Here is a 283,638-nt window from a genome sequence, read left to right on the forward strand (position 1 = left end):
GGGAAATCTATATGTAAATTCAGATACTTTGCAGTCTTTCCTGTGCAACACTTTTGGTCTCCAGCCAGGTAGCAAGTGAAGATAAGAAAGGCTGGCTGCAGATTGCCAGTCGGAGCTGGAGCTGCTAGGATGAGGGGTTTCTGTTTGGGCGGGGACTGGGGGAGGGGGATCCATGTCCCAAAAGCACGACAAAAAGTCTCTGCTTTGTCCCAGAGAGCCCCAGCAGATAGCATACTTTCAATGCCTAACATTATCATGAACGTACTTGAAAAAAAAAAAAAGGAAGAATGCAGGTGGAAGAAAATTAAATAGGTTTAGATGTTACAAAGCAAACCTTTCTAAAGGCATGACATTCCCTAGGGTGTGTCTTCTGTCACTGTCCAAGTCGGCCTGGTGACTGGCCCTGCCTGCCTTCTGTGCTTCAAGGCTCAGAGCCACCTTGCCCTGGTGTTGCCAGGTTGAGTGGTGCAAAGGCAAACAAGTCCTGAGTCTCAGGGGCTCCTTGCAAATAGTGTCCACTGTGGGTCATCTGCGGCTCTGCCTCCACATGATGACAGAGGCAGAGGTTGGAATGATGTAGCCAGGAAATCCAGGAACACTTGGGGCCACCAGGAGGTGGAAGGGGCAAGGATGAATTCTCCCTAGTGGGTTTGGAGCACAGTCCTGTGACACCCTGACTTCTGACCTCTAGCCTCCAGAATCCTAGAGAATCCTTTTCTGTTGTTTCAAGTTCAAGGCACTTGGTTACAGAAACTTCCGGAAACTGATACAAAGATGCATCTTTACTCTGGGACCCAGGCTGACCAAGCAGCCTCTACCCAGAACACTGGAGGTTTTCTGGAAGGAAGAGAAAGCAAGGCACAGGGCTTCCCTGGTGGCTCAGTGGTAAAGAATCTGTCTGCCAATGCTGGAGACACGGGTTCGATTCCTAATCTGGGAAGATCCCGTATGCCACAGAGCAACTAAGCCCATGCTCCACAACTATTGAGCTTGTGTCTAGAGCCCAGAAACTGCAGCTACTGAGCCCACATACCCCAGCTACAGAATCCCATGTGCCCTCGAGCCCATGCTCTGCAACAAGAGAAGCCGCTGCAGTGAGAAGCCTGTGCACCACAATTAGAGAGTTGCCCCATCTCGCCACAACTGGAGAAAAGCCTATTCAGCAACAAAGACCCAAAAGTAAAATTATATCAAAAAAGAAAAGAAATCAAGGCACACAGTATGAGCTGGTCCTCAAAGCTTCCACCTAAAAGTGATCCAGTCACTCTGCTCATATTTCGTTGTTCACCAGGATACCCCTGAGTCCAAAAAGCAGGGGAATCTAATCCTCTACTGCAGAGGTTGGCGAACTTCTTTAAAGGGCCACATAGTAAATATTTTGGGGCTTCTCTGGTAACTCAGCTGGTGAAGAATCTGTCTGCAATGCAGGAGACCCCAGTTTGATTCCTGGTTCAGGAAGATCCCCTGAAGAAGGGACAGGATACTCCCCTCCAGTATTCATGGTCTTCCCTGGTGGCTCAGATGATAAAGAATCTACCCACAATGCAGAAGACCTGGGTTCGATCCCTGGGTTGGGAAGATCCCCTGGAGGAGAGCATGGCAACACACTCTAGTATTCTTGCCTGGAGAATCCCCATGGACGGAGGAGCCTGGTGGGCTATACAGTCCATAGGGTCGCAAAGAGTCAGACACCACTGCATAACTAAGCACACACATGGTAAATATTTTAGATTGTGGGCTTCATGATCTCTGTCATGGCCCCTAAGAGAGCCATGAAATGTGTCTGCTACAGTTGAGAGAAGCCAGATACCCAGCCCAGCCTGAAGAAGCTTGCATGAAGAGGGATGGGGGTCTGTACCCCCAGAGACGTCAGGGCAGGGAAATGGGCTTTGGCTGTCCTGTGGCAGTGCCAGGAGAGGGCTGGGGCATGGGAGGACAGCCCACAGGCCCAGGTTTGTTAGTCCAAGCAGGGAGGTGGGATAGTCTTTGTGAACCAGAGAGAGAATCTGCCAGGAACCACACACGGACCTGTTCAATGGGACCGTCTGATGGGGTTGGGGGTGGTACACAGTAGGATGCTGCACGAACTCCTGATGGATGTCCAGCCAGAGGAAGGAGTCACATGGGGCCATTCAGAATTTGACACGAGCACACCAGGGGTCACAGGTACCCCCAGAGTCAGGCAAGTTACTCTTTCTCTTTCCTCCAAAACTCTGCCTCTGTATTTCTATTCGGCATCAGTTCATGGAGGGCCAATATTTTGGCGACAGGAACGTTTAAGCAATACATGGAAGCCAGGAGGGGAAGCTTCTCTTTGCAGCCAGATCCAGGAGTGTTTTTCTTTTACCATTCTGCATCCTTGCAGGAGTCTCCATGAACCCCTTGAGGTGGCCAACGGTTTGGGGTGCTGGGATTTTCTGCTTTTGAGCTGCACTTGTTCTGCATGTGGCCTCTCTCACAGGGGTAGGAACCCGGTTAAGGCACTATGAAGTGGCGCTATGGAAGTCAGACTCGAGAATGGTGGGAGAGCAGTAGAAAAATAAAACCTCATTGTCTCTGATATTTCAGGTGGCCTCAGGGTTAATTGCGGTGCCAGGAGCTGTGAGTGGGATCCGCAGTCCTCCACGGTGGCCAGGGCAACTTCTGGAACACTCCTTAATTAATAGCTGTCCTTTTCTGCTGTGGTTTCTGGGTCTCTCATCAGCCAATTGAACTGTTCTCCTGGAAACAAAGACCCGTCAGGAGGTGCTGCGCTTCCAGTAATTTCTTTCCTCCACCTCTTTGTCTGGAGAAGAGTTCACTGAATGGCGTGTCCAATGAATTCCATTTCTCAGTGACAAAACCCCTGGGGGGGAGGCGGTTGCTATAGTAATGGGGGTGGGCCACCCTCTTAATTTGCAGAGGAACAATGAGGAAGTCGCTGACCCTCAGCAGGAAGCCTTAAGTTGAAATGGCCATTGTCTCCGAGTTCTCTCCCGTCATCTCTGGGTGAGAGAGAAATGAACCCACAAGGTTGGATCAAGGGCAGGATAAGAACAATTGCCCAAGACCTCTGGGGGCCCCGGATGGTAACATTTCTGCTTCTAGTTCTTTCCAAATGTGTTTGCAGGATGCATCGCCATCCAACTCTCCTGGGAGACAGAGCGCAAATGTTGGTGGTGTTTAGTTGCTAAGTCATGTCCAACTTTTCGTGACCCCATGGACTGTAGTCCACCAGGTCCTCTGTCCATGGGATTTCCCAGGAAGGAATACTGGAGCAGGTTGCAGAAGTGTAGCCTGTGCATTTAAACTTATAACTATCCACCACCCCCAAAAACAGATTGGGAGCAGACAGCCTCCCAAGGCCAGGGCTGGGAGGAGGACGGGATGGATGGGAGGGACTTCCTGGTACCATTAGCTGCCTTCACAGTCAGGCAGAACTTGTGCGGGTTTTGCTTTTAGCTGAGGATGAGGCAAAGTGAAAAAGGGAAACCAGAGGGGAAGGCTGGGAAGAACCCCATCTCTGCTGGTCCTGATGCAAGACTGGTCATCGTGCCCAAACTACCTTCACTTTCCCCTCCACGATCTTTAGCCCTCCACATCCCAGGCTCTGGGGCTCAGGGTTCAGGCTACCAGCAGGACTGGGGGTGCACAGGCATGCACTCCATCCAGAGACCACAAAATTTGAATCAAATTTCACTTTCAACTAAGGAAAGTCAGGAGAGCCAGTCACAAGGTGTCCTTAGCAGAACAAAGGCCTCCAGAGATGTCCACGTCCTGATTTTAGGAGCTTGTGAATATATTACCTTATATATTTCATCTTTGTCCCAGGCACAGGTCCAGAGCTCCAAAGACCCTCAACCTTTCCTAAGTGTTAAGAGTATCCTCTATCATTCATAAGGAGACCCCAACGTCTTAAAAAATTGATGCATAGTTGATTTACAATGTTTTAGGTGTACAGAAAACTGATTCAGATATTCTTTTTCAGATTCTTATCTAAGTTATTACCAGATCTTGAATATAGTTTCCAGTAGGTCCTTGTTGGTTATCCATTTTATACACAGTAATGGGTATCTGTTAATACAAATTCCTAATTTATCCCCCCCATAAGAAGACCCTTTTGATCTCACCTGAGTTTATGCTGATGAGGTAACTGAGGGTGCTCCCCCCTCCCCTAGCTACAGATGATCTGTGATGGGATAAAAGGAAAAGGAATCCAAAAAAAAAGAGGGGATATACGTATATGTACAGCTGACTCACTTTGCTATAGAGCGGAAACTAACGCAACATTGTAAAGCAACTATACTCCAAAAAAAATTTTTTTTAATCTAGAAAGACTGAGAATTTATAAAAAGTCTAAAACATCAAGTAGAATTTTTAAATGTTCATGTAGCTTTCCCTTCTACTTTTTTTTGCTTCATATTTCCTGGCATTTCTAGGGCGAATTATATTACTTGTAATCTTAAAACACAATAAAATACATTCCCTAGAAAATAAACATGAAATGGCAGACTGAAAAACAAGATTGTAACGATTTTAAATAAATAAATTTCAACTCCAAAAGAAGAGAGAGAAATAAGACACAGAGAGAACCAAGCCATAGTTTGTAGGAGGGTGGAAGGGAGACGTCCAGCCTCTGGCGCTGTGAGAAATGGACGTCTGCTGTTGATAATCCCCTCAGTCTACAGTAATGGGTTATACAGCAGCCTGAACTAAGAGACAGCATCAGCCCACAGGACTTGGGGGGGTGGGTGCGGGGGGCGGTGACTCTCAGGATGGAGGAGGATGAAAGGAGAGAAGGTTCCAGGGAGGAGGATTTGGCCTCCATCCTTTGCAAAGATTCCCAGACATGCAGAGGCTGCCTGAGAGCTCACAGCAGACGGACTCATACCAGACAGTCTGGGTCCCCAGAACATGTGTCACAAGGCATACACTGGTGTGTGCCCAAGGAGTGCAGGGAGGCTGTTCACATACACACAAGACTGGGTACGGTGCCTGGGCAAACCCCCACCCATATCCACTTGGGAGACCCCAGCCCAAGCTGGGAGAGGAGTCACTGCTCAGAGGACAGCCAGGGAAGCCAGAACCCCTTCAGAGAACGCGTCTTAACCGGGGTCTGGGAGGGAAGAGCCCTTGGACATGTAAACTTTGACACGTTCTCATAGCCAAGTGGTCAGAAAGGTGTTGTTTTTTTTTTTTTTTCCTGAACAGCTCATGTTAAAGAAGCACCAGGCAGGGACTTCCCTGGTGGTCCAGTGGTTACGGCTCCAGGCTCCCAGTACAGGGGGCCCAGGTTTGATCCCTGGTCGGGGAACTCGATCCCATGTGTCGCAACTAAGAGTTTGCATGCTACAATTAAGACCAGGAGCGGCCAAGTGAATTTTTTTTTTTAATAAAAGGATAATAAAGAAGCAGCAGGCAAGCTTTTACAAACAGCCAAGACCTTTCTGAGGAGCCCTGGAAACAGGGCGCGCCCTGCAGTGACCCAGTAATGAAGAGAGAACAGAACCCTCAGGAGCAATAGCACTTCGGGTCCCAGAAGGGCAGGACCTATTTGACCCCTGCTGGGGCGGCTGTAAAGAGAAGGCAACAGAAGTCCATCTCAGGAAGGGAGGAAAAAAACAAACCAAAAAACTCATATATTTTCTGAGCCAAAAATTTTGCCTGGGTCCCCCCTTCACCTCGAGAATGTGTTTAAATCAAAAAGATAAGAGGAGCCAGGTCTGTTCCCCGTGGGCAGCCCGGTCCAGCTCTCTCCAGCCCGGGGGTGGGGGTGGAGGGTAGGTTCAGCTATTTCCAATTCCTCCGCAAGTCACTCCTTCCAGCAACCCCTCGAATCCAGGTAACCACAGTGAATCTGGAGCATCGCCAAAACAGCCATTAACGTTAAGTCCCATTCTGTGATTCATTGAACTACTCTCCTTTATGAAAAGGATAAAAATCTCATGAGCAGAAATTGAAAAACCTGCAAAAATATGTATCTGTTAATATAACAATGGAATCGCAAGGGAAGGAAGGACGGCTGTCATCTTGGGGACTCTGTCCCAGGGCGTTCTCACGGGTAAGATGCAAACATCTTCACCATCACCGCGCTCCCTCCAAGTCATCTTTGGAATCCAGATCCACTTCACTGAGGGCAGCAGTTGGGGGTCCCTGAAACCCAGGAGAGAGTCATAATTTTGTGAATTGAATTCTTTTTCCAGAGCCTCGGGGGTGATTGCTATTTAAAAGGGAAATTTTAGGGACTTCCCTGGTGGCCCAGTGGCTAAGACTCCTCGCTCCCATGCCTGGGGCCTGGGTTCAATCCCTGGTCAGGGAACTAGATCCCGCTTGCTGCAATTAAAGATCTCACACATGGCAATGAAGATCCCAAGTGCTGCAATGAAGACCTGGCAGAGCCAAAGAATATTTGTTTTTAAAAAAGGAAACTTTAGGTGTGGTAAAAAATATATATATATTATAATGCCCATCAGCCCTCTCTATTCTTTTTATGGTAAAGCTGATTTAAAAAAAAATATTTATTTGGCTGTGTTGAGTCTTGGTTGCAGCGCTCGCGGGCTCTCTGTGGGGGCAGATGGGCTTCTCTCCATCTGTGGCTTGTGGGCTCAGTAACCCTTTGGCATGTGAGATCTTGGTTCCCTGACTAGATATTGAACCTCTGTCCCCTGCATTGGAAGGCAAATTCTTAACCACTGGACCACCAGGGAGGTCCTGGTAAAACTGATTTTTGACTCCTGTGTTTAGATCTGGGAAGAGTGTCCATGAGGGAAAGGATGGGCAGCTACAGAAGCTTGTTGGTAATGGTCCAGCCGAATGTTCTAAGGCAACGGGCAGTTTGCAGGGGATGGACACAGGGAGACTCGATCCTATTAGCACGTTTCCGGGGAAGGAGCTACGAGGACTCTGAGCCCTAAAGCTTCAGGCCAAGGGAACCAATTGGCTACTCTGTGGACGGTTCAGCAGAGCCTTGGCACTCCCCTGCTCCCCTTAGCATCCCCATCTCTGTCTTCACTGTCAGGGCTATCACAGATGAAGCTGCCGTAACTGTTTCTGTAGGAGTCTTTGAATACATACGTTTTCTTTTCTCTTGAGTAAATACGTTTTCATTTCATTTGGGAGCGGAGTGATGGGTCATCTGGTAAAAGGATGTTTAACTTCTTAAGAAACGAACCAGCTGTTTTCCGAAGTGGTTGTGCCATTTTTTCATTCCCACCAGCAACATCTGAGCATTCCAGTCCCTTAATATCCTCTCCAATAGTCATCTTGAGAGGTGTGTGGGGTTATCTCGGGATAGTTTTAATTTACTCACATTTCCCTGCTGGCTAATGATGGTGAACATCTCTTCATGAGCTTCTTTGCTAGCTGTACATCTTCTTCTGTGACATGCGTGTGTTCAAATCTATTGTCCATTAAAAAAATGTAGCCTTTGTCTTCTTCTCTCATAGTAAGAGTATTTTATACATTTTGGGTTGGGAGTGGGTGGGACATGGTTGCCAGCTCTTCATCTTTTCACACACCAATCCATCAACTCTATATCCTGAATACTTCAAAGCTGACTTTCAAAATCCCAGATCCCAGGTTCTTGCCAATCAGAAGCCTTGGTTTTAAAACTCAGACTCACCTTCTGCTTTTCTGCTCTGTCCTACCTTCCCTCCATCCTGACGGGCCTGGCTCTGGCGAGGGAGGTGATGAGCCGGACAGCTCATTTCCAAGCAACTTTGTCCTTGCTTAGGTCTCTGCCTGCTTCCAGGGAGCCACTAACCACCCCGCAGTGTGCTCTCTGAGCAGAACCTCCTAACTTCCAGGTGATAACAGGAGGGGTTTCAACAAAGAAAGCCTTTAATGTCCAAACCTAGGAATTCTGGGCTGTGAAATTTGGAGCTGGGATGAAGGGATACCAGCTTTCCCCCTTGGACTCTGTAACTCCTCTGGAATCCTGTAATTCTTGTCTTTGCATCAAACAAGTACCTTTCTGAATCCCATGTGAACCCAGAAATAGGCAGGTAGGACTCTGTTTATGGGCACCTTGATGTCCCCGTTCCAAGAGGGAGTTGCCTTATTACTTCAAAGCAAACCTCTGCTTCTCCCAGTTGCCAGTTCCCAGCGCTACTGTCTCTTTTTCCACAACATCTCCCAGCACTATTTGCTTTGCATGTGTTGTGTCTACAGTACCTTGTCCAGTTCCCCCACGAGGATGTAAGCGCCTCCAGGGCAGGAATCTTTGTCACATGCATCCATCCCTGCATCTCTGGGACTGCGCCGGGCACGGAGGAACACCAGAATGACTATTGCTTGAGTAAGGATGATCCCAGGAGGCCAAGCTCTTTGGGGTCAGCCTCGGGGCCTCTCCTTCCTGATGCCCAGCTTTCGCAGCAGGGGGTCCTTGAGTTGTTGGGGTCTCTAAGGAGTGGGAGGATCTCACCACTCCATGCACAGAGGCTGAAATTACACCAAATTCCCTCCCCTGCTCCTCCCCACCACTGCCTTTCTGCCTGACATGACGCTCAATTCCCTGAATTTGCTAGCAAATTGTAGAGAATTCCCTCCAGTACCTCCCTAGTTCTTGCCTGGAGAATCCCAGGGATGGGGGAGCCTGGTAGGCTACCGTCTATGGGGTCACACAGAGTCGGACACGACTGAAGTGACTTAGCGTAGCGTAGTCAGCCCAGGAGACACTGGTGAGGTCTAAAGCTGTTTCTAAGGCAATGGAATCAAGGATTTGATGCTGAAGGGCTTGGTACAAAGAGGGGTGCCTCCTGCCCTCCTGGGGAGGGATGTATGAATTGGGTATGGGTGGGGCACTTGGAATGGGACCTCATCATGAAGTGGAAACCACGGAGGCATCAATACACCTGGATGCTTCTTGTAAATGTGTCACCTTCTTAACTTCTCTGACCCTCAGTGCCCGCATCCCTAAAAATGCCTCTGGCTTAGCAGATGTGAGGTGCCCAGCATGGGCCTCGCATGTAGCAGGAGTCAGTAGAGAGGGCCCTTGGTCACCAAGAGCCCTGGCGTCTTCGAGGCACCACTCAGGGTCAAGGGCTCAGAACCGGCGGGAAGGGTGTTGGTTGGGAACAGTCCCCAACATGTCCTGACTCATCCTAATCCCATCCCAGTCTCCCAGCTTGTAGAGCCTTCACTCAAAGACCCTTTCTTGTCCCACCTCATCCCCGGCAGCTCAGTTCCCAAGAGATACTTGATGCTCTCGCTGCTCCCGTTGCAGCAGACCTGCCCAGGGTTGCGCTTCTTCAGGGCCTGCTTCCAGCTGGAGCAAACGCACACGGGGGTTAGTCAAGGCACCCAGCTCTCTGCCGGCGTGTTTCCTGGATGGCATCTTGCCTTTCCCAGGGGACAGCAGGCTGGAATCCATGTAGCATTTGTTTCTACCCCAGCTCTGAGGAGTGGCTCTAAGGGCAGGGAGTCCAGGTTTCCAATGGGCAGACTCTGCACGCTTAGGGGTGCAGACCTCAGGAATAAGCCAGCCACAGTATTTTTACAAATGTGAGTAATATTAGTCTCATAGGTCTGTCTTTCAATCCCTCCCAAGTGGCATGATTAGCCATAGAATATATTAGTCCCTACTAGAAAGGCCTCAAGAAACCACCAGGTCTGACTTCATAGACAGCTACAGGGCTGGGTATGGGGGATGGAACTGGGTGGGGGATGCCCCAGGGTGTGGAAAACTGGAGAGCACGTGACCCCGCTAAAGGGGGGCTGCTACCCAGGGGTGTCACCACATTGGTACCTCCTAGCTGGGCCACCTCAGGCAGGTTACTTAACCTCTCTGAACCATTGTGTCTGCATCTGTAAAATGGGCCAGATGAGAGAATCTGCTGTATCTCAAAGGATCCAACGAGACAACGGGTCCAAACAGCCTGTCCAGTGTGGGTGTGGCAGCTGTCACTGTCATCCTCTCTCCAAGCCCCTGCTGTGTTTTGCTCGCTTGACAAGTATTTATTGAGCACCTGTGTGGTGGGTGCTGGAGCTGCCCAGATCCCTACTCAGTAAGGAAGCACTGGGGGCCTGAGTCACCGACTCCCAGCCCACACTGGCAGCCCCTCCTGGGGAGGTTTACTTCAGCTGAAGACAGCTGCCTTGCCTGGATGACATTCCCTTCACAGAGTGACCCGTGTCAAAGGACTGATCAACATAGGGGTATAAATAAAGTCCGGGCCTCTCCTCCCACCTCGGGATGGCTTTGTGGGTCACCCATCTTCAGAACGCCCTTTGGGGTCCCCTGGTGATTCTGTTGTGACCACATCACACCCCAGCTTCCCCCTTGGCCCAATCTGCTTCCTTCCTTCCCCTCCAGAGGTGTGATCCCAAGAGTACCCTATCCACCTTGAGATGCTAATCTCTGACTCATAGTCTGCCCCCTGGAGAATCCAGCCTTGGGTGCTTGAAGGGCCCAAAAATACCCAAGTGGAATTGGACTTTGGAGCTGAGTCATCTACCATCTCGCTGGCAAGCAACGAGGACCCCAGCTGTGGTGGGGGGAATCATAGATCATGGTGTAGGTAGCAGATATTGTGAGAAATTTCCCCCTGATGACCTGGCAAGGTCAGGGAGGAGAACGCACCAGCTGGTGTGGTGTGTGTGTTAGTCACTCAGTCATGTTCAACTCTGCGACTCCATGGACTGTAGCCCACCAGGCTTTTTTGTCCACGGACTTCTTCAAGCAAGAATACTGGAGTCAGTTGCCATTCCTTTCTCCAGGGGATCTTCCCAAACCAGGATTGAACCTGGATCTCCTGCACTGCAGGCAGATTCTTTAGCATCTGAGCCACCAGGGCAGCCCCAGCTGGTGTGGTATATCTGGCATTTGATAAACACTGAGGAAACCCTGGAGAAGGCAATGGCACCCCACTCCAGTACTCTTGCCTGGCAAATCCCATGGACGGAGGAGCCTGGTAGGCTGCAGTCCATGAGGTCGAGAAGAGTCGGACACGACTGAGCGACTTCACTTTCACTTTTCACTTTCATGCCTTGGAGAAGGAAATGGCAACCCACTCCAGTGTTCTTGCCTGGAGAATCCCAGGGACGGGGGAGCTTGGTGGGCTGCCATCTATGGGGTCACACAGAGTCGGACACGACTGAAGTGACTTAGCAGCAGCAGCAGAGGAAACCCCTGAAGATGAATGATGCTATGGGAAGAGATAATATAAAGCTGAGAGGGATTAATGCACAATTAAAAGCCAATTGTTGGGAATTCCCTGGTAGTCCAATGACTAAGGCTCCGTGCTTCCAATACAGGAGGTCCAGGTTTGATCTCTGGTTGGGGAACAAGATCCCACATCCCACAATGAAGACAGACCTGGCACAGCCAAATAAATAATTTTTTTTCAAAAGCTAAGTGTGAAAGATGGAGGACCCTCTTGGAAAAACAGAAGAGACTCTGATCTCTTGGGATGAGACCTCAGTTTTGTCCCAAGACGTGGCCCTAAAAAATAGCAGAACTCTGTAGAAGGCTAAACTCCTAATCCAGAAAGATCTGCCACTGCCAAGGTCAGAGCCCTGGTTGGAATGAATAGGAACCTGATACATGGGATAAGAACAAATGGGTTGATGTTCCCCAAATCTTGAATCCCAAGATTTCCCCAAACTCTGTGAGCCTGCAGAGAGGTTCGTGACCACATGTAAAGGGCCAGCACCCCCACTCCTTGACAGCTATGTGGAGGCATCTCCCCTGCAAAACAACACGCATCTTTTCCAGAAACTGCTCCCTGGCTACCAACACATGGGGCAAGGTTGCAACGTAGCTCAGCTGAGGGCACTCGGGGCCTAATGCAGGAAGAAGACCAGACCATAAAGGAGCTTGGGAAACAGCCAGCCAATTCCTGCAGGAGGCAGACAAGTCCATATGGAACCCGTGCCAGAGGTACTTGACCAGGTAGGTGGAACCTGGGGCCAGGGAGGGGGGCACTCTGCTGGGCAGGAACCCCTGGATGTGATTTGAGCACTCTATTGGAATGGCTCCCAGCAGGGTAGTAAGGTGAAGACCCAGATGGAGAGGTAGAAATGCCAGAATTCCACGGGGTCAAAAAGCCAGACAAGTGGGTGTGTTTGAGGAGATATACCAGGAAAAGCCAGAAAACCACCAGATGAGCAGGTCGCATGGGAAGGCCCAGAGGACACACCATTTACCAAAGGGTGTGGAATGTGCTGGAGAGAGGGCAGCAGCGACTCTAGGAGGTGCCTTGGTGACTCCTCTGTAAGCCCAGGCTGATGGTAGGCGGTACCACTGTCCTACCGGCATTGCTGATAGCAGTGGCAGGGAGAAGACCCCACCACTGCACTCTCTGCAGAAGCAACAGAAGCCATGTGGCAGCACTTAACCACCAGCATCTCTGTGAATGCAGCAATCACAATGAGCAGGAAGTTCAGAGGCCGCCATACCGGTACCACTCCTTGGGGCCTCCAAGGCCGTATCCAAGGCCATTGCAAATGCATATACCCCTGAGGCCAACAAGTCTACTGGCAATGTGTCCCACATTAAGAAACATAATCCCAAACTGGAGGTTGCTTGTCAGTGTCCTGCAGGGGCGTATCGGTGACTAGGCTCACACAAGGATCATCTAATTTATATGGACGTGTGCACCTTGGTTTGACCTACTTTTTAGTATGGGTTAGGAAATTTTACAATGCTGAAGGGCAGATGTCAGCTTGCAGAAAACTGTTAGCTATGGAAATGATTCTTGTCTAATAACAATTCAGATGAATTTTGTCTGGCACAGATGCAAATAATTTCTGTCCTGTAGAAATGCTAATCCCAAAGGGTACAGTCTTAATGCCCTGGAGTTTATATATTAACCAGTTTTCTATGTAACCCAGCTGCCTTATTCCAGATTTCTTTCAGTGCCTATATGTATCCAGTCTCTCGAATTCTCTTTGAACCAGTTTTGTCGTCCTGCTGCTTTCTCCTCTGATGAGTTCAAGGTCTTTGACACACAGTCACTTTCTAGTGGAACCGGAATCACGCTTTTTCACTTTTTGAAAATAAAACCTTGACCCCCTAGCACATATGCACATAAAAGCGTTTGTGGCATTATTGCATGAAAGAGAAGTACTAGAAATGAATGTCAATCAGGAAGGAACAGGTTAAATTAATTATGGTGCATAGACAAAAGGCATATTGTGCAGCTCTTACAAAGGATGAGGCAATTGCATTTACATGGAAAAATCTCTGAGATTTAATGTTAAATTTAAAAATAGCAAGGTTGAGTATGACATGAGATCATTTGGATAAAAGAGGTGAATACCCTTCCCTTCTCTCTCCAGAGGGATTGATAGATAGATAGATTTCTGTATATCTCTTAACCTATATCTACAGACACACACACATTTTTTAAAGTACATCTCTGGAAATCTACATAAGACACTTGTAACTATTAACCTCTGGAGAGAGTAGATGGATTGGAAAAAGGGAGGTAAGAAGGAGAGACACTTTTTACTGCAAAACTTTTACTTTTTGCATTTTGTATTATTTACATATATATTCCAACAAGCAAGTTAATAAAAATTCAAATAGGGGAAAAGAATGCCCAGAAGAGAACACAATATTCTAGAGGTAATAGAACAGTGTACAGGGCTTAAGACCACAACCTCTGAGATCTGAATTTCTCTGACTGTAGACTAAGTCTATAATGGATTTTCCCCTAAGGTTTATTGAAGTATAGTTAAATACAGTTAAATTTATAGTTTGTACATGTACATTTTGACAAAAGTATGCAGTCACCTAACCACGACCATAATAACCAAGGTGCAAAGCATAACACTTTTAAGCGTCACCTGTGTGATTGCGTTGTGACATGGCGCACTCCTCTCTACGGCTGACAGCTGTTGCATTGCATGAACGCACCACAGTTTATCTGTTCACCCACTGAGGGTATTGTGTTGTTTCCAGTCTGTTGTGGTTATGAGCCAAAGCTGCTGTAGACGTCCCCATGTGAGTTTCTGGGTGAACATATTTTTTTAACTTTTCTTGGATGTGGGAACTTAGTGTTACCAAACCAAATGTGGATAATGGCTTGATACCTGCGTAAGTAATGACAGTCTAATGACACTGGCTTGTGGTGAAGGAAAGTGCAGAACTTATTGCAAGCACCAGCCAAGGAGTCCAGGGTAGCTAGTGCTCAAAAGACTCAACTCCCTGATGAGTGTCAGGGAAGCATTTATAAAGGCAAGGTGACGGGGAGTCGCAGGGTATGTGATCAGCTCTTGCACAATTCCGAATGGTGGATGGTGAGGGGGCAGGGGCGTGTCACAGGGGTTAACCTGATCAATCCTCAGACTCCAGTCGATCTGGAGGCTACATGCTCACCATTGCGATGTGTTAACCTCTTCCATCTGGTGAGGGTTTTAGCACCTGTAAAACAACTCAGGGATGTACATCAGATATTGCCATCCATGTGCTTCAGGGAGGAACTAAAGATCCTGTGGCCACCATAAGGCTGATTTATTGTTAAATTGTTACCAGTTCTCCTGACCCAACTGTTCCTTTTGTCACTACCTGTTCACACCCTCTCAATCATTCATTCTTGAGTCAGGATCTTGTGTCTCAGAGGAGGCCTGGGAGACTACAGGTGTTCTACAAACAAGAAGACATGAGAAAGACAGCCTGTCCTGAGAACACCCCAGGGTCCTGCTTGATCACACAGGGAGCGGGACGCCAGGTTTGCTCAATTTTGTAAGAAGCTGCCAGACAGAGAAGCCGTCCCATTTTTCATTCCCATCGGCAGTATACGAAAGTTCCTGTTGCTCTGTATCCTCTGCTACTGTGTCACTAGGATCCCCTCCGGAGTGAGAATTCAACAGAAGCCTCGTAAGGTCATGTTTATTTTAGAGAGAGCTCCTCCAGCTCCCCCAGTACCTCCCAGTGCCAATGGGTAGGGCTGTACAGTACCCTCCTATGTGCCACGATCCTGCTTGGCGGCCTTCGTTTTCCCTAACAATTGTTTTAACATCCCTAGCTGGGGTTTGGTTGGGTGAGAAGCCCAGGGTAGGGGAAGGGTGAGCTGTCACTGGTGCTATTGTCTTATAAACAGCCCCTAGGTGACCCCTCTGTCCTCAGCAACCCCTCTTCACTCTTGGGTTCTTCAGTGTCTCTTGACCTGAGCCCTGAGCCTCGGGAGGGTCCTGTGGCCAGCCCCTGATCCCTCTCTCTGCGGCTGTCACAGCCTACTCTGGGCTGAAACACGCTCCACCGGGGTAGCCCCACAAAACCCTCCTATCACTGTCTCTTCCAGGGACCAGGGAGCCCCCTTCCCAGGGCTATCTTTGCTGTTGTGGCTCTTCCTCTCCTGCTTGTACCCTTGCCTTTCAGTGGGGACTTGATGCTCGTGTGCACAGCTCTCAAAGTGGAAGCCTCACCCCAAGACTGAATTGGGGCACAGCAGGAAATAGAAGGTCTCACAACATGCATGAAATTGGACATTGATCCATGCTTATAACACCCCAGGTGCAAGGCTTCACATGCTTTTCTCATTTATTTATTTTTTAAGATTTGTTTGGTTGCATCGGGTCTTAGTTGGGGCACATGGGTTTAGCTGCTCCACAGCATGTGGGGGGTCTTAGTTTTCCAACAGGGATCGAACCCATGACCCCTGCATTGCAAGGCGGATTCTTTACTACCGGACCACCAGGGAAGTCCCTCGTTTATTTCTTGTTGTTATTCTTTCCCCATTTTACAGTTTAAAACTGAACCAGAAAAATCATCTCACTCCAAATTGAAGGAAACCAGAATTCCAACCCCAGCATGTCTGACATGAAGGTCCAGGTGACTCTGCAGCCTCCCTGAGGCCCTGCAGGACCATTGTCCACAGACAATGCAGCTCCAGCATTCAGGAATCAGCAGAGTCCTCACTAAGTACCGCGGTGTGTGGGGGGGGTGTTCCTGCCCACCCAGACACCTGCATCCTGAATCCTCACCCATATTTGTGTTCCAAGAAAACTGCCAACACTAGCTTTCTCCAGGGCCCTGCCACCCCTTGCCCCGTCTTTCTCTCCTCCAGGTTATGAATGCACCCCAATTAGAGCCTCACTTGGGGCCACCTCCTGCTCTGATGGCAGTTGTAGGAGGAAGGAGATGAGATGCCTGGCGGGGATATCTGAGATCATGTCATCCGGTCCCATCATTTCATGGCAAATGGGGAAACAGTGGAAACAGTGACAGACTTTATTTTCTTGGGCTCCAAAATCACTGAAGATGGTTACTGCAGTCATGAAATTAAAAGATGCTTGCTCCTCGGAAGAAAAGCTATGACCAACCTAGACAGCATATTAAAAAGCAGAGATATTACTTTGCCAACAAACGTCCATATAGTCAAAGCAATGATTTTTCCAGTAGTCATGTATGGATGTGAGGGTTGGACCACAAAGAAAGCTGAGTGCTGAAGAACTGATGCTTTTGAATTTTGGTGTTGGAGAAGAGACTCTTGAGAGTCCCTTGGACAGCAAGGAGACCAAACCAGTCAATCCAAAAGGAAATCAGTTCTGAATATTCATTGGAAGGACTGATGCTGAAGCTCCAATACTTTGGCCACCTGATGTGAAGAGCTGACTTATTGGAAAAGACCCTGATGCTAGGAAAGATTGAAGGCGGGAGGAGAAGGGGGCGACAGAGGATGACTTGGTTGGATGGCATCATCAACTCAATGGACATGAGTTTGAGCAAGCTCCAGCACTTGGTGATGGACAGAGAAGCCTGGCATGCTGCAGTCCATGGGGTCACAGAGTCGGACACAACTGAGCAACTGAACTGAACTCCCCATAATCCCCCACCTGATCTGCAGGTAACACCACCTGCAGAGCTTCAGAGAAACTGACATGTATTGAAGGTCTGGGCTTCCCTGGTGGCTCAGTGGTAGAGAATCCACCTGCCAATTCAGGAGACACGGATTGGATCCCTAGGTCAGGAAAATCCCCTGGAGAAACAAATGGCAACCTACTCCAGTATTCTTGCCTGCGAAATCCCATGGACAGAGGAGCCTGGCGGGCTACAGTCCATGGGGTCACAAAGAGTCGGGCACGAATAAGCCACTAAACAACAGCAACAACGCTGAAGGCCTACCAAAGTCACTAGCATTAGGGACACCGTCTCTGATTTTCCAATAACCCTTTCAGGTAGGGGACGACCGTCCCCATTCTTCTGATGAGGAAGCTGAGTCTCAGAGGCTAAGAAACATGTCAGAGACCAGCAGCTGGTAAGTGGCATCGACATTAACCTGCTGCTGTCTGAAAGGTGCTCACATCCGTGTGTTCCATACACAGTGACAGGACTCCCACCCCCGCCACAGCCTGGCATGGCCCCGGGAGGCAGCTAAGCCCCAGAGGCTGAGCACAAGAGGCCCCACGCCTGGACACTCTCAAGGCCACTGGGTTGGGATCCTGGGGAATTCTGGAGGGTGAAATCTGGGCACCCCTCTCCCCAAGGTCTCGGAGGAAAAAAAACACACTGTTGTTAGTCAAGATCCTGGGTCAGTCCTCTGTCGCCTGCGTGGTCCTGCCGGCCGCCCAAGACCACGCAGCCCGGTCAACTCCTGCACAAATCGATTCAGCATTTCCTAATCTGTGCAGAGCGGGAGAGGCAGCCATGACAGACGGTGGAAAAAACCCAAGGAGGCAAGTGGAGAAGGGGGTGTGGTGCGCTGGAAAGGAAAAGGAAGAGGAAGTGAAATTTGACTTTTAAAGGAGAACTGTCTCCAAAATTGGTAATTGGAGAGAACTTTGGAAACTTCCCTGGTGGCTCAGACGGTGGTAAAGCGTCAGCCTGCAATGAGGGAGACCTGGGTTCGATTCCTGGGTCGGGAAGATCCCCTGGAGAAGGAAATGGCAATCCACTCCAGCACTCTTGCCTGGAAAATCCCATGGACGGAGGAGCCTGATAGGCTGCAGTCCATGGGGTCGCAAAGAGTAGGACACGACTGAGCGACTTCACTCTCACTTTGGAAAAACAGCTGGTCCAGTGCCCTTCCCGCTCCCCACTTCCCACCGTCACCCCTGACAACTTTCCCAGCAGAGTGTGTACCAGGGCGCGGGGCGGGGGTGGGGTGGCGTCTTGGTTCAGCGTAGACACTGAGGGGCTGCAGGGAGTGGCGGAGGCTGGGGGCCAGCAGCTCGCTGGGTGGGGAGGGCGCTCAGGAGGGGTGGGGGCGGGGTGGTGGGGACTGGAAGGAGCTCCTGCTTCGTGCCAGGCTCCGTGCCAGGCGCCCGCACGCTGAGCTCGTTAAATTCCAACACCGCCCTCCCTGCCTCCCCCCGCCCCCCCTCAAGCCTCAGGACAAGATCTCACAGTCTCCAGATGATGAGGGGGGAAGCCTGGCCTTGGGAAATTTCCATTCTCACCACCAAGGGCTGACAATCGATCCTGCCCTCTGGGCACCCTTGCCCTGAGCCCCCATTCTCCTTCCCCACCTGGGAGGCAGAGAAGGAAAGGGTTGGCAGGGGGCAGTTACTGGCCACTGGGGTCTCCTGCATTCCCAGGCGCGGCTTCTCATACATAAAACAGGAGGAACCTTTTCCTCCGCAGTTAATCAAAACCTCCAGGCAAAGACTGCAAATGAAGGGCCCCTGTCAAGTCATTTCCCTTGCAAATGAAGCCACTGCTCAAGCATCCTTTCCTCTTTTAAACCTCATCAACTCAGCAGTCGACCCAGGAGCCCGGGGCTGATCTGCTCGCTTGGTTCTCGAGCAGGTAGCTGGCACATTTCAATTAGCTTGACAAGTCCCCCGTAAATAGGGGCAGCATCTTCGATCCCTGACCACCTGCCCTCACTGAAGCCCAGGGGACTGAGGCTCCCGCCCCCAGCTGTAATTAGTGGATTTACAAGGTTGGTGCCCCAAAGCCAGGCCCAGCTGAGAGATCTCCTGAGCAGGTCCCCAAACACACACACCAAATCTTAAGGAGCCCCCAGTGGGGCCTTGGTGGAGGGACCTCAGCTTGCAGAGCTCAGCCCAGATAAACCAAGAGATGAAGAAAAGATCCATTACTCACTCTGGGCACCTGGAGTTTCCCTATCTGTAAAATGCGTTAATATGATTATATGCCTTGTAGAGCCATCCGTAGTAGTAAATGAGATGGTCTGGGCATAGCCCTTGGCACAGTATCTGGCACTTATAAAGCATTTCATAAATGTTAGCCAGGATTTATGTCAATATTCTATCAGCACCAACATCAGACCACCTCTACTGTGGACAGCTGCCAGATTGTAGCATCAGCCATTCACTGGAAGAGCAGGAGCTCTGATGAGTTACCTAACCTCTCTGTGCTTTCCTGCTCTCATTCCACAAATAATGTACTTATTTTGTGGGGTCAGTGAGGGCACTTAGATAAAAGAGCTCGAGAACTCTGAGAGGCACACAGACTCTAGAGCCAGATTCCCAGGTCCACTTGTCTGTGTGACCTTGGGCAAACTGCTTTACCTGTCTGTGTTCCATGGTCTTCCTCTGTAGCGTGAAGGATTACAGTGTTACCCACATCGAGGACTAGGAGACATCACTAAAGGATAATTTCTATAAGTAAAATCGTGGCTCAAACAGAAAATGAACACGTAGCAAAGATTTTCTTGAACTCGTTAATTCCTGAGGGAACCACAGCCAGTACAAAGGAGAATTCAAAGAACACACACGTGCGGATAGCTGGGAATGCTGAAATGAATTTACAAACAGGGGCAAACCTGCGATAGTCAATTGCGTTCCATCAAACTCAGCTCCTATGCATTCCTATGGACAAAAATCGTGTGCCTTACTATCAGTTTTCTACAACTCAGAATTGTAAAATAGCTCCAAGACGACACATAGTGGAGATAACCCCAAAGGTGTGTGAGGCAGGACATACAGTAAGAGGTTTGGGATTTTTGTCTGTGTCACGATCTTCCACCATATACACAGAGCTTGGAATAGAGTGAGTGCTGTACAGGTTTTCATAAAAAAATAATGTGGAAATCCATAAATGAAGGTCGACTAAGTGAGAATAGGCAACAACCATTTATTCAAGGTTCCTATAGCCCCCATCACTTTTCTTCCAGAAGAAACAAAATCAGGCAGAGGAGTGGGAAGGCTTTCCAAGGGCCCCACGTGTGCCCTGGGAGCCGACAGCCTGGGCAAGCTGGTCAGGGGGTGGTCCTCTAGCTGCGGGTCACCCCACGTGATTGGTTAGAGGTGCATATCTGGTGCTCTCTGATTGGTCCTAAGTTGGAGGTGGGGTCAAAAATTAGGGTTGCTACTGGTTATGAATCAAGTCCTGGCTGTTTGGGGCCAATTGTTACAGGGGTGGTTGTTAGGCTTCCAGGATGTTTGCTAGAGACAGTGGTCTGACTTCCTCCAAATCTGACTTACAAGCCATCAGGCCAGCTTTCTGGACTGGTTACTGTAAATAGTGGTTTGGTTTCCTGGGCTGGTTGCTGCAGGCTGTGAGTCAGAGTTCTATTTTTATATACAGTCTGGCCATAGCTTTTGGATATTGAGTCTCCAAGTAACCACAGTGCCTGATGCCTTGTACCCTCCATCAGTGGTAATTACTATCAGCTGATACTCACTGATTATACACGATAGCTAATCCTGACTGGTTTAAGCAGAATCAGAAACTTACTGCCTTGGGAGCTTCTCAGAAGCTGTCAGGAGGCTGGAGAGCCAGGCCGGGGAGGATGGGAACCAGAGTGGCTCCAGCCCCATGCCTGACAACACCTGTGTCAGCTCTGTGTCACTCTTGGAGATAAGGTCCTCGGGGAGGATGGGCGTCTCTGTTGATCTGCCTTGGGTCATATGCCGCCAAAGGAGAGAGTGGCTTTGCTCCCAAGGAAATCGGGGTTTTGACACCACAAGAGCAATATGCTCAGTCACTGCACCTCCAGAAAAATACCAGCATCCACTCAACCACCCCAGGGCATGGGTGCCATGGAAAATCCATGTTTCCATGAGGGGACAATGAGGCACACAGGAGGTGAGTAATTTGTGGGATTCAAACAAATTCAAAGTCTGCTCTCTTCAAAGTCCGGACTCTCTCCCGCTATGTCCTTTTGCCTTGTTGAGTAGGTAATCCTGGTGTTCCCTGATGCTTAGGTACTTTGGAGCTCCCACCTGCCCATCCCGGCACAGCACATGGAGTCCTTCCTGTCCTTTAAATTCGGGCCCTTCTCTGCTTGAACACCCTTAAAAGTCCATTCACATCACTAATTACCATGTGTGTGGCCTCCTTCCCCAGCAGCAGACAGCTCCTGGAGGTCACCTGTCAGTAAACATAGGAAAACTTTAAATGGAAATCTTGAAACCAAAGGGTCCATAAGAGAGGAACTAACAGAGCAAGGAGAGTGAGCAGACTTTCTGGGGTTCATTTTCTTATCGTTGAATTTTAAGAGTTCTTTGCATATCTTGGATCACAGTCATTTATCAGATGCGTCCTTTGGTAAATATTTTCTCCTAGTCTGTGACTCGGAGAAGGCAATGGCACCCCACTCCAGTACTCTTGCCTGGAAAATCCCATGGACGGACGAGCCTGGTAGGCTGCAATCCATGGGGTCGCTAGGAGTCAGACATGACTGAGCAACTTCACTTTCACTTTTCACTTTCATGCATTGGAGGAGGAAATGGCACCCCACTCCAGTGTTCTTGCCTGGAGAATCCCAGGGACGGGGGAGCCTGGTGGGCTGCCATCTACAGGGTCGCACAGAGTCGGACACAACTGAAGTGACTTAGCAGCAGCAGCAACAGCAGTCTGTGACTTGTCTTCTCATTCTCTTGAAATAGATCACACTTGGCTAAGTTCAGTTAAATCTTATTCTAAAATCCTGCTTCTGAGAGAGGCAAGAAATTTGTGCCCCTCATTTGCACTCATCTCACACGCTAGTAAAGTAATACTCAAAATTCTCCAAGCCAGGCTTCAGCAATACGTGAACCGTGAACTTCCAAATGTTCAAGCTGGTTTTTAAAAAGGCAGAGGAACCAAAAGATCAAATTGTCAACATCCGCTGGATCACCAAAAAAGCAAGAGAGTTCCAGAAAAACATTTATTTCTGCTTTATTGACTATGCCAAAGCCTTTGACTGTGTGGATCACAATAAACTGTGGAAAATTCTGAAAGAGATGGGAATACTAGATCACCTGACCTGCCTCTTGAGAAACCTATATGCAGGTCAGGAAGCAACAGTTAGAACTGGACATGGAACAACAGACTGGTTCCAAATAGGAAAAGGAGTACGTCAAGTCTGTATATTGTCACCCTGCTTATTTAACTTCTATGCAGAGTACATCATGAGAAACGCTGGGCTGGAAGAAGCACAAGCTGGAATCAAGATTGCCGGGAGAAATATCAATAACCTCAGATATGCAGATGACACCACCCTTATGGCAGAAAGTGAAGAAGAACTAAAAAGCCTCTTGATGAAAGTGAAAGAGGAGAGTGAAAAAGTTGGCTTAAAGCTCAATATTCAGAAAACGAAGATCATGGCATCTGGTCCCACCACTTCATGGGAAATAGATGGGGAAACAGTGGAAACAGTGTCAGACTTTATTTTTGGGGGCTCCAAAATCACTACAGATGATGACTGCAACCATGAAATTAAAAGACGCTTACTCCTTGGAAGAAAAGTTATGACGAACCTAGATAGCATATTGAAAAGCAGAGACATTACTTTGCCAACAAAGGTCCGTCTAGTCAAGGCTATGGTTTTTCCTGTGGTCATGTATGGATGTGAGAGTTGGACTGTGAAGAAGGCTGAGTGCCGAAGAACTGATGCTTTTGAACTGTGGTGTTGGAGAAGACTCTTGAGAGTCCCTTGGACTGCAAGGAGATCCAACCAGTCCATTCTAAAGGAGATCAGTCCTGGGTGTTCTTTGGAAGGAATGATGCTAAAGCTGAAACTCCAGTACTTTGGCCACCTCATGGGAAGAGTTGACTCATTGGCAAAGACTCTGATGCTGGGAGGGATTGGGGGCAGGAGGAGAAGGGGACAACAGAGGATGAGATGGCTGGATGGCATCACTGACTCGATGGACGTGAGTTTGAGTGAACTCCTGGAGTTGGTGATGGACAGGCCTGGCATGCTGCGATTCATGGGGTCACAAAGAGTCGGACATGACTGAGCGATTGAAAACTGAACTGACCCTCTCAGAGATCCCACAGGAATGGGGAAGCCCCCATCTTCATCCCTGTGTGATCCCCATGGAGATGCTTCTCTTCCAAGATACTGATAGTCCCTGGAGGTGAGTTTGGGATTGGGATTCTTTGCCAGGGTTCCCGAGGCCAGAGCTCTTTAGATCCATCTCTATATCTGTGCACCATCACTACTGAAGACCTGTCACCTGGTAGGGGTCCTCATGGACCTGGGACACAGGTTTCCCCACCATCAGAATCATCCACCCTCAAAGCTCTGATCTACTTCCTTCCTGGGGAAGCTGCATCCCAGGGTAGCTAGTGTCCCCATTCTGAAAACCCCAGAACTGTCCACCCCCAGTAATTCAGTCATCTGGACTCAAGCCCACCCCACCTTATTCTTTTGGGGGTGGGAAAGAAGAAAGAGCTCTTTGAAGTTGGGTTCTTTTACAAGGAAATTAACCTGTCGCAAATGGTCACCGGGAGCCCAGAATGGTGCCTTTGTTCAAAGCCGGGTTTTCTGAGTTCTGGAATTCTGCCAGGAGTCACTGCCTCCAGGGAGCTTTTTCTTTCCCCACCTCCCAACTATCCCCAGCCAACTGAGCTACCCCCACCCCCTGTGTTGCCATAGCATCGTGGCTGCAACTCTGATGCCACAGTGATGGGATGGGGGAGTCACCAGTCCCTCTCCCTGATGGGCTGTGAGCTCCCTGAGATCAGGGTTGTGTCTTATCTGTCTCTCCAACATCTGGTACAGATGGAGCCAACGTATTCCCCACTGTTCTTGTTCAGTTGCTAAGTCCTGTCCAACTCTGCGATCTCATGGACTGCAGCACATCAGGCTTCCCTGTCCTTCACTATCTCCCTGAGTTTGCTCAAACTCATGTCTATTGAGTTGGTGATGCTATCCAACCATCTCATCCTGTTGCCCTCTTCTCTTCCTGCCCTCAGTCTTTCCCAGCATCAGGGCCTTTTCTAATGAGTCAGCTCTTTGCATCAGGTGGCCAAAGTATTGGAGGTTCAGCATCAGTCCTTGAAGGCGCCAACTCCAAGTCTTGGGTTGGTGCAGGAGGCACCCCACCTTGGGGAAGCTCCTAGGCTGATAGGGTTGGGGGTAAGTGCTTGAGTCCTTGGCCTTTGGTTTCACCGCACTTGCCTTGACTCCACTTTATGCCACTTTCCTGTGCCCACACACATCCCCCTGCTGGTGAGAGCAGCTCCTTTGAGATGCCTTTTGCATTTTCATTAATTTCTATTGAATAATTGAAACCAGAAAACTAATACTTTCAACCTAAACCTGAATTGCAGTGTGTGTGCTGTTTATAATTGTAATTCCACTGGAGTCAGAAACATTCGAGCAAGTCCTTCTTCTCCAGGGACAGAGGGAACAAAGCTCTGTCTGGAGGGCTTAAAACCCAGTGCCGGGCTCAGGCAGCGCACCCGGACGTCTTTTGTTAATTAACAGATGGATGGAAGGAAACAAGGACCCCAAAGATCAAGCCAGCTGTAATAGAAGCTTCCAAAATTAGGGATGATTCTCCTTACTTTCTGGGCTGGAACCAATTTTGTTTCTTTCATCAAAAATGAAATGGAAATCGCAGAACACCAAGGGACTGAGGACCTGGCCTGAAAAAGTTTTGCTTTTCCTTTCTTTCCTATCTGATGCCAGCCCACCTCACAACTCGATGTGACCTGCCTCCAGCCTTCTCCCAAAGGCAGAATTCTTAAAGCATGGGCACCATCCTGGGCCCTGGAGCATGTTTAGTGATGATGGGGAAGCAGAAAGCAGAGAGTTTGGTCTGCAGTCCTCAGCATGATCCCCTTTGGGGACAGCCATGTGACAACTCTAGCAGGCGTGGACACCCTTCTTGTCCCTTTTACTACGACTTCTCCCACTCTGGGCAGGAATTAGGGGTCCTCAGTGTCACCTCAATGCAGTTCCCATTAGCCTAAGTTGGGATACAGAGGGATGAACATCTCGGATTTTAGAGAAACATAAAGAGCAAGTGAGCAGGGCAAATGCAGATGGTCATGTTCACGTGACCGCTGATCTCTGGGAGGAGCCCTGGCATCCTGATGTGTCCTGTTAATACCATTCTTTCCCCAGGAGAAGGGGAAGGACACAATTATTATCCAGAGTCAGCAGTGACTCACAGGCTCTTGGAGGGGGTTTTCCCAAGGGGGTCTCAACAGGAAAAGATTAAGGCTGATGTATCCAGGGAAGCCAGGAGAGGACCCAGTTGGAGAGAGATGGAAGGCTGAGTGTGAGGCAGTTCCCAGGAGAAGCTACCTCCCGGGTCCACCTTGGAGGCCCCTGGAGAGGTGGGAGGTGCAGAGGGGAGGGTTCTCTAGGCTCCACCACCTGTCCTTGTTCAAGTTCGGCTTGTTCAAGCCTCACCTGGCTGATCATCACAAGCCTTGGTAGCTTACGGTTCTGCTGCTACATTTTTCACTGTAATTTAAATGCCTCTCCATTTGGGGGTTGACCACAGTACCTCGAGGGTCTAGCTCTGGTACGGAACGGGAGTTTAGGACTCAGTGTAGAAAGGGGTCTGATCACCACTGTCCCCGTTCCTGTATTTGCTCCACCTGCGCCTCTTTCCGCCACCCCCCCTTGCCCCTTCCTGCCTCAGGGCCATTGCACAGCCTGTTCCCTCTGCCTGGGGTGCTGTTCCTTTTGAAAAGCTCACTTCCTCTGGCTTCCTGGCCAAATGCCATCTCTGTAAGTACCCTCTTATAAATCAATAGCCACCTTCACACTCCCTCTCCTTGCTGTAATTTTTTAGTTTTGTTTATTGTCTAGCTTCCACCAGCTGAAGTATCAGCTCAGTGGGAACAAGCATTTGTGGACAGATTCCCTACATAGATTCAGCACATAGTAGATGCTCAACAAACACTTCCTGAATGAACGAGCAAATCACAATTGCTGGCAGGGGAAGGAGAGCAGGGTATTGGGTCTAAGAAGTAGAAATCTCAACTTTGGGCTCAGTTGGCACAGAGACCACGTGGCCCAGAACTGGTACCAGTGGCTGTGTCTTGCCCCTTCCTGGAGGGTAGCCACCTGCTTCTAGGCCATCTGCTTCCCTCTGTACTGGTGGCCACAGCTGCACCAGCTCTCTCAGACTTGAGGGCCCACTCTAATCTCTGAGGTGCCCCCTCCCTCCCTCCCTGGGCCCCTCCCATGCTTTCTGGCTGCACCTTTATCCCCATGACCAGGCCCCTTGCTCGCACCTTTCCAGGCCCCATCTGCAAAGTTGGGATCAGAGAGAGGAATGGGGCATCTGAGCCAGCTCTCCATGGCAAATCAAAGTTTAAAAGATGCCACTTTTAACTATGCTTGAGCACAATGTACCCTGAGGCTTTTTGTGGTAAACAGTTCTCAATACACAGTTTCTTCATTAGTTATTATTTTCTTAAGCAGTGGCAAGGCAGGAGGCAGGGTCCTGCTCAGTCCACCATAAGTCAGCTGTCAAACCCTGGGATGAGTGGGGCTCTGGGCAGCTGCCTGCCTGGGCCTGGGGGAGTGGGAGTAGCCTGAATGAAGCCAGAGCCATGACGTGCAGATTTCAGGAGGAAAGAAAGCAGGGGGAAGGGGGAGGGCCGCACTGGCAAAGACACCCCTTCCACCCCATGAGACATCCTTCCGGGGAGCCCCTCCATGGGATAATCAGGACTTTAGCAGAGGGGGAAAGAGAAGAGAATTATCACTTACTGAACAGTGACTGAGGTACCTTACATGTGGCAAGAACCCATTTTTCATAAATGACATGCAGATAAGACATAAAAAGCCCTAATTTGTAGCATGTGCCAATTTCCAAGGCGTAAACACTCCCACCACAGCCAGTTTCAAGACACCAACTATGTGATACTTGGCTTGTAAAACTGCTAAAAATTTAAAAACCATTTCTGCGAGCCAGTAGGAACCAGCCCCGCTAGCCCCCCAGTATATACGATAGGATTCAAAACTTCTCTGCAAGGAGGCGTGATGCTTAGTTAATTTCATGTGTCAGCTTGACTATGCCACGTGTGCCCAGATATTTGGTCAAATGTTATCCTTGGTGTGTCTCTGAGGGTGTTTCTGGATGAGATTGGCATTTGAGTGAGTAGGCCAATAAGCAGATTGCCCTCTCCAGTGTCAGTGGGCCTTGTCTAATCAGTTGAGGACCCGAATAGGACAAAAAGGCTGACCCTTCCATGAATAAGGCCTGACTGTCTTGAGCTGGGATATTGACCATTTCTCACCTTTGTACTGAAACTGAAACACTGGTTCTTCTGGGTCTTAAGCCTGCTGATTTTTGGACTGGAGCTTACACTATTGGCTCACCTGATTCTTTAGGCTTTTGGACTCAGACTTGAATTACACTATCAGCCCTCCTGGGTCTCCAGCTTGCTGGCTGGACATCATGAGTGCTGCCCACCTTCATTTTGTAGATAGATAGATATCTCCTATTGGTTCTGCTTCTCTGGAGAAACCTAGTTAATACAGAGATAGTTGTGGTCACCAGCATAATGCCCCCAGCCCACCAAAGATGTCCATGTTCTAATCCCCAGAACCTATAAATATGTTACATCATGTGTTGATTAATTTTGTGTGTCAACTTCACAGGGCCCCAGTGCTCAGATATGTGGTTAAACATACTCTGGATGTTTCCGTGAGGGTTTTGGGATGAGATTAACATTTAAGCAGATGGACTTTGAATAAAGCAGATTGCCCTTCATAAAATAGGTAGGCCTTACCCATTTGAAAGCCTGAATAGGACAAAAGACTGAGCTCCCCTAGGAGAAAATTCTGCCTTCAGGCTTGAACTGCAACATCAGCTCTTCCCTGGGTCTCCAGCCAGGTGGTCCACTTCAGACTTTGTACTATCCAGTCTCCATTATCATAGCCAATGTCTTAAAATAAATCTCTTGATATATGTACCTACCCTGCATATATACATACATACACATCTGCCTCTCTGGAGAACTCTGGCAAGGGAGAAGACGGGAGAATTACGGTTGCAGATGGAATTAAGGTTGCTAATCAGGAGTCAAAGTCAGGGAGATTGTCCTGGATAATCCACAAGGGCACAATGGAACCACAAGAGGGGCAGGAGGGTCAGTGTCCAAGTGATGAGATGTGACAAGGATTTGACCAGCCATTGACAGCTTTGAGGATGTAGAGGGGCCACGAACCAAGGAACGCAGGCAACCTCCAGAAGGAGGAAAAGGCAGGACAGGCTCTTTCCCAGAATCTTTAGAAGGGACACAGCCTTGCTGACACCTTGATTTTAGCCATGAGACCCATCTTCAACTTTGACCTCCAGAATTGTAAACTGATACATTGGTGGTGTTTTATGCCTCTAAATTTGTGGTCATCTGTTACAGCAGCTGTGGGAAACTAATCCCAATATGTTTTGTCCACAGTTAACTAGACGATGCTCCTAAAGCTCAGAGAAGCGGCCTGTCCAGGTTGCCATAGTGGTGAGCATCAAAGGGGTTTGAGCCCAGGGGGTATCTGATTCCAAAGCCCAAGTTCTTTGTTCTGTCTCATAAGAAAAGCCACTCTTGAAATATAAATGCCCTTGGGGAGGTTACCAACTTAGTTCTACTTCAGCCTAAGTAACTGGAAAGTTTTCTTTTCAGAAAATAAACCATCACAAAAGGCAATGTCCAGGTGAAGGCACAGCTGAGGTTGCAAGAAAGACGGAACCTGCCCCTTCCTCAGGGTGGTGTGGCCCAAATGAAGCTGGATATGAAGACTCCCAGGTGGTCAGCGGAAACGTACAGACTTTAAGTCTATGAGGCCAAGGGGCGTTTCCAAGCCCTGCACCGAGAGGCTTGGGTATCGACCCCTCCCTGGAAGCCGGAGGCGTGGCCTGTGGTTTGAGGTAGAGAAAAGCAACCTCTTAAGGCCCACAGCTTCAAAAGAAATTACCTGTCCCAGGGCAAGGAGATGAGGAGGAGGCTGGTCTATTTTCCTGGAAGAGGTGAAATATGAGGAGATGCTGGCCGAGCACTTTCCAGAACGGATGAAAACCAAGCATCATCAGGTGCAGGAAGCCCGGTGAGTCCCATTCCCCAGGCCTTGGGTGCTTGTGCCCAAGACACGGGCACTAGATAGGAGAACGTGTATCTCTTGGGTCAAATGCCGCACCAAGCACTTAGGCTGGTTGCCAACGTTTGTTGAATGAATGAGTGATAGGGAACAAGATGGAAAATGAGGACGCCAACTTTAGACAAGACGCATTCACAGTCTCTATCCACCCTCCATCCCCACCTTCTGAGGACCCCAGAACTGGTGGCCAAGAGAGGGCTTCCGGAGGTCCGAGGCAGGGATTAGGGCAAGGGTATCAAGCATCCTGGGTTTGTCTCGCCTGGGTCCAAGGAGCCCCCACACGGCCCAGCCCCCCAGCTGCAATTTTCTCCAGAATCACTCGTCTCCAGAGCCCCATATTCAAATAAGCACAGAAGTTGAGCGTGGGCTATATTTAGCAGAGTCAGAGGGAGACGATTGAGCAGAGTTGATCTGGAAGTCGGGCTCGAGGGACCGCGCCCCTCCCGCTGGATGTGCCTGGATGACGCTCCCAGGTGCCCTGAGAGCCCACGTTTGGGGGTCTGTGGGGGGAGAACCAGCATGATCCACAGCCTGCCTGGGCACCAGCGTTGTTTCTCCTTTGAGAGCTTTTACCGAGTCAGCACCACGCTTTTATGAGAAAAGATGGACTGGGCTGTGTTCTGGGGCCGACAGCCTGGCCAGGGAGCCATCCCGCTTGTGACCGAGGGCATTCGGCTCCGGCCTCTGGGCCGGTAACCTCTCGCTCCTGTTATTATCTTTAAAAGCAGCAGCAATCTGCCCCCTTGTGTATTAGTTTCCTACAGTTGCTGTAATCAATTATCACAAACTGCATGGCTTAAAACAGCAGAAATTTTTTCCCTCACAGTTCTGGAGGTTAGAAGGCTGAGCTGAAGAAGGTGTTGGCAGGGCCACGCTCCTTCCAAAGGCTCTGGGGAGAAACTTCCCTGCCTGTCCCAGCTTCCTGTGTTGCACGCATGCTCGGCGTTCCGTGCTTTGTAGCTACGTCGCTCTAATCTCTGCTCCGTCTCCAGGTGGTCTTCTCCCCTGTGTGTATGTGTCCAAATTTCCCTGTTTCCTAAGAACTCTGGGCCCATCCTAATCCGATACAACCTCATCTTAATTACATCTATGAAGACTTTCCAGATAACATTCACAGGCACCGGGGTTGGACTTTGATACATCTGGGGTGGGGAGGAGCGTGCTATTCAATCGTGACACCATCCATCTCCTTCTGCCCAAGGACAGCATCACCCCCCACCCCCTTCTCCAGCAACCTTGGTGCAGAGAAGGCCCTCCAGGTGGAGGTCGAATATGTGGTTCAGCTGTGGGCTGGGTGCTGCTCTCATGAGCCTGACTGATCTCACCGGCCAGGTACCTGGAGGCAGCCCTCAGCCTTCACAGCCCACTTACTCAACACCCACCTCATCTCACTCGTCGCATCCTGGGTCTTACCTGCCTCACCTCCTTTCATCCTCAACTCCCCTGTGTGCTGGGATCATTTTCCTCGGATCACACAGGAGGAAACAGGAGTAAAACAAGGTGAGCCCCGTGGCAGCAGGTTGGGTGTCCTGAAGCCAGCCCGGGTCTGACTTGGCTCCTGTAAGAGCTGGAACCGGGGCTGTCACCCCCATTTCCCCTTCCAAGCTGGGGGACAGGGGGCTGTACAGGTGGAGCCTGGGGGGAGCAGAAGGGGCCTCTCCCTAGCACAGTCCTGACACAATCCCCCGCCCCCCCACCTCCACTTAAGGAAATGTTGTGACCACTTTAAAGGTTAACTAGACAAGATGCTGGAGGAAACAGTATGACCATGGGGCAGAAAGAAGTTGAAATGTGGACCTTTTTCTCCTGAGACTTTACCCTGCCCTGGGCTCATCTCCCCAGACAATTCAGGAGGAACCTGTGGGGTTCTGGGGTGGGGGGACTTTGAGTCAGCCAAAGAGAGGGGGTGCGGCTATGGTGCCAGGGCACAGGGGAGGCAAATTCGCCAGGCCCAGTCCCAGGTTAGAGGGTCCCTGATGACCAGGAGGAGAAACGGGAGTCAGGAGTGCCTCCCAGCCCTCTGCAGAGACCAGAGGAGACCCTGGCCCCTTGGCAGCCCTCCCACCTCCCCGGTTCTTGGCAAGCACACTGGTCAGTAGCCTCCCTGACTCTCCCTCCTGTCCTTGAACTCAGGATTCAGTCTGGGAGCCAGCTGAGGCCTGTGTGCGCTCTTGGCCCCAAGCCCAGGCTGGACCCAGTCTCTTCCCTCCTCATTCTGAGGCTTGGCAGCCTTCCGAGCCCTGTTCTGTAGGGAGGAGCTGCTCTGGGTCTGGAGACTGCAGGGGGTGGAGGCGGAGGGGGTGTAAGCCTTTAAATGAGGCCTCCTCCAGCACCCTCAACCTAGCCCAGACTCTGAGAACAAAGCTGAAGGTTGAGGGAGCAGAGCGGAGCCATCCAGGCATGATGGGGAGGCCCGTGGTTCATGTTGGATGCATATTAGAAACACCAAAGGAGGTTCTCAGGCCTGCCCATCACCCAGAGATTTTGGTTTAATTAGTCTGAGTGCATCCTGCATGTGAAGATGGCTAACACTCCCCACAGAGGACTGGGATGGGGCTTCACCACGCCTGTGGCCACTCCGTGCCTGTTTCAACAGGGGTGGGGTGAAGCAAAGGGTGGCCAGCTTCGGTTTTAGGGAGAAAGGGCCCCCTTAAAACTAGCATCTGGCCTTATATTGGGGTTGTAGTTTCTTCCCAGGGCCTGGCTTCTTTCTCCTGCCACTCACCTGCCCTTCCAGCTTCACCTTCCACCTCACATTAAGATTTTAAGAGAATTCAAATCTAGGCTCCCATACAAAAAACTCTCAAAACTTACAAAACTTAACAATAAGAAAGCAACTAGGGTTTAGAAATGGGCAAGAGACCTGATCAGACACCTCACCAAGAAGATATATACTGATGGCCAGTAAGCATATGAAAAGATGCTCCACATCCTATGTTATCAGGGGATTGCAACTAAGACCCTATTAATAATGAGTAAAACACCTACCCTACTCCAGTATTCTTGGCTGGGAAATCCCACAGACAGAGGAGCCTGGCGGGCTCACAGTCCATGGGGTCACAAAGAGTGGGACACTAAACAGCAACCCAGTTGGTCTAGACCAGTGGTTTGCAACGTGTGGCCATTATCTTGGTCAAGTTCTCAAGCCCTACCCCAGACAGATTGAATCAGAAACTCGGTAGGGTGAGAGCAGCCTGGGCTTTAATAAGCTCAGAGTCAGAGGACTCTGATGCTGCCAGAGTTTGAGAACCACTGGCCTAGAACAGGGTTTCTTACCTTGGTTCTGCTGACGTCCCAGGCCGATGGTTCGTTGCTGGGGCCTGTCCTGTGCACTGCAGGAGGCTAACACACATGTCTGTCCTCTCCCCACTGATTTCTGGTAGCAGGCCACTCCCCCAGCCCAGTTGTGACTGTCAAACATCTCCAGACAGTGCCGGTTGGCGTCTGGGGAGCTCATTGTCCCTGTTGAGAACTAGGGGAGCATCTCAAACATAGAATTATGCAAAAACATGAATACATCCTGTGACTTGGGCACGATGCTGGGCTATCCCTCTATTGGGTCATTTGATCCTCACTTTAAGGTAAATTGTGTCCATCTCACTGCTTACAAGCTGTGTGACCTTGGGCAAGTTACTTAAACTCTCTGTTGCCTCAGTCTTCTCAACTGTCAAATGGGGGATAATTCAGTTCACTTCAGTCGCACAGTCATGTCTACCTCTGCGACCCCATGGACTGCAGCACGCCAGGCTTCCCTGTCCATCACCAACTCCCAGAGCTTGCTCAAACCATGTCCACTGAGTCAGTGATGTGATCCAACCATCTCATTCTCTGTTGTCCCCTTCTCTTTCTGCCTTCAATCTTTCCCCGCATCAGGGTCTTTTCCATTAAGTCAGCTCTTTGCATCAGGTGGCCAGTTTTGGAGCTTCAGCTGGGGGATAACTGGTGCCTACCTAACAGGATGGCCAAGGACATAAAATGACAAATTGTATTCCAAACCCTCAGCATGGTGTCTGAAGCACAATAAATGCCCAGGAAATATCGGTCTTTTTTTCTAAATTGAAGTCTAGCTCATTTACAATACTATATTAGTTTCAAGTGTACAGCCAAATGATTCAGTTATGTATATTTAAGATTCTTTTCTATTACAGATTATGACAAGATGTTGTCATCTCTGTGCTGTACAGTAAATCCTTATTATCTATTTTATGTATGTGTGCATGCTAAGTTGCTTTAGTCATGTCTGCTCTTTGTGACCCTATGAACCATAGCCCACCAGGCTCTTCTGTCTGTGGGGGTCTCTAAGAAGACTGGAGTGGGTTGCCATGCCCTCCTCCAGGGGATCTTCCCAACCCAGGGATCAAACCTGTGTCTCCTTTATGGGCAGGCAATTCTTTACCACTAGTACCATCTGGGTAGCAGTGTGTATCTGTTAACTTCATCTTCCTAATTTCTCTCTCCCCTAATTTCTCTTTCCCCGTTGGTAACCGTAAATTTGTTTTCTTTGTCTCTTTCAATTTTGTAAACAAATTAATTTTTATTATTTTTAAACACATGTAAGTGACATCATATACACCACATCTAATGAGATGACTGTGGATTTTGTATCTTGTTGATGTGGTATATCACATTTGTGTATGTTGAATCATCCTTGCAACTCGAATGAAGCCCACTTGATCATGGTGTGGGATCCTTTTTATATATCGTTGGATTCATTTGCTAATATTTTGTCGAGGAGTTTTGCACCTATATCCATCAAAGATATTGGCCTATAATTTTCTTTTCTAGTGTTTTTGTCTGGTTTTGGTATTAGGGTGATGGTGGTTTCATAGAATGACTTTGGGAGTGTTCCCTCCTCATCAGTCTTTTGGAATAGTTTGAGGATTGGTGTAAGTTCTTTGTATGTTTTTTAGAATTCTCCAGTGAAAGCATCTGGTCCTGGACTTTTGTTTACAGGGATTTTTTTGTTTTATTAAATTACAGATTCTATTTCACTTCTAGAGGTCGGTCTGTTCAAATTATCTGTTTCTTCTTGACTTAATTTTGTCAGGCTGTACGTTTTTAGAAACTTGCCCATTTCTTCTAGGTTGTCCAATTTGTTGACATATAAATGTTTATAGTGTTTTCTTATGATTTTATTTCTGCAAGATCAGTTGTCATTTCTCCTCTTTCATTTCTTATTTTGTTTATTTGGGTCCTCTCTGTTTTCTTGTTGCTGAACCTGGCTAGAACGTCATCGATTTTTTTTATCCTTTCATAAAAACCTTATTGATCTTCTGTCCGTCTAGTCAAGGCTATGGTTTTTCCAGTAGTCATGTATGGATGTGAGAGTTGGACTGTGAAGAAAGCTGAGCGCCAAAGAATTGATGCTTTTGAACTGTGGTGTTGGAGAAGACTCTTGAGAGTCCCTTGGAATGCAAGGAGATCCAAACAATCCATCCTAAAGGAGATCAGTCCTGGGTGTTCATTGGAAGGACTGATGTTGAAGCTGAAACTCCAGTACTTTGGCCACCTGATGCGAAGAACTGACTCATTTGAAAAGACCCTGATGCTGGGAAAGATTGAAGGCAGGAGGAGAAGGGGACGACAGAGGATGAGATGGCTAGATGGCATCACTGACTCAATGGATATGGGTTTGGGTGGACTCCGGGAGTTGGTGTGGGAGACCTGGCGTGCTGCAGTTCATGGGGTCGCAAAGAGCTGGACACAACTGAGCAACTGAACTGAACTGATCTTCTGTTTGCTTTTTTAAAAATCTCTATTTCATTTATTTACTCTCTAATCTTTATCATTTCCTTCATTCTGCTGACTTTGGGGTTTTTGTTCTTCTTTTTCTAAGTTCTTTTAGGTGGTAGATTAGGTTGTTTATTTGAGATTTTTCTTGTTTCTTGAGGGAGGCCTGTATCTCTATGAAAGCCCCTCTTAGAACTCCTTTAGTTGCCTCCCATAGATTTTTGTTTCCATTGTCATTTGTCTCCAAGTATTTTCTGATTTCCTCTTTGATTTCATCGTCAGCCCATTATTTTTTAGTAGCATGTTGCTTAGTCTCCATGTAATCTTTTTCTCTCTCCTTTTTCTTTCAGTGGTTGATTTCCAGTTTCATACAATTGTGGTCAGAAAAGATGCTTGAAATAATTCCTATTCTCTTAAATTTGTTGAGGCTTATTTTGTGTTATACCTTGTGGCCTATCCTAGAGAATATTCCATGAGCACTTGAACAGGAAAAAAGTTATTTATTTATGGTTGTGCTGGGTCTTTGTTGCTGCTTGCAGGGCCCGGTCTTCATTGTGGTGTGGAGGCTTCTCACTGCGGTGGCTTCTCTTCTTGCAGAACGCAGGCTCTAGGGCATAAGGACTTCAGTGGTTTTGATGCTCGGGCTCAGTAGTTGCTGCACAGGCTCAGTTGCCTTGCAGCGTGCGGGATCTTCCTATATCAGGGATCAAACCCGTGTTCCCTGCCCTGGCAGGCAGATTCTTAACCACTGGCCCACCAGGGAAGTCCCCATGTTATGTCTTTTGAGAGCATTTAGTCCATTGACATTTAAAATAGTTATCGACAAGTGTGTATTTGTTGCCATTTTAAACCTTGTTTTCTAGTTGATTTCATAGTTCTTCTTTATTCTTTTTCTTTAGTGTCCTGATGGTTTTCTCTTGTACTGGGCTTGAGTTCTTTCTTTCTAGTTTTTGGTGATTCTTTTGTATGTTTTTGCTCTCTGGTGACCCTGTGTAAACTGTGTGAATCCAATGTTTTTGGTGTGAGGGCTGTTTTTGGTGTGGGTGCCTGCTATGTCTTTCCTCAGGGTGTGCTGGCCATTGTCCTCTTGATGGGGAGTGTGTTTGGTGTTGGGGAGACCAGAGCCTACACTGGATGTTGGGTAGGGCAGCCTCTTTGCTCTGTGGTTTTCACAGCCCTGTTGGGGGCAGGGTCTGCTCCCCAGTCGTTGGAGTAAAAAACCCCAGATCTGGCTTTAAGCTTCAGTGTGAGGTAGGCAGGAGTGGAGTGCTCCTGCTGGGAAAGAAACCCTTGTGTATTCCTCCCCAGGGGCTGTCAACAGGGGACATGCAATTCTGTGACGCCACCACCCAGTGTGCGTACCAACAAAGTCTGCTGCTGCTGGACCCACCCTGGACTCGCCTCTGCTGAGGGAACACTGATAACTGGCTCAGATGTCAGCCCTGCCCCTGCAGTGTATACTCTCACAAAGCCCATGGCCACTGTAGCCATGCGCTGCCTGAGCCAACTGACAGCGGAGGGTCCTGTGGCAGACTCATGGCCCATCTTATACGCGTTAACAGAGGTGGCCTAGACGACATTCTAGGCCCTTTGGGCTGTTTCTGCACAGCTAAAACGAGCCTTCTCCCTGGGTCCGTCAGCTGAAACCCCATCTACTGCACACCCTGTACATACTGGCAGGAGCGTGTTTCAGGCTGGGAAGTACAGCGATGTGACAGCTGTCAGTGCTGGTCTCCCTCTGCCTTGCCTGGCAGCAAGGCAGTACCTGCACAGTCCTCTTGAGCAAACACCAGGCCATTCCAGCTCCCTGTCTGCCCAGCAGGCCTCCCAAATGGCAAAGGGGGTTCCCAGAATGAGGGACCCTTTCCTTTTTCACAGCTCCCTCCCAGGGGTGCAGATTCCATCCTGCTTTTTTTTTCCCCCTGTCCTACCCAGTTACATGGGGTTCTTTCTTGCAGCTTTGGTTGTGAAGGATCTTCTGCCAGCTTTCAGCTGGTTTTCTGTGAGAATTGTTCCATGTGTACATGTATTTTTGATGTGTTCATTGGGAGATGAACTCATCTTTTTCCTCTGCTGTCCTGACCTCCCTCCCCTAGTCAGTCATCTTATCACGATCCAGCTCAGAGATTCTCATAAAAATGCATTTCTGTCCTTTGACCTCACAGCAAGCACAGCCAGCAGAGGCCAGACCCAGGTGGGCAGAACCGGGTACAGCCTGCTGGTCAAGCAGGGTCCCTAAAGTCACAGTGTTGGGGTGGTCAGAAGGGCCCATGGACTTCTGACACCTGCAGGGATTTCCTCTGAGCAACCTGACATAGCACCAACCTTGTAGATGAAGTGACAATGTGGAAGAGGGGCCCACGGGCCCCAGATATCTGCCCCCAACCCTGGGTGTTCACACCCCACTCCTCCTCCAGGCCTGGGCATCCCAGGAAAAAGATGAGAAATAGCACAACTCCTCCTCTGCACCTCACATCCCAATAAAATATTTATTATTTCAAGAAATAAATCTTTAAAAAAAGAGAGACAAAAGAGTATCTCTATTGCTTTCCCCCGACAGGTCAGGTCCTTGGTGACTACTGAGTTTCTGTGGCCACAGGGGCCACCCCGACCGAGAGGGCTCTCTGATGGGAGGGGTCCAGCCTCAGGCCCACAGCGGGGCTAGTCCCCCCTCTCTGGACTCACGGTCCTGTGGCTGCCTCCCCAAAAGGGTGGAGGGGCAGGCCTAGGTGGGTGGGGCAGGTTGCCAGAAAGGGAGTGGGATTAAAAACCAACTGGGGTTGGGTGGCAGTGTGTCTGAAGTCCTGGTCTTTTTCCTCAAGCAGGGCTCTGGGCTCAGGCTGAAGGGGAAGGCATGCCACACAAAGATGGACGGACAGCTGGATCCAGAGGAGGTGTGAGGCTGGAGGAAGCTGGAGGTAGGGACGCAGATGCAGCACTGATGGGGTGGGAGGGCACAGGGGGTAGCAGGCCTGGGGAGCCAGGAAATAGGCCAGGTGTGCTGTGGGTGGGGCTGAAGGTCCATCCCAAGCCTGCGAAAGATGCCTGGGGGTGGGGCAGGGCCTGAGGCTTTGGAAGCAAGTCCACGGTCTGGAGTCGCAGTCATGCTGGGGGAGGTTTCAGGAAATGCCCAAAGTGAAGAGAGTTGGAACAAGCAAAAGGGAGACAATTCAACCCAAGGTCCAGGTGGTCCCTGCAGCCTCCGACCATAGTCCCCAAGGGTGGAAGGGAGAGGGAATTTGGGAAAGCTAATAGGAGGCCTCAACAGGGTCCCCCAGCCTGGCCTTCCCTCAGGCCCCCCACCCTTTCTGCCCACATTGCAAACAGCTCCAGAGGGACAAGGTTGACCCCTCACACATCACTCCCCACTCTGTGGACCGTTCAATGGGCCATCGAGCAAGTATCACCCCGCTTCCTCTGTCGTATACCCAGAGGGCCCCTCCTGGTCCCAAGAAGGACAAGGGCCCTCTCTCCATCTGGCTCAGATCTGGTCTTGCACAGAGCAAGGGACCTCTGACCACCTGCTCCTGGGCCACTCAGTGGGACCCTTGTACCAACCCCCAGCTGTTTGGCCACTGTGCTGCCATGCGCCCCTGGGAGGAGCATGAGGAGCCTGCCTGGGGTGGGCACCAGGTGCTTGGCAGAGTCTCCCCCCTCCCTAGACCTACACACCAATCTGCCCTGCCCACGTCCCAGTCAAGGAAGAAGGCTTCAGTTCGGGGGCGTCGAAGGGATGGAGGGTCACTGGAGCTCGGAATCTGCTGGTGCTTTCTCCTGCAGTGGGGAGGGCCAGCCGGGCGGTCACCCTCACAGACAGTCCTGGCACAAGGCCACCTGGCCCTTGCGGAAGTCTCGGCAGGGGCAGAGCCGCCGATATTTCGTGCTGGAGCCGGCACAGCTGAAGAGCAGAGGTTCCTTCTGCAGGAAGCACTCCTGGCCGGGCTGGGCAAAGGCCGGGTACAGGTGGTTCATCTCTGACTCAATGCCGTCGCAGGGCACCTGCAGCCTGGGTGGGCACCACCGGAGGCGGTCACTCAGTGGGCACTGCCCATTCCCCCCACCCCGGCCCACCCATTCTGGACCCAGGGATGTTTCTAGGAGGCGCTGGGATAAACGCTGGGGTGGGCAGCTCCTGACAGTGGGCAGGAGGGCAGGGCCACAGGCTGATGCATCAGGAGAAATCGGGCAGTTTCTGCAGCCTGGACCTAGAAGATGCCCAGAAAGCCTGGGCAGGGGTGTAGAGCTGCAATGTGGAAACCTGCCTGGAAGGTCCCTTCCAGATCCTTCCTCTCTGGGAAGCACTGAGTCCCCCTCACCCTTGCTGGCAGGCCAGGGGGCAAGGCAGTCAAGGGAGTGAGGGGCTACAGGTGAGGTCAGCTGGGCCGGGTCAGGCAGGGGGCTCACTCACTTCTGGAAGGCGTCCTGGCTGTTGAGGAAAGGGAAGAAAGAGGGCTCGCAGATCAGCCCGTGGTCCAGGCAGGCGTCCGTGCAGGCCCTCCCCGCAGCAGCCAGCCAGGCCCGGAGGGAGTGTGCTGGAGGCCAGGCCCCCGGGGCCAAGCTGGCGTTGCGGGCCCATTCAAGGTGGGTGGCGTTGGGAGCCAGGATGAAGGGGCTCTGCGGGGCTCGGGTCCCAGGTGGGGCAGGACCTGGGGCTGCACAAAAGTCCTGCCGGGAGGAAAGCAGAGTTTGGAGGAAAAATGGGGCACCTCTCTCCCGCCGACTCAACCTACTCCCGACTTCCCCCTGACTTGCTACCAAACTTTTAAGCAGCTTTATAATAAAATGAAAAATAAGAGATTTTGCATTTCCGTGCTATGATATGGAGGCTTGGATGCGAGAGCTGGGGGTCCAGGAGAGGGGCGCTCCAGGCCTGGTCTCTGAGCAGTACTGCTGGCCCCTCAACAGTCCATCTCCACCCTCCGCAGGGAAGGAAACAGGCTGGAGAAAGACGGGGGGGGGCTAAAGCACCCTGCACCCCGGGCAGAGGTGGGTCCTCAGACTCTGGAGCCGCCCCACCCCAGAGACCGAGAGTGGGGGACCCACACACCTGGTGCTGGATGTAGGCGTGGATTCGCTCCAGCATCCCCTCACACGTGTACTCGTAGGGCAGGTAGGGGTCCACCTGTGGGAGAGACAGGCAGACACATGGGTCAGGAGAAACCCTGGGGCTCCCCAGACCTGGCTGCTTGGCTCTGGGAGCAGAGATCTGGGGGCTCAGGCATCCTGCACCCAGCTAGCCCACTACTCCATCCACTCAGATGCCCTGCTCCCCAATGCCCCCCACAGTGGCCCCCAGGGGCTCAGGACGGCTCATCTCTCCTTGGCTCCTTTCCAGCTATACCAAGTTTTCCCTCTTTCCCTAAAGCTCATTGTTCCATCTCCACTTGGGCTGTGATGTCTGCTCTTTCCGAGCCAAACCCTGGATTCATCTTCCCCTTCCCAGGTGGCTCAGGGGTAAAGAATCCACTGACAGGAGACATGAGTTCAATCCCTGGGTCAGGAAATTCATCTGGAGGAGGAAATGGCAACCTTCGCTAGTATTCTTTGCTTCCCTAGTCGCTCAGTTCAGCTGGTATAGAATCCGCCTACAACACAGGAGACCCCAGTTTGATTCTTGGGTCAAAAAGTTCCCCTGGAGAAGGGATAGGCTACCCACTCCAGTATTCTTGGGCTTCCCTGGTGGCTCAGTTAGTAAAGAATCTGCCCGCAATGCGGGAGACCTGGGTTCGATCCCTGGGTTGGGAAGGTCCCCTGAAGGAGGGCATGGCAACCCACTTCAGTATTCTTGCCTGGAGAATCCCCACAGACAGAGGAGCCTGGGGGGGCTACAGGCCATGGGGTCACCAAGAGTCAGACACGACAGTGATCAAGCACAGCATAGCTTAGATGTCACCTCCTCCAGGAAGCAGACCCAGAGTAACACCTCCTGTTTAACTCCTGTTAAAAGACCACTTTCCTTGGCCCTCACCCCAGACCTCCCCAGTGTAGAACTGGCTCCTGTGTTATCATTTCTGATGTGTCCCTTGTCTCCCTCAGGTTAGGAGCCCCATGCACTCTGGGACCATGACTTGTTCACCATTGAATCCCTGATGCCTCACCCACTGCCTGGTACCCAGTCGTCACTGGGGAAGTAGTCGTAGAATGGAAAAGCATCCCGGCTCTGCCTGTGTCCTGCCCAAGATGCGGAAGGTTCACGCAAAGGAACCCAGAGCATCTCTCAGCCTGATGGAATGAGATCACATTTGTGAAGCTTCCTGCCCAGATCAGGCACCTGGGAGCTCTATGAACTAGGTGCCCCAAACAGAGGCCACACACCGTCCGTCTAAATATCAAAGTTACAGAGCAGCGCACACTGGGGCTGATGGGAGCAGATGGATTAGGCAGCTGGGGCCCGAGCAGTGAAGGGAACAAAGGGAGGAAGTGATGAGGGACCTGCCTCCTGGGAGTGGGGACCCGCACCTCTCCTCCACTCTTCCTGCCTGGCCACCCCTGCCCTGTTCACACCAACCCCCCGGGGGCCCAGCACACAGCCAGCCTGGAGGAAAGATCGGCCAGGTGGGCAGGAGGCAAGATCAGGCTGACATGGGAGACAGTCCATCTCAGACTCAGAGAAAGATGTTTTAGCCTTCAACACCCATGCCCAACTCCCCACGTGTGTGTGTGTGTGTGTGTGTGTGTGTGTGTGTGGGCACCACACCCAGCCAGCCCACCTCCTGTTAATGCCATTTTCCAGCCAGCAGCACCAGGAATCAGGTAGCTTCAGCCCTGGTAGTGAAATCCTGCAGGTCTGCTCGAGGCCACACTCCCCTGCACCCGCCCTTCCTCATCATCAGAGGTGGGTGGAGTCAGAGCCCAATCCTGCCTCCAGGAGACCCCACCTCGAGGGGCTGCAGGCCCATCCTGAGCCCTCTGGCCAGGGGGATATGCCTGACATCAAGCTGAGGAGGGTCTTGAGAAGCGGCAGCCGCCACCAGGACCGAGTCTCAGGACAAGACCCCTCCCATCTGACCTTGCCCCAGTCCTCACTTCACCTGCACTGTGAGCCGGTGTCCTTAATCCAGGGGCAGTTCCGGGGTCCCAGAGAATTCCCCGGGTCCACACCCAGCCACATCCTTCACAGTCCATCGACCAGCACAGCTTTTCAGCCCTGAGCTCTGCACGGTCAGTCCCAGCCCGAGCTGCTGGCCCCCGAGGTCCCCGAGGCCCCAGCCGCCAGCTGCTGCTCGAGCAGGTCCCCAGTTGCCTCGGGTACAAGGCTTCAAGTCCTGGTTATAAATAAACCCCCCGGAGAAGAGACTTCCCCTCCAAATGTCACTGCCTGCTCTAGCAGCAGCCACCGAGTTATCCCCCTCGTGGTTTGAAGCCTATCACGCGGTGATTCAAAGCCGTGCACCCCCTGAATGAGGGGACATTTCAGAGCAGCCACGTCCCACCTGCCGTGAATCTCCCACCGGACGAGCCAGCCTGCCTGGAAATTACCCCCATTAGGTCTAATTACAGGTGTGCACAGTGATCCATCTCACAGAATGGCAGGTGCTGGTCCTGCTGGAATTACCGGCCTGTGATAATGAGAACGGCGGGCGGGGAGAAAGCGGGCGTCCCTCCCCCCACCTCCCTGTCCCTCCTGTCCCTCCCCTCACCTCGAATGGCCTCACCCTGGACAGAGAGATGCTTGAAGGGCAAACCCAGCGAGGCTGAGAGGCCTGAAAAGAGCCCCCACCTGGAGCCTCCTCGCTGCCTGTTGCGGGGGTGGTGGCAGGCAAAGGGTGGGGGCCGCCGGGCTGATGCCTCAGGTCCCTCTCGGCCCCTCCCCTTCCCTCTCCCCGCAAAAGGCCCACGACTCGAAGAAGAAGCTATGTCCCCTGATGGCGGCCCTCATTCGCTCTCTGAGCTCCTGCCAGCTATCTCTGTTTTTTAAACTAGGATGATCAGATTTACCCAGGGGGCTTGTTTAGAACGCAGACTCCAGTCCAAGTTCGATGCAGGAAACAGGGCACTCAAAGCTGGTGCTCTGGGACAACCCAGAGAGGTGGGATGGGGAGGGAGGTAGGAGGGGGGTTCAGGATGGGGGACACATGTACACCCGTGGCTGATTCATGTCAATGAATGGCAAAAACTACCACAATATTGTAAAGTAATTAGCCTCCAATTAAAATAAATTAAAAAAAAAAAAGTAAAACGCAGACTCCAAGCCACACCTGTCCTTTGAAATCAGAAGCCGGGGACAGGCCCAAGAGTCTGCCTTTTAAACACCTTCCAGGCTAACTGGGAGGTGGGGTAGGAGTGGGGGTGGTTAAAAGCAGAGGGGCCTGGGGCTGGTTTGGAGTCCAGCTGCAAGAGTCAGCCTGGTGAATCTGCAATACCTTAGTTCCCGGACCCTTACGTTCTTGTGATTTTTAATTAACTAATTAACACAATTAAACAGATGTTCATGTTTTTAAAAAATCAAGAGAAAACAAGGCAAAGGAAGTTTTCCTCTGACCCCAGATGCCCAGACCCCGCCCGGGGGCAGCCACGTTATCAGTTTCTTGTGTGTCCAACCAGAAATAATGTGTGAATAGATGAACGGGCTCACACGCACAGACCACCCCCACCCCATTTTTAGGTCTGCAGCTGGGAACACCATCTCCACAGGGCTGGGATCTCACTGAGTTTCTCTCGAGGGAGGGATCCTGGAGGTGGGGCCAGGCCTGTGGCCTGGAGGTGGACAAAAGCCTTCGGAGGTCCCCCTCTCACCCCTGCCTCTGTCCCCACCTCCAGGTGGAAGCCTCGGATGACTGCTTTGGCAAGGGGTGGGCAGAGGGAACGGGAAGGGGGTGGTGGTTTCCTCCAGGATAGCATCCCACAGCACCCTCCCCCATACCTTCCATGGAGGTACCTCTTCAGCCCAGTGTTGAGAGCTGACCCCCTCCCCCACCCCTCATCCATCCAGCGATGGATGGAGCTGGGGGAGGAACACCTCGATTTCCTCATTTCTCAGGTAGGACAATTCGGGATCTGAGTACCCCACCTCTCAGAGGTCCCCGCTAGCATTGGACACCGGGTGCCTGCAGGCAGGGGTAAGCTCCATAACACACCCTGACTCACTGTCCCTCTAGAACCTTCCTTCTTGGGATCACCCCCCAAATAAACTACTTGTCGTCAAATCCCTGTCTGGGGTCAGCTCCTGGAAGAACCCAGTCTCAGTCTGTGACTTGGAGGAGCTCCCCACAGAGGAGGATTTGCTTAAGTGGATGCTTCAGAAGGGGCAGAGGGCTCTCCCCGCACCACTGAGGGAGGGTCCCGAAGTTCAGCCACTTCCAGGTCAACCTGGCCACGTCCGCTACAACTGGAGGTGTACCTAGGCTGTAACATGGCAGTTTCCTGGGCACCTTCTCTAAAGAAACAATCACAGCCGCTCAGGAGGGAAGGACGAGGGTGTAGTGGGTAGAGGCAGGGAGCAGGTGCGGGAGGCAGGGACTCTCTGGGGCCATTTGCTGAGAGGGTGGGCTAAGTGGGGAGAGGGCTGAGTGGGAGGGGACTGATCCATGGGATGCAGGAGGGTGTTAAAAAAATGCCAACCTGGCAGTCCAATGGTTAGGACGTGGGATTCAATTCTTGTTTAGGGAACTAAGATCCCACAAGCCACATGGTGTGGCCCCCCCCAAAAAGGAAAAAGCAAACAAACAAACAAACACAAACCTGCCTATAGTCAGGACAACCAGGCAGAACTCTGGACCCAGAGCTAAGCATTTAAGACCATAGGGGGATCTATGCCTGCTGGCCTCTGTCCCGAGCCTAGCAGGGCCCCCAGCTCCCCGGGCAGCTGGGCGTCCTCCTGGGCATGGCTCTCCCTTGTAGAGCCCCTGCTCCACATGCTCTCTGACTCTGCCACAAGCTTACCCTGAGCCGCACATCCCTCCAGGGACGGCACACGCAATGAACGAACAACAGGGTATTGGGCAGGGAAGAGGACCCAGCAGGAGTGGTTATTTTGGCTCAGCCTGCAGTCTGAGCTACTGCAAGAAGTGGGTCCAGAGGGCCTGTGGCGAGCAGAAAGCCCCCACCCCCACCCCGTTCACACAGTCTGACCTCCTCTCTATATACAGGGACCATGAGAGCACACAGGGGGCTCTCAGATGCCAAAGGTGCCAGCAGAGGAGGCGAGCTGCACAAGCCCCTCCCTGCCCCTCCCATACACAAGTGCATCCCCCGCACACACACCAACACTTACTTGCTGGAGGAAACACAAATGCTCCACCCACTTGCTACCCAAAGGTGGTGCCACCACCAACACCACAGATCTGGTTTGAAAGGCAGGGCTTCAGCCCCACCCAACCTGCTGAATCTGAACCTGTGCTTTTAACAAGATCCCAGATGATCTGTGGGCCCTGAGATGTGCTGCCCAAGGCCACAGAGACAGCAAGAGTCCAAAGAACCTTCACACATTCATCCTGGAAACCACCCTGCACCTAACTTGTGCTAACAGGACCTGGCCTCCTAAGACACTCAATAAGTGATTCCGGATCCAGGGCTGCCATGTAAGGTTGTGTAGGCTGCCCACTGCACAAAAGCATATTTCCGCCTCCACTTCCTCGACAAACACACACACATCCAAGTTGGTGAGTGGGGCCCCTGCGCAAATTTGCCAATCCAGGCCTGCAAGTCTGAATTCACCAAGAGGAGCATCTTTTTCCAATTATAGCAAAGACCCAAAGTATAGGATATTGGCGGTCCTGACTGGATCCGAGCCTCACCTGGGTTGTCATGATGGCTTGGATGGCTGCTTCAAACTCCTCTGAGTTGTTGTAGTCAACGGTCCACACGTGGGGCTTGCCAATGAAGTTCTCTGCATAGGGATGCTGGGAGAATACCTACCCAGGGCACAGAGACAGGCGGCTTCTCCCTGTGCTGCCAAGCTGGGCTGGGTGAAGGGGAGGTGCCCCCACCCATCTGGGCCATCTCTCCTTCACCCCAGGCTTCATGCTTCTCCTTCCAGGAACTCTGGGGTCCCATCTCAGAGCCCCTGGATGTGGGCTCAGGCCCTTCCCACTCACCTCTCTGGAGGTGGGCTTGCCCCGGAAGAACTCGTGGTTGAGGGAGCTGTGGGGCGGGCTGAACCGGGACTGCAGGAAGACACAGCCGTTGGCGATGGCCTCCAGCGGGGCAGGGCCCTCATAGGGAAAGCCAAACCCTATGAAGAGCTGCAGAACCAAGGTGGCATGATGATCAGGGAAGGTTGGGTATCACAGCCCAGGAGCCCCGAGAAGCTGGGGGTGCGGTTGGGGTCAGGACATTCACAGGAGGCAACTGGGGCAGTAGAGAGCACAGGCCAGCTGTGTGCCTTGGCCATCGTGAAGTGAGGAGGTCTAATTAGGTAATATCAATGGCCTCTTCCTGCTCCAAAGACTATGCCTTGGAGAGGAAAAGAAACAGCAAGGGTTCCCAAGCTTACAAGGCTTCAGGCCACTCCTACAGTTGACCTCAAAGGACCTTTACTCACTCACCCAAAAGACATTCATTCAGCACCTGACTTGCACTAGAGGAGTGCTCATAGGGTTGGCCCCTGGAAGATGATATAAGTGATTCTGAATCGGGTTGCCACGTAAGGTTGTTTGGGTTGCTCACTGCACAAAGGTATCCTCTTTCTACCCCAATACATACACACCACACATACCCAAGATGCCTAAAGAAAGGAGCTATGGTCAGATTAGGAAAGGACCTAGCAGCTGGAAAGAGACCCTTCAGGTTCAGCTGACACTTCAGGGCCCACAGCAGGATCATGCTCCAAGGACACAGTTCAGGAACTTCCAGAAGCAGTCAGATGGAACTCTAGCCTGGCTGCTCCTCCTCCTTTTGCCCCTGGCCTGTCTTTCTACCCACTCAGTGGCTCTGAAATCCATGCCTGACCCAGAAGTCGGCTGGACTGGTGTTACGGGGCAGCAGGCGGGAAGCCCAACTCTTTTTCCCATCACTGAACCCCATCCAGCTCCCTTTCCCTGATGGGTAGCTCTATCTCTAATCTTGGCTCCGACCAGCACGTAGGAGGCCTGGACACGAGGTTCAGGGCAGCAGAGCATGCTGGGGCATGTCCACACGTAGAAGGGGGCATGAGCGACAGTGGCAGATGTGGCAAGCATGAATGGGCAGCCTCCTGGGCGTCTATGGCCGGGCTGGGGTGAGGATGGAGGAGGGGGTGGGGCTCACTTTGGCCTTGCGCAGCAGCTGCTGGAACTCAGGCTGCGGCAAGAGGCCGTGGTTCTTCACAAAGGCCGGGACTTCGGGGGGCCGCTGGCTCTCGTAGTACACGGTGCCGTGGATCTCCATGTACTTGTTCAAAATGCTCAAGAACTTCTCCTTCCCCTGGAAGAGGAGGAGGAGGAGATGGGGGCCTTGCTCTGACCACAGATGGCAGAGCCCACTGAAGAGACATCACTGGTCGGGAAATCAGAAAACATGGGCCAGTTTCAGGTTGGTCCCTAATCAGCTGTGTGACCTTGAAGACGCCCCCTCTCCTCTCTGGACCTCAATTCCTTTATCTGTGAGTTGCAAAGGTTGGACTAGACCAGGGGCCCTAGGCCTGTTTAGCCACGGACCTGTTGTCTTCCAAACGTCTCCCATAGAAACCAACATCCAATTGCATCCAAAAGTTTGTATTGTCAAAGCTATGGCTTTTCCAGTAGTTGTGTTTGGATGTGAGAGTTGGACCATAAAGAAGGCTAAGCACCGGAAAACTGATGCTTTTGAATTATAGTGCTGGAGAAGACCCTTGAGAGCCCTGGGACAGCAAGGAGATCAAACCAGTCAATCCAAAAGGAAATCAACCTTGAATATTCACTGGAAGGACTGATGCTGAAGCTGAAGCTCTGATACTTTGGCCACCTGATGAGAAGAGCTGATTCACTGGAAAAGATACTGATACTGGGAAAGATTGAGGGCAGGAGGAGAAGGGGACAACAGAGGATGAGATGGTTGGATGGCATCATCAACTCAATGGACATGAGTTTGAGCAGGAGACAGTAAGGACAGGGGAGCCTGGCGTGCTGCAGTTCATGGGGTCACAAAGAGTCGGACACACTTAGTGACTGAACAACAAATGGAGCTACTTGGCCTCCTCTGAACCCTGATGACCTCTGCAGTGGTGTGCAGCATGGGCGAGTAGATCACACCTCAGCGCCTGGGTGCCCATCTGACCCTACGGCTCAGGCTCTGAGCTGGGAGCTGCAGTCAGTGTAGGATCTCAGTAGAAATAAGCATGGGATTGGCTGCTGGGTTCTATTTTTCAGTTTTTTTTTTTTTTTTTTTTTTTGAGGCTTGCAGAAGAAAGGAAGGGATAAGTTGAAGGGAAAGTAGCTACAAGATCATGAATCAGGGTAGGGCTTGGAGCTCTTTTCAGGGAGTGTTGGTTCCCAGAAGATCAGTGGGTCAGAGGAAAAGAACCCATGGTTCCCCATGTCCTACCAGCCAGCATGAAGTCAGACCACCAGAAGCTCCAGCCCAGATTTAGTTTATAAACCACAGCTCTTGAAGAATGTTATCAACAAATATTAAAATAATTAACAATTCACATTTTGAAACTCAAAGTGCATAAATTTTTTACAAAGAGGCCTTCCACATTGGGTAATGCAGATCAGCCCTGTCTCTGAGAATGATCAGGAAATACAGGGAAAACACCTATGATGGCCCTGAAAATCTAACAAAGAATGAAAAAATTTGAGGCCAAGACCTGGGGGAAAGAAGAAAAGAGATTGTTGAGTCCAGTGTCGGGTTTGGTTTTCCTCCTGGGGGGCCCACCCGCTGATTCCAAGGGCAGGATCCAGGCAGCGGAGCAGACCTGGGAGAGGAAAGTCTAAGTTCAAGGCCTGCTAAAGATAGGAAGCGTTGATGGAAACTACCCTTTGGGTTGGAATTCTGAGGAATTACATCACGGATGAAAGGGTGGACCAGAACTAGAAACACTCTTGCTGCTGCTGCTGCTGCTAAGTCGCTTCAGTCGTGTCGGACTCTCTGAGACCCCATAGACGGCAGCTCACCAGGCTCCACTGTCCCTGGGATTCTCCAGGCAAGAACACTGGAGTGGGTTGCCATTTCCTTCTCCAATGCAGAAAGTGAAAAGTGAAAGGGAAGTCGCTCAGTCGTGTCCGACTCTTCGCGACCCCATGGACTGCAGCCTACCAGGCTCCTCCGTCCATGGGATTTTCCAGGCAAGAGTGCTGGAGTGGAGTGCCATTGCCTTCTCCGAGAAACACTCTTAACAGAGGCTAAATTCTTTTAAAATGGTCTCAATCACTATCACTGATTAAGGTGATCTAGGGGACGTCCCTGGTGGTCCAGTGGTTAAGAATCCACTCTTCCAGTGCAGGGGGTGTAGGTTCAATCCTTGATTGGGGAACTAAGATCCCATATGCCATTAAGCATGGCCAAAAAATTAAAAAAAAAAAAAAAGACGATCTGGGATTGCAAAATCAGTTCTAAGCCAAGAATAAAAGAAAATCCTCTCTGGAAGAAGAGAACATTATTCTTGACCTCAAATTATTTCTACAATTTTTCATATTCACTTTCCAGAACCACCCCTAACTCAAAAAGAAAAAAAAAAAAAAAAAAAAGGAACCAACGAAATCCCAATCAAAATCCCAGCAGGCATTTTTATAGAAATTGACAAGCTAATTCTAAAACTCATTTGGAAATGTTGGAAATGCAAGGACGTAGAACCGACAAAATAACTTTGAAAAAGACAAAGAAAGTGAGCAGACTTATCTGATCTCGAGACTTATTACAGAGCTACAGTAATCAAGACTGTGATGCTGGCATCTAGTTAGACAGATAGATCAATAGAACAGAAGAGAGAGTCCAGAAATAGACCCACACATGTGGGGTCAATTGATTTCTGACAAAGACGCAAAGACATTTCAGTGGAGGAAGGGACAGTCTTTTCAACAAATGGTCACGGATCACTCGATATCCATATGCAAAAAAAAAAAAAAAAAAGGAAAGGGAAGGGGAAGAAAATACAAATTAAAAAAACATTTTTTTTAAGGAAAGGGGAAAAAGTACTTCAATCCGTACTTCATATCATATATAAAAGTTAATTCAAAACGGATCACAGGGACTTCCCTGGTGGTCCAGCGGTTAAGACTCTGACTTCTAATGCACGGAATGGGTTTCAATCCCTGGTCGGGGAACTAACATCCCACAAGCTGTGCAGATTGGTCAAATTTTTTTTTAAAGAGGAGAGACATTGGGGCAGAAGCTATATTTAAAGAAATGGTAGCTGAGAATTTTCTAAAATTAGTGAAAGTCCAAACTACAGAGCCAAGAAGATCTACAAACTCCATGCAGGATAAAAAACAAAACAAACAATGAAAACCACGGAGGCTTCTTTTAGTGAAACTACTGAAAACCAAATAAATAGAAGCCTCAAAAGCAAGCAAAGGAAAACACACGCACACAAATCACCTTTAAAGGAACAATAAGACCCACACTGACTTAGCAGAATGACAGAGGGCAGAGGACAAGCTAGAATTTGTACACGATGAACATAACCACCAAGACATTTTTAGAAAAATCAAAAACAGCAAACCCAGACTAGGGTGTTTCCTTCTAGAGAAGGACAATGATCCTAAATGGAATCTCAGCGACGTAGGAAGGAACACAAATCAATAAAAAGGACAGATGTGAGTAAATGTAAATAAACACTGACTTTATGAAACAACTGTAATACTAATATATTGTGTGGTATACAATATTTGGACAGTATTAAAATACCATAAGAGTATATCAGCTGGGGAGAATAGAAATAAAACATTTAAAGATTCTTTTACAACCCCATAAAAGCTTTAAAGTATTGACTTATATTAGGCTTTGATAAGTCAAGGATGTATGTTATAACCTTTACAGTAGCCTAAAGAATACAAAAACATTAAGAAAATCAGAACCTAAAGAATATGAGAACATAATTAGCTAAAGAAAGGTGGATTTTAAAAAGTACATCAATGTAAAAGAAGGCAAGAAGTGAGGGGGGAAAACATGGAACGGCTGAGAAAAAGAAAAAGAGGACTTCCCTGGTGGTTCAGTGGTTAAGAATATGCCTGCCAAAGCAGGAGACACGGGTTCGATCCCGGGTCCGGGAAAATTCCATGTGCCCCAGGGCAACCAAGCCTGCCTGCTGCAACTAGAGAAAACCCTTGCGAAGGAACAAAGAAACAGCCAAAAATAAGTAAATAAATATGTAAATTTTTAAAAAACAGAAAAGAAAAAAGAAACCAACTAATAAAATAGTAGATTCAGAGTCAAATAATATCAGTCATCACACCAAATGTAGAAAGGATTACTTATTATAAATTGACTCATGCCCCCAGAAAAATATCACATCAAGGATGTAAGGTGTGAAGAAAATGTCTCTAAGGCCCCTGTTCAACTTTCTGACCCCATCACCAGAGCAGCTGTTGTTAACGGTTTCTCCTGTGCCTTCCTCAGATCTTTTATGCACGATAAGCGGATGTACATTTTCTTTAAACCACACACATACATGCACAGATGGGTTCATGTCACATGCACTGTTCACCAACTTTTTCTCACCTAATAATATATATATATACATATGTGAGTATTTATGTGTGTAAATGTAAAGTTTTACAAAACAGTAGTTACCCTTGATACATATAAAGTCCTCTGATATCCTTTTATTCTCTTGTTGCTCTGCTATTCCACTTCATTTAGAAAGGCTAATTAAGACTCAGAAAAAGAGCAACTGTAGGATCTCACTAATCTCTTGAAGAGAGTCAATCTCATAGAAACAGTAGAATGGTTAGTGTCAGGGGCTGGGGGTGGGGGAAACGGGATCATGGGGGTCAAAGCGGACAAACTTTCAGTTACAAGATGAATAAATCCAGGGATTTAACGACCGGCCTGGTGACTACGGTTACTCAAACTGTACTGTACACTTGAAATTTTCCCAGAGAGTCGACCTTAAGTGTTCTCACCACACAGACACACAGCATATAAGGTGATGGACGTGTAAAGCAGCTTGATGGTGGTACTCATTTGACAATGTATATGTATAGCAAGCCATCATGTTGTACACCTTAAATACACACAATTTCTCCTTGTCAATTATACCTCAGTAAACCTAAGGAGGAAAAACAAAACAAAAACAAAACAAAGCCAAGTTGCAGTTTGAAAAGCCGAGCTTAGGTCCCCCACGTGGCACTTCTGATGTCCGGAATGATTCCTCCAGCAGCAAGGCTGGATTGGCCTGCACCTGGATAAGCAGTCTTTTACCCATCCTCTCACTCCCAGTCCCTGGGACAGACTCTCATAAAATAGCAGTATCTAAGCCTTAGCCTCCAGCTCTAGGGACCCAGGATAAGACAAACCTCCTCGACACAAAAGTCATCAAACCCTCGCCCTGATCCCGGCTGCCGCGCCCCTAAGGATGTGACAACCGCGCCTTCTCCTTCCTCCTCCACCTCTGCCACCTGGTCCCCTGAACTCCGGATGGCATCTGTCCCAGGATGCTGCTGTCATTCCTTTCTTCACCCGGCCGCCTCTGCCTGCCTTTGGTCACAAAGACCAGAGCACAGATATCTTTTTTTGGAAGAAGCTTCTTTGAGGTCTCTTGCTGTACAGCATTGCTCCTGGCTATCCCAGAAGCTCCTGAGCCTGAGATAAAACCGTTCTCTTCCCAGATCTCATGACCTCTCATTCTCTTGGGGCAGTCTCTGAACAGTGTTCTCTGGCACAAGCAGACACTGTCTGTGCTCACTCCCTTGCCCAGTGCCCCAGGCATCCTGGCAGCCAGCTTGTCTGGCATCATATGAAAATGGCCCCTTGCTTCTGTCCCCACACTCCATGGTGGCCACTGACATCTCAGCCAGGTCTTGGACCCTTAGTCCAGCCTGCAGAGCTTCTCTCTGCCATCATCCAAGGCATCATAAAAAAAGGAGGCTATTAAAAGTCTTGGCCCTAGACTTAGATGTGGGTTCTAATCCCAGCCCCGCCCACTTAACTAGTTGGTCACACTAACCTCACAGTTGATGGGCAAGTGAGAAAATAATGTGAGTACCTGGCAACAGTAAGCTCTGGCTGGATGAGTATTAACCATGGCTGCGACCTCAGAGGGTTGTCTTGGCACAGATCACGAGATGTCCCTTAATTCCTCCCCCTTACTCAGTCACAGAACTCCAGGGCTAAGCTGGGCACACATGGCTACAGCACATCTACTTCCAATGTCGCCTAACTCTGGCTTTGGCCTTGGGACTGAGACCTAGCCACGGGGCCATATGGCGCAGAGCTGTGTGTAACCTTCAGGAGATATGCTAAACCTGGCCTTCCTCCTCTTCCTCCTCCAAAGCCCCCGACCCAGCACCACCTGCTGAAGGGCAGATGTAATGACTGCAATCTGTGGTCATCTTAAACCACGAAGCAAGACTGCAGATGGCAACTAAATGCAGCGAGTCAACCAGGGGAGAAGAGCCCCAGGGGTCAACCCAACACTGACAGCTCCAGGGCTTGTCAACAGGAAAGAGGACACACTTCCCTCTTGTCTCAGTCATGGTTAGGGCTTTTCTTTGACAGCTGGACCTAATCCATACAGCGTGAGAATCATTCATTAAGATGGTCATGTGACAGCTCGACACGGAGTATGGTGGCTGCCCGATGGTTCCCATGATGGGCATCTTTATTATTAACCTTTAACCTCATGTCACCTGCCTTAGGTCAACTGTCCATCCTAGGAGCTGCCCTGTTCCACACCGAGCTGGACCCTGACTTCCAGGGCCCAGAAAGAGCCCACCTGAGACCCCGATGTCCCCATCACCCTCCTCCCACCTTGGTCTGGTCATCTACAGTGCTACCAAGCCCAGAAAGCCCAACTTGGGAGCATCCCCCGGGGAGACCCTCTGGAGCGCAGGGAGCGGCAGGACGTGGAAGGAACACGCGGTAGTCACCATACCTGGAGCTGCCTCGTTGCCAGGGGGGCAGAGAGAAAAGAGGAGAGAGAACAGGTCAGTGGCCAGGTGAGCGGTAACGTCCCACACAGACGGTGCTTCTTGGAGGGACTTTGCCCTGAAGCTGGGGTCCAATCCCTAGTCCTCTCTTATTTCTCCCCTGCCTCCCACCCCCCAGAATCCCCACATGTAGCCTAAACCCCTTTGGTGAGTTAGAGTGTTTGTGGATCCACCCGAGCAAGGGCGGGGGATGAAGCCGTTTGAATTTGTTGCAAAGAGTGGAGGCAGGGAGGGGAGGGAGGCAGGGAGGGGAGTGAGGCAGGAGTCCCTGGCCGGTATTTCCAATGGCATTTCTATTTTGACCACTAGTGGGGGCCGTTTCCACCTTCCAGGGCTGGGGGTTGGGAGCTTCCTGGGGGCCGAGAGTTGGTGATGGGGTCTGGGGGCCGGCAGGTCTCACCTTCCAGATACTCGCCTCCTTGCCGTACACCACTGCCATCTTGCTGGCCTTGCCATCTTTGATGAGCTGCTTCTCTGTCTCATTGAGCTCCTCGGACACGAAGCCCATGAAGGAGTTGTCCGGGGTGTGAGCTGCAGCCAGACCACGAGGTCAGGAAGGGGCATGCCCTGGTCTACCCAGACTGGCCCCACTGGAGGGGACACCCGTTTGGCAGGGAAATGGAAGGGGGTAGGAGGTAAGGGGTGCGATTTGGGTTGGGCGGTGGGGAGAGCATCCATCCATCAGGGCCCTGGCCCCCTTCCGCGGCATCTCTCACCCCCTCCCCTCTCTCTTTCCATGCAGATCTGTGCTCACAGGGCTCTGCTGAGAGGTCTTTCCTGACCCCAGCCCCTCTCCGTCTCCTTTCCCTGCTATATCTTTTGCCCCAGAACTCACTGATCAGACACGACAGTACATAGTGATTTGTTCGTCTGTTACTGTCGGAATCTAAGAGGGAGGGAGCTGTCTGTGTCCCCGGCCCCTGGGAGCTCCTGGCCCGGCTGGTTCACGCATGCGCGGACCCATCTCCGCGTTCACACCTGCAAACTTCTGCCCTGCCCTTCGCTTAAGCGCCCACCGCCCATTTCCACGATAAGAAAACCGTATTCCGCTCCAGGGCCCCACTCGCACGTCACCTCCTCTCCTCCCAAGAGCCTTCTCTGGGGTCTGAGTGCCCTCCCTTTGAGGGCCTGTCTGCCGTCCTTAGGTCTCCGGCAAAGCGCGGATTCGCACCCTGACTCACTTCCCAGAACCCAGAGCACCAGGGTCAGGATGTGCGTTTCAGCTGCGTCTCCAGTTCTTCGGCCAGGCTCCAGGCATGATTAGCTCGTCTGCCGCGGCCGGCTAAAGGAGTGGGCACAGGCGCCATCCATCTGCAAGGAACAGGGTCTCTCCTTTCCATGCAAAGGACCTCGAGCAGAATGCCTATGGAACCCAATTACACCTACTCTACCTTCCTGGTGGGAGAGGTTGCATGTGGGAAATAGGTTGGCAGCAGCCATATGCCCTTGATTTCCCAGAACAACCCTGAGGCCAAACACCCCGTTTCTTCGTTTCAGATGCACGTTTTTCATATTTTAGCATTTCTGTAATCGGGATATACTTTTTTTTTTTTTTTTCCCCCTTTTGGTGGTGCCACCTGGCGTGTGTAATCTTGGTTCCCCCACCAGGGATCTAAGCCGCGCACCCTGCCATGGAACCACGGAGTCTTAACCGCTGGACTGCCAGGGGAGTCCTGGGATGTATACTTTAATCAAATGTGTAGATGTGACATGGTATGTCCACCCAACCCCCTCAATACCCACAAAATTCTTAATCAGTATCTGGTGCATCTTAGAAGAGGTGGTGGTTTTCTATCCAGAAAGCTCATGGATTCTTGAGTGTGAAAATCTGACCATTGTAAGGACAAGTCTTTGCTGGCTGCAAAACAAAATGATCTCCCCTCTGGGCTTCCCTGGTGGCTCAGCTGGTAAATAATCCACTTGCAACGCAGGAGACCCCGGTTTGATCCCTGGATCAGGAAGATCCCCTAGAGAAAGGATAGGCTACCCACTCCAATATTCTTGGGCTTCCCTGGTGGCTCAGATGGTAAAGAATCCACCTACAATGCGGGAGACCTGGGTTCAATCCCTGGGTTGGGGAAGATCCCCTGGAGGAGGGCATGGCAACTCTCTCTAGTATTCTTGCCTGGAGAATCCCCATGGACTGTAGCCCGCCAGTCTCCGTTGTCCATGGGGTTGCAAAGAGTCAGGTATGACTGAGCTGCTAAGCACACACTAGGGTTTCAGAGGCTTGGGGGTGGCGGTGGGGGTGGGGGATAGGGAGGGGCTGGAGGCCAGGAGTTGTTTCTGTGATGCTCAGAGCTCAGGAAGCTCTCCTGTCTCAGGAGGCTCTGCCCAGGCCGGGGAGAAGCCCCAGGAGGGCAGACAGACTCTTCTCCCTGACTCAGTTTCCCTACCTAGCCCCACCCCTGCCTCTGTACCTACTCTCTGGCTCCAGCTGGGGCTGCAACCAGGCCTCTCTCCTGCTCGCCATTTTCTCCCATTTTTAAGAAAATCTCATTCCGCCAACTCCACAAGAAGTGACAGATTTAGAAAAATTAGCTAAACTAGTAGACATGGGACAGGGAAGTATTGCAACCAATTAAAATAACAGGGACCATGAAAAAGAGCTCCTGGGGGCAGGGCAAGGTGGGGAGAGGCAGCCAGCCTCCCAGTTGCTCTTTGGATAAATCAACCAGCTAGATGTGGAAAGAGGTCTGCTCATGAATTCCTTTCTGGACTTAGGATATCATTAAGACAGGCAAGTTTGTGTTTCGTTCTCTTTCTTTAATTTATTCAATCAATTAACATTTTCTGAAGACCTCAATAGGCTCCAGGGAAATAAAGCTAAATCAGTCAGTGGCTCCTGTTTGAGTGTTTCCTAATCTATCAGTGGAAATAAATGTATAAGCAAATAACTCATATTTCAATATATGCTTTAACAGAATTAGGTTTAAGAGTTATAAACACATTCTGCCTGGAATAGATAAGGTGATTAGTGAAAGTGTTGGCAAAAAGAAGAGACATTTGACATGGGGTTTTGGAGGATGAGTAGGAGTTTGCCCTGGTTGGGGAACTAAGATCCCGCGAGCAAAGCATAAGCTACGTGGCATGACAACAACAGCAACAAGTCTTCATGACGTTCCCTAGCGCAGGACCCTACAGTGACTCTCAAATTACCATATCCAATGTAAACGTGGGAATCTTTGCTAAAGACCCACCTCTCTGCTCCCGGATCCTGTGTTTTCCCTCTCTGCTGTCACATATGCTGTTGCCATAGTCCAGAGCATCGCCACCACTACCCACCCAGCCCACTCCGATCTCTTGGCTGGGAGCACATTGCCACCTGATGACCTGTTAGGACTCTTCTCATGGAGAAGCCTCATACAACCCTGCAATGGGCCCGGGGAGGGAGTCTGGCACCCACAGAACCATGTGACTTCAGACAGGACATTCCACCTCTCTGGGCCTCAGTTTCCTCATCTGGGTTCCAAGGAAACTTCCCACCTTCCCAGTCAAGCCATTGGTGGTGGTTTGGTCGCTCAGTAACGTCTGCCTCTTGTGACCTCATGGACCGCAGCCTGCCAGACTCCTTTAACCATGGGATTTCCCAGGCAAGAATACTGGAGTGGGTTGCCATTTCCTTCTCCAAATCAAGCTCGTGTATTATTCAAAAATCTCATCTTCCTCTAATGCAGCCTAGAACCTAAACAGTAACACAAAAGAAGTCACTAAACACCCAGAAGGGATGCAGTCACTTGACGGGCTGAGTAAAAATCAGCTACTTTACTTATAAGCAAATTCCTCAGGACCCTGCTTGGAACCAAAGTCACTCTTAACTTAGAGACAATCCTGATGAGGATGCTTGTCTGACTTTCTGACCCACAGCCTTCAAAGAGCCGCCAATTAGACATGCAAGATGCCACGGCAGGCAGATAGCCTAACAACGATTAAAAGTGACAGCTGACAGCCTCCCATCTAGGAGAAAAAGCGCCACATCACACAGTGACAGGACAAGGGGCCCCTTGGCAGGGGACAAGGCTCTGCACACCTCTGCCGGCCCTGCAGGGCAGGCTTCATGCCAGAGAGATAGAGCATTGACCCTGAGTTGTCAAGAAAAGGTTAAATTATTTTCAGCATGCTGCATGGAAGAGGGGAGGTCAGTGTGTACACATTTTAAAGTCTCATTAAAAAATCTTGAAAGCTCAGCTCAAATGGCCTCCCTTGCCTGAAGCAGCTCCAGCCCCCACCCACAGCCTGACTTCTCATCATCCCCAGTGTTGGAGCCTCCTGGAACACTTGCATTTCCAGAACCTTCCATTCTTTCCATGTCCATCTTCACTACATCTGTTTCCTCTGCTTAGAAAGCCTCACTGTGCTGCCCCTCACCACTCATTAGGTCTCCATCACTTTGGAATGTCTCTGGAAGGCCACAGAATCCTGTTTGGTCCGGAACCCTGTGCTCAGCTACTCTCTGAGAGCAACCTATGCTCCAGGAGGACAAAGACTGCATCCTCCAAGTGTTGAGAAGGTCACCACGCCGCCCCACCCCCACCCCAGGCCACCCCTCCCCACGCACACACCACCAGAGGCTCTGTGGTTCACACCTTTGCTGAGAGGGGATCGAGGCTTTCTTAGCCAAGGCCGATGGTTGGATGCATCTCTGTCCTCACACAGACCCCAAAAGGAAGAAAGGAGAGGACAGAACGGGACCTGCCTCCTCCCCACCCCTGGGAGAGGCCCCACCCATCCCGCCCCACTCCATGGGGCGGCTGGACACTCACGGAACATGGTCATGAACTGCTTGGGGTTGAGGTTCCAGTAGCCCCAGTTGGTCCGGTAGCCATGCAGCGTGGCGTATTCTTCGTGGTTGTACGCAGGTTCGGTCCCAAAGGTGTCGATGACCCGGATGCGGCACCTGCCCCCACCCCACCCCCCAGGAACCCAGGTCACCAATCTCCCGGTGTCTCCCTGGGCTGGGGTGGCCCCAGCCATGGGCTCTGGAACCCGAAGCTGGCTGGTCAGGGTAGTGCAATGTGTGGTCAGGGCTTGGGCTCAGACACTAGCTGGTTGCGTGACCACAGGCAAGTGCCTTAACCTCTCTGGGTCAGCTTTCCCATCGATCAAAGGGGGATAACAACTGCCGAACCATCTCCAAGTCTTACCTGAACCATGGACCACTAACTCAGAAACTGTTAGTTTTTACAGCTGCCCCAAGGGAGCCTAGAAAGGGAGGCCCTTCCTGGAATGCGGTCCCTCCCCACTGCCCAGGATTCACCAGCACAATTGCACTTCCGTGAGCAGGGAGTCCACAGCCCCTCTGCCCAGGAACCTGCCGCCCCCAGGAAGTGCCTGGCCTCTCTGGACTGAGAAGCAGAAGAGAAGGGCCCCAGGGAACCAGCTACCGTGTGCCTCAGAGTCTCCTCTGCAAGAATGGCCACTGCGGGTGGGCCTCCCAGCTGGTGGGGGCTCTGTCCCACCCTGAGGCCAGAGCCCAGAACCTCTCCCTGCATCTCGGCCACCCCGGGAACGGGCACCTAAAGAAAACTGCTGAGTCTCAGACGCCCCTCCAAGGCGCTCCCCCACCCAGAGTCCTTCCAGGTGACCCAGAAGTGTCCGGACTGCTGAGGTCAGCACTCCTCCCCACCCCAGAGAAGGGGCAGGATTGGGAGGAGGAGGCCCCGAGTGCATGGAGAACACGCATTAATAATAAAAGCAATAACGCTGCCTGTCACTTTTTTTCCTAATAAAATCATGTGGGATAGTCAATGAGACTGGAGCACACGTAATAAATAGCAGGGCTCTCTGTGCTAAATTAAACCCCATATCCTGCTGGCTGCAGAGAGATGAAGCGATGGCACTGGCCTTCCTCCCGCCCAAGATGGGGCTGGGTGGAGGAGCGGGTGGGGAGGGGGCTGCTGGGTCCTCACACACAGGGCTCATGCCCGGCCCTGTGCCATGTTCCCTCCACCACTCCCTGCTGTTCCTCTGCCCTCTCCAACGGGGTCAGCTCTGACCTCATCCCCTCCACCCTCTAGCCTGCCCAGCAGCAGAGAGGCCCTGGATCACCTGGCTGTGGTTTATTAATTGTCATCCGAGTCAGCCGAAGCCAGGAGGCAGAGCTGTCTGGGAAGGAAGGTGGGGGTTGGGGAGTGGGAGGTGAGCCTTCGCTCTGCCCTGGAACCCGGGCAGTGTAACCCCCGCCTTGGGGACCAGTGGGCAGTCACCACCCTCCCGCTGCCCTCTCACCGGTACTTCCTGAAGGAGAGTCCCATGTGCTGCTTCATCTGCTGCAGGCCGTGGTAGTCGGTGTAGATGAGGTCGAACGGCAGGGGCATGGTGAGCGGGCAGTTCCCCCGGCCTGGCGGCACCCCTAAGTTACTGAGAGAAGAACCCTTCAGAGTCTGAGCCCTAAGAGGGACCCACAGACCCACTTTCCCATCCAGCCTTGTGTGTGGGGGATCTGGACCTCGCCCTGGTTCCTACAGGCCAGAATAAAATGGGGAGGGGGGAACACTGTAAAGGAAAGGGAGGTCAGTGCGTGAATCCTGGCAGACTCTTGGAGAGGAAGCCAACAGGGCCTCCATGCACAGTTGCATAGGTTTTTCACTGCACAAGAGGCTCCAGCGAGGGGTAAATGGGACTGAAATCCAGCCTGGGCTACCTTGCCAAGCCTGCACCTGGCCTGGGCTACCTGCCAGAAGGAAGAGAACCTTCTGTTAATTTGCACAAACCTGATCTCCACAGAGCTGTGTCCACCCAGAGGGGGTGTGGACGTTCATTCACAGAGTGCCATGTACACCAGTAAAGGTCCTCAGCACAGCTTCAGCATTTGTTTGGAGCCGAAGGGCCCCCAACCCCAAGTCCCAGGAGATACAATCCTGCTCTGCTGGCCACAGAGAAGCCCAGCCCTGGCCCACGGGGGACCCTGACTGCTGGGTCACTTACTCGCACGTTTTCCTCTGGGACAGGGCTGCCTCTGGTGACCCAGTTTGGAGTCTCTGGGTCATCACACTGGAGCCTGGAGGACATGGCCTCCCTTCTCCCAGGTCCACCTCCCTGGAGACAAGCTTAGAGGCCCCTGCCTGGCCCCCACAGTGCCAGCATGAACTTTGTCCTGCTCACCCCTGCCCACCCTCCAGGAGCCCCTGCTAAGCCTGCCTACACTCCCCCTACAAGGATGATGGGGTTTTTAGATCAGTGACTCAGTAAGTCTGTATTGAGTGGCTGAGTCTGGCAGGGAGTAGTGTTGCCCCCCAGGGAAGCCCTCCTTTTTTGGGGGCCCCCAGCAACCTCTCACCTCCCCCTGATTCCTGCCTCCCTTGGATTCGTGGTCCAGATGCTGGAAGGCATCTGCGAGACCTCCCTCCCAGTGAGTCCCTGCAGGGATCCACCCGGCAAAGGGGCCAGGATTATCATCTGTTCCCTGGGTCACATCCCAGGCTCCTTGAGACAATTCAAGCAGGCAGAAAACCAGCACCTGGATGTCTCTGCACTCTCCTGCTCACACTCAGCAACACACCAACAGAGGCTCTGAATGCACCGTTCCCCAGAGCAAACTGCCCTAACGCAGCCTTTTCAGCGATGTTTATGACAACCTGATGACAAAGCCGTGATGGAACGATGTCAAGGGAAGCTTTGGGAGACGAGGATCAAGGCATCAGGTGGCCTGTGCCAGCAGAGAAGGGCAGCAAGACAGAGGGCGATTTCTCTGTACTGCTCCCCACCAGCCAGTGTACCCCAGCCTCACTCAGCTTCCCTACACTAGCGCCCCAAGTGTGAGAACCTTTGCTGCTAAGTGGGGAGAGGGAAGTGCAAAAATCTTATAACTGTTTTCTCCCCATTTCTCTTGTGTGTGTGTGAATATGCCATAGTTTATTCATTCAGTGGAAAGGCAGACAGATTGTTTCCTGATTTTTGCTCCTGTTGCCCACTGTCAATATAAATATCCTTATACATACACCTCTTGATGTAAATGTGCAAGAATTTTGGGGGGTATATAATCAGAAATAAAAATTCTGAAGCTCTCAGGTATTTATCCAGGAGTAATTGTTAAATTTAATAGATAATACTCAACTATTTTGCACAGTAGTTTATCTTTAAACTTAAAACTGGCCAAGCTCCCCTACTCCCCACCCATCCAATCTCCAGTGATCCCCCAGACGGCCATAGGCAGGATTCTCAAAGCCAGGACTTCTAAGGCAGGGCCCGCCTCTTCAGCGTTTTTGTTGAAGTACTCAGAAAGTCTAGACCTCAGAGGTCTGGCACTATCACAGGAAGCAGCTCCCATAACCTGGAGACTTTATGAAATGTCTGGCGGTATTTTTAAGTGTCAGGCAGGTTTTATATTCTACTCTGTGGGAATCTTGTTTTCTTTCAAGGATAGCTGTCTCTCACACACACACCCCCAAACTCCTCCAGTCAGATGGAGCATCATTGTTGTCCTGGGTTATAGAAGCTCTGGGTTTAGGACAGACCCTGGTCCCCCTCCCCACTGCCTCCACTCAACTGAGAACCTCAAATAGAAAGACAGTCTTTCAAATAGAAAGATGCCTCTTGCAGAACTGAGGAAGGGGGTGGCTGCTCCTCCCTCATGGAATCTGGGTCTGGGAAAAATGAAGACGATTCTGAAAATATAAACCGTAGGTGGGTCTAGTTGCTGCTACCTGCACCAGTCACATGATTTCCCCACGCTGCCTTTCTGGCTGGTTACCAGGCAACATGTCCCTCTGTAGCCATGAGTAGTACCACAAAGTTATGGGGGGGTCCCTTTGGTTGCCTCGACCCTGACCCTAGCCCCAGCCCCAGACACCAGGGCCACTGGGAGGCCCGATGGACAAGTCAGGGTCCTCTCCTGGGAAGATGACGCCACACTGATGTTCCGGGGCCTCTGTCATCATCTCCGTCACCTTCGTGGCTACCATTCTGAACACAGGCACCATTCCACACGCTTTCAACTCATTAACTCATCAATCCCTTTCATCTGGACAACTACCCTATGAGAGCAGACCCATTCCTAACCTGCTCCCCTCTTTACAGATTAAGAAACAGGATCACAGAGCCAGGGAGGAGGAGAGCTGCGGTTGGAACCCAGGCAGTAGGCTCCAGCACCCACACTCCCACCGGCCGAGCTCTCCTTTCTCCCCAGGCTCACTGGGCATCAGACAATACAGCGGTGTGTCATCAGTCCACGGTAACATCCCGAAATTGAAGCTGCAGGCTACCAGTGGAGACTGGCCCCAGGCCTAGTTTTGCTGCTAACCTTGGAGGAATCATAGCCTCTAGGAGTTTCATTTTTTTCATTGGAAAAAGACAAAAAATGCCTACCTCACCAGGTTCCTGATAAGACCGAGTGAGGCAAGGAGACTGAAAGTTCCACTGATTGTTATGACTTCAGTCATAAGTTTCACCTTCTGAATTGCCAAGTCTGGAAACTCCTGACTCCCACCCCAACACACACACACCCCTCATCTAAGGCCCCAGTCGTGTTTCAGCTAGAATCTTGAAATCATTTCATTTCTCTTCTGCCTCCCTCTAGTCTTGCCTGACTCTTTTATGGAAAGATCTTTCCACAGTGTCAACCTGGTCAGTCACCCCTGGTTGCATCTGATCCTTTTCACAGCCTTCTTACCTCCTGCTCCTTGACGCAAACCTTGCCTCCTCCTCCAGGAGGGCTTCCCTGGTAGCTCAGCTGGTAAAGAATCTGCCTGCAATGCAGGAGACCCTGGTTTGATTCCTGGGTTGGGAAGATCCCCTGGAGAACGGAAAGGCTGCCCACTCCAGTATTCTGGCCTGGAGATTCCATGGACTGTATAGTCCATGGGGTTGCAAAGAGTCAGACAGGACTGAGTGACTTTCACTTTCCTCCTCCAGGAAGCCTTCCTTGGACCACTGGACAGAGTGAGATGCCCTTCTCCTTTGATACCCCTGCCCTGGCATCCCACTGCCCTCTCTACCATCCTTCTGCACTGCCCTGAGTCACCTCCTCACAACTTGGGCCCCCCCAGGGTAGGGCTAGATTACCTTTGAAAGCACAGAGCTGGGACAGGATCTGACCCAATAAGTATCAGGTTCATGAATGAATTAACAAAGCAATGAACCCGGTGAACCACCCCACCTCCCCCCGAGAAAGAACTGTTTTAAAGGTTGAAAATATCAAGAAAAGCATGTTAGGAGAGAAGGGACGGGTGAGCGAGAGGAGCCCAGGGCTCATGTGGGCATCTCCACAGTTTACCAAGACCTCCTGGTCTGTACTGGACACAAGTGGCCCCACGGGTCCCCAAAGGACATCATGGCAGGAAGAAGAGGAGGAGAGACAAATCAGCCGAGACAGCAGGTCCCCTTCACAGGGGGAGTTAACAAGGAGCCCCACCGCCCCCACAGCCACAGAAAACAAAGATTTTCAATTTACAGTGAGTGCACTGGAAGTGCGTCTGCAGTTTCTTCGTTATTCTCATCAGGAGGAGTCTGAGCTTGTCCAGAGAAGAGCTGAGAGGGTCAGTCGAGGGGAGAGGGGCTATGGTTTTATCACTTGTAATTTAAGTTTACTTTTATGGGCAATTTTACGCTAAGTGGTTGGTTGGAGCAGCGACATGAATTGAAAAACACTCTCCTGACAAGCCTTCAGCCAAAGGTGCCAGGGAGGCTCAGTTGTACAATTCCACCTTACCCGCTGACTCCTCAAAAGGCCCCTGTCCAGATGGTCCCATAATTCCAACCTCAAGTTCATTTCTCTTCTGACTCTTACCCAGAGCTGCTTCTGGAGGGGCTCGGGAAGCCACCGCACCCCCACGGCACTGCTGAGACGGGGACAAGCAGCATCTCAGCATGAAGGGACTTCAGATGCACCCACCTAGTAGCCCCCGTCCGCCTGCCCACGACCACCCCCAGCGCTTGGGAAGTTTCCGTGGAATTGCTAAACTAGGCAGTTGCAATGAACTTCCAAATGTCCCCAGGCCACCTGCGTGGGAGTCTCAATGCAGACGAAGGGGATGGGGGAGGGGTGATCTAGGGACATGGTCCTTATACTGGTCACCCAGTCATCTGGTCCATGTTCCCAACCCAGACTAATCCGTCTATGAAAGCCAACCGGGGGCGGGGGGTAGGGGTGACGGGGAGTCAGGGTTTTCTGGGGACAGTTTCAGTCTGGGAAGATGAAAGAGCTCTGGAGGTGGATGGTGGTGACAGTTGTACAACTGTGTGAATGTATCTAATGTCACTCAACTGCACGTGGTTAAGATGGGTAAACTTTATACGTATTTTACTAAAAGTTTTATAAAAACCCAAAACCAGATTATCCACACTCACAATGTCCATGTACAGCCCCACAAACACACGCCCAGCACTCTCCCTCCCAGAGGCACGCCTGCCCCATCTTCTACAGGGCCCCCCACAATGGAAGGAAGTGTTAGTCGCTTAGTTGTTTTCGACTCTTGGCAATCCCATGAACTGTAGCCCCCCAGGCTCCTCTGTCCATGGGATTTCCCAGGCAAGAATACTGGAGTGGGTTGTCATTTCCTTTTCCAAGGGATCTTCCTGACCCAGGAATCCAACTCATGTCTCCTGCGTAGCAGATAGATTCTTTACCAACTGAGCCACCAGGGAAGCCCCCCCCAACAATGGAGAGGGTCAGCAAATAGGCGGAGCAGGATGTATTAGCCACTCTCTTGGCCAAAAGATCAAAAGATGGTGGGACTTCTCTGGTGGTCCAGTGGTTAAGACTCCACGCTCCCAATGCAGGGGACAGGGCTTAATCCCTGGTCAGGGGACTGAAACCCACATGCCTCAATGAAGATCAGAGAGTCCAAGTGTCAAAACTAAGACCCAGTGCAGTCAAATAAATAAATATTTTTAAAAAGAAAAAAGATCAAAAGGTAGGATGCAACAAGGTGGAGAAGAAAAAATACAACCCATGCCCAATAGAAGAAAAAAAAAACTCTCAGCTCGGAATCAAAAGGCTGAGTTCTGTGCATATAAATTTTTAAAAGAGATGAGTGAGAGAGCTAACCCTTATCTGTAAGTTTTGAATTTATATTGTTTCTTCCCATGTACCAAAAAAAGAAAGAAAGTGCCAAGTTCTAACAGTGAAGAGGATCCCTGGGCATGAGCTCCAGCACGAATTTGCTGGGTTGCCTTGCACAGACGTAGCAGTGCTCCGGAGTGCACCTCCACTTCCATTCTGTGATACGAGGGCAAATCTTCATGGTCCCTCCAAGGCTAAAAATTCTTCGGGTTTATGTCTCCCTGTACTTGGTCTGTGGCTGGAAATAAGCTCTCCAGGTAGCGCTCAAATTCTGGAACAGACTATTCTCTCTCCCTGTCTGTCTTCTCTGTGTGGGAAGGACCTAATTAAAAAGCATCTTACGAAGTGCTCAAAGATCTTTGCCTTCAAGAGCTAAGAGAACAGGGTAACTTCAGCTTCCCTGGATCCATCTCATTACTGGGAGCACCTGGCTGGGCAACCCGGGACCTCTGTCTCCTCCGGGGTCCGCTAGCCCTCTGATGCCATCCAGTGCCCATCCCCCGAGCACTACGGCATCGACCTTGTTGCTCTCCCAAGGTCCATTGTTAAAGCACCTGCCGCCCCTTCCCCAGAACAGAAGGAACACAAAGAAGCAAATGTAGACAGTTAACTGGGCATCTAACGAGCTGCTGTGGAAGGCAGGTTAGCATCACTAACGAGGAAGGAATTAAATTCTCCTGCAGGTTTTCCTCTCTTGCCCAGCATGGGCTGACCTACCTGAGCCCGACAAAAGCAGCCTTATGATGCCCTCATGATGGGTCCACCCACAGCTTCCATCTCCTGACAAGACAGTGTCCTCAGAGTGTCAGGGATGACAGCTAAAGGGAATGGCCAGGTCCCCAGTGGAGTCAGGGCTCAGAGGAAGCAGGAATTCAAAGGAAAAGCAGATCGGAGCTGACTCCAGCCATGCTTTAGCCAAAGCCCAAAGGAAGTACAGGTGGGAAGATGCTGAAAGGGAACTGGGCAGCGTGCATCAGGCCTGTGGTCCAAAGCCAACATTTCTTCCCCAGCAGTCCTTCCTAGTAAGCAAACTCAGGGCTAAGAATAGGGCTGCCACTCCCAGGAGAGGTGGCTGAAACCACAGACTCATTCCTCCAGCTCCCGGGGGGCTGCAGTGCCAGGAACGCATCCCTCTGGCTGTCCCCTGCCTCCTTCCCATTTATGTAACCATGCACGTAAGTGCTGAGCAGGAATCCAGGCTCCTCTCGCCAAGCCAGCCTTTCCTTGAAGGTGGCTCTTGGGCCCAGGCGCAGGTTTGGATCACCGAGGTCTATTCTGGCTCCTGATGGCCAGGCTGGTCCCAGAGGGGCCGCCTCTTCGCTCTCGGGTGGGGCCTGCCCTTGGGATGTTGGTTTTCAGTTTTTCTGGGGATTCTCACATCCTAGGCGCTTTTGCTCTTCTATGCGTGCTGCATGGCTAAGTCGCCTCAGTCGTGTCCGACTCTTTGCGACTCTATGGACCGTAGCCGGCCAGGCTCCTCTGTCCACGGGATTCTCCAGGCAAGAATACTGGAGTGGGTTGCCATACCCTCCTCCAGGGGATCTTCCTGACCCAGGGATTGAACCTGCATCTCATGCCTTGGCAGGCAGGTTCTTTACCACCACCGCTACCTGGGGAGCCCACAGACATTCGTGGAAAACCAACCCATAGAGGAAACAAAGATAGGGTGAGACGCTGCTCTCAGCCATGCTGGAACAAGTCCTGTGGGGGATGTGGGTTAAAGACACAGCCCTGAGGTGCCAGCCATGAATCATGTGGGGATCTGAGTCCATTCCAGAACACCCAGGAAAGAACAGCCTGGTTCCAAGAAAGTCTTCTCTTTACCAGAGCCCTCTGACTATTTTGGGGAAGTTAGAAGGAGCGCTAGGGGTTATTCAGACCATTCTGTCTTCTACCAGCACCCCGACCTGAGCTGGGAGCAGCAGAGTTTTATCCCTCCCGTGGGGGGCATGTCAGTCTCCAGGAAGTTCATCCCACCATCTGCCTCCCTCCTCTCCTGCTGCCATGGGACAAGACCTTCTCCTGCTCAGGATGCCCCCCTTCCTTTATGAGAACCCATGGCTCCTGAGGTTTGAAGGTGTACTGATGCGTTCCTCCCCACCCCCAGAACAAACCCCACCTCCTTACTTTTCCTTCAAAAGCCTGCAGAAGCCAGCCCTCCTCTTCCTTTCTTCTCTGACTCCCCCCAAGCTCTCCCCAACCCACTGGGTTGCATGAACCTTTCCTGAGAGCCTGTGATTTCTTTTAAATCGATCTTCCTTTGCAACCTCCCAGTCCCAATGTGGACCAGACCAGAGCTGGAAAAGGCACCTTGGCCACTGCATCCGTGAGGTCAAGACTTAGGGAGGGGCCTCGATTAGCAAGAAACAGACTCCCACTCTTTGAGGCTCGGAGCAGCATGGAGTGGGAGGAGCAGGGAATCATCTCTCCTGGATCCCTGGGAAGGATGAAGGCTGGGGACCAGGGAGACTTTGGGCCTCCAGCAGCAGAGGTCTCCCACCTTCTGTGGTATCTAGCTGTGCTGAACATGATCCCACTACACAGATTAAAAGGCCTCCTTGGACGAGAAGGAAGGCAAAAGAAGGGAGAGGCAGGAATTCTCTTGGATCCAGTAGTTAGGATTCCTAACTTTCAGTGCGGCGGGCACAGTTTGATCCCTGGTCTGGGAGCTAAGATCCCACAAGCCACGTGATGTGGCTAAAAACAAACAGAAGGGAGAGGGGAAGGAGTGTTTTATTGTAAATTAGCCATTTGCCTCTTATGCCTCCTCTAGGAAGAGGTGGGGGAGAAAGAACCTCTGTGTACAGGGTCTGCTAAGTGCCAAGCAGAAGCTGGACATGGCTCTTCCTCCCCTGTTCTGATTGAACAATCAAATATTTCAAGCATCCAGAAAGTTATAGAAAATAGTACGATGACATGATGAATATCTGCACTGCCACTTCCCAGCCTCGTCAAATCATCAGATTTCTGCCATATTTGGCTCAAGGGTTTTGGGGAAGGGTTAACACATTCGAAGTCCAGGGCAGCCTTCGGGCTGTTCCAGTCTCGTCCACTCTCCTTACACCTCCTGCCCCCTCCACCTCACTCCCAGAAGATGCTCATTCCTCCTACATCAAAGATAAAATAAGGAGTTCTTTGTGACACAGTAGTAAGAATCCACTTGCCAGTGCAGGGGACATGGGTTCAATCCCTGCTCTGGGAAGATTCCAGTAGCTGGCGGACCAACTAAGCCAGTGAGCCTCAACTACTGAAGCCTGAGCCCTGCGGCTCCTGAGCCCACATGCTGCAACCACGGAAGCCCGCGCATACTAGAGCCCATGCTGTGCAACAAGAGAAGCCACTGAAATGAGAAGCCCCAGCTCCGCAACCAGAGAATAGCCCCTGCTGGTTGCAACCATGGAAAGCCCACATGCAGCAACACAGACCCAGAGCAGCCAAAACAAGAGAATGTTCTAAAAGATAAAATAAAAAGCATCGATGGGAAGGCCCCATCCTGTAACCCCATTGGCAGCCCCACTACATCCTGCTCTCTTCCCCTTCCTCCTGGGGGTCACCCATGATAAAATCTTTCCTCCTGGAGCTTCCACCACTCCCTTTTCTGGCTCCTTCACACCAGCATTTAAACATGCTCACAGGGACTTCCTAAAGCAAATCAGTCCTGAATATGCACTGGACGACTGATGCTGAAGCTGAAACTCCAATACAAACAGCAAAGAACTGACTCCTTGGAAAAGACTCTGATGCTAGGAAAGATTGAAAGCGGGAAGAGAAGGGGACAACAGAGGATGAGGTGGTTGGATGGCATCACCAACTTGATGGACATGAGTTTGAGTAAGCTCTGGGAGTTGGTAATGGACAGGGAAGCCTGGCATGCTGCAGTCCATGGAGTCACGACACGACTGAGTGACTGAACTGAACTGACAGGGACTTCCCTGGTGGTCCAGTGGCTAAGACTCTGAGCTCCCAATGCAGGGTGCCCAGGTTCGATTCCTGGTCGGGGAACTAGATCCCACATGCTACAACTAAGTTAGTGTGCTGCAACCAAGATCCAGTGCAGCCAAATAAATAAATATTAAAAAACAAAAACAACCCTGAGGCCTGCTGGGACTGGCAGCTTAGAGGGTTTACTGGCTACAGCTTGGTCAAGCTGGGCTGAGTACAAAGGACAGGATGCAGTCCCTGCCTTCGTCATTCTCCAGGGACCCTCCCCAGAATTTCCCTTGAACAAACATTGAACAAACAGAAAGGCCAAGAGACCAATTTCCACCAGGGCCGGTTCTTGACGTCTAAGAGTCTCCCCTCCTCACCCTCCTTATTTAAACATTCTCCTCTCAAGCTTTCATCATTTGCCAGTTAAGTCAACTAATTTTCTACTAAACCCAATTTCACTCATGGAGGGAGGAAGAGCTCAGTCATTTTTCCTCATGCCATGTACTATTAATGATGCTTGAAATTATGCAAATAAAATGGATGAGCACAGCCGATCCTGGGCAGGCAGGAAGGGGAAAGGCTTCATTTTAAAATGCCCACCATGGATCCAGACATCCCTGGGGACGTCTCAGATGCAGCCAACGGGGGCTCTGGCTTCGTGTCTCCTCCCGCTGCATGTGCAGGGCACGGGCAGGACTGCCTGACATCCCTGAGCTGCAGTCTGATCAGAGCCTGTTGTCCTCACGCGCCGCTGGCGCCACCGCCGTCACCCCGGAAACATCTTGCAGAAGCAAAACCAGATGTGGATGCCGTGCACTGCCCCAAACATCATGCCAGTGCGTCGGTTAATTAAAACACCAAAACACGAGGAGCAGAGAAAAGCGGTTCGTCTGTCCAGCCTCGTTGTCAAGTCAGTGACCAAGACATCTGCCGTGAACATCTGTGAATAAACTACGACAAATGTACGGGCAGCATCCCCATCCTGCTGCCTTCCCCACGCGTGGCGTTTCGCCGGCCCGGGGAGACGTTTCTGTGGCAGGAGCCCAGCCGCGACTCTCAGAATTCGGGTTATCTGCACATCCTGCTGATCTATTTTCACAAGACCCTGGTGCCTCTTGCGTAGCATGGCTCCGCCAGGCTGGGAGACGGGACCGCGGATGATCCCACCTCCCACGGAACCCACAGCAGCACCATGCCGGTATTCAGTGATCTCTCTGCCTGTGACCCCTTTCTAGGCTCAAACAGTCACCAAATTGTTACAGCTTGGCTTGTTGTCCCCCCACCAAACATATGTTGGAGTCCTAACCCCAGAACCTCAGAATGGGACCTTATTTGGAGGTAGGATTCTTACAAAGGTGACCAAGTTGAAATGAGGTCATTAGTAGGTCCTGATCTCATACGACTGGTGTCCTTATACGAAGGGGAACACTGAACCCAGACACATGCACAGAGAGAATGCCACGTGCAGAAGAAGGCAAAGACGCAGCTGATGTTTCCACAAGCCAGCAAACACCAAAGATCACTGACAACCAACAGAAGCCTCCGAACCAATCAACCCTACCAACACCATGATCTCAGACTTCCAGCATCCAGAAGCAGGAGACCACCCGCTTCAGTTGTTTAAACCTCCCAACCTGTGGAACTTCGTTACAGCAACTCTAGCAAACTGAATCACCTCTGTATGTTAGCGTCCAGTCAAGGAAAGGCCTGCATGTATTCGGGTGGTTCCGGCAGAGAATGAGTTTGGGGAGCTCATAGGCTAGGCCCAACCAGCAAATGTCACCAGGAAAAAGTACATCCAAGAGAGGGCGTGGCATGAAGTATTGGGCTGGCCAAAAAGTTGATTTGGGATTTTCCATATGATGCTACGGAAAACCCCCAAGGAACTGTTTGGCCAACCCAATACATTCCATGTCAGCAGGTTCACACAATGTCCCCGGAGGGGCACAAGAGGCCCTACTCCCCGGCCACCTCTGGGGGTTACCTCCTTGGCCTGCCTCCTCCACTCGGCCCCTGCCCTGCAGCCAAGGGGTAACACGGGTGCTTTAAAGTGTGCAAAGGCAGGCTCAGGAGGAATTCACACATCTTTTCACAAATTCTCTAGGGCGCTGAGCCCCTACCCTAGGCCTGTTCCTCGGTAACCATTCACACACTGCAGTATCCTAACCGCACAGCTATCCTGCTAAACAGACTGGGAGGTGGGGGATGCGATGTCAAAAACCACATCCTCAACTTTTCTAATTCCCAACCATCACTGATCATTAGATCATAGATCACCCGGGGGAGCTTTGAAACCTTGATAACTCGGCCCCACCCCAGACCAATTAAATCAGAGACACCAAGACGCCCGAAGGCCGATAAGTTTCCAAGGCAGTTCCACTACAGCTAGGGTTACGAATTCCTACCTGAAATGAATTTCAACACAGCAGAGGCTGTCAATTTTATAGGCATAACTGTACTATGTCTCCTGGGGAAGGAGATTTTCTTTTTTTAATTTTTATTCTATAAGTTGTCTTAAATTGTACCTGGTATCGGATTTAGAAAAAACTTTCCTGAGACTGTTCCCTCGGGTGGCCAAGCTGTTTACACAATTCTGCCCCATCTGAGCAAGAGCCTTTGTGGCACCTACACCCCACAGGGAGCCCAGGGCAGAGCTGTCTGGGCACCTCCTCGGGCCTGCCTGCTTAACAAACTGCAAAGTGGAGATGGGGTGACCTCTCTCTAGAGCTCCTGCTCCAGGGAGTTTCAGATCTGCATGGGTGACACATTGGTGGATATGGAAAATACGGATCCTCTGTGGGGGGTGTGTGCGTGCATGGGGGTTACCTGTGTGCATGGATATGCACAAGTGTGCCCTGGGCTCAATATCATATGTATGTGTATGTCCATGTGCAAGGGTGTGTGTGTGCAAGTCTGTGGAGGCATGCACCTTCACTCAGGGGTGCACATACATACAAGGGTGTACATATGTGGTTGTGAACAAGGACATGCGTGCACGCATGAGGGTGCACGTGTGCAGTGAAGGAAATGGCAGCAGGGGTGTATTTCAGGTGTATTTCACAAGAGCCTCACTTTCAGGACTGCCCAAGTGCAGTGACCCCCATCTTTACTGCTCTGGCCCTGGAATGGACATCAGCAACCTCACTGATCACAGGCTCAGCTCCAGTGGGGCCCAGTGAGTGGCCAGAGGAGGAGGAAGTACTCTGGGAAGGTAAGGACCCAGGGTCGAGGTTGGAAGAGGAGACATCCCAGCAGGGGCTGAACAGAACAACTGAGTTAAAAGTCCTGCCTCTTGGGCTTCCCTGGTGGCTCAGTGGTAAAGAAGCCATGTGCCAGGGCAGAAGACACGTGCTCAATCCCTGGCCTGGGAAGAACCCACATACCACAGAGCAACTAAGCCCATGAGCCAGGACTACTGAGCCTGTGCTCTAGAGCCTGTGTCACAACTACTGAGCCCACATGCCACAGTGATTGCAGCCTGGGCACCCTAGAGCCCATGATCCACAACAAGAAAGACTGCCACGATGAGAAGCCCACACACTGCAACGAGAGAGCAGCCCCTGCTCGCTGCAACTAGAGAAAGCCCACATGCAGCAACGAAGACCCAGCACAGCCAAAACTAAATAATAAAATAAATGAATACAATGTTTTTTAAATTCCTGCTTCTTAGGGAGACTTGTCAAATAGCTGCTCTCTCACGCAAAGATGGTGCTCTAAGTGTGATGTTGGGCTGTCACAAATGCAGGGAGCCTTCCCATTCCCTGAGGGAGCAGTTAGGAAAGGAAGTTCTCACCTCTCTGGCCCCAGAAGATGCACAGTCAGAAGGGAGGAGTCCAGCTAATGCTGATAAACATGAATTCATCTAACCTAGAGCTGGAGCAGGTGTTGATAGAAGGATGCTTCACACTTGCAGGGGACTTGTGTGAGGCAGCACCTGAGATGCATGCTCTGGACAGTCCCCAACCCCAGGATTCTTCCCACTGCATCTTGGGGTCTCTGGTGACCTGGGGACAAGGGTCCCCAAAGCCTTGTTTACTGCTCTGCCTGAGGCAGGTCTGGCTTCCCACAGCACTGGCTGTGCCATCCTAAGTTGTCTGAGATTTCTCTGACTTCCTGCACCTCAGGTCCCTTTTCTCTTTCCTCCTCCTCTTCCCTCGTCCCATCTGAGTTTCCTGTAGGAAGATCTGAGGCCAGGAAGAGAAGCCTCTTTTCATTATTTGCAAATGTCAGTGGCTTCTGCAGTTCTGCTCCACAGTGTAGATGCGTCTCCCCAGCTCTCTGTTCAGAGGGAGCAGGGGCGGGCACAGCGCGGTGCGCAGCAATGCGTGCTGGCGGGCAGCAAGAGGGCACACCCAGCTCTGAAGTGGCCCGCACAATGGAAACAGCTTGTCTGACAACAAAATGCCACAGGGTGAGGGCCAGCATGGGAGACGTGCCGCTGGTTCCTCCTCCCAGCCCTGGGTAGCTAGTTTGACAGTTCAGCACCAGCCTCCGGGACAGCTCCCAACCTAGCTCATTCCCACTCAGGTGATTCAACCAGATGGGGCGGAGCTGCTGTTTCCAAGTGGCACCTCCTCCCCCAGAACTCGCTGCTCCTGAGCTGGGATGTGTTTCCAAATGCTGCCATAACCATGCAGCCCCTTCGCCAGGCCCTGTCACCTTCTCCCCCTACAAAGCAGACCGTCTTCCACATCCACACTTACACGTGCTGTTCCTCTCTGAAGACACTTTCCATCTTTCCTAAGCCTACTGGAGACAAGCACATCAACTTAAAAGGATGATTCTAGAGGGATGAATTTCAAGCCACGGTGATGAAAACCTTCAAACTACTAGGTCCTTTGGTAGCCTCACAGCACACCCAAGTCTCAGCCTCCTTCTCCCCTGACTCTCTCTGACAACCTGAGTCACTGGCAGACTCTGAGTCACTCACTCTGAGTGGCTGCCCAATGCCAGTGCTCCCTGGGCCCTGTTGACCAAGTATTGTCGATGGCTTGGTCCTTGCCAGTATCCTTCTCTATCCAACACTTCTCTGCTACAGAGCATCAGCATTTGTGGTCAGGACAAAATGCCCATTAAAAAAGGAAAAGAGAGAGAGAGATCTAGAACTGACAGACCATCCAGGTGGTGGTCAGGCTCTAGACAGGAATTACATTTTAAAACCACCTGAGAGTAAGTTCATGGGCTGATGAAGAAAAGTCAATTTGCAGGCAAACAGTTTGGGGGCCTTCCTTAGTTATGTGCTTAGTCATTCAGCTGTGTCCAACTCTTTGTGACCCCATGGACGGCAGCCCTTCAAGCTCCTCTGTCCATGGGATTTTTCAGGCAAGAATACTGGAGTAGGTTGCCATTTCCTCCTCCAGGGGATCTTCCCAAACCAGGGATCAAACCTGCATCTCTTGTGTCTCCTGCATTGCCAGGTAGTTTCTTAACCAGTGAGCCACTTGGGAAGTCTCCTTAGTTAGACCCTGAGACAAATTAGGACAGTCTCATTTCAATGCCAGTGAAAGGAATAGAAATTCACCAAGCACAGAATCTCAGGCCAGAGAGAAAATGTTTTGATAACTTTGAATATATTAAAATTAAGACCTTCCGTTCCTTAAAAAAAAGACATAAAGAAATCACAAAGACAAGCCACAAATTAGATTGGGAGATTTTCAAACACATATATCTTACACAGGATTTATACCTATAATATATAAAGAGCTCCTACAACTCAATAAGGAAAAGATAAACAGGAAAGCAGATAAGTGACAAATGACATGAATGGGCATGTCATCAAGAGGAAATAAGGAGAGCCGAGCATATGACTAACTGCTCAGCCTTGTCAGTTGTCAAGGAATGAGAGTTAAGACCGTAACAAGATACCACGATACCACTCAACACCCCCAGTGAGAAAGCCCAGTAACACCAAGTGTGGGGAAGAATGCAGCCCCCGGGGAACCTGGAGCATGGAAGGACTCGACTGGTGCAGTCACTCAGGGAAACAACTGGCAGTTTCTTGTCAGGCTGACTTTTTAGACACCCTAAGTCCCAGCAATTGTGCCCCTAAGTCTATACCAAAGAAAAAACTCAGTCTTTACCCAAGAGAAACTCTGACCCAGGGATACCAGGTGACATGTAAAAAATGTCCACCACAGATAGTATCATTCTAAATAACTTGTAAAAACATAGGGAAATGTCCACAGATGGGAAAAATGGATAAATAATCGTGGTATATTCACACAATGGAATATTATACAGCCGTGACATGAACGGCATAGAGCTACAGGCAGCAACATGGAGGAATCTTGGAAATCTAATAGTGAGTGAAGAAAACAAATCTTGGAGGCTACAATCAGTAGGTAAAATTTTTACAAAGCTCAAATTAAACCAAAATAAAAACTAAATCATATATTGTTTATTGATACATGAATTTGTAAAACAACAACAAAAGAACAAATTTATTTTTTAAAGCAAAAGAATGATAAACACAAAATCCAAGTTCCAGGTTTCCTCCAGGGCTGGGTGGGGTTGAGGGCAGAGGGATAGGTGAGAGAAACTCCCAGGTGAACACAAGAGTCCTGGTAATATCCTCATTCTGCAGCTGGGTGGCAGAAGCATAGATCACTTCATTCTTGTGCTTTGTGACATGTGGTACATATATTTTTGTACGTATCAAATATCATATAATAAATATTGACAGATAAAATAAGAAATATCTTACATATTTCTATGCCCCACAAATATAGTGGTTAAAAATGAGCCTAATCATACACACACACACAATCCTATCCCCTCTTAACCACCAGTCTCCCACCTCAGACAGCATCAGAGGGACCCTGGAAAGGCAAGCACTGGAAGGGATAGCACTGGCCGACCTCCCCCCATCCCCAGGTCTTCCTGGCCCCCACGAAGAAGCACAGCCCTAGAAGAGGACCCCTGAGGCTGCACCAAGTCACCCAGGATGGGAGCAGCGGGGACCCTATCTGATGACGTGGCTCAGTTCCACAAACCAGTATCTGTCAGCCCCTGAGCACATACAACAGGGCTCCCCTTAGGTCCAAGACGGAGAACAGGACCCTGTTTGAACAGCACTGAGCAAATACAATCCCTGGTGCATCCCCCAGAGTGACGGGGGGGGATCAGCGCTGAGGACAGGAGGGTGGGAGGCAGACTGAGCAGGTGGAGAAAGCTATGGGGAATGTCGCCATCTGACAGTAGCTCCCCTTCCTTTCCTCCCCCGCACTCACCTCTGCAGCTCCTTCAGGGACACTGTGATCCGGAGGCCGTGGCCCAGGACATAGAGAGCAGCCAGGATGTCTGCCCACTGCACCATCTCCCCCAGAGGCCCGCCCTTCAGCACCCGCGGGCTGAACACGTCCCCAGACTCCTCGGTCAGGAAGCCGATGTGGACGAGGATCTGGTGGGGTCGGGGGTGGGGGGACACAGAGGGTCAGCTTGGAGGAGCAGCAGCCCCCGGCCCGGCCACCCCCAGGGACACCCGGCCAGCGGAAGGCACAGTCTCCCTCCCGGCTGTGCTTTCTGGCACCAGAGCACAGCGGAGGGACCAAGAGGCAGGGTGACCTCGCTGGAGACACAGGTGAACAGGACAGTCACATCCTGCCCTGAAGGCGCTTATGGTCCAGATGAAAGAGGCAGACAACAGTAAACACAGACAAGAGGTAACTCATGAAATGACAAGGACTCTGAAAGAAATAAACAGGGTGAATGAGAGAGTCAGGTAAGTATTTATTGCATGGATGGATGGATGGACAGACAGATGGAGGAACCAATGGGCCGAGGAACTCCCCCAAACAGGCTACGTTATTCCCAGCATTCCAGGCAAATGACACGACTTTTCTGCCTGACGAGAACAAGACGCCCACAGAATGTAGGACTCCTAAAGGGGAGAGGGTGTCACTCTGCCCCAAACTTGAAAAGCGTCGACCGACACACGCATCTATCCTGACTCTGCCGCTGCACCACCCCAGCTCAAATTCAAATAAACACAATAAAAGTCTTTTAAGGGTAGACCCAGGGTGCCCTTGGCAGCCTGAGGCCCCGGGCTCACTAAGCTCAGCTCCTTGAACACACTGGGAGGATGAGGTACCTGCTTCTGGTCCCTCCGGACGCCCCCCAGTTTCTGCGCCAGGCGCTGGGCAGCCAGTGCCCACTGGGCTGTGAACCGCTTGGTGCGTTTCTTCATGAAGATTAGCGATTCCTTCCCGCTGCCCATCAGCTCCAGGAGGTGGGACAGATTGCTCCGGAAAACTGCCTGGAGTGGGGGGTCCAGACCATACTTCTCTAACTTCCGGCCAGCAGCTACATCACCACCATCACCCGCCGCCCAGGGTATCTTCCCTGTGAGGTTGGGTCTGTCCTAGCTCTTCCCATGAGCCCCGCTCTCATCCCCCCAACATTCACTCCCCAGCCGCGTCGGTCTGTCCCAGCCCAGCTTCAGTCAGCCACCGGTCCTGGGCCCTTCAGGAGGGGGTCAGCTGTGACCTGTTCCCAGGATCCCAGCTCTGACAAGGAGGCAGTGAGGTCATGGTCAGAGCCGGGGCTCCAAGGGCAGAGAAGCCAGGCTGCCTTTCAGCGGAGCCAGAGTATCTGTATGCCTTAACGAAGTTAACTCAGCTCTCCAGACCTCAGATCTGTCATCTGTTAAATAAGACTGTGTAAGGACTGCTGCGAGATTTAAGTACAAATAAAGTGTCTGCCACACAGGAAGCCTTCAATGAGTGACAGCTATTATTACTATTATTCCAGTCCATTAAGGGAGGTGCCTCCAGGGCCCCAGCCTGCCCCTCAAGTAGTTTCAGCTTCGCAGCATCCCACAGGAGTTGGGATGGGCACCCACAGGCTAGCAGGCAAGGACCAGCCCACCCACCAGGCAGAGCCAACTGGCCTTATCTTACCCAGGGGCAAAGGGTCCCCTGCTCCCCAAGCATGACCCAGCCACCTCCCATGCCTACCTGGACCTTGGGGAGGGGCTTGGGAGCCCTCCGGGTGGCCGTCTGGTTCCTCCAGGGCAGCGGGGGGCAGAACCACTCGACCTCACTGAGGTAGATGAGGAAGGAGCACTCGGTCCCGTCCACCCCGAAGAAGGCGTAGCAAGGGTCAGAGGTCCAGCGGGCGCGCATCCACTGTGGAGAGGGCCAGCCTGCGCCAGGGGGCCAGTGCCAGTCCCTCATGTGCCCCCGGGGCCCCCGTGCATGCATGTCCTTGGGGACCCCCAGGTCCCCCAGGAGAGGGTCCCTGGGGCCCATCCTAAAGGTGCAGCAAGGCCAGAAGCAGAGAAGAGAGACTGGACCAGGGTCCTAGGACCCAGCCCTGTGTCTCGGCCACTGAGAAACTCAGGGAAGGCCAGACTGGACCACCACCCCCCAGGCCCAGAAAGAGAAGGACCCGGCGGGAATGAGGCCAGGTCAGGACACACGCGGTCAAACAGTGGAGGTGCAGCAGCTGCAGGCCTGGCGGGGCCTCATCATTTGTTCTCCATCCACAACCAAGAGCCGGGTTCGGCTGATGCCTAGGTCAGGTCGCAGGGCTGTGGCCAGGGCAGGACTCATCCACAGTGGCCCCCACGTGGTCCCCAAGAAAGGGTCTGCAGTGCCACTGCCCCCACTCTTAGGGATTTCAGCACCAGTGAGGGGCTGGCTTTTATGCCTGGCTGGCTCCCCAGATAGACAGGCTCCATGCAACCGGGGTTGGGGGGGTCACCCTGGGCAGTGGGGAGGGATTCTCTCAGTCCAGCTGGGCTAGAAGGGATGCGGAGAGAGAATGAGGTCCACTCCTTGTGTGAAATTGAATCAGACTGCTGGGGGTGGCATATGTATATTTAATAGCTTGTCTGCTGTAAGACAGTACTGAAAACCCCAAAATATGACCCGTTCTGGGAAATTCAGTTGGTGGGCCAGGCAGAGAAGCAGTTCCTCTGGGGCTGGCCTCTGCTAGCCAGTGCCAGTGTGAAGGCAGAGAGCCCCTTCGTGGTGGATATTGCAGCTAGCAGAACCCCAGAGTTAATCTGGGCCACAGCCCCTGCGGAGGGGCTTCTCCTGGTCACCCCACCCCCACCCCTCAGCCCCAAGCCTCACCTCCACCTTCCCTGAGCAGTCAGGGAACTTGGGGTCACTAGGTGCGTCACACTGGTCCCGCCGGCCTTCAGACACTGCAGAGAGAGAAGGCCAGCTTGCTGAGGACCTGGGCCCGGGAAGGAGCCCGGCAGAGAAAGCGCAAGGCGGGTGGGAAGGGGAAGCGTGGGCACACATAGTGCCCTTGACCTGAGTTTTCTTCCCTGAAAGGCCACCTGCCAGTGGTGGCCTGGGCCTGAGTTGCCCCCTCTGCCACCATGCCCACCCTCCTTAGGCGGTTCAGGCCAATGAGGAGCTGGCCTGAATGCTTAAAGACCAGTTCTCTGGAGGGGCAGACCTCAGGCACACATCTGAATGTACTCCCGACTTTTTGAGGGGGGCTTCCCAGCCTGATGCTCCCCACATCAGAGGAATGGAGGGGCCACCCAGGGATGGTGGGGTCACCCCACTGAGACCCAAGGCAGGACCCCCCAGGAGCCAGAGGAGCTGCTGTGGGGAGAAATCAGGCCCCACCCCAGACTCCCACCACCCTGTACTCTGTCCTGGAGGTCGCGAGGCGCCCCCGGCCCCCACCCTTGCTGTGCAGGAGCAGGCTGTGGCGCAGGATCTGGTCCACCTTCACAGCAATGTCCGAGACGTTCTGGGCGATGGCCTGGATCCGCTCCATGAGGCCAGGCCCGGCAGGGAGCCTAAGAGGGAGAAGCCAGGGTGAGCCTGCGGGATGGCCATCCCGGGGGCAAGGGGAGGGGGGCCCAGCCTTCCCGCAAAGGACTGCAGGGCCCCCAGCACCCAAATGCCAGCCTGCGCTGCACAGAAATGCAGCAACCGATAGTCAGGCCAGGAAATGGAGCCGCTGCTGTCTCAGCCTGAGCTGATGGAGCTCGCTAACTAACCATCAACGTACCCACCTGGCACACCTCTGGGAGAACCCACATCTGCAAGTGCCAGGCCAAGGGCAGCGCTCGGGCTGACATGGGCAGAGGAATTCCCTTCAAGAGCCTGGACGGGAGGTGTTTGGGGAGCCCCAGGTGATGGAAGCCCTTTTCCTGGGCTCAGCTGGCCGCCTTGAGTCTTTTTCTCTATTTTTCTCCTGGGGGGAGGGCTGTATCTTGCCAAAATAAATTCCACACAAAGTGGCCTGGGGACTTGCCAACTATTAAAACCTCTAGTAAAATTATTGCTGGATTCCCAAGAATGAGTTCTCCCAGGACCCTAAACGAGTTCGCTGCCACAAACATCACAGCCCTCCGACTCACCACCAACACTGGCACTGCCTTAATTTCTGGAGAATTTATTCCCTGGTGTTGATCACCACTCCTCTCTCGGAGGAGTTTATTAGACATCAGCTGCACTATTTATCTCACAGCAAAAACTTCTATTGAGACAGATTCCACTCGGCTGGCACGTGGGGCTCACAGCAAGGAGGGCTCTGGGGGCTCCCCCTCCAGAAGGCCGCTTCCTTTTTTCCGAAGACAGTAATTCCATTCCCTTTGATTTTCACCACCTCCTCTGGCTTTGCAGGCCACGTTTAAGCTCCATTTATCCCTTTACAAGGACTGGGTCTTCCTTGCCGCACATAATAACAACTACACGAAGGAGGATTTTTCCAACCTGGGCTCCTCTGGGATTTTCAAACCCCACCTCCCACCAGAAAAGGCACAGCGCTGCCCCTCCTCGGCCACCCGCCCCCTTAGGCCACCCTCCCCCCACCATTTTCCTTTTTTAAAACTTTGGCTGTGCTGGGTCCTCACTGGCTTCTTCGGTTGTGGTGTGTGGGCTTAGTTGCCCCTTGACGTGTGGATTCTTAGTTCCCCAGCCAGGAGTCAAACCCACATCCCCTGCATTGGAAAGCGGACTCTTTTTTTGCCGGCGGGGGGTGGGCGGGGCGCTGTGTTGGGTCTTCATTGCTACATGGGCTTTCCTCTAGTTGCAGCAAGTGGGGCTACTCTATAGCTCGTGTGCTTGGACTTCTCCCTGCGGCGGCTTCTCTTCTTGCGGAGCACGGGCTCTAGGGCGTGCGGGATTCAGCAGTTGCGGTTCCTGGGCTCCAGAGCGCAGGCTCAGTAGTTGTGGTGCTTGGGCTTAGTTGCTCTGCGGCACTTGGGATCTTCCCAGACCAGGGATCCAACCTGTGTCTCCTGTATTGGCAGGTGGATTCTTTACCACTGAGTCACCAGGGAAGCCCTGGAAGGCGGATTCTTAACCACTGGACCACCAGGGAAGTCCTCCCTGCTCCACTTTCTGTAAGGAGAGGAAGGGCGTGGGGACAAAAGGCAGAGGCGGCAGGAAGCGGGGAGATGAGCCCTCCACACACACCTGTGCACACACATGTACACCCGTGTGCACACACGTACACAGGCAGCCCAGTCCACGCTCTCCAAACTCTCCTGGAAAATGGCATTGCCTTTCATTCACTTTCAGTGGCTGCTGTAACGAATGACCACAGACTGGGGGCTTAGAGCAGTACAGATGTCTTCCCTCACACCCCGGGCACCAGAAGTCTGCAGTCAAGGTGTCGGCAGGCTTGCTCCTCCTGGAGGCTCTGGGGGAACACCTGTCCTGGCTTCTGGGGTGCCAGCGGTCCTCAATCTCTGTCTTTCCTCTCCCTCCTTCTGTGTGCGTCCAAATTTCCTCTTCTTAAAGGAACACCAGGCACTGGATTAGGGCCCACCCTGATCCAGTATGACCTCATCTTAATTTGACTGCATCTACCAAAACCCTATTTCTGAACAAGATCATATTCATAGGTACCATATCCACAGGCCCAGCCTTTATCCTGCTGCTTCTTTCATGGGAGATGAAGAGCAAATGGGGCAGGGGGAGCCTTTGACTCCTCGTGCTTCTGGGTCCACATTATTCGGAGACTTATTGGAGGGCTTCCCAGGTGGCACTAGTGGTAAAGAACCCTCCTGCCAGTGCAGGAGACGTAAGAGACACGGGTTCCATCCCTGGGTCGGGAAAACCCTCTGGAGGAGGGCATGGCAACCCAGTCCAGTATTCTTTGCCTGGAGAATCCATCCCATGGACAGAGGAGCCTGGCAAGCTACAGTTCATGGGGTCACAAAGAATCAAACACAACTGAAGTGACTTAGCATGCAGGCATTGGACTGAGAAAGGACCTCAGAGTCAGAGGTCCTGGATTCAAATCCTGGTTCCACTGGAGAGCTGTGTGACTTTGGGCAAGTAACCTAACCTCTCTGAGCCCCAGGGTTAGCTCATATAAAGTCTGAATAATTTTAGCTCCCTCACAGAGTGATGAACTGCAAGGATTAGACATGAAATTGACTGTCAAGGGCTCAGTATACAGTAAGTGCTCAATAAATGCTTGAGACGCTCTCACTCCCTACCTCCAGGAGTCACCCCATCCTTGAGAGGAAGTCTCATAAGTCTAACTTCAGAGCAAAGTACTTCACTTTTGGGGAGATTCAGCAATTTTCATATGATAAGCATTTTTTTTTTTTTTTTTGCATAAAACATATCACCAGCCTGGGCTTTAAAACAGCGCAGATGGCATCTGTCTGATTTAACAAGTTCAAGTTGTTCAAAACAGAATTACTTGGCGTCACTATTATTATACTGGACTTAGCATTTGCACAGCACTTTCTATTTTCAAATAACATAGGATCAGGCTTCTTTCCCTGGGAAGTTTTTTTTTTTTTAAATGACAACAAAAGTAGATGTTGTGAGACTTCAAACCACAGCACATCTGTGACCTGGGAAATTTCCGTGGAAAAGAGAAGGGGACGTGTGGATTGGGGACAAGGTGTGCGGCTGCCCACCACTGACAGTGTTGTCACCGTGGGATTGGGGCGGTGGCAGGGCTGGCTTCTCCATCAGGCCAGGGTGGTGCACTGTCAGGGCCACAGTGCTTTTAGGGGTCCACAAAAATGTTTCCATTCCTCTAAACATCAGGACAAAATCGTAGGTCAGGAAAAGATTTTAATACGTAATGTTACTATAAGCATCTTTATGCCAATGCAGTCATAAAATATAATTTTGCTATTGGTTAAATATGCTCGGGCATAAGTGGCTTCCTGGAGCCAGCTGCCCTCCAAGGCTGACCCTGGTGTGGCCAGCCTCTGAACACTGGCCCAGGGTCCCCTGAAGAAGCAACCAACACCACAGGCCACCCACTGATCTCAGGACTCTCTGCCCCTCCACCATCCAGAGCCAGGGGCCAGAGGCCAGAACAAAGCAGGGCACTCTGGCTCCAGCCGGTAGCCAATTCCCCCCAGGACACCGACTCCAGGCATCACCTCCCATCAGGCCAGGCCCCCAGAAGGCCCTCTTGAGCCTTGGCCCCCTCCTTCCAGCCTCATGAGGCCATTACTGATTCCAGTTCTCAGTCCCCTGGCCCCAGCATGAGCGCTCCAGGAAGCCGCAGGAAGGAGGTTTAATTTTGAGTTCCACCCATGATTTATGAGGGTTGCATTCAATTAATGAGATATTGATTTCTGCGCAGCTGGCCAGCGTGCTTGCTGGGAGTTGTTATTTTATTATAAAACTGATAGCTTCCCTTTTAAAACAGAGGGACTCTCATTCACAGGTGCCTGAAGACACATGTACCAAGACACAAACGCTACAGCCAGAAACACGAGCGCCGCGAACAGGAGATGGGTTCTCTCCAGGTGTCTGTCTCTCTGTCTACTTCTCACACACACCACACAGAACATAGGAAACCCCCATCCCTGGTGTCCAGTCTTCCCTGCATTTTTTTTACTGCTCTCCTCCTCTGCTCCCCCCTCTTCATTGCCATCGGAGGTCTGATGCCATCAGAGTGCTCCCAGCACATGATCAAGGACCTGCCTGCCCCTCCCTGGTTAGCAGCAGAGAGGACGCCTTCTCTCCTGCCCTGAGAAATACATACACACATACATGCACACGTATGTATCAGAAAGATAGGATAGCTAGATGATAGATAGATAGTCTTCCCACTGTTGATAGGAACAGAGCTGGAGTTGGACTGTAGTTTCATCACTTGGGGAAGGGACTGGTACCCCATGGGTGGGCAAAGCCAGGCTATGAGGAACAGAGCCCCCATCCCCACCCCAGAGCCCAGTGTTTCCCTGAGGATTTTCTTTTCTAACATCTCATATGTCTTACTTAGGGCTTCCCAAGGTGGCAGTAGTGGTAAAGAGCCCGCCCGCCAATGCAGGAGATGTGAGAGACACGGATCCCTGGATCGGGAAGACCCCTTAGAGGAGGGCATGGCAACCCACTTCAGATTCTTGCCTGGAGAATCCCATGGACAGAGGGGCCTGGTGAATTATAGTCCACGGGGTCGCAAGAGTCAGACAAGACTGAAGCGACTTAGTACGCACTCATGTTTATTTAAGACACACTGATATCCCACTATATATGATGAGTAAATACATTGCCAGCCATTAAATATTTTTAATGTATTTTTAGTGGTTACATTTTATTCCATCATGCGTGTCCATACTGTATTGACCTTTTCCCCACTGATTTCTTTTTTAATATTTACTTTTATTTCTTTTATTTATTTGGCTGGGCAAGGTCTTAATCGCAGCAGGCAGGATGGTTAGCCGCAGCCTGTAGGGTCTAGTTTCCCTGACCAGGGATCAAATCCCGGGCCCCCTGCACTGGGAGCGCTCGGAGTCTTAACCACTGAACCACCAGGGAAGTCCTAATAGTAGGACTCGGAAGTATCTTAAAAGTAATGTGTCTATTTGGCTGCATCCTCAGTGATAAAAATCTTATAATTAAAACATATTTCCCAGTTTGATAAGTTAAACAGTTCCTTAAGTGTGGGATTGTTATCAATAATGAAGGAGAATTATTTGTTCTGTTACATGTTCTTTTGCCTCAAATTCTGCTTTGTTTGGTATAAATATTGCCATCTCCACTTTCCGTTTGTGTGTCCTGGATACATTTCCTTTTATTTTTAATTTCTGAGTCACTGGTTTTGAGGCCTGTCTTACAAATGGCGTACAGTGGGATGCTGAGAACCTTTGTCCCTGTTAGGGATGTTTAACCCTTAGCATTTATGTCACATTTGACAGGTGCCTGCCCTGGAGTGACTTTCTCAACCAGTCACCAACATCTCCCCCCACCCCCGTATCAGTCCGGCTTCCCCCAGCCCAGAGGCCAGACACACTCCCAGATCTGTCGTGTTAGGAAGGGGCCAATCCAGAGGCTGGACCCAGCACAGGGCCTGTGAGAAGTGGGGCATGTCCTTTAAAACTGAGCCCCAAGTTATCTTAACTGGTAGTGTGTCCCCTGTCCTACACCCCACCCCCACACACAGAAGCTATACTCCTGGCACCTGGCCCTGCCAGCACAGAGATGGCCGAGAATGTCTAGAAGCTTTTTATTATTATTATTAGTTTACTTATTTACTTGGCTGTGCCGGGTCTTAGTGGTGGCACACAGGGTCTTTGATCTTGATCTTCACTAAGGTATGAGGGATCTTTAGTAGTGGCGTGTGGGACCTAGTTCCCTGACCAGGGATGGAACCTGGGCCCCCTGCTTCAGGAACCCAGAGGCTTAGCCCCTGGATGACTGGGGAAGTCCTCAGGAGCATTTTTGAGTTTTTAAATAAAGCTTTAAAAAATTGGGGGAAAAAAAATAAAACTTCAACTCCTTACTCACAGACGATAATTCTGATGGATCTTCCTTCCTGCTATCCCTTCTCCACAGGGAAGGGTTGCTGGATCCCTCTTCCTAAGGAGTTCTGACACTCTTTGAGGACAAGAACTCTGACTTCTGTCTTCTGGGTTTCCTCCACCCATTCCTGACACCCCAGCCCAGAGCCTGCACCCAGTAGGCACTCGACAAATACAGATTGGCTCGAACGCAGACAGCCTCAAGTCTCAGCTGTCTTTGCCACTGCAGAGAGGCCTTATAGAAAATTCAGAGATCACTCTTTGGTTTTAGGATACATAATACGATGCCATTTGCAATAAATCGGCAAATAAACCTGTATTGTGTTTTCCTAGGCTGAATAAAGCAAATTTGCTTTCCCTAAGGATATACCAGCCATGAGTGAGAGGCACAGCCGAGAAGCTTCCAAAGGGCAGAAGCGGGGCAGTGGAGGTTGTTCTTTTTAAAGCCACAGATAATTGCAAAGTGAGAAATCCAAGTGCAGATAACTGAGAGTTTGCTGGAAACACAGCGGCGACAGGGTTCTCACCTACCAGCTCCATGCTGGACCATCCGGAGTGGGGTTAGGGTGGGGAGAGGACTGCAGGGTTCGTGCCCATGGGAAGGGTGAGCAGGCAGCCTCTGCGCACCCTGGACACACCCACTGCTTCGCTCCCTGAAGCCAGAAGCAACAGTGTCCCTGAAATTTATGGCTCTGCCTGTGGGGTTTGATGGGCTCTGCTGGTCATGATGGATTGTTGCTATTTCCTGGGATGAAGCTGGAGCGGGTGGAGATGAAGGGCAGAGCAGGGGAGGGAGGGCGGGCTGGGACGGGAAGAAACCGGAGAGACACTGAATGTGCTGGCAGTAGCATTCCCGGCCCCAGGAGGCAGGCCCGGCAGCCCAGGAACACTTGACCCTCTGCTCTCACCCTGGTGACCAGACCAGTGTGGACAGAGGGTGGATCTGTAGCCCGGATAGTAGGGAGCACAGCTGGGGCAGCTGGGAAAGTGGAAAGGATGAGAGGCGGGGCGAGGGGCTAAATCAGAGGGGACACAGCAGCATCAGAGAGGGCCACCCTGTGCACACGGAGAAGCAGCAGCCTCAGACCCCAGGGGGAGTCCAGGGGTGCCCAGCACCTTTGCCTCCACTTCCCGTCTCTGCCCCCTGGAGGAGGGCATGCCAACCCACTCCAGCATTCTTGCCTGGAGAATCCATGGACAGAGGAGCCTGGTGGGCTACAGTCCATGGAGTCGCAAAGAGTCAGAAATGACTTAGTGACTAAACCATCGCCACCTGTCTCTGCCCCAGCCCCTCTCACACCCCCCTCATCCAGAGACATCCCTCAGCTCTAAGAATGGGGTCCCAACGCCACCTGCCATCACTGACAAAGCTCTAAGCCACCTGCCCACTGCCCTCTCCCAGCCCCCACTGCGCTCTGCCAGGTGGACCTTCACTGTGGTTTCTTTCCTTCAAGACACCAAGCTTGGGACTCCCCTGATGGTCCAGTGACTAAGACTCCTCACTCCCAATGCAGGGGCCTGGGGTTCGACCCCTGGTCAGGGAACTGGACCCCATATGCTGCAACTAAAGGTCCCAAATGCACCAACTAAGACCTGGGGCAGCCAAATAAATGAATATTTTTTTAAAAGACACCAAGCCTGCTCCTTCCCCAGGGCCTTTGCACTTGCTGTTCCCTCTACCCCAAATTATCTACTCCCCAGCTCCTCACGTGGCTGGCTCCTCCCGCTCATTCAGAATTGAGCTCACATATCACCCATTCCGACGCACCTTGACAGACCACCCTGTTTGAATAGCCTCTTTCCCAGTCCTCCACTTTCTCATGCTTAGAGCTTGGCTCAGGATCTCTACATTATCTCATTTTGTTCTTTTTCTCAGTTACTGTCTGTCTTCCCTGCAGGAACGGGGACAAGGCTCATTGCTGTGTCCCCAGCACCGGGAGCAGTGCCTGGCACTTCGGTGGTGCCAAGACGTATTTCAGGAGCAGAGAGATCTCTAGTTTCTTCTGTCAGATGCTCAGTCTCTGGAGAGCCACAGCATGTAACCAGGGACCCCGACTTCCCAAGGGGGAAGAGCTCCCACCAGGAGCCGGGCACTCTGGCGAGCTCCTCACACCCACCGCTGTGTTTAATCCCAGGCTCCAGAACTGTAATTTTATTTATTTTTTAATTAATTTTTTTGGAGTACAGTTGCTTTACAGCGTTGTGTCAGTTTCTGCTGTACAACAAGGTCAACCAGTTATCCCTTCTCTTTTTTGGATTTCCTTCCCATTTAGATCATTTAGGGTATTGACTAGAGCTCCCAGTGCTTTACAGGAGGTTCTCATTAGTTATCTGTTTTATACACAGTATCAATAGTGTATATATGTCAATCCCAGTCTCCCAATTCATCCCCCTCCCTACCCGCCCCGCTGTGTCCCTCTCTGTTCTCTACGTCCAGTAATGTAATTTTAGTGCCTACATTTCCCAAAACAAAAAAATCAGACCAGAGGTCTAACAAAGGATTTGTGTCTCCCGAGCTGCGAATTATTACTAATTGATATGAAAAATCTTGCAAAGGGATAAAAACAGACCCCAAGAAACTGCATATTTAGTGAATGGCCACCAAGAGCTCAGTATTTAGAAGGTGGGCTTCCGGTGGGGCCAGCTGACCTGTACCCTGAGCCAGGCCCAGCTCCTCAGCAGCTGTGCCTAAACACCTCTGTGCCTCCGTTTCCTCCTCTATAGGATTAAAGCCCCCCGTAAGGCACTGTGGGATTGACGAGCTCTCGGCGGTAACACGATAAGGTGAGCTGTGAGTATCACGCATTAAGAGGACTGTGCTGTGCTTAGTCACTCAGTCGTGTCCAACTCTTTGCAACTCCATGGACTGTAGCCCGCCAGGCTCCTCGGTCCATGGGGCTTGTTGCCATGCCTTCCTCCAGGGGATCTTCCCAACCCAGGGATCAAACCCAAGTTTCCCACATTGCAGACGGATTCTTTACCATCTGAGCCACCAGGGAAGCCCTCATGAGGCCAGGGATGATGATATTGGCCGGCCTGACTGGTCACCCAGAACATGCAATCACAGAGGTCTGCTGAAGTAGGGACCCAGGGCCAACTGTCCAGCCCAGGCGGCCTATGGGGCCGAGGATCCCCCACCAGACCAAAGGAGCGGGCTGTGCTTCAGGCTCCCCAGGCTGCGAGCCCTTAAGGACCAGCACTCACCTTTGATCTTACCCAACACCAAACTTCAGAAATGGCTTTGGCTTTTACGTACCACACATTGGCTGAGGTATAGCTTTTCCCACAAATTATCCAAAAGTGTGGATTTCAAACACATTTTTCAGCAGCAGAAGAACACTTTTAGCAAATCACATTGGCTGAGGTATAGCTTCTCCCAAATTGTGTAAAAGTGTGGGTTTCAAACTAATTTTTCAGCAGTTAGAACATATTGGGGCTTCCCTGGTGGCTTAGATGGTGAACAATCTGCCTGCAATGCAGGAGACCTGGGTTCAACTCCTGGGTTGGGAAGTTCCGGTGGATATGGGAACAGCAACCCATTCCAGTATTCTTGCCTGGAGAATCCCATGGACAGAGGAGCCTGGTGGGCTACAGTCCAGGGGGTCACAAGGGTCGGACACGACTTAGTGACTCACGCTTTCACTTTCAGAACACACTGAACAGCTCCAGCTCATCGAGAGCCCAGTATCTATTAACAAAAGGTCAAGTGCAGCTTGTCCCCTGGGATGGGTGGGGTCGCAGCCTCGTCTCCTCCACATCCGAGTCTGGGGGCCAGGACTCCCAGCTGGGCCAGCCCCGGCTTCATGCCCCCTCATTCTCAGGGGATCAGGAGAACCTCACACCTCAGACCACCACCTGGGTTCCCAGGGACAGACAGAAGCACGTGGGGCTGCCGCACAAACCCTAGGGGAACTCTGCATGTTGTGGCCTCAGCAGGGGAATGTTTAGAATGCATAAACCCGGCAATTCTTCTTGCAAAGATGGCCCAGGTCCATGGGAGGAAGACAGATGATCACTGAGGTCATTGCATCCCATGCACAGTCACACATGCTGGTCAATACGGACGGAGCTCAAAATTGTCACAGATAATGTGCCATGGGAAGCCATTTAGGGAAGATTTGCAAAAACCACACACTTTGCATGTACTGTGTGTGTGTGTGTGTGTGTGTGTGTGTGTGTGTGTGTAAAATGCACTCTGAGGCGGTATCCCGGGCCCCATCCCTGGTATAGTGGGTACCACTCCTCCCCGATTCCAGGTGCCCCTCCCCCACTCCAGGAGCCCCTCCCACTCCTGGGTCCCCCTCACCTGTCCAGGGCAAAACGCCCCTCGCCGGCAGCCCGGTGCAGCTCACTGCTGTTCTCCAGCCTGGCCAGCGTGTCCATGCGCTTCACCATCAGCTCCAGCAGGTCACTCATCTTGCGGAGGACACCACGGGACTCCGGCCCACCCATCACTGCAGGCAGAAGGTGGGCACAGTCAGGCATGGCCCAGGCAGCCCCGAGGCCACCTGAGACCACATGGTGTCTGGTCGGGGGTGGCTCAGACCCCAGCCCCACTCCCTTCTTCTCAGAAAGAGGAGGGATGTATGGCAAAAACCATCACAATATTGTAAAGTAATTATCCTCCAATTAAATAAATAATTTAAAAAAAAAAGAAAAGAAGGAGCCAGGAGAGTGAGCCTGCCCCACCCCCCACCCCTGCAGGACAGGGATCCAGAGAGCCCTGGGCTCACCCTGCTCCCTACCAGCTGTGTAACATTGGGATAATCTTTTAACCTCTCTGAGCCTCGGTTCTCATCTCCGGCAAAATCGAACTTTAGACATACTCTCAAGCCTGTGAGATGACAGGGAAGGCCCAGTAGTGGGACAGGAACCCCAAAGACCCTCACCAACAAGTTCCACACAGAACTCGTAGATCAGGGTTTCTAAAAGTATGGTCAACCATCCAGCCACAGGTGAACCTCCAGCCCAAGTGAAGTCTAGATTCCTGGGCCCTCGTGTAGATCTGCTGATTCAGATCTCCAGGGCCTGGGGCCCCAGACTCTGATTCTGCTTACTCCTCACATGACTCAGATGCACAAGAGAGGCTGTGAGCCTGTGTTCAAAGGGGTGGGGGCCCTGGCCACCTCCCTTTCCCAGCCACTCCCCCAAACCCCACTCTAGAAGACCAGCAGGAATGTGTCCTCTCAAGCCAGCCCTTGGGTTCCCAGAGATCAACTCCAGGGTTGAGGGGCCAGGAGACCTCGTGAAGAATCAAATTAAATGAAAATGAGGTGCTTCAACCAAGATCTCGTTAACCAGCCTGAGACTTTCCACAATTTCCCATCTAATCATTCCTGATCATTAGCACCACACGTGTCAGCATGGGACAGCAGCCCTCACCTTCCTTTTTAATTAGATTTTGTGAAGGTTTTAAATGGCCCCTCCAAACCATTCATTGGTACTCGGTTCCAGGCATGACAGCCCACACCAAGGCTGCCTGCAAACCTTAGTGGCCAGGCTCTGAATCTCTGTTACCAACTGACCTGGGTCCATAGAGACCCAGATGCTCCCAGGGATTCCCTAGCTGCTGGTGGGGGTCGGGTTGTCAGGGGGCACCTTGGGTGGGGATACCCAGATCAGACCCCCCAGATAAAGTTTTGAGGGCAGGTCATTATGGAGAAGTGAGCCAGGGAAGGGGAGACAGACCAGAGAGGGCATGTCATCACCCTGGGGAAACCAGCTGGTGCAGAAGCAGCCTCACAGTTCTCTCCCTGCGGGGGCAAGGGGACCAAGCATGTATATACCACCTCCTGCCAGTCACTGCTTGAGGGCTGCTCCCTGGGACAGCCATGATCTGGTACTTTCCATGGGATGGCAGTGTCGGCTCCAGCATGTGACGGGACTCTTTGAGGGCTGAGCACCATTAGCATCTGCTCCTCAAGAAAGCCAGGGTCAGGGCCCCGTGGACTCAGAGGGGCTGGGGTGGACACCTGGACTCTCACCTGCCTCTGACAGAAACCCCTCAAGGGGCCATGCGGCCAAGGGCATCATCGTAATATTCTCAGCCTCAGTGTCCCCAGTTCAAGGCAATAAACGTTAGGTTTCATCTGCAACCCAAGTTCAAGGTGCCAGGATGCAGGCAAGAGGGACTGCAGCCAGCCACAGGGAACCAGAAGCAGAGACAAGAAGTCAAGTGGGGAGGGGGTCAGGCAGGGGCCAGTCTCCTCTGTTGCATGCTTGGGACTGAGCCAAAGGGGGACCTAGAGAGGCTAGCTGTCACCCAGGCTACTGGTGACATTTCCATTGTGCCTGTCCCTGTATCCCCTGGTGCCAGGCCCATTCCAGTGGCTGTGGCTGCCTTCTCATACCAAGTCACCTTCTGGCTGCGTTCCCCTGCTTGCTGAGCTGGCATGAGCCTAGAAGGGAGGCCTTGGGGGGCTGGGGGCTGCAGGTTACTCAAAGAGCCTCAGTCCCTGGCTCCAGAGAAAAGAGCGAGCATGAACGAAGGGGGAATGATGTGGGGAGCAGAGGAGAGACACGAAGAGGGGTTGGGTGCTGGAAAAACGGCATCAGAAAGAAGGAAGGAGACAGTCTCCACCCCTCCCCACCTGAGTAGCTGAAAGAGCTAACGGTCTCCCCACCTTCCCCTCTCAGAAAACTGGGTGGATTTTTCCACCAGGATCAGGAAATTTCACTGTAGTGTTTGATGAAGCAAAGTGAGGTCTCTCCCACCACTCAGCCCCTCCCCGCTCACTCATGGTCTCAATCAGTTAGTCCCTCTGCAAGCAAGATATAAATAGCTCCTTCTTTCTTTCAACTCCACAGAGTTGGGGACAGTTGACTCTTTGAAAGTACTCTCATCCAGAGACCTCCCACCCAAGCCTGTCATCCAAATGCAATACCTCACTCTCAACCAGTGCTTGCGCACAGAGTAAAACAAGAGGGGAGTTTCCATCATTTCAGCTAGAAAAATAGGAGCCCATCAGATGACTGAACCTGGAGCTGCTTTGCACAGGCCCATGGGAGCCACCCATGTTCAGGTTTACCTGGTGGATGTCCTGGAATTGTGCAGTGCACAAGCTGGCTGGCCTCCCTGGGCTGCCCTGATCGCTCACACCAGGGGCTGGGGTGGCCCCTTCCCCAAAGGAGTCAGATGAAAACTGGAAAGTGAGACCACGGCTGGGAACACTCTCAAGCCAGAGCCTGTTATCTGAGGCCGTGCACTCAGGCCCGACTGGACCACAGAGCTTGGGCGGCAGCTGGAACCTGCAGACACAGCACTACAGCAATACCGAGCCACGTCACAGCCCCTGGGGCCGTGTGGTGTTCCCTGCAACGCCTCAGGCCTGCCACCTGCCCTGTCACTTCGCTGCCCTCTCTCCAGGCTCATCCCAAGTGTCCTTTCCCCTCTGAGCTCACTGTCTGCACCCCTCCCAAGATCTCACTGACAATGCCTACCCCTCCCCCACCCCATTACAAAAGCTGTGAAACAGCTGATGGAGCCAATAACCGCAAGGGTCGAAAGAGCCAGACGGAGCTGGACCAAGCCTGGGGGGCAGCACCAGGTCCCAGGAGAGGCCTTGACTCCAGACCTGCACATCCTCCCAGACGGTGGGGGGAGGGGACAGGTCACTTGTCTTCTCTGGGTCTCAGTGTCCCCTCCAGTAAAATGCGAGGGTCTGACTTACTGAGACCCGAGGGTCTAGAGGCTGAGACTCCTATTCCATCTCTTCCCCTAGCTGCCTCCAGAGAAATGGAGGTAATGGGAAAGAAAGGACGTGTTCCTACAAAAGCCTGCAGAATCTCCTTAGGGAGAGAGCTGTGCTTTGTTTTGCTAAACCCCTGGGTGGGCCAGAGCATAGTCTTGATGCCCAGAGCAATGAGACAGAGAGAAAGAAAAATGACTCTGCATATTCAACTAGGTAGACTAGAGTTTCCTGGCCCAGCCTGGGAGACCAGGAGCGAGGACAAGGCCTGGGGACACAGGCAGAAGGCAGGACAATGACTCAGAGGGGCTGGACAGGACAGCAATGCTCCACTTCCAAAGGGATGACCTGTGGGGAAGGGTTTCGGGGGGCTCTGAAAGGCAGGGGTCCAAGAGAGAATTATCATCTGCTCACTGTGCTGAGCAGTGGTCCGAGCCCCATCCCCAAATCCCCCCAACCATGTGTGAGAGTTTAGGGGTAAGGGGTGTCCTTCCCAATAGGTCAATGTGGGAGACATCCAGGAGGATAATTCAATAGAAGCAGATCAGAACAAGAGGTGTCCAGGGAGACAGACATAAGCCCCCTAGAGTCCTTGGAGATACCTGAGGGTTCTGGATTGCCCTTCATATGAAGGACGAAGACATCCTGCTTTAAAATTGTCAACAGAGGGACCTCCTCGGTGATCCAGTGGTTAGGACTCTGTACTTCCACTGCAAGGGACACGGGTTTGATCCTTGTTTGGGCAACTAAGATTCAGCATGCCACGCAGCATGGCCACACCAAAAAAAAAAGTCAACAGAGTGACTCCAGACCAGAGGGCTTTTAAATTGGCTCTAAGAAGACTTTTGAGAGTCCCTTGGACTGCAAGGAAATCCAACCAGTCCATTCTGAAGATCAGCCCTGGGATTTCTTTGGAAGGAATGATGCTAGCGCTGAAATTCCAATACTTTGGCCACCTCATGCAAAGAGTTGACTCATTGGAAAAGACTCTGATGCTGGGAGGGATTGGGGGCAGGAGGAGAAGAGGACGACAGAGGATGAGATGGCTGGATGGCATCACTGACTCGATGGACGTGAGTCTGAGTGAACTCCGGGAGTTGGTATGGACAGGGAGGCCTGGCGTGCTGTGATTCATGGGGTCGCAAAGAGTCGGACACGACTGAGCAACTGAATTGAACTGAAACTGAAGGAGACAGAGTCCCCTCTCGGATGAGTCTGAAGGCCACCTCCATCGGACTGGACGAAGAGCCCAGGATACCCTCCCAGCACATCGAGCATCTACTCTGAGCATCTACAGATGATGCAGGACTCCAGAAGCTCCCCACCCATCGCTTCCCAAGGAGCTCCAGGGTACTAAGCACGTCTTCTGCCCTGCAGGAGGCAGGGGGCAGGTCCCAGGAGGGAAACAGGCCAAGCAAACAGTCAGTCGGGTTGGCAGGCCCTGCCATGCGATGTGCTCCCTGGATGCCGCCGGCCGGGACCGCAGGCAGAGCAGGCTCCCGACGCGCCTTGCCCCGGGTCACCTCCCTGCTGTCAGCATCTGCCAAATTGAAATGTATTTAATGTGAGGTCCCTGGCGACACATCTCAGAAGTCACACATGTTCCTTCCGTATTTCCATATCAATAAGGAAAGCTGCGATGCTGAGAGATGCAAAGGGGCCTCACATTTACCGACAAGGGTGCTTCACTGCCCACCGAGGCCCCATCCCTCCCTGATGTGTGCTCTTTCTCCCTCCTGTCCGCCCTTGTCCCCTTTCTCCTCCCCACCCCCACCCTTTCCCACTGGTTCCTGAAAACTGAAGGAGCCCCCACCTCGCCAGATGGAAGAGACCTCCCAGGCACTCGACATGGGAGCCGTGACTTGGTGCTTGTGCAGCTGGAGAAGGGCGTACATTTGTCTCTCTGCACACGGCCACCAAGGAAACCAGCTGGGGCCACGGGAGCTCTGGGCAGCGTGGGGGACAAGGGCAGGCCCTGGCACACCCACCCATCACCCACTTCTGAGAAGAGAAGCTCCGTTAGCACCGAGATCCTGGGCCAGAGACAGCTACGGAGCAGGGCACTATGCCTCTGATATTGAAGTGAAGTCGCTCAGTTGTGTCCGACTGTTTGTAATCCCATGGACTATACAGTCCATGGAATTCTCCAGGCCAGAATACTGGAGTGGGTAGCCTTTCCCTTCTCCAGGGGATCTTCCCAACCCAGGGATCAAATCCAGGTCTCCTGCAGTGCAGGCAGATTCTTTACCAGCTGAGCCACAAGGGAAGCCCTGAGGACTGGAGAGGGAGCATTAAAAAAAAAAAAAAATCCTCCCACCAAACAGGGCCCAACCACAGCAAGAGGGAATTAGGTTAGCCCTCCTCCCGAGTCCAAGTCTCCTCCGCTCAGCCTCCTGCTTCCCCGCATGTGAGGATGAGTGTGCAGAATAGAGAATGAGATGTCTGTCACACTTCTCTTCCCAAACTAGAGAACTTCATCACAAAATAGGAACTGGCCCCCAGGGGAACCCAGAGCCTCCCCAGGGAGAGGCGATGGAAGGCTCCCCTGTCTTTAGGGAAAATCCTGCACCCTGCCCCTCCCCCAGTCAGGTCCTCGTGGGGATGCGCTCCCCTCACAGGCTTGACAGGCAAGGAGAAGACAGGCCACTTCCCTATTTGTGCTCAGGCGGTGTTATTGACCAGAGAAGGGCTTTTCTAAGTTATTTTTTCTATTTTTTTTCTAACCCTGAGTGGACTTCCTTCTTCTAGTTCTGCCTTGGGCCTGCACAGATCCTCGGAATAAACACTATCTAACCCCCAACCCCCACCATGACCTCGCTCCCCAGACCCCTTCCAACCGTCCCCCACTTCCAACACATCCTTCCCCGGGCAGCTCCTGGATAGACAGGCTGGCACCTCCTAGGTTGTCTGCGGGGCCGCCATAAGCCCGGGGTCTCCTTTGAGGTGGCATCTCTTACAGGATCGGGATTCTAAACCCCCAACGCAAACCTGGGGCTCTTCCGAGTCCCTGCTACGGGTCTCCCCAGGCAAATCAGCTCAAACCAAGGACGTGGAAGACACTGAAGGGACAACGAGAAGGAACAACGAGACCTGGGATGGGAAACGGGCCGGGGTCACCTCCCCGGGGTTCCCAGAGGCCCCCGTCCTGGTCCAGCTCCCCTCTCAGCCTTTCCTTCCATATTCCAGGCAGGAAGTTCCCAGCCCAGGGGGCCTGGGAGGTGTGAAAAGACTTGGATACATGTGGGTCTGAGAACTGGTGTCACAACACAGAGGAGACCTGCAGCTCCACCCCCAGGTGGACCAGACAGAAATGCCCACGTGTGTCCACCACAGACACATGCTGGAACGTTCACAGCAGCGCAGTTCAGGAACGTCCCACGCTGGAAACAGCCCAGGGTCCGCCCCGGGCAGAGTGGATAAATACATTGTGTTGTAGTCACACGATGGATGCTGCGCAGCAGTGTCAGCAACCACACGCCAGGAGAGGGGTGAAGCTTACAAACGCAATATGGAGAGAAAAAGGCGCAGGCAACTGAACACCTGCCAGGGGGTGCCATCCTCATAAAGTCCGAGGGCGACACTCCTCTGTGTTATTAGACGACAGGTCCCAGCGTCCGAGGGGAAGTGCAAAGTGGAAGGAAGCCTGAGGGTGCTTCTGGGGACGGATGACGCCCTGTCTCTGGATCTAGGTTGCTGAGTGCCTAGACAGGTTCAGTTTCTGAATACTATACTCTGATAGAAAAGGGCTTCCCTGGTGGCTAGGACGGTAAAAAATCCGCCTGCAGTGCGGGAAATCTGGGTTCGATCCCTGGGTCAGCAAGATTCCCAGGAGGAGGGCATGGCAACCCACTCTGGTATTCTTGCCTGGAGACTCCCCATGGACAGAGGAGCCTGGCAGGCTACAGTCCATGGGCTGCAGAGAGTCAGACATGACTGAAGCGACTAAGCACACACAGCACATACTCTGATGGAAAGTTTAAACATGTGCAACACACACACACACACACACACACACACACGCCTCTAGTCTAACTGAGGGACCCTGGGCAAGTCCTTTCCCCTTGGTAGCTCTGCTCTTCCCTTAGACACAAGATCTAGGTTGGAGCTGGGCCCCTTGTCCCCATGCTGGGCAAAAATGCATAGCACAGAGCAGAGCAAGACCCTCACAAGCCCTGGTCCTCTGAGCACTGCCAGGATGGGGGCCACCGTCAGGGAGATGAGCACACCCACACACCCCTCCTCCAGCCCCTGATTCCCACCTCCTGGATCCCTGACCTTTCAGAGGTCAGCTTGCCCAAGCCCCCTGCGGTAGCCCGCCCAGACAGACACGCCCCCTTGCCCACAGTGGCCCCCAGGTAGCCTGAACATCGCTCCTTATACCCCACCCCCAACTCTCAACCTCCCCCCACCCGTCCCCAAGCTACCCCTCATGGGCACCTTCACAACTGCCTCAGCCCCTCCTCAAATCTCAATCCTCAGGAGTCTCCCACGCAGAGATTCCAGGTTCTAGCACCTCCTTGGTCCTCTTCCCTAAACATCCTCTCCTGCATCTCAGACTCAGCACATCCCATAAATGTTTGCAGAGCTCACACTCTCTGCCAGAAGCTGCTCAAGACCCTTCATCTATGTTATCTTCATGCCCCCTCATGCAATCATGGGGAAGTGGGCATTGTTAGCCCCGTTTACCGGAGGAGAAGACGGAGGCTCAAAGAGACCAAGGGACCTCCATGAATCAGAGAAGGGACAGATTCACTTACATTCAGGTTTGAATGACTAATAAATGTGAAATTCCTGCTGGGAGTGTTTTGCAAGTTTAGAGAAGTACATGTTAAACTGAAGGCATGAATCTAAAGAGGAGACACCAGATGGCAGAGTAAGTGCCCCTTAGAGGACCCACCCCAGACAACAACCCGTCCTACTGGAGGGCTTACCAACATCACTGGGAAGAGGGGAGTCAGAAAGATGAGGCCTAGGGATTTGAGAAGGTGGATGTCAGACAAAGACTTCCTGGGGAGTGGGGGGAAGGGGAGAGTCCACAGAGCAGCCCCCTGAACAGTTCCAGAAACCCCCCTTGCCTCAGTTTCCCCACTACGTCCCTCCTTCTCACAGTTACTGGGAGAGCCCCCGTGACACACGAGCAGGACCTTCTGAACCGCTCTCCATTCTTCCTTGAGCAGGATGGAGAGGGGCAGGACCCACCTTCAGGAGGAGGTCTCCCAGACCGTCACCCGGTCACACCCTGCGCCACGTGAGCTCATCCAACCTGACCCCTGAAAACAGTCACTCCTCTCCTTCTCCACGAGTGAGTTAAGTGACCTGGCCAACGGCACACAGCTGGTAGGTGATGAACCAGGTACAAACCAAGCCCATCTGGTCCCCAGAGCCCACGCTCTGAACCTCCATTCCCCTGCCTTGCAAGTATCACGTGGGCAGGGACGAAGGACCACAGAGCTTGGAGATAAGACACGTGAGCCCACGGCCAGTCTCCCCTGTGCTGTGGCCGCAGCCTGGGCCAAAGGGGCAGAAAGCATGTGTCTCAAAGAGACAGGGGTCATATCCAGAGACCCCAAACTGCCCCACCAGTGGAGCAACACAGGCCGCCCCTTGTGATGCCGGGGAGCTCCTGGCTCAAAGGCCCTTCCTAACCTGGGAACCTGGGCCAGAAGGAGGCTGATGAGTACAGCCAGGTCAAGAGCTAAAGCCCCGACCATTCACACGTCCACCAACAAGGTGGCCAGACCCACAAGACAGAACCCCAGAAAGACTCCTGCAGGGTGAGGCTCAAAGGACCCCAAACCCCTACATCCCTTTCTCCACCAAGATACCTTCTGTGCGGATGGTGAAGGGCGAGTCCCCAGGGCGCCGGGCCGAAAACTGGCCTCCCAGAGACGTCATCAGGAAGCAGAGAGAGAAGAAGCCAATGCCCAGGACAAAAAGCCTGCGGAGAGCAATAGGGCAGGTCAGCACATGCACTCCAATGCCATAAGGGCTTCCTACAAATGAATGAGTGAGGAAGGGATGGATAAATGGAGGAGTAAAAGATCAGGGGGCTGAGCTCCCGGGCCAGTAGGTCTCCCATCACACAGGATAAAGAAAGCTGGACTACAGAGAAGTGACCATGAGCCACACACGAAAAACCACGGAGGACACTGAGACATACAAGGTATGAGGTCGGGCAGCTCCTAGCCTCCAGACAGAAGCTGGCCCCTGACAGCAGAGGTCCTCACAGTGTGGTCCCCAGGCCAGCAGCATCAGCATCAGCTTGGACACATTAGAAATGCTCGTTCCTGGGCCCCAGTCCCCAGCTTAGGGAATCACACACTCTGGGAGGGGGATAAACAGTGTGTTTGAACAGGCTCTCCTGGTCACCCAGATACAGGCTCAAGTTTGAGGACCACTGGTATAGGTGAAGACAGCAGAACCTGATGCCCGCTAGAGGGCGAGTAATTGGTCCAGACAAAACCCACCTGGATCCCATCAATCACCTGGAACATGGTCAGCTCCTGCGCACACAGGCCTTGCTGCCGCAACCAGTCATAAGCTCACTTAAACACAGCCTTGTCATGTTCAGGGTTGGGGTAGGGGTGGAGGGGAGGCTCCCGTTACTACCAGATGGTAAGGTCTAGAAGGGCAGGGTCATGTGGCCACCCTCTGTGTCCAGACTCTCCCTAACCCACAGCTTCACCAGGCAGGCACACGGGACCTTGCACCATAGAATGGTCAGAGTAAGTCAACCCCTGTGTAAGGAGTGTCACACAAGTGTGTGCTGTCACAGTGTTCCGGGGAGTTGACCAAAACACAACTGTTTATACTTCAACACATAGCACTTGATTACATGCCAAGTGGCACTAGGGAATCTCCAAGGGGACACCCAGCAGGGAACCCACCCTCACATCTGGTCAGGCTCCTGCTGCTTCTATACTACATTCTGGGCCAGTCCAGCCTTAGGGCAGCAGAGGTGGAGGCTGTTCTGGGACCTTGAGTCTATTTGAAGACTTGACGAGCTGGCAGAGCTGAAAGGGGAGCTGCCTCCCTCCAGGTCAGGGTGAAGAACCCCACTTCTGGTGGAGCCAGCCTCACCATGGGGAACCCCACAAGTCACGCCAGAGACCTCCATCCCCCCACCTCCACCCCCATCCTCAAACCCCACATTTGTTTGTATCTCTTTATGCATTTTAATCTTCATTATCTGAAACTGGCAGAGCAGTATTTAATTAAAATTTGGTCCATTAAAGAAAACACATAATTGTGGAAGAAAATAAAAGCACAACAAAATTCCCAATCCATATTTAAAGGAAGCCGTTAGAGATTAAATCAGAGAGGGGAGCAGAACGAACCCCAAAGCAGAGATGGAAAAAGGGAGCTTCCCCCAGCTCCCTCACCTCCCAGAGACCCCTCACTGAATTCCACCAAGCCTGGGGGTGGGGCTCTGGCCCTTGGATCCCCAAGATGAAGCCAGGCTGGTCTCAGGCTAGCAGTCAGAGGGACATTGTAGGGGGAGGGTGGTCACACACCCAAGAAGATCCTGGAGAAAAGCAGTTTGTCCCCCCAGCTTGAGGACAAGGATGGATCTCTCCAAGTTTCTTGTTCCCCATCCCTCCCTCCCCTTCCCCAGCTGTGGGGTACTCATATTTAGAACTGGACTGCCAGGGTCCAAAAACCTCCTATGAGAAGGTACCTAGGCCTTTAGCACAGAACCTCAATCCCCAATACCTCATCTGCATCTCTCTGTGCCAGACCCCAGTCCTGGGGCCATTTACAGTAGGTTCAAATTAAGATGATTTTGTCCACCCTCGTATCTATTCAAGCAACATTCCAGAAGTAACTAGGGAGTAAGGACCCTGCCAGAGACTCTGGAAAACCAACAAGAGCAGTCTGCCCTGGAGGATGAACAAATAGAAGTGATATGGTTGGAGGCTGTAAACACACCACCACCACCCCCAACCATGTGAAACGCATTTGAAGACTTCACTGGTGGCTGCGGGTCTCTGGGCAGCCTAGGATTACCCTGAGGTGAAATTACATAACCTGAGGGGGAGGGAAGGGGAACCTAGGCAATCCCACCTCTGAATCCTGTTTCTAGGAAAGAGCCAGAGAGAGCCACAGGGGCAGGACTCCAGAGGGAAAGGAGCTTAAGCGAGCTGGTGCTGTCCGTGGTGCTGCGGTCAGCCACCACCTTCAACCGTGCTGCGAAATGTCCAGCCAAGCTGGGGTCAGCAGCTGGGCTTCCCATGGCCTGGAGGGATAGGCCAACATTGGGTGGGAGAGACAGGGCTGAGGACTGTCTGGTTGGCTAGGAATTTGAGGATTTCCCTGGAGGAACCAAGTCCTTTCCAGAGATGATAGCTTCCCACCCTGCTTTGCAGGGGAACTTTAGGGGGGTGGGGGCTTTTGACATGCCCCATCACCTGCCCAAAGCTCTACCCTGGAGACCCCCGGTTCTATAGTCTTTTTGCATCCTCTGGACACTGGAGGTCCAGCTTGATCCTTATTGCCCTATAGGCTGTCTCTTCAACTCTGCACAATAGGCCGGGGGTGAGGGGTGGGAGCAAGGGGTGGAGGCAATGGGGAGGTGGGAACCACGGTCTCCCCATCTGGAGTGGGGAGCATAGGAGGGGTCCCCTGTCTCCGCCTCAGGTCTGGAGCGGAGGGGCTCAAATCCGGCCCCTCCAGCACCCCAAACTTCAGGCATCTCTGCCTGTACAGTTCCCACCCCCACAGGCTCCCTCTGCACCCAAATCCCACCTGTGACCGCATCCGGAGTCAGGCCACCCCCTTCTCCGCCCCGGTCCCGCAGCTCCCTCCGTCGCGACCTCCGCCGTCCAGCCCCTGGACGAGATGACACCCTAATTCTGCTAGGCGCTCATCGCTTAGCGCCCCAACCCTGGCTGCAGGCCCAGCTCCGACGGCATTTGGGAGGAGCGGCAGCTGCCCGGGAACCGCCAGGCTCTGGGGGTCCCTGGGGTGGGACCCGCAGAGCCCAGCCAGCCCCTCAGAGTCCATAGCCCTGCCTGGCCTGGACCGCCAGATGGGAGTAGGAGGTCGGTCTTGTCTTCCATCCTGCCTCCACGCTCTGGCCACCCCTCCACCCTTCAGTGCCGCCCCTGCCCCAACCTCTCCAAGGCCCGCGATCGGGCATCGAATTCCCAGGTGGGGGGGGGGGGGTGTCTTTGCCACAGTCTCGGGGCCCTCCCGTGGGACAGAGGCCCGCACCCCGCCGAGAGAAAAGGAGTGCGAGCAGGAGGCGGGGTCAAAGAGGGCGGCTCGGGCTGAGAGGGTGGGCGGGCCGGCCGGGTCCGGGTGCCGCCCCACTCCAAGTGCTAACTTTGCCGCGGGGGTGGGGCCGATCGCGAGGTGGGGAAGCACCGGAGAGGCAGGGAAGGGGCGCCCTGGCTGGGGCAACTTCCCCAGCCCAGGACCACAACATGGGTGATTTCTGCCCCCTTTCCCACCTTCGCACCCCGAGTCCGAATCTAGACCATACTCGGTCCACGTTCCAGAATCACACACCCTCCCCACCCGAACCAGGACCCCAGCTCCATGCCTTTCCCAGCCTTGCTGGCCAGCATCAAGGGTGAGAGCACAAACTGCTCCGCTCTGCTACTGGGACAGTCACAGTCACCCTAGGGACAGGCACCCTCGCAGAGACTGACCTCGCCCACCTACCCCGCGCCCCCTTGGAGAAAAAGCCCTCCCAGCGCCAACGGGAAAGAACTTTACCGAAAGGGTCTCAGGGTGACCAGGCATCTTCTGACCATTATCTTCCCATCGGGGTTGACTGTGATCATTGTTCAAACTTGTCCGGGCTAGAAGCCGAGGGCGAGGCCAGCCGGACGGTCCCGAGCTCGGCTCTGGCTACGTCCTGGCCGCGAACCCTCTGCGGGCCGAAGCCGGGTCCGAGCGAGGCGAGGAGGGGGCGCGGGGGCCCGGCGGCTTCGAGGCCCGCGGGGTCGGCGGGGGCTCGGCGGGCAGGGGCCGGGTAGTGGCGCGGCTGCCGGAGGCCGGTGAGGGCGCCTGGCCGGGCCGTCTCTGCGTCTCCGCCCTCCCCGCTTCACATTCTGGAGGCCGGGAGGCGGCGCGCCCCCAGACCGCCGGCCGCGCGTCTGCCTGCTCGGGCTCTCTCGCAGGGCGGGACGGCGCCGCGACGCGCAGACGGGCTCCCCGCCGCGGGCGCCCTCATCCCCGCCCGGGCCCGCGCCCTCGGTGCCGGCTAGCGGCGGCCCCGGCCCCGCGCCCCGGCCCCCCGCGCCTCCGGGCCGTGCCGCTTCCCGGCCGCGTACCGCGCCGCGCCCATGGCCCCCGGCGAGGGCGCCCCGCGCCCGCGCTGCCGCCCGCTCTCTCCGCTGCCCGCGCTCGAGTGTCCGGTGTCCAGCCCCGCGCTGCGTTACGCCCGGAGGCGCCGCATTGTTTCCTCGGAGGAGGCGGCCGAGTAGCGGCTGGGGCGGCCCGGGAGCGGCCGCCACGCTTCCTCGGCGCGCCGGCGCCACCTCGTGGCCGCGGCCCAGCGGCGCTCTCTCCATGCCCGAGGTGGGGCGCCGGGGTGGGAAGGCGGGCGGCGGGCGTCCCTGAGCCTCCTTCCAGCCCTGCAACTTCCCTAGGCCCCGCTTTCGGAAGCATGCCGGGTGCCACCAGCTCTGAGGGCCGAGGTCTGCTTCAGGATCCTGCAGAGCACAGAGGAGGTCGGCGCTAGGAGGAGGTTGTCCCCTTATGCCCGGTGCCAGGGTCCTCCCTCGGGTCGCTGCCCCTGCCTCTGCGGCCACAGGGGTTCTGCATCGGCCCCTTCACACCCACGATTTCGCTTTGCAACCTTCACCCATCCTTTGGCTCTCTCTGGACAGAGACTGCAGCAGGTCTCCTTTGCTTCCTTTTTTTGAACACGGCCTGTGACACTGAGGCTCTTTCTCTGAGCCCAGAAACAGGAGCAGGTGGGTGCTCTGTAGGCTTGGGTTCCAGTCTCAGACCTTCCGTTAACCAGTGGGTGATACCTGAAAGTCAAGGGAACTCCTCGGTTTCCCTTATCCTGCCCCACCCCACCACATGGCTCAGCGGTAAAGAATCCACCTGCAATGCAGGAGCCGCGGGAGACACGAATTCGATCCCTGGGTCAGGAAGATTCTCCTGGAGGAGGAAATGGCAACCCACTCCAGTATTCTTGCCTGGAGAATCCCATGGTCAGAGGAGCCTAGCCAGGCTACAATCCACAGGGTTGCAAAGAGTCTGACACGACTGAAATGACTTGGCAGGTACACGTGAGGTTCACTAAAGCTCCTTCCAACTCCAGGAAGCATGCATGTCCTCCCTTCACCCCCACCCACCCTGCCTCCACTTCTTGACCCTGGAGAGGTGAGGTGTTTGCCTTTGCAGAGAGGGGTCAGTGGCCCCTGTGAGCACCCCAAGCAAGAACCAAGCCTGGATCTGAGGATGATGCTCAGGCAGGAAGGGCACTTGCCAGACCAGCTTGGCCAGGCACAGCCAGGGAAGGCCCAGGCTGGGAAGAGCCCAAGGCCTCAGGCCATGTGAAGAAGGACATGGATGACCCCGAGGGCCTTTCCAGAAGAGGAAACCTCTATATTGGTCCATCCAGTCCTTGTCTGGTCCAACCAGGCCCCTGCCTCCTCCCCTCCCACGCCCCGCCCCCTTGCTGCTTGCCTAGCCCACCCCCAGCCCCGATCAGGGCCATTTCTCACCCGCTGTGACTCACAGTCTGCCTTTCCTGCTCCTTCCTCATCGAAATTCACCTGTCCAGTGTTCCATTACCTCATCGCCTTGCTCGCCACTACTGTGAAAGCCGATGATGAATTGGTGTTGGCGGATTAATGTGTTAACTCCAGCTAGGTGACAAATTTGCATTGAACAAGGACGTGCTGACCGGGCCTTGGTGAGGAAGAATGACAAATGGTGGCAGGAAATTTGGGCATCACGGCAGGCTGGCCAAGGAGATCTCTGAGGGCAGGGATCTAAATCATTTCGTTCCTGGACCCTTACGTCTGCTGTGCACTCAGGCAACAACCGAAGCCTTGAATGTCATGGCGAAAGCCACAGCCACACTCAGGCATGAAATGTCCTGCAGATTGTATGCAAGCTCCGGGCGCTTGGTTGGCATTTTAGGCCACAAGGCACAGTCATGCCTGGTGTGGCTCATGGGAGGAAGTGGCCTTCTCTCAATCAGAAGCCTGATTTCTGAAGGTGACGGAGGGTACCCTCCCACCCTGGGTCTTGCCCTCTTGGACATGGCTTCAAGATGGGCTGTGAGAAAGCACCCACTGCCTTTACAGGCTCGAGCCAGGCAGGGAGGCTGGGGGCAGACAGTGAAGGACACGGAGCCAGACCACCCTGTTGCCTCTTCCTTTCGGAGTCTGCGTGCCCTTTGTCAGCCTCTGCAGCGTAGCTCAGTGTATGTGGCTCGGCTTGCTGTCCACCGTGCTGCAGACCTTCGGAGAAAACTTGTGAGTCCCCACACAGGGGTCACCGGGCACCTCAGAGCCCTCCCAACCGGTTGGCTATGACTTTTCTTGTTATTGTCCACCTGAAGCCGCCACCACTGGTACCTCGGGCTGTTCCCCGGGTGTTCAGCTCTACATGCCAGCAGGCACATCGCTGAGAATACATCCCGTGCTGCCTGAGGCTTTCTTCCTGGCCATGGGAATATGCCTAAACATGGGCTAGGTGGAAGTGCCAGGGAATTCCTGCCCCAGAAGCAGCCTTCAAGGAATAGATGCCCACTTCCCCCTCTCAGGTAAGTCCACATTGGTTCCCTGAGTTCCAGCTGCCCGAAGTGGTAACCCGCTCTGTCATGTACCCCATGGTGCCTTCCTTCCTCCCCTGCCTCACCCCCACTCCTTTTTCCTGGGGTCACTTCCTAAATAAATGTGTGACTCCTTCTCTGGCAGTCCAGTGGTTAAGACACCACACTTCCACTGCAGGGAGCACAGGTTCCCTAATCAGCAAGGAGACAGCAAGGAGATCCAACCAGTCCATCCTAAAGGAAATCAACCCTGAATATTCATTGGAAGGACTGACGCTGAAGCTGAAGCTCCAGTACTTTGACCACCTGATGTGAAAAGTCAACTCATTGGAAAAGACCCTGATGCTGGGAAAGACAGAAGGAAAAAGGAGAAGGGGGCAACAGAAGATGATATGGTTACATAGCATCACCAACTCAATAGACATGAGTTTGAGCAAACTCCAGGAGATAGTGAAGGACAGGGAAGCCTGATGTGCTGCAGTCCATGGGGTCACAAAAAGTCAGACACGACTTAGTGACTGAACAACAAGGGCCATGCAAAGAAGGGAAGGAAGCTATGTAGTCTCCTAGGGATGCTGTAATAGTCTACCACAGACTGAGGGGCTTCAAAGCATGTATATTTATTCTCAGGAATCCCCTGTGGTCCACTGGTTCAAGACTTGGCACTTGCATTGCAGGAGGCCCAAGTTCAATTCCTGGTCAGGGAACTAAGATCCTGAATGGTGTTCAGTGTGGCCAAAGAAAGAAAGAAATATATTCTCTGACAGTTCTGGAAGCCAGAAGTCCTAAATCAGGTGTTGGTAGAGTCAGTTCCTTCTAGAAGCCCTGAGAGAGACTGTCACGTGCCCCTCTGCTGGCTTCTGGCAGGACCCAGGAGTCCTTGGCATCCTTGGCCTATAACTGCATCTCTCCAGTCTCTGCCTTTGTCTGTCTCCTTGAAAGAAAATCTCTGACAAACCTAGACAGCACATTAAAGAGCAGAGACATCACTTTGCTGACAAAGGTCCATCTAGTCAAAGCTATGGTTTTTCCAGTAGTCATGTACGGATATGAGTTGGACCTTAAAGAAGACTGAGAGCTGAAGAATTGATGCTTTTGAACTGTGAAGCTGGAGAAGACTCTTGAGAGTCCCTTGGCTAGCAAGGAGATCAAACCAGTCACTTCTAAAGGAGATCAGTCTGAATATTCATTGGAAGGACTGATGCTGAAGCTGAAGCTCCAATATTTGGCCACCTGATGCAAAGAGCTGACTCATTGGAAAAGACTGATGCTGGGAAATATTGAAGGGGATGACAGAGGATGAGATGGTTGGATGGCATCACTGACTCAGTGGACATGAGTTTGAGCAAATTCTGGGAGATGGTGATGGACAGGGAAGCCTGGTGTGCTGCAGTCCATGGGGTCACAATGAGTCGGACAGTAGCACCTGCCTGGCCTTGTCTCTGTGTCTGTGCCCTCTCCTCTTATCAGAAGGTCCCCAGTCATTGGGTTCAGGTTCACAGTAATCCCGAATGACCCCATCTTAACTATTTACATCTGAAAAGAATTTATTTCCAAATAAGGCTATCTTCTCAGGTTCCAGATGAACATGAATGGGGGCTGGGTAAGGGGGTACTGTTCAGCCTACCTCAGGGACCTAATAGAAAGGGGCTGGAGTGATTAGAGACCACCAGAAAAACAGAAGTCCCTAAGGAGGGACGTGTCACCATCGCTTTGTGTGACTGTGGGCCGTTATTTCAAGGGGGTTAGAAACCTGGGCTTCTTTTGTGTAGTCACATCATTTACAAATGTAGATCAATATTTTTAGTTTTTGTTTTTTTGTTTTTGCCACACTGAGAGGCACGCTGGATCTTAGTTCCCCAACCAGGGATCAAACCCCAGCCTCCGTCTTGGAAGTGCTAAGTCAACCTCTGGACCACCAGAGAAGTTCCTCAATATTTTAGGTGAAAATGAAAGTGAAAGTCACTCAGTCATGCCCAACTCTTTGCGAGCCCAAAGGACTATTCAGTCTGTGGAATTCTCCAGGCCAGAATACTGGAGTGGGTAGCCTTACCCTTCTCCAGGGGATCGTCCTATCCCAGGGATCAAACCCAGGTCTCCCGCATTGCAGGCAGATTCTTTACCAGCTGAGCCACAAAGGAAGCCCAACATTTTAGAACATTGTACAAAAACGATAGGATCCATCGGAGGTCTGATGTCAGCATCCCCCTGCAGATGTCACCTGAGGGCAGAGCAGGCAGCCTGCCAGCCCTGCCCACCCCTCAGTCCAGCTTCCCTGAGGCCAGGGCCCCAACCCCAGCAAAGACACAGTTCTGCCCCAGGAAGGACAAGAGTCCTAGTGGCTCTAGGGGCTCCCTGGGGGCTTCCCTGGCCCATCATGGACCCCCCTGGAGCCTCCAGAGACATCACAGCTTTGACCACATACCCACCTGTTCAAGGCTTCCAGGTGGCTTCTGGGAGCTCACAGGGGCCTGGGGTGGAAAGAGAAGAGAAAGAAACGCAAGGTTTGTGGTGTCTGAAATCCCCATTTAATGTGCTCCGACTGCCGCTGCAGATAGCACATTAAGAGGCAATAGGCCATTGTCCTTTGCCGGGGAGCAGAGCATTAATAATGTCATAACACGTTTACCGACACCCTGCACAAATCATCAGCTGCCTTGCCAGGCAGGAACAAGCAGCCGCGAGCCGGCCAGGGTGGCCGAGGCGCGGGGAGAGCTGTGGCTCCAATGCATATTTCATGCTTTCTGTTTCACAACATTTAGGTTAATCCTCCGATGGAAAAGCAGCGTCTGGGGTTTATTTTTATTTATGCCGGAAGGCCATTCTGCCTCACAGCTTGTGGGAGCCGGGAGCACAGCTATTCTATTTTCTTATTCCTCAGGGAAGTTCACGGCTATATCTATGTCTGTGCATGTGTGTGTGTGTGTGTGTGTGTGTGTGTGTGTGCATGGACAGGCAAGGAAGCCTGGGATGGACTAGACAGGGGACCCTCCCAAGTGGACCCCATCCCAGCACTGGAGACAAAGGCAAGCTTGTCATTTAACTTGATCGTGAGATTCCATTTATTGAGCACCTAGTAGTGCCTAGAAATAATTCAGGGATTCTAAATCTTGTTACCATGGCTGAAAGTGAAAGTGAAAATGTTAGTCATTCATTTCCAACACCTTGCAACCCCATGGACTCTAGCCCACTAGGCTCCTCTGTTCATGGGATTCTCCAGGCAAGAATACTGAAGGGGGTTGCCATTTCCTTCTCCTGACCCAGGGATCGAACCCAGGGCTCCTGCATTGCAGACAGATTCTTTACCATCTGAGTCACCAGGGAAGCCCGTTACCATGGCTACATGGCTATTTTTATTTAAATCTTCTTTAGTAGGGCAATTAAAAAAAAAATAACCCCTTTAAAAAAAATAGAAAAGGGATTTCTTTGGCAGTCAGTGGTTAAGACTCTGAGATTTCCCTGCAGGGGGCACAAATTCAATCCCTGGTCAGAGAACTAAGATCCTGCATGCCATGGGGCATAGCCAAAAAAAAAATGACCCCTTTTCTTTCTGGACAGGTTCCCCAGATGCATCACAGGTCACTGTAGGAATACGGGAGCAGTTATCTGGGGTGAGTAGAATCATGGTCTCTGAAGATGACCATATCCAGATCCCAGGAACCTGTGAATGTGTTATGCTACATGGCAAAAGGAGATCAAGGTTGCAAGTGGAATTAAGGTTGTAAATCAGGGATCCTTAAAATAAGGAGATCATCCTGGATTATCTGGTAGGCCTAATGTCATCACAAGGGTCCTTAAATATGTTAGAAGGAGGCAGCATGAAAAAGACTCGACCAGACACTGATGACTTTGAAGATGGAGAAAGAGGCCACAAGCCACAGAATGCATGTAGCCTCTGGAAGCTGAAAAGGGCAAAGAAATGGATTCTCCCCAGAGCCTCCAGAAAGAAGACAGCCCTGCTGTCACCTGGACTTTAGCCCCACGAGATGCATTTTGGACACTCAGTCTCCAGAACAGCAAAATGATACATCTGTGTAGGTTTCAGTCACTACATGTGTGGCTATTTGTTATAACCACATACTGTCTAAAAAGGGCCACCACTGCCAGATACTGCAAAGCTTGATGCTCGCCATGCATAAACTCCACTTCACTGATGGGGAAACAGAAGTTCAGAGAGGTAAAGTATCTTGCTCAAGGGTTCACTGCAGATCTAGCTTCCAAATTCAAGCCTGGCAGACCTCAGAGCCCAGCTCACTCATTGCTTTCAAAACCCTGGTCCAGGGTCCTGGGAGACTAACTTGAGCAGGCATCCTTCAGAGAATGCAGCCCCCAGGAATAAAGCTCCCCACCTCCGAGAGCTGCTTGTTGACACAGAAAACCACCCAGCTGCCTCGGTTTTCCCCTTCTGCTCCCCAAACACCCCTGGATCATCTCAAAAGAACAACTGCCCAAAGGCTCCTCTCTCTGGTTTCTGCTCAGGCAAGGCTGATGCAGAATTTCATGTCTCAGAGGATTTCAAGTTCTGTCTCAGACCAGCTTGGAATCTGTCCCCTTTTAGCAAGATCTCCTAGCATCCAACCCCACGTGAGATCATCCCCTTGAGAGACAACGACCTCTCAACACCTGGGAGTGCGGCAAGGGGTATACGCCCCCTCGTGACTCCCTCCCCACTTCATCAGTCCTCCTCGGCTTCTGCCTCCACGCCGCAGCTTGTGGTGGGAGAGCAGTGACCCTTTCTAGATCCCTGAGAGGTGTGAGGAGGCGGCAGATGCGGGAGGGTAACGATGCACTCCTCCCAACCGGGAGAAGGATTTTTTATCTCTTTGTTTCACCAATGTGCCCCAAATGTCCTGGACAGTATCTAATACAAGTTACATCCAGTAGAGAAGGGTTTTTTGTTTTGGCCAAGTGTAGCAAGTGGGATCTTAGTTCCCTGACCAGAGATCTAACCAAAGTCCCCTGCGTTGGAAGCTCGGAGTCATAACTACTCACTGGGCTGCCAGGAAAGTCCCTACATCCAGCACAGAAATTTTGAATGAGTGAATATGTACAGGGACAGGGAAGTTTCTAAGCCCACCCTGACATGTGATCAGCTGGAGCCATCTCTCATTTTGCCTTCTGTACCCCACTTTTACTTTACAGGCCCCCTTCCCTTCATGAAATAGTCACTCCCATGCCATCCAAAGAGTTCCCTCCCCATCTGGTTTCCCTGTGCAAGTCCCCACTCACTCTGAGTATCACCCCCAGGGTCAGCCTCCCTGTGCTGCATGCATGCTCAGTGACTTCAGTCATGTCTGACTCTCTGCGACCACATAGACTGTAGCCCACCAGGCTCCTCTGTCCATGGGATTTTCCTGGCAAGAATACTGGAGTGGGTTACCATGCCCTCCTCCAGGGGATCTTCCCGACCCAGGGATTGAACCCTCCACTCCTGTGTTTCCTGCATTGTAAGGGAATTCTTCATCAGAGAAGCCCTCTCCCTGTGCTATTCCTGGCTACAGAGAAGGCAATGGCAACCCACTCCAGTACTCTTGCCTGGAAAATCCCATGGACGGAGGAGCCTGGTAGGCTGCAGTCCATGGGGTTTCGAAGAGTCGGACACGACTGAGCGACTTCACTTTCACTTTTCACTTTTCACTTTCATGCATTGGAGAAGGAAATGGCAACCCACTCCAGTGTTCTTGCCTGGAGAATCCCAGGGACAGGGGAGCCTGGTGGGCTGCGATCTGTGGGGTCGCATAGAGTCGGGCACGAGTGAAGCGACTTAGCAGCAGCATGCACACTTATAATGCAGAGTACATCATGAGAAACGCTGGGCTGAAAGATGCACAACCTGGAATCAAGATTGCCAGGAGAAATATCAATAGTCTCAGATATGCAGATGACACCACCCTTATGGCAGAAAGTGAAGAGGAACTAAAAAGCCTCTTGATGAAAGTGAAAGAGGAGAGTGAAAAAATTGGCTTAAAGCTCAATATTCAGAAAACGAAGATCATGGCATCTGGTCCCACCACTTCATGGGAAATAGATGGGGAAACACTGGAAACAGTGTCAGACTTTATTTTTTTGGGCTCCAAAATCACTGCAGATGGTGACTGCAGCCATGAAATTAAAAGACGCTTACTCCTTGGAAGGAAAGTTATGACCAACCTAGATAGCATATTAAAAAGCAGAGATATTACTTTGCCAAAAAAGGTCCATCTAGTCAAGGCTATGGTTTTTCCAGTGGTCATATATGGATGTGAGAGTTGGACTGAAAAGAAAGCTGAGCACCGAAGAATTGATGCTTTTGAACTATGGTGTTGGAGAAGACTCTTGAGAGTCCCTTGGACTGCAAGGAGATCCAACCAGTCCTTCCTGAAGGAGATCAGTCCTGGGTGTTCATTGGAAGGACTGATGCTGAGGCTGAAACTCCAATACTTTGGCCACCTCATGCGAAGAGCTGACTCATTGGAAAAGACTCCGATGCTGGGAGGGGTTGGGGGCAGGAGGAGAAGGGGACGATAGAGGATGACATGGCTGGATGGCATCACCGACTCGATGCACATGAGTTTGGGTGAACTCCGGGAGCTGGTGATGGACAGGGAGGCCTGGCGTGCTGCAGTTCATGGGGTCGCAAAGAGTCGGACACGACTGAGCGACTGGACTGAACTGACGCACACAGCATGGGCATGGCCTGGCTCCGGCCCGCAAGGGGACAGGCAGCTCAGGGAAGCAGTGAGTCTGCTCACCTGAAGAGCAGTCTGAGCACCTAAAGGGCAGCAGAGTCTGCAGGTTGGGGGCGGTGGTCTGCTCAGTCCCAGATCGCAGCTGCCTCGTTCTGGGAATTCCTTGGCAGTCCAGTCCAGTCGTGAGGACTTGGTACTTTCACTACCATAGTCCAGGTTCAATGCCTGGTCACGGAACTAAGATCCCACGAGTTGCCCCCTCATTCACAGTGTGAGTCTGGAGTTAGAGGGGCCTGTGCTCCAAGTCTGCATTCACAGCCCAACTGTGATCCTGGGCAAGTTACCCTCAGCTTCAGTTTCCTCATCTCTACAGTAAGAATTGCACCTATTGGGCTTCCCTGGTGGTTCAGTGATAAAGAATCTGCCTGCCAATGCAGGAGACATGGGTTTGATCCCGGGTCCGGGAGGATCCCACAAGCCATGGAGCAACTAAGCCTGTGCACCACAACTATTGAGCCTGTGCTCTAGAGCTGCCGCTACTGAAGTTCATCCTCTGGAGTCTGTTCTCTGCAACGAGAAGCCCGCGCACCGCAACGAAGAGTAGCCCCCACTCTGCACTAGAGAAAAAGCCCTCACAGCAATGAAGACCCAGCACAGCCCAAAACTTAAAAATTAAAAAAAAATTGCATGTTCTATATAATACAAGGAACTGTATTCAGTATCTTATAATAATCTATAATGAAAAAGAATCTGAAAAAGAATATATATATATGTATATGTACATGTACATGTATATACGTATGTATACAGGCTTCCCTGGTGGCTCAGACGGTAAAGCATCTGCCTATAATGTGGGAGACCTGGGTTCGATCCCTGGATTGGGAAGATCCCCTTGAGAAGGAAATGGCAACCCACTCCAGTACTCTTGACTGGAAAATTCCATGAATGGAGGAGCCTGGTAGGCTACAGTCCATGGGGTTGCAAAGAGTGAGACACGACTGAGCAGCTTCACTGGTTCACTGGTATATACATACATGTGTATGTCTATATAACTAAATCACTTTGTTTTACACTTGAAACTATCACACCATTGTAAGTTAACTACACTTCAATTTTTTAAATGGTTCAACAAATAAAGTGAAGGTTACACCTGAGAACTTCTCACGGGGCCTGATACACAGAAAGTGCTGATCTCTTGTCTGTCTTATTAATATTTTCCATTTCTTGGGCACCCACCTTGCACCAGGTATATATCTCATCCATTTATATGAAGCCTGCAAGGTCACAACTACGATTTCAGGAACAAACCAACCGAGACTCAAAGGATGAAGTCATTTCATTCCTAGGGCTATTCCCAAGAGAAACAAGAGCACACAGCCACACCCACAAGCCAGTACTCAAACTTTCATAGCAGTGCGATTCAGAACAGCCAAGGAGTGGGGACAGCTCAAGCTTGCTTGTTGATGGATGAATGGATAAACTGTGGCATATCCATGTGATGAAATGCTATTTATTCAGCCTTAAGAAGGAATGATCCTCAAAAGATTAAAATAGAATCACCACAGGATCCAGCAATTCCATCTCTGGGTATATACCCCAAGGAATTGAAAGTAGAATATCAAAGACTAGTGTTATTCACAATTGCTAAAAGAAGCAGCCCAAACATCCATCAATGGATGAATGGATAAACAAAATGTGGTCTATACATACCATGGAATATTATTTGGCCTTAAAAGGGAAGTTCTGACACACACCACAATGGAGTTGGACCTTGAGGACACTAAGCTAAGTTAAAATAAGCCAGTCACATAAGAAAAATCTATAGAGACAGAAAGTAGATTAAGGACTTCCCTGGAGATCCAGTGGCTAAGACTTCAGGCTTCCAGTGCAGGGAGCTCAAGTTTGATTCCCGGTCAGGGAACTAAGATCCCACATGCCACAGATTAATGCTTACTGTGGGCTTGTGGGAGGGGAATGGGAGTGGCTGCTGATGGGTAGGGGTTTCTTTGTAGGGTGATAAAAATATCTAAGACTGGATAATGGTCATAGTTGTGCAGTCTTACGGATATACTAAAAACCCTCTGGATCGTATACTCAAAAGGGGTGATTTTGACGTGAATCATACAGGGAGGCCTGGTGTGCTGCAATTCATGGGGTCTCAAAGAGTCGGATACGACTGAGCGACTGAATGGAACTGAACTGAAACCTCGATTTTTTAAATGAAATAAACAGCTTGCTCCCAACTACACAGCTAGTAAGATTTGAACCCAGATTTCGTCTTCAAGCCCGGGCCACTGGTTCCTCCAGGCTCTTGTATATTTGTAGACACAGCACAGAGCAAGCTGTGGACCAGACACCAAATAAATGCTGCTCTGATTGGCAAACACTGAAGAAGTGGAGGATGGGGACCGAGCCCCAGGATTCCCAGCGTGAAGACAGCCCTTGACCCAGACCTGTGACCCACCAAGTCCCTGTGAGGGCCTCTAGCCTGTTATTGTAGGTACTTAAAACTTTCCTCTTGAAATATGGGTCATAAGCCTTGTCTCTTCCCCCATCTTCTCTTCTCCAACTGCTGAGAAAGAATCTTAAGCCAGTGCCCCTTGGCTGCTGGTTTAATTTGATAAATATAAAACTGAAGCAAGCTAATAAAGCCATCAGTCATCCCAGAGCCCAGCAATTCTCCGAGCTGAGGGCCCTTTTTTTAATATGTACAAATCAATGTGTAAGATGATAATGAATTGGGTCTTGTTTGGAATACTCGAGAAAGCGGTGGCCCAGTGAGCTGACACTGAGGAAAGAGGAGCTTGTCACCTCTGCATGAAGTCTCTCACAGGACCCTGGAGGGCACACATGTGAGGCCCGGCCCCCACCTTTCCTTGGGGCCCCATCCCCTCAGCTCGTTCCTTCTTGCAGCTGCCCTGGGGCAGGGTGGGCATGGAAGTGCGCCCCCTCCTGGTCTCTCTCCCTCACATCATGGAAGTCAGAGACATTTTGTGAGACTTTCCAGGAACACGTTGAGCCATCTCAGAGAATCCCGCCCTGCTCCTGAGCTGCACTCAGCCCCACCTGTCGGCACCTGTCCCACAGGTGTGACCTGTCTAGTCTCAGCCTTATCCTCACATCAGGGACGGGGGCTTCCCAGGAGGCTCAGTGGTAAAGAATCTGCCTGATAAGAAGGAGACTCAGGTTCATTCCCTGGGTTGGGAAGATCCTCTGGAGAAGGAAATGGCAACCCACTCCAGTATTCTTGCCTGGGAAATCCCATGGACGGAGGAGCCTGGCAGGCAGTCCATGGGGTCCCAAAGAGTCGGACTGAGTGACTAACACTTCCGCTTTTCACTTTCATGACTCTATGTATGCTATATGTGAGTGAACTGATCACTTTGCTGTATACCTGAAACTAACACAACATCGTAAATCAACTACACTTCAATTAAAAAAAAAACTGAGTGAATAAAAACCCCATTTATTTTACTCTAAAAAAAAAAATAGTTGGTCTGAGCCAGCTTCTGGGCACTTGGCACTTGAACCATCCCTTCCTTCCTTGGCTGAGAAGGCGGGTTCACTGTGTCCGCCCTGCTTGTCCAAATGATGTAGTTTGTGATGACCATCTGCCATGCTCAGAGGACTCTGAAACTTTGATGGTTGCTCAGCATGGACACCCCTGTGACCATTCCCCAGTGAAAACCCTAGGGGGTCAGTCTGTAATGGGCAGACACACTGCGCACATATTACTGCATTTATTGCTGGGGAAGGAGCATGGTCTGCACCCCCACCCCTATAGGAGGAAGGGGCCATCAGAAGCCTGTGCATGGATTTCTCCAGACTCCACCTGCGTCTTTTCTCCTGGCTGATTCAGTTGTGTGTCCTTTTGCTGTAATAAGCCTTGGTCATGGGTACAACTCTATGTTAAGACCTGTGAGTCCTTCTAGTGAATCATTAAATGTGGGGGCAATCTCTGGAACCCCCGACACAGGGGAACCACAAAGATGGGGATTAAGTGGAAATCCAATAAAAACTGTCTCCATCCAAAACAGAAATCAGTTTATGCAATATTGATGGGTTCCCTTGGCAACAAATTGTCTAAAAACTTAGAACCCCTCTGGCAAAATAGTCACGGGGCTGGCTTGGGTGAAGGTTGCAGTGTCCAGATGGGTCAATGCCCAGAGAGGCCTTGTAGGCAGCCAGACCCTCAGAGAACTGTCCAGCGTCCCAGGAGTCAGGCAAGGACTAAACAGTCTGCATAATCCACCCAGGATGGTCACGATGGGGGCGCCCCAGAGCAGAAATCCTGCTCCCCACCCACAGTAAAGTGGGCACACCAGGCCCTGGGGGCCTGACCGCAGCCGCTGTCTCCAGGCCTTCCCTTTTCCAGGCCTGCATATTCCAATCTGTCCCAAAGGACGTCTTTCTGGTGACTTATCTCCACATCCCGGCTTCTCTGATGGCTCAATGGTAAAGACTCTGTCTGCGATTTGGGTTCAATCCCCGGATCGAGAAGACCCCCTGGAGGAGGGCGTGGCAACTCATTCCAGTATTGGAGAATCCCATGGACAGAGGAGCCTGGCAGGTTACAGTCCATGGGGTTGCAAAGAGTCAAACACAACTGAGCTGCTAAGCACAGCACAGCACATGTCCGCATCCAGCCCCCATCTCTCCTCCCCATAATACAGTCCAGCGCCCATGACTCCTCCTGAGGGTGGCTTCCCTGGGCTGTGCCCCTCCCAAGGGGAAGACTCACCTTGCTTCTCATCTTGACCCACAATGTATCTAGGACATCACGACTTGGCAGTGACCTTTTGAAGGTCTCTAACAATGAGCGTGGCCGGCGGGCATGACTGGGACCTGGGGGGGTGGGGGGGGCAACAGCATGACTCAGAGGCCCAGAGACCTGCAGGCGCCGGAAGCCAGCCATCGGCGCCACAGCACTCTGCCCCAGTCTCTGACATCACAGAACAGATGACCCGGGACGGCCATGCCCAAGGAAACACGAGCCGAGTGCGGCGGCTCCTGCCCTGACCCGACACTGATTGATATTCTGACATCCTGCTAGAAACAGCATGCTGCAAAAGCGAAAGGGACAGAAGAGAAAATAAACAAGCGGAGTGATGTCAATCTGAAAAGCTTCTACAAATATAGAACAACTTCTAGACAGCCAAGGAAATCAGCAACAACATGAAAAGGCACCCTCTGAGACAGGAGAATATATTTGCAAACCATGTATCCACTAAGGAGTTAAAAACCAAAAAAACAAGGAACTCATACAACTCAATAGCAAAAAAAAAAAAAAATTTTTTTTCTTTTATTTTTTAAACTGTGAAAATATGATAACACATTTACAGGAGATTTGGAAAATACAGAACAAGGTTACATATAGTTCCACCATATATTACAATTTTTTCAAGTAGACAAATTAAGATTTTTCAGTTGGAATTTCAGTATCAAGCTCTCAAAAATTAATAGAACGAATATACAGAGAATTAGAAGGATATAGCAGACCTGAAACACACTATGAGCCAATTCAACATAATTAAGATCAAATAATCCAATTTTAAAATGCGCAAAGGGGGACTTCCCTGGCAGTCCAGCAGTTAAACTCCATGCTTCCACTGCAAGAGGCATGGATTCCATCCCTGGTCAAGGAACTAAGATCCCATGTGCCCCATGGCTCGGCCAAAAATAAAAATAAGAAATAAAATAACAATGAGCAAAGGACCTAAATGGACATTTTCCCAAAGAAGACATACCAACGGGCAACAGGGACACAAAAAGAAGCTCAACATCACTAACCATCAGGGAAATGCCAAGCAAAACCGCCGTGAGATACCACCTGAAACCTGTTAGAACGGCTAACATCAAAAAATCAACAGCCAGACTTCCCTGGTGGTACGGTGGCTAAGAACCCACTTGCCAGTGCTGGAGACCCGGGCTCGATTCCTGGTCTGGGAAGATTCTACATGCCTCGGAGGAACCAAGCCCATGAGCCACAATCACTGAAGCCCGCGTGCCCTAGAGCCCATGCCCTGCAACGAGAGGCCACCATGACGAGACGCCCGCGCACCGCAGTGAAGAGCAGCCCCGCTCACTGCAGCTAGAGAAAGCCCACACTCAGCAATGAAGACCAGTGCAGCCGAAAGGAAAACTGAAGAAAGCAAGGAAGGCGAGGCGAGAGCTAAGTGCCGGTGAGGATGTGGAGGAAGAGCTTCCGTGCACTGTTGGTGGGAAAGTAAGCTGGTGCAGGCACATGGGAAACGGCACGGGGGGTGCCTTGAAAAAGTAAAAATTTCCATGGGATCCAGCAATTCCGCTTCTGGAGATACACATGAAGGAAATGAAATCACTATCTGGAGGAATTATCTGTACTGCCATGTCCATTGCAGCCTTATTTGCAATAGCCAAGGCCAGGGAAACAATCTCAGTGTCCATTGACAGATGAAGGATAGAGAAAATAATACATATGTAATGGAATATCATTCAGCCTTTAAAAAGAAAGAAAGCCTGGGAATTCCTGATGGTCCGTCGGTTAGGACTCTATACTTTCACTGTCGAGGACCTGGGTTCTATCCCTTGTCGGGGAATTAAGATCCCACATGGCACTCGGTATGGCCAAAAAACAATCCAAAAAAGAAGGAAATCCTGCCATTTGTGACAACATGGATGAACCCGGAGGGCACTGTGCTAGGTGAAAGACATCAGACAGAAAACCACAAAGGGACTGCTGGTCCAGTGGCTAAAACCCTGTGCTCCCAGTACAGGGGGCTGGAGTTTGATCCCTGGTCGGGGAATCAGATCCCATATGCCACAACTAAGCCTCAGTCCAGCCAAATAATTAAATATTTCTTTTAAAAAAGAAAGAAAACAAGTACTGCATAGTATCACTCATATGCAGAACCTTAAAAAAAGGAACTCATAAAAATAGAGTGGAAGAGTGGCCGCTGGGGCTGAGGGGTGGGGAAAACAGGGAGAGGTTGCTAAAAACAGTACAAACTTCCAGTTACAAGATGAAGAAGGCCAGTAAGTCTGAGCATCTCACAATACACTGTGATTAGAGCTGATAATCAGTGGTAAAGAATCCACCTGCCAATGCAGGAGACATGGATTTGATCCCTGGGTTGGGAAGATCCCCTGGAGAAGGCAATGGCAACCCACTCCAGTATTCTTGCCTGGAAAATCCCATGGACAGAGGTGTCTGGCAGGCTACAGTCCATGGGGTCCCAAAAGAGCTGGACACACTTAGCAAGTAAACAGCAACAATAACTGATAATACTGTGGTGTATAGTTAAAATCTGCTAAGAAAGTAAAACTCAAGTGTTCTCACACACACAATTAAATATGTAAGGTGATGGATGCACTAATTAATTCGATGGTGGGAAGCCTTTCACAATGTGAAGTGAAGTGAAAGTCGCTCAGTCGTGTCCGACTCTTTGCAACTCTATGGACTGCATAGTCTATGGAATTCTCCAGCCAGAATACTGGAGTGAGTAGCCTTTCCCTTCTCCAGGGGATCTTCCCAACCCAGGGATCAAACCCAGGTCTCCTGCATTGAGGGCAGATTCTTTACCAGCTGAGCCACATACGTATATCAAATCACCATGAAGTAGCATATAAAAGGGCTTCCCAGGTGGCACTAGTGGTAAAGAACCATCGCTGATGCAGGAGACACAAGAGTCCCAGGATCTGGAAGATCCCATGCAGGAGGGCATGGCTACCCACTCCAGTATTCTTGCCTGGAGAATCCCATGGACAGAGGAGCCTGGCGGCCTACAGTCCATAGGGTTGCACAGAGTTGGACACAACTAAAGCAACTTAGCATGCACACACTTTAAAAATATCAAAATTTTATTCAACAATTACACCTCTATAAGGCTGGGGGGGGGGGGGGGAGTCTCTATATCTTGATTCTAGTGTTGATGACAAGGTGAGTATGTTGTTGATATACCTAAAACATGCATTTGAATTTTGCAGGTGATACTTCAATAAAGTTGATTTAAAAAAAAAAAAAGAAAGAAAGGATACATTACATGCTTCATGGGAAGGAGGGGGATTCAGTCTTGACACTCAGTCTTGATACTTGATCCATCTTTCCCGTCTGTACACACCCAACACCAAACACGTAGAGGAGCAGGTATATGGAACGTGTCCTCATGAGCACATGTTACACCTGCATGCGTAGACCGACCGAGATACATAACTGAGCCCCTCCCTCCAATGTCACTGGACTGGGAGGCCAGGCCAGAGGAGAAGGCCCAGCTCTATGTGACCAGCTGACCACAGGCGGGGCCTGGAGCCTGACATCTCTGTGGAGCCTCCTCAGACGGAAGGAACGCCCTTCCTGCTTCACTAGCTGTAAGGTTGTCTCCCCTCCTAGGGCCTGGATCAGGCTCCCAGAGCTGTTATAAAACAAAAGGCCGGGGTGGGGTGGGGTGCTATGCGTGCTCAGTAGCTTCGGGCATATCCAACTCTTCACGACTCTGTGGACAGCCATAGCCCACCAGGCTCCTCTGTCCATGAGATTCTCCAGGCAAGAATACTGGAGTGGGTTGCTGTGCCCTCCTCCAGGGGATCATCTCAATCCAGGCATCGAACCTGCATCTCCTGTGTCTCCTGCACTGCAGGCAGATTCTTTACCCACTGAGCCACCTGGGAAGCCCAGGGTGAGGTGTTAACCAATATTTATCTTTTCACAATTCTGGAGGCTAGAAGTTTGAAATCAAGGTGTGGGCAGAGCTGATTTCTTCTGAGGCCTCTCTCCTTGGCTAGCAGGACCCTCGGCAGTGGGGGGGGGTCTTCCCTCTGTGTCCATCTATGTTCTCAGTTCCTCTTCCTATAAAGGATGCCAGTCATAGTGGGTTAGGGCCCACCCTGATGACCTCATCTTATTTTATCATTTTTAAATTTTTATTTAATTTTTTGGCTGCACCACACAGCATGCAGAATCTTAGTTCCCCGGCCAGGGATGGAAACCATGCCACCTGGAGTGGACTAGAGGAGCCCTAACCACTGGACCATCAGGGAAGTCCCCATGACTTCATTTTAATATAATATAATCACTGTAAAGATCAGTCTCCCAGTAGTCCCATCCTGAGGTGCTGGAGGCTACAGTTTCAGCATGTAAACACAGGGAGGGGGGCACAATTCAGTCCCCAACAGGTGCCCGCTCAGAAAACTGCCCCACCCCCCCACCTCCAGAAGCAAAGGGGTTAAAGTTAGAAACTGAGGTGGGGGAGGGGTGGGGAGTGTGTGTGCATTGAGCAGATTAGTGTGAATGCTCCTTGGAGCCTCAGCTATAATTAGAGATATTGAAGGCAGGGCTGAGGCTCTCTCACCTCATAATTAGGGTGGTTCTTCGCTGAGGCTCCCAGGGAGGTGGGTTTGCTGCTGCTGCTGCTCTGTAATAAGGGGAGGGGGCAGCGAAGTGGGCCGACAGCAGCCCAGGTCCTCACATTTAGCTCAGGACAGACCCGAGCCAAGGTGTAAGTGCGTGTTCAGTCGCTTCAGTCGGCTCCGACTCTGCGATCTCATGGACTGTAGCCCACCAGGTTCCTCGGTTCATGGGATTTTCCAGCCAAGGATATTGGAATGGGTTGCCATACCCTCCTCCAAGGGATCTTCCCGACCCAGGGATAGAATCTGTGTCTCCTGAGTCTCCTGCATTGCAGACGTATTCTTTACCACTGAGTCACTGGGCAAGAGTCAAGGTGAGACCATCCTGAAGGCCCTGGCTGCACCCTGGTCAGAGCTCACCCCAAATCTCCCCGCCACCCTCCTAACAGGGGCCAGCTGGCCGCCAGCTGCTACTCATGAGGGCCCTCAGCCCCTCTCCCCAGGAGCAGCTTCATTTGCGCCCTCCATTTGCATTTGTTTGAAACCTAAGGGTACCAAAGGACCCATCCAGGCACTCGCCCGGGTCCAACAGGAAGTATTCCCAAGGATGCTCTGGGTGGGGTGGGGCCCCGTCAATAAGGGAGCAGAGAGGGCCCACTTGACTCAATGAGGCCAAAGCAAGAGCAGCAATTCCCGATCCGTGTGACCGGCCAAATTCTCCTGCTCAAGAATTCCAGCTCCAGGACTTCCCTGGTGGTCCAGTGGTGAAGAATCTGCCTGCCAATGGAGGGGTCGCAGGTTCAATCCCTGGCTTGGGGAATAAGATCCCACATGCTACAGGGCAACTAAGCCCATGCACCACAACTATCGAGCCTGTCCTCTAGAGCCCGGGAACCACAAGGACAGAGCCCACACGCTGCAACTACCGAAGCCCAGGAGCCTAGAGCCTGTGCTCCGCAACAAGAGAAGCCACTGCAATGAGAAGCCCAGGCGAGGCAACAAAGAGTAGCCCCTGCTTGCCGCAACTCGAGAAAGTCCGCACCCAGCAACGAACACCTGGGGAAGCCAAAAATATAAATAAATAAATCAAAATAAAAGAAGGAAAAAGACAAACTCACAGGCTTCATGAGGACCCCACTTTGAGAAATGCTGACTTATATGAAGCCCCTGTCCCCTAGTCTCTGGCACAAACAGGGACTCAATCAACATGCATCCTCTTCCCTGGGCACAGGGCTGGGCAGAGCCCCTGGTTTGTGTTCTCCAGGGACACTGTCAGACTTGTGCCATCCATCCTGTAACTGAGCAGCACCGGGGCAGCCTCGCCCCAGGTCCTAGACGCAATGGGAAGTGACAAGACCGGATGCCACAGGTTGGGAGGTGGTGATGAGAGAGGAAAGAATTGACCCAGAAAAGCAAACTTCGATTTGCTAAAAATATCCACCCGTTAGGCAATCCCCCAGCACCCCCTCCACTGTCTCTCCCAATTCAAATCCACGAGATGCCAAACGCAAGACGCCAAACCAGGACTGAGATCAGACAATTAGACCATTTAAGATGAGCTTTCAAAGCTCAGACTCCCAGACGTTTCAGTCTCACAAAGAAAATGTGCATTCTGTGGACACAATGAGAGCAAATCAGTTTCCCTTTTTTGTTCCCTTCTCCGCCCCTGCGCAGAGGCAAGTGGTGGAAGAAAATAAGCATAATTGGACACAGACAAGGCAGAAATAAGTTTAGCAACAAAGGGAACATCTCTGGGGGAGGTGCAGTGCTGATGTGTCTGTGTGAGGGTGGGGATTGATGTCCCTCAGGGCTCAGCAGGCTGGGGGGCTGCCTGGCCCCTGGATCTTCTGAGGCCCTAGGATAACAGGGGCTGGGCAGTGCTCTGGGGTGCAGGGCCAGAGCCTGGACAGACAGACCATTCTCTGGGGGTCCTTGCTGAAGCCACAGGGATCAATGATGAGGGCAGCACCCCCAGGCTGGGAGGACTTCTCCTCAAGATGAGTGGCCATCCTCTGTAACTGAGCCCCCAAGAGGCCTTTAGGACTCTACAGGGACAAAACCTGCAGGTGGCCACTGAAAGAACATAATCCAATCAGTGCCCAAAGACTCCTGTATCTGACCTCACCCTGGGTCTTAATCAACTTTTGTGCCTTTCTCCCAATCCTGGGAGGCCGCCAAAGGACTTGGTGGCTTAGTCAGTAAAGAATTGCCTGCAACGCAGAGGACCTGAGTTTGACCCCTGGTCTGGGAAGATCCTCTGGAGAAGGAAATGGCAACTCATTCCAGTATTTTTGCCTGGAGAATCCCGTGGACAGAGGAGCCTAGTGGCCTATACAGCCCATGGGATTGCAAGAGTCAGACACGACTTAGTGACTAAACCAACACCAAATGTCAGGGACTATGACCCAATAGTGTCTCCTCACCTCCTACCTCTGCTGAACAACAACCTCTCCCTAAGAAGGATGCATCCTCGTCGATCCAAGGGTCCCAGCCAAAAGCAGAAAATGATACCATGTAATAGTACTGATAGCAGCTGCCACCGGGCAAGGCAGAAGCTCCCAGAGGGGCCATTTGGAAGGCTCTCTGCTCAGTCGCCATAACAAAACACCATAGACTTGGGGGCTTAAACAACAGAAATCTATTGTCTCACAGACCTAGCGGCTGGAAGTCCGAGGTCAGGGTGCCAGCACGGTTGGGGTCTGGTGAGGGCTCTCTGCCTGGCTTATAGACAGCCGCCTCCTTGCTGTGTCTTCACAGGGTACAGACAGGGAGCAAGCTCTGATGTCTCTGCTTGTAAGAACACTGATCGCATCATGGGGACTCCATCCACGTGACCTTGTCTAACCCTAATTACTTCGAAAAGATCCCATCTCCCATTATCATCACAGGGGCATTGAGGCTTCAACTTGTGAGTGTGGGGACAGGAACACTCAGTCCATAACACTCTGTATGGCTCCTTTGCCACTGTGCCCGCACAAGGGACCAGGGAAGCTGCTTAGGGCTATTCCAGGGAGGGGATTTCATCAATGTCCTGTATCCCTAGCATGTCACTTGCAGGGAGACATTCCTGGAATGAAATGCAAATCAGAGCAGCGCTCTGTCCTTTCCTTCTCCTAGCGCCACTCTCCCAGCCTCACCAACACACACACACACACACACACACGCGTAACCTTCCTGTGTCCCTCACTTTCCACACAAAAGAAATGCCCCTTCAGGGACTTCCCTGGCAGTCTAGTGGTTAAGACACCATGCTTCCACTGCAGGGGAGACAAGTTTGATCCTTGGTCGGGGAACTAGGAACCCACATGCTACACAGTGCATTTAAAAATTAGAAAAAAAAGAAGAAAGAAATGCTCCTCCACAATAAGCCCAAATCAACAATCAGCATTCAATATTAGAAGAGAAGTTCAGGGTTTTGTTTTGTTTTGTTTTAGGGGGTAGGAAAAGGGAGGGGAAGCTTGATACTTCACACGTCTGTAATTCTGCCAGACTCTTTGTGTAAATAACTGAATTTTCACACAGTTTCACAAAATAGGCGATATTGTCCTCACTTTATAGAAGGGAAAACTGAGGTCTGACCACTGGCAAGTCATGAGGCCAGAATCACAAAGGGTCTGTCCTGTCCCACATCCATGTACTTTCTACCACATCACATGCCCAGAAGAGCCAGGGGGAGTGGGGCAATAGATCATGGGAGAAGGAGGAAAAGATAAAGAAGCAGAAGTAGGGACTTCCCTGGCAGCCCATTGGTTAAGACTCCGCACTTCCAAGGCAGGGGGCGTGGGTTTGATCCCTGGTCAGGGAACTAGATCCCACATGCCGCAACTAAGACCTGGTGCAGCCAAATAAACAATTTTTTAAAGTCGTCATTTTGGTGAAGGCAATGGCACCCCACTCCAGTACTCTTGCCTGGAAAATCCCATGGACGAGGAGCCTGGTAGGCTGCAGTCCATGGGGTCGCTAAGAGTCGGACACGACTGAGCGACTTCCCTTTCACTTTTCACTTTCATGCATTGGAGAAGGAAATGGCAACCCACTCCAGTGTTCTTGCCTGGAGAATCCCAGGGACGGGGGAGCCTGGTGGGCTGCGGTCTATGGGGTCGCACAGAGTCGGACACGACTGAAGCGACTCAGCAGCAGCAGCAGCATTCTAGTGGAAGTGTTAGTCTCTCACTCATGTCCAACTCTTTGCAACCCCGTAGATTGTAGCCTGCTAGTCTCTTCTGTCTATGGAATTCTCCAGGCAAGAATACTAGAGTGGGTAGCCAATCCCTTCTCCAGGGGATCTTCCCACCCAGGGATCGAACCCGGATCTCCTGCATTGCAGGTGAGTTCTTTACCATCTGAGCCACCAGGGAAGCCCAGTCATTCTAGGGCTCCCTTTAATTGAATAGAATGGGACTGAGGGCCCTGTAAATTCCTGGGATTCTAAGGTGCTTTAAAACATGTCTTTGTTCAGGAAAGGGAAGACAGTAGCCTTATTCCTGCTCACCCTCCCCCAGTTTCCTTCCCAGTTAGGCCAGCTCAGGGGGGTTGACCCCTGTGGTCAGAGCTGAGCCTCGCCAAGTCATTTTTACCAGCACTGGCAATGGAGAGAACCCTCCGTCTAGGACCTTGACGTCTCCAGGCTGAGCACCATCCTGTGGTTGCATTCATGAGGGTCTGGCTTAGTTGCCCTGGGGGTGAAGTCTCACCTGCCCATCCTTCAGGCAGAGCTCCCATCTAGAAACCTACAACGGTTGGCAAACAACGCTTCATCTGATGTTTCAGAGCTGGCATTTTCTTATCCATGCTGCAACCTCCCATTTTACAAATCTGCAATTTGTGAATTTTAACTGGACGCTGTATCGCAGGCAGAAACAAGTTGTTGGCAAAGTGTACAATATGATAAAGTCAAATAAATTAATGGGCCACCGAGCAGGCCTATCTCTTTCAGATAGCCAGAACGCTCCTGACCTATAAATCTGCGGGTGTTAATAGCTCCTGCAGAACCAAACTCACACGCCCCCAGACACATATACATTCCCATAGGCAGGCAGCCTCCATGGTGGCCCTGTGATCCTCACCTCCATGTCCTCTGGGGTCTCCTTCCCTGGAGTGTGGGCTGCACCAGGGGACCTGCTTCTAATAAAGCACAGAAGTGATGGGATGTCCAAGATTGGGTTATACAGATTCTGTCCTTGGTCTTTCTGAGGGAAGCTGCCCTAGAGGAGGACCCTTGTCTTTAAAAAAAAAGAATACGAGGCTGTCCATTCCACATGGAGGGAACTTTCTAAGGCGTTTCCCTACAGACCTGCCCCAGAAAGGCACTTCTCTTCTGGTGTTAAGGACTAACTCCACACATCTGATGAGACAGGGAGCATCCCTGAGGCTTCCTGAGATGAAGCCAATCAGAGCCATCCGGGGCCCCACTTCTCCCCAACAATAAACCCCTAGGATGAGACTTCCCTGGTGGACAGTGGTTAGGACTCTGAGCTTCCCGTGCCGGGGGCCCAGGTTCGACCCCTGGTCAGAGGACAGTAAGTGTGAAAGTGTTAACTGCTCAGTTGTGTACAACTCTTTGTGATCCCATAGACTGTAGCCCACCAGGTTCCTCTGTCCATGGGATTTACCAGGCAAGGATACCGGAGTGGATAACCATTCCCTGCTCCAGGGTATCTTCCCTAGCCAGGGATCGAACCTATGTCTCCTGAACTGGCAGGCAGATTCTTTAACATCTGAGCCACCAGGGGGATCTTAGGGTTTGGCCAAAAGGAAAAAAAAAAAAAAAAATCCCCTGTCTTGGAGCATGTGCCCACCCCTCAGAAAGAGGCTCTGATATTCCATAACAAGATCCTGCATTGATTGTTTTGCTTTCTGAAAGCTGGAGAATAGTTCAGGAGAAACACTTTCCCCTGTTTTCATTAATCTGCGTAGAATTTCAGCAGCAGAGCTGCGCCCGCCCTCCAGTGGGCGTGGGGCTTGGTTCTCCAGCACTGGAGATTCCCAGGAAGAAACCTCAGTCACACGGGAAGGGTGAGGCTGTGCTGAATAAAAGACCCCAGGGCTTCGGGAACCTGGGGCCTCGTTCCCCACCCTCTGGTCTCATCCTCAAGGCAGAATCGGAAGGGACTTCCCTGGTGGTTCAGGGGTTAAGAATCTACTTTGCAATGCAGGAGACACAAGGAACTAAGATGCCCACATGCCTCAGAGTCTGTGGGCCACAGTGAAAGATTCCATATGAAGCAACAAAGATCTGAGTGCTGCAACGAAGAACTGATGCAGTCAAACAGATAAACGTCAACGAAAGAGCAGAGTCGAGAGGAAAGGGAAGTCCAGCTCCCCTTCCCTGGGAGGACCCCCTAGCCATAAAAGTCACAGCACACATGTTGAACCCCACAATCCGATAGTCTCCACAGCCCGCGAAGCCCCCAAGGACCAGAGAAGAGGTGAAGTCGCTCAGTCGTGTCTGACTCTTTGCGACCCCATGGACTGTAGCCTACCAGGCTCCTCTGTCCATGGGATTTTCCAGGCAATAGTACTGGAGTGGATTGCCATTTCCTTCTCCAGGGGATCTTCCCGACCCAGGGATCAAACCTGGGTCTCCTGAATTGTAGACAGATGCTTTACCGTCTGAGCCACCAGGGAAGTCAGAGAAGAGGTACCTTTCTCAAAATCGACAGGTAGCTGGAGAGGGGTCAAGCTGAGAGCCACTCTCCCCAGTACAGACCCCTGGTGGTCCACGTATTCCCAGTGGGAATCTCTTCCACGGCCAGAGGGCAAGGAAGCCTCCAACCCAGGAAATGTGGTGAAGAGATGGAGAATCCCAGGGGCTCCATCCAGCAGCGAAGGTCATGGTCACGGGAGCCCCTCAGGAGGCAGGCCCAGACTGAGACGGTGCAGAACCCAGTGGGAGACCAGGGACACAGACCGCCTTTCTGAGCGGAGGAAAATGGATGGTGTTCCAGGGAGAGTGGTCTTGAGGAAAAGGATCTTCGGTTGGTTTTGTGTTTAAGACTGGGAGTGGTTTACCAGGTGAGGAAGGAGGCTGTAGGTGGAGAGGGAGCCTGCAGGTGTGAGAGAAGTGGTCCACCTTTCAGAGGATCCTGGGAGGGAAGATAGCTCAGAAACCCAGCTGCAGCTGCACCCCAATGCACACTCTCCAAATGGTTCAGTTCAGTTCAGTTCAGTTCAGTCGCTCAGTCATGTCCGACCCTTTGTGACCTCATGAATTGCAGCACACCAGGCTTCCCTGTTCATCACCAACTCCCGGAGTTCACTCAAACTCATGTCCATCAAGTTGGTGATGCCATCCAGCCATCTCATCCTCTGTCGTCCCCTTCTCCTCCTGCCCCCAATCCCTCCCAGCATCAGAGTCTTTTCCAATAAGTCAATTCTTCGCATGAGGTGACCAAAGTACTGGAGTTTCAGCTTTGGCATCATTCCTTCCAAAGAATACCCAGGGCTGATCTCCTTTAGGATGGACTGGTTGGATCTCCTTGCAGTCCAAGGGACTCTCAAGAGTCTTCTCCAAATGGCAGTCCCCCAAAATATATCTGTCCTCTTCTTGAACCCTGTGCAAGTAACCTTATTAGGAAAGTGACCCCTGGAGCCAGCCTAGGGGTATGTACGGTGCTCATGGAGAAAGGCACAGGGGACCACAGAGAGCACAGAGGACTGGGGAAAGGCACTGCGACCGCCCTCCCCTCTGCACCCCCAGCTGTGACTGCTGCACAGTAAGGAAGTCCCGTGAGGATGCACTGGGGCCCCTTCTCTGCGCCACCATTTAGACCCCAAGCCTCCCTGTAGCAGCCAGCAGCGATATTATGGATAAATGGTTCTAAACCCATATACAGCTTCCATGGAAGCTCAGTCAGTCAAGAATCTGTCTGCAATGCAGGAGACCTGGGTTCAATCCTTGGGTGGGGTAGATCCCCTGGAGAAAGAAATGGCAACCCACTCCAGTATTCTTACCTGGGAAATCCCATGGAGAGAGGAGCCCGGCGGACTACAGTCCATGGGGTCACAAAGAGTTGGACATGATTTAGCAACTAAACCACCACCACCAAGGCTATATACATTCCTATTCTACTGTACTTCCTAGGAATTCTAAAGCTTGGTTAAAAATGAATTTATGTATTGGTTTTAATTGTTACTCCGCAGTCTTCCTGTGCGTTTTCTTCTTAGGTCAAGGGCAACAGGGCCAAATGAATCTCTCCTCCTAGAGCTTGTATGTTATGTTTTTAGGCAAAGCCACTTTCAAAAGAGTAATAACTGGAAAACTTTTCTATTTTCCATGAATGGAGTTCTCAGTGCCTTTGAAAGAGGAGATGAACGAGAGGGACCGTTTGCAAATGCAGGGACTTAAATAGGAATATCACAGAATGCAAAGCATAGCCCACAGGACAAGGATGGATGTCTTCGCGGCTCAGAGGAGAAGTGCACGAAGAGGAGAGTCAGTGCAGCAGGGGCTTCGTTCAAGGGCTGAGTCCAGGTTTATATGGCATCGGTTCGAGTCCTCTCACATCCCGGGTCTGGTCTCCAGCCACACAGAAAAGAGGCAACCACCACCAGGGTGCATTTGCAAGAACGGGACGCCCTCTGCAGGGCACGAGGGGACAGGAGCACAATCTCCTTGAGGTTTCTTTCCTTCAAGACTGAAACCAGCACAGTAATTCCTGCACACTCCCTATCTGGAAAGAGATGCATTCCACCTGGAACTTATGAATGTGGCAAGCAGTAAGAACTAGGGGGCCACAGGGCCATGGCTGAAACTTCTGACCAAGCATTTGGAATTCACCTGAAGCTCTAGCTAAGGACTAGGGGTATTTGGCTGACAAAGGACATGAAAACAAACTGAAGTGGACCTGGTCTTATAGGGCCCCCATCTTCATGACAAGCAGAATCTGTACTGGCAGGGACTTCCCTGGTGGTCCAGTGGCTAAGACTCTGCACTCCCAGTGCAGGGGGGCTAGGTTCAATCCCTGGTCAGAACTAGATGCCACCTGCCGCAACTTAAGATCCCGCATGCTGCAACTAAGACCTGGAGCAGCCAAATAAATAAATACATTTTGTGTGGGTTTGTTTTTTTTTTTTAAGAATCTGTCCTGGCAAATAGAAATCCCAGAGGCCCTTGTGTCCAAACCCTCCTTATCAGATGAGAAAACCCTGTCTGGGAGTGCCAGTGGCCAGCCTAAAGACCCCCAACAGGAACCAGAACCTGGGTTTCCCTTTTGTCGTTCTTACTCTCCTACCCGTAGGGGCAAGCATCAACCCCAGGAGGGCAGAAGGAAGTTTGGAAGAGGACATCTGCCCCATGGTCTGGCATCTGGAGTTCTGCCCGGACTGGTTTATTGTAGGGCCTGCTAGGACCTGCAAGCCAAGTGCATCCTCTCATAAGAAAGTTCTGTTGTATTCCATGGGCAAATCCTGGCTTACCCCTTGTCTGTAGTTAACACGTGCCCCGATCTCTAAATGATGCTGTGTAGACTGAGCACTCTAGGAGGGCAGCACTGTGACTTTTGCTCCTTAATACACCATAGTGTATTGGTGTATTAATACACTGTAGGTGGGGGGCGGGGCGGGGGCGGGGGTGCTTTTTGGTGGCTCAGTAGGTAAAGAATCTACCTGCAATGCAGGAGACACAGGAGATGCAGGTTTGATTCCTGGGTCAGGAAGATTCCCTGGAGGAGGGCATGGCAACCCACTCCAGTATTCTTGCCTGGAGAATCCCATGGACAGAGCAGTCTGGCGGGCTACAGTCCATAGGGTCAAAAACAGTCGGACATGATCGAAGCAACTCAGCACAAGCACACATACCATAGTGGGTGCTTGGTAGTTGCTGAATTTATCTCAATAAGTGAGCATGACTTAAGCATTTTTCATACAGCTGGGAGGATTTTACAGTGACCTACTGCAAGTCTCTCACTTGTTCCGCCTCAGAACAAACAATGTACATTTACTAGACAGCTGACCAGGGACGTCTCTGATGATCCAGTGGCTAAGACTCCGTGCTCACAATGCAGGGGGCCCGGGGTTTGATCCCTGGTCAGGGAACTAGATTCTACATGCCACAACTAAGAGTTTGCATGCTGCAACCTAAAGTTCCTGAACGCCACAACTAAGACCCAGCACAGTCAAATCAATATTTTTTAAAAAATAGATAACTGACCAAAGTTATAGATGCTGGGTGAAGCTGCATGGAAATCGCACCAAGCTGATCCTGACATGAAAAGTGTTCCCCATGGTCTGCAATCTGCATTAAAAAGTAAACTTCAGCAAAACTGCTCTATATGATATGATAGTACTGGATGCATGCCCTGGTACCTTTGTCCAAACTCACAGAGCCACCAAGAGCGGCCCCTGGCGTAAACTGTGGATTCTGGGGGATAAGGTCGGAGTTTGTTCGTAAATGTCTCACTCTGGTAGAGATCCTGATAGTGGGGAAGGCTGTGCATCTGTAGAGGCAGAAGGCATATGGGAAATCTCTGTACTTTCCACGCAATTTTGCAATCAACTAAGACTGCTCTTAAAAATTAAGTCTATTAGGGACTTCCCCTGTGGTCCACTGGTTAAGACTTCGCCTTCCAGGGCAGAGGGTGTGGGTTGATCCCTAGTTGGGGAGCTAAGATCCCCCAAGCCTCACGGCCAAGAAAACCAAACCATAAAATAGAAGCAATATTGCAACAAATTCAATAAAGACTTTTAAGATGGTCCACATCGAAAAAATAATAATAAAAAAAAAGACATGCTTTCAGATCACCCAGGAGACTGAAAACCATGGTGACAGGGACACACGAGGTCAAGGCTCCCAGCGACTCTGAGGCCCCCCACAACTGGAAGACACAGTGAACCTCTGTGGCACTGAAGTCCCCAACTTGGCACAGACCCTGCTCCCTCCTCTGATTTTTCCCAACACCTGTGAGTCTGGCTTATTTGCCCAGTGCAGGCACTTGAAGGTACTTTATTGCCTCAAAATATTTTAAATCTCATTTTTCTTTGCATGGAATGAAATTCACTCTGCAGTCCCCTCAAGGCCATTTTTCATCTCTTTCCCCCTGGCGACACTGGTAAAGCGTGCAGTGAGACCTTTCGGCAACAGGCTCTGTCACTTTTCCCATTTTCGAGCATAAGTGTTAATGCTTGCAGGCTCGACTGGGTTTAAATCGGCTTAACTGTGGATGCTTTGCCATTTCCAATAACACAGAGAGACAAGTGGTGAGAAATCTGCACGGAGGAGCAGGATATTGGAGAGAAAGACAAACGAGTTGGAGTCAGCAAGTGCTGGGACCCGCAGGCCACTCTACCCGCTTGAGCATCTCAGCCCTGTGCTTTAATTTCAGATGCACTTGGGATATTTAAACAATTTACTCCCTCCTAGAGGTTTCTGAAATCTTCCTAACCTACTCTTCTCACCTGGTAATAAATATCCCAAACATTGGAACTTCAATAAACCCTGGCCGCATAATGGGACACTCCCCACGTCTTGATAAAGCAGCAATTCAACAAGCCACTCTGATGCGTTCAGTAACTAAATTCTCTTAGACCGGATCAAAGAAAAAGAGATACCTTTTGTGGAACTTCCTGGGTGGTCCAGTGGCTAAGACTCCAAGTTTCCAAAGCAGGGGGCCCAGGTTCAATCCCTGGTCAGGGAACTAGATTCCACATGCCGCAATTAAGAGTTCACATGCTGCAACTAAGACCCACCACAACAAAATAACTGAATAAGATGCTCTGTGCCTTTGCAGCTTGTGAGATCTTAGTTTCCTAATGAGGGATTGAACCTGGGCCCTCAGCAGTGAAAGCACAGAGTCCTTAACCACTGGACCACCAGGGATGTCCCAGATACGTTCTTAATTCAACTTGTAGAATTCTAGTTAATCCAACTAGAATTTAGTGAGCACCTGGGCAAAGGCTCTGTTGAGAGGCCGTGGGGCCGAGTGCAGTTGTAAGAAGCCTTTTATGAGCTGGCTGTGCCACTTCCCTGCTCTCCTGGGCAAGCCTCCATCTCTCTGAATTCAGATCCGAGTCACAATATTAGATGCTGATCCCCTCTCTCCTAACTTCTGTGCTGAGTTCTTGGGAGTCTCCATGAAGAAGTGCTTGATGGATTTAGAAATTATCGTTCTAAGAGAAGTAAGTCAGACAGAGAGTGACAAATACCATACCGATATCACTTACATGTGGAATTTAAGAAAATGATACAAAAGAACTTATCTACAAAATAGAAACAGATTCAGAGATATAGAGAACAGATTTGTGGTTGCCAAGAGAGAAGAGGGTGGAGAAGGGAAGGACTGGGAGTTTGGGATTAGCAGATGCAAAATATTATATACAGGATGAATGAGCAACAAGATCCTACTGTATATCACAGGGAACTGTATTCAATATACTGATAAAAAAATGGAGAAGATTATGAAAAAGAATGCATGCATGTGTATAACGAAATCACTTAGCCATACAGCAGAAACTAACACGACATTGTGAATCAAGTATACATTAATTTAAACTTTTTCAAGCAAATAAATACATTTAAAAAAGAGAAGTCCTTGAAAGAGCTCTGCAAAATTAGGTCACATAAATGTGAATTCTTATTCTAGAGGTAAGGCTGCAGGAGGATAATAATTTTCACCCAGAGGCATAGAAATGGAAATTCCTTGGCAGTCCTGTGGTTAAGACTCCATGCTTCCAATGCAAGGGACATGGTTCAATCCCTGGTCAGGAAATAAGATCCCACCGAAGAACTGATGCTTTTGAACTGTGGTGCTGGAGAAGACTCTTGAGAGTCCCTTGGACTGCAAGGAGATCCAACCAGTGCATCCTAAAGGAAATCAACCCTGAATATTCATTGGAAGGAGTGATGCTGAAGTTCCAACACTTTGGACACCTGATGAAAAAGAGCTAGCTCATTGGAAAAGACCCTGATGCTGGGAAAGATTGAAGGGAGGAGGAGAAGGGGACGACAGAGGATGAGATGGTTGGATGGCATCACCGACTCGTTGGATATGAGTTTGAGCAAACCCCAGGAGATGGCGAAGGACAGGGCAGCCTGGCGTGCTGCAGTCCATGGGGTCGCAGAGTCGGACACGACTGAGCGACTGAGCAACTAGGCACGGCCAAAACAAAAAAGCACAGACAACAGAAGTGGCTCCAGCCCCGGACCCACACAGAATTCAAGGGAGAGCATGCGGCCCACACCTGAACTTGGCTGAGCTGGCCTGAACCCTAACTGCAGTTTTTCTGAGTGGACCACCAGGGGAAGTCCCAGCTTTTTCTTTTCCAAAAATCTGTTTTGCCAATTCCAGGTCCTTTGCATTTCTCTATAAATTTTAAAGTCAACTTGTCGATTCACACACACACACACACACACACACACACACACAAATCTAGCTGGGATTTTGATAGAGATTGCATTGAATTTATCATCAATGAGGTGAGAACTGCCATCTTAAAAATATCGAGTCTTCCAATCCATGACTGTGGAACTTTGCTCCAGTTACTTACAGCCTTAATTTTTCTCCGCAACGCTTTGTGGTTTCCAGAAAACAAAAATTGCATTTGGGGGTTAAATTTATTACTAAGTATTTTATTCCTATTGTGATGAGAAATGCATTAATTTTATTTGCAGATTGCTCAGTATTAGTATGGAGAAGGCAATGGCACCCCACTCCAGTACTCTTGCCTGGAAAATCCCACGGACGGAGGAGCCTGGTAGGCTGCAGTCCATGGGGTTTCGAAGAGTCGGACACGACTGAGCGACTTCACTTTCACTTTTCACTTTCATGCATTGGAGAAGGAAATGGCAACCCACTCCAGTGTTCTTGCCTGGAGAATCCCAGGGACGGTGGAGCCTTGTGGGCTGCCGTCTATGGGGTCACACAGAGTCAGACACGACTGAAGCGACTTAGCAGCAGCAGTGTTAGTATATAGAAACAATCGATTTCTGGGTGTTGAGCTTGTGTCTTGGGCTCTGCGTAACGCATTAGTTCTAGTAGGTTTGTGTGTGTGTATTTACAGTCAAGAGTAACTCATCACTGATTGACAGTTTCGTTTTTCATCAATCTAGATGACTTTTTTTTTGGTCTTACTGCAGAAGTGTATTCTTCGCCTTTTTGTTTATTCGTTTATTTATGACTTTGCTAGGTCTTTATTGCTTGTCTCGGGCTTTCTCCGGTTGTGGCGAGTGGGCTTCTCATCGTGGTGGCCTCTCTTGTCGCCGCACGCAGCTCCGTCCTTGTGCTGCAAGGGCTTAGTTGCTCCAAGGCATGTGGGATCTTCTTGGGTCAGGGATCCGACCCGTGTCCCCTTCATTGGCAGGCGGATTCTTATCCACTGTGTCACCAGGGAAGCCCTACATTTTTGCCTCTCTTTTTCTCCTGATCTGAGGAAAAGAACATTCATTTTTTCACACCAAATGTATTAGCTATGGGCTTGTGCATAAATGCTCCATTTATACCGAAGTTCTCTATTCTTACCTTAATGAGAGGTGTTTATTTTTTGTTTGTTTTTAAGTATGAATGGTGTTGGGTTTTGTCAAGGGCTTTTTCTGCAATGTGAATGGTCATGTAGCTTTGTTCTTTATCCTATTAATACGATGCATTACTGTGGTATAATAAAAAATATATCTATCTGGCCTTTGCCCTGGATTCCTGGCAGAGTTCTAAAATCTTCGGATATCGCTGCCTTTTAATACACTGACTAGGTTTGTCCACCAAATAAAACATGATTCTCAATTTTTAGGTTGTACGAAAAATAAAATTTAGGTTGTGCTTTTTTTTTTTTTTTCAGTCACTAAGTGAAAGGGAAGTGGAGCAGGACCCGATGAGGCCTTCTGGGTACAAAGGCCTTTCTTGTTTATAGAAAAAGGCTTTAGTCTCCTGGGCCTCCTCGAATTCCAAAGAGCAAATTCAAGAAATTACTAATTAGGGAAGCGAGGAAATGCACGGACAAAGGAAAAGCAGTCAGGAAACAATAGCTCAGCATAAAACAGAGTCCCAGTTCCTCCTCAAGGGATATACATCACCATCTGACATGCGTCTTTGAATCCTGCAAGACCTAAGGCCCCCGGTCAGGCGGAGGAAGGTAACTATATGATCAGATCCCAGACTGATAGGAATCTAAGCAATGATGATGTTGACCTTTTTCTGATCCTCGTGACTTCAATCAGCTAAAGCTTGGACTCTGTTGACTTTTGCCCCAATTCTAGGCTGAATTCTCCAGCCCCTTCATGAATAGCACGCACCCTTAGCTGAAAGGTTCGCAGATTTTGCTGTTCAGAGAAAAACAGCTTCAGGAAATATCCCTGGTGTTCTCCTTACTTGTTGCAAACAATAAATCCTTCCTTCTCCTACTGTTTGGCTTGCTTGTGTCTTTTGGCTCAACAACCAAGAGATAAACCTGGTTTTCGGGTAACAGAAGTTTGCTGCTGCCACAGGGATGACCTGCAGTCTTAAGTTTCGGACACAAAACAAGGCATTTCCCCACAGAAGCAGGCACCCAAGGCGTAGCTACAGGTGTTCCTGCAGGAGGAGACCCAGTATGAGGCAGGAGAGCGGTGGGCTCCAGGTTAGACACTTACAACTGGCCTCCTGTTTCTCTTTCTTGGGGCACAAAGACGTGGGCTTCAGGCTGGATACTTAACAACTGTTTGCATTTCCTGGGACAAGAGATAGATAGGCCCCCATTAAGGCATTCACAATCAGCCTCCCTTTGCCCTCCGAAATGGAGATAACAACAGAAGCAGGGTAGATAGCCAGTCTTTGTCGCTTGTAAATACCTTAAGGTAATAGTCGTGGCAACAGTCAAGATAATAGTGAAACAGAGCGGGACCGTGCAGTGCCTGACCCCCCACCCCACCCCCACAGGTCTCTTGTCTGCCTTTTGTCTGTGGACAACTTTAGTCAAAGAATAAGTTTAATCAGAGAACTGAGAAGTGCAGAAACAAAGGAAACCAAATAATAATAATGTGGTCATTATGCATCGTCAAGGGGATTTAGTGCCTTCTCAAGGGTTATAGATACTATTCTGAACCATATCCTGCGAGCTGTCTCATAGTGAAACCCTCACCAGGCGGAAGAAGTTAACTATATGATGACCAGGCTATAGCCGTGACATACAACTGCCACAATTCCAAGAATTGGCCTCAAAGTAACGGAAAACAAACTGACCCTGGAACTGAAGATTAACTGTACCTAAAACAATCAAGATGACTCTGGTCAGAGCACCGATGACCAATTTGAAGGTGACTGTCAGAGCTGACTGTGCTGTTTCTACACGTAACCCCTCCTTCTGTCCAGACACGCTCTTGCCCCACTCGTTGCCAGTGAGGAGGAGTTGGCCTTTGGACACACGTCCACCTACAGCCCCCCCGCTGCCCCCTACGCCCCCGCCCCTTGCAGTTGCCGGGGTCTGAAATAAAGCTAACTTTCCTTTCCACCAGCCTGGCCTGTTTATTGGCTTTTGAGCGGTGAGTAGCCAGACCCTGCACACCTTTTGTGACAATGGCCGTGGTAAGGACAAAGAGGGGGCAAAACCCTGTTTGAGTAAAAGATTAAGGGATCTCCACTTCCCCCCTTTTTGGAAGAAGGGAGACACTACACATGTGCAGAAAGGCTCCTTGTGGGTCAAAAGTCAGGACATAACGCCAGGCCATAATGAGTCTTGCTCCTCCCAGCAGCCTTCACTTAGGGTACCATCTTGGCTGATAGGTGTGTGCGCACCCAGGGATGGGCCCCAGGGTAGGTCAGGTGTGGAAAAATAAACCAGATAATTGGCTAAAGGTAAACAAAGGCCTGGAAGAACTGCCCTATAAAAATGACTTGCCTGGTACTTTTCTGTGCTCCTCCTCCCTAAGCGGGACACCCACACCTTCTCTCTGGGTGTCCATCTCTACATTGCTTCTATCTTAACTAAACAAACTCTTTTTCTGTGTGCTCTCCCGCATGTTGTTGTGCTATATCTCTAGTAATGAACTTTGTACCTGCATTTACAGTTTTTGTCTTGCTGCCTTGCCGAGATCAAACCCAGACCCCCGGCACAGCTCCCTCTGAAAGCACCATCTAACCAATAATCTCCTTCCCCAGCACGTGAACTGAAAACATTTGCTACCTCCTCTTTTGTTCAAATAGTGGTAACCACACAAAATAAGTAGAGAAAAAACAAATCTGCTTCTTCCCTCCCGGGGTCTGTGGGATGACTCATCCAAAGACTGCTTTTCAGTTCATGTGACAATTATCCCCAAAGATCCTTTTTAAAATGTGAAATAGAATAAAATCATTTTTTTTAAAAAGTCAAACAGACTTAGAATATAAACAAAGAAGACTGAAGAATTGGGATATATTTGACAACATTTAGGGAAGAAAATAAGAAAGGAGGACCAATGAATTGAAGTTAGAAAGAAATACCTAAATGAGCCTCTTGTGGATCTGATGTCTATAAAACAGCAGTCAGTTTTTCCTTAAAATTATCCATCTCAGCTCACACAGAGTTAGGGCAAAACTACTCACGATAAATACATCAAACCTTCTAGATTTAATAGCAGTTCAGGAAACCAACCAGTCACAACCAAATGCACCAGGGAAGAGGTGATGGCATCTTCAGACCATTTGTGCACAAAGTTGAAAACAATCTCAGTTTGAAAGCCACTGTGAAACATAGGTTCTTGACTTACCAGATCAACAAAAATGTGCTTCCCAGTAATTAAAATTTAGTGTATTGTGGACCAACAAAAAGAAATAACTCTCAAGAGAGTGAGAAGATAAGCCATGAGCGGGGAGAAAATATAAAGATATACCTGATAGGGACTTCCCTGGTAGTCCAGTGGATAAAACTCTGCACTTCCTACGCAGGGGGCCACAGGTTTGATCCCTGGTCAGGTAACTAAGATCCCATATACCATGCAGCTCAACATCTGATAAAGGACTACTATCCAAAATATAAAAAGAACAGGAATTTAACAGACGTCTCACCAGTGAAGATATACAAGTGGCAAACAGGCACCTAAAAAGATGTTCCACATTTTATGTCATCAAGGAAAAGCAACTGCAAAGTAAAATTCATATTTTATGGCAGAACCAGGAAAATTTAAACATGAAAAATTTCCTCTGCCCTTGAACCTCCTCTCTCCCCCCTCCTGTGCATTGTGCATCTGCATTGGGCATCAACCAAGCCTCCCCCAGCAGCAGGAGTACTTGCTCAATTCAAAAGAGCAGCACTCTCCTAGCATCAACAAGGCAATTCCTTAGAAGACAACATTCCTTCTCTATCTTATAAAATGCCACAGGAAGCCACCATGATCTGATGATGCTCAGATCTGGATTGTGTAGGCTGTCATTAATACATCATTTGAACTACAGCCCTTTGTGTCTGGAAAAAAAAAAAGAACTCATATACCTGTGTCTTGACTTCTAATGGGCAGAACTATTCTCAGAGCTTTCTGAGATGCTCTCTCGGGTTTTATAAAATCCTCAAATTTGGCTTGAATAAACATTTCCATTTTCTTTCTTATGGACTGATTTTTGTTGAAAGTGAAGAAGTGAAAGTTTGTGTCTGACTCTTTGCAGTTGTATCTGACTCTTTGCAACCCCATGGACTGTAGCCCAGCAGGTTCCTCTGTTCATGGCATTCTCCAGGCAAGAATACTACAGTGGGTTGCTGTCTCCTTCTCCAGGGGATCTTCCTGACTGGGGTCTCCTGCATTGCAGATAGATTCTTTACTATCTGAGCACCAAGGGAAGCCATTTTTGTTGACCCAACTGAAAACAGTGAGATCCCACTGCACACCTATGAAAGCGACCAGAATCTGGAACACTGACAGCAGCAAATGCTGGCGAGGATTCAGAGCAAGAGGAGCCTCTCATTCATTGCTGGGACGAAGGCAAACGGTACGACTGCTTTGGAAGATGGTTTGGTAGTTTCTTGCAAAACTAAGCGTCCTCTTTACCGTAATACAATGCTGCAATTGTGCTCTTCTGGTGCTTGTCCAAGACAGTTGAAACGTATGTCCACACAAAACCCTGCACACACATGGTTGGAGTAGCTTTATTCTTGTCAAAACCTGAAGCAACCAAGATGTCCTTCAGTTGGTAAGTGAATAAACTGTGTACATCCTGTTAAAAGGTAAACCAAAGCATGTAAACATTTTTAAGTGTTTGAGCAAACACCGGTTTGAAACAGGCAGCATGCAAATCTAGCAGATAGAAAGGAGGTCTGAGGAGCTTTACAAAATGAAGGACTTGGGCATTCCCTGGCGGTCCAGTGGTTAGAATGCCACATTTTCACTGCACAGGGCACGGGTTCGATCCTGGTCAGGGAACTAAGATCCCACAAGCTGCACAACGCAGCCAAAAAAAAAAGAGAGAGAGAAAGAGGAAGTAGGAACAAGGAAGTTATACTAGGCCAAAAAGCAAATCGGTTATTGACAGCTTATTTTTCTTTAGCGGGTGGCAGGGGTCAATATCAGGCAGATTACCTAACTAGTATTGGTCAGGCAATTCCTGATTGACTCGTTTAAGATTCCATTTCTGGGAGAGCTGAAACTGAAATTAAGTCTCCGTTTGGGGACGTGGAACTTACCATAAGCCACTCTATTTGGGCTTGATGTCTTGTTTTTTAACAATCCAGACAATGGAATAGTATTCAGTGCTAAGAAGAAATGAGCTATCAAGCCATGAAAAGACATGTTGGAAACTTAATACGTATTACTAAATGTAAGATGCCAATCTGGAAAAGGTTACATACTGTATGATTCCAACTATATGACATTCTGGAAAAGGCAAAACTATAGACACAGTAAAAAAAAAAAAAAGTCAGTGGTTTCTGGGGGAGGGAGGGAAGAACAGGAAGAACTCAGGAATTTTAGGGCGGTCAAACTACACTATATGATGGATACTATAACGGGGGATACTAGTCATTATACATTTGTCTAAACTCACAGAACGTACAACACTGAAGTGAATCCTAATGTAAACTAAGGACTTTAAAAAAATATTTATTTTTTCACTGTGCCAGGTCTTAGTGGCGCATGCGGGATCTAGTTCCCTGACCAGAGATGGAACTGGGCCCCCTGCATGGGGAGCCTGAAGTCTTAGCCACTGGACCACCAGGGAGGTCCCGAAGCTAAGGACTCTGGATGATGACAAGGTGTCAATATAGGATCATTAATTGCAATAAATGTACCACTTTGGTGGGGCACGTTGATAAGAAAAATCTCTGAACCTTTCCCTTCATGTTGCTGTGAATTCAAAATTGCTCAAAAAAATGAAGTCTGCTTTAAAAGAACAAAAACTGAAAATGAAAATAACATAAAGTCAGGAATTCCCTGGTGGTTCAGTGATTAGGACTCAGGGCTTTCACTACTGGGGCCCAGGTTCAATCCCTGGTCAGGGAACTAAGATTCCAAAAGCAATGGGAGTGGGGCTGGGGGAGAAATCTACCTTTTTACAATTGAATAAAATAAAAAGTTTATAAAGAAACAAGCCAAAAGAATCACACAAAATTTCAAGAGTCAGACCATTTTCATGGACTATGTGTCCTTATCTTCTAGAAAATACAATTTTTTTCTTAAGTAGTATGAGTTGAGTTGTAAGGAGTTGTTTAACCATGTTTTACTTGCTGAAAACCAAACCAAAAGTACCAATGAAACAAGCCCAAGTATTTATGTTAATGAGACATCTTGGCTAATTATGTAATTAGACATTAACTTTTTTTTTGGCTGCACCTTGCAGCCTGAGGGGTCTTAGTTCCCCAACCAGGGATGGAACCTGTGCTATCTGCAGTGGGAGCACGGATTCCTAACCACTGGACCGCCAAGGAAGTCCCTAATTAACTTTTTTAATCAAAAAAATGTTTTTGAAATATAGCTGATTTACAATGTTGCGTGAGTTTCTGTTGTATAGCAAAGTTATTCAATTATACATGTGAAAAGTGTTAGTCGCTCAGTTGTGTCCGACTCTTTGCAACCCCATGGACTACCACCAGGTTCGTCTGTCAACAGAATTCTCCAGGCAAGAATACTGGAATGGGCTGCCATTTCTTCCTCCAGGAGATCTCCCCAACCCAGAGATTCCACCTAAGTCTCCCGCATCACAGATGGAGTCTTTATTACGGCGCCACCCGGGAAGTCCCGAACAATGTGGTTTATGCTAAACAAACACCTGCTTTCTCTCCTCAAGTCTAAAATCCTGGCAAATGCCAGGCAGAGGCTGCCTGCAACCAGCCCGTGTAAAACCCTTGGGTGCGTCTCTAGCAGGCTTTCCTGGTCAGAAACATCGCACATACTGCTACATCTTTGATGCAGGGGCAAAGGGGCAAGAGGAAGCTCTGGGTGACCTTCAGGGAAGGGAGAGAGAAAGCCTAAGAAAGCTTGTACCTGGATTCTTCTAGACTCCCCACAGGGTCTTTGTCCCTGATGACCTGGCTTACGAGGTCACTGTAATAAACCCTGAGAGTACCCCTGATTCCTGCTAGCAAATCTCCCAATTTACAAGTAGTCCTGGGGTCGCCTGAAACATATCATGCAGGGCCGCACAATTTTAGTGTTTTTTTTTTTTTTTTGCCACACCTTGAGGCTTACAGCAATTTAGTTCCCTAACCACGGATTGAACCTGGGCCACGACAGTGAATGTGCTGAGTCCTAACCACTGGCCCCGCAGGGAATTCCATGAAGCTCTTACCTTAATGACCGTGTCCACATATTCCAGTTGCTGGGGCCTCCTTGGACTGTGACCCGTGGAGACAGCTAGCTGCTGCCATTAGGAGATGGTGAGAGGGGAAGATTTCGCTGCTGCTTCAAGGCCTGGGCCTGGCCTGCAAGCGGCCATGAGAAGGGCCTTGGAGCTCTTGAGACCCAGCCCTCAGCCTTTCCCTGGGCCCCCAGAACACTTGCCCAGCCTGAGACCAGAGGGCCTGGAAGGCCCAGAGACCCTGGCGAAGCTGACTGAACAGGACCCCTGACCCCACCCTCTGGGGCACCGGCTCTGCTCCTGTTACAGTTCTTGTTCAGTCACTAAGTCATGTTCGAGTCTTTGCAACCCCATGGACTGCCGCCGCCTGGCTCCCCCCACTATCTCCCAATGCGTGCGTGCTGTAGCTTCAGTCATGTACAGACAGCTCTTTGCAAGCCTATGGACTGTAGCCCGCCAGGCTCTTCTGTTCATGGGATTTCCCAGGCAAGAATCCTGGTGTGGGTTGCCAAGCCCTCCTCCAGCAGATCGTATCTCCCCAAGTTTGCTCAAGTTCATTGAGTTGGTGATGCTATCTAACCTTCTCATCCTCTGCTGCCCCCTTCTCCTTTTGTCGCCGTTCTTTTACTGCTGAGTCACCAGGGAAGCCCCCTATTGCAGCAGCAGGCAGCATACTGTTGTATGTATAGGTCACACTCTGTTTATCCATTCATCTACTGATGGACATGGGTTGTTTTCACCTTTTGGCCGTTGTGAACAATGCTGCTACATAACTGTACAAATACCTCCTCAAGTCTGTTTTCAATCCTTTGGGGTACATACCCAAACATGAAATTGGTGGATCAGACGGTGATTCTAGTTTGACTTTTTTAGGAACTACGTTACTGTTTTCCATAAAGGCAGCACCATTTTACATTCCTACCAAGGATTCAGTTTCTCTTATGTCCTCACTTTATTTTTTTAATTGGCAACTTTTTTTTGTATTTTGAGAACTTAACTCCCAGAGGAAAGCAAGCCTCAGTGTAAACAGCCAAAGCCTAGGTTTTAAGGTATTCAAGCCTTCGGGTATAGGGCAGAAGAGGTAGGTGGGGGACGCCTTCACACAGAGTAAAACAGTTGTGACTCAATTAAGTTGCTCCAGGGCTAAGCCAAATTTCAATATACAGAAATCTGCAGCAAAAGAACAGCACACTCATACTTACACACACACACCCATGTGAGACAAAGTGAAGACTTACTTACCCAGAAGCATAAATTATTTGACAGAGTACATAAAACAAGCGTAAAAATTAAATTCTTTATTTCATAACACATTTCAAATTCAAATAATGATACAAATTCAAACGAGCTGTTATCAGTCAAATAAAGAGCCCACCAAGGCCAACACTATTTATACACATAAAGACTGAGTAAAAAAACAAAACGAAACCCACCCAAACACAAAATGTGAGTACAGAACTTAAGGTGAAGAACATCACACATAACAACAGGAGGGAGGCAGCCCAGAAGTCGTGTTCCTGACACATTCCCCTCACTCTCTTTTCCCTTGTGAAAGCAGTTACCAGGAATCCTACCAGTTGTGATAAGAGGCTGCGGCTGCCCTGGGAGAATGCACTCAGTAGTATTAACAGAGGCTACTGAACCTCTGCAGCCTAATTCTACAGACCTATCATAAGCAAAGGGAGCCCGAGCCTGGCAGAGTGAGGAACACGGGAATGCAGGGCCCAGTTCCCAGCTGAACGTGAGACAGGCAGCCTTGCGAGACGGTCCTGGGGATCCTGGTTCTAGTCACTCCCTAGTGTAACCCCCACCCCCTTCCGTGAGTGTGGCCGGGAACTAGTAACTTGCATCTAGTAGAGAGAATACAGCAAAAGTGATGAGATGTCACTTTCGAGATTAAGTGATAAAAGACGGTGACTTATGACTTGCTGGCACTTCCCTCTGGCTTTTCTCACTTGCTTTCTTTGATGAGGACAGCCGTGAGAAACTAAGACTCTTAGTCCAACAGCCTGTGAGGAACCAACTCCTGCCAAGGATGAGACTAAGCTGAGAAGCAGGTCCTCCTCCGGGTCACGCCTTGGCGGCAGCCTTGTGACAAAGCCTGGGCTGGCTGGAGGGCCTGGTCCAGCCATACCGAGACTTGGACCCGCAGAAACTATGAGAGAATACGTAGGTCTTAAGTGGTTGAGTTTTGGGGTAATATGTCATTCGGAGATAGAAGACAAAAACATCTGGGTAAACTATAATGTGCTTAGTGAAAAAAACTGTTAGTTGCTCAGTCACGTCTGACTTTGTGACCCCATGGACTATAGCCTGCCAGGCTCCTCTGTCCAGGAATTCTCCCAAGTAAGAATACTGGAGTGGGTAGCCACTCCCTTCTCCAGGGGATCTTCCCGACACAGGGATCAAACGCAGGTCTCCTGCACTACAGACAGATTCTTTACTATCTGAACCACCAGGGAAATGGCTAAGTTTTGGAGTAATCTGTCATACAGTGATAGAAAACAAATACATCTGAGTAGACAATAATGTGCTTAAAGAGATAATAAATTCATTTGCATTAATTCTGAAACAGCATTTACAATTTATATAAAATCAACTATCAACTGAGTTTATCTCAACTTCAAGAAAGAAAACCACAATTTTACAACTTGGAGCAAAAGAGTTCAGTGTTCCATACAAATGCAATTTCTCTAAGGGTTCCAGCTAACCACAATTCCCTGCAATTGCCATCAAGTCTAAAACTCACACTCCATAAAATTACTAAGCAGGTGTTAAAAAATAATGGAAAGCAAAATATTGTTTGTCTTCTTGATTAAATCTACTTTGCCATAAAACTCTTGATTTGTTCAGTTAATTTTCAATTTTAAAAATGAGCTTTCCCATTGATAGGGAATATCCAGAAGAAGCAAATCCACAGAGACAGGAAACGGATTACTGACCACCGGTGCCAGGCAAGAGAATGGCGAATGACTACCAGTAGGCACGGGGGGTTCTTTCGGGGTGATGAAAACGTTCTGGAAAAGATAGTAGTGATAGCTATATAATCTTGTGCATGTACTGAAATGCCACTAAACTGTATACTTTACAATGATGAATTTTATGATTTCTGAATTATCTCAATTAAAATAACTGTTTAAAGCTCTTATGGATTAAAGTTAACATTCCCATTCTAAACATCTCCCCCAAACAGTTAGACTCCATTCCCAGACATGCGTATGGAACGGTGTTTCTTAGTGACAACAGCCTGCCGCCACAGCTTAGACTTCACCACGTGTTCTGGGTTTGTTTGTTTTTTATGCACTGCATCCTCTAGAAAAATTACTAGCAAAAGCCTCCATCAATAAATGTGTATTTTTTTCTTAAGCGTGTTTCTGTTCATTTACAAATGTAAGATTCCTATTTTTAAAACTTGAGACAATTTTTACCTCATTTCATAATACTTGATTAGTACCCCTCTTGCTATGAACTACAAGGAAAATTATCAAAAATGTGCAAATCTTTTCAAAGATTCCATTTCAGTGTTACATGATTTACTTAAACGTCTTTCCCAGACACACATGGGGTGGCACATGCTCCCTGTTACTACATAGTAACACACAGCCACACACCTAGGAGTCTTCACACGACATACGAGTCTTCATACACATATGGCCTAGTAGTTTCGATCTAAGCATGATCTCTCAACGAGAACGGGGGGGCAGAAGAAAACATTTACATTTACAACATGACCATAAGGAACGTGAGACAGATGAACTGAAAAACAACATCTTCGAACATCATGACTGACAGGACAAGTTCCCTTATTTCACTAGTTTCTAAACAATATTTGTAAACCTGAATACCAACTCTGGCAGATTTAGCAGTCTTAGATCTCGGAGTTTCCATCCTAACAGCCTCCAAGGTATGGTGAAGATGAGAGCGGCCTCCTCTGCCCGGCCCTGCCGCTCAGCCGAGGGTCTGAAGAGGCGGCCTCCTCTCACTGGCACCCTTCTTCAAATACTTCGGTAGTCAGAGCCCCGGGCTACAATGGCAGCAGCTTCCCACTCCACAGTGAAGAAGGAGACAGTTCCAAAAAACCCAAATATCACCATGACCAGGAGTTGCCAATGAAGGAGAAGGTAGTTACTGTAGAAAAATGCCACGGCTGCGCAAATGGACTAAGAATAAAGAAGACAAAACAGATCATGAAACATGCACACGTGACCCAGCCGACTCCACAACGAACCCCACAGCTTGGACCCAAGGCTTCTTGTCACTGCTCCCTGCTCTTTCTGCATCTAGAGGGCACCTCCTTAGTCACTAGCTCACAAACACGCACCATCAAGTCCCACTGAGAGCTGGGAATAATCAAGTAAGCTACAGTCTGCTACTTAAAATAGTATTTTGTTTAAAAAAAAAAACAAAAACAAAAAACTGGAGTGATAAAATTACGTGCATGCACAGTGAGAAGCACACTTGTTACCTGTGAACACCATGAACTCTAGTATCTACTGAAAAAAGTCTGAGCCGCAGAGGCCGGAATGTAAAATCTCTTATACAAGTGATGGGACAAAAAAGATCACAGTACTTATTATCTCCTCATTCTGATCAGAAATCCTTTTAAAGGATCTCCTAGACTTTTATTTAAGAAACATTAAGAAAATGAAGTTACAGCACTTCAAAAAGACCCGCCTTTAAACATAGTTTAAAGAAGAATTTACCTGCACAAATTTAAAGACGGCAAAAGCCGGGGCGCTGTCTTCAGAATAGAGAAAACCTAAAATACTAAGCAGCTGAGTATTGAAGCAGCTGTCTCCAAGACCCAACAGGAAGCTGCAGAAGATGGCAATTTCTTTGCTGATTAAAATAAAATTGAGAGTGAGCATTAATAATAATATTTGTTAGAGTTGTTTAAAATGTAACAGCAACTCACCCACAAAAACATTTTACTCTCCAGTTTAAACAAGTGTATGAAACAAGAATGAATAAACATGGAATTTACAAAGAACTTATACTCAAATGCTGTCACCTTCAGAGTCTAGCGAACTCTAGTCTATTAACCATCAGGGAAGCAAACAGTGTGTCTGGGATGGGGCTGCCCTTGGCTTGTGGGTCCAGACATAAATGCCTACGCTGAAAATGAATCTGAGGGTTGAGTGCAGTAAAATGACACCCGCAAAACTCCCATAACCACTGTGAAAGGGCTGGGCGGCCGACCCAGCAGACAGATCACCCCTCATTCCTCACTGCTCTTCCCTGAAGTCCAAAAACGTCTAGAGATTTCAATGCTCAAAAGGCAGAGATAAAAAATTCAAATCAGACACTTATGCAATCCTTCACAGATCAAGAAAAAGATTTAGTGGGGAGAAAGGTTAAAACCAACAATCACAAAAATAACTTGATATTCTCTATGGATTTCTATTCAAACTCATTCTGGCTCCATTAACACATGACAAATGACCTTATAACAGACTTACAGAAAAGGACTAACTGCTCCATTCTAAATTCCAAGCCATCCTTTACCTCCTGCCCTTCCTTAACTTACTAGAAAAAGGGCCGCCACTGTACCTGGGTTTGATGTAAGCGCTGCTGTCAGTGCCTTCAACAGGAGCAATGGGGGCATCCCCAGGCATGTTGAGGAATATTAAATAAAAAGCTATAAAATGCACCAGGATGCCCAACAGCACAACTGGATTCCTACCAAAACGATTATTCTTGCTCAGCAGGCCAAAGAGGCTTCCACCTGTAAGATCAATGAACAAACAAAAAAATCCAAGGCCGAGTTAACATATCAAAAACTTAGTTTTGAAAAAATAAATGGACAAATAGTGAATTTAATAAAATAAAGAAAGCAAGCACGAATATACAAAGTAAGAAATAACTGTTGAAACAAAGGAAATTATAAAAATCAGGACAGACTTCTAGGTAAGATAGAATAACAGGAACTGAATTTACCCCCAGTCTAAAAAAAAAAAAAAAAATACGGCACAACGGTTTTGAAGACACAGATTCTCAGGTGACAAAAGGGCAGTGATCTCAGAGAGACAGGGAACAAATGAGGCGAGGCCCACACCTGCCCCAGCTGACTGAGAGGCCGGGGGCTTCGGAAAGGGGGAGGGCGGAAGCAGAGCAGGGAGGACAGGGGAAGGAGACCGGGAAGAGGGGCAGAAGGGGAGGGAAGGCAGGAGGAAGCCCACAGCCTCCCTGAGTCACAGAGACAGAGCTCAGGGGCTGGGGAGACCAAGGTGCCTGAGTTTCCAAAACAGGGCATCAGAAAGGAAAGCTGATCAGCACAGGATGTGAGTAGCAGAGATCAGAAAGAGCTTTCCAAAAGGATTAGTGGCATTAGTGCCCTACCCTGGGCTGGGCAGAGTACCTGGTCCCACCAGCCAGACCGGAAATCTTATTATTCACTGGGTATTCACGAAAGGGTCTTCCCTTGGGGGAGAGAGATAATTAGCCCTCCTCTGAGCACTACTCTGGTTCCATCCAACACACTTTAAAAGCAAGACTCAAAAAGTCACACTGTTTCCAAGTAAATGAACCGCATCCAAGAACAAAGCTCAAGAACAGGAACAGCAATGTAAAAGTCATCCCACACCCAACAAGGTAAAGTTCACAATGGCTAGTATCCACATTACCAGGCATGCAAAGGAACAGGAAAATAGGACCTGTTATTAGACAAATCAGTCAAACACAGAGTTATCACCTGACCCAGCGATTTCAGTCCTAGGTTTAGTGTTCACAGCAGCATTATTCATAATGGGCAAAAAGCAAAAACCACCCAAACGTCCATGACACGATGAATGGATGAATAAAAATGTGGTAGATCCACGTGACTAAATATTATTTGGTAATAAAGAGGAATGAAGTAAAAAAGAAAAAAGAAATGAAGTACTGATACATGCTACACCATGAAAAAACCCTGCAAACACTGTGTCAAGTAAAAGAAGCCAGGGACAACAGAAAAATACAGATTGTATGATTCCATTCACATGAGATGTCCCCGGAATAAATCTACAGAGGAAGTAGATTAGCAGTTGACTGGAAAAAGGCAATGAAAATGTTCTAAAATTAATTATAGGGAACAAAAAAATACACCAACCCCCCACCCTCCTTTGTCCATGCTGCTGCTAAGTCACTTCAGTCGTGTCCGACTCTGTGCGACCCCATAGACGGCAGCCCACCAGACTCCCCTGTCCCTGGGATTCTCCAGGCAAGAACACTGGAGTGGGTTGCCATTTCCTTCTCCAATGCATGAAAATGAAAAGTGAAAGTGAAGTTGCTCAGTCGCGTCTGACTCTTTATCGACCCCATGGACTTCAGCCCACCAGGCTCCTCCGTCCATGGGATTTTCCAGGCAAGAGTACTGGAGTGGGGTGCCATTGCTTCTCCGTCCTTTCTCTATAGTGCTTATCATTTTGACATTCTAAGTTTCAGATATTTTTTATTGCATGTGTTCTTCCCCAAAAATATAAGCTCCATGCTTTGTTCATCCAGTGGAGGCACAGAAAGTTTTGGGAAGCTCCTCACACGTTACACAGCATCCACTACTGCGTGGATCACCACTGCAGGAGTGACTGTGGCATAAGCAAAACAGAGGTGTGGTCTCAGCCTGTCTCCTCTCCCCGCTTCCTGGCACAGAGCTCCTGAAACCCTAGGAATTTCCTCAGTGAAAGGAGTGTCTCTAGTTATCTTAACTAACCCCTTCCAACCACACCTGAGTTAATGCTGACCCCTGAAGGACTGTGGGGGTGGCTCTAGTCAAGATGGAGGCTGGTTGCCAGGACCCAGTCTTAATTAGAAAACTAGAATGTTCAGCTCCACCCCCCATCTCAGGGGAGGGGAGAGGGGCTAGAGATCGAGTCTGCCATGATTTAATCCACCATGATGAGATGTGCATAAAAATCCCCACACAACAGGTTTGGGAGAGCTTCCTGCGATGACTCCATCATGTGTCGGGAGGGTACCACATCCTAGACTCCAAGGGGACGGAGGTTCCTACGCCAGGGGTCCTTCTGGGCTTTGCCCTAAGTAGCTCTTCATCTGGCTGTTCATCTGCATCCTTTATTAAATAAACTTTAACAGTAAGTATAGCATTTCCCTCTGGAGAAGGAAATGGCAACCCACTCCAGTACACTTGCCTGGAAAATGCCATGGACAGAGGAGCCTTGTATGCTATAGTCCATGGGGTTGCAAAGAGTCGGACACGACTGAGCAACTTCACTTTCACTTTCCTTTCATAGCATTTCCCAGGGGTGTTGTAGGAATCCTTGAATGTATAGCCAAGCTGGACAGAAGTGAAGATGGCCTGGGGACTCAGGACTTGGACTGGCGTCTGAAGTGAGGCTGGCCTTGCAGGATTGTACCCTTGAACCTGTGTGGTCTGCTGCTAACTCTAGGAGTTAGTGTCAGAGTTGAACTGTACTGCTGGACATACAACTGGTGTCAGAGATCCAGAGAACAAGAAATTCAGGGATTCTAATACACCTTCCCTAAGTATTTTAAGAGGAAAATCCAGGAAACAAAAAGCAAAAATCTTTGTTTTCTTACTTATGGTTTTGTCTTGAATTACTTGGCAAAAGTTTTATAATTTAGTTTTAGAACAGTGATAATAAAAGAAAAACCAGACATACCCATGTGGATAAAAATAAGCAAAGAAATAGAAATCCAAGGACAGAGAAGTGAAATATACTTAAAATTTCCATTATAACTGTAACAAACTGATTTAATGCAAATTTTTTTTAAACCAACCTAAAATTTCTCCAATGCCGATGAAAATGCCAGAAAGTCCAATGAGGCTTTTCTCTTCTGTTCCAAATTTATTTATAGCGCCAATACAGGTTCCATATACACCAGAGAAGAAAGTCAGTTCCAGACCTTTAGAAAAGAGTCAGATTTAAATTACAGTTGTCCTTCAGTATCTGCCATGGGTATCAAAATCCAGATACTCAAGTCCCATAATCAGCTCTCTGCATTCAAGTCTCTACATCCTTAGAGTAAACCAACTGCAGATAACAAAGCACTGGATTTTGTACTGAAAAAACACAGTCTACCTTTCCTGGTTTTTTCTTCATGTCTTCATGTCTGTCTTGTAGTATTTGAGCTATGCATGTATAAAACAAAATTCACTCAGACTGAAATGCTACTCCACGTGACATAACTGATGAAAAGGAATTAGCCACAAGATGGCAATTGTCACATATTTCAGATTAGAACATACAACCCAAATAAGCAAAGACAGCCTTATGTTAAAACAGTCACTCTGCACAAAAAGGGGGTGGACAGAGGACATAATTAACATAAACTTGTAACAGAGACACTAAAGTACTCATTATCCTTATTAATAGCTTTCCAAGGGAACAGGAACATATGATGGCAAGACTAATACCTACTATCTACTTATGCTTAAAGGAAAAAGTTTTAATTAAACATGTTTTCCAGGAAAAGAAATTTTTAAAATTTGGGTAAAAAATTAGAGCAAATCAGTAGAAGACCTGGTTCCTTAATGTCACAAAATCTTACCTGAATTTTGAAGATGTTCTGACACCACCCTTCGACCTAAAAATAAGATGTTTCTACCTATACCTATGAGGCACAGAGAGTTGAACCTTGCACAAATCCAGTTTGAACTGTGCAGGACCCTGTAGTACTACAGGGTCCACAGTTGGTCGACTGTGCAGACCAGGAAGCACAGATACAAATGGCTGACTGAAGTCACGCAAAGATTTCTGATCACAGGGGAGGTCAGCACACCTAAACCATCCCTTCACTGTTCAAGGGTCAACTGTAAAGGCAAAAGTAATAACTGACATATCAGCGCAACTTTTGACAAGGAAACAGATTTCCTTAAGACCTAAGCCTATTTCACCTATTACCACATCACATTATCACTGGAAGCCACAGAATTCATTCTGTTTTATTGAAAATTCTCTTAATTCATACTCATGTTGCAAAGATTTACTCATGATTATTTTCTGTAGTGCTCCATTTTGTCCTAAAATCACTGGCTGAGATGAATCAAGCCTCCTGCTTTTCAATCCCTTGTACAGAACCCTCCCCTAGGTGGTATTTAGGTTGGCCCTGTGATTTGCTTTCACCAACATGGGAAGGGGTCACGCAAATGCTGAGACATGGAGAGAGGTGAGATCCAGCTTGCATTAGACCCCTTTAGACGTGCAAATGAAACTACCTTGGAAGTTTTAGCCCTATAACTTAAAGAACCTTAGCACTATAACTTAAAGAACCACAAGAGACCCCAACTGAGACCATCAGAAAAACCATTTCGCTGAGACACGTCAATGTACAGAATTGTGAGAAAGTAACACAGTTATTGTTTTCGACACTTACTGTCATTACACAGTTACAGAAAACCAACACTGTAATTAACTCCATTACCTGTATAAGCAGTTGTAATGCTAAGAAGGAGCATCTCCTTGGTGACACATAACTTCAGAGACTTTTCTGCAAAAAAAGAAAAAAAATTAGGAGTACTTAAAGCTCAACATTCAGAAAACTAAGATCATGGCATCTGGTCCCATCACTTCATGGGAAATAGATGGGGAAACAGTGGAAACAGTGTCAGACTTTATTTTTTTGGGCTCCAAAATCACTGCAGATGGTGACTGCAACCATGAAATTAAAAGACGCTTACTCCTTGGAAGGAAAGTTATGACCAACATAGACAGCATAGTCAAAAGCAGAGACATTACTTTGCCAACAAAGGTCCGTCTAGTTAAGGCTATGGTTTTTCCAGTAGTCATGTATGGATGTGAGAGTTGGACTTCGAAGAAAGCTGAGCGCCAAAGAATTGATGCTTTTGAACTGTGGTGTTGGAGAAGACTCTTGAGAGTCCCTTGGACTGCAAGGAGATCCAACCAGTCCATTCTAAAGGAGATCAGCCCTGGGATTTCTTTGGAAGGAATGATGCTAAAGCTGAAACTCCAGTACTTTGGCCACCTCATGCGAAGAGTTGACTTATTAGAAAAGACTCTGATGCTGCGAGGGATTGGGGGCAGGAGGAAAAGGGGATGACAGAAGATGAGATGGCTGGATGGCATTACCAACTTGATGGACGTGAGTCTGAGAGAACTCCCGGAGTTGGTGATAGTCAGGGAGGCCTGGCGTGCTGCAATTCATGGGGTCGCAAAAAGTCGGACACAACTGAGCGACTGAACTGAACTAAACTAGATTTTAATCAACCGAACAAAAATTCTAAAATATTCATTCAACCAATTCATTATTACTTGTTGTCAATAATGCCAGTAAACAGAGACACTGGGACACAGGTTAATGATTCAGATTAAAATGCTTAACATATGAACTAAACCTGCCCTGTAAGTAAAATGTTGATTTCAACTGTTTAAATATATTCTAGAATTGTGTTTTCTCTAACACCTTTTCCAGCTCTCATGAAAACAAATAAAACGTGAAACAGAGAAAAGAAACAGAACAAAACAACAGACTATTCCAACAGACTTGATTAAAGGTTAGGGAGTCAACAGTTGGCAAAATGCTAATTTCCCTAAGCAACTTTCCCAGGGCAGCATTAAGGCTGGACTCAAGGTCAGAATCAGCCCAGAGGTTTTTGACCACCCCAAGCTGGGATACCACCACTTCCTGGATTCTCAGTCTCTGGATCTGAGGACTGAAACCTTAGTTCTGCTCATTTGTTTCTGATCCCTTTAATTTTTAATTTTTATTGTTTAACTTCGTTGAAATCTACAGTGGAAAATGCATTTCTAAAAGCTGCACATTTTAACTGTCTTTGAACCTGCTCACATTTCATAACTTAAGGCCACTTATCTAGGATCCTAAACTAATGGTGGATCCAGATTTCAGTTCCTACTCAGTGGATGACTAGGAAACACATCAGTCACAGACACTCTGTCCTGAATTTCTCTATATACAAAAGAGGATAGATTTTTTCTTGAATTTCACTAAAATAAAGTGAGACTAGGACTGTGAAGAAGACTGAGCGCTGAAGAATTGACGCTTTTGAACTGTGGTGTTGGAGAAGACTCTTGAGAGTCCCTTGGACTGCAAGTCCATCCTAGAGGAGATCAGCCCTGGGTGTTCTTTGGAAGGAATGATGCTAAAGCTGAAACTCCAGTACTTTGGCCACCTCATGTGAAGAGTTGACTCATTGGAAAAGACTCTGATGCTGGGAGGGATTGGGGGCAGGAGGAGAAGGGAACGACAGAGGATGAGATGGCTGGATGACATCACTGACTCGATGGACGTGAGTCTAAGTGAACTCCGGGAGCTGGTGATGGACAGGGAGGCCTGGCGTGCTGCGATTCTTGGGGTCGCATAGAGTCGGACACAACTGAGCGACTGAACTGAACTGAACTGAAAATCAGTCAGATATTTTCACCAATCATTTTCATATACTTCCAGAAAAAAATACTTGATTAATAAAGTTTAAAACAATATTTTAATTAGAAAAATCATATTAGCAAAGCATATTTGCTTTTGAGTAATCAGAAGATTTAGCTAACAAAAGGAAATTTAAAAACATAACCTAAAAAGAAAAATAACCTAGTATGATCCTATATGGTGAATTCATGTCCTCATACATTTGTCCAAACCCATAAAACGTACAACACCAAGAGGGAACCCTAATGTAAACAACAGACTCTAGATGATGCTGTGTCACTATATGTTCATCAGTTGTTAACAAAAGTACCACAATGATGAGGGACAACGATAACGGGGAAGGTTACGCATGGGTGAGGGCAGGACATGTATGGGAAATCTCTGTATATTGACAATTTTGCTGTGAACCTAAAACTTCTAAAAAAAAAAATCATTTATCAAAAAAAAAAACCCAATATAATTCATTTGAGGAAATTGACAAACTGATCCTAAAATTCATATGTAAATTCAAAGGACTGATAACAGCCAAAATAATCTTGAAAAAGAACAAAAATGAAGACTCAAAATTTACAATAATCAACACAGCATGGTACTGGCATAAGAACAGGCATATTGAGAAATAAACTCCTACATTCACAGTCATTTGGTTTTTAAGAAGGGTGCCAACATAATTCAATGGGAGAAAGAATAGTATTTCTAGCAAATGGTGCTAGAATGACTGATCTCGTGCAAAAGAATGATGCTGGAGTCCTGCATCACAACATCCATAAAACTTGACTCAAGTGGATCACAGAACAAAATGTAAAAGCTAAAACTATAAAATTCTTACCAAAAAAATACAGGAATAAATCTTTGTGACTTGGAGTCTTCCTAGGACACCAAAAGCACACACAACAGAAGATAAAGTAGATAAATCAGACTCCATAAAAAATTTTAAAATTCTAAGATTCAAAAGATACTACCAAGAAAATGAGAAAAATCAACCTAAAGAATGGAAGAAAATATTTGTAAATTATATATATAAGGGACTTTCACCTATAATATATAAAGAACTCTTACAATTCAATAACAAAAAGATGAGGAATTCCCTGGCAGTTCACTGGTTAAGACTCAGCACTTCCAATTCTGAGGGCTGGGGTTTAATCCCTGGTCGGGGAACAAGTCACACGGTGTGGCCAAAATAATAATAATACAAATAACCCAATTAAAAAATGAGCAAAAGATCTGAGCAGAAATTTCTCCAAAGAAGAGATGAAATGCCTATAAACATATGAAAATACGATCAACATCTTAGATATTGGGGAAATGCAAATCAAAGCCACGAAAAACCACTTTATATATACTAGGATAGTGTTAGTCGCTCAGACGTGTCCAACTTTTTCGTCCCTCTGGACTGTAACCCGCCAGGCTCCTCTGTCCATGGAATTCTCCAGGCAAGAATACTGGAGTGGGTTGCCATTTCCTTCTCCAGGCGATCTTCTCGACCCAGGGATCAAACCCGGGGCTCCCACATTGCAGGCAGATTCTTTATTGTCTGAAGCATCAGGGGCTAGTAAGATAGCTATAATCAAAAAGATAACTCTAGAAAGTGGAGAAATTGGAACCTTCGTCCATTGCTGGTGGGAATGTAAAATGGTACCGCCACTTTGGAAAACAACCTGGTAGCTCCTAAAAGATTTAACACAGAGACACCAGAGCCCAGCAAGCCCACTACCCCTGGGTATACAGCCAAGAAATCTGAAAACAATGTCCACACAAAAACTGATGCTAAGAATCCAGTCACAGAAGCCAACTAGTCCTATGATTCCACTTACACAAAATGTCCAGTTATAGGCAAATCTGTAGACAGAAAGTAGATTACTGGATAACTAGGGCTGGGGTTGGGGTTGGGAGAGGAAATGGAAAGTGATTACTAATGGGAAGAAAATGGGAACTGACTGCTGATGGTCGTAGAGATTCTTTTGGGGGTGATCATTAGGTTCTAATTTTTTTTTTTTTTAATTTTGGCCACATGTGTACTGAATCCTAACCACTAGACCAGGTAACTACGTGAATAGGTTCTAAAATTGATTATGGTGATATCTGTACAACTCTCTGAATATACTAAAAACCACTGAATTATATAAGTGGGTGAACTGTATACTATGTGAATTACATCTCAATAAAGTTATTCTATTAAGGAAAATAACCATAATCTAACACCTTAATGAGTCTCCTCCCAGGCTTTATGCTTTTTAAAAAGAAATTTCACTATTTACACTGTTTTACAATTTATTTTCATATTAACAAAGCAAACATTTTCTAACATTTGTAGTAATCATTTTAATGGCTACACTAATCTATTGGATAGCTGCTTTGTACTTGAATATTTAAATTATTTTTATTTCTCACTAATATAAATAGTAACTAAATCTTGGGGAAAATTCTTACTTCCTGAGGATAATCCTATTAGTGGAATTGTTGGAGTAAAGGGATAAACATTTTTAAGGCTTTTGATTCTTACTAATAAATCTATCTTCAGAAAGTAATACAAGGACTATATTCTTAACAATGTGGTCTTATGTATTTAAGTACCTACAGCCTATATACTGAGAATTATTTATCTTTGGAAATTTAATAGAAAACTTATTAATTTGCATTTCTTATAGACTTAATAACTTTTCTTTGTTTATAACTTTTTTCTTATGCCTTTCTTCAGTTCAGTTGCTCAGTTGTGTCTGATTCTTTGCAACCCCATGGACTGCAGCACGCCAGGCTTCCCTGTCTGGCACCAACTCCCAGAGCTTGCTTAAACTCAGGTCTATCAAGTCAGTGATGCCTTCCAACCATCTCACCCTCTGTCATCCCCTTCTTCTCCTGCCTTCAAGCTTTCCCAGCATCAGGGTCTTTTCCATTGAATCAGTTCTTTACATCATGTGGCCAAAGTATTGGAGTTTCGGCGGATTCATTTTGATATACGGCAAAACTAATACAATTATGTAAAGTTTAAAAATAAAAAAAAATAAAAATAAAAAAAACGAAAAAAAAAATAAAATAAAATAAAAAAAACAATGTATTGGAGTTTCACCTTCAGCATCAGTCCTTCCAATGAATATTCAGGACTGATTTCCTTTGGACTGACTGGTTTGATCTCTGTGCAGTCCAAGGGACTCTCAAGAGTCTTCTCTCCAACACCACAGTTCTAACGCATGCCTTTCTTATTGGTTCATAACCCTTTATCATATACTTTAAATATTTTCCCCGCCATTTTAATTTCATTTGATTACTGTGAGAGATCAAAATTTTATATTTTAGGTAAAAAAGAGCATACTTTCCCCTTACTGTTTGACAGACCTGTGAAAGGCTTTCCTCTACCAAATTAATTTCTTGCAGTTACTATTATGGTTTCATTTTTACATTTAATCTACATGGAATTTTAGTATAAGACGGGAAGTACGAGTTCACACTTCTCCCATGCAGTCGGCTGTCTGGCCTTGCTTTAAGGCTCTGTTACAGTATTCCATGCTCCTTTATGAACGCAGACCTGCGTCCAGACTTTGGTTCCAGTGCTGCCCGTATTCCAGTGTTTTCAAATGAATTCATAATAGGTTTTGATATTTACTAGGGAAAGTTCTTTTTGAGAATTTTGTTGGCTATTGACAGATGTTTATTCTTCCAGAGGAACCTTTTATCAGGACCAAAAAATAAATTTAAAAGTTCTCATTGAAATTTTCTAGAATTGCATTAAACATATACATTGAGCTGAGGAACGTAAGTGCCTTTAAATAAGCAGGAATCCTTTCTACTCAATACCTATTATAGCATCAACTGAAGGAATATCATGATTAAGTAATAAATGAAACACTGGCTCACAAGCAAATTAAAGCCTGGACACTCTTTTCCCTTTCTCTTTGCCTTTGGCTTCATTGCCACCTCCTAACTTCACATTGCTCCCCAACTGCCAGGAACCATTGCCCAAATTTAAATTTTCTTGCCCTGTGACACCTTATATGTCTTATCTTTATTAGCTGCTCCCTTCCTTCTCCCCATTCAAACCTAACAGCCCAATATCCTATTACTACCAAACCCTACACTAGGTAACCAACCAGCTCCGTGATAAAAAGCATGAGGCCCTCACTGTGTTAGTGTCTCATTTTACAGAGAAGTTGAGGCAAAGCTGATACAACTATCTAGAAAGTACATCCTGAATCTGGTTAATATTAAGAGACATCCAGGGCGGCGGGGGGGGGGGGGTTCAGAGCACAGAGGCTGCATCAAGTCTTACTGAAGCTGGATGAACCAGCCCATAAGCCTGAAGGTCATCACCCTCCCTTTGCCTGACTTCATGTTCACCAAAGAAGCCAACATGTCTTTCTAGGCCTCTCATAACAAGAAGGAAATTCCTTGTTTGACCTTGAGTAAATAATTTTGCCAAAGCCTCAGTTTTCTTTTCTATAAAATGGAGATAGTGATACATATGTATTATATGATACTCACAGATTTGTCATGAGAACAAAATAAAACACATCGAGAGGTTTAGCCAGGAAGAGCCCTCAACAGATGAGGATAATTGGTTTTACACAATACTGGGTTACCCGAGCCTCTGCTCTATTCTAAGGAGTGACAAGCAATGCTTGAAGAAATGGTCTGTGTCCTCACTTCCTCCTATAAACTCCTAAACCTCTGCCTCCTCCTCCTCAGACCTCCCTCACACATGCACTCAGGTAGGGCACTGAATTATTCTCCATCCCTCACAGGCCTCATGTAAGAGATACTTATTGAGAAGACAAGCGGATTTCAGAGCAGTATACCTAGAAATGTGAAAATACTGGGATATTGTCAATGCAAAGCTACCAGAGAAAGGGGGAAAGTTATTCCTGAACAGTTCCTGCACTTCAGATACAGAAAATACTTACTAAACGCATCTACTGCCTTTGTCATGTTGCTCTGGGGAGACCTGGAAAGATAAAAAGAAAAAAGTTTTCCCCAGAAAACTGAAAAAGAGAACAAACCAAAAAATGATCATATTTTCATTTAAGTCTGTAAAAGCTCTGTGCTCTATGTGGTCTGGTAAACACTTCAGTGGCCTCAGTGCTCCCTGCTCCAAGGTGTCCTTGCTTCAGAGACTGTGGGTAAAGTGCTACTTGGGTGGCCCTTTATTAACCACAGAACATGATTCTCTCACATTAAATTTATGACAGAGTCATGCATGTCTTTTTCAGAAATGGTACTTCTCTGCACACTCTACAGCCTGTCAAGAAAATCCCATGCACTGCAATCAAAAGCCCTAGCCACAACCAGAGAAAGCCCACAAGCTGTACAAACACCCAACCCAGACAAAAAAAGGAAAAAAAGTTTAAAAGCAAAGAAAGAAATGATACTTCAGGCAGGACAAAAGTCTCCTCTACCTTGCTGTTTCTAAACTGTAAAAGCAAATCGTGAGGGCTCAATTCTCCACCACTCCAACTACGTAAAAAATTACTGTGGTCCTTCAGTGTTAAAAGCAACACCGTCACCGGCTACACGGGTTTGGGCGCAGTATCACCGACTGGTTAAAAACGCGGGCTTCGAGGCGGAGTCCTGCTTTGCCACTTATTAGTTGTATGGTTTTAGACAAGTGGCTTCATTTCTCTTTTACTTTTTCATTTATAAAACAGGGCCACTATCACTTACCTGTGAGAAGGAAACGAGATACAGTAACTTAAGGGTAAGTGTTTGCAGGTCATGGTAAGAGAGTCTGTAAGAAATTACACTTCTTATCCTATCAGCCAAGTCTACTCCTAGATCTTGAAAAGATATCGTTTACAAACAAACCGAAAGAAAAAATCTAAAGGAGAGCAGGTGACTTAAATTACTGACACAAAAAAGGTAATATGTTTTAACCAATAGGAAAACATTTTCCCCCACCATAAAAACTCAAGCCTGAGGGAGGCTCAAGAGGGAGGGGACATATGTATACCTATGGCTGATTCATGCTGATGTATGACAGAAACCAAAACAACGCTGTAAAACAACTATCCTTTAATTAAAAATAAATTAAAAAAACAAAAAACAAAAAAACCCACACCTCATGCCATCCCTGGAAGCGAATACTCTGTAGACTCTATTTAATGATGCTACCCTCACCTGGTACTTGGATAAGATCGGGTGGTGTTGTTTTAGCCGCTCAGTCGTGTCCAGCTCTTTGTGACCCCACGACTGTAGCCTGCCAGGCTCCTTTGTGATTTCCCAGGCAAGAATACTGGAGCAGGTTGCCATTGCCTTCTCCAGGGGATCTTCCCAACCCAGGGATTGAACCTGCGCCTCCTGCTTGGCAGGTGGATTCATTACCACAGAGCCACCAGGGTGGATATACTATTTCACACTCCAGGCCCCAAATAAGTAGGAACTGATGTGTAGGCTATAGACTATTGAAATATAATCAACTCAGCTAGTACTCTGCTGTAAATCATTCAGAGTGGACTCCACTTTATGGTACCTTTAAAGTCAGACCCCACGCATGTCCTCAGTGCCTTCTGATCACACCAAGAACAAAATCCAAACTCCCGCCATATCCTGATGCAGTCATCTCTCTGTCCGATGCAGATGCTCCTACTTGCACTGTGCACATCCCGCAGGCCCTCCGGTAGCCATCACACTCCCTTCCACACCTGGCCTTTGTTGCAACAGACATCAGCTGATCTTCACACCTTCTCACCACCCAGCTCTCCACCACCTTCCCCTCTCTCACTGTCTGGTAGAACTTACTCTGCTGTTTTCTTAACATGCATGGTGACTACCAGCCCATCTACAACTAAATTTCATAAGAAGAGGGACTTCTCTGTCTTGCTCATTACTTCTTTCCTACCTTTTGGAAGATGGCTAGTGCATGCATGGTGCTCTTTATAGAATAAAGACATAGAAGTTTCAAGATTGGGAAGACAATTCAGGGAGAGAAAGATCAACAAGGTGGAGCAGAACCACTCAGCACTGCACCTTATGACAGGTACATGATCCCTTGTCTAGCAACGAAGTTCCATGAACACAGGGATGGACTGTATTTGTCTTCACAGCCCCTAACATTTGCTGAATGAATGTTGAATTTTTGTTAAGTTTGTGTCATTCATCTTTGGAGACCACTTCTCCAATATCCATTGGTTTATGCTTTTAAAAATATGTGATATATATACATATGTATATTCATATAAACACCTCTCTTTTGCCTGGAACAGTGCAAATTCTGAATGCTTAATGATCCTGTGACTGGAGAATTTTATGCCCTTTTGGGGGTTTAAAAAGGCAGCACAGAAAGTTCAATGCAAAATTTTTAACAACAGATAAAATTCTGTAAGGCAAGCTTCACAATTTATCAATTCACATAGCACAAGAGTGGTAAAGACTTCTTATTCCCCTTTCTTCAAATCTAGATGACGACCTGCAGAGAAATCACCTGCAAGGTTTTAGACAGTTTCACTTACAACTTAAACAGGCCCCTGCTTTCAGTGGTAGGACCTGGGAAAGGGGCAGAAGGCGCCACGTCTGGCCTTGAAGATGGCAACCATCAGCCGCTGAAGCAGCCCAAGAACCAGGCCGAGAGGATGGATGAGGAAGATAAGACATTCAACCAAAAACGGAAAGAAGAGGTCTCGGGGAATGGCCCCCTGGCCACAAGTGGAATTAAGAAATCTATTAAAAAGCAAAGCTGTTACTTGTGCCTGAGGAAATAAAGGCCCTTAATTCCATTCCTGTCTAAACATCTGGATTTCCAGCTATAACATCTGTTGCCACCTATAGCTAGAATGAAGTATTGTTTTAGAGCCTGCTATACATTTAAAAATAAACTTTTGTAAAAAAAAGAAAAAGTAATAATAAATGGGACTTCCCTGGTGGTCCAGTGGCCAAGACTCCATGCCCCCAGTGCAAAGGGCCTGGGTTCAATCCCTGGTCAGGAAACTAGATCCCACATGCCACAGCTAAAGAACCTAAAAAATCTTGCATGCCACAACTAAAAATCCCTTCATGCTGCAACTAAAAATCCTGCATGCCGCAGGTAAGATTTCACATACTGCAACTAAGACCCAGCACAGCCAAATACATAAGAAATATGCTCAAGGTTATTCACAACTTTTAGAAAAACAGGACTAGGAACTTATTTCCCTGCAGGAATTATGTCAGTGGAAACTACCATCACAGGTTAGTGCAAAATCCAGAGCGTGGGTGTAACCACGGCTAATCTATGACGACTGTTGGTGGCCTTGCCACTCACTTGTACCATATGACCAGAAAATTTTAAGCCTGGATCCAAGAAAGTGACTGAGGACTATTTTCTATTTAACTTTATGAGCCTATATCCTCAAACATTAAAACACAGAAGATGTCTGCTGAACCGAAGGAGGAAATTGAGGCCCAGAGAAAGTCAGGGGAACATTGCTACTGTCCAGGGTCATACAGGAAGTGACCTGGGATGAGACTAAAATCCCTCCACAAACCTTTTAGCTACCTCCCCCACCTCTGTCTATCTTCCTTTCCCTTCTTCCTCCCTGACAGCTCCTCTTTATCTTCTTTCTCTGCGTATTTGCTTTAAAACTTTCCCCTCATGTCTGTCTAATACTGGATATCAGTTAGGCCTATAACAGGTTTGTAATTTCTAGACTGTATCTATTCAAAATATAGCTTAAAATAAAAGGAATGTTTCCAATTTCTTACTCGTTGATGTCCAAGTCCTGGTCATCAGAAGATTCATCTTCTCCCAGGACATTTTCAGAATCTGGTTTCCGAATGAGAAAGAAAAGTACTGTTCCCACAAGGCTGATCACCGTTAGGGCGATAAACACTGTTCTTCGGTCACTCTCTAGGGAGAAAAACGAAGATGAAAGTAGATAGCACTAGCCACACAAACAATTCCAGAGTCAGTATCATGTTCAGTATTTTGTTTATAACTATTTACATACTTTATCACTAATTTTATTTTACTGCATCAGTAAAAACCTAGGACAAAGAGATAAATAGGATACATCCACCTCTGTCTTTCAGTTAGAGAAATACTAATAAGCCAAAAGAAAAACAGCATAAGAACTTAATCATATTCTTTTAATCAGAGTATAGACAAAACAAGTGAATTAAAAATTCTTTTGACAACTGATTAGTCTACCCACACATGCACAACCTTCTCCCACACTTTGAGATCCTACTTGAAGCGCAGTCATAAGCTGTAAATCCTAGTATAATAATATAATCCAAGGGAAGATATTAAAAGCAAAAATCTGAGAGGACTTAAGAGTACCAACGTTCACTGGAACAATCTGAACCAAGCATACTGGGAATTTTCATGGAACTGCTATTTCGCTTTGAACGTATCTGAATAAAGCACAGTGAATAAAACAAACCTGATATCTGAGTTTTCCCTTGCCAAGCAAAATATATGTAGAGATTTCCAAAGAACAAGCTGGGGGAAGAAAAGGAGGGAGAGGATGTTGGGAAGTTATTTTCATATTTATGGGCTTTAAAATAATTTTTCCATTCCTTGTTAAAAAAAAAAAAGAGAGAGAGGCCTACATAACGAAGTTATCTACCTGCCCTAAGTCATTTAAAAGTATCGACTTCACCCTCTTTCTGAAAAACTCAACTGACCGAGGGAACTCAGTCTCCTTCCACGTGACAGCAACCTGATTCAGAACCGGCTTCCAAAGACCTGACTCACTTTGAAACATGTGATGTATTGGAGTCTGAAAATGACACCCAGAAAACAAGTTTACTCTACCTCTAAAATTCTGTATTTTAAAGAACTGGTGAAAAGATCAATGATTTAGTTATCTGCATCTAATCAAATACTTTATTTAGCACTTTCCTAGGGAAAAAAATCAGAGTGGTAAAGAATCTACCTGCCAATGGAGGAGACGCAGATTCTATCCCTGGGTCGGGAAGATCCCCTGGAAAAGGAAATGGCAACCCACTCCTTTGTTGTATTCTTACCTGGGAAATCCCATGGACAGATGAGACTGGCAGGGCTACATTCCTTGGGGTCACAAGAGTCAGACAGGACTGAGTGACTAAACAGCAACAGGGAAGAAATCATTCACTTACACTCCAGTTTCTTAACATACAACCCTTAAAACGATATTCGTATTTGTTAAGCCTTCAGTTCAGTTTAGTCGCTCAGTTGTGTCCAGCTCTTTGCAACTCCATGGACTGCAGCATGCCAAGCTTCCCTGTCCATCACCAACTCCTGGAGTTTACTCAAACTTCTGTCCATAGAGTTAGTGATACCTTTCAACCATCTCATCCTCTGTTGTTCCCTTCTCCTCCAGCCTTCGATCTTTCCCAGTGAGTCAGTTCTTTGCATCAGGTGACCAAAGTATTTGAGTTTCAGCTTCAGCATCAGTCCTTCCAATGAATATTCAGGACTGATTTTCTTTAGGATGGACTGGTAGGCTCTCCTTGCAGTCCAAGGGGCTCTCAAGAGTCTTCTCCACAGTTCAAAAGTATCAATTCTTTGAACTTCTACACCGTTCAAAAGCATCAATTCTTCAGCGCTCAGCTTTCTTTATGGTCTAACTTTGACATTTATGCATGACTACTAGAAAAACCATAGCTTTGACTAGACGGACCTTCATTGGCAAAGTAATGTTTCTGCTTTTTAATATGCTGTCTAGATTGGTCACAGCTTTTCCTCCAAGGAGCAAGCATCTTTTCATTTCATGGCTTCAGTCACCATCTGCAGTGATTTTGGAGACCAAAAAATAAAGTTTCTGATTCTACTGTTTCCCCATCTATTTGCCATGAAGTGATGGAACTGAATGCCATGATCTTAGTTTTCTGAATGTTGAGTTTTAAGCCAACTTTTTCACTTTGCTCTTTCACTTTCATCAAGAGGCTCTTCAGTTCTTCTTCGCTTTCTGCCATAAAGGTGGTGTCATCTACATATCTGAGGTTACTGATATTTCTCCCAGCAATCTTGATTCCAGCTTGTGCTTCATCCAGTCCAGGATTTCTCTGCATATAAGTTAAATAAGCAGGGTGACAATATGCAGCCTTGACGTACTCCTTTCCTGATTTGGAACCAGTCTGTTGTTCCATGTCCAGTTCTAACTGTTGCTTCTTGACCTGCATACAGATTTCTCAAGAGGCAGGTCAGGTGGTCTAGTATTTCCATCTCATTAAGAATTTTCCAGTTTGTTGTGATCCACACAAAAGCTTTGGCATAGTCAAAAAAGCAGTAGTAGATGTTTTTCTGGAACTCTCTTGCTTTTTTGATGATCCAACAGATGCTGGCAATTTGATCTCTGGTTTCTCTGCCTTTTCTAAATCCAGCTTGAACATCTGGGAGTTCATGGTTCATGTACTGTTGAAGCCTGGCTTGGAGAATTTTGAGCATTACTTTGCTAGTGTGTGAGATGGGTGCTGGTAATGCTTCCTAAAGCCCACCTGACTTTATATTCCACGATGTTTGGCTCTAGGTGAATGATCACACCATTGTCATTATCTGGGTCATGAAGATCTTTTTTGTATTGTTCTTCTGTATATTCTTGCCACCTCTTCTTAATATCTTCTGCTTCTGTTAGGTCCATACCATTTCTGTCCTTTATTGTGCCCATCTCTGCAAAGATATGTTCCCTTGGTACCTCTAATTTTCTAGTCGTTCCCATTCCATTGTTTTCCTCTATTTCTTTGCACTGATCACTGAGGAAGGCTTTCTTATCTCTCCTTGATATTCTTTGGAACTTGCATTCAAATGGCCGTATCTTTCCTTTTCTCCTTTGCCTTTAGCTTCCCTTCCTTTCTCAGCTATTTGTAAGACCTCCTGAGACAACCATTTTGCCTCTTTGCATTTCTTTTTTTGGTTAAGCCTCACCAAAGCCAAAATTTTAGGCATTTAGGATATGAGGGTAAATCCTCAGGACAGATTCCATGATAGCATGTATGCCTGTTGTTGCTTTTTACTGTGGAAATATATAACATGCTGTATCCTTCAGTGTCCATAGAGTTAGTCTCTGTTTGAAAATTTAATTGTTAACAGTTGTCAAGTAGCATAACTGGGTGGGAAGGACATGGCCTTTGGAATCCACATGATTGGATAAGTTACTTAACTTTTAGTTAAGCTTTTGTTATCTAATCTGTAGAATGGAGATAATGCCTTCTTATCACAGGAGACTGTAACTATTATTGAGATTAAAGAGCCCAGTAGTATGTACGGTGAAGAAGATCGCTCAGTCGTGTCCAACTCTTTGCGACCCCATGGACTGTAGCCTACCAGGCTCCTTGTCCATGGGATTTTCCAGGCAATATTACTAGAGTGGATTGCCATTTCCTTCTCCAGGGAACTTCCCAACCCAGGGATTGAACCCAGGTCTCCCACATTGTAGACAGACACTTAACCGTCTGAGCCATCAGGGAAGTCCAGAAGTATATAAGGTATGTACAAAGTATGCATGCCTGCAAGTCACTTCAGTCCTATCTGACTCTTTGTGACCCTGTGGACTGTGGCCTGTCAGGATCCCCTGTCCACTGGTATTCTCCAGGCAAGAATACTGGAGTGGGCGTCATACACTTGTTCCATAGGATTGAACCCAATCTGCATTGGCAGGCGGTTTCTTTACCACTGAGCCACCTAAAGTATAGCAGATGCTATATACATTATGGTTAATATTATTTTCCATTTGCTAATCATAAATTTCAATGAGGTAGATCCATGAATCTTTAAGTAATCCCATAAAATTTTAAATCTCTATGACATGTACCTAGGAACTTAACTCATGTAAAAAGAAGATCTGAGTTCTCAACACAATCGGGATATAAAAAAATGGTCTGACCAAAGAAAAAAAAATTATAGGAAAGATGGAGCCATAAAAATTATTACCTAAATTGTAAGAGTGCCCAGAAAATTCCACTGTTTCTCCCAATAGTGTGCTCATCTGAATTTATCGTCAGGCAGTTTCCTTGTGCTGTCCAAAGTACTAAAATTCAAATCAAAAGTTTATCAAGGGAATGAAAGCATTTAGCTTTATATATTAAACATATAAACAATACTCTTAGACTCAGAAAATAGAAATCAAAATGCTTACCAGCAGCAGCAATTCCAATGAAAACAGAGGCTGTGTAGAAGGACCACGGGAAAGGCTGGATAAAAACGGCAATGTACATGCTAAAATATAACAGGTCAACGTATTACAGTCAAACAATACCTGAAACAGAATGTCAATTATGCCTTCTAGGAATCAATTCTGAGGGATCTCTTCTTTCAAAATTCAAGCTGTAAAGGGCTTCTCCAGTGTTGGAAAAAAGAGGACAAGTGTCATTTCTTAACTTACTATTTCAAATTTGTGAACTCAGGCATTGAATAAAGGTTTGCAACTGGCCTTCGCCAAAAAGCTCAGCACACAGTGGGACTACAGTTCTGTAGCCCAGAAGAAATTTAATTCCCATTAATCTACTTGACACAAAATAAGATTATTACCTGAGTTCTTTTCAAGCCTATAGAAAGAGATTTTTGTATATTATATATATTAGTCGAAAAAGAAAAGCAAATATACACAAATCCCATCACTTTAAAACAACAGTACCGCTAAGCATCAAGTAGAGAGCCAAACCTCTAAAACACTACCTATAATCTATTCCAACCAAGTCAGCAAGTTCAAAGCACAAGTTTACTATGTGCTTGAAAGAAGCTGAAGGCATTCTAATTAAATGAAAGAAAATGGGATTACTTACCTGTAAAATAAACCACTAGCAAACATAGAGAGTTGAGGTCCTACAATGGCAACCACTGATGGTGTAATCAAATTTGAAGCAGAGAACACTCCATAAATAATTGCCATGCTGCACACGTAACACACAAAAGGGAAAAAAACAAAACTCTTGAAACACTGTCTCAAAGCTCAATTTTTTTCAAACCTAATTAGAGTCTACAGTTTGTTTGTTTTTTGTTTTTGCAATAACCACTCAGTCTTTAGTCAGAATTTATAACTACATCCTTACATTAAATGTCACATTAAAGTTTTCACTTGTTTAAAATACTGAAGTCCTGTCAAATGAAAATAATTAGTCTGCCTTGGACAATATGGTTTTTAATATACCAGTGAATTATTATAGCAGCTAACACACCCCATGAAGAACATATTATTTTTTATGGAAAAGAGAAGTGAAATACAGAGGGGTCAAGTAACTTGTCAAAACTGCAGCTGGACAGCTAGTCAATGGTGGAACCAGAATCTCATCCCTGGGAATCTGATTCCAGAGGCCCTCATCAACCAGTCTGCCCTACAGATTTAGCTGACAACTCCTGGCAGTGGCATGAAATCTCACTGCTATAAATAATCATGTAGCTATAACTTGTTTAAACCAGAATTCATTTAACTCAACGTAATGGCTCACTCTTGAGAGTCCCTTGGACTGTAAGCGGATCCAACCAGTCCATCCTAAAGGAGATCAGTCCTGAGTGTTCATTGGTAGGACTGATGTTGAAGCTGAAACTCCAATATGTTGGCCACCTGATGTGAAGACCTGACTCATTTGAAAAGACCCTGATGCTGGGAAAGATTGAGGGCAGAAGAAGGGGATGACAGAGGATGAGATGGTTGGATGGCATCACCGACTCAATGCACATGGGTTTGGGTGGACTCTGAGAGGTGGTGATGGACAGGGAGGCCTGGCGTGCTATGCTTCAGTTTAGTCACTCAGTCATGTCCGACTCTCTGCAACCCCATGAATCCCACCACACCAGGCCTCTCTGTTCATCACCAACTCCCGGAGTTCACTCAAACTCATGTCCATCAAGTTGGTAATGCCATCCAGCCATCTCATCCTCTGTCGTCCCCTTCTCCTCCTGCCCCCAATCCCTCCCAGCATCAGAGTCTTTTCCAGTGAGTCAACTCTTCACATGAGGTGACCAAAGTACTGGAGTTTCAGCTTTAGCATCATTCCTTCCAAAGAAATCCCAGGGCTGAGCTCCTTCAGAATGGACTGGTTGGATCTCCTTGCAGTCCAAGGGACTCTCAAGAGTCTTCTCTGACACCACAGTTCAAAAGCATCAATTCTTTGGTGCTCAGCTTTCTTCACAGTCCAACTCTCACATCTATACATGACCACTGGAAAAATCATAGCCTTGACTAGACGGACCTTTGTTGGTAAAGTAATGTCTCCGCTTTTGAATATGCTATCTAGGTTGGTCATAACTTTTCTTCCAAGGAGTAAGCGTCTTTAGTCACTTAGAAAAATGGACCTTAACATTCTTATACTCTCAAGTATTATACATAAGATCAGGTTTAGGTTAGATAACAAAGAACCAAATAAGAAGAGTTGGGGAGGGTGGGAGGAGGAGCTGACCACAATCTAACATTTAACCATAGAGAAATTAAGAAATCTGTTTGTGTTTATACCGAGTTACAGTCACAACTTCAATCACAATGTACTAGTGACCTATGAAGAGCCTTTCACTTCATTTTCCCCACCTGTAAAATTGCTACTAAACACCTTAACTGAAATCTAAAAGCTCCTGATGACAGTATATTAATAATTATGAAATTAGAAAAACAGGAAGACCAACAAATATTTCAAGAGTCTTATAAAACATCCTATTTAGGATTGGGAAGATGTAATTATGACAATACCTGAGTGCTTATTAAATGCCAGCCACTCTGCTAAGTGCTTTACACACATTAACCTGAGCAAGGAAGCTGATCACATAGAAGCAATTTCCTAAAATACCACAGCAATTAAGTTTTGAACCTCATTGTCTAATTCTACTTGAAAACTAAACTCATCATCTTTACCACATTATGTTCCCCTAAACAGTCTAGATACAGAGAAGAAAAAACAATCCAATCACAGTATCTTATGTTGTCCATGACTTTTAAGCAACTTGTAGGATATACAAAGTAGAACCAATCATACAGTACAATACCTGGTATATCCACTGCCGTGAAAATCTGTACTATTTAGGCTCCTGATGACAGTTTGCTGTGTGGAAAATAAAACTAATCAATGAAAACGTTTTGTAATCTCCCTCCCCCTCAGAAAATCTGTCTCCAAGTAGTGAGAGAATAAAGTAAAAATTCAAGATGCTGGATACTTAATACAGAAATCCCAACAGGAGAGAAGGGAAAGGACTACAGAACGGAAGGCAAACCAATGGCAGGCAGGTCAGGTGGGGAGGGCTGAAGATCATCTATAACTAGGCTTTACGTTTATTCCCTAAACTGTCCAAGTACTAATATAGTCCTTAATACAGATAACAAATAAATAGGTCAACATATAAACTCCAAATCAGATCAGAGAAATAAATGACCCCACTAAGAGATGTCTGACACATGAAATCAAATCTTATCATGGAAAACGAGGAAGTGTTAGGTGACAAAATAAAAGGTGCAACTTAAGTGTACTATTAGACATAACATGCTCATTTTTGGAATGCATTATGACAAGCACTGCAAAGGAGGGAGAGAGAACAAAGTCCAACTCACCGCTACATTTCCACAAGTTTGAAAGGCGGTGAAGATAAACATAAAGGCAATTCCTAAAATAATGATGTTGAAAAGCTTTTTAGATTCCGGGGACATTTTGGTTCAACTCTGCTGGAGGTCAGCAGTAGCCCAGGGCAGTCACTCAGCTCTCCTCCAGGCGAACCCACTGCAATCCTGGGAGAAGAAATGAGAAGGTGAGAGGAGGCAGATCCAGGAGCAGGGCAGCCAAGCTGTCAACTTCCAGGTCTTGGAGTAGAATCCGGGGCTTAGGGTGAAGTTCTCCCCACAGGCTTAGCTAGGACCTTCCTAGCACACGATTCGAGTAGGGAAGGACCCAACACCCTGAGAAGAGCAAAGAACGTTGCTGCTCCAAGTTGAGGAGCCAAGAGAGAATCAGGAGTCAAGGGCGAGATGCAGCAGCCGGTACGGCCCCGCCGCCTTGCCCTGACTCACCTCAGGTCAGGCGACCCAGTCACCTGACCGCAGCCGAGACGCCGGCCGCTGGGCTCGCTGGGAATTGTAGTCCAGGGCGGCCGGGGAAGCGCAAGTTCGCGGCTAGGGCTCCCGCATCCGCTCGGAGGGAGCAGGGAGGACCTCGAAGGCTCCGGAAAGGCGGGGGCTAAAAAGTGGAACCCAGCGAAGGAGTCAGGAATTGAGGAAGGAAGCCTGTAGGCCGCGAAGCCGGTCTGAGGAGACAGAAACACAGAGGGGCAAGGTGAAGGAATACCCCTTGAACAGAGAAGGCGGAGGTTCCAGCAGAAAAGCTGCGAGATTAGAAAGTGGCACGAAAAGAAGGCGGAGCCCAGCAGGGGAGCCCCTCCCTTTCCTCCTGTCACAACGGGCCTCGCAGCCGGAAGGAGCGTTTCGCGGGCTTTCCAACTGTCGGCCAATCCCGCTCCCCCTCCCAGCAGCAGTGACTCCGCGCTTTTCCACCCGCCCGCCTACTCTGCGCAAGCGCGCCGGACAGGGGCGGGGCGCGCGGCAGGGACGTTGAGAGGCGGGGTGAGATGAGCCAATCAGAAGATTCATTTCCGGGTGGCGCGGGCGCCATTTTGTGAGGAGGGATATAAACGGGCGCTGCAGCCACCGCCGGCCCAGTTGCTTCTCTGGTGGAGTCGGTTGGGCCCTTCTCTTGTGGACTTTTCCAGTTCGGCCTTTCGAAACGTCTGCACGCGGAAACCAACCGCCAGGAAAGAGGCGCGGCGTCGAGCCGAGCTAACCTGAGGAAACCGCTGCCGCTGCAGCCGAGCGCGTGGGCCCGCCGGGGCATTAGTTCGTCTGCGCGCAGCCCCGGCCCGACTTTCCAGAGCCATGAGTTACGGTCGCCCGCCTCCCGATGTGGAGGGCATGACCTCTCTCAAGGTGGATAACCTAACCTACCGCACCTCACCCGACACCCTGAGGCGCGTGTTCGAGAAGTACGGGCGCGTCGGCGATGTGTACATCCCGCGGGACCGCTACACCAAGGAGTCCCGCGGCTTCGCCTTCGTCCGCTTCCACGACAAGCGCGACGCCGAGGACGCCATGGATGCCATGGACGGAGCCGTACTGGACGGCCGCGAGCTGCGGGTGCAGATGGCGCGCTACGGCCGCCCCCCGGATTCGCACCATAGCCGCCGGGGCCCCCCGCCCCGCAGGTACGGGGGCGGCGGCTACGGACGTCGGAGCCGCAGGTAAGCAGGCGGGAGTCGCGGCCGGGGCTCCGGGAGGGCCTGGCTGCATCACAAAGGCCTACGGGGACACGTGGTGGCGGTCGGGCCGAGTCGGCGGGGCGCGGGAGGGCGGGGACCCGGCCTCGCGACCAGGGAAATGGCGTCTGGGCGTCTGGCGGCGAGATAATGGCGGCCTGGGCGGGCGGGAGCACGCGGGCGGGGCCGCCGAACCCTGACGCGCCGCTGTCCCTGTCCGCAGCCCTAGGCGGCGTCGCCGCAGCAGATCCCGGAGTCGGAGCCGGTCCAGGTCCCGGAGTCGATCTCGCTACAGCCGCTCCAAGTCCCGGTCCCGCACTCGCTCAAGATCGCGATCCACCTCCAAGTCCAGATCGGCGCGAAGATCCAAGTCCAAGTCCTCGTCGGTCTCCAGATCTCGCTCGCGGTCCAGATCCAGGTCTAGGTCCAGGAGTCCTCCACCCGTGTCCAAGAGGGAATCCAAGTCCAGGTCGCGATCCAAGAGTCCTCCCAAGTCTCCGGAAGAGGAAGGAGCGGTGTCCTCTTAAGCAAATGGTAAGGTTCGCGCGACTCCGAGACTTCACGGCCCGAATTCAGAAATGGGGTTTGGAATAGTTGTTTTGTTCCGTATTAACATAAAAATGGCTCCTGATGTTAGGAGTACTGCTCTGAGCTAACTCAGCTTTGGGAGTTATACTGAAGAGGGGTCTGCAGAAAGGATGTGTATAAAGCTTAGATAATGGCTGTTTCATGAACTGTTTTGAGACCTATTAATGAAAATGACTATTTCTTGCTGTTTTTATCCAACGTCTGCATTTTCCCCTTTAAAGCTGCGGTCTCCTGTTTGATAAAAGAATATTGGCCAGTATTGCAGATTTTAACTGATTTGGCTGATCCTCCAGGGACCAGTTTCTGTGGGCGTGTATTGGAGCAGGTTTGTCTTTAAATGTTAAAGATGCACTATCCTCTTAGAGAAAACAATCAGTTCAACTATTGTTGTACTGACTGGGACTTCATATTCTAATGGATGTGGCAAACGAATTGCGAAAAAGAAGCAATGAACTTTTGGAATCAAAAGTTTACAGGTATTGATTGCACTGGGTGGGGAAAGGATAGTGTGTCTTTAACTCTCAAATTGTTTGGTCCTATTTTTTAAAAGGAAAGGGCCCTAAGTAGCTCAGATGTTAAAGCATTCTAAAATGCCAATGGTTTCATTTGAAAACTAAAAACTTAAAATATACTGACTAATTGTTTTGTTTGGATACAGCCCAACCCTCCCCCCCCCTCCTTTTTTTTTTTTTTTTTTCTTCTTTTTTCCCCCCTTACCATTTTTCACCTTGGTCATTTGGCCAAGAATACATAAGCTAAACACACGTTTTTAGTGCTGATGGTAACCTTTGTGAAATTTTCCTAATTGGGCCTTTAAAAAATGGATAATGGCTGGTTGGAACCTTTCTGTAACCTACTGGTTTCACCAGATCCTTAGTAAGTACTGAAATTGAAACCATGTGCACTTTTGGTGATTTTGTTAATAGAAGGTAAACTGAGCTTGTTTCTTTTCAAACCTAGATGTGTCGACAAGCAACATAAAGGAGGACTTGGGGGAAAGGACCACTTACTCGGTAGTACTCAGTCCATCAGAAGAGTCCTTGGAACAAGCAACTGGCTATTGAAAAGGTTATTTTGTAACATTTTGTCTAACTTTTTACTTGTTTTAAGCTTTGCCTCAGGTGGCAAACTCATTTTATGTGCCATTTTTTTGCTGTTATTCAAATTTCTTGTAATTTAGTAAGGTGAACGACTTCAGATTTCATTATTGACTTGGATATTTGAGGTAAATTTTCCTTTTTGTTTATATAGTGCTGACTTTTTTTGTTTGGAATTAAACAGATTGGTAACCTAATTTGTGGCCTCCTGACTTTTAAGGAAACGTGTGCAGCCATTACGCACAGTCTAAAGCTGTCAAGAGATTGACTCAACATTGCCTTCCTACCTTAAAATTAAAAACCTACAAAAGTTGGTGTAAATTTATTTGTATATGTTATTTACCTTCAGGTCTAAATGGTAAACAGAACCCAAATTTGTATAAAGACTTTTCAGGTGAAAAGACTTGATTTTTATTTTTTTTTTTTGGGAAGGATTGTTTACCAAACACAATTCTAATCTCTTCTCTTATGTATTTTTGTGCACTAGGCGCAGTTGTGTAGCAGTTGAGTAATGCTGGTTAGCTGTTAAGGTGGCGTGTTGCAGTGCAGAGTGCTTGGCTGTTTCCTGTTTTCTCCTGATTGCTCCTGTGTAAAGATGCCTTGTCGTGCAGAAACAAATGGCTGTCCAGTTTATTAAAATGCCTGACAACTGCACTTCCAGTCACCCGGGCCTTGCATATAAATAATGGAGCATACAGTGAGCACATCTAGCGATGATAAATACACCTTTTTTTTTTTCTTCCTCTTCCCCCCCAAAATGGTAAATCTGATCATCTTCATGTACGAACTTAAAATATGGAAAATGTTAAGGAAGCAAACAAATGGTTTGTAATTTTGTAAGTACTTATAACATGGTGTATCTTTTTGCTCATGAATATTCTGTACTATAGCCATTGTTTCTGTAGTTTAATTAAAACGTTTTCTTGGTGTTAGCTTTTCTCAGAATATGTGTTGGTCTTTTTTCCCTTCTCATTTATTTGAAAGACCTGTGCAATTATCTTGTGAATGTTACTGACTGTATAGAATGAAAGTGAATGTTTGGTAGTTGATTTTTTTTACCCCCTAAGTTAAAAAGTGGAAATGACAGTTCAGCACCCACTCTCCTCAATGCTCTAAGGTAGCACTTTGTTAAAAGTTGAATAACCCCCTTCTTATAATCTAATTTATGCCCTATTTTAATAATTTAGGAACAGTCCAGGTCCTTTTTCTTATAGTTTTAATTTTTGTCTTAACGGTTATGTGACCCGTCACAGTCTAAAGCCAGCAGATCTGACCATCTTCAAACCCACTGTACTCAAGAAGCTGAAGTGGTCTGAGTCACACAGTTAGCTTGCCAGGTTGCTAAGCAGTATTGACATTGTCCCAAAACAGTTTTTAGGTGTAATTCAGATTGTCCTTTGCAAAGGAGATGACCAGCATTTCAACAGTATGTCTTCCTGGAAGGGCAGATTCTGCTATATCTTCTTTGTCTGCACCAAAAGATTCCAGAGGAATGTGGACACATTTCATGTCCCACTTGTAGAGCAAAGCTTCAAGTGACCAGTCAGCACTGAAAAAAATAAATTACTTTTAAAAAACCAAGCTTTTCTTGTTTTACTTTAGATATGTTCTCATTTTATCCTTAAGTTAGACACTGAATGAGTAGTAACGCTTGCATTAACTTTAATAAAACTGGGAGTAAACCAGGATTCAGGCTTACCTTCTTACCTGGTAAGTAGACCACAATTTGACTTTGGGGTTCTTCTGCATCAAAAAGTAAACTGTAGTTAGAATGTCCTCAAAGTCTGGGAAGAAAAGACTTCTTAATAGACTTTTAATTCCATTGTATCTGTGGTTAAATTGACTACCGAGAAGAAAAAAAGGTTTACCTTCTGGTTCAAAGAATACATCAGATGCAAGAATAATGTCTTGTGGTGGTAGAGCCAGAAGATCCCGAGATACATGACCCCAGGTGAGTCCTACAACATGGACCTGAGGCAGATTATTCATTTGGCAGCTTTCCCGACAGATTGCTAGGCAGTGAGGCAACTCTGAACTGTCTGACAGTGTAACTTCAGCACCACATTTTGCAGCCACAATTCCTGGAAGGCTCACTCCAGCACCAATCTAGTAACAAGTTTAAAGGTTTTGCTTAGAACTGCAACAAGTTGTGGATCTTGGCAAATGATTTCTCATTTCATGCATTGGCGTTTAAGTACAGGGTCAATGTGTAAATTTGAATTTTCCATGTCTATAAAACTCCATTCAACACTGCTTTACTCCCTTTAAACTTGACAGTTCTAACTGGGTCAAAGGAGTTGGTCTATTTCAGCATTTTAAAGGGCCCTCAACTGCAACTACAGGTTTGAATTGGGAGGGTGTATAACCAACCAGTCCATTCTGAAGGAGATCAGCCCTGGCATTTCTTGGGAAGGAATGATCCTAAAGCTGAAACTCCAGTACTTTGGCCACCTCATGTGAAGAGTTGACTCATTGGAAAAGACTGATGCTGGGAGGGATTGGGGGCAGGAGGAGAAGGGGACGACAGAGGATGAGATGCCTGGATGGCATCACCGACTTGATGGACATGAGTCTGAGTAAACTCCGGGAGCTGGTGATGGACAGGGAGGCCTGGCGTGCTGCGATTCATGGGGTCCCAAAGAGTCGGACACGACTGAGCGACTGATCCGGATAACTAGGACTCTGCAATCCAGTTTCTTGAGTCCTGGGGTGTGGGAACAACCACCTGTTGTATGTGGATTTTGAGTCTTGTGGAGGGTGGGTGCTCCAATCACTGAGCTGTTTGAGGATCAACCATTTCCAAGTGGGAGCATATCTTGAGCAGTTCCATTGTTCAGGATGTCCAGGGCATTATAGCACTATAGTGACCTTCAGTCACTTGGTTCTCATGATCTATAAGGAGCTCCTAATAATGACGACACCAGGTCTCTAGAAGCTCAGTGGGTGACTTGAATGTACAACCAGCCATTAAATTACTACCAATTTTAAATAACTTACATGGCTAAAGTCTGACAGGTCTACAGCATGACTTGGGATTTTTCTAGTTGGGTCTTTAGAACAGCAAAGAACTTAAACATACTTTGCATAATACCAAGAAATCCTTACATAAAATTACTATTGCTATGGATTGAAACATGCTTCCTGTTCAAGGATCAACACTCAGATTCCCGACCTTTTTTGAGTAGCTAAAAACCATCACTACTTTGAGCCTGAATTATGCACCAAATGCCTTCATTTCATTTACATGCTTTTGCAAAAGTTAAGAGGTGTCCTTAAGCTTCTGGTTTGTCTTCAGCCTTTGGGTTTAAGCATAGTACCGTTTCTGCAAACGACTTGTTTACTTCTGTAAGCCTTCAGCAGTCTTAAGCCAGGTGGAGTAGTGAGAAAGCACTGGATACATTTTAAAACTAATCTCAAGATTTCCAAAGATGAAAGCCATTTTTCGAGAAAGGCTGCAGTGGTATAGTAGAGCCTGGATGACCCTGTTGGGACACCCTAGAAAGATGGCCTCAAAGACTGCTTCCACGCCAAGGTTCCTTAAGATTAGTCAATGGGTTTCACTTACACTTTAAAGTGTTTTTAACTCACCTGCCATGGAGACTGGCCACATCATCCCTGACTTAAAAATAGATATCTAACGAAACCCAATAACCAGCATACAGACTTATAATCTAGGATTTTTGCAAACCTCAAGGGCACTTTTACCTCTAAGACAGCCTTGCCTGGCAGAGATCCTCTGTGAAACCACAAGTACTGGGCCAGGACCACAGCACAGGGCCAAACATACATTCCATATTGAAGATGCAGGACCTGAAAAGAAATTTTTTGTATGCCATAAATAACATGCTGGAACTCAGAATATTTATACAGCAATTACTGAGTGCCTGGCACTGGCATCCATTACAAAAATGACAATTCCTTGTTCTCTAGTTTACATTCTATGGGTGGGTAAGTGAAGTGAAAGTTGCTCAGTCATGTCCGACTCTGCAACCCCTGGACTATAGTCCATGGAACTGTCCAGGCCAGAATACTGGAGTAGGTAGCCTTTCCCTTCTCCAGGGGATCTTCCCAACACAGGCCTCCCACATTGCAGGCAGATTCTTTACCAGCTGAGCCACAAGGGAAGCCCGAGAATATTGGAGAGGGTAGCCTATCCTTTCTCCAGTGGATCTTCCCGACCCAAGAATTGGACCAGGGTCTCCTGCATTGCAGGTGGATTCTTTTACCAACTGAGCCATCAGAGAAGCCCCTTGGGTGGGGGAGAGGGAATATAAAACTATAATACAATGTGATAAGCACTTTTTTTTCCTTTTTGTGATAAGCATTCTTCATAATTCACTTACTCAACTAGAATTTATCCAGGGCCTGAGTGGCTTGTGGCTTAGTGGCTATTTTAGGCTGAGGATGTAACTCATGGAATATGTGTATATATATGTGTGTGTGTGTGTGTGTGTGTGTATCTTACTGTGGAGAGACAACAAGCAAGTATTTTCAGTAATGCTACCAGCACAGTGTAACAGGGTGATGTGAGAGTAATGGGGGTGGGCAGTGACCACAAGGTGGTTGCTCAAGATAGGGAGAGGATGATTCAGGCAAAGGCCAAGGCCTCCCCGGGGCCCTCTCCCTGGCAGTGTGGGCCTGAGGGCTGGAGGCAGGGTTGCATAGTACAAGCATAGGTCAGAGGGAAAGCAAAGACCAGACTTGTGGTGCCTGGTAGGCCACAGGAAGTTTAGCTTTTTATTTAAGTGCAGTGAGAAGATACTGGAGGGTTTTAAGCTAGGCATAACCTGGTAATGGGCTCCCCTGGTGGCTCAGATGGTAAAGAAGCCACCTGCAATGCAGAAGGCCAGGCTTTGATCCCTGGGTTGGGAAGATCCCCTGGAGAAGGAAATGGTTACCCACTCCAGTACTCTTGCTGGGAAATGGCCTGGACAGAGGAAGCTGGCGGGCTACAGCCCATGGGGTCACAGAGACAAAACTGAGCGACAGCACAGGCAGGAACGTGCTAACGCTGAGGAGGAACAGGGTGATTCTAGGATGACATCTCAGATGATGTCTGAGTAGAGCTGAGTCCTGGAGTTAGGAAGGCAGGCAACTTGTAAAGCCTTTGCGGAGGCACTGAATCATGAGCATGGTATTTAGGTAGGCAAGGCAACATAGCTCACAACTCTGATATAAGCCTGCCTGAGTTCAAACTTGAGAAATGTAATTTATCAATACTAGCTGTGTAACCTCACTCAAGTTACTCAACCTGTGCTTCCGTTTCCTCAACTCCAAAGCACTATCTTCATAGAATGTCAGGAAAATTCAATGAAAACTAGTTAGTACAAAGTATACAAAGTTAGTGACTGTTTAACTGCAAAACTGCAAGTCTGTTTCGTAATGGGTGCCCCTCCCAGGGTGATAGGCTGAAAAGGTAAAGATACCAAAGGTGAAGGAACTGAAGGTCTGAACATAATCATTCAACAAAAATCGGAGTGCTCAGGCTGCACTCGCCCACTGAAATGGCCCACTCTTGTCTGTGAGTGTTTCTAAATAAATACAATAAAACATAAAATAAAACAAAAATGCCTGCCCTGGTGGATTTTACCCAGGAGTACAATGAAGGAGTTCTGATCTGAAGTGTAAGTTATCCAGATTTAGGTAATTAAAAGAAAAAAGACATATCTTCAACAATACCCCAATTACAACATTTTTTTATAGTAAAGGTGTATCTTTTCACAAGGTGTATCTTCATCCACTTCCTCAATCTGGGAAGAAATCCAAAGGGGAATTTTAACACGAAGGCTTTTAGAGACTGCCAGAGATGGATTCCACTCCAGCCTTCAACCCTTAACCTGTTTCTCATATTCAAAACCGTTGCTGCCAATGTCTACCCCACCAGCTGCTGTTAAAATCAAATGAAACGCTGCAACGTGAAAACGCTTTGAAAAACCGGACGTATAATTGCTATTGAGAATTTGGGGGCAGGCATGAGCTGAAAGGAAGCAAGACCAGGCCCCAGAAACTTTATTTGATTAATGAGAGTTGGAATCCCCTGTCCCAGATAAATCTCAGTTAACACGCCCTTCAACAAGATTAAAAAAATTAGGTGTGAAGAATGTCACTTTCCCAGCAAGAAGTATTAGGTACGGAGAGGTTCCCCTTCTCGACATTTAATCTGCCAAAAGGCTTCATAGCAAACCGTTTGGCTCTGCGGGTTCACCCGAAGGCTGAATGAAAAAGCCCCTGACCCCCTCTCCTATACTCCTCCCTACAGCCCCAGGCCGGCTGAGAAACACTACCGCGCTAAGGCGATTCCCGGTGGGTGCCTTGGCACGCACCTGCGGGACGCACACTTCCAGTACGGCCCCCTCATCTCCCAGACCCGGCCCCTCCGAGAACCGAAAGCGCTGGGCCCGGACCACTTGCCCTCGGAGGCCACCCTCGTCCGAAGAGGAGTCGGTGGCCTCCGTGCGGGCCGGGAGCAGGGGAGGGCGCCGGGCCGCCAGGCTGCCAAGCTGCACGCGCGAGGGCCCCCGGGTCTGCTCGGGCCGTCTCCCCGGCGCACTTCAGGTCGCTACTACCCGACAGCAAGCGGGGGAAGCACCCCTCGAGCGACGAAATGACCACGCGGCGAGAACAGACCCCAACACCAGGCAAACGAGACACACAGAACAGGTGCAGCGGGCGGGTAGCCGGCCGGAAGAGAGCCAAAAGAGACACCCTTCGCTGCCGGAAGTGACGAACAGGAAGCGGACGCGGGAGAGGCGGGGCCGCAACGAAGAGGTAGCTCGACTGGGCTGACCTTCCCAACATGGCGGATATCCGGTCTGTGTGAGGGCTGGGCCTGGAGACGCAGAGGCCAATGGCTTATCGCGAGAGGCCGGAGGTGGGGGAAGACGGCAGCCACTCGTCCAACCGGAGGCTCGGAAGGTGGTTAGGGAGTGAATCTTCTGGAAGGCGACTTTAAAGGCGCCGGGCCGGAGCGAAGGGCGTCTTGGTGCTGCCGTCGCCCTAGTCTGGGTGTGTGTGTGTGTGCGGAGAGGGGAGCGGCGCATTGGTGGCAGGAAGCGAGCTGCGCTGAGGTCGTCGCGGAACCAGCTGGTGGTGACCCTGCAGGATGAACCACAAGAGCAAGAAGCGGATCCGTGAGGCCAAGAGGAGTGCGCGGCCGGAGCTGAAGGACTCGTTGGACTGGACCCGGCACAACTACTTCGAGAGCTTCCCACTGAACCCGGCGGCCGTGGCGGTGAGCGGGCCGCGATCGCGGGCCGGGCGGACCACGGGCATCCACCGGGGGCTGTGCGCACCTCTCCCGGGACCGGAGAGGTGCCGCCCAGCACTGCCCCCGGAGTTCCGATGGGCTCGCCCGCACCCCGCGGAGGTCGGGGTCGTCGGCGCCCGTTCCAGCGCGGGCCTCCTTTCTCCTCGCCGCAGCCGCGCCTGCCGAGGACAGCTGGAGCCGCACCCCCTTGACGCCCTCCACGAGGCCTGTCACCCCTGCACCCCTTTTGGGCGGCGGGGCCATAGGGAACCTAGGTGTTCAAGGCCACAAGTGGGAGACGCGAAGCCCTGCTTCCTTGGTAGGATGGCGATGGGTTTGCTGTGCCCGAATGCACGCAAGTCCTTTCCCCTCCCTAAGAGGAGCCAGAACTAGAATCTGGCTCCTTGGGCTTATGATTGCTAATTGGCTTTGGGGAACACCCTTACCTGCCACCGGGCTTTTCTTTCTCTCTCTCTTTTTTTTAATTCGATGGGTCTTTTCTGATTCCCTCAGGACAATGTGGAAAGGGCAGACGCTTTACAACTGTCGGTGGAAGAATTTGTGGAGCGATATGAAAGACCGTACAAGCCCGTGGTTCTGCTGAATGCCCAAGAGGGCTGGTCTGCGCAGGAGAAGTGGACTCTGGAGCGCCTCAAAAGGAAATACCGGAACCAGAAGTTCAAGTGTGGCGAGGACAACGACGGGTACTCGGTGAAGATGAAGATGAAATACTACATCGAGTACATGGAGAGCACCCGCGATGACAGCCCCCTTTACATCTTTGACAGCAGCTACGGGGAACACCCCAAAAGAAGGAAACTTTTGGAAGACTACAAGGTGCCAAAGTTTTTCACCGATGACCTTTTCCAGTATGCGGGGGAGAAGCGCAGGCCCCCTTACCGGTAAGTACTGGGCAGTGATGTGGTTATAATCTTGTCTCCAGCAACTAATCTTTTTTCTGAAACAGTGAGTGGTTCTGCCATGGTCGCTCATGGAACTTAGAGGGCTTCCCATACCTGCCCAGGGACTCCTGCCTGGTGCTGCCTGGGCATCAGATTTTTGAAATCTTCCTCACGTGATCCAAGCATGCAATCAAAGTTGAACCAGTGATCTGTAAGGGACATTTTATTTCACTTAAATATTTATTTATTTTGGCTGTGCCAGGTCTTGGTGCAGCATGCAGGCTCTTTTAAGTTGTGGCATGCAGGATTTAGCTCCCTTTTGCTGTTGTTTAGTCGATCAGTCGTAGCCAACTTTTTTGCCACCCCAGGGACTGTAGCTCTCCTGGCTCCCCTGTACATGGGATTTCCCAGGGGAAAATGCGGGAGCAGATTGCCATTTCCTACTCCAGGGGGTCGTCTCAATCAAACCTGTGTCTCCTGGATTAAGAGGCAGATTCTCTACTGCTGAGCCACCAAGGAAGTCCCTAGTTCCCTGACCAGGGATCAAACCTGGGCCCCCTCCATTGGGAGCTCGTAGTGTTAGCCACTGGACCACCGGGAAAGTCTCTGTAAGGGACATTTTAAGAGCTAAAGTCCAGCAATAAGCCACATCAGTGATTTTTCTGTTAGGGATCAGCCCATGTACAATTTACTCAGCATTTCTAAATATTAGAATTTGCATAGTTTTCAAAATAACATTTCTATAAAACTGAAAGCTGCGTTTGTGGCATGTATGCAGTCAAGTCACACTGCACATCTTGGATGCTCCATGCTCTAGGTGGTTTGTGATGGGGCCACCTCGGTCCGGAACAGGAATCCACATCGACCCTCTGGGAACCAGTGCCTGGAATGCCTTAGTTCAGGGCCACAAGCGCTGGTGCCTGTTCCCTACCAGCACGCCTAGGGAGCTCATCAAGGTGACCCGAGAAGAAGGAGGGAACCAGCAAGATGAAGCTATTACCTGGTTTAACATCATCTATCCCCGGACGCAGCTTCCAACCTGGCCACCCGAATTCAAACCCCTGGAAATCTTACAGAAACCAGGAGAGACTGTTTTTGTACCAGGTATACTTTCTTTGATTTCAGTAATCTGTCATTCCTGAGCACAGTTATATACAGTGAGTCAAAGAAATCCCTCCGCAGGCTGACTCCCGGTGAACTGACTGGGGCCTGCCTCTGACTGTGATGTGTTGCTGCGTAATCTCCGGCTCAGGGGGCTGCTGTCCACCTTTCTTGTAGCCTGTGTGTATTACGACTATTGAAAAACTTCGTATCTGCTGGAGAGCCTATTCTTTTTTATTCCTACTAGTTACCCAGTGTCTTTGTGTGTGTTCAGTGACTTGTGCTTATTTCCATAAATGGGGTTTTTGACACAGTGTAGCACTGGGTGGATTAAGTCAGGAAACAGTTACTTAAAAGCCAAGAGGCGGGAAATCCACACCTGAAAATTACGCTTTGTTTTGATAGGCCAAGTGTTAGAATTGAGGGTATTTAAGATATGCACCCTCTTCCTAGAAACCGAAGAACTTGCTGCCTTTACAGTTTTGGTCACAGCTTTGGATGGACAGGGCTGGACACATTTGTTCTGTAAAAGAGCCAGAGAATAAATATTTTAGGCACTGCAGGCTGGATGGTGTCTGTCGGAAGGGCTCAGCTCTGCCCAGGGGACAGGAAAGCAGGCGTGGCCAGGCTCCAGTGAAACTTAGCACAAGCAGGTGGGTGGTGGCTCCTGCCTCAGGAGGAGTGCTAACCACACCGGGTCCTGGCTCTCTTAAGACTGTCCCTTGTGGACAGGAATGCCCAGTTTCAGAAGTTTGTGTTACATGTTATGTGAAATTTGTGTTATAGGGCGATTGTGTGTAGAGCCCATTCCTGTTTAACCGTTTATTTGTTGGATTTCAGGAGGCTGGTGGCACGTTGTCCTTAATCTTGACACCACCATTGCCATCACCCAGAACTTTGCCAGCAGTACCAACTTCCCTGTTGTCTGGCACAAGACGGTAAGAGGGAGACCAAAGTTGTCAAGGAAATGGTATAGGTGAGAGACATTTTTGATTTCTTATTTTTTGCTTTTGCTCCAACTTCTACCCCAGAGATAAAATGGCAAGAGTCTACTGCTGCTATAACATGTGCTGAGTTTAACTCAGGCCTGGGAAAAACTGGGGCTGCAAAACCTCACGGGTAGAAGAGAGTGGGTCCAAGGTCAGGGCCAGTTCTCAGGATGCTTGCCAGCCTTGAGGTGACAGGCCCAGACTGCACGTTTGATCGAGGCCAGGCGTCCCAACGAACACGGTCATAACTGGGATTGTTCCTCATTTTCTGTTTTCGTTTTTTTGGTTTTGGTTTTGTGTTTCCTCAAAGCTAGCTCTAGCAAAGGAAGCCATTTTTGTTTGGGTTTGATTTTGGTTGTTTTCTTTTCCTTATTCCAAAAGCTTTACCCCCATTTGAACTTATTACCTTCGGTTCTCGTGAGTGAGGTGACTGCCCTGGAGACTTAGCTCCTCTGTTTATCCACAGAACAGATACAGCACGGGCAGCGGCAGTGCAAGCCACCCCCAGCCACCCCGTGCCACTGTGTCCCAACCCTGACCTGGAGGGACCAGCTCTCGGGGTAAGAGAGGGATCCCGGCTTGCTCAGTGCTCAGCCTCCCTGCTGAGAGGGCCAGCAAGGGTGGTGGCTTTGTTCTCCCCGGACTCTCGGGCGTCCGAGGCCCACTGACTCCATCCCTCAGGCCTCTGTGTGCTGCCGTCTGGTCTTTCCGAAAGGCCTTCCCGAACAGTGTGTCTTTTGTCCTCGGTTGCAGTGGCCACCAGACGAGGTCCCTAAGGGGCGGGCTGGCGGCCGCCCCCCGACAGTCCTGTCCAGCTTTACCTTCCAGTGAGGGGGGACCCACTCTATCACCCGACGCTTCTTACCTCTCACAAACCTTATTGTTTCTGCTCTTAACAAATAGAACGTTAACTGAGCCCAGCTCCCATCACTGAGCACTGTGCTGTGGAAAGGAGAGATTAAAAAACATCAGCTAGGAAGGTGCAGGGAAGAGTACGAGGGAGAGAGATGGTTTCTCCCGAGACTGACTCAGGGGCGCGCAGCCTCGTGTGGGCAGCGCGCGTGGCTTTTGAGCTCACTAGGCAGCAGCCAGTCGCGTGCGGCTGGTTTTCCTTTCAGGGAAGCCTGAGCAGCAGGGGGCTCTGTGCCCGGCCTGCGCATCCGTGTCTGTCCTCAGCACCGTGCCGGCACGTCTAGCAGAGGCAGGGCTCAGCCCTGAGTCTGGGGCTCTGTGGGTGGCTGTCGCCACACTGAGAGCACGTGTCTCATCCCTTAGGATCTTGAAGCAGGAGCACCCGGAGTTGGCGGTCCTGGCTGACTCCGTTGACCTGCAGGAGTCCACGGGGATCGCCTCCGACAGCTCCAGTGACTCCTCCAGCTCCTCCAGCTCCAGCTCGTCCGACTCGGACTCAGAGGTGAGGCCACCCTCGCTCCCCAGTCCTCCAGGGCAGGGCACCCTCGAAAAACCAGAGGGGACTTTGTGCCTCCTCCCCAGAAGGGAAAGAGAGGGGGTCGTGTTTCACCTTCTTCTTCCAAGAACTGCCACTGTCCTCAGTCCTTCTGTGGGGTGAGGTTTGCCCCCTTTATAGCTCTGAAGCATTTGTTAATCGTTAAAACAGTCACTGGGCTTCCCAGGTGGTGCTGGTGGTAAGGAACCCGCCTGCCAGTGCAGGAGACGTAGGAGACGCGGGTTCCATACCTGGGTTGGAAAGATCCCCTCAACCCACTCTAGTATTCTTGCTGGAAAATGCTGTGGACAGAGGAACCTGGCGGACTATGGTTCATAAGGTCGCAAAGTGTCGGGGATGACTGAAGCGACTTCACTTGCACGCACGCACGCAGAGTAGTCTCTAGGGGTGAGACGTAGCTGAAGATTCGGTTAAGTAAATGATGCAGGATCACACAGCTGGGGACAGTGGTGTCGGGATTTAAACTTCAAGCATTCTCCAGACTGAAAGCCCACGTTAGGAATTTCCGTGGATGGTAAATAATAAGCTTAGAGGGAGTTCCCTGGTGTCCAGTGGTTAGGACTCTGCTTTCACTGCTGAGGGCCCAGTTTCAGTCCCTGGCTGCCTCCGACTGATGCCCTGTTTTTCTCCTTCTGCGTCCAGTGCGAGTCCGGCTCTGAAGGCGAAGGCACAATGCACCGCAGGAAGAAGAGGCGGACGTGCGGCATGGTGGGGAACGGGGACACCACCTCGCAGGACGACTGCGTGAGCAAAGAGCGCAGCTCCTCCAGGTGACCGCGCGTGGCTGTCGTCTGTGTGCGAGGACGCGCCTGCAGCCTGCGGCAGGGCCCCGGGGCAGCCCGGTGGGTCCCGCAGACCCGGGAGGGCCCCGAAAGCCCGAGAATGAGGACCTCCGGGGCCGGGAGCCTCTCTCTCAGTGTTTGCGGCAGTAGCTCTCTTCTCCGCTACCGATGCAAGTGCACGGGGCTTGTTTTATGCATAAGGGTGAGGATCCGTGTGAATGGTGCCAAGGGAAACCTTGACGTTATTTAATAAAAGTTAAATTCATCTTATATCTTGGAAATTTTTTTCCCTGGAGAACACCAGAATCTCCTCTCATTGCTCTTCTTGCTGTGACCTTGGGAGAAAAGACTGATTCTGCTGGCGGGTGGTGGCTGCCCTCAGTGGGGAAATGATGGTTCGTTATCACAGTAAAGGGCGAAACGCTGAGAAGTTGTCCCCAAGCTTCTGAAGGGTCTGAGGCGTGGCCTCCTGCTTTTTCTCCCAGTTTGCCACTGCATGGAGCACTTGCAGATTTTTAAATAAAATCTTATTATCATGTCTCCAGCGGGGTTTTGTTTTTGTGTTAAACCTGAGGGAGGGAATTCCCTGGTGGGCCAGTGCTTAGGACTCTGAGCTTTCACTGCCAAGGCTCTGGGTTCAGTCCCTAAACTTGGGGAACTTAGATCCCACGAGCCTAAACAGACTAAATTATTAAACAACAACAAAAAAAACGGAATTGGATCTAAATAAGTTAAAACTTGAGGTAAAATCAACAAGCTAACCTTTTTGCAAGTGGCTACCCCAGCGCTGCACACATGCCCGGCTCCCGGGAGGCCTGTCTGCGTCCCGGGCCTTTAAACCCCAGAGCCCTGTTGTCCACGTGCTGCTAGCCCAAGCGTCACTGGGGCGGCATTAAGAGGGATGGTTTCTGGGCAGACAGTGAAATCCTGAGGCTCTTGCGACTCTGTCTGAAGTCCCTGCCCGCTGCAGCTGATGCCCCTGTTATGTTCTTTGTGTCTCCAAGCAGCCTGGCACTTGCTTAAATGTGACAGAAGTGGAGGACCCACATTCCTTTCTGTCATCTCTTCCGCATTCTCTGGGGTCTGGTTGGAATCCCGTGGGGGCTATTCGGGTGTCCTAATCAGATGAATCGACCAGATTGGATCATGCATTTCTGAGCCCTAGTTGTCCTTTCCAGCCTCAGATTTCTCTTCTTGCCTTGTTTCCATTGTTGTAGACTTATATCTGCCCCTGGGGTATGGTTTTGTATTTGTACTCTATAAGGAAAGTCTTTAGAGAAGGCCCTGCCGTTATTTCAGCCTGGGGCCCTGGGGGTTCTGCTTGTAACCTTTCATTCCCCTTTGCAGCAGCCGTGCTGTCTACCTGCTGATCACAGGCGGTTGTACTTTCCTTGACAGGATTAGGGACACTTGTGGAGGCCGTGCTCACCCCTAAGCTGAAGCTCTCCCTGAGGTGGCTCCTGTGGCAGCTGTTGGCAGCCACTCACCTCAGTCTTCCTGTCTTCTGCTCCTACCTTCTCCTTTGTCTTCTTTGAATTTGGATAATCCTCTCTGGCCCAAGCTCATGCCTCCGGTCAAATGCTGTTTTTTCTCTGCTAACCGAGACTAGATTGTCAAGAAGTTAAAAAAAATTCAGCATGCTCAGCGAAGCACTGAAGGCCGCTGTGACATCAGGTGAGAAGGTTCTGTGCTTCTTTAAAACCTCGCCGGTCGACCACCTGCAAGCCTGGAGGGCTGTGGTCCTTTGAACGCCTTGTCGCCTTGCTGGAGTTGGTGAGGGGCTCCCACCATCCGCATGTGGCCGGCTGCACGCAAGCAAGAGACGCCAAGAGTGGTGAGTGGACTCTGAGTCCTATGTGAACCAGTTATGTAAACAAAGGACCACGAGAGCGCCGCCTCCCTGTGTGCCGCCATCCGTCCAGAAATGCAGTTGGCAGCAGAAGCCCGGCCGGGGGCCAGCGCCACTCACCCACTGCCCAGTGCGTGGGTGAGCATTCATCACCTTTACTCTGGTCAGAGAGGCTGTGAGATTCCAAGGATATTTTCCTGTGATGTGTTTTGTGGGGGAAGGACGACCCATCGGGCTTGTTGGGTTTATGATCAGAGCAGGAAAGGTGTTCAACGTGTTGTCATCACAGAACTAAAGTTATAAACAGGACCAGGTTCTTACAAATTTGTCCCCATCTTTCCCACCACGTACGTGACCCCTGAGTCAGAAGTTTCTCGCTCTCTCAAAGGCTTCATAATTAACAGCCTCATATTTTGGACCTGGAGACATTAGGTGGGTGATCCTGTTAGCAGCCAGGAATAAATGCAGAGGTGGTGCATCTGGTCTTTGGGATCTGTTTAGGTTTCTAAGTAACTCTGGTTTAAATACTTAGAGGTTGACCAGCAGGTTCCATCTCTTGCCCTCTCGATTTACCTGCTTGCCTTCATCTGTCTCCAAATTCAACTAAAGTGTTATAAAAATAAGAGGGGGCTGTCGAGGACGCATCCAGTGAATTTCCAGGTTGGACTGCGGGAGGGAAGGGCACCAGCAGGTGAAGGCGGAGGAGCCTCACCAGCGCCAGCAGGCGCAGAGGAGTGGGCCATCAACTGGAGTCGTACCGTTGGCTCTCAGAATCCTCCCTTAAGTGGGTGTGATCAGGGAATCCTGTTTACTTGTCTACAGACCAGTCATCCCTTCCTAACTCCCTGGGATGGTCATGTGGCTTTACTCTAGAAGGCTGGTCCCCTATTTTGTCTTTGCCCAATTTTTTGCATTCTAAAAGGCCAACCAAAACTCGTGTGGATTGGATGGAACTTCTGCCCATTTCCTAGTATCAGTCTACCTACTATCAGTCTACCCGTCCCCCCCGCCCCACCCCCCCCCCCACGCCTCCAACACACACACACACACCCGCTCTGGCTCCAGGGCATGTCTGCCTGTGAGTGTTCAGTCACTGAGTGGTGTCTAACGCTGTGACCCTATGGACTGGAGCCCTCCAGGCTCCTCTGTCTGTGGGATTTCCCAGGCGAGAATACTGGAGTGGGGTACCATTCCCTGCTCCAGGGGATCTTCCCAACCCAGGGATTGAACCCAAGTTTTCTGCATTGCAGGCAGATTCTTTACCACTGAACCACCAGGGAAGCCCAGGAAGTGTCTCTAGGTGTGAGGAATCCAGACCCCGAAGGGATCATCCAGAGATTGCATTCATACTTGAATGGCGTTCCTCCTCCTCTTTAAAAAACTTTTCTTGACATCTTCAAAGTGCTTTTCTTTTCCCCAGTGTTGCTGCTGGGCTATCACACTCCCTTTCCTCTCCAATCCACACCAACTGCTTCTCCCTCAGCTTCAGCGTAAAGGATCAAACCACCAGACAGGCCGCCTGCCGCCAGGGGGCGTGGTGGGCATGGTGAAGTAGAAGTTCCGCTGGAGAGACTAGCCACCCAGTTTTACTTACCCAGATGCCAAAGGTAATTCCTGTTTGATCAACAACATCCAGAAATAAGAGATCCAGCCTGTGTGACAGGCCCGCAGTCCCCTGTCCTGAAAGTGCCTGGGTGGCACAGGTTACACCACTTGGCTCCCACCACCCCATGAAGGACTATGGGACCCTCTTTCATTGTCTTAGCCGGGTGAGATTCAGCAGCTGCCTTTTATTGTCACTGAGCCAGGCAAACATACCGCTGTGGACGAAAAGTAGGGCTGAGGTGAGGAAAGAAAGCAGTGGAGTGTGGCCAGGTGGTCACTGTGAGGCAGGAAGTGGGGTCCAAGGGCCCATCTGTTCTAAAGTCAACCCTTCTACCCACCTTGCATGAGCTGCTCCTGTGAGTGGTGCCAAGGACAGTAAGGAGAAAGATACAACATTAAACTATTTTTAGAGATTATTCTCTGAGATGACAGCTGATGTTAAAACCAATAGCAGGGGGATGGGGTGGGGACTTCCCTGGTGGCCCAGTGGCTATGACACTGCACTCCCAATGCAGGGAGCCCGGGTTCAATCCCTGGTCAGGGTACTAGATCCCCACATACCGCCACTAAAGATCGTGTTTACCCCAAGAAGATCGAAGATCCCGCATGCTGTAACTGAAACTCAGTGCAGCCAAATAAATAAATGTTAAAAAACCAACAAGCTGGGTCCTAGAAGAAAGGATCTAGACTAATAACTACTGAAGACGAGGATCGGGGTGGGTGAGACCAGAGTCAGGGACCCAGGACATCTGGGTCTGTGGAGACGAGGGAGGTCACGAAAGGCTTTACCATCAGCCCGAGGTGGCCAGTGTCGCACAATGGTAGGTGCCTCTGAGGTCCGTAGTGCCGTGATGTTGAAGGTGACACCTGTGAGAGGAGAGCCACCAAAAACAGGAACATCGTTCACATTTTGCTCAACTTGTAGATCCCCATTTGTTCATTATTAAAACGTTCAACAAACGTTGGCGCTCCAGGCTCTATTCTAGGTGTTGGAGACACCACAGGGACAACAAACCCAGATCCCTGATCCCCTAGATCTTCACAGACTGTGAGGGTGCTGTTCATAAGGGCTACGGACGGGTCAGGGCAGGGAGAACCATACACGTCCATCTCCATGATCAGAAAAGCAAGTCTAGCCCTTACTAAGTACAAGTTAATGAGATTTTCATAGAGGAACATAATTATAATTTTAGCTGTATTTTTAACTGAGGACACAGCTTCTTTGTAAATCAGCTAAAGGTATTTAAGGAGCAGCACAAAAATTGCTGGTACAAGTGCTTTACAAATTTATTAGAGGTTCTGCCTCTGTATACTTTAAGATGCTAGATAGGAGTTGGAGTGGAACAGGGATTCTGCGGTAAATGTAAAAAGTACTGTTTAGGAAGTAGGCATTTAAACACGCGACCGTAGATTTCTTGAATTGTATGTAGCGTTTCCACAAATAAGTGTTTTGTCACGTGTATTGGGTCCTGCTGATGGTTCCACGTGGAGTCTGGTTTCTCCTCACTCCTGCCTCCCTAGCTTCTGTCATGATGATACATCAAAACTGCAGGAGCCCTCCCAGGATGGCTTTTAACTTTGTCTCATCTGTAGTTCAAGTTCAGAAACTTGGAACACCTCACACCCATCCTTTGTTCTCCTGAGAGCAGGAGAACTGACCTCGCCTGCTCTCGCCATGGAGACTGGACACTACAGAGGAACTGGGACCATCTGCCGAGTACCTGGTGCCTCCTCAGTCATTTAAGTCAAGTGCGCTGAGCGCCTGCTGGTTCTGCTGTAGTTTTTCCTGTGGGGACTGTCACCAAATGCCTGGGAGTGCTGGGGGACAGCCGCCACTGGTTTGGCATTTTTAACTTGGACTGCGATGAAACTTGTTCATCGTTTTAAATAAAGCAACTTGATTTGGGTTTGGGTTTTTTGCATTGTCTTGTCCTTGTTTTCATTCTTATTCATCTGAAAGTCAACAGAGTGTACTGAGTTTGTCTGCACAAAGGGACCTCTTAAAAATACACTTGACCCTTGAACAACTCAGGGTTTAGGGGTACAATCCTCCCTATGCACAGTGGAAAATTCAAGATAAGCTGAGAGCCAGCCCTCCGTATCCAAGTTTCACAGTTCTGCAGCCAGCCTCGGATTGCATAGTACTGCAGTTCCTGTTTAATGGAAAAATGTCCGCATGTAAGTGGAACCATGCACTTCAAATGCATGTTGTTCAAGAGTCAACTGTACACTTTAAGACAGGGGAGACAGGTAACAAAAATAAGACCCAAACACTTTGGGTGAAAGTCCCCCACTGGTCAAAAGCTAGTAGCCAGGAGAAAAACCTCATTCCACATTTCAGAGTAGTGGGCATTTTTATCAACCTCCGCTAAAATTCCCTTTGTGTGTCCCCCTAACATTATGTGATATTGCAGGATTAAGCTCACCCTGCTGTTGGCATCTTGTTTGTCGTAACTAGAGCTCAAGAGGAAGCTTGAGAGTGTTCTTGCATCTTCCTTTTAAAAAGAGGCACTCTGACTGCAAAAAAAAATTAAAAAAAGAGGCACTGGCTGGGACAGGTGATGGTGGGTTGGACCTGGTGGTCCAGTGGCTGAGGGCCTGGGTTCCATCCCTGGTGGGGGAAATAGGCCTCACATGCTGCAACTAGGAGTCTCCATGCCACAACTGAAGAACCTGCAGCCAAGATTCAGCGTGCTGCAACCAAGACCCAGCACAGCCGAATGAATAAAAGTAAAATATATTTTTTAATTAAAAAAGAAGCACTCCTTCCAGGATCTTACATTGGCTATCAACTCAGTTCAGTTCAGTCGCTTAGTCGTGTCCGACTCTTTGCGACCCCATGAGTCGCAGCACGCCAGGCCCCCCTGTCCAGGATTTTACATCAGCTATCAACTCAGACACTGCTTTTCCCAAAAAAGAATGCATCCTAAGCAAAAACCCAGGGCCTGGTTTTTCAATATCAGTCCTGTGTTTGGCACGGCACCTTACAAATGGTCCACTGCTGTTTTTTTTTTAAATAACTAGGGCAGGGTTTGGGAGTGGTAGGGGAAAAAGGTTTTCTGTTACATTTATCTCCAATCTACACTGTTCAGGGTCTGGAGAAGCAAAAACAGTAGACGTCTTTTCTTTCATTCCACCCTCTCCTACATTACAGAATTATTCAAAGAAGAAAGACTGTAGAGAAAATTGAATTTGACCTTGAAGTCCGTCTTTGGGGGCAGCTTCCACTCCCTGAGGCCTGTGTGGAGGCCTGCTGGGTCCAGACCAGAATGGGGCATGCACGGGCCAGCATCTGGAAATGTCCTCTGTGAGAATGAATGTATCAAGGCAACCCCAAAGAGAAAAAGCGCTGGCGATGGGTCTAGAAAGCGACTGAAAGTAAGCAGAGCTGGTGTTCCGTTTTCATTGTCCTACAGCCTTTACCTTGCCCTCAGCATTCCCTGGCTGTGCTTAGTCACTCAGTCGTGTCCGACTCTTTGCGACCCCATGGGCTGTAACCTGCCAGACTCCTCTGTCCATGGGATTCTCCAGGCAAGAATACGGGAGTGGGTTGCCATACCCTTCTCCAGGGGATCCTCCCGACCCAGGGATCGAACCCAGGTCTTCCGCATTGCAGGCAGAGTCTTTACCGTCTGAGCCACCAGGGAAGCCCTAGCAATTCCAAAATGCTCAAAGATTACTTGTGAAGGGCTAAAATGATGCCAAAAGGACCCCGGAGTGGTGGGTATTTCACCCTAGTTTTAAAAAGAAGCCTAAGCCTAAAGTGTCGGGCCTACCTGGGTCTCAAGAGCGCTTCCCAAAGGGCTCTTGTCCCCAGCATCTTGAGTCACCGGGGGCTCGGGGAGGTCGGAGGCGGGCCGGGGGCGTGGCGCGGCGGGGACTCCGCCCCGGGGCGGGGCGCGGGCGGGGCGAGGCGGGCTCCCTCGGGGTCCCCGCGGGCGGGCACTCGGGTGGCCGCGGCGCGATGGAGGCGCCGGCCGAGCTGCTGGCCGCACTGCCCGCGCTGGCCACTGCGCTGGCCCTGCTGCTCGCCTGGCTGCTGGTGAGGCGCGGGGCGGCCGCGAGCCCGGACCCCCCGGAGCCCGCGCCCCCAGAGCCCGCGCCTCCGGCTGAGGCCAGCGTGAAGCCCGCGCCGCCCGGACCCTGCGCCGCGGAGCCGGCGGCCGCGCCCGAGGGGCCGCTGGAGCCCGCGCCGCCGGACGAGCCCGAGGCGGCGCCGGCGGAGGCGGAGGAGCAGGCCGCCGAGGAGAGGCAGGTACGGACCCGCCCTCCCGGGCGCCCCTTCCCACCCCGGGGCCCGGTTCCCCCCGCGATTCGGCGCCCCCTGGCGCCCCCGGCCGAGCCAAGAACCGGGCCCCCAGCCTCGGGCTAGGTTGCCCCAAGAAGGGCAGAGCCCTCGATCAGCAGGAAGGGAAGGTCCAGGCGTGCAGACTCTCAGCTCTCCCTCGAAGTGTGGCAGAGCCTCGGAGTTGTGGGTTGTCGCCAGGCTGGCTTTCCTCTGCTTGGCCTCTCGTCCCCTGGCACGGGTCACACCCACCCCCCTCCCACACACACACACACACACACACACCCCCCTCACCCTCCAGCCCACGGGATTTCAAATGCACGTGTATGTGGCTTGTTTCCAGGGCTTCAAGGATGGCGGTTGTCCTGATAGTAATATGATAAAATAGAATACTTAAAGAAGGAAAACTGCGTTTTCTTTTTAGGCCAATTTGGAATTCGGATTCCTGAGTCATTTATGTGTGAAACCCATTGGGTGGGGCCGAAAGAAAAGTACTGGACCATTGCAGTCCTTTTTGTTGTCCTTTTCAAACTGCATGGTGCTCTGCACACCTCACCTGGAGCTGCAGATAAGCCTGGCCAGTGTGCGGTGTGCAGGATAAAGCCTTCCTGCAGTGCAGCTGAGCACTCCCCAGGCCCACCCTCCTGCTTCTGCTGTCCTGCAGCTCTGTCCTGACCCCTCAGTCTTGCTTCAGAATAGCCAGAGAGGTAGTCCTTAGTAGAACTAAGAGCTTCAGGATCTTAGTTCCCCAACCAGGGATCGAACCTGGGCCCCCAGCAGTAGAAGCGCACACAGAGTCCTAACCACTGAACCACCAGGGAATTCCCCAATGCACCTCTTGACATTAGAAATCTACTTGCTAGCCGCACATTCCCAGGATTTCAGCGCCCTTGGACCCTTGGGGCCAGCGCCAAGGGCCCAGAGCCTGATCAGAACGCCTTGTTCTGACTCCCGGGCTCCTTTCCTTGTGAGGGAGGCTGGCCGGGAAGGTGGAAATCATGAGCGAGCAGTTTTTGGTGCGTTGTCAGCGTGCCTGCAGTGCCCACTCTGAATTTTGCTGGACACAATGGTTTGTACTGGAGAGAACCCTTTGACGGGAGGAGGAGGCAGCAAGGCTGGGTGGAGGCATGCTGATAATTGTTCCAGACCCCCTGCGAGCAGGTGCTTTGCTTGACAAGAGGGTGACTAATTGTGTCATTAGAGTGTATTCTAACCGGCTTGAGCAGGGCTGCTGTATTCTTCCCAAGGAGCACCGAGGCCCTGCTGTTCTTGCTGCCCTCACCTGTGGTGTTGGCAGGTAGGGTTTGGACACATGCTGATGTGTTAGCTTTGCTCCTGTGTTTAGGATTCTCTTGGGAACAGGAGATGCGTAGGGGCTATTCTCAGGCTGCCACTTGCTCTCAATCGGCCATGTTCCTACAGTGAACACATTGGCCCCTTTTCATCCAGAGGCAGGTTCTGGACTGAAGTTTAAAATGTCCTTTACGGACTTCCCTGGCAGTCCAGGGGTTAAGACTCCACATTTCCGCTGCAGGAGCCTGGATTCAATCTCTGGTTGGGGAGCCAAGATCCCGCATGCCAGGCAGTGCACTCGTGCGGTGCAGCCAAAAATTAATTAATGAAAAATTTAAAAAGTCCTTTAGTAGTGCTCAGTCATCTCCTGATCTTCCAGATTACAGTGCTTCTGAAAGAAGTTTCTGCAAGGCCTCTAGGCTGTCAGCAATATATCTAGGTAACGGGTTTCGTGGTGGCTTAAAAAGCAGCCGTTTCTGCCTCTCCCTGGGAGAAAGTGAGCCCTGTGAGGGTGAGTAGAGGTTTGAAGGACGAGGCGCCTTATGGAAGCTCACGTGTTGGGCACAAACTCGGAGCTGAACCTGATGCACTGCCCGAGCAGATGACCATCAGAGCTGAGGCTTGTGTGTCCGTCCTTCGTCTCCACGTCCTGACCTGACATGATCCAGGCAACAGGAGAATTAAATCTGTTTTCCTCCCTTGGAGGTCTTGCCCTTCCCTTTTGGGTTCAGCTCTCCAGCCTCTTCTGAGCTATCAAGCCCCTGTGACTCCGACTGTGCATAAGGCCGGGGGCCAGGTGCTGGGGACACATATCAGCTGTTCCCGACTCCTCTGCCTTGCTGCCTGTGGGATTACCCTGGAAGAAGCTGCTAAGAAACTGTCCGGAAATGGACTTGGGCATTTTCAAGGGCGGGTCCCAGGGACTTCCCTGGTGGAGCAGTAGCTGGGACTCCGAGCTCCCAATGCGGGGGCCTGGGTTCGATCCCTGGTCAGGGAACTAGATCCCACATGCTGCAACTAGGAGTTCAAATGCTGCAACTAAGACCCAGTGCAGCCAAATAAATAAATATTAGGGGAGAAACGGAGAAGGCAGTGGCAACCCACTTCAGTACTCTTGCCTGGAAAATCCCATGGGCGGAGGAGCCTGGTAGGCTGCAGTCTATGGGGTTGCTAAGAGTCGGACACAACTAAGTGACTTCACTTTCACGCATTGGAGAAGGAAATGGCAACCCACTCCAGCGTTCTTGCCTGGAGAATCCCAGGGACGGGGGAGCCGGGTGGGCTGCCGTCTATGGGGTCGCACAGAGTCGGACACGACTGAAGCGACTTAGCAGCAGCAGCAGGGGAGAAAAAGAGCAGGTCCCAGTACTTTCTTCTGATGACCGTGCTGCCCCGTCTTGGAGAGCAAGCCAGAAGGCCCGCTGGGAAAAGTAACTCACGTCTGGGTTTGGGGCTGCCGTCAGCCAGCCTCGGGTCTGTCTGTCACTAAGGGAACAGCAGCAGTGGGAGAGCAGGAGGGCCCAGCCCCAGCCTGGCAGAGCAGCACTTAACTCACCTCTCCCCTCCCCCTGCTTTTTCCATTAACCAAGCCCCTTCTAATCCAATCATCTTCCTTCCTGGCGAGGCCTGGGAGGCCCCGGGGCAGCTGCTGCCCAGGCTCACAAAGCTGATTATTGAGAAGCATCCAGAGCCCAGGGAAGCCGCCTTCCGCTGTGCCTGTGGGTCATGAGGAAGCGACCCCAAGGTGCAGGAGAATCGAGTCGCATGAAGGCCCTGGATGGGCTGGGAGGCTGAGCAACCGCTGAGGGAAAGGGGGTTAGATCAGGCAGGCCAGGGAGGCTGAGCGGAGAGCAGTGTCGTATTATTAAACTGCCTGTCATTTCTCTGAGGAATTAGTGTGGAAGTGGGCAGGGAGGGAGGCGGGCATGCCCACCGTCACAAAGAATTATGGGGAATGATGTCAAGAACAAAAGCTGGTCCCTTGTAAGGCCAGGAAGCAGTGCTTTCCGGCGCTGAGGTCATTTAGTCGCTTCAGTCGTGTCCGACTCTTTGCGACTCCATGAACAGTAGCCCACCAGGCTTCTCTGTCCATTGGATCTTCCAGGCAAGAATACTGGAGTGGGTTGCCATTTCTTTCTCTAGGGGATCTTCCTGTCCCAGGGATCAAACCCATGTCTCCTGCATTGGCAGGCAGATTCTTCAGCACTGAGCCACCTGGGAAGCTCACAAGGTACAGGTTAAGATTTAGGATTTGCAGACCTCTCACCTAACGGAGACGTGGATTCCAGCAGGGCTGTATCATAGGATGCCAAACAGTGGTCATGGACAGAGGATCAAAGTCACTCAGTAGTAGAGGGGTCGAATCTCTCTCTCTGAGCCAGGACTCAGGCATCCTGGTGCTCAGGCCCTCAATCTGCTCAGAAATGGAGAAGGGACTTCCTTAAGGCTGCTGGGTAATGCAGCAGGCAGGGAGACGCTTAGAGATTAAAGGAGACTAAAGAGACAGGAAAGACAAATGAAATACCTGGTCCTTGATTGGATTCTGGATGGGGTGGGAAGCTATAAAGAATATTTTAGAGATAACTGGATCAAGTTTCAAATGAATGATTTATTAGATCATTTTGTTGTATCAATGCTCACTTTCTTGAGCGTGATGCCGGCATTGTGATTATATAGAAAAATGTCCTTGTTCTTAGGAAGATGCATGCTGAAACATCTAGGGATAACATGTCATGATTCAGATAGTTACACACCCACACACACATACACACACACACGTCATGGGTGTGTATGGAGAGAGAGTACAGAGATGGAAAAATGTTAACAGTTGGTGAATCTAAGTGGAAGGGTATAGGAGAGTTCATTGTATTATTCTTCTCTGTAGGTTTGGGACTTTCCAACATCCAGTGCTGGGAAAGAAGGAACCTGATGGGGAATTTCTCAGGAAAGGGCTTGGTGTTTCAGGCACTCTGAGGGTGCCGATTTGATTGAGCTGCACAGCCTCCTCTGTCTGCCCTCACCATGCAGCTGGGCCCCTGTTAGCCTTTCTGACGGACATTATCTTGCTGTTGGGCCCATCTTAATACCAGCCTTGTCACCACAGGTCTGTCCCCCAGGGAGCTGCAGAGCCCCTAGCCTTCTCAGAATGACCGAGAAGGTAAATCCCATCCCCCATCATCTGTCCTGACCTTTGTTAATTTTTTTTTCTTTGTTGTATTTTCTTTTCTTTTTCTCTTTTGTGTCCTGAGCTTTGTGATGTCAATGTAGCCCCACTTTCTGTTCTCCTAACAGAAGTCCATTTAGTGGGTGGCCAAACAGGTATCTGGCAGTTGTTCATACCACTTTGAGTCTTGTCCTTTGGGCCGCTCAGGCTCCTATAACATAGAGTACTACTATAGATTGGACTTCACTGGCAGTCCATTGGCTAAGAATCCATGTTTCCACCATAGGCGGTACAGGTTTGATCCCTAGTCAGGGAACTAAAATCCTGAATGCCCTGTGGAGTGGCCAAAAAAAAAAAAAAATCATTAAACAACAGACATTTATTTCTGCCAGTTCTGAAGTTTGAGGAGTCCAAGATCAAGGTACCAGCAGATTCGGTTCCAGATGAGAACCCACTTCCTAGCTAGCTGACTGCTGTGTCCTCACACAGCACAGAGAACACTCACTCAGGCGTCTTCCTCTTCTACTAAGGGCCTAATCTCATCATGGGGCCCCAAGGTCATGACCCCATTAAACCTAATTGCCTCTCGAAGGCCCCACCTCCAAGTGGGGGTTCAGAACTGGGGTTCATATGCTGAACCCCCAGTTCAGCATATGAATTCTGGGGGACACAAAAACAGTCTGGAATGGATCTAGTGGTTTTCTGGGGGTGGAGGGACAGAAATAATCCAAATGTTAGCAAATTGGTGGAAGTAAGTAAGGGAAAAAAGCTGAACACAAAACTGGAATAATGGGACTTCCTGGTGGTCCTGTGGCTAAGACTCCACATTCCCAATGCAAGGGGCCCAGGTTCCATCCTTGGTCAGGGAACTAGATCCCCCATGCACAACGAATATCAAAGATCCAGCATGCCACACGCAACTAAGACCTGGCACAGCCAAATAAATAAACATAAATATTAAAAATTAAAAAAAAGATCATGGGAATAGTCTCTGCACAATAATTACAACAATGTACATCAACAGAGGATGAGATGGTTGGATGGCATCACCGACTCAATGGACATGAGTTTGAGTAAAGTCCGGGAGTTGGTGATGGACAGAGAAGCCTGGGGTGCTGCAGTCCATGGGGTCAAAAAGAGTCCGACATGACAGAGCGACTGAACTGAACATCAACAAAACAAGATGACGCAGAAGGCTGAAAGCAGAGTTCAACATTTAGTCTTGTAAAAGAGTATGTTTTGTAAAGTTCTTTGAAAGCGAAAGTTGCTCAGTCCCATGGAACTCTTTACGACCTCACAGACTGCAGCCTGCCAGACTCCTCTGTCCATGGGATTTTCTAGGCAAGAATACTGGAATGGGTAGCAATTCCCTTCTCCAGGGGATCCTCCCGACCCAGGGATCAAACCCAGCTCTCCCGCATTGCAGGCGGGTTCTTTACTGTCTGAGCCACCAGGGGAGCCCAAAGTTCTTTAAGCCCATAATTTAATTTTTTTCATATGAGAAAGAAATTGGGGCTTTCCTAACAGCTAAATTTTGTTCTTTCTTTCAGCGATAGAGTTTTGTTTGCATGTGAAAAATGTAGCTGTCAGTTAAAATTTTTCTGCTTAATGGGAAAAGTAAATTCCTAAAGAACATACCTTAAGGAAAAAAAAAAAAAGTGCCTGGCTTCAAAGAGTTAGAAATAAAACATTGAGCGTGCTCACTTTTAGACAGTTTCTCTTCTGTAGCCCTTTCCTTCCCAGACTACAACGTGGAAGGGCTGAGACCAACTTAGACCTCCGGTGGACATTTTTTCTGAGAAATGCCAAGTCCCTAGTGGCCAGAGCATTTCTGGAACAACCTGAGTCTGACCACGCTCGGTTTTGCCCTTGTTGAGGATAGATAAATGGAACAGGAGTCCGGAAACCTCCTCCTATCAGGCCCTGATGCACAGAGCCACTGGCTGCCCTTCTGATACCTCGCTGCTTGGTCCGAACCAAAAAGGAAGGCTGGGATGATGATAGCAATCATTCCTTCTCTCTCGCCAGGGAGGTGGGCGCATGGGTCCCTTTCTGCTGGCTGCAGTGAATGGCCAAAGAATAGCCAATGAGATTGAAGGCCTGAAGGAAATCGAAATGCAAGAATTCAGGGAACTTGCTTATCTAGTATTTTTGCCTCTGAATAGCCCTGGAGACTTGGGGAAGCCATTTAACTTTGGGTATGAGTTTTCCCATCTACAAAACGGAGGGGTTGAGCTAAAAGGAGGTCTGCAGCCCGGGACTGTTTGCTTTCTAGCCATCAGCTCTTGTTTCATGACCTGGGTAGCAAGCGTGTGTGTGCGTGTGCACGTGTGCTTATTTGGCAGTGTCGAGTCTTAGTTCTGGCGCTCAGAGTCTTAGTTGGTCACGTGGGATCTTTCGCTGGTCACATGGGATCTTTGGTTGCGGCACGTGGACTCTCTAGTTGTGGCACTTGGGCTTACTTACTCTGCTGCATGTGGGATCTTAGTTCCCCGACCAAGGATCGAACCCAAGTTCCCTGGCATTGCAAGGCAGATTCTTAACCGCTGGACCACCAGGGTTGTCCCTGTTTAATCCTCGCAGACGTTGCTAACCATCTGGCCGACACAGCCCTGAGCCTGGCCTCAGCAAGGGCCTAATTCTGTGACCTCGGCATTAACGCTTTCCCGGCCAAGTTCTTACTTGCTGAACACTCAGAGTCTGTGATCAATCTCAGGACAAGAAAATACCTCTGGCCCAGTGGCCTCCTATGAAAATCAGTAAGCCTACTCTAGGGTCAGACAGTCCTTTATCTTTATTCCTCATGATCTAAAACTGGTTTCCCTTCCTTGGGTAGAGATCTTAAATGCTGGCCATCTGTGTTCTGTTATTATCCTTGGAGTTAGTCATGCTCAAAATTCTTCAGCCTGGCTTTCCCCAACACAATGATCTCATTTCTTCTGACCCTCTCGGATTTGGTCAGTATGATTTAGTCAGACTGATTTGATCAGTCCCTTGGTTTTCCTCCGTGTCCTTTACCTTCTCTGTTAATCCTGAAATGTAGAGACAAGAATTCAACCTAATTCTCACTGATTGAGGGTCTGGTAGATGCCTGATTGCTACCTCAGGGGTTTTTTTGTGTTTTTTTTTTTTTTTTTAATGAAGCTTTTGATGTCCTCTAAATCCTATTTGTAGGAACAGTGCCAAAACCCGTTAATCTGATAGGATTGAATCTGGCAGGCTGATGTCTGAGCCAGACAGAGTGGCTTAGGGTTAGGGTTTGGGGCTTGTGAATGTGCCCTCAATTGGGATCTGAGATCAGAGTCCAGGATGGTCCTTTTAGTCTGGACGTTTGACCACACCATCCTGAGGCCTGACTCCTGGTGCCCTGGGGCGATGTGCAAGTTCTCAATCTCGCTCTGCTCTCCCCCGACCCCTGCCCCTTGAGTCCAAGGATTACCTGGTGCTTTCCTTTTGCTGGAAAATCTCATGCTCATTATATCAAGTGGAGGACTCACATCTGGGCCCGGGCCACCCCTGCCGCCTCCCAGAACACATTGACCAACACGGGCCTCCCGGTCAATAACTGCTGATGCAGGACTTCCCTGGTGGTCCAGTGGTTCAGAATTCACCTTCCACTGCACGGGGGGCTTGTGTTTTATCCCTGGTCAGGGAACTAAGACCCCACATGTGCCACAGGCAACTAGGGAACCCATGTGTATGTGTGTATGTGTGTGAATCACTCAGTCATGTCTGACTCTTTGAGACCCTATGGACTGTAGCCCTCCAGGCTCCTCTGTCCGTGGAAACTTCCAGACAAGAATACTGGAGTGGGTTCCCATTTCCTTCTCCGGGGGATCTTCCCAACCCAGGGATCGAACCCAAGTCTCTTGTGTCTCCTGCATTGGCAGGCGGGTTCTTTACCACTGTGCCCCCCCACACACACACCATGGCAAAGACCCAGTGCAGTCAAAAATTAAAGTTAATTAATTAATTTAAAAATAGCTGAGGATGTCAAAATATATACACCCAGCCCAGCACCATCCCAGCGGCCTCTTGGACATCCCCCTTGTCCTCTCTAATGAGCACCGCAGGTAGCAAACCCGTTCTCCTGCGTAAAGCCCCTTAGTGGCTGATAGAATAAACCTCACCCTCTTACCCGGGCCCCTGAGGCCCAGCAGGACCCCACCTCAGACTTTTCTTCAGCCACCCGCCTCTGCTCAGCCCACACGCTAGGGCTGGCGGACCCTCCCCGACCTAGATCCTCACGGTTGCTCCTCCTCCCCCCGTATCAAGTCTCTATGTCCTTGACCACCTTGGCGGATATGCATTCCCCCAACACGGCTACCATCTGGGCTGACTTCCTTCTCAGCGCTCAGCCCAGGCTGAGGTCATCTTTTGTTTCAGCCTATGCTGTCGGCCACGGCGGGATGTCAGTGCGTGAGAACAGGGTCCTTGCCTGCCATGTCCAGAGCCACATCCCCAGCTCCTAAACAGACTTGGCAGACACTGGCACCCCCAAAGTACCTGCTGATTGAATAAGCTGCAATAATAACAAAAAGACAAGAAAACTCTGTCAGTTCCTGCTGACAGGCAGGCTCTGCCTCCCCGCAGAACCGCCCTGGGCAGCAGGAGTCTACTTCTCTATGTGCCCAGGGTCTTGCGTGTCGCCTGCCTGCAGAGCATCCCTAAAGTCATGTATTATGCTCCAAAGAGGCAGACGGCTCTGTAAGCTGGTGATCCCCCCGATGTAAGACGAGTTCAAACACAGACTGGATAACTGGCAATTCATCAAAGGTTTGATCAATGGCCGTTTTCTATTGGATAGAAGCCACATTAAATCAGGGGCCTCCTAACATTTTTGAAAAAGAGTTATTCGTTTATTTTTGGCTATGCCAGGTCTTCCTTGCTGCACGCGGGCTTTCTCTTAGTTGTGGCGAGTGGGGGCTTCTCTCCGTTGCGTGCGCAGGCCTCTCTTGCTACGGAGCACAGGCCCTCGAGCTGGAGGGCTTCGGTAGTTGCGGCTCGTGGGCTTTGGAGCTTGGGCTCATTAGTTGTGACGCCTGACAGGCTTAGTTGCGCCATGGCTTGTGGGATCTTCCTGGACCAGGGGTCAAACCCTTGTCCCCTGCATTGGTAGGGGGATTCTTAACCACTAGACCACCAGGGAAGCCTACCTTCTAAGACATTTTAAAAGCCTCAATACCTTTTACCCTCCTCAGTCTTATACAGACGGAAGTCCAGTGCGTGGAGGAAAAGTGGAACTGCTCTGGGTGGTGGTGGGGGTGGTCTCAGCCCCTTTGCTCCTCCCTCTCCCCTCGCAGTGGTCCCTGCAGCAGTTCCACATGGCTCCAGGGCTCAGCCGACCGAGGGTAGGATAACTGAGCTCAAGATCGTCCAAGTTGGATCCAGTGATCTCAGAAGACCCTGTTCAGGGGAAGGAGGAGGGCTCAGGGGTGAACAGCCAAGGACAGATCCGTACCTGAGGCTGTGGTCCCAAGGATGACCCTGCGTTCCAGCCCACGCTCTCCCCACCAGCCATGCATGGCGGGTGGGAGGGGACAGCACTTCCCAGGAAGCTCTTAGACACTGACCTCACTGAGTCTGGAAGCCAGAGAGCTTCAAAAGCCAGGGGATTCTTGGATTGAACGTGGCAACCACCATTATGGGGCTTTGAGAAGGAAAAACATGATAAAGTTATCATTTTAAGATATCCTCAGAAGAGATGATGGCAGGAGAGTGGAGTGCCTGTGGTGCCCATGAAGGTACTGGGTGATTGAGGCAGGAGTGGGGAGAAGGAAGAGGAGGATCCTAGATGGCTTTCCAAGGCAGGGAGAACGGGTTCAATCCCTAGTTAGGGAACTAAGATCCCACCTGCCACGTGTCGTGGCCCCATAAAAAGGAAACGGCAGGTTGGCATTTACATTCCCAGGCCATGATGAAGAATCAAGATGCTGTGACTGCAGGGAAAATTAGGCAGGTTGAGAAGGACCAGTCTGAAGCATGGGATTTAAGTTCCTTGTCACAGGGGATGAGCCTTTTCTAGCTGCACGTGTGGAGCTGGCCTGAGTGGCCTCAGCTTGGAGCTCTCATCTGGAGGCAGGGGTGGCAGAGTTGTTTTGATGGTGCAGGCAAAGAGCAGCCTGGCCGTGACCTCTGCCGGCCCATCCTCCCCAGCCAGCACCCGCCCATCACCAACGCCCCGGGCACTGGCGCCGGCTCTGCTGCTGTCTCGGCTCACCCCACAGCCGACGCTCCCCTCTGAGTGCCGAAGATGAGCAGCCTGACTGCCTGATGAAATCCTCCTGGAAGGACTGCCAGCAATGTTGAATCCGCTTGAGCCGGGAGGCAGCCCCTGAGTCTTGCCTGTTCTCGGGGCCTCTCTCAGAAACCTTCTCTGGAGACCAGGCGGTTGATTGGCCTGTCCCAGACTGCGGCCCAGGGCAAGGGATGCTGTGGGCCCCTGAGAGCTTCCTGTTATCTCAGTCTTTGCCTCCACAGGGGAGCTGGGCCTCCTCGATGACTGCCTGGTGGAGCCCTGGTCCTCCAGGTTTAAAATCAGTCTGGATTAACTGGGAGGGGGGTGGAGACGGGGGTGTTGGTGCAGCTCAGGTGGGTGGTCTCAGGGTCCAACAGACCCTGTTTGCAGGACCCCAGGGCAGACTCACCTCCTTAGGCAGAAAGAGAGTCAGACAGACAAAAAGACATCTGTCTCTGTAGGCACCTCTCCCTATCTCTGCTCCACCTCTCCCTATCTCTGCTCCATTTGAGCCTGTGTATCAGCCAGGGCAGCCATAAATGGCAATGAGCTGTCTGCAGCGTGTGCCTCTGGCTCCTAGGGGCTCCAAGAAGCCTTCTTCCAAGCCCCTCTGTGTCCTACAGCCTCCTACCCGTCCCCTCTGCCACCCCTCCCCTCTTGGCCTCTCGGGGACCCTTGTCTTGGGCTTCTGGCCTTGGTGAGGCTGTCAGGAGGCTGTCCCTCCACCTGCCTTCACTGATGGAAGAGCTGAATTAGAAAATTAACCCAGGGAGTTCTCTGGTGGCCCAGTGGTTAAGACTGTATGCTCCCAATGCATGGGGCATGGGTTCAATCCCTGGTTCGGAAACTAGATATATAAGCTTTGATATTTGGTCACCTGATGCGAACAGCTGACTCATTGGAAAAGTCCCTGATGCTGGGAAGGATTGAGGGCAGAAAGAGAAGAGGATGAGATGGCTGGATGGCATCATGCATCAGGCTGGATGCCCTGGACGTGAACTTGGGCAAATTCTAGGAGATGGTGAGGGACAGGGAGGCCTGGCATGCTGCAGTCCATGGACATGGAGTCACAAAGAGTCTCTCTCTCTATATATATGTATATAAAGTAGCGGAGGAGGCAATGGCATCCCACTCCAGTACTCTTGCCTGGAGAATCCCAGGGACGGGGGAGCCTGGTGGGCTGCCGTCTCTGGGGTCGCACAGAGTCAGACACCACTGAAGTGACTTAGCAGCAGCAGCCTCAGCAGCATATAAACTAGTCTCTAAGACGCTGGTCAGTGAGCTGACTGGGGTGTGGTCTCGGCCTCGGGCCTGCTGTGGGGGACCAGCATGATGAACCCCTGCACTCAGTCCCTCCTGCCTCCTGTCTTGCCAGCGCATCCCCACGTACTGCTCCCAACTTCAGCTCTTATCTTCTTTCTCCCCATTTTTAAATTCCCGGTGGCTCCTCAGTACCTTGTCCCATGTGAGTTCTCTGATCCAGGCCCTGCTTTCCTGGCCTCCCACACCCTCCCTGCGGTCACACCAGACGCCAAGGAGTCACTGAAAAAGCTGTGATGTTCCAGGCCTGGCCAGCTCTTCTCAGACCCAGCTCAGGATTCTCGTCCCTCCTGAGGCCTCGCCTGCACCACTCGGGCTCAGCTGAGCTCTCCTCCTTAGCCCCACCCAGGGATCGAACCTGGGCCCAGAAGTGAGCGTGCTGAGTCCCAACCATTGGACCACCAGGGAATTCCCAGTAAAGTCCTTACTGAGACAAAGGCTTCGACGTTTTGCACACGGTCTCACTTTATTCTTTTCCTTCGAGGTTGTGCACACAGCTCGCCATCTTGAAGCGCAGAGCACTGGACTGAGGCTAAGAGCTCCCACCTCCAGAAGGGCTTCCATGGTTGTCTCAGTCACTCTGTTTCTGAAACCTGCCCCTCTTGTTGTCGGTATCAGCACGTTTGGTTTTTTGGGTTTGCTCTGTTTGTTTGGGGTTATTTTTTGGCCCCAGGGCATGGCTTGCAGGGTCTTAAGTTTTCCAGCCAGAGACTGAACCCGTGCCCTCCACAGTGAAAGCGCTGAGTTCTAACCACTGGACCGCCCGGGAGGTCCCCAGCACTTTTGTCTTACTGCCGGGTGCACACTTTTAATAAACTAAGGGCAAAATGCAACGAATGATATTTTTTTTAACTTTTTTTTTTTTTTTAATAATGGAAGCCGAATATTCTGTTATCTAAAAGCCCAGTAAGTAACCACCTCCCTGGAGCAGCCCCCACTCCCCATCCCCTGCTGCTGAGCAGCTGGTATGTCAAACAGGCAACAGCCTCCTGGCAGAACTTGAGATGTTCTGGGCTTGCAGAGAGGGATGTGAGTGGACAGTGACAGTGGTCAGGACTCTGGATGTTGGTGACAGAAACTCAGCTTAGGTGAGCTTTCGTGGAACCAGGATTTGAGTCGCTCACGTACCGGGGAGGCTGGGGTAGAATGACCTCGGGGCAAATCACAGCCAGGGACTCTCCACCCGGTGACCCTGGGTCACCCCCAGCTCCCAAGCTCTCAGCTCTGGGACCAGAGGTTCTTTGTGCCCAAGCAGAAATCGGGCCCATGGTTCATATCCGCCTGTCAAATCCATCACAGGGCATGGCGGGGGTGGGGTGGTCTGACTGCCTGTCTGGCAGTTCCCACCAGGACCACAGGCTTCAAGGAACACCTTTTGAAAGAAGGGGGTTTCTGTGCAGGCAGAAAAGAGTAAATGGCCGATTCAGCAGTGTTTCCAAACGTCAAGTCTCACCATAAGAAATCTATTTAAATTGCACCCACGTTTATAAAGTCACAGAAGCTTTTTAAAACGGTATCTACCTCTACCACACATACACACACACCAGTATTTGTCTTTAATTCTGGGATACAGGGTGCCCCCAAAGTCTTGTGCAGTTTTAAGTCTTAATAACTTAAGAAGTGTAAATGCTACAAACCTACAAAACACATCGGTTGAGTATTTACTTATTTAAATTCCTTTTATACTTAGTTTCCTGACATTTGAATGCTGTGTTTTTCATTTTAAGTCTTTGTAAGTGCCAGAATCCAGACAGACAGGGCAGCTAGAGGAGTCTCCTCTGGGCATCTCAGACACCGGGTCGACCTCCCTTGAGGTCACGTCCAAACTGTCACGTGTGCATCAAATCCCATAAGATCACGGGGCTGAAATCACAAAGGCAATCCTATTAGTCACTGACCATCCGCCCATGAATATTTTTTCAAAGTCTAGAAACCAACTAGAGCCACTGGACGGTGGTATTATGTGAGTCTGGATAAGAAACGTCAACATATTTTAAATGTAAATAACCTTTCAAATGTCATTTTGGGAGATGTTTGGAGCATTTGTGCTCCTAACGTTATTAAATCTTAAAACCACACTGAGACATTGACTGCACATTTTTAAAATACTAGTAGCAACCTCTAAGTTGCTTTCATGACCCACCAATGGGTTACAGCCAGTTTTTTTTTTTAGATTTTTTTTTTTTTTGACATGGGCTATTTTTAACGCCTTTATTGAATGTGTTACAGTATTGCTTCTGTTGTTTATGTTCTGGCTTTTTGGTGGTGGGGCATGTGGGATCTTAGGTCCCCAACCAGGGATCAAACCCGCACTCCCTGCGTTGGAGGATGAAGTCTTAACCACTGAACCGCCAGGGAAGTCCAGTTTTGAAAAGCACCACACTTCAAAAGTCAAGAGCAGAATTCAAATGTAAACTGGCCTTTCCCCAAGGGAGTGTTTGCAGATCAAATGACGCTGCCTCCCTTTGGACTAAAGAAGTCTGCATCAGTTCTTGAATTTCCCCTCTTGCATGGCAATTATCTGGGTTTATATCTTTCCTACTGGATGGTGAGTTCCTTCACAAAGGGAGTGTGCTCGCTTTTTTGTTGTTTTTCCTTTAACCTTCGTGTCCCTCACACACAATAGGAGAATTGGTCTCCTCTCTAGTCTTGATATTAGGCTTATTTCTGGGCTACAGCTCTGATTAGATTCATCTGTTTTTTTTCTTTTTCCCTTCTTTCTTTTCTTAAAGGAAAATATATGTAAAATAGCCTCAGGCTCACTGTTCAGCGATCCCTGTGTAGCATTTTAAAAGTGCAGTTCATGTGTATTATTAGAAAATCCAAATTATACTGAAATGGGTAAGATGGAAGGAAAGGCCGCTCCCACCAGCTCCTCTCTCCAAAGGCAGTCGCGGTTAATGGCGTCTTGGACGTGCTTCTAGAAAACATTTTCTCCACATTTATGAGTGTGTGTGTGTGAGTCGCTCAGTTGTGCCTGACTCTTTGCAACCTCATGGACTGCACCCAGCCAGGCTCCTCTGTCCATGGAATTTTCCAGGCAAGAATACTGGAGTGAGTTGCCATTTCCTTCTCCAGAGGATCTTTCTGACCCAGGGATCGAACCCATGTCTCCTGCTTGGCAGCTGGATTCTTTACCACTGAGCCACCTGGGAAGCCCCAGGTGGTGCTGAGCTGCATGTAAACTGCTAAGTGGAGAAGAACCAGCTCCCGCCTCCCACGCTGCTCCTCCTGGAGGCATCTTGTGGGGTCCCTCAAAAGAGAGTTACAAGAGACCCAAGGGAAACCTTTTGGGTTTGCCACTTACAACTTGCTTTTTTTTTTTTTTAATATTAATTATTTTGGCTGTATCAGGTCTTAGTTGCAGCATGTGGGATCTTTTAGTCAGGGGATGTGGGGTCTAGTTCCCTGACCAGGCATCGAACCCGCTTCCCCAGAGCATGGGGTCTTAGCCACTGGACCAGGAGGGGAGTGCCATGACTTGCTATTGGGCTTGTGCAAACTTTGTCTCCCAGCTTAGCTTGCTCTGATTTGGCCGGGAGCCTGCCTGCGCATTTTGCAGAGGCTGCAGACCGCTGGACCCGGGGGCTCAGAGCCTGAAGGCCTGGGTCTGGCTTGTCAGCTGTGCTGCCCCGTCCCCTGTGGGGCAGCCGTTCACGTCTGCGCTCCCCTCTCCTCCTCCTTCCTGCTCTGCCCTGTCTGCCGCTGGGCTTCCTCGGTCTCCTCCCCGCGCCCTTCAGTCCCTCAGCTCCCCCACCACCTCCCTCTCATCCTCCAACATTCCTGCAAGTTGAAGTCACCCCTTCCTCTCCACCAAGGCCATCCCGGGACATTCCTTCCAGCCTGCTGTTTATTTTGTCCGTGCATCCATGGGAGAGAACTGGGCTGAGGGAGGTGGAGTTCCAATTTTGGGAAAATGCGATCTGAAACGGTCAGGGACTGAGAAGAGGTTGGAGGAAGCAGAGATGGAGACTGTGAGCACAAACACGGCTGCTCTGTGATGGTCGGCCCGGCCCGGACTCCAGAGACCCCACCAGCTTTCCTCTCTTGCCTTTTGGGTTTTGTTTGGGGTTTTTTTGGCTGCACTGTGTCTTTGTTGCGACGCGTGGGCTTTCTCTAGTTGTGGCACACGGGGCTTCTCTCTAGTTTTGGCACACCGGCTCCAGGGCGTACACGCTTAGTTGCTCTGCAGCATGTGGGATCTTAGTTCCCGGACCAGGGATCGAACCAGCATCCCCTGTGCTGGAACATGGATGCTTAACCACTGGACCACCAGGGAAGTCCCACGTGCCCTTTGTTCTGCTCACTGTAGTGGGAGGTGGGGGTCACCCAGTCCACTTGTCAAAGTGGCACCCACCACTTGACCTACCTGGAAAAGGCAAAGGAGCCACAGTGTCAAGGTGAAAACATGGCTCCTTGGCCTAGAGTCTCCCCGCCGTCACCTCGGACAACCGGCACTCACACTGACGTTCCTGTTTCTACCTGCTGTTGACCGTGGCCCCTTCTCAGGAAGGACCTCCCAACCACGCTCAAAGGACAGTGCGGGTGCTGTGCGTGATCAAGCTGTCCCTGGGCGGCCCCTGCCTCTCCCCAAGACGCCCCATGTCCCCGAGGTCCACTTCCAGTCCACAAGCACATCTCTCCCAACAGCAGATCCAGGGGTCAGGTCACTTTAACCGAGGGGTCAAACACCGAATGACGGTATCGAAGAGTAAACCGGGTGCCTGGGCACTGACCCTTCTCCTTGTCTTGCAGGAAGCGGAGCAGGAGCTGGACGGTGAGGAGGGTTCACCGCAGGCAGGGCCTGAGGAGGAAGACGGTGAGTGGGACCCGGTCTCCAGGTTGCACAGTGCTGCCCCCGGAGGCCGGCATTATCGCCTCTGGCTGACACTGAGGTCGGAGCCTGCTCCTCTCTGATCCCACCTTCGCACCCATCTCCCTGCTCACCTGCTTTGCTCCTTTGGCCATCGCTTTTCTATCTATACCATATGCGTGCCTGTATGCTGAATTGCTTCAGTCGTGTCTGACTCTTTGTGACCCTATGGACTATAGCCCACCAGGCTTCTCTGTCTATGGGATTCTCCAGGCAAGAATACTGGAGTGGGTTGCCATGCCCTCCTCCAGGGGATCTTCCTGACCCAGGGATCAAACCCGAGTCTCTTATGTCTCCTGCATTGGCAGGTGGGTTCTTTACCATTAGCACCACCTGGGAAGCCCATCTATACAATATGAGTTGTCTGTAAATACAGACGGCCCATCACTGACCTTCTATTTCCTGCGGTGCCTAACGCCCTTCTCACCCCGACTTTGTGCATTTCATGTTTCTCTCAAATACCTCGGACCTATTTCACAGAGACTAAAGCCACTTTCAGGGCCACCTCTTGGGTTCTGCAGGTTAAGGTTCCCTGGAGACGAAATGTCTGATTTCCAAGCAGCTCTAGCTGACCAACCAGACCTGTGTGGCCCTCAGATCCTAGGTAGCCGGTGGGAGAAACAGGGAGTGACCGGGAGCCTTGAGGAAATGGACCAGTTCAGACTTAACTGGGTGGAAAGCAGTGTGTTTGCTCTGGGCACCCACGGGGACCAGCGCCCCAGACAGATGGGACCCAACACAGGGTGGGGCCTCTGCTGGATCTGTCATGTTTTATTTCTTTATTAAAAAAAAAAAAGGAAGAAGAAGAAGCTGAAGCAAAAATAGCAAAATGTCAGCATTGGTCAAATCTATATGGCATGTACACCGAGGACTTATTACTAGCTGTACTTTTGTGTACGTTTGAAATATTCAGGCTTTTTTAAAAGGGGGGATTGTTGCTGTGATTTTTAAGTCAACAGCTGGCAGGGGCCCCGGAAAGAGAGGGCTGCAGGAATGCAGTAACCGGGGCTGGTGGTGTGGGCCAGGCGGCCAGGGTTGGGCTGGGACTGGGGGAGGGTGTATCTGAGGAGGCTTCCCCCACCAGGAGGCTTCCCCCACCAGGAGGCCCTGCAGGAAAGGGCCTTGGGTTTCTATCCAGACAGCTTTAGAGGAAGGGGGTGGGGCAGAAGGCTGAGGTGGGGGGGGTATCAGCCCCTTGCTAGGGGCTCCCTTTCTGCTGCTGCTGGTTCTCTCAGATCGTCTGCAGGAACCACGGCCCTGAGGCCTGTCTCTGCCACGTTATTGGATCCTATTAGTGATTTGGGAATGCAGAAGGCAAAAGCCAAGGCTGCTGGTAGCCCCAGGGGGCCAGGACAAGGGGAGGCTCAGCAGACCCCTCTTCTGGAACACTCTCAGACGTGCAGCCCGACACCTAGCCATGTGCAGGGTCAACAGGGCCCTCCCTCCTTATCTGACTGCTGCTCCTGGACCTTGCCCATCCCCCAGGCGGCCTCCTGGCAGCCCTCTGGAGGCCGAGGCTGGAGAGGTGTAGGGCTCCAGCTGTCAGAAGCGCACAGGAGAGGCCCCCAGGCCCTCTGCAGTGAGCAGTTCCGCTTGCTAATTAATTAGTGTTCGCCAAGGTGCCTTCCCTAAGTGACTGGGTGGATTCACAGAAGACGGCATGAGGAAGGCCCCCTCCCTGGGAGGCTCTCACGTTGAACCCCTCCCTGGTCTAGCCGCCTTGGATGTGGCTGTGTGTCCCTCTGTCACCATTATGGGAGTAAGCAAAAGCCTTTTTAAGTGGTTTGTTCTCTCCGGCTGGGAGAGAAGCATTATCAGACCCACCCCACAGGTTGGAAACCTTGAGCAGTACTCAGCTGGCAGCATTTTTCTGCTTTATGTTTCTAAAACATAGCAACACCATGACCTTGACATCGAGGTTAATCCATTTTCTTTGTCCGTTGCCTCTTCCTGAGGGCCAGAAGCCAGCATGGCCACGAGCTCGTTCTGAGACTAGCTCCATGTGATTCTGTCCCTTGGCAGGTTTTTTCCTGACCACCAAAGACCCCGGCTCCTCAAACGACGGCCCCAAATTGCTCAGCTTGGGTCCCAGATCCCCGGATGTCACAGTCCAAGCCCTGAGCTGTTGGAAGCTCCTAATGATGCTGCGGCCCCTTGGCTCATCAGCCTGAGCTGTGCTCAGCCTGGAGGGGAGAGCAGCTGATGGGAGTGGGGTCTCCAGGGAGGGGCATGGGCTCATCCGGTCTCAGCACCAAGCCCCAGCCCCAGCTCACCAGGAGGAAGAATGTCCTCTTCATTCATTCAGCAAGCCCTGCAGAATGAATGAAGAGCCAAGTGCAGAGTGAAGATCAAAAAATATTCAGCTGGTCTCTGCATTTCCCATCCTCAATTCTTTACACCTTAACAGAAATGTAATAAGGCCTCCCCTGGCGCCCCAGCTCTTCACCCCATGTCCTCCTGTCCCCTTGCTCCCTGCCACCTGGCCTCACTGGCTTCCTTGCTTTGCTAGATCCGTCTCCCCAGACCTGCAGCATCACCTGAAAAGCCCTTCCTGACAGCCCTCCCCACTGCCATTAAACTTCCAAGCAGCCCTCTCCCCACCTTCCTCTCCCCTCCCACTGTCCTTTGCTGAAGAGCTCTCAGGACCTACTGCAAACTCTGCTATTTTGATTACTCATCTTTGCCCGCTGTATGCTTTCTTCCCTGCTAAGCCCCCAGCACCCAGCAGAGAGCTCACTGAATATCAATATTTGCTGAATGAATGAAGAGCAAATTAAACCCTGTCCAGACGTGGGGTAAAAGGAGTGCTCAGCCCTGGGGGCCAGATTCTCCTGCAAAGTCAGTCAGGTTGTGGTGAGAGCAAACACCGCCCCCATGACAACCCCTGGGTTCTGAGTTTGCATCCAGAACCTTCTTCCTTTGGCCTAGAGAGAACACGAGGCTCAGAGGCTGCAGCCCTTTCCTGCCTGGAGCCCACGCCAGCCTGTCTGATCACTGGGGACAGCCGCCAGCTGGAGACCGTCTGGGTGGCCCCAGGGCAGGATGTGGAGGTGTTTGAGATCCCTGACATTTGAGTGACATAGAACAGAACTGAAAAAGAAGACATCTGTGTGGGAGGGTGATTTGCTGGTCTCTGCGTTTCCCATACTCAATTCTTTATACATTAACAGAAATTAGATAAGACAAGCTGTTCAACCTCGGTCCTCCAGGCTGGCCGGAGGCTGTCTGCCCTCCACCTGCTGAGCTGAAGGTCCATGTAAGGGCACTGCTTCCCGAGGGAATGCTCTCCACTGGACACTCGGCCAGGAGAATGCTCACAGCTCTTTCCTTTTCTGCCCTGCAGCCTTCTCCCCACATCACACATGCCTGTTTTTCTCTGTCCAGACCCCCTGGTATGCCCTTCTCAGGCCTCTAGAACTGCCCTTCTGTACATTCCAAAGCAGCTACAAGGTCTTACGAAGGCTGCCCTGGGTTTGGCGAACCCAGAAACACCCATTCAGTAATAAGTACTTTAAAATATATATGAAAGTGAAAGTCGTTCAGTCGTGTCCAACTCTTTGCGACCCCATGGACTATACAATCCATGAATACAGTTCATGGAATTCTCCAGGCAAGAATACTGGAGTGGGTAGCTGTTCTTTTCTCCAGGGGATCTTCCCAACCCAGGGATCAAACCCAGATCTCCCTCATTGCAGGTGGATTCTTTGCCAGCCACCTGGGAAGCCATATATATATATATATATATATATATATATATATATATATAAAATATAGTTATTTATTTGGTGGTGCTAAGCCTTAGTCGTAGCATGTGGGATCTAGTTCCATGACCAGGGACTGAACCCAGGCCCCTCTGCATTGGGAGCTCAGAGTCTTAGCCACTGGACCACCAGGGAGGTCCCCCTAAGTACTGGTTTTAATGACCTATTTAAACACACCATGGACAAGCCCACATCATCCCTTGTCCCATTGTGGGCTGGATGTGTTTTTTGTTTTGTTTTGTTTTTAGATTTTTAGTCACTGGTGGGAGGAGGGGCATAGAAGGGGCCTGCTGACATGAGGCTCCTAGATGGCAGGGCAGGCACTCTCAAGCCCAGGAGACCCAGGACCTCGGCAGGAGGGTTGCAGGTCCCTGTTGCCTTCTGTACCCGGGACCCAAGAAGAGGCAGGGAACGCAGCGCCCGGGCACAGCCTGCTTCCCAGAGATAAGTGCCCTCTGTCTGACCATGTAATGAGCACAGCAGCAATGGGGAGGGAGGATCAGGATGAGGGGGAGAACAGCCCCGGGGACAGCTGTTTGGCCAGAGTCCTTGAGGGAGAGGGGCCGACAGGCAGCTCTGAGGATGGCCCAGCCTGGTCTTGGGAGAATGCATGTGTGCTTGCTAAGTCGCTTCAGTTGTGTGCAACTCTGTGAGCCCATGGGCTGTAGCCCGCCAGGCTCCTCTGTCCATGGGATTCTCCAGGCAAGAATACTGGAGTGGGTTGCCATGCCCTCCTGCAGGAGGTCTTCCCTACTCAGGGATCCAACCAGAGTCTCCTGCATTGGAAGGCAGATTCTTTAACACTAGCCTGGGAAGCCCCTTGGGAGAATGGATGGAACCAAATGGCCTGGGGGGACTGGTGTGTGTGTGTGTGTGTGTGTGTGTGTGTGTGTGTGCGTGCGCAGGTTTCTTTCTGGCTGCCTCATCCCCGGTTCAAGTTCCTAAAAAGAGTTCCTGAGTGGAAGGGGTGTGGGGAGATCCTTCCAGGTGCAGGCCTTGGGTGGGCGTGGGCCCCTGTCTGCCCGTCTTCGAAGCGGGGCACCCTCTCTGGCCCACGTGGTTCTTTGGAAGGGAAAGAACCTTTCCTTTCTAAGGAAGGGAAAGGGGACTAAATTTGCCGGAGAGCCCAGCACGCTAACCGGCTCTACTGGGTGTCTCTGCAGGGGGCGAGGCCTTCTCCTTCAAATACAGCCCTGGGAAGCTGCGGGGAAACCAGTACAAGAAGATGATGACCAAGGAGGAGCTGGAGGAGGAACAGAGGTAGGCCGCCCGGCCCTCCTCCGGGCTGCTCAGCTTTCTGGGGTTCGGGTGCCACTCCGGGAGGCCCCTTCGTTGTAGTGTGGAGAGGAGGCGGGCCTCCCACAAGCCACGCCCCCACTGCCCGATTTCCGTTTTAGAGGTTTTTTCCCCCCTGTCCTGGCTCCATTTCCCCTTGGGAAACTCTGGAGGAGCGGGTGACAGGGAGGAGGGAGGGCGGCCGAGCCCTTTCTTGCCCCCCACCTCCCCCACCGAGAGGGAGAAAGAGAGATGCTTGGGAAGAGCCTGGAGCAGATCTGGCTGTTCACGGTACACGGAGAGTTCATGACAAAACCAATCCATCACTTCAGGACAGAGCACGATTCTTCCTGCTCATCCGCCTGGCAGCCAAGCGCCCCCGCCCTATCCCGCCAGCACCCTCCAGCTCCCCCACCCCCACCCCCGCCCCAGCACCGGGCTAGCAGTCCTTTTTTATCTGTTCTGCTCCATGGAGCTCTGAGGCAGCTGTAGCCACGGCAGCAACTCATTTTTAGGACTAGGTTCTTCCCCCGCCCGTCGCCAGCCGGACACCTACGCTGACCCATGGGCTTCCCTTAGACCCATGGGCTTCCCTCCTAAGGAGCAGCAGTACAGCGGGGACGGATCAGGGGGAAGAACCGGTGGTCTGACACAGGCCAGCCTGTGGCCTGGGGTCCTTTTGGTTCAGGCACACATCTATTAACAAATGGGGGCGTGTTTCCTGAGCCCGGTAACCCGGAGGGGCTGGGCGATCACTCCCCACTGGCTCCCGCAAGCTGGGTTCTAGGGTCAGGAATGGAGGCTCTGTTATTCCAGGATCTAGATTCTATTATTTCCAACCCACCTAGCATCACTCAGGAGTCAGAAGGTGCTCTGCCCACGAGAACCCCTTTTCCCCTCCTGGAGCTGCCGCCAATCCTTCCAAACCTGGCCCGGAAGGCTCTTCACCCAGGGGCGGAGGGGTGGCAGGGTGAGCCCAGCCTGGGGGAGGTGTCCTCCCACTTCTCGGTGCCCACGCGCCGCGGCCTCTGGGTGTGACCCGGTTTGCTGCCTTTATATTTCAGGATTGAGCTGACTTCTGACCTCACTTCCCTGTAGCAAGTTCCTTAGGTCCTGAGCCACAAATATTCTTGCAAATCCTTTTGGTAAGGAGATTGACTTGGTGCCTCCTTCACCCTGTCTGTGACTGTCCCCATCACGACTGTGATCTAAATCTCTCCTCCTCCGCCGCCTTCATAACCGATTAATTCATTTCTGTGTACCCGGGCCGGCTCATTCTCATCCAGCTCAAGGCTCCTGGGCCAGCAGGCCCCTTTCCCACAGCCCAGGGGTTCTTGGAGGCCCAAGTCCCTCCTGGACCTAATGAACCAGCTGCTTGGAGGACTAGCGCCCCCTTGTGAGGCTGGGGGGAAACTGTCATCCCCAGGAGGTGGTGTTCACCCCTGCAGCCTTAGTCCTACCCTAAGAAAGCTCCAATACTTTGGCCACCTGATTTCCAATGAGAGCCGACTCATTGGAAAAGACCCTGATGCTGGAAAAGATTGAGGGCAAGGGGAGAAGGGGGCGACAGAGGATGAGATGGTTAGATGGCATCACTGACTCAATGGACATGAGTTTGAGCAAACTCCAGGAGATAGTGAAGGACAGGGAAGCCTGATGTGCTGCAGTCCACAGGGTTACAAAGAGTCGGACACCACTTAGCGACTGAACAACAACAAAAGAAAGTAGAACAGTGCCCAGCAGAAACCCTGTGCCAAGTTGTGGGTCAGGCTGGTAGTTATGAATAGAGCAAGGGCTGGCAGAGGGCTACGGCCCTGTTTTTGTAAATCCAGTGTGATTGGAACCCGGCTGCATTCATTTGCTTTTCTGTGGTCTGTGGCAGCTTTTGCACTGCAGGGGCTGAACTGAGTAGTAGCAGAGGGACCGTGGGGCCCAAAAAGCCTAAAAGAGTCAGAACCTGGCCCTTTCCAGAAAAGGTGTGCAGCCCAGCATTAAGGATGGAGGGGGCTTGACGTGGCTGTGGGTCCCTCGAAGGCCCCTGTGGGCAGAGGCTGTGGCCAGGACCCTGGCCTTATTCTGTGTCTGCTGCAGATGTGAGGGACCACTAGAAAGGGAAAGGCCAGTTAGCTGACTGGATGGCAGGATCAGGCTGGGGTCAGACTGCCACCATCCCTGGGCTCAGAGCTGGGACGTCGGGCAGGAAGAAGGAAAGTCCTTCCTCCATGGTGTCCAGAGAGCAGACTCTGTTGCCCGGGGGGGATGGGTCTTTTCCCCCCTGGATCTCTGGGGCTCTCCAGATGAGTGCTATTCTGTGGGGGTGGAGACTGCCCGAGTGCTGCTGTTGGGGTGAAGTTTTCTCACCTCCTCACGTGCAGGCTTGGTTATCACCGCCCTGCCCAAGCTGAGAAGGAGGGACTGGCGGACTTCGTGGCCGTGAACACGGTCCTCCCAGGACGGGGCTGGAGTTCATGTTCCTTTTCATTACTGTCCCTCCCAGCATGCTCCCGGGGCTGCCCCACACGTCTGCCTGTGGGGTCTGCTTGCTCTCTCCCTGCACGTGGTCAGCTGCACGTGGTCCCTGCACGTGGTCAGCCCACTCAGCACTGCATGGGGCCCCATGACGCCCACTCTTCTCGCATGGTCCTCGCATGGTGATGCTTGGGGTTGCAGAGGCTGGCAAGTGTGGCTTTGTCTTTCCATCTACAGTTAGATAGATCCCCTGGGGACGAGGAGAGCTGACAGGTGTGAGACAGCTCTGGTCCCGGTTGGGTTCAGAAAACTGCCTTGGGATTGTCAGGGTGAAAAATACCGTCAAACCACTAGAACCAGAGGCCAGTGAAAAGTGTGTGCTCTTCTCTGACTGTTAAATTCTGATCAACCAAACTCTGCTTGTTTCTAATTCCTTTCCTGGCATTCAGGGTCCCCATCACGTGGCAAGCAGGTTAAAAGCCCATGCTGCAAATTCTTGACTTTAAATTCACTAAGCCGGCCAACACAGTAGTATGGATTCCCCCCGCAGCTCTTCTGGGAGGTGCCACATGCAGCCTCAGAATGTGGCTGGAATGAGGGACTTGCAGGTTGACTGTTCCCCGCAGCAAGACACCACCGCTCACACCCAAGACTAGTGAAACTGGAGAGCTTGGCTGGCTTCTAGCTTGGCAGCAAACAAAAGAAAAAAGGGACCATTGGGCACTCCTTTCGTTGTACACCATCCCTTCTTCCCATCTTCCGGACCAGGGAAAAGTGGAACCCAGGAGGTAGACCAGCTGGCTCTGATAATAAAGACCTGGGACCCAAGTACCCATTCCATTCTGAGTGTCCCCAGGACTGGCCCGACCCTTTTGGAGGTGGACACCGCTCTAGTGGATGATGTTTTGAAATGCGTAACTGGCAAGGGGAATGGATCTTCTGTTTTCCACCTCCTGGCATGTCCGTGAATCATCCACCAGCGTGAATTTCTAGAAACACGTGCTGGCTTATGTCCACATGAGGGCGCCAGAGGGATAAAGTTGGGTCCCCCAGGGCTCCCTCAGCGCTCACTTGGGTAGAGTGCTCAACTTGTCTCTTAGAAAAGGCACATATGCCATTTGCCTCATCTGGGGAGCACATGTCCTTAGAAGCCACTGTCCCCAGAAGGGACAAAACCCACCTAGCAAGGACAGGAAATAATCTCTGGTGAGAGGACCAGCTTAGAACGGCCACAAAGCCAAGAATCTGACCCTTGCAGTCTGACCTACCTAACTAAATATAGGTGAGGCCTCAGCCCACCCATCTATGGCCGCCCTGCTCATTGACACTTGGGGGAACCTCCCCGCCAACTATCTGCTGAGAGACCCTCCCTGTTAAGCTGGGTACAAGTGAGCCCCAATCTGCCCAGCTACCTAATTGAGGACCCAACCTGCCCAACCCCCTACATGTGCAGTCCAGACTGCTCAAATACCCAATGTGGGACCCTCTCTGTCAGCTACCTACAATTGGGCTTCAACCTGCTCAGCTATCTACATGGACACCTGAACCCCCAAATATCTAAGTGGGGGACCCTACCTGCCCAACTAAAGTCTGACACTCACTGCCAACACTCTGCAAGTGGGACCTGCCCTGCCTGACCACCTACTTGTCCTAGCTGTGGGACCCAACCTGTACAGTTATCTGAATGAGGGCCCTGATCTGCTCAGCTGCCAATGTGAGCAACCCCTATCTGCTCAATTACCCACTGGTAGCACCCAACCTGCCCAGCTACCTACACGTGGACCCCTACTTGATCAACTACCCACACGGGGACCTGACCTGCCCAGATACCCAACTGAGGGATCTAACTTGCCTAATTACCCACGTGTGGGTCCCAGTCTGCCAACTACCTATAATGGGGCCCTTGACCTGCTCAACTATCAATGTGTGGGCCCTGACCTGCCCACTTACCTAACTGAAGGTCCACCCTGACCAACTGCCTACAAGTGGGACCTTACTGTGAAACTGCCAATATGTGGGCCCCTACCTGCCCTACTGCCCAACTGAGGGCCCTCCCTGCCTAACTACCCATGTGTGGGACCCCAACCTGCTCAGTCCCCCCACACTTGGGACCCTCTTTGGGACTGCTTAACTGTCCATGTGTGGGACCGGAACTAAATACATACATGAAGGACTTGACCTGCCTACTGACCTACAAGTGGGAGCTTTTGGCCTAACTACCCACACGTGGGGCCTGACCCGCTTCCCAGGAGGCCTGGCAGAGGGTCTCCGGCTAGCTCTGGTTAGTGGGCCATCCTGCTGCAGGTGACTCCCCTGGGGTCTGGATCCTAGCGTCTGGGCTGGCTTCTGCAATTCCAAACATTCCCTTCCTCACCCTATTTCCCCTCTTCTTTTCCCGCAGTAAGATGATATGAGTGAAATCAATGATCTTTTCCCCTTATTTCTCTTTACAGAACCGAGGAATAATGAAGTTATCCTTAGGCTCCTCCTAAAGGCTTTTCCTTTTGGCATCTTAAAACTTGAGCGATACAGTGGAAGCCCCAGAGAGGAGCAAGTGGGCTCCTGGGGTGCATTTTCCTACATAAATCTTCCAGGAGTCGACCCCCACTCCAGGACTTTCCTTGGCTGGGAGGGTCCACAATGCCTGGGGTGATCCCTTGCAGAGGCGTTCCTCCCTGTCTGTGTGGATTGCTTTGTTTAGCTGAAGGATTTTCCTGGACTTTTATTTTCCTTGTCACTCAGTGTTCCTGTCGTCCACACACCCTTTACACCTGAGATATCACCAATGTCACCAATGCCATCATTTTAAAATCAGTATAGTTTCATCCCAGCCCTTCCGCTTTTCATCACCGAAGCCAAACCAAGAGAGACATTGAGGTGTGATGGACACATGATGGGGTGCTGCCTGGGCCCACTGGGTGCTCAGGGGGGTCGACTACCCTCCTCGCCCTTAGGGCCCGCTTCCACTCTGTCTTTAGCTGGCTGGATTGGGGGGTGAGGGAGACAATGGTTGATGCGTGGGCAGCAAAGCGCCAGAGCCAGCTGTTGATTTCCTCCGGCCCTTACCCTCCACTCAGAGCAGGCTTGGATCCAGCCCTCTTGTTGCGAAAAGGCCTTTTCACCATGTTCTTACCAGCTCAGCTGCATCTCCACCTTCGCTTTAGCAGAAGCAATAACGATAGTGTTCGCTGAAAATGGATGTAACAATTCTGCCTTTTCCTCGGTTTCATAGATGAGTCAGAATTTCACCAGATCATCAGGTGGGGTCCCAGATCCATCTCTTGGAATTTTATATTTGACGATATTTATACTATACCAAACTAATCTGCAGTTTTTAGATTTATTGGTTAAACATTTTTTAAAGCACTAAGTTTATAAGAAAATTTCTTTTTGTATCTAATGCAAGGCTGGGAAACGTTCAATGTCAGTTCCCAGGGCAGGTTACATTCCCAGGGACCTTCTCTTCCGGGTCTAGTACTTTAGGTTCATGGGTTTAGGAAGGAACAGGGAACAAAGGCAGAGTCACACAGCACCACGTAACAAATAGCAGATGTGCTCCTGTGAGTAGCCCCTGCCCCACACAGTGGTAGTAAGAGATGTCCTTGTCCAGGCCAGGGTCTGATTGAAAAAATAGGTGACTCTTTCCAGGTTATGAAGTTTGTCTGGACACTTTCTGAATGTGGCTTGCAGGCACCAAACCTCATGTACTCCTTATGGCTTGGATTTCTGTATTCAGCCTTTGGTCCAATAAACTTTGAGTAGATGGTCTTGATTACTGCGTGATTATTTCCATTTTGCTTTATCTTTCAAAAATAATCTTTTTGAACCCATTAAAATTCAAGCTCGCTCTCTCTCTCAATTGGTGCCTTTTACTCTCCAGCAAAGTACGACGTCCCAGGACGTGCAAGCCCATGGCCATTAAGAGACACATGGGAAGATTTGTGTTCCTTTGGGGGGTGCACACTTGTACATCTGGATTCCTTCCAAGGAGTTCAACTCACAGCTTCTTGACCCATAGTATTCCTTTCTTCAGACGGTAGGATACTGCGGACTTCTCACAGGTTCCTTCTCCTCTGGATAGGAAAGCGGATTGTAGAAATAACTTCTCCAGGGTGACTGAGAGAGGCTTGGATGTGGGACTTCAGTATTTCAGCTTCTAGCTGCTGCTCTAGTCAGAAAACCAACAGCCTGCTGTTTGGAGATAAAGGATTATTGGAGAAGGAATATGTTAGGACAAGTGTAAGACCAGACATAGATCGAGAGCCCCTCTAGGCAGGATGGAGGTGCCATCTGGGCAGTGCTGTGCCCTGCAAAGCCAGAGTGCCCAGAGGCTGTACTGAGGCCCTGCCTCCTGGTGGGTCTGCAGGGACCAGAACAGACTTGCCGTTTGCTTGACATCCTCTGAAGGTGGCCCGTGCCGATCTGCTAGTACAGGGTGGAAGGAGGAATCACAGAAGCCTGAAACTGGCGTGGTGAGCCCGTGCCAGCATGCAGGGCCCAGCCAGGCTGACAGCACAGCACAGCAGAGCAGAGCCAACAAGAAAGCAACCCATGGCAGCTAAGCGTCTCCCCACCCTTTCATGTTTGCATTGCTGGGAGGTGTCCTGTGCTGGTCAGATGATATGGCCCAGCTTCACAGAGACAACAGAACATCACTCCCAGCCCCCAACCCCCCAGCCCAGGTGCAGTGAACATAAAACTGATCTCTAGCCAGGGCTGTTCCCCGGTGGGAGGGGCAGAGCCCCCACTGGCTCTAAGGTGTCCTTGTGCAAACTGGAAAAAGGCACCCCTTCCTCTGGGCAGTGAGACCCCACACGCACCCTTGCCCTCAGGCCAAGCACCCTGCACACACGTCTGTACGTGCCCCTGTTTCCCAGCCAATTGTGTTTTATCTTCCTCCACTTTTGGCTCAGCCATCTAGACTAGCGGTCCCCAACCTTTTTGGCACTAGGAACTGGTTTCGTGGAAGACAGCTTTCCCACGGACCGGGACCAGGGGTGGGAGGAGGTGGTTTCGGGACGATTCGAGCACATCACATTTATTGAGCCCTTGACTTCTATTATTATCACATCAGCCCCACCTCAGATCATCAGATCCTGGAGGCTGGGGCCCCTGCTAAACGAAGGCTGTTTCTAACATGTCTCTTCACAGGCTCTCCAGTCACCTAGTGGAATACGTCTCCTTCCTTGTGGCCCACCCCCTGGGGAGATGTGTAATCAACATTAAAGGGAGGCCTATGGGGAAGTGCAGTGACGAGAACCTGAGTGATAACCTGGGGTCCCCAAATCTCCAGGGTAGACCCCAAGACTTAGAACCCCAGTTAGTAGAAGTCTCGTTTTTTTTTGCTTTTTTTTTTTTTTAAGACCAAACGAGCTCCTGTGTTAAGAGCAGGTTTTGTCTTTGTTTCATTTCCTTATTCTGACTCTATGGGATGCACAAGCCTCTGTCTCTCCCTGGCTTGGGGGCACCTTTTTCCTCTTTATCCTTTCTTCTTGACAGAGTTAAGAAGGAACAGCTGGCTGCCATCTTCAAGCTCATGAAGGACAACAAGGAGACCTTTGGCGAGATGTCCGATGGTGACGTGCAGGAGCAGCTCCGGCTCTACGACATGTAGGCCGCCTCCGCCTGGCAGGACGCCATGACAGCTGGGTTGCGAGAGCTGGGCCGTGACTCTGCCCCAACCTGGGACCCACGCCCTTGTTATCTTCAGACTCTTGTAGGCTTCCTTTTATCTTATATACATAGATGTAGAGATGTAGCATATACAGAGTTTCTCAGATCTTACAGTTTAGATATCATGTTACAGGAGTCAGGACAGTTGTCCTCAAAGGAGGAAAAAAAGTCCCTGAGTCCTTTGGCTTCTGTTTGCTGGGGAGGCCCTAGCTGTGACATGGGTTCCCCTCTGAGCCTGTCATCTGATCCAAATTAGATCCTAGGCAAGCAGCGGCCCAGAAGGGCTGGCTCGAAGCCTCAGCTCCCCCCCACCCCGCCCCCCACTCCAACCCAGCACACAGTGTGGAAAAGATTCAGGGATGCTGTAAGGAGGAAGAGTATCAGGTCCCGCTGCCCGAGTATCCAGCCTATTAACACTACACCTTCCTCTGCCTTGGAAGAATTTCTGGAAGCTTCTGTCACTGTATGGAAGCAAGGCGTAGGGGAGCATCACTAAAAAAGCAAACAAGTCTGATTCAAAGACTCACCTTCCCTCCTGGAACAAAGCGATGGTATCAGAGTTAGGACCCTCTAAGAGTGTCTCTTATTTAACCATGACACTTACTTTGTATATAATTAAAATTTCTGTGAGTGCTTATCACGCACCTAGACCCGTGCTAGACACTGTCAATAGAAATAAAATATGCAGCACAGTCCCTACCTTTAGAGAAATTAAAGTCCTGTGGAGGAAAATTGCCTGCTGGTCCAGTGGTTAAGAACCAGTGCTTTTACTGCCGAGGATGTGGGTTTAATCCCTGGTGAGGGAACTAAGATCCTGCAAGCTGCGAGGTACAGCCATAAACAAACAAATAAAAATCAAGACCTTTGGAGAAGCCAGGTGCACATGCAGTAAAAGAAAACCTCACCAGTTAGCATTCAATAAAATGCCAGAATGACCTCATGAAGAGTGTCTGGGCCACCTTAGCAGGTCAATAAAGTTCTGTGAGTCAGTGAATGCACAATGATGACAATAACAGTGGTTCTTCCATGCTGTCCAGATCCTGCTTCTGATCACCCCCCTGGCAGAAAAATCTATAGCCAACTGAGTTAAGGAGGGTACGCTAAAGGGATAACCTAAGAAAGTTCTTGAAAATATTTTTTATTTGCTGAAATAAAACTAAACACATGAAAGTAAAAGCAGCAGTGGCGTTTTACGAACCTCAGTTTAATAATGACCACGGGGAACACAGTGAACTTTCTTTGCTCCTCTCTTGCTTGTTAGCAGTTTTCCCAGGCCCCTCCCCCCATCTGTCACAGTAATTGCTTTAGCTTCTTTGCTGACAGTTCACAACAGGAGGGTCTGCTCTCTGTGTTTGTTGTTATATCCAAATGTCAGTACTTTTGTTCTTTTTTTAAATATTATTTTTATCTTTTGTGTCACCGCTGTTTTAAAATGTTATGATTTAAGTATTGTTTCCTCTCTCGTGTCCCAGGGACCACCCACCCCCCCATCCACAACCAGGCGGTTTTCTGTCTTCCTGCCCGCCCTGAATGCATGTCAGCAGAACTTGCACTGCCATGCAGCCACTTCATGTCTCTTTCCTCGCCTCCTTCTTCCAGTCCTTCTCTCATTTTATCAAACAAACAAATGACTTGTGGGGACTTGAGTCAAAATTCTTATGACTGCAGAAAAAGTAAACTGCAGGAAATTTTCTACACTTGGTTCAGCTAAGATGTTCCAACTGCAAAGAACTGAAAAGTCCAACTCAGTTGTCTTAAACAAGAGGAGAACCAGGGCATGAGAGGAGTCCAAAAGCAGAATGGCTGCAGGTCCAGAAGAGTCAGGGCCCAAGCCATAATTCTCTTGGACTTCCTTGCACTGTAGACTTTTGTCACAAACCAGCTCTCCTCATGGTTGCAAGATGGCTGCAGGAGTTCAGATGTCACATCCAGAAGCAAGAAAAGGTACATTTCTTGCTTGTGTCTCTAGGAGTAAGGCAACTGATTCAGGTGCCCCTGAATCAGGTACACCAGCTGGCCAGAATGTCCTGTGTCCATTCCTTCACCAATCACTAGCAAGGAGATGGGATTACCATGGTTGGCTGAGATGTCTGGGGCTGGGACCAGCATCCCCTAAGCACATAGTCATGCAGAGGAGCAGGTCACTGGACCTCACTGGGGCTCTGTGAGAAAGGGGTAGGCTACAGATAGACAGGATCACTCTGTCACCTGATGGTGACTTGGAAGCTAGTTTCTGAGTGCCCAGCATACATGACACTCCTGGGTAGTGGTTCTGTTGCCCAGGCTCTGTGCCTCTGATGCTCTGCAGAAGCACTGCTGGCTTGATACCATCATTGGGTGACTTTGGTGCCATTTCCAGATAAGCCCTGGCTTCTGTTTATGTGATTTCTGTCACTTCATCTGCTTCACTGGGACACCAGTGACCGGAAGAGTCCACTTAAACCCATTTTCAATTGACACCCATATGTCCTACCAGATATCAATATTGCTATAGATCAGGAAAATTGAAGCCCCTTCGGGAAATGTACTTGCAGAATCAGAACTTGTTCTTAGAAGTTTCTGGGAGTCAGTGCAACAAACACATAGCCTCTGCAAGCTGAAAGCGAAAGGAAACAACCATAAGCGTCTGGAGGAAGAAAATTAGATTCAAACAGGGCCATTGCATTGTCCTTAACAGACAACCTTGTTGAATTTTGGACTTCAGCCAATCTCATAGGTCAGAATGTTAGCTCAATAAAATTTTAATTTGCATTTTTCTTATGAAAAGGTTTGCATGTCCACTCAAATATTCAGGGGTTTCCGCGGCACAATTTCATCCGGTCATTAACCGCCTATGTTATATATTCTGAGGAACCACACACCCGCAGATTGGACCAATCACTTTCCAGGGCCAATATCCCTTGCGGCGCCTCAGTGGCTCAAGCATCTGCTAATCTATCGCGAAAGGCGGAGCCCTTGATTGTCATTGGGTACCGCACCCTCCCATCGCTCCCCGCCTCCCTCCGAGGCGGGAAGTCCGGTGAGTCCGGTCGCATCCTCAGTGTCGGATCGGGTTTCCTCAGTGATTGACAAGAGCCCTTGTCCAATAAGGAGCGCAGACTGGCTCATCTGGCCCGCGCGAGGCCTTGCCATGCTCCTGGGCGGCGGCGGAAGCAGCCCAGAGCGGGTTCGGAGACCAGGTCTCCGCAGTGCGCGCCCACAGGGCTACCTCGTAGTCCAGCGCCTCTCGGCGGCCACGCCCACTGGGCTCAAGTCAGAAGATCCGTCCCCTCACCGAGGTCCCTGACGCTTAGCCGTGCGACATGGCGACATGTCCCGCCTGCGGCCGCCTTCGTTCCCTCCTGAGGCCAGGCTCCCGCAAGTGAGCAAGCCGACCACCGTGTTAGACCCATGATACGAAGATGAATTCGAGCCGGTCCCTGCACCCGAGTGACTCTCCAAGCCCGCCCTGGACTCCCAGGCCACGGTCCCGCCTCTGAATCCAACACACCCTCGACCTCCCTCGGTGGTTAGGCAAAATCTAACAAATCCCCCGATCAGGCAACTATGCACACCCATATATTCTCACCAAGGTGTCTGGTATTAGGCTGACCTTCAAGAAGGGGCGAAGTGAAATGAGTCACACCTTTTTTCATCTGTGCCCGCCCTTTCACATTATGCCCGAGGCGCTTAAACTGAGGTTTACGAAAGCGTGCGCTAAGTGTGAGATCAAGTTGGACTCAGCCTCCTGGAATGAATGGTCAAATTGTTTCCATTCTGACACCCAAGTCCGGCCCACTGGAGGCTCCACAGCCCTAGAAGGGGTTCCACTGACAGTGAATCTTTGGGCCTGATGGCGGCCTGGGTCCTCTACAAAATGAAAAAGCGACCCATACCTCAGAACATGCCGAGTCATCAGAGGTTACTGAACTGTTAAGTAATCCACAGTCTGCAATCAGGATTTCTTTATACATTTCTTTTTTTTTTTTTCCCCCTCACCTCTTTTGGTGCCTCAATTACCTTTTGTGAGCGCTCCAATAGGGGACAGGTTAAACTGACTAGTTGTCAGTTAGTTAGCTTCTTCAAAGGTTGATCACACTTACTTCAGAACTGTGTGAGGTGGTGTCTTTGGTTCTCTTGTAATTAGCGTCAATGATGCTGCAAGTTCAGTTTTAGGAGAGGAAGCAGCTGGCAAGGGGAATAAAATTAAGAAAATTGTTCCAGGAAGAAAAGGTTTAATGGAGGAAATGAGAGCAAGGGAGTCAAAGCACACAGGATTCAGATCTGAATAATGAGTGATGTGAATTGGGACATTTACCCTCTCAGACATTTATTGAGTCTGGCTTCAAGCACAAACGCTACGCTATGTGATGTAATGCAAAATGCCTAGTTGAAAGGCAAGGTGCGAGATAGGTTCCCTAACTTTTCAGAACACTGCTGAATGCTGAGAACTGTGTGCCTCGCCAGTGTTCTCTCATGAATCTTCACAACTCTGTGAAGGACATAACATTCTCCTACAGGAGAAAACAGGATTCAAAAAAGATTGATGATCCAATTTTTAAACATGAGCAAAGGATCTTAATAGACTTTTCTGCAAAGAAAATATGGCCAATGAGCACATGAAAAGATGCTCAACATGCAAATGAAATGTAAATCAAAACCACAAGGAGCCGTCAATTCAGGACCACTAGAATGACCCTAATTTAAAAGGACAATAACAAGTGTTGGTGAGGACGTGGGAAAATTGGAACTGTCACACACTTTTTTTAATTTTAATTTTTATTTCTTTTTAAACTTTTTATCCTCACTGCATGGCACGTAGGGTCTTAGTTCCCTGACCAGGGATTAAACCCACATCCCCTGCAGTGGAAGTGCAGAGTCTGCCAGGGAAGTCCCCTGCCCCACACTCTTGATGGGAATGTAAAATGATACAGCTGCTTTGGAAAACAGTGGCGGTTCCACCAAGTATTAAACAAAGAATTGCCATGTGACTTCACAATTCTACATATATACCTGAGTGAAACGGAAACATACCCTTACACTCACCACAGAAAAAGAAACAGCAATTATGTGATGTGATGAGGTGGAAAATGATGTGACATGATGGAGGTCATGCAAATAATTTTGCAATATATACATATATTAAATCAACCCATCATACGCCTTAAACTTACACACTTTTATATGTCAGTCATGTCTCAATACAGTTGGAGAAAAACAAAAGATATGTCCATACAAAAACTTATAAATGAATGTTCATGGAAACATTATTTGTCAGAGCTAAAAGGTGGAAACAACCCAAACATTCATCAACTGATTTATGGACAAGTAAAATGTGGAGAAGGAAATGGCAACCCACTCCAGTATTCTTGCCTAGAGAATCCCAGGGATGGGGGAGACTGGTGGGCTGCCATCTATGGGGTCACACAGAGTCGGACACGACTGAAGTGACTTAGCAGCAGCAGCAGCAGCAAAATGTGATAAATCAAAATAAGGGAATATTCAGGTCAGTTCAGTCGCTCAGTCACATCCAACTCTGTGTGACCCCATGAATCACAGCATGCCAGGCCTCCCTGTCTATCACCAACTCCCGGAGTTCACTCAAACTCATGTCCATCGAGTCGGTGATGCCATCCAGCCATCTCATCCTCTGTCATCCCCTTCTCCTCCTGCCCTCAATCCCTCCCAGCATCAGGGTCTTTTCCAATGAGTCAGCTCTTTACATGAGGTGGCCAAAGCATTGGAGTTTCAGCTTCAGCATCAGTCCTTCCAATGAACCTCCAGGAGTGATCTCCTTTAGAATGGACTGGTTGGATCTCCTTGCAGTCCAAGGGACTCTCAAGAGTCTTCTCCAACACCACAGTTCTAAAGCATCAATTCTTCAGCGCTCAGCTTTCTTCACAGTCCAACTCTCACATCCATACATGACCACAGGAAAACCATAGCCTTGACTAAACGGACCTTTGTTGGCAAAGTAATGTCTCTGCTTTTCAATATGCTATCTAGGTTGGTCATAACTTTCCTTCCAAGGAGTAAGCGTCTTTTAATTTCATGGCTGCAATCACCATCTGCAGTGATTTTGGAGCCCCAAAGAATAAAGTCTGACACTGTTTCCACTGTTTCCCCATCTATTTCCCATGAAGTGAATGGAATATTATTCAGTGATAAAAAGGAATGAGGTAGTTACTTGCTATAGCATGGATGAACCCTGAAACTTTTAAGCTAAATGAGAAAAGTTAGATACAAAAAAAAAACACACTTTGGGACTTCCCTTGTAGTCCAGTGGTTAAGAATCGGTCTTCCCACGCAGGGGATGCCTGTTCCACCCCTGATTGGGGAACTAAAATCTCACATGCCACAGGGCACCTGAGCACCACAACTAGAGAGAAGCCCCCACGCACCACAGCTGGAAAAAGCCCATGCCCCAAAACAAAGACCCAGTGCAGCAAAAAGAGAAACCCCACGTATTGCATCATCCAGTTTATATGAAATGTCCCAAGTAAGTAAATTTATGGGGCTTTCTTTTTGACTCGAAGTTAAAGAATCTGAATCTGCCTGCAATGCAGAAGACTCGAGTTCGATCCCTGGGTGGAGAGGATCCCCTGGAGAAGGAAATGGCAACCCATTCCAGTATTCTTGCCTGGAGAATCCAGGGGGCAGAGGAGACTGGTGGGCTACAGTCCGTGGAGTTGCAAAGGAGTCAGACATGTCTTAGCGACTAAACAACAACACACAAATGTATAGACACAGGAAGGAGATTAGTGGTTGCCTACGGCCGAGACTTGGCTCAGGAGGAAGACGGTATTGGGGGGAAGAGATGAAAGCACTCAAAATCGATTGTGATGATGTTTACACAACTCCATGTATACACTAAATAGATGAATGGCATGGTATATGAATCATGGTATATGAAATATATATTTTTTTGATTCTGATATATATAGTTTTTGCTTTTGTTTGTGTTTGGTGGCATTCCAGCCCAAATGGCAACATGAGTACATATTGTGGGTGCCTCTTTAATCTTTGGGTTTTTTTTTTTTAATCTATAACCATCAGAGGGGGAAATAAAGACATGCCTTGGGTGTGTAACAATTTACAACTAAGGTTTCTTATGAGCTTATGCCTGGCTGTGATGAGAACTTGATGTTCTACGTGATACAGTCCTCACGGAAAAAGTGGTGTGTGGCAGCTCGGGCCCCTGGGAAACCAACTCTAAAGTGGAGCTTGTCATAGAAGAGGTTCATTAGGAAGTCCTCCTGGAATCAACACCCGTGGTGAGAAGGGAAAGGGGCAGGACTGGATTGAGGGAGAATTCAAGTCCAACACAATCTCCGTAGAGGCCAAAACAGACCCTGTGGGGAGTTTTCAAGATGAGATGGCCCTTCAGAGCCTATGGGGTGTGAGGACCGGCTTTTAATACCACTTCGCCCATCAGTCATAGGGTGCTGGCTACCCTGGGAAGAAGCTTGTTCTTCCCAGTGAGGCAGCTCACCATAGGGAGGGAGCTTTACTTTATTTATGATTTTATGTGAACAAGTTCTAGCATTTGGTAATAGATTTCTGGGCTTCCCTGATGGCTAAAGTTCTTTTTTTTAAGTAATTTTATATGGAAAATTTCAAACATATGCAAATGTAGAGGGAACCATGTCATAAAACCCTCCATATAAACTACTATAAAGGTCCTACTGTATAGAATATTCAATATCTTGTAATAAACCATAATGGGAAAGAAGATGAAAAAAATATATATATATATATATATAACTGAATCACTTTGCTGTATACCAGAAATTAACACAACATTGTAAATCAACTATATTAAAAAAAAAATTACAAAAACAAAACCCTCTGCACTAATCACTCAGCTTCAACAATTACCAATGTTTTGCCAATCTTATTTCATTTCCTCCCCTCACCCCGGCAACTCTTTTTCAGCCAAACCCAGACATTATGTCATTTTACCCATAAATACATCAACATGCATTTTTAATGAGTATTTGAAAAAAAAAAACATAATCATGTGCAACTGTTCCACTTAATAAAATTAATAATTCCTCAGTATCATCTAATCTGATTGCTTAGCTGTTTTTTTTTTTTTTTCCAGATCAGAATCCAAACAAGGGCTACACATTACATTTAATGATTGTGCCTCTAATCATTTACATAATAATCTTTCCTCCATTTAAAAAAAATCACATTGATTTGCTAAAGAAACCAGGTCATTCATATGTCTTATAAAATTTTCCACCGGACTCGGCAGGTGGGGACCTTGTGGTATAGTTTTCCCTAGTTTGTTACACCCTGCATTTCCTGTGACCTGGTGGTTACCCCCAGCGGCTTGTCATATTCAAGTGCACTGGTTTTGGCCAGAACTCTTCACAGGTGGTACCATATTTAGCGGTGCCAGGACTGGCCAATGAACTTGGGTGGAGGCAGTCTTATCCCTCCAGGATCCCACCTCATGGCTTTAGCATTGATGCTTATTGCCTTAGGGGTTGCTAAAGATGGTGGTTTTCTAATTCTGTTATCTCTCCTGCACTTATTACTGAAATTCTATAAATCACTTTCTTTTATCAGTTCTTTCCTTTCACTAAAATACAGTTTGAACAGGAGAGAAAATTTTTTACATCAGCTCCTGTGAGCCTTTTTCCCTTTTGGTAAGTTTTTTAAATTTTGAAATAATGTTTGATTTACGAAATAGTTACAAGAGTAGGGCAAAGAACTCCCACAGACTCTTCATGTAGATTCCCCAATTGTTTGCATTTCACCACTTTTGCTCAATCATTTTCTCTTTCATATATACAACTCAAAAAAATTTTATTGCAAGATATTTGCTTTACAATATTGTGTTGGTTTCTGCCATACATCAACATGAATCAGCCACAGGTATTCATATGTCCCCTCCATCTTGAACCTCCCTCCCATCTGCACGCATACTGTTCCTTTACCTGCAAATACAACAGTGTATAGGGGGCTTCCCTGGTGGCTCAGGTGGTAAAGAACTTGCCTCCCAATGCAGGAGACGCAAGAGACATGAGTTCGATCCTTAGGTCAGGATGATCCCCTTGAGGAGGAATTGGCAACTCACTCCAGTATTCTTGCCTGGAAAATCCCATGAACAGAGGAGCCTGGTGGGCCACAGTCCAGGGGGTCACAAAGAGTCAAGACGGAGTGACGGAGCAGCCACACACGATAGTGTATATTTCCTAAGAACAAGGACATGCTCTGAAATAACTACGAACAATGGTCAATACCAGAAATTAACATCGATACAATGCTATTCTTCAGTCTATGATCTTATTCAAGATTTGCCAGTCATCCCAAGTCTTTTATTTAAAAAAAAAATTGTACTTGAGGATCCAATTCAGGGTTAAGCATTGCGTTTAATTATCTGTCTCTTTAGTCTCCTGCAATCTGGAATGGCTTCCAAGTCTCTTGATCTTTCGCAACCTTGACATTTTTGAAGAGCCAAGGCCAATTATTTAGTAGATTCTATGATCTGCTAACACAATTAGTCTTTGATAGCTTCCTTGCTTTCTGGCAAAACAAGATGTCCCAAGTTCATCTGTACCTTAACTATTCCTTATCCTAATGACCTTTTCTCTAAAGATCCCTGGTTTCTTTCCATAGGAACCAGGGCTTTGAGATGGGAAATGAATTCTGATGATGCTGCTGTTGATGGGGAATGAGACGTGAGTGGGGGCAGCAGGAGGGTGAGCAGCACCCACTGGGGCCGGGCTTTCCCCCCCGCCCACTGACCGTGCCCCATCCCTCTTGTCTGGGGGAACAGCAGTTTCAGACTGGCCTTTGTGGATCAGTTTTTCTGAGGAAAATCAGGGAGGAACATATGGCTATTGTTCACTGGCGTGGCTTAAGGTATGGTTCAGCTAGTATAAACCCTGAGTACACTCATTTTTCATTTTTCGTTTGATGGCCTGGAAGGTTTCTTTGTCTTTTCTTATCTAACACTGTTAATTTATTGTAGTCAACTGGAGGTACAAAAACAGACCTGGGGCATCCAAAGTCTGTCAAGGAAGGATCAGAACACCTGCATAAACATCAGGTAATTGAGCAAAACAGAACTCCAGCCATAAACACATCCAGCGCCTCAGAGGAGTCGCTTTGTCCCAGTTCAGCCAGCCCGCCTGTGCGTCTCTGGAGACCCTTGTTCTTGGTTAGAGTCCTTCCCGCTGTGGCTTAGAAGGGCTCCTCAAGGGGGAATGGCTATTCCATCAGCCATCCTCTCTCTTGCTCTCATGAATTATCTGAAAGAACAGACGTCTTAAGTGATGTGCAGTTCTGGGTGCTGGGTTTCTACTACTTCCCTGTCCTAAGAACCACAGCTCCCAGGGAAAAACGGGAAGTCTGAAGTCAAAGGACAAGAAGAGGTTGCCTCCCTTGGGATGCTAAGGAGCCTGCACATTTGACTGCTAAGTTTCCAAATGGAAGCGGAGCAGAAAATGCTCCAGGGCCATCTCAGGACACAACTGCAGGTATCAGAGAGGAGGGAGACTGGGGAGGAGGGGAACTGTGGTCCAGACAAGAACCTAAGTGCAGCCTTTTCACTGAGCCTTGGCTCACTTCTCTATTTTCTAAGCACAACCTCCCCACCATTCTATGCCAGCTGCCCTTCCTGTCCCTTGCAATGTCTTGGGCAGGTTCAGTCACTTTAGGCTGTGGAAACTCAAGCCAGTTGTTTCAAATTCCACTTGCATATCTGAGGCAGAGCTTCCTCAGCTCCTCTCCCGGCACAAGTGGGGGCCCTGACCCTGGCAGCTGGGAGGACAGGGGAGATGGGGCGTGGGTGTGGTATGGCGCCTCTCACTCCCTCTCTTCTCAAGGCCTAACTTCCTAGCTTCCCTGGTGTGGAGAGCATGAAATGGAAATCCCTGGGTTGGGAATCAAGGGGGAACCAGGTGGCACAGTGGTAAAGAATCTGCCTGCCAATGCAGGAGACGCGGGTGCAACCCCTGGATTGGGAAGATCCCCTGGAGACGGAAATGGCAACCCGCTCCAGTATTCTTGCCTGGGAAAGTTCCATGGACAGAGGAGGCTAGTAGGCTACAGTCCATGGGGTCTCAAGGAGTCGGCCACAGCTTAGTGACCAAACAACAGCAACATGGAGCATGTGATTCCCTTTTGGAATAAATATTGGTGTGGTCATTGTTGTTGCCCAATTGTAATCAGGCATTTAAAATGCTATGTATGACAAAGCCGGTAGCTGATGGCGATAATGAAAGGCGAGTGTTCCTCCTCTGTATGCACTCTTCCACGTGAAGAGCGATGCTTCTGCATGGAGAGGGTACAACCACAGAGATCACGGTCTCACATCACTACCTCGCAACACAGGTAGTTCGTTTGGGGTAAATGGATTGTCCAACTGTGCCTTATAAACTGGAGGGTGCTTCTGGTAATTTCTTCTGAGAACCTTTGGAAAATTAAAATTTACCGAATCTTTCTGTTTGCCTTTAGGTTAAAATGTTTTAAGGCCTCCGGATCGTACACGGCAGTCTGCTTGACAGCATCTGACTTGCAAACATAAAAATAGTTGAATTCTTCCTTATGTCTCATTTTTGGTAAAGGATAGAGTTATATTAGTGCAGATTTAATCATCTGCTGCTGCTGCTTACTGCCTTCAGTCCTGTTGCTGTGGAATCCGGAGTCGCAAAGCACGCCTCAGAGGACACTCCAGATGGTGGAGTACAGTTTATTATGCCAGTGGGTCCAAGGGGAATCAGTTCCCAACAAGGACCCTGATGTTTCTGAGAGGGCCAGTTTTATATCCCCCACTACATGACTGGTTACATGTTAGCAACCTCTTTGTTGTATAGGACTGAGTTTTACAACAAGTGGGTGTTAGGAGAACAAACAATTAAGGTTAGAGGGGGGAAACAATGATTATGCATGAAGGGGGGATGTCTCCACGCTTAATCTAGCAGGGGCAGCCTGACCTCATCTACAATCTCCGTTTGCCATCTGTAGGGAGGGAAGTCTCCAGGAGACCTGGTTTTCACTAGCAATGGTTTCCTCACTCTTGGGCAGGGTTCAGGCCCCACTGACATCCTGTCTTTAAGATGGATGATAGGCTTCAAGATGGAGTCTCTCTTGCTTTCCTCACACTGGCCCCAACAGTGTCTGACTCTGTGCAACCCTACAAACTGCAGCCCGCCAGGCTCCTCTGTTCATGGGATTCTCTGGGCAAGAGTACTGGAGTGGGTTGCCATGCCCTTCTCCAGGGGATCTTCTCGCACCAGGAATTGAATCCGGTCTCCTGAATTGCAGGCAGATTCTTTACCACTGAACCATCAGGGAAGCCCATTTAATTATCTAGCTTTTATCACTTAAACTGTCTTTAAGTTTCAAACATCTTGTGTTCATATGCATTTTAATTTGCTATCAGAGCCAAAACTTGAATTTTTTTCATCTAGCCTTTATGGGTAAAATTGATATCCCACACCAAAGAGTTTTAGCTATGATCTTGCAGAATTCAACACTTGTAATGGTGAAAATTCAAAATAAAGTAAAAAAATCATTTGTTGAGTTGTGCCATCATTTACCAGTGTCTCTATCTTTTTAAAATTTATTTGTTTAGCTTCACTAGTTCTTAGTTGTTGCATACAGGATCTAGCTGCCTGACCAGGGATCAAACTTGGGCCCCCTGCATTGGCAGCATGGAGTCTTAGCCACCAGACCACCAGGAAAATCTCTACCAGTCTCTTTTAGAACGACCTTTAAAACAGAAATTCTCAAGAAACCGTTTTTTGTTTTTTTTTTTTAAGATTTATGTGTGTGTGTGTGTTCCAGTTTTACAGTCTTTATTGAATTTGTTAACAACATTGTTTCTGTTCTATGTTTTGGTATTTGGCCATGAGGCATGTGGGGTCTTAGCTCCCCAACCAGGGATCGAACACACACCTCCTGCATTGGAAGTTGAAGTCTTAACCACTAGACTGCTAGGGAGGTCCTCTGTTGTCTTTTTAAAGGGTAATATTTCTAGATTCAGCATTCAGGGAGAAAGAAAGTATTGTTAGAAGATCTGAATTCATGACAGAACTCCAGGAAATGCTACTTGGAAATGCTAACTAATATACTTACTGTCAGACCCAACACTTATAAGAGTGTTAAGACCAGTCACTGGAGTCAGTGGGAAGCCAGGAAGGAACGGTGGAGAGGCCCAGACAACCAGGCTTGAGTAAGGAAGAAACTCACCAACGTCAAGAGTGAAGGGGAACAGAGAGCTGAGACTGACCGTTACAGAAAAGGCTGAAGAATATAGAGAAACTGCAGGGGGTATCCTGGGGAGAACTGAAAGGGGAGACAAAATATTTGACATTGTCCAAAGGAGCAGAAGGCAATCGGAGAAAGCAAAGTATAGGCCCTGTGAACATACAGACCTCAAAGTTCCCTTTATGAGAATCTAAAGAATGAGATACTGAAGGGAAGAGTCTATTTGCCCTCAAGGAAGGCATCACTATCAATGCCAATCACAGAGGCTCACTGTGATTGAGAACCAGGGCTGGACATGCCATATCCCAGACAGTGAGCTCTCTGGAGGCAGGCCTGCTGCCGCCTTGTTTTCTGTTTGTTTGTTCGTAATTTTGTTTAGTTATTTTGGCCATGCTGGGTCTTTGTTGCTGCGAGTGAGCTTTCTCTAGTTGCAGAAAGCAGGGGCTGCTCTCTAGGTGTGGGGCTCAGGGTTCTCATTGCAGTGGCTTCTCTTGTTGCAGAGCTCCAAGGCACGTGGGATCTTTCCAGATCAGGGATCGAACCTATGTCTCCTGCATTGGCAGGTGGATTCTTTACCACTGAGCCACCAGGGAAGCCCCTGCTCTTGTTGCTTTTGCCATGCCATGCAGCCTGTGGGATCTCAGTTCCCCAGCCAGGGACTGAACTCCTACCTGGAGTCTTAACCACTGGAACACCAGGGAAGTCCCGTTGTAAGTCATTCTTATCATATGATTCTGTCAGCAGTTGCCTTTATTGGTGCAATTAGGTGATAAAGGTTTCCATTGAAAAGCCACTATAAACCCATGTTCTATGTGCAATTAAATGTGCATTTCTGAGAGTCAAGGCCAGGCTAAAGCTTAAGAGCAAAACACAATAAATCTTCCTTTAGAGGCAGAGGAAAGATTCCATGAACTTCTTGTTTCTGAAAAGCCTGCTGGTCAGAGAAAGGGTCAGTGCTCTAAAATAAACACCAACAGTCCCACCAAATGGCCAAAACCAAGCCAGAGAACATGACACACCCAAGCGGGGTCTGAACTCCAGGGACCAGGTGGTTCTCAACCAGTGAGAAAGAACTCCTAGCCTGGAAGCCAGAGCTGTCGATTTTAATTCTGTGTTGTGGAGTTGAGGCTGCAACCATGAAAGAAACTGTATGTAATTAGTTTCTTCTTTTCAGAGAGCTGTTTAAATGGCGTATTCTACCAGCAAGTGGTTACATAAATGAGGGCGCAGCACAAAGGACCCAGGTGGGAAACTGGATAAAACCCCTCTGATCTAGGTACTGCCCCTCTTCACCTGCTTTTTCAGGCTCTGGGCACAGTCAAAACCTTGCCTGGTGGTCCTGACAACACGAGTAACTGTCTGCCTTGGCTTGACTTTGCTGCACCAAGGTTCCCATTAGCATTTTCTTGTTCTGCATGCTTTGAACTTTTGATTTTTTTTAATATCAAAAATATAGTTCTTTAGGGGATTTCCATGGTGGGCCAGCGTCTAAGACTCCACGCTCCCAATGCAGCAGGCTGGGGTTTGATCCCTGGCGAGGGAACTAGATCCCACCTGCTGCAACTAAAGATCCCACACGCCCCAACTAGGACCCAGCACAGCCAAATAAGAGAATTTTTTTTTTTTAATTAACTGCTCAGAATTTATTTCCCAAAGCTTTTTACTTCACTTCCACCTTTTACAAGAAGCTTGAGTTGTGTGAGAGAAGTTGTTCTGGAGAAATGCCAGAAACGTGGAAGAAAGATGGATGTGTTCTCTAAGGACCACATGACACTCATCATACAGCAGTCCAAACAAGAAACAGAAGCACACATGTTTATCACAAGTGCTGTGTTTAGCAGACCTTTCAGATTATCTGGCACAAACCATGAAGGGAATCAGCACCATCCACAACCTTCTGGAGCTCCCGTCATCCCCTCCTGGCCAAACCCGAGGGCCAAGTCTCCGCCGAGCACCCCCACCCCACATTTAGAACCCGCTCCAGCTCAACACCCCCGTGGCTTCTCTTAACACGTAGAATAATGCATGTTCTGCCTTTCTAGGGTAAGGGCATATACAAGGAAAGAATAAGAGGCTTGATTCCCCTGTAGAAAGTAACGGAAGAGATACCCTTTCTCCCCCACTTTTCATTTTTTTAAGATTTTTTTTGGATGTGGATCATTTTTAATGCCTTTTCCTGGTGGCTCAGCTGTTAAAGAATCCCACGTGCAATGCAGGAGACCCTGGTTCAATTCCTGGTTCAGGAAGATCCCCTGGAGAAGGGATAGACCAGCCACCCCAGTATGCTTGGGCTTCCCTGGTGGCTCAGACAATAAAGAATCCCACCTGCAATGCAAGAGACCTGGGTTTGATCCCTGGGTTGGGAAGACCCCCTGGAGGAGGGCATGGCAACTCACTCCAGTATTCTTTTCTGCAGAATCACCATGGACAGAAGAGCCTGGCAGGTTACAGTCCATAGCGTCACAAAGAGTCAGACATGATCGAGCGACTAAGCACAGCATCACACTGAACTTGTTACAATGCTGCTTCTATTGTTTATGTTCTGGTTTTTTGGCCATGAGGCATGTGAAATATGAGCTCCCTGACTCGGGATCGAACCCCTACTGCCTGCATCAGAAAGTGAAGTCTAAACCCTGGACCACCAGGGAAGTCCCTCCTCCCTTTTCTTAGAGCATTTGCTTTGGAAAACACTTAGATTCTTTGTCTCTTTGAAATGTATGTGACTTCTTAAAGCTAAATAATCTTCTCACCAGACCTGGGAAATCTCCTTTTTTAAACTAATTAATTCATTCATTTTATTTTTGGCTGCACTGGGTCTTCATTGCTGTATGAGGGCTTTTCTCTAGTTGTGGTGGGCAGGCTTCCCGTTGAGGTGGCTTTTCTTATTGTGGAGCACAGGCTCTAGGACTGTGAGCTCAGGAGCTGCGGCCCCCTGCTTTGTTGCTCCGTGGCGTGTGGGATCTCCCCAGATCAGGGATTGAACCTGTGTCCCCTGCATTGGCGGGTGGATTCATAACCACTGGGCCACCAGGGAAGTCTCTTGGAAATGTCACCCTCAAGGATGAGTGAAAGCCACCCATGTCCCAGTGTCTCTGGGAGCTCAGAAGCCTGCGTGTATTTCTCTCTGGATAAAGTCAATTAGTGAACACACTGATGGTCCAGGGGTTAAAACTCCATGCTCCCACTGCAGAGGGTACAGGGTCAGTCCCTGGTTGGGGAAGTTTCTCGTGCTGCACGGTGTGGCCAAAAAAATGACAGAGCCAACTAGTGAGCACAGCCACCAAGGGCAGTTAGGATGAGCGCTGTGATAAACGGTGCCGCCAAGGCCTCTTGATTGAGAAGCAGTCACTGTTTATCCTGCGAACATGTTTTCCATGAGATGTATCTGCTCACCTGTAGGAAAGACCGGGATGTCTTCCTGTCTCTGCCACTTCTTAGTGGATGGCCTCTGATACACAGCACATTCTGGTTTAATGCTTAGTCAACAACGGAATTGTTTTCTTTCTTGCCTGCCTTTGTGGGGAGGTTTTCTGGGTCAGAAGGAGGTGATTTTGCTTTTCGCTCCCCCTCCCCCTCCATCCCTTCCCACTCAGCTCCTGCCACGGCCATACTGGCTGACCTTTGTTTGCATCTTACAAAGTGCTGAGCGTGCTCCTGACTCAGGGCCCTACATTTCTAGTTCAATTGGTTCAGCCCAGTTTCTGCCCATAGATTTCTGGTGACTCGGCTTCCTTCCTTTAACTTGGTCACTCCCCAGAGAGCACTCCCCAGTGCTATCATTTTTTCTGATAGCACTGACCACTATCTGTTCATTGACTCATTTCTGCTGTAGAAAGTTAATCTCTGTGAGGTCAGGACTTGATCTGTGTTGCTCATGACTGTACCTGCCACATTGAAGGTGCTTGATATTTATTTTTGTTCGGTGGCTAAGTAGAGTCTGACTGTTTGCGACTCTATGGTCTGCAGCACACCAGGCTCCTCTGTCCTCCACTATCTCCTGGAGTTTGCTCAGATTCATGTCCATTGAGTCAATGATGCTACCTAACTATCTCATCCTCTGCCGCCCCCTTCTCCTTTTGCCTTCAGTCTTTTCCTGCTTCAAGGTCTTTTTCAATGAGTCAGCTCTTGGCATCAGTTGGCCAAAGTATTAGAGCTTCAGCTTCAGCATCAGTCCTTCCACTGATGAAAGGGGCAGTAATAATTAAAAATAAGTCTCCTGCAAATTCCTTGGTGATCGAGTGGTTAAGACTCTGTGCTTTCATTGCCAAGGGCCCAGGTCCAATTCCTGTTCAGGAAGATAAGATCCCACAAGCCTCGAGATGTGGCCAAAATAAAAAAAAGGCTTCTGCCAATCCTGAAAAAGTTAGTGTTAGTGTTAGCCGCTCAGTCGTGTCTGACTCTTTGCGACCCCGTGGACTGTAGCCCACCAAGCTGCTCTGTTCATGGGATTCTCCAGGCAAGAATACTGGAGTGGTTTGCCATTCCCTTCTCCAGGGGATCTTCCTGACTCAGGGATCGAAGCTGGGTCTCCTGTATTGCAGGCAGATTCTTTACCATCTGAGCCACCATCCTGAAAACCTCTCCACAAAGGCACTTTCCACACAATTATTAATATTGCAGGTGGCCTGTGCGCAATTTGGCCATTAATTCTCAACCCTTCTTCTCTAGGTCCTGGTGGAAATCTGGGCTAGATGTGGCTAGGGTAAAATTTTCCTGCTAGAGTCTTATCCTCAGCCTTCCTGGTGCTGCCTTTTGAGAGTCTGTGTCCCATCTCATTCTGTGGGTCTCACTGGCCATGATGGGAACGAGGCCTGGGGAACCTTGCTGTACTTGTGCTGGTTAGGCCTCCTCCTCTGTGGCTCCGGTGGACCCACGTGTCTTCTGCCACACGGTCACACGCCAGCTTACAGTTCCTTAGCAGTCCAGTGTTTAGTGATCACTCAACAAATGCAAGTTAAATGAGTTCACCAGCAAAAACTTTGATTTCGAGTTATGTTGTTTTTAAGAATTAAAATAATAAATGTATTTATTTGGCTGTGCCGGGTGTTAGTTGCAGCGCAGGATCTTCATTGCAGCATGCCTGTGGGGTCTTTTATTTTTGGCATATGAGGTCTTTAGTTGCAGTGTGTGCGATCTAGTCCCCTGACCGGGGGATCGAACCCGGGCCCCACGCTCTGGGAGCTTAGAGTCTTAGCCACTGGACTACCAGGGAAGTCCCCATGTCATGTAGCTCTTAGATACCCGGTGACACTGGGCCCAAGTGTCTATCCTTCAGTTATTCCTCCAAAAGGAGAAGCAATGGGATGGTAGATGACCTCCAAAGCCCTGGGGACTGTGATCTTAGAAAATGAACACGAGTTTTTTGTTGATATCGGAGCCTTAAGAGAATAAGACATACCGTAGTTGTATCCAGAGACTGAAGACCCGTCATCACATAAGTCTATTAGTGTCTGCCTGGCCTTTCCAGCAGCTCAGAGGGCCCACAACAGGCCATCTGATCCAGTTCAGTGTCCAAGATAAGCACACTTGCTGAGTGTGACCATCCAGGAGGTAGAACATTCTGTATGGAAGGAAGGCTAGCAAGCCAACTTAATATTGAATCCTTGCCTAGGGCACCCTTAATCATCTACTCCTTCATTAAACAGCAAAGATTCATGAATGAAAGTTCCATTTTTTTTTCCCATTTGCACCAAATCACATTATTTTTGCCTTGGTCTTCCTATGAGAAAACTCTAAGAAATGGATATACCCATTACTAAGAAAAATACTGTGGTTTTGGGAACCAGAAGCATTCTAGCTAGAAAAAAAAGGAAAGTTTGGCCAAAGGGGAGTATAGAATGGTCTCACCTTCAGACATGGACAAGAAGGGCCCCTTCCCTGGACCCCACACGGTAGAAGGCCTCACCTCACAAACATGCATGTACAGACTTAAAGAGCAGTGAGCACTTGGACCACTTGTCTGGTGCTCAAAGCTGCCTTAGCACGACCCATTACCATCAAAATACAGTTCTGTGTTTTTATTTGACTGTGCTGGGTCTTCGTCACTACACACAGTCTTTCTTTAGTTGCAATGAGCAGGAGCTACTCTCTAGTTGCAGGGCATCGGCTTCTCTTGTAGCAGAGCACGGCTCTAGGTCGTGTGGACCCAGTAGCTCTGGCTTGAGGGCTCAGTTGCCCCACGGCGCGTGGATCTTCCCTGAGCAGGACATGGGAAGTCAGGTTAAAATATTTTGTTTTAATGTTTTAAGAAAAAACAATTTTTTAGCAATGATGACCCAGCACAGCCAAGAATAAATAAGTAAATAAAGCAGTGTGTATCCCCCCAAAAGAAATCTAAGGGAAAAAAGAATCTGAGCAGAGCCATCAGAAGATGCACACTCTACACAAATCAGGAAACAGAATTAGTTAAGAATTAAATAAATAGGGACTTTTCTGGTGGTCTAGTGGCTAAGACTCCACACTCCCAAAAGCAAGGTTCATGATCAAGAAACTAGATCTCGCATGTCGCAATGAAAATCGAAGATCATACGTGCTGCAGCTAAGACCTGGCACAGCCAAATAAATAAATAAATATTAAAAATAAAGCAAAATAAAATAAATACATAGTTGACATACAACTCAGTTGACATACTCCAATGTATCTACCCAAGAGAAGTAAAACCATATAACCACACAAAAACTTGTACATTGAATGTTCAGAGCTGCATTATTCATAATAGCCAAAAAGTGGGGAGGAAAAAACCCCCAAATGTCCATGAACTGACAATGGAAAAACAAAATACAGTGTCTCCATACAATGGAGTATTATTATTCAGGAATGAAAAGGAAGGACTCATTGACTCCTCCTACCATGTGGGTAAACCTTGAAAACATTATGCTAAGTGATAGAAGACAGCCACAAGAGACCATATGATCTGATATGATCTCAGGCTTTCCTGGTGGCTCAGTGGTAAAGAATCTGCCTGCAAGACGTGGGTTTGATCCCTGGGTCGGGAAGATCCCCTGGAGGAGGGCATGGCAACCTACTCCAGTGTTCTTGCCTGGAGAAGCTATTGGACAGAGGAACCTGGCAGGCTACAGTCCACGGGGTCACAAAGAGTCGGACACGGCTGAAGCAACTTAGCACGCATGCACATGATATGATCTCATTTACATGTAATGTCCAGAATAGGCAAATCTGCAAAGACTTAGCACAGATTAGTTGCTGCCTCCAGCTGGGAGGGGAAGGAAGAGAGTTGGGGGAGGGGTCACTATTCATGAGAATAGAGTTTCTTGCGGGCATGATGAAAATGCTTCCAAATTAGATTATGGTATGGTTGCACAACTCTATACTAAAATTGATTGAATTGTGCACTTAAATGGGTGAGCTATATAGTATATAAGTTATATCTCAGGCTGTTAAAAAAAAGAAGTTAGGGATGGGCCTGGCACAGAAAACAGAGTTAGAGAAGACAGGACATTTAACGGGAACGCTGAAGGCAGTTTTCCACCATCTCCGACAAGGTGACTTCTAGAGAGTTGAACCTCTTTCCATGCAATCCAGCTTCCTCTAAATCATAAAGTGTATCTTACAGCAGACGGCATCCAATGACTGACGTTTTTCAAGAATTCCAATCCTGGGACTTCCCTGGTGGTTGAGTGGTTAAGACTGTGCTTCCACTACAGGGTTCGAATCCTAGTTGGGGAACTAAGATCCCACATGCTGCACGGTGTGACCAAAAAAAGAAAAGAAAAAAAGAATTCCAGGACACCCCTGGTGGTTTAGTCGTTGAGAATCTGCCTGCCAAGACAGGAGACGCAGATTCGATCCCTGATCCGGGAAGATTCCACACGTCACAGAGCGACGAAGCAGCTGCACCACACGCACTGAGCCTGCACTCTAGAGCCCAGGAGCAGCAACTATCGAGTCCGTGGGCCGCAACTACTGAAGCCTGCGAGCCCCAGAGCCTTCGCTCTGCAACAAGAGAAGTCACCCCAGTGAGAAGCCTGAGTACCTTGACTAGAGAGTAGCCCCTGCTCGCTGCAACTAAAGAAAGCCTGCACAGCAACAGAGACCAGTGCAGCCATGAATAAATTAATAAATATCAATTTTTTTTTTAAAAGAATTCCAATCCTGGAGTGGTTCTCATGCACACTCACTCTTTTTTTTCCCCTTGTTCTTCATTTTTATGTATTTAAAAAATTAATTTATTTATTTTAATTGGAGGCTAATTACTTTACAATATTGTGGTGGTTTTTGCCATACATTGACATGAATCAGCCATGGGTGTACATGTGTCCCCCATCCTGAACCCCTCTCCTACCTCCCTCCCCATCCCATCCCTCAGGGTTGTCCCAGTGCACTGGCTTTGAGATGCACACTCACTCTTGAAAACGGTTGTGCTTCCATGGAAAAACATATGCTCTCTAGAGGACACCCCTCCAAGTTAGCTGACTTGAGTTTTCCATCATCTCTGAACAACTTTACAATCTGTCAGTTGTGGGCTTTTGATAATCATGCAAATCATGCCCTGGCTGTGACTTCCCTCCTGCCTACGTTTTGCGCCCTTTAATTCATTTGCACAGTCCTTGCTCTGTGTGAGTGTACGCTTCTGCACTTCTGTTTTGAATTAGTTATTACATCTGCCTGGTTTTCTCCTGAGTGGAATAAGATCTGTAACACTTTCTCATGTTTTGTATCCATATGAGAGTTATGATTTTGCCTTTTGCTGAAAACAATCTTTTTAAATGTCTTTTTATTATGGAAAAAGGCACATAATATGGGCTTCCCTGATAGCTCAGTCGGTAAAGAATCCGCCTGCAATGCAGGAGACCTCAGTTCGATTTCTGGGTCAGGAAGATCCGCTGGAGAAGGGAAGGGCTACCCACTCCAGTATTCTGGCCTGGAGAATTCCATGGACTGTATAGTCCATGGGGTCACAAAGAGCTGGACAAAACTGAGCGACTTTCACTTTCACATGATATGAAGCATACTATTTTCAGTGTATTTAACTGTACACTTTAGGGGCACTAAACACATTCACATTGTTGGGAAACTCCCACCATCTTCCATCTCCCAGATTTTTCACCTTCCTAAATGGAAACTCTGTCCCCACTAAATATAACTCCTCACTTCCCCCTCTCCCTACCCCCTACCCCCTGCCCCTGACATCTACTATGTACTTTCCGGTACTAAAGTGAAAGTGTTACTCTGTCCATGAAATTCTCCAGGCCGGAATACTGGAGTGGGTCGCCATTCTCTTTTCCAGGCCATCTTCCGGACCCAGGGATCGAACCCAGGTCTCCAGCATGGCAGGCAGATTCTCCACCTTCTGGTGTATCAGGGAGACCCTTCTGGCGCTATGAATTTGACTATTCCAAGTCCCTCGTGTAAGTGGAATCGAATAGTATTTGTCTGCACCTAATGTATACTGGAATGTATTTTCAAAGTTAATAATGTCCTACAAACAGATCGTACCTTCTTTCTTCCCCCTGTGCTGTACCCGCAGGCTCTAATTAATTATCTGTTTTATTTATAGTAGTATAGCTATGTCAATCCCAATCTCCCAATTCATCCCACTCCCACTTTCCCCTCGTGGTGTCTCTATGTTTGTTCTCTATGTCTGTGCGTCTATTTCTGCTTTGAAAATAATCTTTAAAAAATTTTTATTTATTTTTGGCTGTACTGGGTCTTCATTGCTGCGAGGGCTTTTCTCTAGCTGTAGCGAGCAGGGGCTCCTCTCTAGTTGCAGTGGGCAGGCTTCTCACTGTGGTGGCTTCTGTTGTTGCGGGGCATGGGCTCAGGGCACTCGGGCTTCAGCAGCTGTGACACATGGCTCAGTAGTTGTGGCTCCTGGGCTCTAGAGCACAGGCTTAATCATTGTGGCACAGGGGCTTAGCTGCTCTGCAGCATGGGGGTTCTTCCAATATCAGGGATCAAACTTGTGTCTCCTGCATTGGCAGGTGGATTCTTTACCACTGAGCCACCAGGGAAGCCCTGAAAATAATCTTTTAACAAGTCATGTCTGCATGTGAGGTCCCACACATCCTATGGGCTGGTGTATAAAGAAGATTAATGTCAAAAACCTTTCTTAAATAGGAGAGAAAAAGGAGACTTTGCTGAGCACAAACATCATGATATTTGAAAAACTTTTGGCAAGCCAGTTTCCATGAAAATTCATACTTCTCTGCATCTCCCATTGGGCACAGAGAAGCACATTGGACTGGAATCTGAGAACCAGGAAGTGAGAACACCAAATGAACCCGCCCCTACCAACTGGCTTTGAGAACTCTAGATTCAACCCACCCCTAAGGTGGTGAGAGAGACAGGCTGTGTACAGTAGCTCAGCTGGTGCCCAGGAGCTCAACTAGATCTCCACGCTCTGGGGATGCCAGAAAGAACACTAATAGCCAGTGCCTTCTGCAAAACACGAGGTGAGATGAAAGAGACACTGCATGTAGGCAAATCCACGGGGTGGGTAAGAAAGCCCCTTCCCACTGTGCAGGGTGTTTGCCTGGCCTCGCAAACAGGCACCAGGATATCGGGGGACTGCGTGTGCCAAGTACACAGGCGAACCCAGGGCCAAGTGTCAGGTAAGGCGAAGAGCCGTGGGCGGATATGGGTCTACAAAGAACATGTTTATTATGGAGTCGGTGTTGGAGCACTTACAGGTTAGGTGCGCAGAGACAGAGAGACAAGAGACAGGACCAGTACTAAGCGTATTTGCTCTCCTTGCTTCCAGGCCATCTGCTGGAATAGTGCGAGTTACAGTATCTTGTCTGTAGCTCTTCATCCTCCCCGGGGAAGGTGATCCAAGCATCTGCTGGCACATCACCTGGGTGAAAACCAAGAACTTTAGGTGAAGAATTGGACGCTGTGCATTTGGGGAGTGCACACTGCGATGACTAAGCAGGGAGCCTAGGTCCCAAGTTCTTCAAAGCCCTGTTGTCCCAAGCTCTACCTCTCCCACTCGACTGCGTGGTTCGACCTTACTGCCAGCAGTCATTTTAAAAACGGAAAAGCCACAGTACTTTAGGAAGGGCGGCATCTCTGAATTTTCTGTTTTCTACCCCTGATCTTGGTATTATTCCTCTGAATTGTACCTTTTCCCCAAGTGTCCTGTGTTTTTGTGCTTTTCATATCAAGGCACAGAGACGCTGCTGAGCAGTGAGTAAGTATACTGGTCAGTTGGATCCAGTCCCCCAAGCCACTGGCTCACTCCATGATCTTGGGCAAGATGCCCCTGCACAAAGGCAGTTTCCTCGATCGTAAAACGAGGTGGCTAATACAGTGTTCCACTCCTGGGGTGGCTGCGAGGGTTGCATTCATGCATGCAAAGCTCACCACGTTGCATGAGAAGCAGTGAAGACCGAACAGAATGGCTGCACATCTGTGGTTCTCAACGTGGGCACACGTCGGAATCACCTGGGGTAAAGAATGCCCAGCATGGAAATTAGCTCTCCACGGAGATTCAGGCTTGACTCGTCAAGGTGCAGCCTGAGCATCAGGATGTTTTAAAGTTTCCCAGGTGATTCTAATGGGCACCCAAGACTGAGAGTCACCCTTCAAAATAACTCGGGAAACAAGATGTTCTGAGAGCTCCCATCCAAGGCTGCACAGTCTCTCAGAGGAAGATGGCTAGGGGGTGTCAAACCTAAATGCATACCCTGTGTTTTTCTTGTAAAACTCACGTTGAAGATGGAGGCTGTGCAAGGCCCTTCCAGCCCAGGTACTTGTCCAGGGTCCCCCAGGGTTTGCGACCTGATGACAGTGAGGTTCCATGTAACGTGTGTGTGTTTCTCATTAAAGTTCCACATTCAGAAATTGGCTTCAGAGACAGCAGGAAAAGAAGGTGAACTTGTTTGCACAGAAGGAGTTTATCTTCCCTCAAGCCACGCCAGCCTCTAGAGCCTTCATGAGGCAAAGAAGACGGCTCCCTTCCCTGGCACACTCCGAAAGATTCTGCGTTCACCAGAGTGGCTCGTTTTTAAGACAAAAGGGTGCACACCCTGACCAGGAGATCTGAGCAGTTAAACTGTTTGCTGTCTACATCAGAGCCCCAGGACATGCAGAAATTCCCTGCAAGGCCGGACCCAGCAACATGAGGCCTTGCCCAAGGAGACTCTGTCGTCTGGACCAAACTGTCCGGGGGCTTTTGCTTTTGGCTGTGCTCATCTTCTTCCTCTTCACCCTGCCCTCCTTTATTAAGGAACCTAACACAAAGCCTAGCAGGTAAGAGTCTGCCCTTTCCAAGTTCCCTGTGGCTTATTAGAAGAAACTGGAAAATGATAACCCGGGGAGAATGGGGAATATCTGAGACACCTCTGCGGTGACAGGTGTTGTCAGGGATCACAAAGGTTGTCAGGAATCATGGGCTATGAAGCCTGAAGGGGAGACCTGGGGGGACATGGAGGTGGTATAACAGGAAAATGGGGGCCATGGGGCTTATACACAGAGGAGGTAGAGGCAGGAGTGGGACAAATATTGGTCTGGTCTCCAGAAGGCATAGGTGGAAAACTATTTTCCCCTCTAGGTCTGTGAGTAATAACCTCAGCTTTGGGGTTCATTATACGCCATTCTCTGTATACTAAAGCAAATGATCTATCCCATGAATTCCATTAATTTATTTATATATATATATATATTTCTTTCTTAAAAAAATAAAATGTTCATTTGTTTGGCCGCACCGAGTCTTAGTTGCAGCACATGAGGTATTTAGTTGAGGCATGTGGGATCTAGTTGCCTGAAAGTGGAAGTGTTAGTCGCTCAGTCATCTCCAACTCTTTGTGACCTCATGGACTATAGCCCACCTGGCTCCTCTGTCCATGGAATTCTCCAGGCAAGGATATGGAGTAGGTTGCGATTTCCTTCTGCAGCGTATCTTCCCAACCCAGGGATCAAACCTGGGTCTCCTGCACTTCAGTTAGATTCTTTACTGTTCCCTGACCAGGGATCAAACCTGGGCCCCCTACATTGGGAGCTTGGAGTTTTAGCCATTGGACCACCAGGGAAGTCTCCCATTAATTTCTAAATCGTGCAGTCTCTGAGATGTTTGTCAGTAAAATGAGACGTTGTTCACTTAGGGGGGCAGCTGAAATCCTGGGTCCCAAGTGAATCCTTCAAAAGGACACTGTAGGCCATTTTTCTGATAAACACACCTCCTGCAGGGAGAGACCCCTACCTTTCCAGGTTCAGTGTATTTTGAGTGATTTTGTCTCACTACTCTTAGAATTTGAAAATAAAACATACCCTCATGAAGTTTTAAAAGATACACCAAGGCAAAGCAAGAACAAAGGTCTCCCTCTGATACCCCATCCCTCCCCAGTCTCCATGGATAAACACCCTTGACACTTTGGTGTAGAAACAATTACCATGTTATTGTAGCTAACACTTCTACAGTGCTCAGTATATGCCAGGCACGATTCTAGATGCTTCATGCATGTTAACTTACTAATGCTTACGTGAGTATTCTGAGGCACAGAAGTTTAGACGAATGATCCAAGTTCATTCTGCTGGTGGCTGCAGGGCCAGCAACCAAACCCAGACATTTTGGTTCCATAATCTGTGCTTTTTAACTTGTGTTAGACAAACCCTTACAACAGATGGATAAGTTGGTAGATAGGTAGGTGATACTCAGCAGTAAAGAATTCACCTGCCAATGCAGGAGACATGGGTTCAACTCCTGGGTTGAAGGAGAGAAGGAAACGGCAACCCACTCCAGTATTCTTGCCTGGGAAATCCCATGGACAGAGGAACTTGACAGGCTACAGTCCATCGGGTCTCCAAGAGTTAGGTATGACTTAGCGACTAAACAACAATACACAACAAAGGTAGGTGATAGGTAGGTGGATAAATAGACAGGTGGATGGATGGGTGGACGGACAGACAGACAGATAGGTATCACACTATCACACTATACACATTGGTTGACTTTTTTACTCAACTATATCACGGACCTCCTTCCATGTTGGCACATACAGGTCTATTCCCTTCCTTTCCATGGCTGCATAGCTTCTATGGAATGGATATAGCTCAGCCAACTCCATCTATGGGCACTTGGGTTGCCACTCATTTTTCACAAACCTTTGGGCACTTATGTATTTCCGTAGGTAGATTTCTAGAGGTGGAATTGCCAACATAATGAATACGTTCACATTAAATGTCAGTGGAAGGGCTTCCCTGGTGGTCCAGTGGTTGAGATTTTGCCTTCCCATGTTGGGGGGTGCAGGTTCAATCCCTGCTCAGGGAGCTAGGATCCCACATGCCTTGCAGCCAAAAAACCCAAAAATATAAAAAAACAGAAACAATATCATAATAAATTCAATAAACACTTGAGAATGATGTACATTAAAAAAAAATCTTTAAAAAAAGTCAATGGACACCATCAAGTCATCCTCGGAAAAGCCTACACAAACAGGTGTGAAAGTTATTCTCTCTCCAACCTCTGCGGCAACGCTGGATCTTGTGAATGGTTTTCAAGTTTAATCATCTGATAAGTAAAAGCATGTTTCTCTTTTTAATTTGCATTTCTAGGGCTACTGGTGAATCTGAGGATCCTCTAAAGTTTATAAAGCATTTCATTGTAGGAATACGCCACACATTATTTACTCATTCTGTTTTTGATGGACGTTTGGGTAGTCTCCAGTTCTGCCTATTATGAATCATGAGTAAACCTACTGTGAACATTGTTGTGCAAACCTTTTTTTGTGTACATAGTTTTATTTCTCTTGGGTCAATATCTAGAGGTGAGACTGCTGCGTTATAAGGAAAGTATATGTTTAACTTTATTTATTTATACTTTTATTTATTTGGCTGCACGAGGTCTTACTTGCAGCTCGAGGGGTCTTTTTAATTGTGGCATATGAGATCTAGTTCCCTGACCAGGGATCAAACCCAGGCCCCCTGCACTGAGAGCATGGACCACCTGGACCACCAGGGAAGTCCCTGTGTTTAGTTTTAGAAGAAAAGTTATTGAGTTATTTCCAAAACAGTTTTGAATTTTTCTATGTCTCCTTTCGGGTTTCCCTGGTGGCTCAGTGGTAAAGAATCTGCCTGCCAGGCGGGAGGTGCGGGTTCAATCCCTAGGTCGGGAAGATCCCCTGGAGATGGAAATGGCAACAATCCAGTATTCTGGCCTCCGAAATCCCATGGACAGAGGACCATTTAAGAGATAGCAAGGGGCTGGACACGACTTAGCGACCAAACAACAGCGTTTCTCCCTTCAGTTTTGTCAGTTCTTGTTTCATGCCTTTTGACGCTCTCTTATTTGATGCACACGCATTTTCGATGGTCCTGACTTTGAAAGTGACTGTAAAGGTATTGAATCTGCCCACGATTTTAAGGGACAGGAAACAGGCCACATACTGAGATGTCTCGCCAAACTGTTTATATTCTTACATCCCAAGAGAGCAGAGACAGTGGGTGCCATAACAATAGTGGCCCCCGGAGGAGAAGATTTTGTGTCTGTCGAAAGGTTCAGAGAGAAGATGGCATCTAGGAGACAGAGAGGGCTTGCGTGAGTGCCTGGGGAAAGACGTGTGGCGAGCAAAGGATGAACAAGGGCACCAGCCTAAGTCCTAAATTAGTGTCCTCTCTGCTGACCCGAGAGTGAATCCACCTCAGGGACGTGAAGGCTTCCTCTGGGGAGCAGAGAAAGGGCATTTAGGAAGGTGGGACCCAGTGCTGCTGCAAAAGGCTTTCAGCCAGGGAGGCGGCCTCGCCTCGTGACAGCACTATTTTAAGACAGTGAGTTGGCCAGAGTGAACAGGACGGTTTAGAAGGAGGGAGTTGCCACCTTGGGTTGACCAGCAGTGGCGCCCAAGGGAGTTGGATGATTCCTCAGGCAGATTATTCTGGTGTGAAGGGAGGGGCTGGGGCCACCTTTAGCCATTAAAACTCAAGGTGAGAAGGATCTGGACTAAGAGACAGTGGAACAGCAAGAAGGGGGAAATCAGGAGATATTCTGAAGGAGAGGAGGGAGAGAGAGGGAGAGGCAAAAGTGATGGGCAGTTTTGCAGTTTGACTGATCATGCCCTCCCTTCCTTGCAGAGCTGCCTGGGCAGAGGGTGGGAGCAAAATCAGACAGGGAAGGGAGATGCACAGTTCAGAACACACCTGTAGATCCCCATGGTTTATGAAGGTCATTATCGCATGGCTGAATGCTGATGCTGAAGCTGAAACTCCTTTGGCCACCTGATGCAAAGAACTGACTCATTGGAATAGACCCTGATGCTGGGAAAGATTGAAGGCAGGAGAGGAAGGGGACGACAGAGGATGAGATGGTTGGATGGCGTCACTGACTCGATGGACATGAGTTTGAGTGAGCTCGGGGAGTTGGTGATGGACAGGGAGGCCTGGCGTGCTGCAGGCCATGGGGTCGCAAAGAGTCAGACATGACTGAGCGACTGAACTGAACTGAACTGATCACATTGATGTTTATACTTTGTGGCTTGCCATGGCCATTTGAGAGTCGGAGAAAATTTTCAGATCTTAATCTGTGCTCCGGGGGCCTTTCCATGTGTTTTTCCTTCTTCTTCTTCTTCTTTTTAAAAAACATTTATTTGTTTTTTATTTTATTTATTTGGCTTCACTGGGTCTTTGTCATACCATTCAGGATCTAGTTCCCTGAGCAGGGATCAAACCTAAGCCTCTTGCATTGGGAGCTCGAAGTCTTAGCCACCCTGGAACACCGGGAAAGTCCCTCCACGTGTTATTTCTGATCTTTACAATTGCAGTTCAAGATTAGTATTTTTATTCTTTCACAAAAAAATGGAGATTACGAGGCTCAAAAACGTTAAGGGGAATTCCAAGGAACCGGAAGTAGCAAAACAGATATTTGAATTTTGAGGATTTGAGCTCCAAATCCTGGGCTTCTCCACTACCTCCTATGTGTTGACTCTTAAGAGGTTTAAAGTCCAAGAGAGGACTTCCCTGATGGTCCAGTGCTTAAGAATCTGCCTGGCAGTGCAGGGGACATGAGTTTGATCCCTGGTCCAGGAAGATCCCACATGCTGTGGGGCAGCTAAGTCCATGCACCACAAGTACCAAGCCCGTGTGCCTAGAGCCCATGCTCTGCAACAAGAGAAGCCATGGCAATGAGAAGCCTACACATCGTAACTAGAGGATAACCTCTCTCACCACAACTACAGAAAGCCTGGGTGTAGCAATGAAGACCCAGTGCAGCCAAAAATAAAGAAATAAATGGATTTTTTTTTAAGTCCAAAGGAGGAGAGAGACATACACAAAGCAAAAGAACCCAGGTGATATTATTAGTAGTGATAATGTCCCCAGTACAGTCAAGTGAGACAGATGCTACCAGAGCACACAGAGAAGTGTCATCTAAACCAGGCAGATGGGGGGGAGGCCAAGGAGAGCACAGTGGAGACGGGAGCGCCTGCAAGGTGCCTGACGGCTGGGTGACATTTCAGCAAGCAGGAACACCGTAAGCAAGGAGGAAGTAGCGTAGGCAATGGCGCAGAAAGGAGCAAAGGATGATTTCAGGAATGGGAGACTGACAGATGGGTCATTTAATAAGCACTGATAAGGTGTTCACTGTGTACCAGGCAGTGGTCTCGGAGTTATGATTACTAATCACGTGTCAAGCCAGAGAGTAGGTACTGTTAGCATCATCAACTCCTTTATAGATGAGAGAGATTAGATCACTTGTCCAAGGACACCCTTGTCACTGATGTTCAAACCCAGACAGGCTGGCCCCAGTGTCCCAGCATCGCACCACCCTCCACGTCTCTCCATCACATCCATCCTGATGTCATAAGCCCTAAATGTGTCTTTTTCTGCCAGACTATGAATTTCTTGTGGGTAAGAACTGTCTTATTCATCTCCATTTCTCCAATAATTTGAGCAGGTCCCAGACACTGTACATATGTATCACAGTGTCAGTGCTTACTAATGAAAGAATGAATGTGACCTTAAATAACTTTGTTCTGTAGCTATTAAGAATTTTAGGACTTCCCTGGTGGTCCAGTGGTTCCGATTCCAGGCTCCCAATGCAGGGGTCCTGGGTTCCATCCCTGGTCCAGGAACTAGATCCCACATACCACAACTAAGATTGAAGATCCCACACGTTGAAACTAAGACCCGGTGCAGCAGAAAATTATTAATACATTTTCTGTTTTCTTTTTAAAGAAATTTTAGAGTGAGGGAGTAGCTTGATTAAATGTATGCTTTACACACGTTACTCTGTCAATAGAGTGTAGGCTGGGTAGACGGCCAGGCACAGTGAGGTTTTTATTTGTTTGTTCGTTTTTAGGCGGTGCCGCATGGCTTCCAGGATCTTAGTTCCCTGATCCAGACTGAATCCTGGTCCGGACAGTGAAAGTGATGAGTCCTAACCACTGAGCTGCCAGGGAACTCCCTGGGGCACAGAAAGTTTTAAGGAGACAGGTTAGAGGGCCAATGCAGTGGTTTAAGATAGAGTCCTTGGGGCCTGGGGCGAGGAGGTTATGATGACAGCAGGACCCAAAATAAAAGACTGAGAAGGAGTTCAATCAGCTGGATTTGGTGACAGATATGATGGTGGGGGCAGTGGTGATAAGGGTTTTAAGACAATTCTGTGATTTCGAACCTAGGTTATTGGTCCACCTCTCATATCCTTCTAAGACAAACACAAGCGCACCAACCTGACGAAAGTTTCGGTGCCAATCTCCAACTTGCTCTCTGATATGTAAAGACCAGGTCTCTGTCTGCTTGGCTTCCCTACTCTGGAATAAATGTATCCTAGAAGATGCTATGCCTTGTTTTGGCTTCAGAGATGATCATGAAGAGTGAGCTGGGAATCAGACCTATGGATTCTGTTTCGTTGATTTGGTTATTGTTTTGAATTTTATATATTTAGTTGGCTGTGCTGGGTCTTAGTCATGGCATGGGAGATCTAGTTCTCTGACCAGGTATCGACCTTGGGCCCCCTGCATTGCGAATGCAGAGTCTTAGCTACTAGACCACCAGAGAAGTCCCCTGGTTTCTGTTTGGTGTTGTATTTTGCTTTGGTGTAAGAACCAAACTGTGTTTTCTATAACCTTCTGGTTTCTGATTCTGGACCCCTAGCTAGAATCAGAAAAACTTAACCTCAGCCATTCTTACTCCTCTATCCCATCCCCAGGAGGGCATCAAGGGCTCTGGGATGTCTGATATGCTGCCAAGGCCCAGGAGAGGGCAGCTGAGTCTTAGCCATCAGCTTGCCGCAAGATATCCATCATCACTACCTCTTGGCTCTTCTGTGTCACCTGTGAATGTTCTGTGATGTGGTTTCTATCTTCCCAGTTTCTACATGCAGTCAGTTCCTTTCAGGGGTCTTAAGAGACCCTTGTAACGCTACCAGGAAGTAGGAGCCCTCTAATCTTGGGTCCTTAGAGCCCTCCCTTCTCTCCCGCCTCCTTTCAATCCTCCTCCCAGAGTAAATATTTCTAGGGAGGGGATGATGGCATAGGAACTAGAAAGGTCCCTCTCCAAGATATTTACCTATTTCCCCAAATCTTCTCCCCATTTGAGGGCTTAGGTATTTGGAGGGGAAAAGCCAGAAGGTCTTGCAGGGTATTCTTTATTTTCCAGCTCTTGTCTGCACATGTGTCCGTGGGGACAATGAACGTGGAGCTGACCATTAGCTGCTGGTGGTGGGTGGGAGGCAGGCACCAATGGGAAAGGGAGAAAACACAGGGAGGAAAACAACCAAATAACATTCCAGGATATTATACAGCTACATTTGTGAGTATAATAGGCAAAGAAAAGGGATCTGGATGTTCATGCCCTCGGGGGTCAACAGTAGGTTCTTTGAGAAAGTATAATCACAAGTTCACATCCTTTTGTGCTGAAATTCATTTTCTGCTTTTTCAGTAAAGAGCACGCATTGCTTTAGTAAATTGAAAAATAATTCAGAAAACTTGCGAAGAAAGAGGAGCAAAAGTTTAGGTATCACTGTGGATTGAAGTGTCCCCCTCAAACAGAACATGCCCTAAGCTGTGTGCCCACTGTCTTCCACATAATAACACGTTATTGCATCAACTTACACTCATGTCTGTTCCCCCTGTTGGTTCGTGAGCCTCTTAAGAGCAACGACTATAGCTTTTTTTATCTCTCATTCCTAACAGATAACTCCAAAAGCCTGGCCTATAATTACTGCTTAATAAATATTGCATTGTGTTTTCAAATTCTCAATAGGATGTCTCATTTGATTCTAAGTTTTCTCTTTATAGTTTTACTGAGTAACATGCAAATGTTTCAGTGAAATAAGGAAGCTTATATCAAAACACAGTCATCCCCAGGACTTCCCTGGGCCCCCACTTCCTCTGCAGGAAGTATGGGTTCAACCCCTGATCAGGGAACTAAGATTCCTCATGCTATGGGGAATGGCCAAAAAATAAATGAAATAACCAATAAATACAATAATATAACTGTCCCCATGTCTTCTCCCTGCTCCAGGATTCTGATTTCCAAGGTGATTACTTCAACCCCCTTGGATTTTTTTTTGGTAATCTACTGCTCTATTTATAACATGCCCACCTGCTATTTCTTGATTTCTCAGTTAAGTGGTTAAGGGCCATCAAGGAAATATTATTTACCCATGGCCTTGAAGCCTGTCACCCCTATAGATTTTCATCTCCGGACGCATGAACCCAAACAGGGGCTGTGGGCATCTCTAACTGTCGCCACAGGGTCAGCACCTGACCCAATTTGACATGCCTGTATTTGTATAACAGCATTGTTGGAAATGGTCTTCTCCAGTGGCTCAGCAGGTGAAGAATCTGCCTGCCGATGCAGGAGACATGGGTTTGATCCCAGGTCAGCAAAATCCCCTGGAGGAGGAAATGACAACCCAATCCAGCATTCTTGCCTGGAGAATCCCATGGACAGAGAAGCCTAGCAGACTACAGTCCATGAGGTCACAAGAGTCGAACACCACTTGGCAACTAAGTACACACACATTGTTCGAAATGCCATTTCTATACTGGCTTTTACATCCTTACAACCATTTTATAAGGCAGGTTTTAAGATTCTCACAATGGATAAGAAAACAGAGGCTCACAGGGTCCTGTGACTTGCCTGAGATTACACAGCTGGCTAGTTAGAGGCGGGGCTGGGCTAGAATTCAGGCTACTTTCCACCCACCTGGGCTCCATTGCCCATTTGCCAAGTGCCAGGAAGTCAGTGTTCTCTCAAGTTCAACCCAAAAACATGTCCAGTGGAGCCTAAGAGGTTAAGTCACGGGGAGGTGACAACCACCACACACCAGATGGCTACCCTTCATGTCACCTTGCAGGAGACTGGCTCAACTTGCTTTCAGAGCTCCCTGTGTCACCAGGAAGGAGAAATCATAAAACCCTGATCAAGTTACTGAATACTGCCAAGGTTGTTGGGTTCTGCAGATTCCAGGGAGCTCTTCCAGCCACGAGGGGGAGCAGAAGGCAGGGTTGGGGCAGGCTGCCCACGCTCTCTATTCCTATACGCCTCGCCTCTCTCCGCTCTCCCTGTAGAAGGCTCTGGGGAGAGGGCAGGGGAGGAGAAGAATGTTATTTTTAACCCTAAGGTCAGTATTTTAAAATGCTAGAATAAAAATATCAACTGAACTTGGGATAATCTGTGAAACAAACTTAATTCTCAAGTGTGATTTTTTTCCCGGAGAGGAAGATCTAGGTACAAGATACAGGTGCTTTAAAAAATGGACTTGGCTTTAGGGACTTCCCTGGTGGTCCATTGGTTAAGAATCTGCCTTCTAGTTTAGGGAATGCAGGTTCGATCCCTGGGCAGGGAACCAAGATCCCACATGCCACAGAGTAACTAAGCCTACCTACCACAATTACTGAACCTGTGCTCTCTAGAGCCTGCGCACCATAACAAGAGAAGCCCGGGTGTCAGAACTAGAGAAAGCCCACAGGCTGCAATGCAGAAGCCGGGCAGGCAAAATTAAAAAAAAAAAAAAAAAAGGACTTTTTTTTAAAACACCCCTGGTTCTCAACTGGGAGCTTCTGGGTGCTGGGCTACACAGGTCATTCTGTATCTGTGGCTCTTGATCTGTAACCTTTGCCACTTCTTTGCTCCCAGGTCCTCCCCAGGTGATGTGCTGTTGTTTCGCTTCATTTGTGGAATAGAGCTATGTGATCCCTGCTGGAGATATACTTAGTTCATGTTTATTGTTGTTGTTTGTTGTTCAGTCACTAAGTCATGTTCGACTCTCTGTGACCTCGTGGACTACAGCATGCCAGGCTCCTCTGTCTGCCACTATCTCCCAGGAGTTTTCTTAAATTCATGTCCACGAGTCGGTGATGCTATCTAACCATCTCATTCTCTGCCACCCACTTCTCCTTTTGCCTTCAATCTTTCCCAGCATCAGGGTCGTTTCCAATGAGCTGGCTCTTCATATCAGGTGGCCAAAGGATTGGAGCTTCAACTTCAGCATCAGTCCTTCCGATGAATATTCAGGGTTGATTTCCTTTGGGATGGACTGGTTTGATCTACTTGCAGTCTAAGGGACTCTCAAGAGTCTTCTCCAGCTCCACAGTTTGAAAGCATCAACTCTTTGGCACTCAGCCTTCTTTATGGTCCAGCTCTCACATCTGTACATGACTACCAGAAAAATCATAGCTTTCATATATATATGTATAAATTTTTAGTTGACCAAAAAGTTCATTTGGGTTTTTCCACATAGTGTTACAGGAAATATATATATATATATATATATATATAAATAATTTAATATACTTATATTTTTATTATATATATATATATGTTTTGCTTTTTTTGGCTGTGGGATCTTAGTTCCCTGACCAAGAATTGAGCCCACATCTCCTTCATTGAAACTGTGAAATCTTAACTACTGGGAAATAGTTAACAACCTGGGAAGTCTCTGTTTATTTTTTTAAGAGCAAATTTGTGTATATTTACCTCCAAAGTAGATCAGAATTATAGTATCAAATGGCTTTTTGCTTGAGTGAATCGGTTCGCCTATTCCTCTGAACGCGAGTCATTTAATAGAACCAATGCTCCCCTCTACACCCGCCCCACCGCAGCCTAGCGAACAGAGTACAAGTTCAGGAGCACCCAGGGTCTGGACAAGACCGATGCAGGGCTCTCGGCATGTGGATGGAAGCAACTTGAGCACTCAGTAAATTCCGTCCATGACCTTTAGAAAATCGCAATATAAACCCTCATATCCCAGGCAATCACATATGTGCCTAATCATTGGGAGTTGAAGTTTAATCACATAATTTATGTGACTCACTACCTGGGTCATTGCTGCCACTTTCTCAAAAGTGTAAACACATCATGTCTCACGTCTACTGCATTGGCAGGCAGCTTCTTTACCACTAGCACCAGCTGGGACAGACAAGTGATTCAAGTCTAAATTCCTCATACACTGCAAATAATGATCTGGTCCTGCCTGCCTGTTTGGGAGCATCTCCTGCCGGACAAGCCCCGATCCCCACTCTTTTATATGTGTGTATATGTAATTTTACTTATTTATTTTTGGCTGTGTGGGATCTCTGTTGCTGCGCAAGCTTCTCTGTAGTTGTGGAGGCCGGGACCTGTTTGCTGCAGTGTGCGGGCTTCTCGTTGCGATGGCTTCTCTCGCGCAGCGTGGGCTCTAGGGCTCCCAGACTTCAGCAGTTTCAGTTTCCCAGGCTCTATAGTTTCGGTGCACGGGCTTAGTTGCTCCGAGGCCTGTGTGATCTTCCTGGACCAGGGATTGAACCCCGTGTCTCCTGCACTGGCAGGTGGGTTCCTTACCACTGAGCCCCCAGGGAAGACCCCCACCCCAAGTTTCCTTTTTTTAAAATTATGTATTTATTTATTTTTGCCGCGCCAGCTCTCAGTTGCAGCGTGTGGGATCTAGTTCCCTGACCAGGGATGGAACCCGGGCCCCCTGCACTGGGAGAGTGGAGTCTTTGCCACTGGACTACCAGGGAAGTCTCCCAACACCACAACTTTTCACGCTTCTGGGAGTGAAATTTCCTCCCCCCACTCCTAATCCTCTTCAGAGGGGAGCTCCTCCAGGAAGTCCTCCTAGCTTCCACGTGGGAAGCATGCCTTTCGTCCGTCATCTCTAACACACGTCTCACAGTCTGTGGGTTCTTAGGTCCCCAACCAGGGACTGGACTCGGGCTGCGGCAGTGAAAGTGCCGAGTCCTAACCACTGGGCCTTCAGGGAATTCTCAACAGTTTGCTTTTAAGCAGTGTTGGACTGATGATAGGATAAGAAGCACATCTTTAAGGCGGATCTGTCAAAATCAAGCTTGGCAGCTATAGTCTTAACAGGCATGCATCTTTCCCATGTCCTTGTGGACAAAGATACCTTTGTTACCTATGCTTTGTTTTAAGGTCCACTGAGTCACAAGATATTAGGTGGCAGGACTAGGTTCACACAAACTCATTCTTAGACTCACAATTGGGAACACAGAGGATGCTGGAGCCGCAAGGAGTGAGCCCGGGAAGCTGGGGGTGCAGCATGGAGACATGAGTGGGTCAGCTCTGCCCTTGGCCTCCAGTTCCAGCTCCCCAGCCTCGGTACCGCCACTTAGGTTTCTTTACCAGTCCAAAGTGGTTTCCCAGGCGGCATTAGTGGTAAAGAACCCCCTTGCCAATGCAGGAGATGTAAGAGACATGGGTTCGATCCCTGAGTGGGGAAGATCTCCTGGAGGAGGGCATGGCAACCCACTCCAGTATTCTTGCCTGGAAAATCCCATGGACAAAGGAGCCTAGTGGGCTGCAGTCCATAGGATCGTGAAGAGTTGGATATGACTGAAGGGACTTAGCACGCACGCACAGGTCAGGAGTAAGTGTCCAGATCCAGTGCCGGCAGGGGCCGCTTGGGAAGCAGCCAGCACAGCCCCTCCCCTCACCTCTCCTGAAGACTGGTTTGAAGTCCACTTGAGACACAAAAATGAATGCTAGTTACACTCCTCAAGTCTCTACAACCTTAGCCTTCATCCAAAGTCATCTCTTTCTCTAGGAATGAGCATCAACAGAACATTAAGGAAAGGTCCCCGGAGTTACTGCAAAATGCTACGTCTCAGGCACCCACCCCGAGAAGGAGGGCGACCACCCATGTGGAGTCAGTACAGGGGACCCGCACTCGGGACACACACCCCAAGGCCACAACCCTCACGGCAGACCAGCGCAGAAGAGTGCAGACCAGCAAGGCCCGTGCCGAGGAGCCGGGCAGAGTGCCTACCCCCATCGGAAAGGCAGCACCGCAGACTCAGGCGAGCAAGGACACCCGGGCGGACACGCTGCCCCCGATGGCTGGAGGTGGGGGGGTGGCCTCCAGCAGGACCGAGGCGCCATCACTGAACAGTCAGAACCCAAGGATGACCAAAGGATCTGGGGACCGGAAGGCAAGGCCCACAGGCCCCGGAGCGGTGCCCACAAAGCTGCGGGACAGCCCAGCAACTGCAGCTAAGACCCTCCTTCCAAAACACCGGGCCGGGGCGCAGACCCCCGGGGGAGGGGGACAGGAGGGGAAGAGAGCCAGAGGAGCCAGCCCAGCAGCCGCCCCCTCCCAGGACAGAGCCCAGCCCACCCGGTCCTCGGCCCCTCTCCAGAGCCCTGCCACCCAGAGAAGCCAGAAGCTGAAGGCCACCAACTTCAAGTCTGAGCCCCAGTGGGATTTTGAGGACGAATACAGTCTGGAGGTCGGCGGCCTGCAGACGGTGAGTTTTTCCTCTTCTCCGGAGCCCTGAGGCTGGCCCCCTCCCTTCCCTCCCAGGCTCTGCTCCTAAGCTCTGCTTTCCCCCGCTGCTGCTGCTGCTGCTGCTAAGTCACTTCAGTCGTGTCCGACTCTGTGCGACCCCATAGACGGCAGCCCACCAGGCTCCCCTGTCCCTGGGATTCTCCAGGCAAGAACACTGGAGTGGGGTGCCATTTCCTCCTCCAATGCATGAAAGTGAAAAGTGAAAGTGAAGTCGCTCAGTCATATCCGACTCTTAGCGACCCCATGGACTGCAGCCTACCAGGCTCCTCCATCCATAGGATTTTCCAGGCAAGAGTACTGGAGTGGGGTGCCATTGCCTTCTCCGCTGCTCTCCCCTACCCAGCCCCTTTCCCACACAGCTCATCCAGGTGAGGGTGTGATCCAAGGGCCCGCCCTGGTCCCCAGGAGACCCAGAGGCTCCTCAGAAAGTGTGAAAGAGTGTGACCTCAGCACGGGGAGAGGCAGGACTGGGCAGGAACCAAGGGACAAGAACGCCCCAACCTGGTGCCCAGCCCTGTCCTCCCCACAGAGATAATTCCAAGACCCTCCCTCTTTTCCAGCCCTAATGAAAGCAGCCTGGGCCCCCAGGCACGGGAGGGGAGACCCAACGTTTGCACGCATAACTACAACCACGCACAGTACATGAGACCCATAGCATACATCCTGCCCATGGTGGGCCTGGGTGATCAATGACCAGGGGGCCCAGAAGGCTCTGGGGGTAGGATGGAAGATGTAGCGGAGGTGGGGCCTTTCCAGCTTTGAGGTCTGGTTTCTGCTCCCACACCCACCTCCCCCAAGTCCCAGCACCCCATCCCCTGCCCCACGGCTTCCCTGGCCCCTCTCCCGGCCTGACCCATCCTCTGGCTTGCAGACCTGCCCTGACTCGGTGAAGATCAAAGCCTCCAAGTCACCCTGGCTCCGGACTCTCTTTCTGCCCAACCTCACCCTCTTTCTGGACTCCGGACACTTCAACCAGAGCGAGTGGGACCGCCTGGAGCACTTCGCTCCGCCCTTCGGCTTCATGGAGCTCAATTTCTCCTGTGAGTCCTCGTCCAAGGGGCCTGGGTGTGCGCTAGGCCACAGCAGAGGGCCATGCTTCTTTAAAAAATATTTTTAAAATATTTTTTGGCCATGCTGTGCGGCATATAGTCTTAGTTCCCTGACCAGGGACTGAATCCTCAGCCCCTGCATTGGGAGCGCAGAGTCTTAACCACTGGACCATAAGGAAAGTCCCAGAGGGCCATGCTTTTTTGCTTCCGGCCCACCTCTCCCCTGCGGGCAGCCAGCCCTGGGAGAAAGGCCGGCCGGGCGGCCCCCTGGCCCTGGCTGGGCTCTGAGTGGAATCCCCCCGGCCCCCCACATTTCAGTGGTGCAGAAGGTCGTGGCACGCTTCCCCCCGGTGCCCCAGCAGCAGCTGCTCCTGGCCAGCCTCCCCACCGGGAGCTCCCAGTGCATCAGCTGTGCCGTGGTGGGCAACGGGGGCATCCTGAACAACTCCCACGTGGGCCCAGAGATAGACAGCCACGACTACGTGTTCCGGTGAGCCTGCACCTGCCCCAACCCCCACCCTTCTCCTGCAGAGCAGGGCTCTTCCGGGAGATCTCAGAGGGTGCTCCCTGCCTGCATCCAGAAGCTGTGGAGGAGGGTCCTGGGCTGGCTAGTGCCACCCCCCCATCCCTTCTTCCTTCCCCGACCATCTCCATGCATCATCCGGAAGCCCTCATGTGCTCCGATTTTGTCTTTCGGGCTAGGCTGAGTGGAGCCATCATTAAAGGCTATGAACACGATGTGGGTACTCGGACCTCCTTCTACGGCTTTACCGCCTTCTCTCTGACCCAGTCACTCCTTATACTGGGCAGTCGGGGTTTCCCGCATGCGCCTCTGGGGCAGGTGAGCAAAGAGGAGCGGGTCTGGCCACCCACAGACTTTGGATACGGGAGGATGCAGGTGAGACAGGGAGACGGACAGGGAGACCGGGAGCATTCTGAGTCTAGAGCCTGTTGTCGGTACAGTCTCCGGGCATGTGAGGGGCAAGGGCGGGGAGGGCAGCCATGCCAGACTGGAGGAGAGCAAGCAGGCGGTCTGGGGTCAAAGTCAGGCCACCCCACTGAAGGCAGGACTCCTGGACCACACACTGTCCTTGGTCCTCAGGACGTCCGCTACCTGCACTTCCTGGAAGGCACCCGGGACTATGAGTGGCTGGAAGCACTGCTTCTGAATCGGACCTTGACATCAAGGAACCTTTCCTGGTTCAGGTACCCACCGCCCCCTCCCCTCACCCACAGACAAGCTGTGGAGGGGGCAGCCGTGAAGGGCTGGACAGGTGGGGACAGTCTGAGCTCTCACCTGGAGATGGGGGACCAATCACGCCCACGATCCCGCTTTGGCCCTCCCCCGGAGAGGTGAGAGAATGAAGGACCCATTCCTGCCCACAGGCGCAGACCCCAGGAGGCCTTCCAGGAAGCCTTGCAACTGGACAGATACCTGTTGCTGCACCCAGACCTGCTCCGATACATGAAGAACAGGTGAGAGCAGGAAGCCCGTGGAAGGGGCCGAGTGCCTCTCATCCTGGCGAGCCTCTTGACAGCTGGGGGGCTGGGCTCTCTCACAGATTCCTGAGGTCTAAGACTCTGAACACTGCCCACTGGAGAATATACCGGCCCACCACGGGGGCCCTTCTGCTGCTCACTGCCCTCCAGCTCTGTGACCAGGTGAGGCCCTGCTTCTGGAGCCTGCGGATCTGGAGAAACAGCTCTGGGGTAGCCCTGGGCCTGTTCAGCAAAGGATGATGGCTGGGGGGCGGGGGGGGTTGGAGGGGTGGACACATGCCTGTATGCAAGCATGCTTCCAGGGGTCCTGCACCCAGACCCCCAGGGATAGAACCAGGACACAGGGCCCCTGCCCCCAACACACACAGAGAAGAAGCCCAAGAGACACACTCGCAGGCCTTATTTCTCCTCTGCCTGCCTGTAGGTGAGTGCCTACGGGTTCATCACTGAGGGCCACGAACGCTTCTCTGACCACTACTACGATAAGTCCTGGAAACGAACGATCTTTTACACCAACCATGACTTCAAGTTGGAGAGGACGCTCTGGAAGCGGCTACATGATGAAGGTATTATCCAGCTGTACCAACGTCCTATAACTTCCAAACCGACCATCTGAAGGGAGCCTGGGCTACCGAAGTCCCTTCAGCTATTCTAAGGCTCAGAGCACAGTGGGAGACCAGAGACTCGTCTGCCATCTTCCCAGCGCCTGCACCAGGCTCTGAGCCCCTCCAGACTTCGGGGGTAGAGGTCTACCGAACTAGTGCAGAGGAGGGGACACCCTCAAGATGGCAAATGATGGACTGAAGTTTCGGAGACCTTGGAAAAATTTCTGCAGAGTCTGTTCCGTGGAAGTGGGGACTCAATTTTTGAGACCAAGGGGACTTCCCTGGTGGCTCAGACGTTAAAGAATCTGCCTGCAATGCAGGAGACCTGGATTCAATCCCTCGGTCAGGATGAACGCCTGGAAAAGGGCATGGCAACCCACTCCAGTATTCTTGCCTGGAGAATCCCATGGACAGAGGAGCCTGGCGGGCTACAGTCCATGGGGTTGCAAATAGCTGGATATGACTTAGTGACTAACACTTGCACATTTTCACTGTTCAAAAGCGAGTTGGCATAGAAGGAGGAGTCTGAACTTATGGAGATATGTAGATTTGGGATTGAATTACAAATCTTCCACTTAGCAGCTGTGAAATCTTGAAGGCATGGTTGTATTTCACTCTAGACTATCTGGTGGACCCTTCCAGGGGTTATCTGATTCTAACAGAAGGTCTGCAAACTTTCCTTATCTTTGAGCTATTTGACAACTCTCTGGGTTGTAGAAAACTGGTAGTAATAAAAATGATTTCTGTCTGAATGAAAAATGGGTATAGTGATCAGTCTTGTTCCTATTATCAAGTTAATTTTAGTATTCCAGACTGCCGATGTATGTGTCCAGACTTTGGGCTCTTTTTTGAACCAGTTTTTACCAGTTCCTTCACTAATTAATGAGTTAAATAAAAATCTCTGATATGTGTTCATTTTGTATTTGTATAAGAATCACAATTTTATCCCTAAAAAAAAGAAAAATCATCCTTGGGACTTCCCTGGTGGTCCAGAGTTTGAGAATCTGCCGTGCAATGCAGGGGACGCAGGTTCCATCCCTGATCGGGGAACCAAGGTCCCACATGCCGTGGGACAACTAAGCCCACGTGCCACAAATTCTGAGCCCATGCACCTCAATCAGAGAGCCAGTGAGCCACGAGGTGCGGAGCCCACAGGCTGTGGAGCCCACGAGCCACAGCTAGAGAGAAGCCTACAGGCCGAAACAGAGAGTTGGAGCGCTGCAACGAAGACCCAGTGCAGCCAAAAATAAATGATCAATATTTTTTAAAAAGTCATCCTTTAACGTTTCCTTAGGCCGTTGTTTTCTAATCTGTAAAATGACTTTTGTTGTTGTTGTCCAGTTGCTAAGTTATGTCTGACTCTTTTTGACCCCGTGAACTGCAGCACACCAGGCTTCCCTGTCCTTCCCTATCTCCCAGAGTTGGCTCAAACTCACATCCACTGAGTCCGTGATGCTATCTAACCATCTCATCCTCTGTCACCCCCTTCTCCTCTTGCCCTTGATCTTTCCTAGCATCAGGGTCTTTTCCAATGAGTCGGTTCTTCACATCAGGTGGCCAAATTATTGGAGCATCAGCTTCAGCATCAGTCCTTCTAATGAATATCCAGGGTTGACTTCCTTTAGGATTGACTGGTTTGGGAGTGTCCATTTCACAAGAATTTTTAAAATCACTGATGCAACAAGGCAACAAGGCACTTGTTTTCCTTCTCCTTTCGTTTTTATTAATCCTCCCATCCATCTGCATTTTCTAAAACTCCAGGAAGAGAATTTAGACTAAGCTGAAGATACTTCATGCAAAGAGTTGACTCATTGGAAAAGATTCTGATGCTGGGAGGGATTGGGGGCAGGAGGAGAAGGGGACGACAGAGGATGAGATGGCTGGATGGCATCACTGACTCGATGGACATGAGTCTGGGTGAACTCCGGGAGTTGGTGATGGACAGGGAGGCCCGGCGTCCTGCGATTCACGGGGTCGCAAAGAGTTGGACACGACTGAGCGACTGAACTGAACTGAACTGAAGTGTCTTCTTACCTCTTTGAGCTCTGTCTCCAGGATTTGAACTCTGAAGCCCAGAAGAACTTGGGCAGGCAGCAGAGTAGGGGAGTGAGGGGGTAGGGAGTTGGGGGTGGGGGACTGGGGGCAGGGGTCGGGTGGGCGGGTATTGTGAAGCAAGCTCCCTTTCAGACTTAATTCTCAGGTTCCAAAGCTAATTAATACCAGTGCTGCTGATTTGCTCAGTCGTGGCCGACTCTTTGCGACCCCATGGACTGTAGCCCGCCAGGTTCCTCTGTCCATGGAATTTTCCAGGCAAGAATACTGGAGTGGGTTGCCATTTCCTTCTCCAGGGGGTTAATACCAGTAGGTCCTGAGTTGCTTTGCTCAAGGGTGCAGTACCAGCTCTGGGCGGCAGGTGGCGGCATCTCTACGCCCCCTTCTCGGTGGTGCTGCTGCTGCTGCTAAGTCACCTCAGTCGTGTCGGACTCTGTGTGACCCCATAGAGGCAGCCCACCAGGCTGCCCCGTCCCTGAGATTCTCCAGGCAAGAACACTGGAGTACCCAGATTTTATTAGGTTTTCCTAACTATTCCTGCGGGGCTTCCCTGATAGCTCAGTTGGTAAAGAATCCACCTGCAATGCAGGAGACCCCTGTCTACCTGTTAGTTTGTTCTTTCATATGAATTTCAGTATCCGTTTAGAATCATATGCTATCAGTAGAGGACGTCCAAATCTGCCTCCTCAAATTTAAACTTGGGCTACCCAAATATAAAGACTGAGTCTCATGTGAAAAAGTGCAATGGCTCCGTTGTGCCCAACTCTTCACGATCCCATGGACTGTAGCCCACCAGGCTCCTCTGCCCATGGGATTTTCCAGGCAAAGATACTGGAGTGGGTACCCATTTCCTTCTCCAGGGGATCTTCCTGACCCAAGGATTGAACCCAGGTCTCCTGCACTTCGGGCAGATTCTTTACTGTCTGAGCTACCAGGGAATCTTTATCTGGGTCCAAATTGGATGGTGAAGGACTGGGAAGCCTGGTGTGTCCATGGGGTTGCAGAGTCCAACACCACTTAGCGACTGAACAACAACACAAATTTGCATAAACTGTAGGATTAACTCACCCTGAGTGAATTAGAAAAGAGAAATCAAAGGCATAAGTGCAGATGATATGATAGAATAAATATACTATATAATATTGATATAGTAAAATATAGAGATAAAAAATTAATGGACAGAAACCAGTAGTCGTCATAAACATAAACAATAACCACGGAGATATAATGTAGAGAAAACCCCTCCATAGCAGCCAAGAAGATAACATACTTGGTAATAAGTTCAACAGGAAATGTCCAAAATTTGTACAAAGGAAAAGACACTAAAGTAGGTTTAAACAAAAGGAGAGTCATTTCATCTTTTGTTCTTGGAAAGGATGACTCGAAGTAATAACTGTGTCAGTTCTCTCAAAGCAACTTTATAAATTTAAGGCAATTCCATTAAAAATAACAAACCATTTTTTCTAGGTTCTAAATGTATACTAAAATACATATGGAAGAATAAACATGTAAGAATAGCCCGGAAAACCTAAAAAAGAAAGGCAATGAGGGAGGTCTAGCTCTGCCAAATATTAAGACATACTACATTATATCTACTACTGTGGGCAGGAGTCCTTCAGAAGAAATGGAGTAGCCATAATGGTCAACAAAAGAGTCCGAAATGCAGTACTTGGAGGCAATCTCAAAAACGACAGAATGATCTCTGTTCGTTTCCAAGGCAAACCATTCAATATCACAATAATCCAAGTCTATGCCCCAACCAGTAACACTGAAGAAGCTGAAGTTGAACAGTTCTATGAAGACCTACAAGACCTTTTAGAACTAACACCCAAAAAAGATGTCCTTTTCATTATAGGGGACTGGAATGCAAAAGTAGGAAGTCAAGAAACACCTGGAGCAACAGGCAAATTTGGCCTTGGAATACGGAATGAAGCAGGGCAAAGACTGATAGAGTTTTGCCAAGAAAATGCACTGGTCGTAACAAACACCCTCTTCCAACAACACAAGAGAAGACTCTATACATGGACATCACCAGATGGTCAACACCAAAATCACATTGATTATATTCTTTGCAGCCAAAGATGGAGAAGCTCTATACAGTCAGCAAAAACAAGACCAGGAGCTGACTGTGGCTCAGACCATGAACTCCTTATTGCCAAATTCAGACTTAAATTGAAGAAAGTAGGGAAAACCACTAGACCATTCAGGTATGACCTAAATCAAATCCCTTATGATTATACAGTGGAAGTGAGAAATAGATTTAAGGGCCTAGATCTGCTAGATAGAGTGCCAGATGAACTATGGAATGAGGTTCGTGACATTGTACAGGAGACAGGGATCAAGACCATCCCCATGGAAAAGAAATGCAAAAAAGCAAAATGGCTGTCTGGGGAGGGCTTACAAATAGCTGTGAAAAGAAGAGAAGTGAAAAGCAAAGGAGAAAAGGAAAGATATAAACATCTGAATGCAGAGTTCCAAAGAATAGCAAGAAGAGATAAGAAAGCCTTCCTCAGTGATCAATGCAAAGAAATAGAGGAAAACAATAGAATGGGAAAGACTAGAGATCTCTTCAAGAAAATCAGAGATACCAAAGGAATATTTCATGCAAAGATGGGCTCGATAAAGGACAGAAATGGTATGGACCTAACAGAAGCAGAAGATATTAAGAAGAGATGGCAAGAATACACAGAAGAACTGTACAAAAAAGATCTTCACGACCCAGATAATCACGATGGTGTGATCACTGACCTAGAGCCAGACATCCTGGAATGTGAAGTCAAGTGGGCGTTGGAGAGCATCACTACGAACAAAGCTAGTGGAGGTGATGGCATTCCAGTTGAGCTATTTCAAATCCTGAAAGATGATGCTGTGAAAGTGCTGCACTCAATATGCCAGCAAATTTGGAAAACTCAGCAGTGGCCACAGGACTGGAAAAGGTCAGTTTTCATTCCAATCCCAAAGAAAGGCAATGCCAAAGAGTGCTCAAACTACCACACAATTGCACTCATCTCACATGCTTGTAAAGTAATGCTCAAAATTCTCCAAGCCAGGCTTCAGCAATATGTGAACCGTGAACTTCCTGGTGTTCAAGCTGGTTTTAGAAAAGGCAGAGGAACCAGAGACCAAATTGCCAACATCCGCTGGATCATTGAAAAAGCAAGAGAGTTCCAGAAAAACATCTATTTCTGCTTTATTGACTATGCCAAAGCTTTTGACTGTGCGGATCACAATAAACTGTGGAAAATTCTGAAAGAGATGGGAATACCAGACCACCTGACCTGCCTCCTGAGAAATCTGTATGCATGTCAAGAAGCAACAGTTAGAACTGGATATGGAACAACAGACTGGTTCCAAATCAGGAAAAGAGTACATCAAGCCTGTATATTGTTACCCTGCTTATTTAACTTATATGCAGAGTACATCATGAGAAATGCCGGGCTGGATGAAGCAAAAGCTGGAATCAAGATTGCCAAGAGAAATATCAATAACGTCAGATATGTAGATAACACCACCCTTATGGCAGAAAGTGAAGAGGAACTAAAAAGCCTCTTGATGAAAGTGAAAGTGGAGAGTGAAAAAGTTGGCTTAAAACTCAACATTCAGAAAACTAAGATCATGGCATCTGGTCCCATTACTTCATGGCAAATATTTGGGGAAACAATGGAAACACTGACAGACTTTATCTTTTTGGGCTCCAAAATCATTGCAGATGGTGACTGCAGCCATGAAATGAAAAGATACTTGCTCCTTGGAAGAAAAGCTATGACCAAACTAGACAGCATATTAAAAAGCAGCGATAGCACCTTGCCAACAAAGGTCCATCTAGTCAAAGCTACGGTTTTTCCAATAGTCACGTATGTATGTGAGAATTGGACTATAAAAAAGGCTGAGTGCCAAAGAATTGATGCTTTTGAACTGTGGTATTGGAGAAGACTCTTGAGAGTCCCTTGGACTGTGAGGAGATCCAACCAGTCAATCCTAAAGGAGATCAGTCCTGAATATTCATTGGAAGGACTGATGCTGAAGCTGAAACTCCAATACTTTGGCCAACTGATTTGAAGAACTGACTCATCTGAAAAGACCCTGATGCTGGGAAAGATTGAAGGCGGGAGGAAAAGGGGACAACAGAGGATGAGACGGTTGGATGGTATCACCATGGACATGAGTTTCGTAAGCTCCCAGAGTTGGTGATGGACAGGGAAGACTCCCGTGTGCTGCAGTCCGTGGGGTTGCAAAGAGTCGGACACGACTGAGCAACTTCACTCACTCACTTATCTTTGCATCTCCTCATATCTAGAGAAGCACTAAGTCCCTTCATGGTGACATCAGATCCTCATGACTAGCAAAAACCTTTTGTAAAATGAGTGCTTCATGGCACTGAACTCCCCTTCACCAAAACCTTATATATTGAGTTTCCCCCACAGCCGCTTTGGAGCACTCTCTCAGAGCTCTCTGAGATGCTGCCTCCCGGGCTGCAGTCGTCATTTTACCCCAAATAAAACTTAACCCACAACTCTTGCGTTGTACATCTGTTTTTAGTTGACAAGGTCTAAAGCCTGTGCTCCTCAACGAGAGAAGTGAGTGCAGGGAGAAGCCCGTTAACTAAAGAGCAGCCCCTGCTCGCTGCAACCTGAGAAAGCCAATGCTGCTACTGCTAAGTCGATTCAGTCGTGTCCGACTCTGTGCGACCCCATAGACGGCAGCCCACCAGGCTCCCCCGTCCCTGGGTTCTCCAGGCAAGAACACTGGAGTGGGTTGCCGTTTCCTTCTCCAGAGAAAGCCAATGCACAGCAACAAAGACCCAGCACAACCAGAAGTAAATAACTGATTAATCTGTAAACTGGTACTGTAAACAATAACTGATGTGACTACATAAATACAATAACATTTTGTATGGCCAAAAATCACCGTAAAGCCAAAGACAAATAAGAAATGGGGGAAATATCTGCCATAAATATCATGGTAAAAGGGTGAATGTCTCTGATATATATTTTTTTAAATCTCATGAAAATGGAAGGAAATAAGACCTAAAACCCAACAGAAAAATGGGCACAAAACATGAACAGCAACACCTTCCTCAAAAAAGATGTAAAAGTGGCCCTTAACCGGGTGAGAACATGTCCAGCTTCAGTCCTCAGGGAGATCCAAGCTGAAATGACTGTGAGATACCCCTCTTCACTTTTCGGATTGGCAAAAATTAAGAAGTTTGACATTTTCTGGGCCAGGCTGTAGGAAAACAGGAACTTCTAAAATAGACCATGGAAATGCAAATTTTAACAGCCCTTGTGAAGGGGAATTTGGTTATCTCAAATCAAACTATTGATATATATGTGTTTACCTCTTGATCTTTCCCACCAAAAAAAAACCTCTTTATCTGTGAATTTACCCTGAAGATATACCTCCAACAATACAAAAATAAATGTGCAGGAGGTTATTCACTGCAACATTGTTTGAAGTTGCAAAATGTTGGAAACTGCTGAAATCCTTAAGCATAAGAAATGCAAACATCAAGACTGGTACATCCATACCATGTATGGAGATGATGCAGCTGAAATAAAATCAGGAAGATATACATGAACAGACAGGGAGTGGTTTCTAGGACATATTGTTAAGTGGTTTTTTGTTGTTGTTGTTAAGTAAAGACAAAAAATATATACAATATTTATATGCTTTATGTAGGAAAGAATAAACAAGAAAATATACATGTATCACATATTTTTGCAAAAAGAAACACAAAGAGAAGATACCAAAATCTAGGGAGATTGGTTACGTAAGGGGGAAGGGCGAATAGGAACAGGGTGGCCAGGGTGAGTGTAGGAAGGGTTGTGGGAGGGAAGGACTTTACTGGGTGGGTTTTTGGGTTTGCTTTTGTTTTTTTCTATTTTTTGGCCGTGCCACACGGCATGTGGGATCTTATCTCCCCAACCAGGGGTCGAACCAGTGCTCCGTGCAGTGGAAGTGCAGTCTTACCCACTGGACTGCTGGGGGAGTTCCCCTAAGTGTCCATTTTTGTGTATTTTGCCTTTGTGTCTTACATACTCAATATCCTTTATTTTTTTCTATATAGTCTCAAACTATCTCCCCCCAGATACTTACAAATTAAAGGGAAAACTAGTAATTTTAGAGTGAACGAACCTGGTAAATGCTAACTTCACCAAGTGATGACAGTTAATATCGCTCGTAATGGAAGAAACCAGCATCTGAGAAGGATGCCATATTGCTTTCATGGTGCCCCTGTGCTGTGCTGCTGTGCTAAGCGACTTCAGTTGGTTCTGACTCTGTGTCACCCCAGGGACTGCAGCCCGCCAGGCCCCTCTGTCCATAGGATTCCCCAGGCAAGATATTGGAGTGGGTTCCCATGCTCCCCAACAGGGGGTCTTTCCTACCCAGGGATTGAACCCGCCTCTCTTACGTCTCCTGCATTGGCAGGCAGGTTCTTTACCACGAGCGCCCCCTGGGAAGTGCTATAGTGTCCCTACTGATGGCATAATAACTTCAGTCTAATTGCAAGGAAACACCACAAGAATCCAAACTGAGGAAGAGTCTATCAGATATTCTGTGAAACTCACATATTATCTTTAAAAAATTCTAGGGTCACAAAAAGCAAACACAGGCTGAGAATCTGCTCAAGATTAAAAGAAACCAGAAGGGATGACAACTCATCGCAATGCGTTATCAGAATGGACCCTGGACTAGATTTTTATTTTGTTTGCTATCCAAGACTATTGGGACAATTGGCAAAATACAAAGAAGGTCTACAGATTAGACAATGGTTTCATATCAATGCTAATTACCTGATTTTTAAAATAATTGTACTGGGTTATAAAAGAGACATGGGCTTCCCTGGTGACTCAGTGGTAAAGAATCTGCCTGCAACGCAGGAGACTCCGGTCTGATCCTGGGTCAGGAAGATCGCCTGGAGAAAGGAATGGCAACCCGGTCTAGGAGTCTTGCCTGGAAAATTCCATGGACAAAGGAGCCTGGTGGGCTACAGTCTGTGGGGTCGCAAAGAGCCGGACATCACGGAGTGACTAACGCTTCATTTATATAAGAGACTATCCCTGTGCTTGGAAAACACTGATTGAAATGTTTAGGAATGAAAGGGCATTATATCTGTGATTGGAATTCAGAATGAGTCTCCCCAGAATGCACCTCCTTGGCAAGCTATAAGTGTATATCTATATATTTTATTTGGTTGTCCGGGGCTTCCCAGGCGGCACTAGTGGTAAAGAACCTGCCTGCCAATGCAGGAGACGTAAGGGGCACAGTTTCCACCCTTGGGTCGGGAAGATCCCCGGCGGGGTAGGTCATGGCGACCCACTCCAGTATTCTTGCCTGGAGAGTCCCGTGGACAAAGGAGCCTGGCGGGTTATAGTCCATAGGATCACAGAGTTGGACAAGAGCGACTTAGCATGCATGCACGCACTGGGTCTTAGTTGCAGGATGCAGAATCTTTTAGTTGAGGCATGCAAACTCTTAGTTATAGCATGTGGGATCTAGTTCCCTGAATGGGGATGGAACCCGGGCCCCCTACATTGGGAGCACAGGGTCTTATCCACTGGACCACCACAGAAATCCCGCAAGTTCTTTTGAACTGAAGGCAATCAAGACCTAGCAAGCTCAAGAAAAATATTTACCCTTGTCTTAATCACCTAAAAGAATTTAGATAGGGGACCTGGGCCGGGAAGAAAGGTAACTTTTTATCTAGATCACCTGTCTGTGTGGCAGCACAAACATCTGAACACTAAGCCTCTGCCTTCCTATCATCTTGTGACTTACTCTCCTCCCCTTGGAATCCCCAGTCCCCCATCCCATCTTAACGGCTGATAGCATAACTGACACCATCTTGGGCAAGCAGCCTAACTGGGAGAATTTGGAGCAATTAGGGCCACCTTCCAGAACACTGTTCAAGGACCACATAAAAAGGAGGAGGAATAAGGCACATGCCTCTTGAGAAAGATCATCACCAGAAAAAAGATGAAGTCTCTTTATTTGGCATTTCTAGTGCTACCATTGAGTAATCTCCTAATAGAGAAGATTTTCAGCAGAAGCAGAATGAGGCACACTGCAGATCGCTGGACGCGCCCAAAGCCTGGTCATGGGCCAGTGCAGCCATGCCCAGGCTGTTGCTGATTCCCATGTCCTTCTTTAGAGGATTGCCCTGGTTGCTCTGAAAATCTTGGGACAGTCCACCCTGCCCCCAACTCCTGGAAGCCAATGCTTCACTGAAGGACTGTAAGCCCCTCCCCCTTGCTTGTTGTTCAGTCGCTAAGTCCTGTCGGACTCTTTGCAATGCTGTGTACTGCAGCATGCCAGCCTCCCCTGTCTTTCATTATCTCCTGGAGCTTGCTCAACCTCATGTCCATCCAACCGTCTCATCCTCTGTCACCCCGTCCTCCTCCTGCCCTTGATCTTTCCCAGCATCAGGGCCTTTTCCAATGAATTGGCTCTTCCCATCAGGTGGCCAGAGTATTGGAGTTTCAGTTTCAGCATCAGTTCTTCCAGTGAATATTCAGGACTGATTTCCTTTAGGATGGACTGGTTGGATCTCCTTGCAGTCCAAGGGACTCTCAAGAGTCTTCTCCAACACCACAGTTCTAAAGTATCAATTCTTTGGCTCTCAGCTTTCTTTATAGTCCAACTCTCACATCCATACATGACCACTGGAAAAACCATAGCTTTGACTAGACGGACCTTTGTCGGCAAACTAATGTCTCGGCTTTTTAATACGCTGTCTAGGTTGGTCATAGCTTTCCTTTCAAGAAAGAAGCATCTTTTAATTTCATGGCTGTAGTCACCGTCCAAAGTGATTTTAAGTGAATGATAGTTGCTCAGTTGTGTCTACTCTTTGCGACTCAATGGGCTGTAGCCTGCCAGGCTCCTCTGTCCATGGAATTCTCCAGGCAAGAACACAGGAGTGGGTTGCCATTTCCTTCTCCAGGGGATCTGAACACGTTCTGTTCTCTGCTGCTCTATCATGGGAGGCTGTCTGGAACAGAAGGCTGAGGCAGTTAACCCCACAAGGTCAGCGATGATGTTAGGGGAAGCCTGAGAGGGAATGGTGTGGAGGCTGACCAAGAGTGTGGGGAAGGGTGGAGTTCTCTCTGCAAGGCCCACCTCTTACCCGTCGGCCTCCTTCAGGCAGCCGCCGCCGACGGCTGTCCCCCCAGCCCAGCAGGTACTGCACGCGTGGCGGATGGCCCATGGAGGCGCCTCATGCAGAGCCCGCTTATAGCCTCGGTTGATGGCCTCAATATCCAGGTCCCAGGCCTCGACCAGAGAGGCAAGACGTCCCGGCGGCTGTGGCGTGTGCAGGAGGGTGCCCCCAGTCAGCCTGGTGCAGCCCACACAGCCCACCGCACACAGCTCCTCCCACACGGCTGCCGTGGGTCCGTGGGCGCGGTCTTGGAAGTGATTTTGGAGCACAAGAAAATAAAATCTGTCACTGCTTCCACTTTTCCCCCTTTTATTTGCCATAAAGTGAGGGGAGCAGATACCAAGATCTTTAGTTTTTTGAACGTTGAGTTCTAAGCCAGCTTTTTCACTCGGCTCTTTCACCCTCATCAAGAGGCTCTTTAGTTCCTCTTCACTTTCTGCCATTAGAGTGGCATCATCTTGCTTCAGTTCAATTCAGTTCAGTCACTCAGTCGTGTCTGACTCTTTGCGACCCTATGGACTGCAGCACGCCAGGCTTCCCTGTCCATCGCCAACTTCCAGAGCTTGTTCAAACTCATGTCCATCAAGTCAGTGATGCCATCCAACCATCTTGCTTGGGTTAGAACAAAGCTGTGATATGGTCTGTGCTCAAATCCCCAAATCTAGACTTTACCTGAAGCCTCAAACTGACCGCCCCTTTTCTCTCCCTGACAGGTATTTCCTGAAGAATCGTCTCCTGATAAACCACCTCAGGCTCAGGCTCTGGTTCTGGGAAGCCAACCTGTGACAGAGCCCTTTCTGGCTGATCTTTAACCCATATCGCTGACTCAAATTCTAAGGATAACCCTGACACGTTAAACATTTCTGGGTCTCATTGTTTTATTGAGTCATTCTTTCTTACTATAAAAGCTCTCAACTGGAAACACATTTTGAACTGCCTTTCTTGGAAGCCTAGTTCTGTCACACATTTAAAAATACAATTTTAGGGACTTTCCTAGAGGTCTGAGGTTCAGATTCCACACTTCCATTGCAGGGGGCCCGGGTTTGTTAAGTGCCCCAAAGTCACGAGGCTTGCCCCCTCCTCCCAAAAAAAAGAAAGAAAGAAATTTAGCAGGAACACACTATCAGTTCAATGAGAGAAGTTGTACTTAATAGCTCTCACCCTTTCCTTTGACCCATTCCAGCCTGGACTAAGAACGTCAAGTTCAAGCTTACCCTTCCAAACCCTAAGGCTTGGGCACTCCTTGGTAGTCTGGTGGAATGAGCTTCCACTGCAGGAGGCACAAGTTCAATCCTTGGTCAGGGAAGTAAGATCCCACATGCTTCCTGTGTGTGTGTGTGTCAGCCACTGAGTTGTGTCCAACTCTTTGCAACCCCATGAACTGTAGCCCACCAGGCCACTCTGTCCATGGAATTCTCCAGGCAAAAATACTGGAGTGGGTTGCCATTCCCTTCTGGGGATCTTCCCGACTCAGGGGAAAAAGGGGATTGAAGCCAGGGGATCGAAGCCAGGTCAGATTCTTTGCCATCTGAGCCTTGTGGTGTGGCACACCCCCGACCCCCTGCCAAACAACATCAACAAAACCTTCCTCCAAAATCTTGCTCCCACCAGGAGTGCATTTGTAAGGATTCAAAGCCTGGGCCAGGAAGAGGGAATTTTGCCAAAGGGCAAACCCCAGGATCTGCCAACTCAAGGGGGTCCCATCACTGAGCTTTCATTAACCCACCTCTCTCTTTCCTCCCTCTGCTCAGAAGTTGCTGCTCAGGCTCTCACTGTTACTAACCCATTTGCCACTAACATTGCTTCTCCTTTCTCACATTCCTGGGCCTTCTGTTTCTAAGTCAGCACAGCTAGAGGATTTAGAACATTAATGTGCAATCCTCCCACTGCTCACAATTTGCTATTCTATCTACCTCTGTTCCACCCAGTGGCTTCTGGGTCAGCAGTTTTTGTTCCTGCTTTTCTTCTTTTTTTATATAAATTAAAAAACAACAAAAAATTTTTTTGTTTCTTTTCCGATGTGGATCACTTTTAAAGTCTTTATTGAATTTGTTACAATATTGTTTCTGTTTTGCTTCTTTGGCCACAAGGCATGTGGGATCTTAGGCAGGGATGGACCCCGCACTGCCTGCATTGGAAGGCCTGCATCCCAACCAGGCAGGGATGGAACCTGCACTGCCTGTGTCGGAAGGCCAAGCCTTAACCACTGGACCTTCAGGGAAGTCCCTCTGCTCTTCTTGTAGTGAGAAAGCATTTAGGTTTTTTTGAAGTTTGTGAAAATGAGACGAGGTACCCGGATGCAAAAGTTGTTCCTGGGTCCGGGGTGTGTTACAGAGATGGAGAGGGATTATGAAGCAGAAGAGATGTTGGTGTTAGTGACGGGAGGTCTGGAGTTGCCTTAGCAGAGGATGGTGGCATCTTCTGTTCTCAGGGGCGATCCAGTGCCTGCTGTCGACTGGTATAAAGGGAAGGTGAAAGTCCACACCAGTGTTCACAGAAGGACAAAGGCTTATCTTAACAAGCTCAAGGATTTATACACGTCCACAGAATTGTTTGCAGAGGGATTGATACTAAAACATGGCATTCTCTGGATCACCACGTTCTGGAAAAGCACACAGAGCTGAAGTGTGCTGGCTGCCTGGGAACCAGGAAACTGGGAGCCTTCCTGATCCCCTTCACACACACACCAGCTTCCTCAAGATCTCAAAGCAAAAGCACGCCCAGGTGACTGGACATAGCAGTCAGCGTATGTTCACCATCAGTGGAATGCGAGGGCAGGAAAAGGCATGGCTCCACACGCTCTTTAATTTCCTGTAGGCGACACACTCCTTCCAAGTGAAACACACACTCCTGGGAGAGCCTAACCTATGTCATGGCTGGAGAACTCCTCTCCCCCGAGATGCAGTAAATTTACCCAGCACTGGTGCATGTTTGGGAGGTGTCAGAAAAGTAATGAGGGGCTTCCCTGGTGGTCCAGGGGTTTGAGAGTCTGTCTTGCTAATGTAGAAGGCAGGGGTTCAATCCCTGGGCTGGGAGGATCCCATGTGCCCTGAGGGAGCTGAGTCCATGCACCACAACTACCGAGCCTGCGCTCTGGAGCCTGCGAGCTGCAACTACTGAAGCCCGAGCGCCTTGGAGCCCATGCTCTGCAACAAGAGAAGCCGCCTCAATGAGAAGCCTGCACACCGCAACTAGCCCCCGCTCGCTCTCCGCAACTGGAGAAAGCCCGCACTCAGCAATGAAGACCCAGCACAGCCAAAAAGAAATGGTTGTTTATTATTGTTTTTAGTCACTAAGTCAAGTCTGACTCTTTTGCAACCCCATGGACTGTAATCTGCCAGGCTCCTCTGTCCACGGG

At 49.3% G+C, this 283,638-nt stretch overlaps 7 protein-coding genes across 26 annotated transcripts; 4 read left to right on the forward strand and 3 right to left on the reverse strand.

Moving 5' to 3' along the window:
- Nucleotides 1–37,356: 37,356 nt before the first annotated feature.
- Nucleotides 37,357–118,388, reverse strand: MGAT5B (alpha-1,6-mannosylglycoprotein 6-beta-N-acetylglucosaminyltransferase B). 3 transcript variants are annotated; one of them, XM_070774011.1, is made up of 18 exons: nucleotides 118,351–118,388; nucleotides 109,371–109,412; nucleotides 100,022–100,134; nucleotides 90,815–90,962; nucleotides 80,456–80,571; nucleotides 79,886–79,959; nucleotides 78,764–78,934; nucleotides 77,899–78,063; nucleotides 77,039–77,208; nucleotides 60,107–60,238; nucleotides 58,642–58,775; nucleotides 54,279–54,409; nucleotides 47,079–47,234; nucleotides 45,929–46,075; nucleotides 45,629–45,745; nucleotides 39,940–40,014; nucleotides 39,301–39,557; nucleotides 37,357–38,898 (listed from the first exon to the last, which is right to left on the reverse strand). In XM_070774011.1, exons 3-18 carry the CDS (start codon nucleotides 100,089–100,091, stop codon nucleotides 38,700–38,702), a joined length of 2,262 nt encoding a protein of 753 aa, XP_070630112.1. In that variant the 5' UTR covers nucleotides 100,092–100,134; nucleotides 109,371–109,412; nucleotides 118,351–118,388; the 3' UTR covers nucleotides 37,357–38,699. The 3 variants fall into 3 exon arrangements, with proteins under 3 accessions (XP_070630112.1, XP_019838154.2, XP_070630113.1); XM_019982595.2 differs by lacking the exons at nucleotides 109,371–109,412; nucleotides 118,351–118,388 and adding an exon at nucleotides 103,917–104,118; XM_070774012.1 differs by lacking the exons at nucleotides 100,022–100,134; nucleotides 109,371–109,412; nucleotides 118,351–118,388 and adding an exon at nucleotides 103,917–104,029.
- A 27,487-nt stretch (nucleotides 118,389–145,875) lies between these two features.
- On the reverse strand, nucleotides 145,876–174,273 carry MFSD11 (major facilitator superfamily domain containing 11). Of its 3 annotated transcripts, none has more exons than XM_070774014.1 (14): nucleotides 174,095–174,273; nucleotides 173,368–173,541; nucleotides 172,809–172,864; nucleotides 170,618–170,725; nucleotides 169,972–170,051; nucleotides 169,767–169,863; nucleotides 166,297–166,355; nucleotides 165,617–165,761; nucleotides 161,848–161,888; nucleotides 154,973–155,038; nucleotides 153,329–153,454; nucleotides 150,143–150,317; nucleotides 149,296–149,431; nucleotides 145,876–148,752 (listed from the first exon to the last, which is right to left on the reverse strand). In XM_070774014.1, exons 2-14 carry the CDS (start codon nucleotides 173,461–173,463, stop codon nucleotides 148,588–148,590), a joined length of 1,350 nt encoding a protein of 449 aa, XP_070630115.1. In that variant the 5' UTR covers nucleotides 173,464–173,541; nucleotides 174,095–174,273; the 3' UTR covers nucleotides 145,876–148,587. The 3 variants fall into 3 exon arrangements, with proteins under 3 accessions (XP_070630115.1, XP_019836411.1, XP_070630114.1); XM_019980852.2 differs by having other exon boundaries at nucleotides 173,821–174,273; XM_070774013.1 differs by lacking the exon at nucleotides 174,095–174,273 and having other exon boundaries at nucleotides 173,368–173,812.
- Nucleotides 174,274–174,466: 193 nt separating this feature from the next.
- Nucleotides 174,467–177,685, forward strand: SRSF2 (serine and arginine rich splicing factor 2). 5 transcript variants are annotated; one of them, XR_002182942.2, is made up of 5 exons: nucleotides 174,467–175,040; nucleotides 175,279–175,589; nucleotides 175,865–175,968; nucleotides 176,604–176,711; nucleotides 177,228–177,685. XR_002182942.2 is itself a non-coding variant. In XM_019980844.2 (3 exons), exons 1-2 carry the CDS (start codon nucleotides 174,679–174,681, stop codon nucleotides 175,580–175,582), a joined length of 666 nt encoding a protein of 221 aa, XP_019836403.1. In that variant the 5' UTR covers nucleotides 174,469–174,678; the 3' UTR covers nucleotides 175,583–175,589; nucleotides 176,604–177,685. The 5 variants fall into 5 exon arrangements, 1 of the variants encoding a protein (XP_019836403.1); XR_002182941.2 differs by having other exon boundaries at nucleotides 176,604–177,685; XR_011562168.1 differs by lacking the exon at nucleotides 175,865–175,968 and having other exon boundaries at nucleotides 174,469–175,040; nucleotides 176,604–177,134.
- On the reverse strand, nucleotides 177,149–183,650 carry METTL23 (methyltransferase 23, arginine). Of its 7 annotated transcripts, none has more exons than XM_070774017.1 (5): nucleotides 183,528–183,650; nucleotides 180,446–180,550; nucleotides 178,609–178,846; nucleotides 178,440–178,524; nucleotides 177,149–178,289 (listed from the first exon to the last, which is right to left on the reverse strand). In XM_070774017.1, the coding sequence occupies exons 2-5, from the start codon at nucleotides 180,527–180,529 to the stop codon at nucleotides 178,115–178,117; spliced, it is 582 nt and encodes a 193-aa protein (XP_070630118.1). In that variant the 5' UTR covers nucleotides 180,530–180,550; nucleotides 183,528–183,650; the 3' UTR covers nucleotides 177,149–178,114. The 7 variants fall into 7 exon arrangements, with proteins under 7 accessions (XP_070630118.1, XP_019836406.2, XP_019836405.2 ...); XM_019980847.2 differs by lacking the exon at nucleotides 183,528–183,650 and adding an exon at nucleotides 183,025–183,454; XM_019980846.2 differs by lacking the exon at nucleotides 183,528–183,650 and adding an exon at nucleotides 183,064–183,453.
- Nucleotides 183,651–183,692: 42 nt separating this feature from the next.
- Nucleotides 183,693–194,589, forward strand: JMJD6 (jumonji domain containing 6, arginine demethylase and lysine hydroxylase). Of its 3 annotated transcripts, none has more exons than XR_002182938.2 (7): nucleotides 183,693–183,971; nucleotides 184,500–184,888; nucleotides 185,706–185,992; nucleotides 186,830–186,965; nucleotides 187,445–187,538; nucleotides 188,254–188,392; nucleotides 189,089–189,216. XR_002182938.2 is itself a non-coding variant. In XM_019980843.2 (7 exons), exons 1-7 carry the CDS (start codon nucleotides 183,843–183,845, stop codon nucleotides 190,661–190,663), a joined length of 1,245 nt encoding a protein of 414 aa, XP_019836402.2. In that variant the 5' UTR covers nucleotides 183,695–183,842; the 3' UTR covers nucleotides 190,664–194,589. The 3 variants fall into 3 exon arrangements, 2 of the variants coding, with proteins under 2 accessions (XP_070630116.1, XP_019836402.2); XM_019980843.2 differs by lacking the exon at nucleotides 187,445–187,538 and adding an exon at nucleotides 190,627–194,589 and having other exon boundaries at nucleotides 183,695–183,971; XM_070774015.1 differs by lacking the exon at nucleotides 189,089–189,216 and having other exon boundaries at nucleotides 183,694–183,971; nucleotides 187,450–187,538.
- Nucleotides 194,590–196,606: 2,017 nt separating this feature from the next.
- On the forward strand, nucleotides 196,607–228,208 carry MXRA7 (matrix remodeling associated 7). Of its 3 annotated transcripts, XM_070774020.1 has the most exons (5): nucleotides 196,607–196,937; nucleotides 213,737–213,800; nucleotides 218,779–218,875; nucleotides 219,955–220,035; nucleotides 223,813–225,131. In XM_070774020.1, exons 1-4 carry the CDS (start codon nucleotides 196,647–196,649, stop codon nucleotides 219,986–219,988), a joined length of 486 nt encoding a protein of 161 aa, XP_070630121.1. In that variant the 5' UTR covers nucleotides 196,607–196,646; the 3' UTR covers nucleotides 219,989–220,035; nucleotides 223,813–225,131. The 3 variants fall into 3 exon arrangements, with proteins under 3 accessions (XP_070630121.1, XP_070630120.1, XP_070630122.1); XM_070774019.1 differs by lacking the exons at nucleotides 219,955–220,035; nucleotides 223,813–225,131 and adding an exon at nucleotides 226,859–228,208 and having other exon boundaries at nucleotides 196,609–196,937; XM_070774021.1 differs by lacking the exon at nucleotides 219,955–220,035 and having other exon boundaries at nucleotides 196,609–196,937.
- Nucleotides 228,209–250,557: 22,349 nt separating this feature from the next.
- Nucleotides 250,558–269,986, forward strand: ST6GALNAC1 (ST6 N-acetylgalactosaminide alpha-2,6-sialyltransferase 1). 2 transcript variants are annotated; one of them, XM_019980506.2, is made up of 10 exons: nucleotides 250,558–250,810; nucleotides 252,027–252,449; nucleotides 265,177–265,876; nucleotides 266,789–266,957; nucleotides 267,285–267,456; nucleotides 267,669–267,807; nucleotides 268,069–268,172; nucleotides 268,353–268,442; nucleotides 268,529–268,628; nucleotides 268,891–269,986. In XM_019980506.2, the coding sequence occupies exons 2-10, from the start codon at nucleotides 252,319–252,321 to the stop codon at nucleotides 269,080–269,082; spliced, it is 1,797 nt and encodes a 598-aa protein (XP_019836065.2). In that variant the 5' UTR covers nucleotides 250,558–250,810; nucleotides 252,027–252,318; the 3' UTR covers nucleotides 269,083–269,986. The 2 variants fall into 2 exon arrangements, with proteins under 2 accessions (XP_019836065.2, XP_070630123.1); XM_070774022.1 differs by having other exon boundaries at nucleotides 250,560–250,651.
- The last annotated feature ends 13,652 nt before the right edge of the window (nucleotides 269,987–283,638 follow it).

This window comes from Bos indicus, chromosome 19, assembly GCF_029378745.1.
Source record: "Bos indicus isolate NIAB-ARS_2022 breed Sahiwal x Tharparkar chromosome 19, NIAB-ARS_B.indTharparkar_mat_pri_1.0, whole genome shotgun sequence".
NCBI lineage: Eukaryota > Metazoa > Chordata > Mammalia > Artiodactyla > Bovidae > Bos > Bos indicus.

Bases quoted from the DNA above. Each gene is read 5' to 3' on its own strand.
- MGAT5B (XM_019982595.2), bottom strand. From the start codon at position 103,984: ATGATCACAGTCAACCCCGATGGGAAGATAATGGTCAGAAGATGCCTG. The intron at 78,935-79,885 runs GTGAGGCTTGGG...CCCTCTCCACAG, and splicing joins ACTGCTCAGGGAAGGTGGAG to TGGATGCGCGCCCGCTGGAC. The intron at 40,015-45,628 runs GTGAGGCTCGGA...TCTCTCCCACAG, and splicing joins AAGCCATCATGACAACCCAG to GTGGACCCCTACCTGCCCTA.
- MFSD11 (XM_070774014.1), bottom strand. From the start codon at position 173,463: ATGTCCCCGGAATCTAAAAAGCTTTTCAACATCATTATTTTAGGAATT. The intron at 153,455-154,972 runs GTAATGGAGTTA...TCTTTTCTAAAG, and splicing joins CATTACAACTGCTTATACAG to GTCTGGAACTGACTTTCTTC. The intron at 149,432-150,142 runs GTACAGTGGCGG...TATTTTAATCAG, and splicing joins AGCGCTTACATCAAACCCAG to CAAAGAAATTGCCATCTTCT.
- SRSF2 (XM_019980844.2), top strand. From the start codon at position 174,679: ATGAGTTACGGTCGCCCGCCTCCCGATGTGGAGGGCATGACCTCTCTC. The intron at 175,041-175,278 runs GTAAGCAGGCGG...CCCTGTCCGCAG, and splicing joins TACGGACGTCGGAGCCGCAG to CCCTAGGCGGCGTCGCCGCA.
- METTL23 (XM_070774017.1), bottom strand. From the start codon at position 180,529: ATGTATGTTTGGCCCTGTGCTGTGGTCCTGGCCCAGTACTTGTGGTTT. The intron at 178,847-180,445 runs GTAAAAGTGCCC...ACTTGTTACTAG, and splicing joins CAGGCAAGGCTGTCTTAGAG to ATTGGTGCTGGAGTGAGCCT. The intron at 178,290-178,439 runs GTAAGCCTGAAT...TATTTTTTTCAG, and splicing joins TCTACTTACCAGGTAAGAAG to TGCTGACTGGTCACTTGAAG.
- JMJD6 (XM_019980843.2), top strand. From the start codon at position 183,843: ATGAACCACAAGAGCAAGAAGCGGATCCGTGAGGCCAAGAGGAGTGCG. The intron at 184,889-185,705 runs GTAAGTACTGGG...TCCATGCTCTAG, and splicing joins AAGCGCAGGCCCCCTTACCG to GTGGTTTGTGATGGGGCCAC. The intron at 188,393-189,088 runs GTGAGGCCACCC...TTCTGCGTCCAG, and splicing joins CGTCCGACTCGGACTCAGAG to TGCGAGTCCGGCTCTGAAGG.
- MXRA7 (XM_070774019.1), top strand. From the start codon at position 196,647: ATGGAGGCGCCGGCCGAGCTGCTGGCCGCACTGCCCGCGCTGGCCACT. The intron at 196,938-213,736 runs GTACGGACCCGC...CTTGTCTTGCAG, and splicing joins AGGCCGCCGAGGAGAGGCAG to GAAGCGGAGCAGGAGCTGGA. The intron at 213,801-218,778 runs GTGAGTGGGACC...GTGTCTCTGCAG, and splicing joins AGGGCCTGAGGAGGAAGACG to GGGGCGAGGCCTTCTCCTTC.
- ST6GALNAC1 (XM_019980506.2), top strand. From the start codon at position 252,319: ATGAGGCCTTGCCCAAGGAGACTCTGTCGTCTGGACCAAACTGTCCGG. The intron at 267,808-268,068 runs GTGAGCAAAGAG...CTTGGTCCTCAG, and splicing joins CGCATGCGCCTCTGGGGCAG to GACGTCCGCTACCTGCACTT. The intron at 268,173-268,352 runs GTACCCACCGCC...TCCTGCCCACAG, and splicing joins AGGAACCTTTCCTGGTTCAG to GCGCAGACCCCAGGAGGCCT.